This window comes from Dromiciops gliroides, chromosome 2 (genome assembly GCF_019393635.1).
Source record: "Dromiciops gliroides isolate mDroGli1 chromosome 2, mDroGli1.pri, whole genome shotgun sequence".
Classification (NCBI taxonomy): Eukaryota; Metazoa; Chordata; class Mammalia; order Microbiotheria; family Microbiotheriidae; genus Dromiciops; species Dromiciops gliroides.
The window spans coordinates 598,427,559-598,715,916 of record NC_057862.1 but is presented as its reverse complement, the minus strand read 5'-3'; the positions used below and the strand labels follow the sequence as shown (position 1 = coordinate 598,715,916).

Here is a 288,358-nt window from a genome sequence, read left to right as displayed (position 1 = left end):
TGCGGGTAGCTAGGTGGCACAGTGGATAGAATATCGGCCCTGGATTCAGGAGGACCTGAGCTCAAATCCGGCCTCAGACACTTAACACTTACTAGCTGTGTGACCCTGGGCAAGTTACTTAACCCCAATTGTCCTGCAAAAAAGAAAAAAAGAAAGAGAGAGAGAGAGAGACAGAGAGACAGAGAGAGAGACAGAGACAGAGACAGAGAGAGAAGGAAAGAAAGAAGGGAAGGAAGGAAGGAAGGAAGGAAGGAAGGAAGGAAGGAAGGAAGGAAGGAAGGAAGGAAGGAAGGAAGGAAGGAAGGAAGGAAGAAATGATGAGCAAACAAATTTCAGCAAAACCTGGAAAGACTTACATGAACTGATGCAAAGTGAAGTTAACAAAAAACAGCAATGTTGTACAATGATCAACTATGATATTTCTTCTCAGCAATACAATGATCCAAGACAATTCCAAAAGACTCATGAAGGAAAATTCTATCCACATCCAGAGAAGTAACTATGGAGTCTTAATACATATCAAAGCATACTATTTTCCATGGGTTTTTGTTTGTTTGTTTTCTTTTTTCCCCCCTTAACACTGGGAATAACAGACAGCCACCACTAGTGCCACTGACATATAGTTGACATTTTATGATATATATGACATTCTACATACATTGTCTCATTTGATCCCTTTATACTATAAGGTATACTGGAAAATTATTAGCACTATTTTTGGTCACACTCACAATTATGTGATGAAAATTTACTGTGGAGTTGTGAAATTACTTGACCAAGGACATGGAATAAGCTAGTAAATGAAAAATCAGCATTCAAGCTGAGGTCTGCTTACTCAAAATCCATTGTGTGTTTGTATTTTCATTTTACACATGAAAATAAACAAATAGATAAGCAAATAAATAGGTAGATAAAAAGATACATAAATGAACAAATAGATAAATAAAGACACTGCTTTGTTCTTGGGGGTATAACTTTCTCTTTGTCTCTAATGGTTTCTTTAATGGAAACATAATGGGTTCAGCCATTTAATTCATTTTTTCTCCTGAAATTGAGAGCTCAGGAGAAAATCATTCAATAAAACATGGGTGTTGTAAAGTGCTTTTCTAAATGACGGCACACTTTTGGGAAAACACTGAAAATATTATTTACATGAGATTTTGGGCATGATTATATGTTATTACAGATACCTTTGAAAATATTTTTATAACCCTGGTTTAAAGTTTTTAAAAAATAAAGTGATGTATGCAATGTAAAAGGACAAAAGTTTAAGGAAAATAGAAATATTACAAAGGAACATCAAGATGTGTTGTCTGTAAATGTATTCCTTGATTATTTTTCCAAATGGAACTGGAAAGGCAAGAGAATTGAAATTAATTGTTTAATGGATGTATCTTTTCAATAAGGAAGTTTAGAAGGAATTGTGTGAGTATAAGTTTTCACCAAAGAACCCAGAGGTGATAAATCACTGCATTAGGGAACCTAAACCAGTATTAACATTCCAGCCACCTTGTCTAGCAGCTGCCATATTTGTGGAACAATTTGTATGTAAATGTTTTTTTTAATATAAATTGATATTGAGGTTATCTTAGGATGGCTACTTTATATGTATGATTTATGATCAATTGGAAGCATAGTGTTTATCATGCAGACAAGAGAAACAAATTGCAAATATTTAAAAGAAAATTGAACAGAAGTACCCAAAGAATATTAACTTTACACATGTCCTAAAGAAATTGTTTCTTTATGTATTTATACCACAACTGCTATCACAAAATACAAGTTGGGGTATGATATCTTTCTATCACGCTTACTGAAATATGCCACACAAGGTCAGAGGAATGGATGGTTATTTTTTTCTCTTATACCTACCACCCCCCCACCTCCATTTCCCTGTAATAAGTCTTCCTGTTTTGGCTCACAAGATTTTCCTCCCTCCCTTCCTTCCTTCCCTCCTTCTTCTTCCTTCTTTCCATCCACCCTTCATGTACCATCATTCCTCATCCTGGTCAAGGGTCCTTCCCACCTACGTACCTTTTGACATTTTTTTTTTACTTTTTTTTGTGCCTGCTTCTTGAAATTGACATTTTTTAAAAAGAATGTTTTTTTAATAATTTGATTTTTAAAAGCTAAAAAACGCTACTTTTCATTCTAGCAAACATGCAGAGGTTTAAAAAAACAATAAGGAAAAGAAAGTTATAATGTTATAATTATCAAAGTCTAAGGAAATCATCTTAGTCTTCCATGTAAGTGGGGGAAAAGTTAGGATTAGCATTTTTTTTAGCTTTCTCCTATTCTCTCTTTAAACCTTTTCTTATATTTCTTGTTTCTGATATCAAGAAGTTCCAATCTGAGCAGAGCCTAGATAGCAGAGGAAAAGCACTGACTCCTTGTAGTTCTCCTCCAAATCCCTCCAAATCCCTTCAAATAAGGCCAAAAGACAATTCCTGGAACAGCAGAACCCACAAAAGGACAGGGTGAAATCATATTCCAGAAAAAGACAACTTTGAAAGTTGACAGGAAAGGCCTGTGGTACTGGGGTGAGAGTGGAGTTCACCACACCACACCACACAGACACAGCCTCAAGCCTGATAATCAGGCATCTGGAGCCTTGGAATCAGCTGAAGCAGTGGCTCCTTCTGGCACTCAACTCATGGATTAGTGAGGAAGGTCAAGTGGTTGGCCAGGGAAAAATTGCAGGGGTCTCTGCTGTTTCTTAGTTGGAACTCTGTTGGGTTGCCCATGCTCAGAACCAGGAAGCAGTCTCAAATGGTGGCCCAGTTGGAGGAGGGGCACAGTCATGCTTGAGCCTTCAACCATAGAGAAACAGAATTCTGTTCCTTGGTTAAAGAGCAAGCAGGCTTGTTGTTACTTACAGACCAGAGCACAGGCCAGGGGAATGTATTTCATGCTTCTCTTTAAATAATACCACCTTGAACCCCTTGAAGCTTGGAACAGTATGTCCTGGAAGCAGTGCCCCACTTTAATCAGGAGTCAAAAGCCAAGAAATAGGCTGCCAAAGTGAGCAGACAGAAAAAACTGCAGACTACAAAAAATTTCTTTGGTCACAAGGAAAATCAAAATACACCCTCAGAAGAAATTAACAAAGGTAAAGCTCCTACATCCAAAGCTCCCAAGAAAAGTTTAAACTGGGCTGAGACCATGAAAGTGCTCAAAAAGGAATTTGAAGATAAGGTAAGAGAGGCAGAGGAAAAACAAAAACAAAAGAGAAATGAGAGTGATACAAGAGGGTCATGAAGAAAAGTCAATAGCTTGAAAAGTCAAATGGAAAAAGGATTAGTAAAAGTTCAGCAGTTCAACAGCTAAAGAAGTGAGTCCAGAGACAACCAGAATCCAGCTTTCCAGACCAGAGTCCAGACCAGAGTCCAGTTTTTCTCCTGATGACATCTTACCACTCCAAGAAGATGAAAGCTCAGAGACTTTAGATGAACAGTTTTGTTTTGTTGTTTTTCCTTCTGTTATTATATACGCCATCTGTAACATTTACTCTCTGCAGAGGCCCTCCCTCTGCAAGGCCAATGTCAAAGTGTCGGTTCATGAGGGACTGCCCCTCTGGACAAAATTTTTCTCTCTCCCTTTTCTATATTGATATTAACATATTGTTTGCTATCATAGGGTATTATATTCTGGTACTTTGGGATGTTTCATTGAACAAACTCATATGGGTTTTCCCAAGAAACAAAGGGGTGGGGGGGGATGTGGTAAAAATTATTTGTGGTAAAGATTAATATTCCCATTTTTAGCTAACTCATTTGGGAGGGGCCACACCTGGCCCACCCACAGGTTACAAAGGCAGCCTTTTGAAGGACCTCCCTATTGGGAGAAGGGAGATTGAATGCTCCCAGAAGGGAGGCAGGCTGCTTCCAGAACATGAGGGTTTTTCTAGAACTCGGGTCTTTTTTGGCTTGGGCCCTTGTGGTGGCGCATGCTGGTTCTCGGTCTGGCAGGCTGTTCAGGTTTGGGTGAGTTAATGACGGAAAACCCTAAATTCCTTTGAAGTAGCTTAATTTGAAATAAGTCTGGGGTTGCATAGGTTAAGTTTAGAGTTAATAATATTCATCTGCATTTCTATTTTCCTATTTCCTTATCTTTGATTTTTATTAGATTCACCTTTGTTGTTTAATTAATTCCCAAGTAATAAAATCTGATCCTTTTGTGAATTAAAGCTTAGAGGCTCCTTTCTTATTGGCCTGGGAGAAAAATTTTAAAAGGGCAATTCAGAGGGGAGGGTTAAACCTAAAAAGTCCCTCATATTTCCAGGACCCCAATATTAAGGTGAGTCACCCAAATAACGCTCAGTATATCAAATTTTGGCCCTCACAAGGAGATACAAAAGTTCTCTGAAGAAAATAATTGCTTAAGGATCAGGATTGAGCAAATGGAAACTAATGACTTTGTGAGAAATCAAGGCATGATAAAGCAAATCCAAAAGAATGAAAGAATAGAGGGAAATATGAAATATCTCCTTGGACAAACAGCTGAGGGGCAGCTTGGTGGCACAGTGGATAGAGCACCGGCCCTGGAGTCAGGAGGTCCTGAGTTCAAATCTGGCTTCAGACACTTAACACTTACTACCTGTGTGACCCTGGGCAAGTCACTTAACCCCAATTGCCTCACCAAAAAAACAAAACCAAAAACAAAAGAAAGAAAGAAAAAGGAAAACAGCTGACATGGAAAACTATTCCAGGAGAGATAATCTAAAAATTATTGTACTACTTGAAAGCCATGATCAAAAAAACTGTACCTTAGATATCAACTTCCAAGAAGCTGTCTGGGAAAATTGCCCAGATATTCTAGAAGCAGAAAATAAAATAGAAGTTGAAAGATTACACCAATCACCTCCTGAAAGAAATCCCAAAATAAAAACTCCCAGCAATATTATAATCAAATTACAGAACTCCTAGGTGAAGGAGAAAATATTGCAAGAAGCCAGAAAGAAACAATTCAAGTATGGTGGAGCTGTAGTAAGGATAACACAAGATCTAACAGCTTCTACATTAAAGGATCAGAGGACTTGGAATATGATATTCTGAAGGTCAAGTGAACTGGGATTACAACCAAAAATCACATACCCAGAAAAACTAAATATAATCTTTCAGGGGGAAAAAAAATGGAAATTCAATGAAAAAAAAAGACTTTCAGGTATTTGTGATGAAAATACCTGAGCTTTTTTTCTGGATTTGGAGAGCATTTTCCATCATGAGTCCTTTGGAACTATCTTGGCGCATTGTATTCTGAGAAGAATCAAGTCTATCACACTTGATCAACACATAATGTTGTTGATACTGTGTACAATGTTCTCCTGGTTCTACTCATCTCACTCATCATTAGTTCATTCAAGTCCTTCCAGGTTTCTGAGAAATCCACCTGCTCATTGTTTCTTTATTTTCTTTTTTTAAATGTTTTTTTTTCTCTACATCTTTCTATTTCTCCTACTTTCTCTTCAAAGTCCCTTTTGAGAGCTTCCATGGCCTGAGACCAGTTCATATTTTTCTTGGAAGCTTTGGATGTTGGAGTTTTGACCCTGTTATTATTTTCTTCTTCTGAGGTTGTATTGTTATCTACCTTACCCCCAAAGAAGTCTTCGATGGTCTTCTGCTTTCTCTGCCTACTCATCCTGGCTTACTATTTCTTGGCTTTTTACTCCTTCTTAAATTGTGGCGCTGCTTCCAGGACACACTATTTGAGCTACAGTGTGGCCCAGGGGATAGTTTGGCTTCTTCTCAGCCTGCCTGGCCTTTCATTTGATTTTAAACTCTCCACTGGGGGGGTGGGGGTGGGGGGGGCTCCTTCCTCTTTCAGCTTCAGAGGGTCCCAGGTGTTTTGGTTTGGGGGGGCAGTTTTTAATCTCACCTGGCCTGTTCTCAGGTTTGGAGATAACCTCAGGCCTGCTTACTAAGCAGCCAACCAGCAAAGTTTCTGTGGTGTGGTTCTTAGCTTCTGATGAGCCTGCTCCCCTCCCCCACCTGGGCCTTCAGCCATTCAGGATTTCTTCCTGATCACCCACTGGGGTGGGACAGTCGAATCCTTTCCCTCATCCACTGGTTCCCCTGCACTTATTCCCCCGGACCAGCTGTTCAACCGGACCTTGCACTGGGTTCCAGAAGACACCAGTACTACAGCTGATTCAGAGACACTGAGGCAAATTCCTCTGGCAGGTGTCTGGTGTGTCGGCCCAATTTCAGGGTTAGGCTTTATTCATGTCCCAGCACAGTCCCCTGAAATCTATCTATAGCTGGAGAAAACTCTCAGCCCATATTTTTGTGTGTTTTTCTGCCCCAAGGGTTCTTTTATTGCTATTTTTGGGGTGATTAAATCAGGAGCCATGTGCATTTAATGTCTCTCCTCCACCATCTTGGCTCTGTCCCCTGCTTATTGTTTCTTACAGCACAATGGTATTCCATTACCTTCTTACACAACTTGTTCTGCCATTCCCCAATTGATAGGCAACCCCTTAATTTCCAATTCCTTGCCAACCATAACTTATTATTAACATTTTCCTTTCTATCCTACTTCATTTAACTGAAGCATAGTAAAGAGCAGGATGTTGAGTCTACTTCTATTCTTTAACTGAATTTATTCTCTAGTTGATTATTTAAGTAAGCAATGGATTGCTAAAGTAGAAATGACAAGTACCTTTGGAGTCCATGAACACTGTCATAAATGATAAAGAGAAGAAAGGTTTATGAAGTTTGATATGAAGCTTTAGATGTGTAAAGAGAATATATCAGAGGATATATAGAAGGGAATATGAATTAAGAATAAAATTGTGGGAAAGGGGGCAGCTAGGGGGTGCAGTAGATAAAGCACTGTCCTTGTAGTCAGGAGTACCTGAGTTCAAACCCAGCCTAAAACATTTACTAGTTTTGTAATGCTGGGCAAGTCACTTAACACTGATTGCCTCAACAAAAAATGGGAACAGAAATAGAGGTCAGGCAACAAGCATTTATTAAACATCTTCTATGTACCTAGTTCATTGGTAACTGCTGAAGATGCAAAGACAAAAATTTAGTCCTTGCCCTCAATGAAGTCAAAATCTAATAAGGTAGATAACATGCAAACAACCATGTATATAGATAGTATAAATGGGAAGTAAACTCAGAATGGAGTCACTAGTTTAGAACTCTTGACTAAGAGGATGATTTGTGAGTTTCTAGAAAGAGAAGCAGTTTTCAATGAAATCAGAATGTCTTCATCAAGTAGATATATCAGACTACTCAATTCTTCTCTTGACATGATTACTAGACTGGTGGATTATGGTAGAGCTACAGTGAATATAGTGATAGTTCACATTTATATCATGCTGTAAAATTTATAAAATACTCTAAATAATTATTTTATGATATACTCATATTACCACTTCAAGGTAGATAATATTATTATTCCCATTTTATAAATAAGGAAACTGAAACTCACAGAGAATAAGTAAATTACTCTTGGTACAACACATAGAAAATATCTTAGGTGAGATCTGCAAATAGGTTTTCCTGATTGAAGGAACAGCATGCTACCTTTTTATTCCAAACTGCCTCTATAATGCTAGAGATACATTATACTTCAACTTTAGCTCATCATTTAACATTATCTTTCCTGTCATACTTATCAATAAGATAGAAATAAGGGGTGAGTATTAGAATGTTTAGGTAGATTTGGAATTGATTGAATTGTACTGATGGATGGCTAGATGGAGATAGAAATATAGAGACAGAGATAGACATATAGAGTGATAAAGATATACATCTATACATACATATTCATATACATGTCATTTATTTATGTATACATGTATAGATATATATCCATATATATGAAAAATGTTATGATGTGCTTTTCATATTTGTAGATCAAGTTTAAAGAGATAACTAGCATAGAATTACATTCAGGATACAAGCTTTTGATAGACTAAAATGATAGTTGTGTGCTAATAAGAAGAAATATAATAGAAAAATATAAACTACTTAACAATTGGGTTCCCCAAACTGTACAGGTCAGAAATGTAGCAAAAAAACAAAGTTTCTTTCAAAAAAAATGGATTTTATTGGACAACAAACTCATAATAAACTAACAGGTGATATCTCAGCCCCAAAACCATGTTCAATCCTTGGCTCTGTAGAATTAAGAAAAAGTGAGCTAGCATTCTGATATCCTCTGCCTTGGTCCAACCAAATCTGAAATAGTAATTTCAGTGCTGGGGACCATATTTTATGAAAAAAAGGTAGGCTATAAAATATAACATATGAGGAATGGATGAAGGAGATGAAGATTTTTAGCCTATAAAAGAGGAGATGTAAAGGGCCCTTGATTTTCATTAAGTATTTTATGGGGCATGTTTTAGAAGAGGGATTTGCTTTGTTCTGTGTCACCCTGATAGAGAAACTGTGAATAGTGGGTGCAAATTATAGGAGATTTAGATTTGAAGGGAGTAAAATCTTCCCAACAATTAAAGTGATCTCAAAATGAATTACCTTGCCTTGTAAGTCATGGGCTTTTCCATATTGGAGTTATTCAAGGAAAGGGTAGACAACCATTTTAGGGTAGTATAGAAAGGATTAATGGTCTGGTAATGTTTAGTTTGGGGAGCTTTGTGGTACAGTGGATACATTGCCAGGCCTGGAGTTAGAAAGACGCATCTTCCTGAGTTCAAATTTGTCCTCAGACACTTACTAGATGTTTGACCCTGGGCAAGTCAATTAACTCTCTTTACCTCAGCTCCTCATCTGTAAAATGAGATGAAGAAGGAAATGGCAAATAACTCCAGAATTTTTGCCAAGAAAACTCCACAACGGGTCACAAAGAGTCAGACACGACTGCACAACAAAACTGTCTTGGTTAAATGTTCATTTTAGTTCTTTTGAGGTTTTACATTCTATGATCCTTGACTTTATATGGTACTCCAGATTAAACAATGAACTCATGATTCATTAGCTCCCCATATATTTGCATCTAGGAACTCTCCCAACTTAGAATCATTAGCTCCCTCAACAGTATTTCTAGTGTTACCCTTGGCTAAAATTTGAACAGCCTTTTCCTAGCCTTTTCTTAACCTCTCAGACACCAGACTCATTTCTTAAAATGGATACAACAGCTTCAGGAATAACTAGCTTCAACGCAATGGCAGAAGGAAGATATAGCAAAGTGTTTAGAAAGCTCCTGGTGATATTGCAGCTGCTCCCCATTCAGCCTCTCTCCAAGGCAGTGCAGTAACCTGTGTTTTGTCAGCCTGGGGTTAGAGAAAGTTGTAAGAAAGATTTTGAAGAACTTAAACTACCTTCCATGAATGACTCATTTCCTGATTTATGAAGGGGTGTTGTGTTCTCTATAATTATTATTCCTGTGTTGTGTTTTTACCTTCAATTATTAAAGCATTTTTAATTAGATGTTATAGTTCATGAGTATGTTTTTCATTAAAAACAAATACAATAACAACCTTGAACCTTGAACCTGCTGTACTGAGCAAAATATAAGCTTAGACTAAAAGATGAGGTAGTAATAACTGATCTAACAAAAGCTAGCATAAAATGGTGTTCTGAGGTTTTTGAAAGTGATGTACATGTGTTAATTTTCTCAATTGATCCTCACAACAATCCTAAGAGATGGGCATTATTATCATAGCCACTGTTGTTGTTGAGTTTTTTTAGTGGTGTGCTACTCTTTGTGACCCCATTTGGGATTTTCTTGGCAAAGATACTGGAGTGGTTTGCCATTTCCATCTCTACTTTGTCACCTAGCTGTCCCTTATTGCCATTTTATAGATGAGGAAACAGACTGAGAGGGGTTAAAGGACGAGCCTAGAATCATGGAACTAAGAGAATGAAGCAAGATTTAACATTAAGTCCAGGGATTTTAACAATGCCAACCCTGTTGCCTAATTTATATTAAAGTTAGGTTTAGTAGCTCACTCCTGTAATCTATGCTATTAAGAGATGGTGAGGATGGTAAGTCCCTTAAATTCAGGCATTCTGAACTTTGTTATGGCTACATCCCATTGGTTGTTCTAAGTTCAGCATTGATATGATGAGCTTTGGCAAGTATATTGATACCCAAAAGGAAGGGAAAACTGGCCTGGATCAAAAATGGAGCTGGTCAAAAGTCCTGTGATGATCAGGACTGGGGGGAGTTGGCTCAGTGAGTACCTACTGTGCTTCTAGCTTGTTTCAGTTAGGAAAATCCAGGTTCCAAGTCAATAAATTAGTTAATTTTTAAAGAATCAAATTTTCAAAGCAGTACAGACATTATTGTTCACTTTCTACCAATGGGAAAACAGGCTTGGGAGGGGTTAAGTGACTTGTCTTTTGTCATAGAGCTAGTGTGAGAACTAACTTCCTGAAGTGAAGACTCCCTGATTTCAAGTCCAACACTCTGTCCACAATTATCATATTGCCACTTGGCCCTATGCCAACGAATTAGCAGGGTTAATAATAACCATTCCCTTTTACAAAAGTCTGGATGATTCATATTCTTTCACCCTGTCACAACTCAAAAGTATTTTGCTTCTAGTCTCTTTTTTATCGTGGCTTTTATGTAATCCAATAATTTTCAAATGATCTCTTCTGGATTTATTTTCCAAGTCAGGTGTTTTTCCAATGATATTTCACATGGCCTTCTATTTTTTCATTATTTTGGTTCTGCTTTATTATTTCTTGATTTCTCATCAAGTCATCATTAGCTTCCATTTGCTCAATCCTAATTTTTAAGAAATTATTTACTTCAGAGACCTTTTGTACCTCCTTTTCCATTTGGCCAATTGTATGTTTCAAGTCATTTTTTTCCTCTTTGTACCTCTTTTACCATTTGGCCCAGTCTGTTTTTAAGGTGTTATTTTTTTCAGTATTTATTTGTGTATCCTTTAGCAAGCTGTTGACTTTTTTTCACGATTTTCTTGCATCACTCTCATTTGTTTTTTCATTTTTTTCTCTACCTCTCATTTTATTTTCAAAGTACTTTTTGAGTGATTCTATGTCCTGAGACCAATTCATATTTAACTTGGAAGCTTTGTATGTAGGAGCTTAGACTTTGATATCTTCTGAGGGTGTATTTTGATTTCCTTGTCATCAGAGAAACTTTCTAGAGTTAGCATTATTTTGTTGGTCTTTTTCCCAGCCTATTTTTTTACTTTTAACTCTTTGTTAAAGTGGGACACTGATTCCAGGGTGGAGGATGCACTGTCCCAAGACTCAGGGGGTTTGTGAAGCTGTTTTCTGAGACACTTCTTAGAATTGGTAAATTTTTAGTTCTTCCAAAGTGGTATGATTTTAGGAGAGTTATGCTTACTACTCTCCTGGCCTGTGATCTGGTGTGCAAGCAACCACAGGCCTGCTTTTCTTTCCTAGAACTTTGAACAGAATCCTGATCCACTGTGGCTGCAAGTTCTGGTGTGTTTTTGCTCCTTTCCTCCCTGGGACCACCAAACAGGACTGTGACCTGGATCCAAATATGAGAAAAACAAGAGTCCTGCCTCAGTACCAGCAAAGAGACCACTATAATCTCCTTCTGGCCAGCTGTTCAATCCCCTTACATTCTGTGGGCTGAGTTCCAGAAGTAATGGCTGCTGCTGATGATGATTCAGAGGCTCCTGAGGCCTGCTCCTGATTTGCTGGGGCTGTATCTTTGAAGGGGTTGGGTCGGTGCTGGCAAGGCCAACACTGGGCTCTAATCCACTCTCACCATGGTAAAACAGAGCTTTCCTGATGATCTTCTAAGTTGTCTTTGACTGGAAAACTATTTCACCCTGTCCTTTTGTGGTTTCTGCTGCTCCAGGAACTTTTTTACAGCATTATTTGAAGGTATTTAGAGGGGTCTTGGGGAGAGCTCAGCAAGTCATTTCCATTCCTCCACCATCTTGCCTCCACCCTTTCTCTACTTGTTTTTTTGTTTTGTTTTGTTTTGCGGGGCAATTGGGGTTAAATGACTTGCCCAGGGTCACACAGCTAGTAAGTGTTAAGTTTCTGAGTCCGGATTTGAACTCAGATACTCCTGAATCCAGGGTCGGTGCTCTATCCACTGCGCCATCTAGCTGCCCCTCTACTGTATTTAATAGAAATGGGTGTAGTGTTTTGTCTAAGACTTTTTCTGCATCTATTGAAATAATCATATTATTTATGTTGCTATTGTTATTGATATGTTCAATTATGCTGATAGTTTTTTTTTCAATTTTGAACCAGCCCTGTATTCCTGGTATATATCCTACCTAGTTATAATGCATTGTCTTTGTAATATATTGTCATAATCTCTTTGATAGTATTTTATTTATATTTTTGCATCAATATTCATTAGGGAACTTGGTCTATATTTTTCTTTCTCTTTTTTGGTTCTTCCTGGTTTGAGTATCAACACCATATTTGTCTCTTAAAAGGGATTTGGTAGGACTTCTTCACCTATTTTCCCAAATACTTTATATGTTATTGAAATTAATTGTTCTTTAAATGCCTGGTAGAATTTGCTTGTGAATCCATCTAGTCTTGGGGATTTTTTCTTAGGACGTTCATTGATGGCTTGCTCAATTTCTTTTTCTAAAATTGGGTTAAGTATTTTATTTCTTCTTCGGTTAATCTGGGTAATTTAAATTTTTGTAGATATTCATACATTTCATTTAGATTGTCATGTTTATTAGCATAAAATTGGGCAAAAATGTCCTAACAATTATCTTAATTTCCCCTTCATTTGTGGTAAGTTCACCCTTTCCACTTTTTTTTTTTTTTTGCAGGGCAGTGGGGGTTAAGTGACTTGCCCAGGGTCACACAGCTAGTAAGTGTCAAGTGTCTGAGGTCGGATTTGAACTCAGGTACTCCTGAATCCAGGGCCGGTGCTTTATCCACTGCGCCACCTAGCCGCCCCCACCCTTTTCATTTTGATAATAGTAAATTGGCTTTCTTCTTTCCTTTTTTTGATCAAATTAGGCAATGTTTTGTGTTTTTAATTGTTTTTTCATAAAACTAATTTATTGTTTTATTTATTAGTTCAATGTTTTTCTTACTTTCAATTTTATTAATCTCTCTTTTGATTTTCAGGATTTCCAATTTGGTGTTTAATTGGGGATTTTTAATTTGTTCATTTTCTAGGTGTGTTGTTCTTATTGTTGTTTTTGTTGCATGCCCAATTCATGGATCTGCTTTTTCTCTTTTTATTGACATAAGCACTTAACAATATAAATTTTCTCCTAAGTACCACTTTGGCTGTATCCCATAAGTTTTAATATGTTGTCTTATCTTTGTCACTTTTTAAAATGAAATTATCAATTGTTTCCATGATTTCTTCTTTGACCCTCTTTTTTAGGATCAGATTATTTAATTTGCAATTTATTATTAATTGCTTTTTAAATTCTTCATTATTCAATATAATTTTTATTGCATTATGTTCTGAAAAGGATGTATTTACTATTTCTGCTTTTCTGTATTTGGTTTTAAGGTTTTTATGTCCTAATACATAGTCAATTTTTATGTAGGTACCATGTACTACTGAGCAGTAGGTATATTCCTTTCTATTCCCATTCAATTTTCTCAAGAGATCTATTATTTCTAACTTTTCAAAAATTTTATTCACTTCTTTAATGACTTTCTTGTTTTATTTTTTTTAGATTTATCAGGTTCTGAGAGGGAAAAGTTAAGGTCCCCTCTTAGTATAGGTTTATTATCTATTTTCTCCTGTAACTCATCCACCTTCTGCAAAAATTTCGATGCAATACCATTTGGTGTATATATGTTAAGTATTGATATGACTTCATTGTCTATGGTATCTTTCAGCAAGATATAGTTTCCTTCTTTATCTCTTTTAATTAGGTATATATTTGCTTTTGCTTTGTTTGAAATTATGATTTCTACCTTTTTTTTTTTTTTTGCTTCAGCTAAAGGGTAATATATTCTGGTCCAGTCCCTTACCTTTACCCTGTGTTTTTCTCTCTTCTTCAAATGTATTTCTTATAAGCAACATATTGTAGGAATTTTGTTTTTAATCCATTGTGCTATCTGCTTCTCTTTAATAGGTGAGTTCATTCCATTTACATTTAGAGTTGATAATTAACTGTTTATTTCCTTTCATGCTATTTTTCATTTGCTTATTCCCCTCTCTTTTAGCCCCCCCAACCCATTCCCTCCTCAGAACTGTTTTATTTCTTTTTTATATTACACTTTTATTTCTTTTTTCTGCATTAGTCTTAATGTGAAAGAAGAATCATAACAAAAGGGAAAAACCTCAAAAATTTAAAAAAGTATAGAAAATTGTGGTTCAATCTGTATTCAGAATCTACAGGATTTTTTTGTTTGTTTTTTTGTTTTGTTTTTTTTCTGAATATTGAGAGCATTTTCCATCATGAGAGCTTTGGAATTTTCTTGGATGATTGTATTGCTGAGAAGAGCTAAGTCTATTAGTTGATCATCACACAGTGTTGCTCTTACCAAGTACAATGTTCTTCTTCTCCTCACTTCATTCAGCATCAGTCCACTTAAGGCTTTTTCTGAAATTTTCCTGTTCATCATTTCTTATAGCATAAGGGTATTCCATTACATTTATACCACAACTTGTTCAGCCATTCCTCAATTGATAGGAATTCCTTTTATTTCCAACTCTTTGCCACCACAAACAGAACTGCTATAAGTATTTTTGAAGTTGTAGGTCTTTTTTCCCTTTTTATGATCTCTTTGGGATACATAACCAGTAGTGGTATTACTGGGTCAAAGGGTATGTACAGTCACAGAGCCCTTTGGGGTAGTTCCAAATTGCTCTCCAGAATGGTTGGATAAGTTCATACCTCCACCAAAAAGGTATTAGTGGTCCAATTTTTCCACAACTTCTCCAAAATTAATGATTTTTCTTTTTTGCCATATTAGCCAATCAGACAGGTGTGAAGCAATACCTCACAAGTGTTTTATTTCTCATCACTACCTTCCCCAGAATCCCCTCCCTTTGTTCAGCTTTCCCTTCCCCCTTGTATTATTCCTGTCCCTTTTTTACATCCTTATAGGGTAGGATAGATTTCTATATTCAACTGAGTGTTTATGTTATTCTCTCTTTGAATCAATTTTGATAAGAGTAAGGTTGAAGCTTTGCCTGTCACACACACCCCCATTTTTACCTCCATTATAATAGTTCTTTCATCCCTTTTTTATTTAGGACAATTTCCCCCCATTTAATCTCCCCTCTACTTCTTCCAGTGCAATTTCTTTTTCACCCCCTTTTTGTTTTGGGGGGGTATCATCCCATAAATATAACCTTATAACCACATTGTCTATCTACATATATTCCTTCTAGTTGCTCTTATAAGTAATAAAGTTCTTAAGACTTACAAATATTTTCTCATGTAGAAATATAAGCAGTTTAATCTTATTGAATTTCTTTATTTTTTTCTTGTATTTTTTTTATGTTTCCTTTGAGTCTTGTATTTGGAGGTCTACTTTTTTTATTCAGCTCTTGCCTTTTAATCAGAAATGCTTGAAAGTCATATATTTCATGAAATGTTCATTTTCCCCCCTGAAAGATCACGTTCAATTTTTCTCGTTAAGTGATTCTTGGTTGTAAACCCAACTCCTTTGCCTTCCATTATATTATATTCCAAGCCTTCCAGTTCTTTAATGTACAAGCTGCCAATTCCTATGTAATCCTGACTAAAGCTCCATAATGTTTGAATTTTTCCTTTTGGGCTGCTTACAATAATTTCTCCTTGATCTGTGAGCTCTGGAATTTGGCTATGATGTTCCTGGGAGTTTTCATTTTGGGATCTTCTTCAGGCGGTGACCAGTGGATACTTTCCATTTCTATTTTGCCTTTGGATCTAATATATCAAGACAATAATTTCTTAATAATGCCTTGACAGATATTACTCAGGCTTCTTAGTACTTTTTTTATCGTGGATTCTAGGTTATCCAATAATTCTTATATTATGTCTACTGTATCCATTTTCTAGGTCAATTGTTTCTCCAATGAGAAATTTCAAATTTTATTCTATTATTTTTTGTTTTATTGTATCTTAATATAGAGTCATTGGTTTCCATTTGTACAATGTAATTTTTAATGAATTATTTTCTTCAGTGACATTCTGCAATTCCTTTTCCATTGGGCTAATTCTTTTTTTTTCAGGGAATTATTTTTCTCCATAAATGTTTGCGTATTTTCCCCTACGCTATTGATGCTTCTTTTTCATGATTCTGTGGCATCACTCTCATTTATTTTCCCAATGTTGTTTCTACTTCTCTAATATGCTTTTAAGGTTCATTTTAAACTATTCCAGTAATTATTTTTTAGCCTGTGACCAAATTACATTTTTATGTGAAGTTTCCCCTGTAGCCATTTTGGCAATATTGTACTCCTGTAAGTTTATGCCTTGATCTTCCTTATCACCATAGTATCTTTATATAGTCAAGCTTTATTGTTTGTTTGCTTATTTGGTTTTGGTCATTTTGATACTTGGTGTTTTTATGTGAGAATTGGGCTCTAGCCTTGCACTGTCCCAAAGTTTTGTGCTGGGGCTCTGAGTTTTACTGGTGGCTTTCACTGGGTTGCAGAGCTTAGCTGCTTGCTTTCTATCTATACAGTAATCTTCCCTTCTGGCTTGTATTGTCCAGCTGGTCCTCCTAGTTGGCCTCCTCTAGGTGTGATGTTTAGCTTTTGGCTTTTTCCAGGGGTGGTACCTTGTTGCTGGGTTGCTACAGTAATAGAGTCTTTCCTTTTTAAATTAAATTGGGTTTTTTGGGGTTTATTTAGAATTTTATTTTCCCAAATTGCATGTCAAAACAAATTTCAACATCAATTAAAAAAACAACAACTTTGTGTTCCAAATTATCTTCCTCCCTCCCTCCTTCCCCCCTCTTAAGAATGCAAGCAATTCAATATAAGTTATACATGTGTAGTCATGCAAAACATTTCTGCATTAGTCAGGGTGTGAAAGAAAACAGACCAAAAAAAAATTCAGAAAAAGGAATTGACAAAAAAAAAATTATGCTTCAATCTGTATTCAGATACTATCAGTTCTTTCTCTGTGGATGGATTGAATTTTTCCTAAGTCCTTCAAAGTCATTTTGGATCATTGTATTGCTGAAAAAAAAAAAAAACCTGTCATTCACAGCAGGTAATCTTACAATATTTATCTTATTTTGTATATAGTACATTTCACTTTGCATCAGCTCATGTAAGCCTTTCCAGGTTTTTCTTATAGCATCCTTCTCATCATTGTTTTTTTAGTAAACTTCATTTACTAAAACCCATGAGGTTGATCATTTGCAAGAATAGTAATAGATAGCATTTATTTAGTACCTTATACCTAATGAAGAATTTTCTTCACAATAGCCCAGCAAAGTAGGTACCATACATTTTATCATCATCATCACCATCAATCAATCAATCCTCCTCATCAATCCATAAATCAATCTATCAATAATAATCATCATCATCTAACATTGCTATTACCTCTGCTTCAAATTTTTTCATAGTTTCTATTGCTGTTTCTTTCCCTCCTATTCTCTCCCCATGATATTTACATTATCTTATATCTTCTTTTACCCTATCCCTTCTCAAAAGTGTTTTGCTTGTGACTCCCCCTTCCCCCAATCTGCCCTGCCTTCTTTAACCCATCTCCCCTTATTCCCTTCCCCTCCTACTTTCTTGCAGTGTAAGATAGATTGCCCAATTGAGTGTGTATGTTTTTCCCTCTTTGAGCTGATTCTGATGAGAGTAAGGCTCACTAACTCCCCCAATTCCCCCATCTTCCCCTCCACTCCACAAGCTTTTTCTTGCTTCTTTTATGTGGGCTATTTTACCCCATCCTGCCTCTCCCTTTCACTTTCTCCCAATGTATTCCTCTCTTCCATTAATTTTATTTTTAAATGATATCAATATGGGGCAGTTGTGTGGTACAGTGGACAAAGCACCAGCCCTGAATCCAAGAGGACCGAAGCTCAAATATTACCTCAGACACCTGATACTCACCAGCTACATGACCTTAGGCAAGCTATACCCAACCCCCACCACCCCACAAGGTCACACAGGAAGCATTTAGCAGAGCCAAGATTGAAACTATGTCACCTAAGTTGCAGATACATTACTTTTTTCCTCTACCACACTCCTCCTCACAATAATCCTGACCAGTCCTGCTTTTGGCTCATTTTTGTGGTGATTTGCATAATTGCAATGCAATGGCTATCTATGGTGGATATTACTCCCTTGTTAAGTAAGCAAGACACTTGCTTTTCTGGATTGTAAGGTAAATACTTACTCAGGAGAGCCCTCTAGAATGGCAAAATACTAAATCCAAGAGGCATATTTGTACTTAAAAAACACAAGCCATGTTTCATGAAGAATTCTACACTACTAAGTATATAATTAAGTCATAAACATATCACTCTGCCTTAGTTTTTATTTTGTTTGTTTTTTATGGATGGGGAAGTAGGAACTCAGGAAAGTTGTTACTTGCATAATATTGTCAGAGCTGGATTTGAACCCAGATTTTCTTACTCAAAATTCCATTTTCTTTCCAGGCTGTATCTCAAATTTAATTGCCTACTCAAACTTAAAGTGAAATCTTGAAATTTTGGCAGGGTGAAATGAAGTTAGGAAGGTAGGTAGGAGTCAGATTGTGGAGAAACTTTAATGACAGGATAAGGAATTTCATTTTATCCCATAGGAAGCCAGTGATAGCTTTTAAATAATGGAATGAAATGATCACCATTCAAATATCCAAATGTCAGCTGCTCTTAGGAATTCAGTTATCATATTTATATAGATAATCCTCATACCTGTGTATCACCTCTAATCTTTCTGCTAAAATCCATCCATACATTACTAACTTCCTACTGGATGTCTCTATTGTCCTCTGGGCAGCTCAAACTTCAAATAATAAAAAGGAATGGTTATTTCCTTCTTACCCATTCATACTCCAAAATTCCCTATGCATATGTAAAGTGCCACCTTCCTTCCAGTTACGCAGGTTTGCATGAATTACTTATTAACTTTTCTCTCTTCTACCTAATTAAAATATTGTCAGTATCAAATGAGGTAACATATAAAACACTTTGCAAACCTTTAAGCATTATGTAAATATTAACTATTCTTATTCATCCTAATGCCAAATCAATTACCAAATCTTATCTAGTCTGTTTCTTCAAAATCTTTACCATCTGTACCCTTCTTTCCCCTCACATACCTGACCAACTATTTAGGTCCTAGTCACTTCTTATTTAGGTTGTTGTAATAGTCTACTAATTTCTCTCCCTGCTCTCAGTCTTTATTCTTTCTATTTGATCCTCCCTACAGATACTTTTAAAACACAAATCTTCCCATGCCAGCCTGCTTCTCACATCTGGTGGCTTACAATTGCACCAAGGAAAAAATACAAATTTCTCAGCATGCCAAAGAAAACACTCTGTATTTTGTTTCCCACCTAATTTTCCAGTTTTGTATTACTTTATTTCATGTACTTTCTGTTCCCTGACAAATTGCTTGTTTGCTCTTTTCTATATATGGCATTGTAACCCACTTCTGCCATGTCTGCAATGCCATCCCGCCTTACCTTCATCTAAGAGAATATCACAATTCATTGAAAGCAAAATTGAGAGGCCATCTTCTATATAAGGCCTTGAATAATTTTCTATTACTTTTTTATTTATTGTAAGATATAACCATTCACCCTTCTATTATGCCTTCTGAACCTTGAACCTTAATATTCTTCCAACTGCTGAACTCTTAGTAACATCATTGGACCTTATGAACTACCTTGATGTTGCACTCTAAGAACCTCCAGGTGTTGTCATCTACCTTGAAGTTATATCTTCATATATCCATTGTTTTCTTCTATTAAAATATAAATTTCCCTTAAAGCAGGGACTGTATCACTTTTTGTTTGTTTGTTTTTTGGGTTTTTTTTAGTGAGGCATTTGGGGTTAAGTGACTTGCCCAGGGTCACACAGCTAGTAAGTGTTAAGTGTCTGAGGCCGGATTTGAACTCAGGTACTCCAGACTCCAGGGCCAGTGCTCTATTCACTGCACCACCTAGCTGCCTCAACTGTATCACTTTTATCTATTTATCCCAGCTCATAGCTCATAAATTGGCATATAGTAAGCAGTTAAGATATGTTTTTATAATAGTGACTCTCTTGGCCCCTACTATTTGTTTTTTTTTGTTTGGTTGTTTGTTTTGTTTGGTTGGTTGTTTGTTTTGTTTTGCAGGGCAATGGAGGTTAAGTGACTTGCCCACGGTCACACAGCTAGTAAGTGTCAAGTGTCTGAGGCCGGATTTGAACTCGGGTACTCCTGAATCCAGGGCCGGTGCTTTATCCACTATGCCACCTAGCTGCCCTAAGAGCATTTACTTTAATGGTATAGCAAGAACATATTAAACACTTCTCCTTCAATGCATAATGGGGTCATTACACCATGCTTATCCCATTAGTGTTTGGGGAATTGAGGATTAGTTTGCCAGTTTATCTCAGTTCCTATATAACATCATCTCACCAAGTTAGAAGTTGAAAGCCTGTTCATTTTGAGCTCCTAGGCTATTTTCTTTTTGCTAGCCACGCTAGGCCAACTGTTCTTTCTTGCTGGTACTTCTCTTCAGCTCTTGAGGTACTAGGCAGGGAAGCTCGTTTTATAGTGGCCAAATGCTGTTAATTAATGTGAAAGTGCTGATTTAAGCATTTTTTTTCAACAAAATTCAGAGATGTGGCTCAAAGCTGAGATAAGGTTGAAAGCTGATGCTATGATTGGAACTTTGTAGAAATCTCTTCTGCAGATGAAAGAACAACAGAATCATTATTGCCTGGAAGTTTCAGCAATTTTTTTTTTTTACTCACAGTTCTCATTGCCTTCTTGCCAAAATGAACTGTCTGCTCATTTATACTAAATTGCAATTGAATCATTAGCCAAGATTGAGGAGCTTAAGAAATATGGCATAAAGCAAAGCACAGTACCATTTAACATATATCTCCTTTGTCTTGTAAATACAGCTTTACAGTGCTTAGTTAAGTGTTATTTAAGATACTATTGAATCTTTATAGAACATTTGCATCATTAAATATTTAATTTGGACATTAAAACATGTATGAAGTTCTGTCGAGTATTATTAATGATTAAGCAATGAGGAAATGTGTTATTACAATGTGTTAAATCTTTAATGCCCGTTAGCTCAACTTGGTAAGTGCAACTGGAAACGGTACTAACGACACTCCTGGATCTCAAGGAGTCCTTTGCACATTGTAAAGAGATGAGAAATCTTATAACACCAATCAATAAGTGATGAAAGGAAACTGCTCACCCCGACTGTGATTTGGATGTGGGCTTTCACACAAACCCTACTAACTTCATAATAGAGAAAATGCTGAATAGATGTGACTTCCTGCTTCGCAACCAAATATCTGTGCATGTGTGATTGTAATTATGATTTCAGCTAAAGTTTTTTTAAATCATCTTAAGTATCAGGGACTTCTGAAAATTCCAGTAAGAAATAATTTTGAGGCAGCTAGGTGGCACAGTGAATAATGCACCAGCCCTGAATTCAGGAAGAACTGAATTCAAATATGGCCTCAGATATTGACACTTATTAGCTGTGTGACCCTGGACAAGTCACTTAACCCTTATTGCCCCACAAAAATAATACTAATGATAATGATGATAATAATAATAATTTCAAGTAAACATAAATATCCTTTAAAATTATCCCAAGAATATTCATTCAATAGTTATGCAAATACTTCCTGTAAACATCTCACTTCGAAGAGGTAAAGAAATCAAGATATATATGCACATATAAACCAGGGAAGTATAGTAGAAAGACCTCTGGGTTTCTACTCAGAGGTTCTGGTTTAAAATACAACTCTGTTACTTGTTACTTGTGTGAGAGAGATATGTTCTTATTTTCTCATTTGTAAAATGGAGGTGTTGTAGTGCACTTGATTATCTCTAAAGCCCCTTTTAGATTGAAAAACTTTAATATCAAAACATATAGATATTCAAAATTAAACTTATTTTAATTGAGCCCCATAGACTATAAACCATACTCATAGAGGCAAATATGGATATGATATATAGCATATATAATACTTAGATTAAATTCTTTTTTTTTTCAGTCTTTTTTTTTTTGTGTGTGTGTGTGTGAGGCAATTGGGTTTAAGTGACTTTGCCCAGGGTCACACAGCTAGTAAGTGTGTAAAGTGTCTGAGGCCAGATTTGAACTCAGGTCCTCCTGAATCCAAGGCCAGTGCTCTATCCACTGTGCCACCTAGCTGCCCCTAGATTAAATTCTTTAACAGGTCAGCCTAACAAAACAAAAGGAACATGGGAGGTTTTTGATAAAGAGAATTATAAAATTTTATATTAGAAAAACTTCAGAAATTATGTAATCCAACCTCCTGCCTTATTTAAGAACTCATTTTCTATATCTCAGAGGATTGATCTGATGATCATCATCATCTTCTTCTTCTTTTACATAGAATTCCCCAAAAGTCTTAGTAACATTTAGGCTCATTAATGAATTTTGATAGACCCTATACATCTCCTTAAGTGTTTTTTATTATAACAATAATTATAACAAAAGAAATAGTATCTATTATATTATTTGATCCTTAAAACAACTCTATAAGGTTGCCATCCTCATCATACCAATGAAGAAATTGGTTATGAGAAATGGTAAGTGATTTTCCCAAGGTCACACAGCTAGTAAGTGTTTGAGACAGGATTTATAGCTCATGTCTTCCTGATTCTAATTCCAATACTCTGTCAATTTTCTTATGTTTCTTTGATTTAAGCAATCTCCCTCATTTCATTTATGGAATATACTAAATGCTTCACTTTATTAACCTGAATCTATTCCTTTGTAACTTCCAACCCTTCAAAATCTGGATCTAAATAAAATTTAAATAAAAATAAATAAATAAAAATAAAAGTTAAAATAAAATAAGTTGAATACTTCCCTTTAACAATTTAATTAATCTTGCTCTCCTTCTTAGAAGGGATACTCCATGATAGTATATAGCACCTCTGCACATTCTTCCCTATTGTGTGCTGGATGAAAATTAATCATCAGAATCAGGGAACAAAGTTATCTAAGGTTGAATCAAACTAGGTATTTTATGTGCTTGTAACATGGAGACACCTTATTGAAGAAGACCCTTAAAGTTGCTTATTCTGAAGTTGAATCAACAATAAAAAAAAGAACAAGATGTTATATTCTCTAAAAACTTCAAACAGTTTTGTGATAATAAAGGTGTGCTTTGCTGTAAAGGCCTACCTGTTCTATTCTCTCATTCTTGTTAAGAGCAACTTTGATATATGTATATATCAGTGTCATTAAGAATTTATAAAGATGGGGCAGCTAGGTGGCACAGTGAATAAAGCACCAGCCCTGAATTCAGGAGGACCTAAGTTCAAATCTGGCCTCAGACACTTTACAGTTACTAGCTGTGTGACCCTGGGTGTAAAGAATTAGTTATTATTTGAGCTATGATTATACTAGTATAGTAAAGTTCAAATTTAGTTGTAATGCTTCCAGTAACATTAAACATGTGCTCAGTGGGAAAGATAAACTCTCCCAAACCATTGTTCCAAAGATTTTTTACTGTGTTTGTGAGGAGAAAACCAGTAATGGTATAAATAAGTATTGAGCAGGCTAATAGTTTAAATCAGGATAATATGCTATCCCAAAATATGCCAATTAGAATATACAAGGGGGGAGCCAAATATTCAATCATGGTGCAGTTTAAAATGGACCAACTTTTCTCTGAAAAGCAAGATAAATGCTGTTTTTTTAAGAGCAAAGGAGATTGCCTAAGGGAGGCAGTGGGGGAGGGGTAAGAAGGTCCCCCAAGTTAGTTGGCTTGTGGCCAAATAATGGGGGGGTGGTAATGAAATTCATTAGGTTAATCAACTCCTAACTGGCTCACCAAAACTGTAGGGGACAGGGGCAGCTAGGTGGCACAGTGGATAGAGCACTGGCCCTGAATTCAGGAGGACCTTAGTTCAAATCCAGCCTCAGACACTTAACACTTATTAGCTGTGTGACCCTGGGCAAGTCATTTAACCCCAATTGCCTCACAAAACAAAAACAAAAACAACAAAAAAAAACTGTAGGGGCCAAATTTTAATTGGGGAGTGTTAGCTAGGCGGCTTGCTGCAATATTGGGGCAAGGAAGGACACCAAGAACCTCCCTCAAAAACAGAACAGGGTTTATTAACAAGAACAAACTTAAAAACACAAGCACGATCAGTAGAATTAAGGGAAAGAAAAAAAATGGGGGAAGGGAAACTATACAACCTGAATAATACCAGATCCCAGGGATCAATCAACTGAGAAAACACGTCTATATCCTGTCGCTTTCCAGCTTCAAACTAGAATGGTAAAATCCTTCATTCTCCTTCCCAGCAGACCCCAGGCTAACCACACACAGCCCCAAGCCAATTGGCTGGCAACACTGACTAACAGCCACATGACTGCCCTCACTGGGCTTCCAGTCATTATAATTTTGCCAAGCCCATGTAGGCATCAGTGAGTGGTGATGACATGAGGTAGCAGTGGCATGGAGACAGCTACAACCAGTGGGTGGAGCACCGTGCCCTTGTGGAGGCACGGTGCCTGAGCCCCAGGCCAGTATGCACACCAGGGTTTTTTTAAAATTCTAGCCAAATGATGGGGTCATAACAGCATCAAATAACAAATTTTGGTTTTTGTTTTTTCTTCTGTTACTATATACATCATCTGTAATATGTATTTTCCCTTTCCTATATTGTTATTAGTATATTGTTTGTTAGCATAGGTTATGATATTCTGTTATTTTTTTATTTTTTGTTTATTATTTATTATTTATTGTTCCATCAAGGAAACACCCTGTGTTTCTTGATTAAATAAAGGTGGGAATGTAAAGAATTAATACAAAACAATTTTTTAAAAAAGAACAAAAAAGTTATAAAGATAAAGAATTATGTCAATTAGAATTTCTGCACAGACTCAAAATGGAAGAGGAAGTCCCTTTAGCTGGTCAAATTCACCATGTTCTACTGTTTATAGGTAACATCATTCAGTATGCATCAGGTTTTGGGACACCATATGGTATCCTCAATTATTCTCAAAAATACTCAAAATAGATAATAGATTCCCCCAACAATACTGGGGGGAAAATGGATAAAGAATACCTATTACCCAGGCAATGTGATGCAACTGTATAGACAGTCCACTGAATTAATGCATCAGTCTATCTTAACAATAGAATGGGAAAGACAAGAGCCCTCTTCAAGAAATTAGGGATACCAAGGGAACATTTCATGCAAAAGAAATGGGCATGATAAAAGACAAAAAAATAGTGGTCTTAATAGAAGCAGAAGAGATTAAGAAGAGGTGGCAAGAATACACACACACACACAACTGTACAAGAAAGAACTTAACATTACTGATAACCACAGTGGTGTGGTTAGTGATCTAGAGCCAGATATCTTGGAGAATAAAGAGGGCCTTAGGAAGCACTGCTAACAGTAAAGCTATTGGAGGTGATGGAATTCTACCTGAACTATTTGAAATCCTAAAAGTAGATGCTGTTAAAGTGTTGTACTCAGTATGCCAACAAATTTGGTAAACAATAATGGCCACTGGATTGAAAAAGATAAGTTTATGTCCCAATTCTAAAGAAAGATAATGCCAAGGAATGCTCAAATAACCAAACAATTGTGCTCATTTCATAAGCCAACAAGGTTACATTTAAGATTCTGTGTGTTAGTCTTCAGCAATACTTGAAAAAAGAATTACCACAAGAGTAGAATTGTTTTCAAAGAGGCAGAGAAACTAGAGACCAAATTGCCAAATTGCAACATTCTCTGGATCATGGAGAAAGCAAGTGCGTTCCAGAAAAAAATATATCTTTCTGCTTCACTGAATACAGTAAAGTCTTGACTATGTAGGTCACAACAAAATGTGGCAAGTTTTCAGAGATAGGAGTATCACATCATCTACTTGTCTCCTTAGGAGCATGTATGTGGTCCAAGAAACAGGAGTTTGAACTAAACATGAAATAACTGATTGGTTTAAGATTGGAAAAGGAGTATGGAAAAAGTATATAGTATCATATTATTTATTTAACTTATATGCAGAATACACCATGAGAAATGCCATGTTGGATGAATCAAAAGATGTAATTAAGCTTTCTAGGAGAAATATCAAGAATATCAGATATGCAGATGATACCACTTGAATGGCAGAAAGTGAAGAGGAACTAAAAAGCTTCTTGATGAGGGTAAAGGAGAATGTAAAAGCTGGCTTGAAGCTTAACATCAAAGGAACAAAGATATTGTCAACTGGTTTCATCACTTTCTGGGAAAAAAGGGGGAGAAGAAATAGAAGCAATGTCAGATTTTACATTCTTGGGCTCAAAGATCACTGCAGATGGCAACTAAAACTGTGTAATTAAAAGACATTTGCTCCTTAGAAGGAAAGCTTTGGCAAATTTTGTAGCATGCTAGAAAGCAGAGATATCACCTTGCTGACAAAGGTCTGTATATGGTTTTGGCATGGCAATGTATGGCTGTAAGAGTTGGACTATGAGGAAATCTAAGCACTTTAGAATCAATACTTTTGAACTGTAGTTCTGGAGAAGCCATTTCTGAGTCCCTTGGACAACAAGGAGATCAAATCAATTAATACTCAAAGACGTTAATTTGGGCTATTCACTGGAAGGTCAAATACAGAATCTGATACTTTGGACACAGAATGAGACGATGGGACCTATTGGAAGACCCTGACCCTGATGTTGGGAAAGATTGAAGACAAAAGGAAAAGGAGATGACAGAGGATGAGCTGGATAGATAGTGTCATGGAAACAATAAACAGGAAGTTAGACTTCAAGAGATAGTGGAGGATAGAAGTGTTTGGCACACTATGGTTCATGGGGTCACAAAGAGTTGGAAACAACTGAACACAATGTATCTTACATATGTACTCTAGAAGATCACTGGTCCAGAGTCCGATATGAATAAGAAAAAGAGAATGGAATGGGTTGAATGGGGTGGGAGGCAAAGCAGCACTTTCAATAATTTTAAACTATTCTCTGTCTCCAATGGCTATGTTTATTAACATAAAATCCAAAACATACTTTGTGTACTCTGATAATCATCCTCACCATCCCACCATAAAATTGGATTATTTCCCATGGAACCAGCCTGGGCTCTGATAGCTTGATTTTGTACTTACCATTCTCAAAAGCATGGTAAGCCTTTATTATTTCTTGGTAATTACCCAACCATGTTGCAGTTGATCTTAGATCTGAAGGTTCATTTTACATGCCTTTACATAATGTGATCTTGTACCAAATCTTGATTGGGACTTGGCATTACCTCTTTTGGTTAGTTAATAGCTCTCAGGGAAAGATTGCAGACTTCAAACTATTGATTCTTAACTTCCTATCCCAAGGTATTATCAAATCCTTAAAGGAACCAGGAAATGGGTCTAACTTTTTTGTGGATTTTTAAGAAAAGCAGGAGATACCTAAAGCAATCTTCTCCTTCTAGTTGACACTCAAAGTTTATGTCTTCTGTTTAATGTTATCTATTTTCAAGATCACTCTTAAGAGATGCTTATCATTAATTATATTAAATGGGATTTTTCAAGGATTTTAACAGATCCATTTTCTGTTAAAAGAAGTCATTCTGGTATGGTAGAAATCAATGGATTGAGTGTCAGGATGCTTGGGTGCTAGTCCTGCTTCTGTCTTTAATTGTTTGTATGACTTTAAATGAACAACTTTATCTCTCTGTGTCTCAATTTCCTCATATGTAACATCAGTAAAGTGGCTTAGAGGATCTGTAAGGTTCTTTCCAATTTTCTGAGTTGATGTTTTGACATGAAGACAGAGGCATAGGAAAAAGGTTCTCACCCCACCCTATGCTTCCAGCTGAATCCAAGATGGAGTTTAATTAATTGAAGGCAATGCTAACTTGGTCAAGTTTTTCTCCCATGTACTGACCTGATTATAAAGATATACAAGTGTTATGCATATAGACATCCCCTGGGTTTAGATTGAATAGAAGACAGAGTGTTGCTACTTGTGCTCATGATAAGGAAACTGGAAAGATTTATGTTACCCATATCCCATCCTACTCTCCTACTTTTTTTTCACCCACACTGCTACTTGATAGAATATGTAATAATGTTTTATTTCACAAATCAAAGATAGTTTTGCCTCCTCCCCACAACTTTTAAAATCCTGAGGTATTTAACAGAGGACTTTTGAGCCTAAAACTTACATAGTTCTTCCTGCTTTGAGCAACATATTTTTGGTTCATTTTTACTGACGTTTATAACATATGGTACAGAACTTGGTTTCCTAGGTAACTCCATGTGTGGACTTTGTAGTAAGATTTCTCTTCCTTTGAGCACGTACATTGGTGGGGAAAATGATACCAGTTTCAGATGCAGGGCTTACAACCTCCTCCCTCAAATTAGGCTTCTCAGCTGTTCAGGCACTCCCACTGTGGTGGTCCATCTGAGGCTTCTCTTCAAATAGCCTCATGAGCTAGATCTTGCTATCCCTTTTTTTCCCCCACAAAAATACACTCAGCAGGTATCCATAGGCATTCACAGATTATGAGCCAAGTAGTCTACTGAAAAGATACATAGGTAGTATGATAAATTAATCTATTCTAACATGATCATATTGAGGCAGTCCTTCTACTAATGAAGTTTAGTACCTTCTCTGGGACTTAGATTCTTTGAGAGTTGTCTACATCACTGACAGGTTAAGTAGTTTGCCTAGGAAGATATAACTAGTATATATGGAATTTGACCTCAGGGCTTTCTTGTTCCAAAGTTGACTTCATCCATTAAAACATGCCACCTTCTTCTAGGCACCATGCTATGATGAATGAAAACCCAAAGAGAAAGAGTTTCTTAGCAATTAATAATCAATTTATTAATTAGACTATCTCTTAATCAACAAATTGATTATCAGTTTTTTCTCTACATAAACAGAGACACCTAGGGAGACCCTAAAATGACTTAAGTACTTTCTGAAAGGGAATTCCCCTGACAAATGACTCAGCTGCCTCTGACAATCTGGGCAGGGCAATCCATTTCCATCCAGAACTCTCTAGCTGGTTTTCTCATTTATGAACTGGGTCACCCCAACCTCTAATGGAGGAGATCAAGGACAAGAGTTCCTTCCCTCAGGATAAGGGCTCACCCAGACTAGATTCAGTTTATAGAAATTAGGTCTCCTAGTTATATGGAGACCCACCGAAAATTGAGGAGCATATGCCTTGATGGCTAGGAGCAATCTCATCAATCAGCCATGCCCTTCTGAAACTGACTGATATGAACAGGAGTGAGACCATTGTGGAAAACAGGAGAAAGGGTGTATCACAATTAATAATAAGAAATTAATATACTATTATAATATTAATTTTTTCTCAATATATCCCTTTGAAATTAGATCTTTTGTAGACACAGTGATAGGATGTGACCTGACAGTGATTGGATGCATGTTAGATCAGAAGGTGGGATAAGATATTCCAAGTAAGGGACAGAAGACCAATTTTGGACACACTTCAAGTAATACTTACTTGCAGGGTAGGTGAGAAACTGCTCTTCCATTCTTCAGGATCAAAAGCATTCCTTCCAATCTTTTATCACTGCAAAGAAAGATTTTCTTCTTTTTTTCAAAGTATTACATTACTGCTTTCTTATTCTTCTCTACTATATTTTGTATAAGTTTATAAAAACTTCAAACCAGATCAGTAATTTCATCAACAAAAACCTTCCAGTTCTTTTTTCTACCAATGCAAAACAATACCATGTTGTCTTAGGTTGCGTATGGATACAATAGTTAAGTGGCCTGCTCAGGGGTTATGCAACTGGTATGCATTACAGATAGGACTTGAATCCAGGCCTTCCTGACTTGAAGTCCAACTATGTATATAATAGTTCATGCTGTCTCTTTCTTATATCAAGCTACTTCTGCTTAGATCAATTGCTAAGGAATACACAGTAGAATGTCAAGTGAGATCCTAGATCTGGCCAGAAATTTCAGATATCAATGGAAAAATATCAGACTTAGAGACAGAAGGCTTGAATTTAAGTCCTGTTTTTTACAAACTAAATGATCCTTATCAAGTCACTTAACTTCTCATCTGTAAAAAAAAAAAAATGATATTTGTGTTGCCTACTTCATAAAGTTACTGTGACAATAATGGTTTGAAAGCCTTAAAACACTTTTTAAATATGAGCTATTTGTTTACTGGACTTATTAAGACTGATGACTGACTTACAATAGACCACAGTCCCTTTAGTTTATCACAGAAAGCAATTAATTAGCTAATTTTGGAATGCCATCTTTAAATCTATGCTTCTGTGATAAAAATATATTCTTCTCTCTTAAAATAGATTCTTCTGGGGCCAGCTAGATGGCACAGTGGATAAAGCACCAGCCCTGGATTCAGGAGTACCTGAGTTCAAATCCAGCCTCAGACACTTGATACTTACTAGCTGTGTGACCCTGGGCAAGTCACTTAATCCCCATTGCCCCACCAAAAAAAATAGATTCTTCTCTCTTAAAATAGATCATAACACCCCACCCCCAAAACAAAAAAAAAATGACAACACAAAACACAGGGGGAAGCTAGGTGGCACAGTGGATAAAGCACCAGCCTTGGATTCAGGAGGACCTGAGTTCAAATTTGAACTTAGACACCTGACACTTATTAGCTGTGTGACCATGGGCAAGTCAGTTAATCATCATTGCACTGCAAAACACCCCCCCCCCAAATGACAACAACAATAAAATAGATCATAACTTCATGAACCATTAAATTTAAAGTGCTTCCAATTTCCTACTAGCCATTGAAGGAATACATGCAACAGAAATGATTCAAAAAATAGTTTATAATGTAGAAGGCATTTAATATAATCCACATAAGATATAATATGATTGGAGCACCTAGGTGGTACAGTGGATAAAGCACTGTCCCTGGATTCAGGAGGATCTGAGTTCAAATTCAGACTCAGACACTTGACACTAGCTGTGTGACCCTGGGCAAGTCACTTAACCCTCATTGCCCCACCAAAAAAAAAAAAAAGATATAACCTGACATACAATCTACTTAATCCTCTCCATACATACTGCCCCACCCTCCTCCATTACATGCACACATTTTGATATCGAGTAAGGGAGAGAAGTAGGGTCTCCATTCCCTTTTTTTTCTTTTTTTTTTTATCTTTCATTTTATTTTTCCCAATTACATGCAAAGATTTTTCAACATTCATTTTTGTAAGATTTTAAGTTCCAAAAATAGCTTCTATAAATATATTTTAAATAATAGGTCCTTTTCCCTTTAATCCCTTTGGGATATGAGCCTAATAGTGGTATTACTGGGGAACAGGAATGCAGTTTTATAACTCTTTGGGAATAGTTTCAAATTGTTCTCCATAATTGCAGAACAAGTTCATTTCTTCAAGAGAATTTCATTAGTGTACCTATTTTTTCCTCATCTTCTCCCTCATTTTTCAAATATATAGAAAACTGTGCCAAATGTTTTAAAAATATAAGCCATTTCCCAGTTGATAAATGGTCATGATATGAATAGACAGTTTTCAGAAGAAATTAATATATCAATAGTCACGTGAAAAAAATGCGTTAAATCACCACCAATTAGAAAATTGAAAATTAAAACTCTGAGATAACATCTCACACCTATCATATTGCCTAACATGACAGAATAGTAAAATGACAAATGCTAGAGGGGATTTAGAAAATTTGGAACACAAATGCATCATTGGTAAATTATTAAATAATTGTGCATAGTCATTGATCTAGCAATAACAGTACTGACTTTGAATCTTGAGAAATGAATGAAAAAAAAAAGAAAAGTACCCATATGTACAAGAATATCAATAGCAGCTTTTTTATGGGTGAAAAGAATTGGAAATTGAGGTGATACTCATCATTTGGGGAATGGTTGAACAAGTTGCTGCATATGTTTATGATGGAGTACTATTGTGGTATAAGAAATGATGTGAGGCACGATTACAAGGGGAAAAAAAGTTTCTTCATTTGTAAAATGATCTGAAGAAGGAATTGGAAAACCACTCCAGTATCTTTGCCAATAAAACCTCAAAGAATGGTGACACAAAGAATCAGACAAGAGTGAAAAATGACCAAAAACATTATATCCTGCAAATTTGCTGAAGTTTTTAATTGTCACCTAGTTTTTTTTATTTTCCCCTCTGTTTAGAATTTTATTTTCCAAATTAGATAAAAAACAAATTTTGATATCAATTTTTTAAAACTTTGTGTTCCAACTTCTCTTCCTTCCTCCCTTCCCTAAGAACTCAAGAAATTCAATATAAGTTATACATGAGTAGTCATGGAAAACATCTCCACATTAGCTAAGTTGTAAGAGAAAACAGATAAAGACAAAACTTCAGATTAAGGAATTTTCCAAAAAACATGTGTTTCAATCTGTTTTCTGATACCATCAGTTCTTTCTCTGTGGATGGATTGAAATTTTCATAAGTCCTTCAGAGTTATATTGGAGCATTGCATGGATGAAAATAACAGTCCTTCCCAGCAGATCATCTTACTCTATTATTTTGTATACAGTACATTTCACTCTGCTTCACTTTATGTAGGTCTTTCCAGGTTTTTCTGATAGCATGCTGTTCATCATAACTTTTATATAGTACCTTAAACTTGACAAAGAATTTTCTTTACAGTAGCCCAGCAAGTAGGTACCATAGGTTTTGCCGTTATAGTCAATCATCATAACAATTTTTCTCCATCATATTCCCTTCCCATGATATTTACTCTATTTTCTATCTTCTTTTACCTTATTCCTCCTTAAAAGTGTTTTACTTATGAATGCTCCCTCCCTTCTTTCACCCTTCTTTATCCTCTTCCCCTCTTACCTGTAGGGTTAAATAGGTTACTCCTCCCAATTGGGTTGTGTATGTTATTCCCTCCTTGATCCCATTCTGATGAGATTAAGGTCTTTGAGTTAATTCTGTGTTCTAAATTTTTCTTACTCCCTCCCTCCTCAACCCTCACTATGAAATCAAGCAATTCAATATGTCATACATGTGAAGTTACGCAGAACATCTTCACCTTCCTAGAAAGTGTTCTACTTTTTACTGCTCCCTCCCCCAATCTACCTTTCCATCCTTCCCCTCTTCTCCCTCTGCCCCCTTATCTCCTTCTTCTCCCACTTTCCCTCAGGGAAAAAATATACTATACCTACTTGAGTATGTATGTTATTCCCTCTTTGAGCCAATTCTGATGATAGTAAGGTTCACAAACTCCCCCACTCCTTCTGCCTCTTTCCTTCCCCTCCATAAGCTTTTTTTCTTTCCTTCATGTGACCTACCTCTCCCCAGTCCATCTCTCCCCTTCCCCCTCCCCCAGTGCATTTCTACTACCCCTCAACCCTATTTTAAAGATGTCATGGGGGCAGCTACATGGCACAGTGGATAGAGAACCAGCTCCGGAATCAGGAGGACCTGAGTTCAAATCTGGCCTCAGACACTTAACACTTACTAGCTGTGTGACCCTGGGCAAATCACTTAACCCCAATTGCCTCACTACAAAAAAAAAAAAAAAAAAAGGATGTCATCATGGGTTAGCTAGGTGGCACAGTGTCACCTAGTGTTTTTAGTGGATTACATAGGGTTCTCCAAGTATACCATCATATCATCTTCAAAGATTGATAGTTCTATTTCCTCATTGTGTATCATTATTCCTTCAATTTCTTTTTCTGATATTATTGCTATGATTAACATTTCCAGTACAATTTTGCATAATAGTGATGACACTGGTTATTGCTGTTTTATCCCTGAATTTATTGGGAAGACTTCAAGTTTATCCCCATTATAGATAATGCTTGCTTTTGGTTTTAGATGGATATTTTTTTTCATTCATTGCAAGAAAGTTTCCATTGATTTATAGGCTTTCTAGTGCTTTTAATAAGAATGAGTTTGATATTTTGTGAAAGACTTTTTATGCATATATTGAAAATGATGTGGGATGGAATTTGGGGTCCAATTGATCGTGAGTCATCCCAAAAGAATTACAAGACTCAGTGACTCAGTTTCCCAAGTTTTATTGCAATGCTGTGGGTGACCACAAGGAGAGAACCAGAATATTTGGAAAGGTATCTCTCAAATAAGGAAAGGAAAGACAGTTATATTTATAGTATGGATAAATTGATTATCAGTATCATTATAATAATCTCCACCTTGGGGAGGTGCAGGGGAGGGCCTGTACTACTCATTATAATATTCTTCACCTAGGGGTGTTTCAGGGGAGGGATTATCCTTATTTGGAGTTCCTGGGGTCCTAAACCAACCCCTGAGGTGGGTACCTTTTTCAGTGGAGGTGTGTTTTGGGGGCTTACATGTGATAAGGTGAATCTGGGGACAAATTTAGCCTTTTCTGCACATGTCTCTTTCTGATTCCCATGGCTAGTTTCAAAATATAATCATTTTTAATTAGAATTTATATAGGTTGTCTTTTTCTTTATTGTTATTTTGACCTGACCCGTTCTGGTCCATTATGGATGTTGATCACTCTGGGTACAAGAACCTATCCTAAGTTATCCATTAACTGAGATCTGACTCCCTTTTAGAGCTAATATCTGAATTAAAGCTTGGGTCTGAGGTTTTTTTCTATTAACTCCTTTTTGCTTCCTACATCAATATAACCATATGATTTTTGTTGTTTGGAGTATTAATATGGCCAATTATGATGATGCATTCCTGGTATAAAACCCACCTGGTCATAGTATAGCTTTGTGAACTATTGCTGTAATCTTCTTGCTAAAATTTTATTTTCTTTTTTATCAATATTCATGTATAAAATTGGTCTATGGGGATGAAAAAACAATGTCAGAGGAAGGGAAGTGACTGGCCTGAGCTTTCCCCAAAACCCCTCCAAATACCTTTAAATAATGCCATAATAATTTCTAGAGGAGCAGAACCCACAAAATGACAGAAGGAAATAATTTCCAGCCAAAGACAGCTTAGAAGGTCTGTAGGAGAGGTCCATTGCACCCTGGTGAGAAAGGAGCACAGTCCAACTCAGGACATTCCAGCATATACCAGACCCTAGCAAAGTAAGACCAAGCCTTCAGAGCCACAGAATCTGAAATAGTGACTGCTTCTGGAGTTCTCATCCCACAGAAAATAGGGGAGGGGGAAGTTAAACAACTGGTCAGAAAGGACATTACAGGGTTCTCTTTTCTAGCACTGGGGGCAGGAATCTGTTGCTTTGTCCATACTCAGATCTAGATTGTAGTCCTGTGTGACAGTCCCAGGTTGAGGAGTGCTAGCATACCAGAGGTTGTTGCCACAGTAGAGTAGGGACCCTTCTGTCACAGTTCCATGGCAGAAGAGAATATTTGTGCTCTCTCATAGACGAGAGCACAGGCCAAGAGAGTAATAAACATACTTCACCTTAGATCATACCACCTTGGAAGAACTGAAAACTTACAGGTCCCTAGAAGTACCTCTGAAAACAGCTGCACAAAACCCCTGAAGTTTGGGTTGTGTGTCTTCCACTCTGGAAGCAGAACATTTCTTTAACAAAGAAATAAAAGTCAAGAAATAGTCTTGGTAAATGATCAAACAACACAAAAAATTCTGACCATAGAAAGTTCGTACGGTGCCAAGAAAGATCAAAACACACATTCAGAAGATGACAATAAAGTCAAAATTCCCATATCCAAAGAGACATCCAAAGCCTCCAAGAAAAATATGAATTGGTTTGAGGATTTAGAAAGCTCAAATAGGATTTTGAAAAATCAAGTAAGAGAGATAGAGGATAAATTGGGAAAAGAAATGAGAGTGATGCAGGAGGGTCATGAAAAAAAGTTAACAGCTTTAAAAGCCAAATGGAATAGGAGATACAAAAGCTCTCTGAAGAAAATAATTGCTTAAGAATTAGGATTGAGCAAATGTAAGCTAATGAATTTATGAGAAATCAAGACACAATAAAGCAAATCCAAATGAATAAAAAATAGAGGGTAATGTGAAATATCTCCTTGGAAAAAACAGCTGACCTGGAGAATAGATCCAGGAGAGATTATTTGAAAATTATTTGACTACCTGAAAGCCAAGAGCTTAGACATAATCCAAGAAATCATCAGAGAAAATTGCCCTGGTATTCTAGAAACAGAAGGTAAAATAGAAATTTAAAGAATCCACTAATCACCTCCTGAAAGAAATCCCAAAATGAAAACGTCCAGGAATGTTATAGCCAAATTCCAGAGCTCCCAGGTAAAGGAAAAAGTACTACAAGCATCAAGAAAGAAACAATTCAAGTACTTTGGAGCCACAGTCAGGGTAACACAAGATCTAGCAGCTTCTACATTAAAGAATCATAGGGCATTAAATATTATATTCCATAGGGCAAAGGAACTGGAATTACAACTAAGAATCACCTACTCAGCAAACCTGAGTATAATCTTTCAGGGGGAAAATGAGAATTCAATGAAAGAGTGACTTTCTGGCATTCTTGATGAAAAGACCTGAACTGAATAGAAAATTTCACTTTCAAATACAAGACCCTAAAGAAGCATAAAAAGGTAAACAGGAAAAAGAAATAATGAGGGATATTAAAAGGTTAAACTATTTATATTCTTACATGGAAAGATGATACTTCTAATTCCTAAGAACTTTCTCATTATTAATGCAGCTAAATGGAGTATACTTAGACAGAGGGCACAGGTTTCAATTGAATATGAAGGGATGATATCCTTAAATCATTTAGTTGTTATTGTTGTTGTTGTTGTTGTTGTTGTTGTTATGGTTTTTGCGGGGCAGTAAGGATTGGGTGGCTTGCCCAGGGTCATGGAGATGGTGAGGGTCTGGTATCTGTGCCCAGATTTTGGCTCAGGTCTGGTTGCAGGACTGGTGCTTTGTACACTGCACAACCTAACTGTCCCATGTTGATATCTTTTAAAAAAGTAAAATTAGGGGGGCAGAGCCAAGATGGTGGAGGAAAGATATTAAGCTCACAGGGCTCCTGATACAATAACCCCCAAAATAGCAATAAAAGAAACCTTGGGGCAGAAAAACACACAAAAATACGAGCTGAGAGTTTTCTCCAGCTATAGATAGATTTCAGGGGGCCATGCTGGGCCATGAATAAAGCCTAACTCCACAATGGGGCCGACACACCAGACACCCACCAGAGGAATTTGCCCCGGTGTCTCTGAATCTGCTGCAGCACCAGCGTCTTCTGGAACCAAGCGCTCGGTCAGATAGAACGGCTGGACTGGGGAGGGGGGGTAAGTGTAGGGGTACCAGTAGATTGGGGGGAAGGATTTGAGTGTCCCACCCCAGCGGGCAACCAGGAAGAAATCCTGAGCAGCGGCAGGAGACCCAGGTGGGGGAGAGGAGCAGGGGAGTAGTCTCATCGGAAGCTGAGAACCACACCACAGAAAGCTTTGCTGGTTGGTTTCTTAGTAAATAGGCCTGAGGTTATCTTTGAAAGTGAGAACAAGCCAGGTGAGATTAAAGCCTGCCCCCCTCAATCCAAAACACCTGCGACCCTCTGAAGCTGAGAACAGGAGTGGAGCCTAGAAGAAGCGCCAAACCCCCACACCCCCACCCCCCAGTGGAGAGTTTAAAATCAAGTGAAAACGAGGCCAGGCAGGCTGAGAAGAAGCCCAATCATCCCTCAGGCCATGCTGTAGCTTGAACAGTGTGTCCTGGAAGCAACACCACATTTAAAGAAGGGTTTAAAAGCCAAGAAATAGTAAGCCAGGATGAGCAGACAGAGAAAGCAGCAGACCATCGAAAACTTCTTTGGGGGTAATGTAGACCACAATACAACCTCAGAAGAAGAAGATAATAACAGGGTCAAAGCTCCAACATCAAAGCTTCCAAGAAAAATATGAACTGGTCGCAAGCCATGGAAGCTCTCAAAAGGGACTTTGAAGAGATAGTAGGAGAAATAGAAAGAAAATGTAGAGAAGAGGAGGAAAGAATGGAAAGGGAAATGAGTGTGATGCAGGAGAGTCATGAGAAAAAAGTCAACAGTTTGAAAAGCCAAATGGAAAAGGAGATTAAAAAACTGTCTGATCAAAATAACTGCCTAAGAATTAGAATTGAACAAATGGAAGCTAGTGACTTTATGAGAAACCAAGACATAGTAAAGCAAATCCAATTGAATGAAAAAATAGGGGGCAGTGTGAAATATCTTCTTGGAAAAACAGCTGGCATAGAAAATAAATCTAGGAGAGATAATTTGAAAATCATTGGACTACCTGAAAACCATGACCATAACAAAAGCTTAGACACTATCATCCAAGAGATTGTGAGGGGAAATTGCCCTGATATTCTAGAAGCAGAAGCTAAAATAGAAATTGAAAGAATACACCGATCACCTCCTGAAAGAGATCCCAAAAGGAAAACCTCCAGGAATATTATAGCCAAATTCCAGAGCTCCCAGGTCAAGGAGAAAATATTGCAAGCACCTAGAAAAAAGGAATTCAAATACTGTGGAGCTCCAATAAGGATAAAGCAAGATCTAGCAGCTTCTACATTAAAGGACCGAAGGGCATGGAATATGATATTCCAGAGGGCAAAGAAACTGGAACTTCAGCCAAAAATCACGTACCCAGCAAAACTGAGTATAATTTTTCAGAGGCAAAAATGGGATTTCGATGAGAAAGAGGTCTTTCAAGCATTTGTAATGAAAAAACCTGAACTGAATAGAAAATTTGACTTTCAAATACAAGATCCTAGAGAAGCATAAAAAGGTAAACAGGAAAAAGACTTCATGAGGGATATTAAAAGATCAAACTGTTTACATTCCTACATGGGAAGATAATACTTTAAAATCATAAGAACTATCTCAATAAGAAATTCAGGGGCAGCTGGGTGGTGCAGTGGATGGAGCGCCGGCCCTGGACTCAGGAGAACCTGAGTTCAGGTGTGACCTCAGACACTTGACAATTAATAGCTGTGTGACCCTGGGCAAGTCATTTGGCCCCAGTTGCCTCACCAAAAAACAAAACAAAACAAAACAAAAGTTCTTCACAAGAAATTCACAGAACACAGGGCTGACCTGAATATGAAGGGATGATATCTGTAAAGCATTTATGTTTTGTTCTTTGTAGGGCAGAAAGGGAGGGGTGTCTTATGTCTGCGGCTGGATTTGAGCTTGGGGGGCCTCCTGGGTCCAGGGCTGGTGCTTTGTCCAGTGTGCCACTTAGCTAATCCATGATGACATCATTAAAATAATTTTGAGGTGTAGGAGGAATAAACTGGGGGAGGGAGAAGGGGAGAGATGGTCTGGGGAGAGGTATTTCACATGAAGGAAACAAGAAGAAAGCTTATGGAGGAGAGTAGAAGAGGGGGAAGGAGTTGGGGAGTGAGTGAACCTTAATATCATCAGAATTGGCTCAAAGAAGGACTAACATACATACTCAAGTAGGTATAGTAATATACTTTTGCCCTGGGGTGGGGGGGGAGGGAGAAAAGGGTGAGGGGAGAAGGGAAGGAGGAAAGGGCCCATTGGGGGAGAGAGCAGTAAAAAGCAAAACACTTTCAAGGAAGATGGAGATGTTCTGCATTACTGCACCAGTATGACATATTTAATTGCTTGATCTCATAGGAAGGGTTGAGGAGGGAGGGAAGAAGAAAAATTTAGAACACAGAAGTATTTCAGGGACCCTGATCTCATTGGAGTGGCCTCATGGAGGGAATAGCTTTCATACCCAATTGGGAGGAGCTATCTATTTAACCCTGCAGGAAAATAGGAGGGAAAAGGACAAGGAAGGAAGGGTGAAAAAAGGGAGTGCAGAGCGAGGGAGAGGATATCTAGAAGTAAGGCACCTCTGAGGAGGAATAGGTAAAAAGAAGATAGAGTAAATGTCATGGGAAGGGAGTGGGATGGAGGGAAATAGTTATGATGATTGATTATAATGGCAAAACATATACTATCTACTTTGCTGGGCTTTTGTGACGAAGATTCTCTGTCAAGCTTAAGGTACTATATAGAGGTTGTGATGAATAAGATGCTATCAGGAAAACCTGGAGAGACCTACATGAGCTGAAGCAGAGTGAAATATACTGTATACAAAATAATAGCAATAGTGGGGGATGATCTGCTGGGAAGCATGCGGTTGTTTTCAGCAAGGCAAAGATCCAATGTAACCCTGAGGGACTTATGAAGATTGCAGCCCATTTTCAGAGAAAGAACTGATAGTATCTGAAAACAGATGGAAACACATTTAAAATATTTTTTTTTCATTTCCTCTTTGACAATTCCTTATTCTGAAGTTTTGGGTTTTTTACTATTTTCTCTTACAACTAGCTAATATGGGAATTTTTCCATGACTACTCATGTATAACTTATTTTGAATTGATTGAGTTCTTGCGGGTGGGAGGTGGGAATGGAGTAGGGAAGAGAAGTTGGAACAAAAAGTTTTTTAAAAATTGATGTTAAAATTTTGTTTTTACATATATTTTGGAAAATAAAATTCTATTCAGAATAATAAAAAAAAAAGGTTAAATGAATTGTTCAGGGTCATGCAGCCAGTATCTGAGGCAAGATTTGAACTTGCTTTTTGATTCCAATTCAGAATGCATACTTATCTATACCACCTTAGCTGCCAGTATATCATAATCCTTAAAGTGCCTAAAAAAATTAAAAAATTAAATTAAATTAAGGGTGGAGAGGAATGCACTGAGTGAAAGGTAAAGGGAGAGGTGGAATGGAGTAAAGTAGCTCACATAAAAGAAGCAAAAAAAAAAAGCTTATGGAGTGGAGGGGAAGATGAGGGAGGTGTGGGGGAGCGAGTGAGCCTTACTGTCATCAGAATTGGCTCAAAGAGGGAATAACATACACACTCAATTGGGTATAGTAATATATCTTGCCCTGAAGAAAGGGGGAGGGAAAAGGGATAATGGGGGAGAGGTAAAGGAATGGAGGGCAGATTGAGGAGGAAGCAGTCAGTAACAAAACACTTTTGAAGTGGCATAGGGTGAAAGAAGATAAAAAATAGATTAAGTATCAGAGGAAATGAATAGGATTGAGGGTAATACAGTTAGCAATAGTAACTGTAAAAAAAAAGAAAACTCGAAGCAAGTTTGTCTGATAGGCCTCAGTTCTCAAACACATAAAGAACTAAGTCAAATTTATTAAAATGAGAGCCCTTACTCAATTGATAGATAATCAAAAGATAAGAATTCTTCATATAAAACAAGGAGAGCCACACATAGCCATATGAAAAAAAAAATGCTCTAACTCCCTGCAGAGATTCAGGTCAAAACAATTCTGGGTACTACCTCATACCTATTAGATTTAATAATAAGACAGCAGAAGAAAATGAAAAATGTTGTGGGGGATTTGGGAAAAATGAGAAATTAGTACACTCTTGGTAAAGTTGTAAACTGATTCAAACATTCTGTAGAGCAGTTTGGAACTATGGCCAAGGGTCTATAAAACCCTGCATACCCTTCAACCTAGCAATAGCACTACTAGTTTGGTATCCTAAAAGACAGATTTTTTTTAAAGTTGAATTCAAAATTGGGTTGATGCCAATCACTTGGGGAAAGGATGAAAAAATTATGGGATGAGATTAGGCTGGAACACTATTGTACTGTAAGAAATGATGAGCAGGATGCTATCTCAAGGACTTTTAAAAAATCCACTCCATATATAGAGAAAGAACTGATAGAAGCTGAATACAGATTAAAGATTATTTTTGTGTTAGTTCCTCTTTCTAAAGTTTTTTTTGTCTGTTTTCTTTCACAACTTGACTAATGTGGACATTTTTTGCATGACTGCATGTGTATAACTTAAATGGAATTGCTGGGCAGGGAGGGTGGAAGAGAATTTGGAACACAAAGTTTAAAAAATTGATGTGGGGTGGGCAGCTAGGTGGCACAGTGGATGAAGCACTGGTCCTGTACTCAGGATCACCTGAGTTCAAATCCAGCCTCAGGCACTTGACACTTACTAGCTGTGTGACCCTGGGCAAGTCACTTTAAAAAAAATATGAAAATTTCTCTATACATGCAACTTGGAGAAAATTCCAAATAACTAAAAAAACAAACAATTAAATGAATGAATGAATGAATGAATAAACAAATGAATGAATAAATGAACAAATAAATGAATGAATTAAGTATGTAAATAAATAGGTAAATAGATAAAAAGATAAATAGTTTTAAAAGAATCTATATCCAGAGGTGGAATCAAATGAAGGCTACTTTTAGCAGAGGTTTCATAAAGCTGTTTCCAACGAATACAAATTATATCTCATAGTAATTTCTAAATAAAATATGCTCTAATTATAATAGCTTAAAAAAAGAATAGAACTCCTTTAAAACTGACTAAGCCAAATGGTAAAAGAAATACAAAAATCCAATGAGGAAAAGAATGCCTTGAAAAACATAATTGGCCAAATGGAAAAAGAGACAAAAATTCATTGATAAAAAAAATAAAACAACACCTCATTAAAGAGTGGATTTGACCAAATAGAAAAGAAAGTACAAAAGCCCACTGAAGAAAATAATTCTTTAAAAATTAGAATTGAGGAAATGGAAGCTAATGACTTGATGAGAAATCAAGAAACAACAAAACAAAACCAAAACAATGATAAAAGAGAAGACAATGTGAAATGTCTCACTGGAAAAACAATTGACTTGGAAAATAAATCCAGAAGAGACAATTTAAAAATTTTGGACTACCTAAAAAAAAAACATCATATTTTAAGAAAATATGAAGGAGAACTGCCCTTATATAGTCTAGAACCAGAGGGTAAAATATAAATTGAAAGACTCCACCAATCCCTTCCTGAAAGAGATGCAAAAATAAAAACTCTCAGGAATAATATAGCCAAATCCCACAGCTCCCTGGTCAAGGAGAAAATAATTTCAAGCAGACAGAAAGAAACAGTCAAGATCACACAAGACTTAGCAACTTCTACATTAAAGGTTTGGAGGGCTTGGAATATGGTATTTCATAGGGCAGAAGAACTGGGATTACAACCAAGAATCACCTAGTCAGCAAAGTTGAGTATAATCCTTCCAAAGAAAAATGGGAATTCAATGAAAGAGAGGACTTTCTGGAATTCTTGATGAAATGATCTGAGCTGAGTAGAAAATTTGACTTTCAAATACAAGACTCAAGAGAAGCATTTAAAAGTAAACATGAAAAGGAAATCATAGGGGATAATATAAGGTTAAACTTCATATTACTACATGGGAACATGATACTTGTAACTCATAACAACTTTCTCATTGTTTGCACAGTTAGAAGGAGAGCACATAGACTGAGGGAAGAAGTGTGAATTGAATATAAAGGGATAATAAACTTAAAAATAAATTAAACGGTGAGAGAGGAATGCACTGGGAGAAAGGGAGGATGGAATGGGATAAATTATCTCACATAAAAGAGACAAGGAAAAGTTTTTACACTGAAGGGGAAGGTAAGGGAGGTGAGGGAGAGTGAATGAAACTTGCTCTCATCAGAATTGGCTCAAAGAGGGCATAACATACTCACTCAATTGGTATAGAAATCTATCTTACCCTGAAGAAAAGTAGAAGAGGAAGAGGATAAGAAAAGAGGGACTGATAGAAAGGAGGGCAGATAGGAAGAGGGTATAATCAGAAGCAAGACACTTTTAAGGTGGAACAGAGTGAAAAAAGATAGAAAATAGAATAAACAGGGCTGGGAAATAGGATGTAGGGAAATACAATTAGCAATGGTAACTGAAAATAATTTGAAGGAAGTTTCTCTGATAAAGGCTTCATTTCTCAAACACATAGAGAATTGAGCAAATGTATTAAAAACAATAATAAATGCTGTTCCCCACTTGGTAAATGATTAAAATATATGACTAGTTTACAGATGAAGCAATCAAAGCTATCTATACCCATGTGGAAAAAAAAATTCTCTAACTCACTATTGATAGTGGAGATGCATATCACAACTATTCTGGGTTACTATCTCATTCTTATTATATTAGTTAATAGGACGGAAGAGAAAACTGACAAATATTTGAGGGGATGTGGGGAAAAGGAGATATTAATGCATTGTTGATGTAGTTGTAAACTGATGTAATCATTCTATAGAGCAATTTAGAACTATGCCCAAAGACTATAAAACCATGTATATTCTTTACCTAGCAGTACCACTACTGGGTCTGCATTCAAAAAGAGATAAAAAACAAAAAGGACCTATATATACAAAAATATTTATAACAACTCTTTTCTTGTGACAAAGAATTGGAAATTGAGGGGATGCCTATAAATTGGGGAATGGCTGAACAAATTGTGCCATGTGATTATGGTGGAATACTAGTATGCTGTAAGGAGTGATGAGAAAGATGCCCTCAGAAAAACATGGAAAGACTTACATGAGGAGATGCAAAGTGAAATGGACTATGTACAAAGTAACAGCAATATTGACAGATGATCACTTAAGAGTTAGCTATTTTCAGCAATATGATGCTCCAAGAAAACTCTGAAGATCTTATTATGAGAAATGGTATCCATCTTCAGAGAAAGAACTAATGGTGTATGAATGCAGATCGAAGCATGTTTATTTTTTTTTCTTGATTTTCCTTGAATTTTTTTTGCCTTTTTTCTTTCACAAGATGATTAATATGGAAATATTTTGCATGACTATACATGTATAAACTACATCAAATTGCTTGCCTTTGGGGGCAGCTAGGTGGCACAGGGGATAAAGCACTGGCCCTGGATTCAGGAGTACCTGAGTTCAAATCCAGCCTCAGACACTTGACACTTATTAACTGTGTGACCCCGAGGAAGTCACTTAACCCCTATAGCCCCGCAAAAAAAAAAAAAAAAAAAATTGCTTGCCTTCTCAGTGAGAAAAGGGGAGAGAGAAAGGGAGAGAATTCAGAACTTTAAGTTCGAAAACTGAATGTTAATCTTTTTGTCCATGTAATTAAGGGAAAATAAATTACTAAATAAATCTTTAAAAAGAAAAAAAAAAGAAAATTGGTCTATTCTTTCTCTGTTTTGGCTCTCCTTTGTTTATGTATTACTATCTTTTTTGTGTCATAAAAAGGAGTTTGTAGGACTCTTTCTTTTCTTAATTTTTTCAAGTAGTTTATACAGTATGTAAATTAATTGTCTCTTAAATATTTGGTAGAATGTACTTACAAATTCATCTGGTCTTGAGGATTTTTTTTTTCCCTTAGGGAGCTCATTTATAGCTTGTTTAATTTAGTTTTATAAAATAAGGTTGTTTAAGTATTCTAATCCTTCTTTTGTTAATCTAGGAAGCTAATATTTCTGTAACTATCCATTTCACTTAGATTGTCAGTTTTAGTGGAATATAATAGAGCAAAATAACTAATAATTATTTTTAATTTAATTTCATCTTCATTAGTGGTACAAGTATTCTTTTCATTTTTGATGCTGGGAATCTAGTTCTCTTTCATTCTTTTAAATAAAAATAAAAGATGATTTATCTTTTTCATGAAACCAACTCCTAGTTTTATCATTCTCTGATTTTTAACAAAAATTCAATTATATTAATCTCTCTGATTTTCAGGATTTTCATTTTGGTGTTTAATTAAATGTTTTTAATTTATTCTTTTTCTAAGATTTTATTTGCATGCCTAATTTATTGATTTGCTCTTTCAATCTTTGTTGATATAAGCAATTAGAAATATAAATTTTTTCCTAAGTCTCACTTTGGTTGTCCGCCACAAATTTTGTTATGTTTTTTCTCATTGTTGTCATTCTCTTTAATGAAATTACCCATAGTTTCTATGATTTGTTCTTTGACCAATCATTCTTTAAGATTAGATTATTTAGTTTCTAATTAATTTTAATCTATTATTCCATAGCCCTTTGTTGAACATTATTTTTATTGCATTATGGCCTGAAAGGGGTGAATTTAATATATCTGCTTTTCCACATTAGGTTGTGAGATTTGTATTCCCTAATACACAGTCAATTTTTGTGAAAGTGACATGCACATCTAAGAATGCCATGCTCCTTTCTATTTCTATTTTGTTTTCTACAGAGAACTATTAATTTTAACTTTTCTATGATTCTATTCATCTCCTTGATTTCCTGGTTATTTATTTTATGGTTAAAGTTATCTAGCTCTGAGAGTGAAAAATGAAGTTCTCGCACTACTATTTTACTGTCTAATTCCTCCTGTAATTTATTTATTTTTTCCTTTAAGAATATAGATGCTGTGACATTTGGTACATATGTTTTTAGTATTGATACTAATTCATTGTCTATGGTGCCTTTTAGGAAGATGGGGCTTCCCTATTTATCCATCTTAATTAGGCCTACTTTTGCTTTTGCTTTGTCTGAGATAATCATTGCAACCTCTGCCTTTTGTACATCAGTTGAAGCATAATAGTTTCGGCTCCAGCCCCATATCATAACTGTGTATTTTTCTCTCTGTCTCAAGTATTTTTTTTTCCCTGGAAACAACATATTATTGGATTCTGATTTTTAATCCATTCTACTATCTGCTTCTGTTTTATTGGTGAGTTCATCCCATTCACATTCGCAGTTTGGATTGCTAACTGTGCATTTTCCTCCATTTTATTTTCTTCAGTTCATCTCCCTCTCTTTTTATTCTGTCCATCCTCTAAGTTCTGTTTTGCTTCTAACAATTGAATTCTTCTACCTATCCTCAGTTTTATGACCCTTGCTTTCCCTTTTCCCTCTCACTTCCTACTTCCCTGTTAAGTAAGATAGATTTAATTGCTAATTGAATATATATGTATATATGTGTATGTACAGCTATATGTATGTATATATATATGTATATAGATATATAGTATATATAAACATTCATACATATATACATATATATCCAATTTCTCTCTTTCAACAAAATTATATATGAAATTCAAGCATTGCCTAGCCACTCCCATTTCCCCCTTCATTGTTTGCATCTGTTATGTGAGATAATTTTTCCCATTCTTCTTCTTTCTCCCCGCTTCTCCCAAGGCAACCATCTTTCTTGCCTATTCATTTTCTTTATCCCATCCCAATATAATCAAATAATACCCAAACACTCTCCATAGAATCCTTTTAATTGCTATAACAAGAATCACATATGTAATCTTTCTATATAGAAAGTTTAAAGAAAAGTTTAACATTTTTGAGTTCCTCATGATTTCTTATCCATTTTTTCCCTTGAAGGATTATACTGAGTTTTGCTAAGTAGATTATTTTTGGTTATAATTACAGTTCTTTTGCCTTCTATATTATCATATTCCAAACACTCTGCTCCATTAATGGGGTAGTTGCTATATCTTGTATGATTCTGATCGGGACTCCAGAATTTTTTAGTGGTTTCTTTATGGCTGCTTGAAATATTTTCTTTGTGAACTAGGAGCTCTGAAATTTGGCTATAATATTCCTGGGAATTTACATTTTCAGATCTATTTCAGGTCAGTGGATTCTTTCAGTTGCTAATTTAACCTCTGGTTCTAGGATATCAGGGCTGTTTTTCTTGATTTCTTGAAAGATAATATCTAGGATTTTTTGTTTGTTTGGGGTGTGTGTGTGTGTGTGTGTGTGTGTGTGTGTTTTATCATGGATTTCATGTCATCCACTAATTCTTAAATTACTTTTCCTGGATCTATTTTTCAGATGAGGTGTTTTTGTTGTTGTTGTTGTTTTGTTTTTAATGAGATTTTTCACATTTTCTTCTATTTTTTTCTATCATTTGAATTTGTTTTATTGTTTCTTGATGTGTCATGGAGTCATTATATTCTACTTGTTCAAATATAACTTTTAAGGAATTATTTTCTTCTTTAAGCTTTTGGCCCACTTTTCATTTAGCTACTATTGGGTTTGTGTGTGTGTGTGTGTTTTTTTGTTTTGTTTTGTTTTTGTAGGGCAATGTGGGTTAAGTGACTTGCCCAGGGTCACACAGCTAATAAGTGTCAAGTGTCTGAGGCCGGATTTGAACTCAAGTACTCCTGAATCCAGGGCCTGTGCTTTATCCACTGTGCCACCTAGCCACCCCTCCTCTATTGTTTTTAAGGTGTTATTTTCTTCAGAATTTTATTATGCTTCTTACAAAGCTGTTAATTTTTTTTTCATATTTTCTTCCTTGGCTTTCATTTATTTACCTAATTTTTCCTTTATCACTTTTATTTAATTTAAAAATCATTTTTAGCTCTTTGAGGAATTTTTGTTATTCTTTTATTGAATCTACTTTTTTTCCCTTTGAGACTTTTGTTATAGTTGTTTTGACTTCTGAGTTTCTGTCTTGATCTTCCCATAGTAGCTTTTTGCAATCTGGTCCTTTTTTTCATTGTTCATTTTCCTACTCTATTTCTTGATTTTAAACTTTATGCTAAAGTTAGGCTCTTTTCCAAGAATACTGGGGGATGGGAGGGTGTCACTATATCAAGGTTCAGGCTTCTTTGCAATGCAGTTTTCAGATTTCTAGGGGTTTGGAAATGTTCAGTACTTTCAAGGTCCTGTGACCGATCGAGTGGTATGGTCAGTACTCTCCTGGTCTACACTGTGATCCTTACCTAAGAAAGGCCCTTGATCCCTTGGAATTACAGTTGATTCTGTTCCTCAAAGTCCCAGCTACCTTGGGAGCAGAAACAATACTGTTTCTCAGGATTTCTGATCCCTTGTGTACCTAAGATCTTTCACTACCTCTTAACCCAAAAGTGTTCCTCTCCTTCCTTAAACTATGACCCAGAAGTGGGTATAGGCAATAGAGATGCCAAACAGCATCTGGTCCTGCATCCAGTGCAAATACAGTGATTTCCTAAAATCTCTTTCTGACCAGTTATCAGGTCCCCTTGATATCTCTTGCTTGAGAGCTCCCAAAACTGTTGCTACTTTTGTCCTACCACTGGTATTTCTTCCAAATGGATGGCCAGCATACACCCCACAGTTGTCTCCAACCTTCTAAATTATCTTAGGCTAAAAAATGTCTCCATCAAAACAAAAATAATTTCACAATAGATTTAATAAATATGCTAGAGATCATGGTGGATTATGCAAAATGGTATAGTGAAAAAAGCATATGATTTAGAGCATGTGAACCGGATTTGAGTCTTGAGCCTTGCTAATTATTAGCTATGTGAACTTGGGCAATTTGCCCTTTTTCTGAGCCTTATTTTCTTCAACTCCAAAATATCTACGAAATATTCACATATGAGATATATATATATATATATATATAATGAATATTGCAAAATTGTGTGTTATAAAATTTGTCATTCCTTATTTATTCATTCATTTATTATTTCATTATATATCTACCTATCATCTGTCTATCTATCTACCTATCTATCTTTCTATCTATGTATCTATCTATCTATCTATCTATCTAGACTGGCTTTTCCTATCTCACCTAGTATGGAAGTACAGGCCAATGTGTGTCAATTGAGCCAATTCTCTTCTACTTCGGCAAACTTGTGGCCCTTATATTCCTGGGGTAGACCATATTGATGCCAGATTTTTACTTTGGACACTAGATCACCTGATCCCACTGAAATTCAGTACTCCTGAGCTCAAAAGATCTGTAAACCTTAGCCTTTATGGTAGCAGGGATCACATGTGTTTACCAACATGTCTGGCAGTTATATTTATTTTTCTTATATATTTTTCTGAACTCCCCTCTTCCCCATCACAGTGTTTTTGTCCAATTTCCAGAGACCATAAATTTAATCATATGATGTAGATCCTGAGAGTTTATTACTTTTCCTCTTATACTTAGGTTTTTCCAGCCCAATGATATTCCTTAGGTTACTCCTTGCTTGTTTATTATGTGTCTTTTTCTGAGAATACTTCTGATGGAAGTCACAAAACCATACTGATCAGGTTTACAGATTCATATTATTCAGTCTCAGTGAGTCTATCACTTTGGTATAGTTATCTTTTTTTGTTCTTTTATCTCTGACTGAATCCTTATCATATTTTTAACATTGAATAGTGAAAACCTTTCCTTATATTTCCAAACTGCTAATTTTTCCTTAAATGACACTTTTCTTTTTTCCTTAGTGTATGACCTTACCTCCTACTTTACAGAGAAGATTGAGACAATATATCCCTCCTCAAAACCTCTTTGTCGTTAGTTATCTTCACTTCCTTCCCAGCTGGAGCTTTAATTAGACTTTAGTTTCCTACCATTTTTCTAAGCACACAATATTTACAGAAAATGAGGTTTCCCTCTTGCTTAACAAAATTAGTCCCTCCATTTGCGGTTAACAACATTCCATCTCCTATCTCTCTTCACTGTTACTGCAATGGCATGTTCTCTGCCTGAAATGATCTCTTTTCTCATCTTTCCCATTTTCTATGATTCATTTAAGGAACCTCAAATCTTATGTTCATAGAAGGTCTTCTTATTCCCCATTGCCAATCCCTTCCCATCTCAGATTACATTCAATCAACTCTGTATATATCATGCATGTACCTAGTTATTTTCATTTTGTCTCCCCCATTGGAAGTTAATCTTTTTGAGGGCAATGACTATGTTTGCCTTTCTTTGAGTCCCTAGTAAAGGCTTAATAAAATATTTGTTGATTTGACTTAACTTTGACTATACTCTCTCCCCGTTCTCCTCTCAGACCCTGTGTGATTGATTAATCTCTCATTCTCACCATCCTTCCCCTTCCATCTTTATATTTTTCTTTCTTTGTCTCTTTCTCTCCCTCTAACGCCATACAACCTACATTTCCAGACTTATTTAAAAGCCTAGTATGTGCCAGTCACTGTGCTAAGTGCTTTAAAATTATTATCTCATTTGATCTAAAGTATAATGCCTTACATAAATTCCTTAACAAACAACTGTTGATTGTATAAGGGATAAAGATTAAATGTGGCTGAATGTGATCCTAAACTAATTTCTTTTTAATTTTTTAAAGTTGTGTTATAGAGACCCTACTAAAGGACATTCTGAATTCCAATCAGTGCTTGAGGCAAGAACAGGCAATAAATCTTACTTATTTAGAGAAATGGTAGGAAACAAAAGTCTAATTACAGCTCCAGTGCTTGATGAGTGCCCAGACTAGTTTCATTGAAAACAACACATTCAGGTTTAGACAATGTTCTGGGAATCAATTTCAGGGTTGATATAATAATGGAATATCAAAAGAATATTCCCCATAATATTGAGGAAAAGGAAAAAAGATAAACTTAAAACAAATAAGTTATACTTTATATTCTTTATATTATATCATTTTACAGGTTTCAAAATGTTTTCTTATTCACAGATCCATTTAATCCTCACAATCTTGTGGCATAAGTTAAGAAGATATTATTATTGTTGTAAAATTACAAATGAAGAAACTGAGGCCCAGATAGTTTAAGTGACTTCATAAATATAAAAAGTGATAGGGGCAGCTAGGTGGCCCAGTGGATAGAGCACCAGCCCTGGATTCAGGAGGACCTGAGTTCAAATCCAGCCTCAGACACTTAACACTTACTAGCTGTGTGACCCTGGGCAAGTCACTTAACCCCAATTGCCTCACCCAAAACAAAACAAAACAACAACAACAAAAAACAGATGTTGAAAACTAACTCTATATATAACTGGAAAATATTAAAAAAAAAAAGAAGTGATATACCCTTTGTCCTTGGACTAGATGATGCTAGTGATATTTTTAACTTTAAAGTCCTATCATCCTATCTACTCAGATTATAATCCAGATTTTTTTGTTATCTAATGCAATATTCTTAGATTCACATTTATAATTTTTCTACCCAAATCAGCTCATACCACAACTTCTCCATTACCACTATACGGTTCCGATCCTTTGTTTGAAATAATGACAGAGACATAAATACAGAGGAATTCAGTACTAAAATATGTAATATTGGAATAAAGATACAGAAAAAGAATCATCATAGTAACATAGAATGGATGCAAAATATAGCTTGACTCATATTCTTGGTAATTCTAATGTGGATCATTAAGTAGATAGTGAATATTTAGAAAAACATAAGAAGCAATTATAATATTTCAACATGGCTTTATCAATTGTATATCAATCTATCTTTACCTTATTTCCTTTGTTGACAGGGTTACTAAACTTTGAGATCAGAGGAATGTTGTAGTTGTAGTATATCTACATTTTAATAAAGTATGGGAAGGATGGGAAGATATAAATTAAATGATAATGCTAATAGAATAATTTGGATTCATTGAATGTTTGAACTCAATAAGTAGCAATGATGACTCAAAGTAAATTTTGTAGGAGTTTCCAGTGGAATGTACCAAAGGTCTAGGTTTGGTCCTATGCTATTTACTTTTTTTTTTATCAATGACTTTTTAAAGATATAGATGGTAGGCTTATAAAATTTGAGAATTCCTCAAGTTGGGATAGATATTTAACACACTGGATGAGAAAGTCAGGATCTAAATAAATGACCACAACAATGGTAACAATAACAAAAAAGCATTAGCAAAAAAAAAAAAAATTAAAAACCAGCAGCAATAATTGCAACAATAGCTGCAGCAACAGCAATACAACAATGAATAGTATTTAGCACTTTCACATGTAAGTCTAAGATCCCATCAATTTTAAAATGAGGACAGACTCATTTTCTAGAATGGTTAAAGATGGTGAGCATCTCCTCAATTTCTAATTCTTTACCACCACAAAAAAAGAGCTGCTATAAATATTTTTGTACATGTAGGTCCTTTACCCCTTTTTTAATTATCATCTCTAGGATACAGACTTAGTAGCTGTATTGCTGGATCTAAGGGTATGCACAATTTCATTGCTTTTTGGGCATAGTTCCAAATTCCTCTCCAGAATGGTTGGATCAGTTCACAAATCCAACAACAATGCATTAGTGTCCCAGTTTTCCCATATCTTTTCCAACATTTATGATTTTATTTTTGTCATATTAGTCAACCTGACAGAACAATGCATTTTAACCAGTTTTAATGTCTTCATTATCATTAACACCAATGAAAAACTAGCTTTTAAAAAGAGAGAATTTGATGAGATGTACCAAACAACAAAAATTATAGTAATAAAATACAAAATATCTCTCCAAACTATACCTTAGTCCCTAGGAAGAGTGGACACATGCCTAAAGTGGTTGCTACTAAATATTTACTTCACCTTGTTTACTTTTTTTCAAGGTGGTATGGCTGCTGGATGAGTTACTCCCTTGTTATAAGAAGCAATATCTCATTTTCCAGATAGATTTACTTTTGGGTTGGGTAACACAGATCATCCTCAAGGCTATGTGGATTCTTCACCCAGTTTGGCTGAAGTGGCTATGATAATATCTGCTGTAGAGTTCAGGTCCTAGACCTCTGATGGCTTTTACAATACTTTAAAGCTCATGAGGTCACAACCTGGTCTCTGTTCTGTCTATTATTCCCTCTCAGGACAATGAAGGTTAAGTGACTTTCCCAGGGTCACACAGCTAGTAAGTGTCAAGTGTATGAGGTCAGATTTGAATTCAGGTCCTCCTAAATCCAGGCCTGATGTTTTATCCACTACACCATCTAGATGCCCCCTCTCTTCTGTCTTAATAATCATTTACCTAAGAACAGTAAAGAAGGAATGCATAAAAACAGAGCTGCAATGTTGCCATAGATTTATAATCAGTTTCCAAGAGTGATAGAGTAAGAAAAGAAATCAAGAATAAGAGAGGAGAGAGGGGGGGGCGGAGCCAAGATGGCAGAGGAGAGGCTGTGACTCCCACAAGCTCCAGATAAACCCGTCCATTCACGCCCAAATAATGCGGTAAAAATCAAAACCCAGAACAGCCTAAGGCACATAAGAACAGAGTGAGACTGTTTCTCCGCAAAAGAGGGCGATTCTGATCACCTACTGATCAGGCTGAACAGCTCAGCGCGCGGTCCGGACCCAGCCAGGGACAGTGCTTCCAACACGTCAGAGTCTTCAGCACCAGCAGCTTCTGAGGCTCCGATCACGGACTGGTGAGGGGGTTCAGAGGTAGGCCGGGGTGAAGTGGAGGCAGTATCTGCTGGAGTTGGGGCAAAGCGCCCTGGGTCTGAACCAGTGGGCTGAATCGAGTGGTGGTGGCCCAGTGGGGGAGGGGTAAAAGCACGCCAAGCTTCCGACCATAGAGAATCAGAGTTCAATCAGACTTCTGTTTCCGGGTAAGAAAGCGGCTGTGATTACTCACAAGCCAGGCAGGCTGAGAAGAAGCCCAATCACCCCCTGGGCCACGCTGTAGCACCAACGGTGTGTCCGGGAAGCAGCGCTACACTTTAAGGAGTAAAAAGCCAAGAAACAGTAAGCCAGGATGAGTAGGCAGAGAAAGCAGAAGACCATCGAAAACTTCTTTGGGGGAAAGGTAGACCACAATACATCCTCAGAAGAAGAAGATAATAATAGGGTCAAAGCTCCAACATCCAAAGCTTCCAAGAAAAATATGAACTGGTCTCAGGCCATGGAAGCTCTCAAAAGGGACTTTGAAGAGAAAGTAGGAGAGATAGAACGAAGATGTAGAGAAAGAGAGGAAGGAATGGAAAGAGAAATGAGAGCAATGCAGGAGAGTCATGAGAAAAAAGTCAACAGTTTGAAAAGCCAAATGGAAAAGGAGATTAAAAAACTGTCTGCTGAAAATAATTGCCTAAGAATTAGGATTGAACAAATGGAAGCTAGTGACCTTATGAGAAACCAAGACACAGTAAAGCAAATCCAATTGAATGAAAAAATAGAAGGCAATGTGAAATATCTCCTTGGAAAAACAGCTGACCTAGAAAATAAATCTAGGAGAGATAATTTGAAAATCATTGGACTACCGGAAAACCATGACCAAAACAAGAGTTTAGACACCATCCTCCAAGAGATTGTGAGGGAAAATTGCCCTGATATTCTTGAAGCAGAAGCTAAAATAGAAATTGAAAGAATCCACCGATCACCTCCTGAAAGAGATCCCAAAAGGAAAACCTCCAGGAATATTATAGCCAAATTCCAGAACTCCCAGGTCAAGGAGAAAATATTGCAAGCAGCTAGAAAAAAGGAATTTAAATACTGTGGAGCTCCAATAAGGATAAAGCAAGATCTAGCAGCTTCTACATTAAAGGACCGGAGGGCATGGAATATGATATTCCAGAGGGCAAAGGAACTGGGACTACAGCCAAAAATCACGTACCCAGCAAAACTAAGCATCCTCTTTCAGAGGCAAACATGGAACTTCAAGGAGAAAGAAGACTTTCAGGCATTTGTTATGAAAAGACCTGAACTGAATAGAAAATTTGACTTTCAAATACAACACCCCGGAGAAGCATAAAAAGATAAACAGGAAAAAGACTTCATAAGGGATATTAAAAGATCAAACTGTTAACATTCCTATATGGGAAGATAATACAGAGGACACAGGTCTGAACTGAATACGAAGGGAAGTTATGTTTTGTTCTTTGTGGGGTGTCTTATGTATGGGGCCGGATTTGGGCTTAGGGCCTCCTGGGTCCAGGGCTGGTGCATTGTCCACTGTGCCACCTAACTAACCTATAATGACATCCTTAAAATAGGGTTGAGGTGTAGGAGAAATAGACTGGGGGAGGGGGAAGGGGAGAGATGGTCTGGGGAGAGGTTATTCACATGAAGGAAACAAGAAAAAAGCTTATGGAGGGGAGGGGAAGAGGGGGAAGGAATTGGGGAGTGATTGAACCTTAATATCATCAGAATTGACTCAAAGAAGGACTAACATACATACTCAAGTGGGTATAGTAATATATTTTGCCCTGAGGGAGGGGAGGGAGATAAGGGGGGGGAGGGGAAGGAGGGAAGGGCAGATTCTGGGAGAGAGTAGTAAAAAGCAAAATACTTTCAAGGAAGGTGAAGACATTCTGCATAACGGCACAAGTATGAAATATTGAATTGCTTGATTTCACAGGGAGGGTTGAGGAGAGAGGGAGGAAGAAAATTTGGAACATAGAATTAGCTCAAAGACCTTAAACTCATCAGAGTTGGCTCATGGAAGGAATAACATTCACACCCAGTTGGGAGGAGTAATCTATTTAACCTAAAGGAAAGTATGAGGGGAAGAGGATAAGGAAGGAAGGGTGGAAAAAAAGGGAGTGTAGAGTAGGGGAGGGGACAGTCAGAAGTAAAATACTTTTGAGGAGGAATAGTTTAAAAGAAGATGGAAAATAGAGTAAATATCATGGGAAGGGAATAGGATGGAGGGAAATAGTTATGATGACTTTGCTGGGCTAATACGAAGAAAATTCTTTGTCAAGTTTAAGGTACATTATTTAGGGTATGATGAACAGGATACTATTAGAAAAACCTGGAAAGACCTACATGAACTGAAGCAGAGTGAAATGCACTGTATACAAAATAACAGCAATAGTGTAAAATGATCTGCTGGGAAGCATGTGGTTATTTTCAGCAAGGCAATGGTCCAATATAACCCTGAAGGACTATGAAAATGGCAACCCATCTACAGAGAAAGAAGTGATAGTATCTGAAATAGTTGGAAACACATTTTTTTTCTTTTCTCTCTTTTTTTTCTTTTTTGCTGAGGCAATTGGGGTTGGGTGGCTTGCCTGGGGTCATGTGACTGGTGGGTGTTGGGTGTGTGGGGCTGGATTTGGGCTCGGGTGCTCCTGGTTCCAGGGCCGGTGCTCTGTCCGCTGCACCACCTAGCTGCCCCTGGAAACACATTTTTTTTTTTTTTTTTTGTGGGGCAATGGGGGTTGGGTGACTTGCCCAGGGTCACACAGCTGGTAAGTGTGAAGTGTCTGAGGCTGGATTTGAGCTCGGGTACTCCTGAATCCAGGGCCAGTGCTTTTATCCACTGCGCCACCTAGCTGCCCCCTGGAAACACATTTTTTAAAAAAATGTTTTTTCTCTTTGACAATTCCTCAGTCTGAAGTTTTGGGAGTTTTTTGACTGTTTTTTCCTCACAACCTAGTTAATGTGGGAATGTTTTCCATGACTACTCATGTATAATTTATTTTGAAATGCTTGAGTTCTAGTGGGTGGGGGTGGGAATAGAGGAGGAAGAGAAGTTGGAAAAAATTTTTTTTAATTGATGTTAAAATTTGTTTTTACATATATTTTGGAAAATAAAATTCTATTCTAAAAAAAAAAAAAGAGAGGAGAGAGATAGAGACAGAGACAGAGAGACAGAGAAAGAGACACACAGAGAGAGAGAGATACACAGAGAGAGACAGGCACAGAAAGAGACAGAGAGAGAGATGGCCTTCATTGGAGCCTTTTGTATATGAACTTAGTTCTGGCTTCTCAGCCAATTAAATTTCTTTTCATAATCACATAGTAAGTAAGCAAGAAACAGTCACAAAATATTTATATACTCTTAGAAGGGAGTTTGATGCCTTTCATACCATACCATGTATTTGCATGAGTAGAGCACTAAAGCATCTGTGTACATTGGCAATAGGGGAAGAGGGGAAAAGAAGGGATGCATAAACCCTGACCTGAGTATAGTTCACCAGGTATGTTCATTTGATTGGCAGTAGCAACAGAAAGAGATTATTATATGAGAGTTTTGTTTTCTGGTTTTGGGTTTTGGTTGTTGGGTTTTGTTTTGTTTTGGCAGGGAGAAAATAGAAAGGGCTAATTGGATCAACATTCTTATTTTGGGGGGGAGGGGGCAGGGCAATGAGGGTTAATGACTTGCCCAGGGTCCCAAAGCTAGTAAGTGTCAAGTGTCTGAGGCCGGATTTGAACTCAGGTCCTCCTGAATCCAAGGCCAGTGCTTTATCCACTATGCCACCTAGCTGCCCCAATTGATATTCTCTCTCTTTTTTTTTTTTTTTAGTGAGGCAATTGGGGTTAAGTGACTTGCCCAGGGTCACACAGCTAGTAAGTGTTAAGTGTCTGAGGCCGGATTTGAACTCAGGTACTCCTGACTCCAGGGCCAGTGCTCTATCCACTGTGCCACCTAGCTGCCCCAATATTCTCTTGATTTAACAATTAGAGCTTTCCAAAAGTAGAAAGGTTAGCTTTAGATGTAGTATGTTTCCTCTCATTAACTTCTCTCAACTATTAAACATTTGCTGATTATATTTTAGGGGAACTTTTTATAAGTATTCATTGGACTGGATGACTTCGGAAGTTTCTTTTAAGTCATCTCCTATAGGTGGAGTATGTGGTCCACCAAAAAGAGTCAAACTGATAATCTATCACCCATCAATAAGCATTTATTAAGTACCTACTATGTGCCAGGTACTTGTCCACCATTCAAGTTAGGAAAGTATTTTCCTGGAATTAGATTCTCACAAAAGTTCCCATGACTACATCACTATGAGAATTATGAAAAAGAAAAAGAAAAGACTGCTAATTCTTCCCAAGAGATCAAGACAATATATGAGGTCTATGAATTGCTTGTCAGAAATCTGTGAATGAACTCAGTTAATATCAAGGGCAAGTCTAATAAGAAAGTCCTTTCTTATTATTCAGGTCTAAATCTATGTATGCTCCTCCTTTTCCATTATGATTCTTCTTTCAACTCAAGTACACAAAACATCTGGGTGCCAGGGGGTTTGTTGTCATTTAAGATGACAATCTGCTATAATCTCCTGCCTGCATTCACAATGATTCCCCTGGGAAATCTCAATCACAACTTAGATGACACAGGTGCTAAGCAAAAGGAGAAATGCTTTGGTACAGTAAAACTCAGAGACTGGAAAAATAGATGAACTTGACTGTCAAGCAAGTAATTGCTTTCTGTAAAACAGCATTAGCCCTGAGTTCACAGGCAGCTCATTTTCAAACACTCTTAACTGTAGAAGGTCAGGAATTAAACCCTTATTATGCCATAAACAGATTAGACTTGATTGGAAAGGCAAATAACCTGGAAGTCAAAAACCTGATTTCAAGTCCAGGCTCTGTTCACTTGTAAGCCACATGACCTATTTCTGATTCACTTTCCTTACCTTAAATATGTACTCACCTGGGATTTGGGTGAGGGTAGATTATATTATCTCCAAATTCCCTTCTAGCACTGCTATTCTATACATTTATTACTCTTTAAACCTATTATTTTTTTTTCCATATTCATATAGGGAGAAATATGGATGATGGAAAAAATTTTTAAGTTAAGGATTTATTCCTACATTTATGCATTCATGCAATACTTAATAAGTTCTCACTTTGCTTAGTAGGGCATTGTGGGTGCTACAAATAAATTTAATGAACCATATCTGCCATCAAGGAGTTTGCAGTCTCATGGGGAGACAGAGACTGGCCATGTGGGGAAAAAAATTGCCTTTTGTCAAAGATTCTTTCATGACATGAAGAACCTAAGTATGTTTTGAGGTATATTTTTCTTCTCTTGACTCATAAATCCTACCCAGAAAACCTCACATTTGCTGCATATTCCTCCCTTTCAAAGTATTGTGAAAAATCTTTGAATGAGCAACTTTTAGTTGTAAGGCCTTATATAAGTTTCTAGAATCAGGTATGGTTCTGAGAATGTGAGCTTCTCTGGGGAATGTTTACTACTCTAGCTCTCTTTCTCACCCCATGCCATTCCTGTCTTGGAAAAGAGTAGCAGAGAAGCCAATCAAACATTACTAGCTATTATCACTTTATCAGTGATTCTCAATGGGGTGTAAATGGGTTGATCTAGAAGATAAAAAATCCTTTCAAAGAAGCTTGAGGGGCTTGCCTCATGATAAATTGTATATAAATACATGACTAAATATATATGTATATAATATTTCTGTGTATGTACATATGCATACACAAACCTATGTATGTATATGTGTATATTATCATATACATGAATGTGTATATGTGAAAATATACTCAAAGTCCATAAGTTATGCTAACCTTCATGTAATCCGATCAAATTTACTGTTTCCCCAATCAGTACTCTACATATATCACTTACAGTATCTCCATTTTTATTTCACATTGTTTCACTTTTCACCTTTTAGACTTAAGCAAAACTGGTATATCTGACCCCAGAACAAATCTTGTGCTTTCCCCTCCAAGTTTTAAAAAAAAAATCAACCTCTTATAGGAATCTTTAATAGTAATCCTCCTCTTATTTATCTTTCAAATTTCAATCCTTTAAAGTTCCATAAAAATGCATACTCACCCCATGGCCTCCCCAGATCTTCCTATCCAGTAATTTTTTTTTCCCATTACACTTCATGCAACAAATTGTTTTTCAGTTTTCTAATTTACTTTTCATTTTAAATGAATCATAGCTATCTGTATTTACATCTTATCTCCCTGTTAGAATGTAAAGTTCCATAGGGCATGTGTCATATTTTCTCAGTTTTGTATACCATCCAATGCCTGTGTGAATAACACTTAATTAACATTTATTGTTATTCAAAAGACTATCCATTAATATATTTGATGATTTTTTTCCAAATTACCAGTGCGGCTATTTCTTCATCAAGTACAGATCACAATACAATTTTGTCTTCTCATCCCATCTTTTACTTGTTCTAATCTTCCCATAAATTTCCAATAGATGATCTACTCAAAGAACTAGGGATCTTCTAGGTTTTCAATATTTTGGGGCCACCAATGTGGCATTTCTTATGTACAAACCATTATTGGCAATATGATTTAGCCTTCTTATACTCATTCTCTTCTCCATATCCTTTTGTGTCACCTACAATTTTGGTTCCTCAGAGATTGTGGTAATCTATGACTCATAGTCATGTTGTATATAGCATGACTCAGAAAATACTGATGTTGAAAATTTTGTAATCTTATGAAACAGAATTTATTGCAACTAAAAGTGTTCCTAAAAATTATCTAAATGTGATCAGGCACCATCTCCCCTTCTTTTTCCATTCTAGTCATTAAAGTTCATTTTTAGAGGCTATCCAAATTTTGGGTTGATGGAGTTACTCAATGGTCTTCCATTCAAATGAATATCACAATCTAATAGTATTCATTCTTCATGTATATCATTTGCTGGCATCAATAATGAAGCCAAACACTTTTGGATGGTTGTATAGGAAACCCCTTTTCTGGTAGGATTCTTTAAAGGATATGTTTCATGATTCTGCTGTGTCCTTAGTGAGCATAAGTTTCCCTGTCTTACACATCTTTAATAAAGTGTCATTAATCAAAGTTCACATAATCTGGATATTAAAGGACTTTTACTCTAACTACTACTTGAATAAGAATCCCATGTCTACATATATGATCAGTCATCCAATGTCCACCTGATGATCAGTAGTGAGAAATAGTGCAATGCCTGCCCCTTACACAAGAGCATAGTTCTTATCTCTAGGATTTTTTTTTTCTTCCAATAAATCCCAATTTGCCTCCCTGACTCATTGCTACTATCTCTGCCTGCTGAATCCAAACATAACTAGTGTATTTCTCTTTCCACATAAGAGCTTTGAATATATTTTGTGACAGTTTCATTTATTTTTTTTTTCCTCTCCAGGACAAATATACTCAGTTATTTTGACTGTGCCCAGTAAGAGAAAAAAGAGATTTCAGGCTGCAACAGCTGTTTTGGAGTTAACTGGAATGACTGACTCCTGTACATTCTTGTTCCTGCAGCATGAGGAAATGGAAGTTTTATTAAGCAAAATTGTTTTTTTTTATTATTTTTCTCACTCTAGAAGATAAAAAACAGGGTGGAAACAGATGCGTCTGAAAGAACAAAGTTTACTTTGAATTTGGTACTAGGGAGTATTTAGAATATTCCAGGGGGGGGGTTTTAAGCCTTTTTGTTTTTAAATTTTTATTATACATTTACTAATTTTGTTAAACTATAATTTTCAGATTAGTAATTGAAGCAAAACTGCATCAGGAAGGAGATGACAATGGCCAGCAATAATGGGCAGGGGTGGGATAGGGGTGGAGGAATTGAGGATAGGGGTAATGGGCTGAGTCATTGATGACCTGTCACAATTGATAGATACTCCTAAGATGTTAAGAGAATGTTGTGCTGGTTCATACAAGGTAAACTCACTGCTATCCCCATCATGGCCCAGATAGGATTAACCCATTTTATTCATTTTATATGTCTTACAGGATTTAGTCCTGGAAGGAATATATGAGTAAATAGAAAAACTGATTGGAGAAAAGAATATACCTGTGGACAAAGAAAATTTCTCCTGATTCCTTTCTTTTAAGCCTAAGTTGCATCATGTTGTTATGACAATTGAACTTTAAAATAAAAGCAGTATTGAGAATGAAAATATTCTTTTCCTATAGCCCTTAAAAATAGCTCTTGGTACTGATGATCTAAAAGCTCAGAGAGAAATATAGAACATGTGTGTATGAAGTAAAGGGGGGTGGGCTAGGAGGAGGAAGAAAGGGAGTCATATCCCAGCAGTGTTAAGTGTATATCATAAAGATGCTGTATAAAATGACTCACAGATTGAAGAGATCCTGAAGTATATAGACTGAAGTACTTTAAATAGCTATATAAAGAGAAGGAACAAATGTCACTGTTTGTGCTGCTCAGCGTGGAAATGGGAAAGCTCAGGTTTATTTGAAAAGAAGCCCATGCAGAAAATCTTCTATGGCTGTTTGTTTAACAAACCATTATTGAATGCCTGCTGTGCACATAACATAACACTGTCCTAGGCAGCTCAGAGGCAGAAAGACGAAGAAGTAGGTGCAACTCTATTCTATAAGGAGTTTACAATATAGTTGGAGAGACAAAACATAAATGACAGGGGGACAAAAAAGAACAAGTAAATTCTTTAGGAGTCATCCTGGCTGTGTGCTCCATGCAGAATGGAGGAGGGCTGGGGGAGGGGGGGGATGAAGGGGAAGCTTTGTATTGCATTGATTTGAAGTACTTAGGGAGGGAGGTGTAGACAGAGAACAGTGTATTTTGGAATCAGAAAAACCCGTTTTTTCTTTTCTTTTCTTAATTTTTTCCTTTTCAGTAACCAATTTTCTCCCTACCTCTTACTCCCCACCCCCCACCCCTTAAGAAGACAAGAAATGCAATACCCATCATATATGTGAAGTTATATAAAAGACATTTCCATATTAACCATGTCATGAAAGAAAAAAAGAAAGAAAATATGCTTCATTCTGCACTCAGTGTTCATCAGTTCTCTCTCTGGAAGTGGATCATATTTTTCATTATGACTCCTTTGGAATTGTCATGGATCACTGTATTGATCAGAGTAGGAAGTCTTTCACAGTTGATTGTCATTACAACATTGCTTATACTGTGTACAGTGTTCTCATCCCAGTCGCATCACTTTGTATCAGCTCATATGTCTTCTCAACTTTTTTTTTCCCCTGAAACTACTCCCTTTGTGATTTAAAAGTATTCCTTTTGCCTAAGTTTAAATCTAGCCTCGGACACTTAAAAGCTGTGTGACCCTGAGCATAATTTGCATTAGGCTCAGTTTCATCTTCAATAAAATAGGGATAATAATATAGGGTGGGCCAAAAGTCACAATGGGGTCTGAATCTTTGATAACTTTTTTTAAATTACTTTTTCTTCGTTTTTTGACTATTCATGAGATTTGTTTTTTCACATGTAATGTAAATTTATTTCCTATGTATACTGTATATGATGCTATGATATTGTAAATCAAAAACAAAAAATAAAGGAATTATTAAATATTTGTAACTTTTGGCCCACCCTGTAGCACCTAATTTATATGGTTGTTAGGAAGATTAATGAGTTACCAAATGTAAAACATTTTCCAAACCTTAAAAACAAAAGAAAACACTACATATAAATACTAGTTGTTCTTTTTGTTATTATCTTCATTAATGCCATGGAGTTAGCCAGATGTAAAACACATTTATTAAAAGCAAAACAAAGAAACAAACAAACTTCTACTTTACTCATTGAGTTCCAGGTAGGAAAATCAATGGTTTTTCATGTCTTTCCCAAAGAACACTTAAATCCCACTTCCCACTATGGTAAACTAACTTCCAATTGAAGGAAGCTTATCTGTCTCAGTGGAAACCAGTCTTATTTAGTTTTTCCATCTCTTGTCTTTCACCATGTCAAGGCTCTTTTCCCCAAAATCACTGCAAAAAAAAAAAAAAAGGTAAAAGGGAGATATAGCAGATAGCCAACTGTGTCTGTTCTTTACCATGATTTGTTTACCCTCACAGTGCATTTTGATGAATCCTGATGGATGATGATGAAAATAAACATGACCAAATTGATTGTTTTCTCCCTACAAGGGAGCTGGAAGGTTGTTGGAATGGACAGACTATTTAACTTTATTAAAAAGGCTTATAAATGGAAATCATTTTCCTAGTTGATTTCACACTGGTTTTTAGTCAAGTGCTTATTATATGTCAGGTACTATTCTAAGTGATTTGTTATTCAATCATTTCACTCATATCCGACTCTTTGTGACCCCATTTGGGATTTTCTTGGCAGAAATACTAAAGTGGTTTGCCATTTCTTTCTCCATTTCATTTTTTTGTGTGTGTGAGGCAATTGGGGTTAAGTGACTTGCCCAGGGTCACACAGCTGATAAGTGTCATGTGTCTGAGGTCAGATTTGAACTCAGGTTCTCCTGAATCCAGGACCAGTGCTCTACCCACTGAACCACCTAGCTGCCCCAATCCATTTCATTTTACAGGAGAGGAAACTGAAGTAAACATGGCTAAGTGCCTTGTGGAGGGTAGCATTAGCTAGCAAGTGTCTGATGCCAGATTTGAAGCCAAAAAGATGAGGACATTCTGATTCCAAGACTGGCATCCTATCCACTGTACTACCAGCTGCCCTTTCTAAGTGATGGAATACAAATAAAAGTTAAAAAGAGAAAAAAATTATACTTTCCTTACCTTTAAGCAGTTTACATTCTAATGAGGGAAAATAATTCATAAGAAGTTGAAAGGGTAGATGGGAAAGAGAGGGAATTAGAGAAAGAGATCTATTGAGAAAGAAATAGAATACAGGAATGAAAGAGGGAACATGGCTGCCTTGAGCACTTTTCCTAAAATGGAAGTTCTGGGGAAAAGTGACTAATCAGAGATCAGAGAAAAAGGCTGCCACTGGAGTGATCTTCCTGGTGAGCAGAAGATAGAAATCCAGAGAATCAAGAGAGGAGATGAAAGCAGAATGACAGACAAAACTCTAGAAACAGAAATGAAGGAATCTAGTTATAATTCCCAAAATTATTTCAATATTTTGCCCCTTTTGTTTATGAGGCTGACAAAGTGGAGTTTATCCACTTACTAGTTTTTGGTTTTGTTTTTTCTTCTCCCTTAGAAATACATAATATTTATATAATATTAAAGGACTCCTTCAGGAGGCTTGGCCTTTTTTGAACTTTTTGAACTTCTGGCTAACATTTAATTTGGGGATGTTTTAAGGGGAGCAAAGATGCGTAGGCACCATGTTTAAATGTTTTTATAAATACTTGATAAAGCTTCCCTTTTCACCTATGGGAAGAGAAACTATTTAAACTATTTGAATGAAAGATGGATAAAGAGAAAGAGAAGGGGGGTTTAAAATCCTCTCTGTTGCTTTCTACTTGTGTGACCAAAGTCAACCTATTTAATCTCTCTAGAACTCAAGTTTTGTCATCTGTAAAAAGAGGAAATTAATGAAAGTGATCTCTAATGTATTCAACTGCTAAATCTCAGATTCTTCTTCATCATGACCTTACTCTCAAATGACTGCATTGAAAGCTTGGATTCCACCCCTAGATCTTCCAGGTCTAAAAGTTTACCTTTTGGGGAGGCGGCTAGGTGGCGCAGTGGATAAAGCACTGGCCCTGGATTCAGGAGTACCTAGTTCAAATCCTTCCTCAGACACTTGACACCTACTAGCTGTGTGACCCTTAGCAAGTTACTTAACCCCCATTGCCCGGCAAAAAAAGTAAAATAAAAATAAATAAAAGTTTAACTTTTGCCTGCTCTTTTAGGAAGTTGAGAGGTTAGGCCTCCCAAAAACGTTCCAGATATTTCAACATCATTCTTCAACTTATCTTTATGTTTATCACCTATCATATACTTATCCATACATCTATGATTCATCTACTATCTTTTCTATCTTTCATCTTTCCATATGTTTATCACCTATGCATATATCAAATATATGCTTATGTAGCTATCATATACCATCCATCCATCCATCTATGATTATATCCTATATGTTATTTCTTGTTTTTAAGAAATAACAAACATAGTACTTTAAAACTATTTGCTGTTGTTGATCAGTAATGTTTGACTCTTTGTGACACCATGGACCATATTTTCCATGAGGTTTTCTTAGCAAATATACTAGAGTGGTTTTCCATTTCCTCCTCCAGGATTAAGGTTAAGAGGTTAAATGACTTGCCCTGAGTCACACGGCTAGTAGGTATCTGAGGCTTGATATGAACTCAGTTCTTCCTGACTCTAAGCTTAGAATTATATTCACTGTGCCATCTAGCTGCCTCCTTGGATGGCATTTTATATAGTAGAAAACAATTTAAAACAGTTTTTCTCCCTTTTCCAATTTTTTTTATACCTAAAGCTTTATGGTTTAATAGTATTTTTCTACCATCTTTGTTCAAGGTAAGACTGAGTCATTCTGTTTCTTAATCAGGAAAGGGTACAATAAATGTAGACATTTTCAACACCTTTTCTGAGCTATTTAAAGTCTATGTTTTTCAGGATGTCTTTGCCTTGTGAGTCACAAATTACAAAGCAACAAAATAATACTATCTTTTGGTTACTTATTTCTTATGCTTACAAGTACAATTTTCAGGTAATCTTTGGAAAAACATATTGATAGTCATTGCTTTATTTTTAGTGTGGGTCTGTGATTGATTTTATTGGGATTTGTGGTAAGGAAACCGCCCCCCCCCCCAATTCTTCTCTAATTTAGTCTTAGCAAATTTCCTGGTGTCACTGAGAGGTTAAGTGACTTGACCAGAGGAAATATAGCTAGTAAGCATCAGAGAAAACACAAGACTCAATGGAAATCCCTCCTTCTGCAAGAGAACTGTCTTCTATTTCTCTTTTTGAGAAAAAAAAATGTATACTTGACTCTATATGTATACCTTGTATATACATACTTATATAGCTATTTACAGATCATTTCCCTTATTAAAGGATTAGTTCCTTGATAACAGGGAATTATGTGTTTGTATTTCTTTGAATGCCTAGCCTCTAACATCATATCGGGCACACATGGGTGATTAATATATGATTGCTGACTGTTGACTATTGATTAATTAACGTTTGAACTCAGTTCTTCCTGATTATAAGATTGACTGTTTCCATTATACTGCACCACTTTTTGATCTTGCATACTACAAGTATAGAACAATGGGACAATCTCTATTAACCAATAGAATCCTGCTGTCCTACTACGTGCTCAAAGTACACTGATTAAACTTTTGACAACATTTTTCATTTCCAAGAAATATTATGAGCACTCCTGTGGGACAGAACATGTCATGGAACTACAGTGAGCAATGAGAAAAGGAAAGGAGTGTTTCTGTTGGGAATCATTACTGAAAATATAAAATGAAAGGGTTTTCTTGTTGTGCATTTCCTTCAAGGAAGTATTCATTCATTACAATAAAAAATTAAAATCAAATTGAAAAATCACAATTTTTTTCCTCAGTCAAACTAAAAATGTCAGATTTCCCACCTATTCAATGTGTTGTTTTTAATCACTCAAACCTTGTTGATCTAGAAACAATAGTATCTGTAATAATACTCTCTAAACAAACATGAAAATCTGCATTAAACAAACACTACCAACAGGAAACAGAGGCCATTTTTATAATGTTCTTAATTTCAATATTGCTAAGTTCTCAATTAGAAATTTCATTTAAAAGGTAGGATTTATGAACTCATGTTGTAACATTTGTCACAAATGGGGATGGCTCAAAATGATTCAGGAACAGGTCTTCACTGAACTGAGAAACCTGCTCTGGTAGAGACCTATGGAGACTTTGGGGAGGGGATTTTTATTTAAGTAATACTCTATAATCATAAATTTTTCCATCTCTTAGATGGGGTCTGGAGACAAAGTAATCATTTTAGAAGGAAACAGAAGTGCAAAAGGCATCTACTTATCATATCCTAGAGACACAAATATCTGCCATTTGGAATGTTTGCTAGCCCCTTAAAATACAACTTTGATCCTCAAAACAACTCTGTTGAGTGGGTATGATCAGTGCACTCTCCATGTTATGAATGAGGAAATTGAGGCTGAGAGAAAACAAAAAAGACTTGCCCTGGATCAGGCAACTAGTATCAGAGATGGGATGTGAACTCAGGTTTCTCCTGATTCCAAGTCTAGTTCATGTTTCACTGTGCCATATTGTCCTTCCTTATGGAAGACTTTTACATGAATTTCACATAATTTGATTGCATGAATTGAAAGGAGTCCAATCTACAATATAAAAATCATTTATAAATTATCTTTTTATTTTATTTAGAAAGATAAAATATCTTACTCTGTGTTTAAGAGAAAGCCTTCTCTATCATACTAGAAATAGCAGTAGTTAACATATACGTATTTATGTGTGTCTATCTATTGTGAGAAAATAATGGGGTTTTGGGACTCCCACAGAACCAAGGTCCTAACCCAGAGAGCCTTCCCTGAATTTTTTTTTTCAGGAAGAAAAAGCCTTTTTATTACCTAATGGGCCCTGGTGGGATGGCAGCAAGGACCCTTTGGCTGCAATCCTGGTCCCTTCATTCCCCAGGGGAGCGTTTTCTCTGGTACAAAAGGGGGGTATTTACAATGGCAAGGGTGAGGCAGGATGTGTGGGAGGGGCCTTGGAGGGGAAAATGTGTCACCATTTTCCGCGTGAAATAAGAATTTTGTGCTTCCTCTTGTATGGATTTGCTTGGAATGAGTATAGTTAAAAAAAAGCTTTTCTTCCTCAGGAAAAGATTTACAAAACCCCAGCTGGGCCCACTCTCCTGCAAAGGGTGTCACAATATGAATCCAAACAGCATGCTATTTAATTCCCCAATCAAACACTGGAAAAAAGACTATCAGTGCTAACACAGCTACATATAAAATCTCCAGCTAATGGGAAGCCTATGTTCCAACCTCTCAAACAGGTAAGATATATACACAGAGCTGGGTGTATTAACAAACAGAATGGTACAAAATATTAAAGAAGGCAACTCTTCTGTGCACAGGTCCTCGGCGTCTCTCACTTGGAGTTGGTGTAATCTGAGAAGGTGTCTATGTACTCCTGCACTACCTTGTAGCAGAACTCGTACTGTACCAGTGTCTGGACCATGTGTGGCCTCTGTAATTTCAGGCTCTTCACTATCTGGAAGACATCCAAAATACCCTCAGCTTTCACTCTCTCCAGGACTGTGCTCAGAGCACAGCATGTGCCTGTTCTTCCTGCACCAGCACTGCAGTGGACTGTGATTGGGTGGTTCCCCGACTGTTGTTGCTGCTTCTGCACAGCTGCAATGATGTTGATCATGCCCTTTCCATCACTGGGGATCCCCACCTTGGGCCAGCCATGGAGGTGGAACTGTCGAATTTGCCAGGTCTTGTTTTCCCTGGTGTTGGCCACAAGCAGGTCTTGGATGGTGTAGCTCTCACACTCCTCTTCCTTCTTGAGGTCCACGGTGATGTCCCCATAGGACACTGAGCCATCAGATGACCAGTGCTGGGCATACTTCTCCTGACCTCTCTCCTCCAGCTCAATCAGCATTACAATGAACAGGATTTCCACTCTCAGATCATCCACCAGAAAGAAGTCTTCAATGGTGTGCATGAGAGCCCTTGGCTGGCAATGTAAGAGTCCTTTTGTCTGTAGCCATCAATGAAGGAAGCATTCACATAGTCCATGTTTTCTTCTCCCCTCTTGACAGGGATGATGACTGTTGAATTCATATGGGATGATCTGCAGGACCCAGTTCTTCTTCATGTTGGCAGGCTGGTTTCCTGTCCTCATTTTGTCATTTTGGATTTTGATTGATGTCAACTTTTAAAATTCCTCTTCAATCCCATTGCTGGTACTTCCTGGGATTCTGTTGTAGATTTTCTGCAGGTGGGTTTCTAGAGATGTCACTTCCAGCTCCATGTCTCCATAGAGATAATGTTCTAGCAATGCTTGATAAATGAAGGCGTACTGCATATCAGTTTGCACCATCTGGCAGCGCTGGGCATGGATCCAGCTAATGAAACCATACACGTCCACCTTCCTCTTAGCATGCATCATGTCCAGCATGGCATCAATGACGACAAAGGTGCCTGTGCGCCCCACACCCGCACTGCAGTGCACCACAATAGCTCATGAATACTGAGGATTACATGTCTTCACCTTCTTCAGGAACTTGAGCATTCCAATGGGGGTGAAGGGTACTCCAAAGTCTGGCCAACTAGTGAAGTGGAACTGAGTGACAAGGCACTGAGGCTTCCTGTTGGTCACATCTCCAACCTGCTGAATGCAGAACTTCCGGACTGTGTAATCCACCAAAACAGTCACATCTTCCACTGACACATGGATATTCCCATATGTCCAGCACCCCTGGTCCGGCCAGTACTGGGCACATTTACACTCCTTCCTCTCCTTCGAGTTGGTCACCATGACAATGGTGGCTATATTTTGTTCCTAGATCATTCTCCAGAAATCATTCACTGTTTCTTCTTTTGGTCCTTCTGCAGCAATAAACTTGATCTTCTCTTGGTAGCCATTAATGAATGAGGCATAGTCAGAATCTGGAACCCCTTCAACCGGTGTCAGGTATACCCTGAAATGGTCATAAGGCAAGATGTTCACATATCTGTTGTTCTCTTTGTTTTCTTCCTTAGAAGCAGCTTCACAGGTGGGCTGGAGAGGACAAGCTGGGAGAACACTGAATTCTTCTCAGAAGGCTTATTGTCATCAGCCATGTGCCAGTTAATTTCCTCTTCCAGCTTGTCCACTAGCAGCAGGGAATACTTCCTATTGGTGCTTGGAAACCTGGCCAGAAGTGGCATGCTTTGAGGCTCCATGTCATCAGTGTGTCCATTTGACAATTGAAAGGAATTGGAATGGCTCCCAGCTTGCTTGTACTTCATGAACCTTCACATATACAGAACAATTATAATAAACACTATCACTAGCAGAGAAGATAGAACCACCATCACTGCGATGATAGGTGTCTCATCTCTTCTCTCCAAGTAAGAATTGCCTGCAGTGGTGAAAGCATCTGGTGTTGTTACTGCAGTGCTAAAATTCTGCTCCCAGGGTTCTGTCTTGGCATCTGTAAACCCAGGCTCAGAAAGCCAAGTACCATTTGGAGAAAGTGAGGTCACATTAGACTCTGCCACCTCTGTCCTTGTAGTCACATTGATAATAGAGTCTGATGAGTTGAGAGTTGTTATAGAAGTATGTTCTGGAATCACAGCTGGGTTGATTGTTGGTGTTGTAAGAGAAGTCAAAGAAAAGTTTGGACTGAAATCCTTGGAGCTCATGGTCTCCCCTTTATCAGGCTTTATGGTTGATGCTTTGACTGATCTTATAGATGTGGATGAGATAACTCCTACTGAAGGTGACACTACAAACACTGTCATGGTATTTCTGGCACTGAGGCATGTCAGGCCACTGCTGAGCAAAATAAGAAAGAACCAGGAATCCATGTTGATCTTAGTTATTGGAACAGCATCTTCCATTACTACCCACTGGACTTCCATAAAGGTTTTCTATCCACACCACCTGGGAAGGTAGTAGGTTCTCTCTTGATGGACTTCTTCAAGCAAAGTCTGGATAATTATTTTTCAGGTCTATGGGAGAGGAGATTCTTGTTCAGGTGGGAGTTGGACTAGGTATCCTCTGATGTCTCTTGAAATTCTGAGATTCTGTGATTAGTATGGAAGGTGAATTATGATCCAGAAAAGGAGACAGAAGAATCGTCATACAAGTAGAAGGATAAACAAGATAGAGTCATGCCAAAGAAGTCCAAGGAAGACAGGGCATCCAGAAGATGGTCAATCGTGACATGAGCAGCCAGAGAATGAAATTGGGTTGGACGGCGGGGGCAGCCGCTGCTCCTCTTGCTCCTTCTCTGGTCCCGCCTGGAGGGAAGAGGTGGGGTTCGGTGGGGCTCCCGGGGGGGCGGCTTCCCTCCCCTCCACGTGCCCAGCCACCACTCAGTGCCACCACCCCACCCGCAGCGCCCAGCCCCACTGCTGCAGTCTCACAGCCATGGCCCTGACAGGAAGTGACTAAGGAAGGGGCCGGGACCCGGGGTTGGAGGGAGAGAAGGGAAAGCAGGCGGCGGTGGTGGTGGTGGCCACGGCCATGACTCAGGCTCCCTTCTCTGGACACTGGGCTGTCAGTCAGCACCATTCACAGCCAGGGCCGCCTAGCTCCCGTCAGCCACCCGAGCTGTCTTCCCTGAACTTTTAAGACCAGCCCAGAGTCAGTGAAGTTGGATCTTGGATTGTGAATACAGACAATTGTAAAGAATTAATTGTTATTTGAGGTTTTTATGACCCGATCTTTTGGCTAGAATTAAAAAAAAAAATCTTGGTGTGCACTGGCCTCTGGGGATCCGCAAATGGCACAGTGCTCCACCCACTGGTTGTAGCTGTTGCCATGGCACTGGCACCTCACGTCATCACCGCTCACGACGCCTACATGAGCCTGGCAAAATTATAATGGTTGGAAGCTTAGTGAGGGCAGGCATGTGACTGTCAGAGTGGCCAGCCAATTGGCTGGGGGCTGCCTGGGTTTGCTGGGAAGGGGGAGGAGAATTCGTCATTCTAGCTGGAAGCTGGAAGGTGACAGGAGCGATGCTGTGTATTCTCAGCTGATTCCTGGGCTGTGGTGTTTTTCAGGTTGTATAATTTCCCTTTCCCCATTTTATTTGATTTCCCTTGATCCTACTGATCTTATTTGTGTTTTTCTTTTTTTAAGGTCGTTCTCATTAAAATAAATCCTACACAAAAAAGGTTAAAACCACACCTCCTTGAAAGCTTTTCCCCTCAGAAGTTCTGCCTTCCAAGTACTCTGACATCAGCACATATTGTGCTGGGCCATCCTCAAGTCCAGTAAACTGATAGATTTGAATGATGCTAGCCAATTAGCTTTGAACAGTGTGTAAGGGTTGCCTCTGCTCCTGACCAGCAGGAAGCTTATGGCTCTCACAGGCTATCTTGGCTTTTAATGCTCAAGGAGGCAGGACACAAATTATTTTCTCTCCCCTCTTTCCTAGGTAGGCCTTCTGATCTTTCTGAGCAAAGTGCTATCTCTTTACTAATATTGAATATGCTTTAATAAATGCTTAATGCTCCAAACTGGTAGAAACCCTAGCTATGTTTCCCTAAAACTTGGGACAGAAATAGGGCAACGCCATATATATATATAGTGTGTGTGTGTGTGTGAGGCAATTGGGGTTAAGTGACTTGCCCAGTGTCACACAGCTAGTATTGTGTCTGAGGCCGGATTTTAACTCAGCTCTTCCTGACTCTAGGGCCGGTGCTCTGTCCACTGTGCCACCTAGCTTCCCCCCCATATAATTTTAAATGCCACTCTATCTATCTATCTATCTATCTATCTATCTATCTATCTATCTATCTATCTATCTATCTATCTATCTATCTACCTATCTACCTACCTATCTATCTATCTACCTATCTCTATATATAATAGCATTTTTAGGTTTCTAGCTGCTTTACCATTATTATCTCCTTTAATACAACAGCCCTGTGTGGTAGTTACCATTATTATTCCCATTTTACAAATGAAAAACCCAAACAGAGAGGTTGAAGTGTCTCACCAAGAGCCACATAGGTAACAATTGTTGAGGTAGGATTTAAATGTAGATTTACATGGTCCCAAAGTAGAGCATCCACTATACCACCTAGCTAACTTATTATTCTCTAGTACTGCCTAGATGACCTGAATACACCACAATTATATGTATCTTCCAAAGATAAATAGAGCTTTCAGTGCCTGTCATAACTTCCTTTATCATTCCTTTCTTCTCTCTGTCCTAGCACCACCCCAAAATGATCCCCTGTGAATCTCTTTTTATCATAGGACCAACTTCTAAAGTAAAATATTGTAAAAATGGGGCACTATTGACCTGCCACCCAGTTGGGATGCATTTTTGTCTACCTAGTAGGATGATTACCACCACCTCCATCTTCTGGAGATGATCATCCTTGGAAGCAGAATGCAACTAAAATTTAGAAGTATTCCAGCCCTCTGTCCCACAGACACCCTAATTATACCAGAAACTACCCTATTTCTGAGTAGAGAGATTAGAAGCAAGGAAATGAAGACAGCTGGGTTGACACATTTCTGCCTTTTCCCCCCTTTCATCTACATTTATATAGTTATCTTAGTGCAAAAAATTCAGCATGAACAGATTTTTGGCATGAAGAACAAAAAGCCATTATTGTAGTCAACACAAGGCTGCCCTTACCCCCCAGTCACCATATCTTCACCAAGTAGGCCATATGTAAAGCCCTCATCTTTGCATGAGGGATCTGTCACCTAAGATATTATTATTATTATTATTATTATTATTATTATTATTATTATTATTATTATTATTATTATTTTGTGTGTGCGTAAGGCAGTTGGGGTTAAGTGACTTGCTCAGGGTCACACAGCTAGTAAGTCTCAAGTGTCTGAAGCTGGATTTGAACTCAGGTCCTTTTGACTCGAATTGCTATAGGATATTATTTTAAATATGTAGACAGAAAAAGCAAATCTAGGCAAATAGCAGCAACAATAATAATTCAACCTTTGTGAAGTAAACAGTGTTCTGGCATACCTGAAAGCTCAAAGCTGCTCACATCAGTAAGACATGAAACATATAAATTATGTGTATTATTCTCCTTTTTTTCTGCAATGTTTGACAGAATTATGAAGCCTAAAAAAGTGGATGCCAAAGGTCCACAATTAAATGGAGGATTTTTTGTGTTTTGTCTTGTTTTTGTATTAAAATTTCAAGTCTCAGAAATTGAGAATCACTGACTCCACCTCAGCAAGCGTTAAGAGAACTTTCAAAGCCACGGTGCATAGCCAACCATATGGAAAAGTGTAGAGTAATCGCTGAGTAGAGCACTAAGCCTTAGTACACACAAGATCTGGTCCTAGCTTGACCAATCATTTCCTGACTTGCTTGACAATGGGCAAGTAATTTTAATTTTCTACCCTATAGTTTCCTCACTTATGAAATTGGGGAAAATATTGAACTTATTTATCTTATGAGGTTGCTATGAGAACTAATAAACAAAAGCCTTTAAATATCATATATATGATACTATTTATCAGAATATAGTAAGGCATTAGTATTGAAAAAGTCAGCATGGGATATTGAAAATAACACAGAATTAGGATTGAGAACTGGGTTCTAGTATTTCCTCTTCACCACTTTGCTCTCTGAAAACACAATGGAAAAATCTGTTTCTGCCTTTGTAAGATTAGGGAATTGGAGAAGGTGATTTCTAAGAATCTTTTAATAATTTTGTGATTGTTCCATAAATTGAAACTTATCTACAATCTTTTTAATGGAGGAAAGCAGACAAAACAAATTCATGCAATGTCTACTGGTTAAGTATCTACTGTGTATAAGAAAGCATTCTAAACATAAAGGAAACAGATTTTACCCTCAAGGAACTTCTATTCTATTATAATACTACACAGAGAATTGAAGGAGTCACATTGGGTTGATCTTGTCTTTTCTTTTTCTCTCCTTAATCTTTGTTGCCTCTGACACCAATTTTCATTTGTCTTATTATTAGTAAAGATGAAGAGCACCTCTTCACTACTTCCTTTCAATAAAATTCAGTTAAATGAGCATTTTTTTATGTGTGTGTGTATGCTATTGGCAGGTTACCATGGTAGGTACCAAAAAACATTCAAAAATAAATATATGGCCTCTATCCTCATGGAACTGATAGTTGAGTAAGAAATGTAGATAGGTCCACAAAGAGAGTTCAGTAGAAGGAGAGTTTACTTCCAGTCTTAGGAGCAGCAGAATGCTGAGGAGGCAGCATTTGGTTTCTGCATTGAAAAATAAGTATGAATTTATTGCCTACAGATAGGATAAGAGCAAGAAATTCCAGATGTATTAAATAACAGGAGTATAGGTTAAGATATGACAGAATTCAACACATAGCCCCATTTAAATGCTTTTTAAATTAAATTGACAAATTCAAATAATGATGAGCAGTTCAGTGTGCCTAGAACATGAGGATGTTGTAAGTATGTGCCTTAAGGCTGAAAAGTTAAGTTGGAGTGAAATGATCAGAGACATTCATATATCTAAAGCTGGATCTCACAGGTCATCCAGTCCAACCCCTTAATTTATAGATAAAGTATCTGAGGGCCAGGGAAAATAAATAATAACTAGCATTTGTATAGCACTAAGATTATCTTATTTGTTTCTTACAAATAGCCTTTAAGTTAGGTACAACTAGATCCTAATTAGTGCAAATAATGAATTCCATCAAGTTGTCTACATGTATTCAAATTCACCCTATAAAAAGTTATAATTGCATAAATTATGATAATTGATTCCATCCCAATAGAAATATACAGTGATAATTAATATAATATAGCCACTTCACAGACTCCATTATTTTTACAAATATTTTGTTGTTCAGTCATTTCAGTTGTGTCCAATTCTTCATGACCCCAGTTGGGGCTTCCTTGACCAAAACACTGGAATGGTTTTCCATTTCCTTTTCTAGCTCATTTTACAGATGAAGAACCTGAGAAAAAAAGAATTAAATGAGTTGCCCAGAGTCACACAGCTAGTATATGATGAGAGATTTTTACTCAGTTCTTTCTATTTCCAGTGCTAGCACTCTATCCACTTTACCACCTAGCTGCCCTTGCATCAATAGGGAGAAAGATATACGAGAACGATATACTATCATCATTCATATTTTACAAATAAAAGAGACTTGCCCATTGTTACATAGATAGTAAGTGTATGAGAACAGATTTGCACTCAGGTCTATCCCTCTCTAGGTTCACTATGCTCTCCACCTAGCTGCTACCCTGCTATAATGATTAGGTAACTTTGTTCAAGTTAACATAACCAGTATGTGTCACAAATGGGATTGTAAACAAGATGTTAGGATGATTTACTTAGACACATGTAAAAATGCAATTAGGGTATGATAACTGCATGAGGAATGTACAATGTACACTAAGATCAGATGAAGCAAGCATAATTTCACTCAATGTTGGAATAAAGCTCAGAGATCTTCTACTTTAACTTCATTTTTCAGAGAGAAACTGATATCCAGAAATGTAAGTGACTTTGCCTGAAATAACCTAATAGTATGGACCAAAGGTATAATTTGAACCAAGTTCCTTTGATTCCAGAATCATTGTTCTTTCTACTACATCACACTTCCTCCTCAAAGACTAACCAGTTGGTAGACTACAGGATGGACTAATGGAAAGAAAAACAAGGCTTTTTCTCTCAAGAACTGTCTCTCATAAAATCATTTAGGAAAAGAATAACTATAGTCATAACACTATCTCAGACTTTGAAGGAAGTAGTATATTATCCTCATTTTTCAGGTCAGGACTCCAAGTTTCAGAAAAGTTATGTGACTTGCTTTATGTTACATAGCTAATAAATATCTGAGCTATATATAGATAAATAGATAGGAAAAAGAAAATCCAAGTCCAACATTCTTTCCAAAAAATCTTGACATGTGTGTTATCTGTATCTAAATTCACTTTTTAAAAGATCATGCCAGGATTTTCCTCCGTCTGATATACTATCTTAAATTTTGTTCTCTTGTCGCATCTGTCACACTTTCAACCTGCTCTGAATGAGATCTAAGCTTCTACTTCTGTCTAGGAGTCCTGCCCTGACATATGTAGAAACTGGTATTTCCCTCTAAAACAATATTGGCTGCATAAAAGGAAAGGAAAAAAATACGATTAAGGTCATATCAACAAGTTTAACAAATTATCAAAGGAATTTAAGGAGAATCAACTTATGCCCTTCCTAATAGGATTCCTCCTTGTTTCCATATTGCCACTCAGCATTATAAAGCAGTTAATGCAGCCTAATTCAGTAATGCTTTCTGAATGATTAGGCCATTTATGATTGAACCTGATAAAGGAAATGAGAAAATCCACTTCAAAATCTAAATAGTATAATTCTCATTAAATGCTATAAATCACAACCAGAATGCTGTTTGGTTCAACGTTTTATTCAGACTCAATTATTGCCAGAATTAAGACATTTAGATTATTAAAAAACAAATTTAAGAAAAACCAAAACAAAACAAATACAACTTACAAATGAAATGGAAGTTGTTAATATAAGATTTAGCTATTAGTATTTCAAAGCAGCTCCTCTGGCATCTTGTAATGCTATTTAGTCACAATTACTGCCCCACTGGAAGGGGAAGAATGAGGGATGGAAGAGGGTTTTCTCAGAATTACCACCCACAAACACAAATGGAAGAATCCATACTACATTTCCAAAAATAATGTTATTTTACATGCAGTTCATGAACTATTAGAGTTGGCTAACTGGTTCAGAACTGTTTATAGTTCATCAGCATGAGGCCTAGATCATTCATTCATTTATATATTTATTCATTCATTTATTTGTTCATTCATTCATTCATGCATTCTTCCATCTATTTATTTATTTATTTGCTCATTTATTAATTTATTCATTTGATTATCTAGCTATTTATCCATTCATTCATTCTCTCATTTATTTATTCATTCATTCATTCATTTGTTTGTTTATTTTTTATTATTAGCTACTATTTATATAGAACCTTAAGCTTTGCAAAGTACTTTACAATATATCTTACTTTCTCTTTGGAATAACCCTGAAAGTTAGGTCTTATTATTACCCCCATTTTGCTTGAAACTGAGGCAAGGAATGTTCAAGTGGATACTGGGTCAGCTAGCTATCACTAATCAGATAATCATTAATTAACTTGCCAGAAATTACTGATACAAGAGCCATGAACCACCTTTCCTGACTTAGTTCTGTGTCTCATTAGCTTACTGCTTCTGCTTGCTTGCCCTGTCCAACAATGAATGTTTAGCTTTAGGTATATTTGGCTCTCACCATGTCCTGAAGAGTTAATTTCATAAGTCATGCTCATATTCAGTCTTCTGTGTGAACAAGTTGCATTAAAGACACCTGGATATGAATATCCAGAGGGGAAAATTTCAAAAGACTATGAAGCACAGATCTTCAGGACTGTAATAAATGATAGAGCACTTCAACTTTGAATTTTTCCCCTAGTATTATTTTCAGATTTTAAAGATCTGCCCAAGGTTTCATCAAGCAATTTTTCTGTATGTAATATTTCTCTATTCATCATCAATTATCTTCTAAAAAAAAGGTAGAAATGAGATTCACCATAGGCAAGTTAGACTAAAACTAAATTTCCTCTGATGCCAGTGGCCATTTTATTTCAACAATCAATCTTTGAACAATAATAATGTACTACGAACACATTATAATTTTGCAATAAAACATCTTAGACATTCCAGAGCATCCCATAAAAGGACTTTAAGAGATTAGTATGTTACAACACTGCTACTGTATATATTTTTTATTTTCCACTAAGAGAATGTGTCACCATCATAATCATCATTAGCAAAATCATCATCAACATTATCATGCTCATAACTAGCCTTTATGTAGCAATGTAAGATTTGTGGGCAGCTAGGTGGCACAGTGGATTAGAACACTGAAATTAGGAAGACCATCTTCATAAATTCAAATCCAGGCTTAGACACTTACTGACTCTGTGACCCTAGACAAGTCACTTAACTGGGTTTCCTCACTTGTGCTGTTGCTAGTTTCATTCCCCACTTTTATCTCAGACAAGGTGATTATGTAAATAATATTTTTTCATTGCTTTCATCATTTGAATGCTAGACATTTTTAGCAAAACCTTTAAGGATACCTGTCAGTTTTCAGATATGTATTCATTGTCCTCTATGCTAGAGAATGTTTTATGGCTGAGAGATACAAAAAAAATTTAAGACAAAGTTTTTGCCCTCAAAGAGCTTACCTGGGAGTTGGGAAGATAGTTTTGTTTTACTACTCTTTATCTGAGAGTGGTGTACAGAAAGAATTGCAATGGGGAAAAATACCAAAACAAAAACCAAAACAAAAAAAAAATAGACTCAAGGAAACCAGGTAGTAGACTTGTCATAGTTCAGTTTTCACTTTGACATTTACCACTTGTAAATTGTTTTGGGCAATTCATTTATCCTGTCTAGGATCTGATTCTTCACACACACACACACACACACACACACACACACACACACACACACACACACACACACACACACACACACATTCTCCCAATCTGATTGATTAACATGATTTTCACTTTTCAACTAGTTTTTCTAATGTTCTAGAAACATAACCAAAAGTAAATAAAGAGAAAGTTCCAAAGAGAAACCTCTGAATGACGTATCCAGTTATTTCTACTTAAATTCTTTCTGCATGGATTTTAGCTTTAGGTACCTGCTGAGGGGGGAGAAGAGGCTGGACAATTGAGTCACAAGGTCAACAAACTCCAAAACTAAATAAATCTTCAAAGGCTCAGTTTGAATATCCCAAAATACTCAACTCATTTACTGGAACATTACTTAGATCATATGAAACCCTCACATACACAAAATTAGGGTGGGGATTTCCATGATTTAGATTTTTTTTTTAGGTTATGATCCAGTTTGGTGTTATTTCAGTTGCTATATGAAAATACTGGAGATCAGACAGATGCACTGGGTGACAGTCAGGAAATCCACATAGATCAGAGGACTGAAAATAAAGCAGTTAGTGGAACATCATGGGAGTATGATAGCAAAAAGAAGAACCTGAATCACTATGGGTATATTTTGAAGACAGAGTTTGAGTCCATGTCATAGACTAATGCTGTAAAGACTGGCCTTTTGCTCCAAATGAACAAATATGCAGAAAAGCCTGCCAAACAGGAGTTTTGTCATGAAGAGACAGTACAGAGACCCAGGAATTGAGTAATAACCAGGAATAGCGAAGTAAGTGTGGTTTAATGATAAGCCACCTATGCTCATGGCCTATTCATCCAAATGTCTCATGTATCATAGATTTAGTACAAGAAAAGTACTAAAAGGTTATCTTGTCCAAGCCTTTCATTTTAAAGATGATGAAAATGAAGCTCAGGGTCACATAGGTGGTGAGTGACAGGGAAAATAATTCATCTGTCTAGGAGTTAGTTGGGTCCTACAGCTTGGGTTTAAAGTGAGTCTGCAGATGACTGTTAAGCATTCTCAGCCATAAAATGTTAGAATTCAATTAATTACCTTAGGTGGTTAGACTGGTCACCTGATATTCTTCACTCAAATATAGGTTGGTGTGTATGGCTTAAGTTTCTGCTTCCATCAGGCATACTGCTTTAAAAACTGGGCCATAGTTCTAACTTTGCCTATTATGCTCAACTGAAAAGCATCTGTGATTACCAATATGTGGATATTCCTTCCAAAAATAAACATAGATTATTATATAACATGCCTACCCATTCTATACAGTGTTCTTCCATGCCTTCCCATATTTTCACTGCAGAGGGTTCACCTTAAGGGCTTCAGTTTTTCTCCAACTTCTCCTGACATCAAGGGAGTAGAAGTCAAAAACAAGGGCTATCCACTAATCATCCTAACTTTTACCATATGACAAATTTATCTTCCTTTGATATCATACATTTTGCTGATAACATCATTTCTCATTGGTTTTATACACACACACATACACACACACATATAGATATAGATATAGATAATTTTTTTTAAGTAGGGCACTGAGGGTTAAGTGACTTGTCCAGGGTCACACAGCTAGTAAGTGTCAAGTGTCTGAGGCTGGATTTGAATGCATGTCCTCCTGAATCCAGGGTTGGTGAGCTGCTGCTTTGTCCATTGCGCCACCTAGCTGCCTCCTTCTTGGTTATATTTTATAGAATGTTTACACCTACTATGTAGTACTCCTCTGTATCATATCAATTTTCCATTGGAGACCGTTGAGTTCCATGCTTCAAAACCAGATAACAACACTGGGAGAAGGATTAGAAACTTATATTTTTCATTCTATAAGAAGTTTAGGGTCATTAAAAGAGATTTTAAGTTCCCTTGTAGCAATTCAGGCTACTTTTCTCCTCCTTTTTCTGGCCCAAATCACCTATATTTCATGTCTGTCCCACACTCCATGATATTATCTGTTCAATAGACAGGATGATCAATTCTGTGCATAAAACAGCTTATTGTGGGAGAGGTAAGAGAGATGGACTGGATGGAATAAGTTAGGGGAATCTATTAGAATGATGTATAATAAATAGTACAATGTGTAATAAAATGGTTTTGAGTCAGAAGATAGCAATTGGTATGGAAAGAAATCATGTCTGAGAGAAACTGGAATCAGAAGTGACAGAGTTTAACAACTGATAAAATAAAGAAGGTGAGGGAAAAATAAGGAATCAAAGATGACACTGAGGATTTACATGTGGATGTCTGGAAGAATGCCAGTGTCATAAATAGAACTATATTCTTGACACAGAGTAGGTTTTTTGTTTGTTTTTGTTTCTTTGTTTGTAGAAGGGGAAACTGGGGGATTTGGGCAATATCCATGTCATTTAAGATGCTGGTGAATATCTAGGATGATATGTTCATTATAGTTAGATATGCAAATCTGGACATCAAATAAGAAGTCAAGGTCAGATACATAAATTGATACCCACAGTCTGTGGTTTGCTCCTTATTGTATTCTCCAAAGAACCTAGTACAATGTCTTGCATATAAATTTTCATTGAGTAGAATTTTCAGCATTATTCTGTTGTGTGCATCTCAAGATTTGTAGAAGATGAGAAACCTGATCCTTAACATCTCTGGTTGTGGTGAGAAGTATCATAATATTTCAATAAATAATTTAACTGTTTCAAACTTGTTTTGCATAATTTTTGTCAATTTTAAAATGTTAAACATACCTACTGTGTATTCAACACTAGAAGAATAAAGAAATACAGGACAAAAAATAGAGGACTGTTTCCACTTTCAAGGCATTTATTGTTGTTGAAGAAAAAAGATTGATATGCATATGAAAACACTAGAGGACTATACAAAGACAATAAATAGTACCTTTCCAATCTTTTTTACATTATTCCCTTTCTAATACTCTGTGGTCCAACCAGACTTATATTCTTGCTATTTCTCACACTCAACAGTCCATTTTTTTTTGGTGAGGCAATTGGGGTAAAGTGACTGGCCTAGGGTAACACAGCTAGTAAGTGTTAAGTGTCTGAGGCTGGATTTGAACTCAGGTCCACCTGAATCCAGGACCAGTGCTCTATCCATTACACCATCTAGCTGCCCCTCAACACTCCATTTCTATGTCTTTTCACTGGCTGTCTCCTAATACTAGAAGTCATTGTCTTTTGACTTCCAATTCCTTGAATCCCCTTTTCCTTTAAAAAACCTAGGTCAGGGGTTGGTAGGTAGTGCAGTCAATAAACACTGGCTCTGGATTCAGGAGGACTTGAGTTCAGATCCGGCCTCAGACACTTGACACTTAATAGCTGTGTGACCCTGGGCAAGTTACTTACCCGTCATTACCTCACAAAAAAACAAAAAACAAAAACCCAGTTCAAACTCTACCTTCAATATGAAACCTTTCCATATCTCCCCATATGCTAGTGCTTTTCCCCTACAAATTAATTTGTATTTATTTTGTCTGTATTTCTACATGACCATGTTTTTTCCTCTGATAGAAAGTAAACTCCATGAAGACAGAGAATGTGTAATGTCCTTATGCCCAGTGCTTAGAGTAGTGCCATGCAAATAGTAGGTGCCCTATATATGCTTGCTGAATGATTGGCTGAGGCTGTGTTGTATAGAATGCAAATGTATTTATGTCCTTCCTCTAAGAATCTTTTATCAGGTTGAAAAGCAATCCATATCTTGTCATTCACCACCTAACCTTTATTGCTAACATCTATAAGGTATGATTGAAATAATAAAAAAAGAAAAAAATACACTGAACCACCTCAAATCATGGAAAAGTGAACAATTCAGTCATCTTTGTCTACATGATGGATGTCAGCCAGCTAGGTGGATTGATTTATTTTCCATTGGATTAATTGTTTGACATCATAGGATTTTAGAGTTGAAAGATACTTTAGACATCACCTACTGAACTCCTTCTTTTTTGTTTTATTTTTCCCCAATTACATATTGAATTCATTTTTAACATTTTTTCTTTTTTATTTTAAATTCCAAATAGTATCCTTCCCTCCTTTCCCTCCCTCCTCCCTGAGTTGATAAGCAATATGACATAGGTTATACATGTGCAATCATATGATACATTTCCATATTACTTACTAATTTTATACAAAGAGACATAAAAGAAAAAAGGTGAAAATAGTATGCTTTATTCTGTATTCAGAAATCAGCTCTTTCTCTGGAGGTGGATAGCTTCCGTGTTTCATCATGAATCCTTTAGCATCATCTTGTATCATTGTTTCGCTGAGAATAGTTGTCATTCACAATATTGTTGTTGTTGTAAACAGTGTTTTCCTAATTTTGTTCACTTCAATTTGCATCAATTCATGTAAATATTTCCGGGTTTTCCAGAAATCACCCTGCTTGGGATTTCTTATAACATAATAATGTTCCATCACAATCATGTACCTCAGCTTGTTCATCCATTGCCCAATTGATGAGTATACCCCCAATTTTCAATTCTTAGCCACCACAAAAAGAATTGCCATAAATGTTTCTGTACAAATAGGCCCTTTTCCCTTTAAAAAAAATCTCTTTGGGGTACAGAGCTAACAGTGGTATTGTTGTATCAAAGGGTATGCACAGTTTTATAGCCCTTTGGGCATAACTGAATCCTTTCTTTTTGAAGATGAGGAAACTAAGGCTCAACTAGTTTAAGTGCCTATTACCTGATTTTACAGCTTATAAATACCAGAGGCAGATCTTAAACAAAACTCTTGTAACTCCAAATCCAGGGCTCTTTCCACTATATCATAGCATAGACAAAATAATGGTCGATTGCTGTTTTGAAATATCAACATACTTCTGACATATAGCAAAGACTTTTATCTACATATTACTTTTCTCGATGGTAGAACACTCACCATGTTTTCATTATTGTGTATCCCTACTTGCTTACCTTCCTCCCCTTCCCTGAACCTTTACCTCTTTGGAATTTCCCTATTAATGTTGACAGTACTACCAAACTGCCAGTAAGCCAGGTTTTCGGCCTTGGCATCATCCTCTAGTCCTTATTGTACCTTGTCTCACATTCCATTTATCCTACCAGTTACTAAATTACTAAATTATGTATTTTCTAAGGTCACAGCATCTCTTTTCTCCACTCACATAGCCCCTACCTTAGGTCAGGGCCTCAGGACCTCTTTCCTGGACCATTGAAGTAACTTTCTAATTGGTCTCTGTAAAATCAAGGCTTGTCCTTTTCCAATCCATTCTCCACATAACTGTCAGATATTTTCCTAAAGTGAAGAGTTAAATGTTGCTTTTCTCGGCAATATACTGCAGGGACTATTAATCCAAATTAATATAGCATTAAATATAATGCTATTTTTTTTGTTTTTTTTAAAGCCCTTCACAACCTGGTCACATGTTATCTTTCTAGTCTTCTTACACTTTATTCCCTTCCATGCACTATGTACTCAGTAATACCTGTCTACTTACTCTTCCTCACAAACGAGACTCTATATCCTTGTTCCTGCCCTTGAAGTTGTTGTTCCACATGCCTGGAATGCTCTACTTCTTCACCTTTGACTCTGTTTTCCTGGATTCCTTAAAGACTCAGCTCAAAGACCACCTGCTATAGAAGTCCTTTCCAGTCTATCTCTCACAACCTCCCCACCCTCTTAAGACTTCCTCTCTAATTTTATCTCCTTCCTACTCTGTATCTATTATATATGTGCCTGTTGACTTATATATTGTCTCTTCCATTCACATATAAGCTTAGAAGAGCAGGGATATGTTTTTTGCCTTTCTTATAATCCCCAACACTTAGCATAGTGTCTGCACACATAGTAAGTGCTTAATTATCGATAGAATTAAATGTAGTACTAATAATACTGGTAACATTTCTATAGCTGTTTAAGATTTACAAAGCACTTTACATATTCAAGGTAACCCAGAAATCTTAGTACTATTTTGTTTCAAAAGATTAAATATCATTTAATCCTTACTATAATGTGTAAGGTATGTACTATTATAATCCCCATTTTTATATGAGGTACTTGGGAGTATGACTTGGTCAGGATGAAAGCTAATAATTGTCTTAGGCAGAATTCAAACTCACAATTTCCTGATTGATTCCCTACTAACTGTGCCACATATATGTCTATTATAATAGGCAGTTATGTAGTCCTTTACAAGCATTATTTCATTTACACCTCTACCACCCCAGCAGTTAGCTACTCCACACCTGACTATCTCCACTTTACAAAAAATGCAGCTTTTGAAACTTGAAGAGTTTAATGTTTTGTTCCTGGTCATATAACTAATAATACAGCCAGAGTGATGCCTTAAACCCAGATCTTCCTGACTCAGAGTCCAGAACTTTATCCACTGATCTACTATCCTTTGGTAAGAAACCACGCTAAAATGTTTCTAAAGAGAAAGTCCATTGCTTGAACATAAATGGGGTCTGATTTAGATATAGCAAAGTTACCTTTTGTGATCATCAGTGACCTCCTTCCTTTTAAGACTTCAAAGTGAAAGCTTTTGCTAAGCAGCTCAAGTCAGCCTTTATTTCCAAATGGGAGGAAAAACCCCCGGATTTGATGTCAACTGCAAAGCAGTACTCCTTGTATCTAAAAGAGAGAATAATTAGCTAGCAATTGATACTGTATCATCTGTGATGATTTAAATAATAATAATTTTTAAAAACACCCTTAAGTAGTAAGAATGAGAATTGCGTGATTTATGATAATGTTGATGCAAGCTTAGTGTTTTGGGGGAAATATTTTATTACTTTCTAAAAGCAGTACTATATTAAACCCACAAATTGGCTTCTGTTCTCTTGGAATCTATATGTTATATAGGATAAGAGTCCAGTCAGCTAGGGACAAAAATTTACTTTTATAAATGAAACCCTGCGTGAGGAAAGAGATGGACTGCTCAGGTAGACAACATTTACTGCCCTGCTGAGAACAGGGTGAGAAGGTGTGAACACAGCCAAGCCGCTTGAAATCATCTCAAGGGAAAAACAGATAGAAAGGGCCAGGCCACTTATTCCCTAGTTTGAGGTGTTGCTTTCTTCCTTTCTGAAATGTCTTCAGTGACACATGATTTTGTTTTTACTTCTCTTTGGCTGTCCAATTTTGAACCTGACAGTCCATTTAGCTGTCACTTCTGTGCAGGCTTTTGGTTAGGATAAGCCCTTATATCCTCTCTCTAGCAACTCTATCTTCTCTCGATAGGGAGGGATATCGCTGATTCAATAGTTTAAACATTTTGTTCTCTTAAAGTTCTTTGAACTATGAGTTTGAGTTTATCTTAACCATATTCACTAGTAGACTATGCACAAGGACAGAGAGGTGAGATATTTTATATATATTTGCTAGCACAAGGCTTAGTTACAGATTTTTAGAGGAGTCCAGGCTGAGAAGTTCCCTCCCATTCAGTTTTCCATCAAGCAATGAAAATATCCTTATAGAGGAAAATAAGTACAACTCATTGTGGTGGCAAAAGCATTGTAGGACAGGGACAAGAGTTGAGCAAGACAGGCAAGCATGTTTGATATATATTATCTATATTCACATTAGTAAGACCATAGATACATTTGAACATTTGAATTTGCTTTGGAAATGTTCCTTCTCTTCATCATATTTTCACCCATGGTCACAACTTGGACCAATGGAAAAGTTTGCATTCCCTAATGCTTAGCCAGATTTGGACCAAAGTTAGCAACCCCCCCCCAAAAAAAAAGGGTCCTTTGTTTAATTTAATTGAAGACAGAAGTTATTTTGTTAAGCCTGCTATGGCATTTATGGTACGCATATAACATGGATTTATTTTGAGGGGGACTGTCCTTGACTGTTTTGTAGCTCTGGAAACTGTTGACCATGTTCTCTTTTTGGGTATTCTGCTCTCTTAGGATTTTTGTGACGATACTCTTAGATAATAAGTTGCCCATGTTATGCTTCCAAATATCTCTTGCATCTGTCCTTTTATATTCAAATTTATTGTGTGGATAGATAGATAGATAGATAGATAGATAGATAGATAGATAGATGATAGATAGAAAGATAGATAGATAGATGACAGATAGATATACACACATATGTATAATATGTAAATGTTGTGTATATGTGTATGTATATATATTAAACCAATCCCTGCCTTCAAGCAGATTACAGTTTATCAGTAGAAAGAGAAAATATGCATCTGTGTGTGTGAGGTTACATTCTATCAAGAGAAAGTATACATCTATGTCTTTATCTGTGTATATATTCATAATATTTATCTAAATTTAAATATAGACACATGCTTTCTCTTTCTCCTGATAGAATATAAGTTGCTTGAGAACAGGCATTGGCTAATTTTTATTTTTATACCTCTTAGGTCTGGAATCAGGAAGACTTGTTTACAAATACAGCCTCAGACATTACCAACTCTGTGACTCTGGGCAAGTCACTTAATCTCCATTTGACTTATGGTTTTCCTCAAATGTAAACTGATGATAACAATACCATCTACATCACAGGGTTGTTGTGAGGATAAGATAATATCTGTAAAGCTCTTAGCATGGTGCCTGACTAAGAGTAGATGATATATAAATACTAATTCCCTTCCTACCACAGTGCTTGGCACATTGTCCTTGTTTGAATAAATGCTTCTGGAGTGTTAGATTGATTCTAGAATGAAAACAAAGAAGTAAAAGAGAGAGAGAGAGAGAGAGAGAGAGAGAGAGAGAGAGAGAGAGAGAGAGAGAGAGAGAGAAAGAAGGAATGAAGGAAGGAAAATGAGGGAGGGAGGAAGGAAGGAAAAAAGGAGAAAGGAAGGAAGGAATTAAGGAAGAAATGACAGGAAACTCCTTTTATTTCTGAATGTAGTTCAATAAAAAGTTCAGAGCCATTGAAAGGAATTAATTTAGTACTAAAAGCTCAAGGATATAAGTTGGAAATTGAAGGTTTAAAGTTGATGTAGTTCAGAAAAAATGGAATCTGATGCCATTGAGAAAATTGTGGTAATAAAGTTGTTTATGAGCTAAAGCCCCAAGCTCCTAGATATTTAATAATCTGTTTTCTACTGGGAAAATAAAAACATGGTTTTTAAAATCAAATATCAACATATGACCACCCACCAACAACGCAATTTTTAATATCAGTTGCCTATTTAAATCTATACTCTGGACTCACTCTAATGTGAATGAATAAGTTGTTTTACATAAAAATTTGTGAAAGTTCAATTTTTTATTAGTATTTTAGTCTCAAAATCAAAGTTGTGAATGAGGATAGTGCTGGTTAAGGATTTAGAGATTCTCTTTATGTTTGAACCACTGTATAGACAACCCAGTTTTCCTTTATCAACAGCATTCACAAAGGATACCCTATTGGAGGGCACTAGGGTTGTGCTCCATTACATAAACCTCAAAGATTACTTACAGCTAATTTTTTCTTTGCAGTCAGTTTAGAGTAACATGATCATTAATTGAATCAAAATAAAGTAATTGAATGTATTGATTTATACAATAAACTTCAAAAATTTTTTCCATAGTTAAATAACTTTCAATGTATGATTTGTCTTACTTTTGAGCCAATCACTTGTTTTTCCCAAATTTGGCATTGTCCACATGACTTTGTAACATATTATTCAATTCATTTTAATGAAACAACATATCATGTTGCAAACCAAATGTTTCTTTAATGAATGGTCCATTTTTTTAAGTCATAGTAATCAATTATTAATAATAATTAAGGGCCTGGAAATTTTCTGGATTTAAATCCTATGGGAATATATTTATCTCCAAATCTTGGATACTTTAAGAAAATATATTCATGACTTGGCATGATGCTAGATGGTAGAATAGCATTCTATCTCCTTTTGAGAATTTTTGTAATTTCAAACCTTTGTCGGTCTTAGTACATCATTACATTGATCAGAAAATTTTATTTCTTCAATAAGAAACAAGAGTTCTAGACCCAATGGAAGTTTTGAAAAATATATTTTTATACATTTTTATTTATCTTATTAGAAATTTTCTCACGTACATGTAAAAACATTTTAACATTTTTTAAAATATTGAGTTCCAAATGCTGTACCCCCTTCCACTCCGTCCCCCATCTTCTCCTCCCTCTCTTTGAGTAGGCAAGCAACTTGACATCAGTTATACATGTGGAGTTACAAAAAACATATCTCTACTTTACCCATGTTACAAAAGACTACATGAATGAAAAAAGGAGAAAAATAAAGTATTAAAAACATGCTTCAACCCACATTTAGAGTTCATTAGTTCTCTTTCTGGAGGTGGTTAGATTTTTCATCATGAGTCCTTTGGATTATCTTGGATCATTTTCTTAATCAGAGTAGTTAAGCCATTCACAGTTGATCCTCCTTATGATAGTGCTGTAACTATGTGCAATGCTTTTGTGGTTCTGCTCACTTTTCAAGAATTCATATAAATCTCAGGTTTTTCTGAAATCATCCTGCTCATTCTTTCTTTTTGCACAATAGTATTTCTTCATAATCATATATCCCAACTTGTTCAGCCAGTCACCAATTGAGGGGCATCTCCACGATTTCCAATTATTTGTCACCACAAAAAGGGCTTTCATAAATATTTTTGTACAAATTGATCCTTTTCCCTTTTCTTTGATCTCTTTGGGATACAGAACTACTAGTGGTATTACCAAATCAAAGGATATGGAGTTTTATAAACTTTAGGAAATAGGTCAAAATTTTTCTCCAGAATAGTTAGACAAATTCACCAAACTCTACCAAGAGTTCATTAGGGGGCAGCTGGAGGCACAATGGATAAAGCACAAGCCTTGGATTCAGGAGGACCTGAATTCAAATTTTACCTCAGACACTTGACACTTACTAGCTGTGTGACCCTGGGCAATTCACTTAACACTCATTCCCTCCCACCCCCAAAAAAGAGTACATTAATATTCCATTTTTTCCACATCCCCTCCAGCATTTTTCATTTTTCTTTTCTGTTATGGTAGCAAATCTGTTAGGGGTAAGGTGGTATTTCAGAATTATTTTAATTGGAATTCATCTAAGCAGTAATGATTTAGAGCATTTTTTTTCATGTAACAATTGATAGTTTTGATTTCATCTTCTGAAAACTGCCTGTTCATATTCTTTGACCATTTATCAAGTGGGGAATGCTCTTATTTTTTAATACATTTGACTCAATTACCTATATATTTGAGAAATGAGGCCTTTATCAGAAAAAAAAAACTTTCTGTAAATATTTTTCCCAGTTTCCTGTTTTTTTTTCTGATTTTGACTGAATTTGTGTTTTGTGTTTATGTGTGTATGAAAAATCTTTTTAATTTCATGTAATCAAAACTATTCATTTTACTTCCCATGATCCTCTCTACTTCTTGTCTGGTGATAAACTCTTACTTTAGTCATAGATCTGACAGTTACATTTTTCCATGTTCTCCTAATTTACTTATTATATTACTCTCTGTATGTAAATAAATTATCCAATTTATCCTTATCTTGGTATATGGTGTGAGATGATGGCAGAAAATATTCCTAGTCTCTGATGAACTGCTTTCCAGTTTTCCCAGAAATTTTTGTCGAGTGGTGATTTTTTTTTTTAATGGCAAAAGCTGGAACACTTGGGTTAATCAAAATTTATATTACTATGGTTACTTACTAGTGTGTATTGTGTACCTAATCTAATCCACTGATCTATTACTTAGCTAGAACTGGATTGTTTTGATGATTATTATTATGTAATGTGGTTTGAAATCAAGAACTGCTAGGGCACCTTCACATTTTTTTCATTGAGTCCCTTGATATTCTTGATCTTTTGTTCTTCCAGATAAATGCTATAATTATTTTTTCTAACTCTATAAAGTAATTCTTTGGTAGTTTGGTATGGCACTGAATATTAACTTAGGCAGAATTGTTATATTGCTTTAGCCTACCCATGAACAATGTATATTTCTACAATTTTCTAGATGTGTCTTTATTTGTGGGAAGTGTTTCATAATTGTGTTTATATAATGCCTGGATGTGTATTGGCAGTTGTATTTTCAAGTATTTTATTTGTTTGTAGCATATAGAAAATTTGATTATTTATTTATTTTGGTTTTGTTTTGTTTTGTTTTTTATCCTGAAACTTTGCTAAAGTTGGCAATTATTTCAACTAGTTTTCTGGTGGATGCTCTAGTGTTCTCTAAGTATACCATTATGTTTGCAAAGAGTGATAGTTTTGTTTCTTCGTTACCTATTTTTATTCTTTCAATTTCTTTTTTCTATTATTGCTATAGTTAGCATTCTTAGTACAATGTTGAATAGTAATATTGATAATGGACATCTTTGCTTCACCTCTGATCTTAATGGGAAGGCTTCAAATTTATACCCATTACAATTATTGCTTACGTTTGGATTTAGATTAGATAATACTTACCATTTTAAGAAAGCTCCATTTGCTATGCTTTCAAATGTTTTTAATAGGAATTAGTGTGGTATTTTTTCATGGGGCTTTTTCTGCATCTATTGATATAATCATATTATTTTTCTTGTTTTTATTATTGCTATGGTCAATTATGGCTATGATTTTGCTAATATTGATCCAGCCCTGCATTCCTGGCATAAATGCTATCTGATCATAATGTATGCTCTTTGTGATACATTGCTATAATCACCTTGCCAGTATTTTATTTAAATTTTTTTCACTGGTATTCATCAAGGAAACTAGTCTATAGTTTTCCTGGTTTTGCTGTACATTATTTAGGCATCAAAACCATATTTGTGTCATAAAAGGAATTTAGTAGGACTCCTTCTTTACATATTATTTTCATAAAGTCTATAGAGTATTGGGATTATGTTCTTGTTGAGTCATTTTCCAGTTATGTCTGACTCTTCATGAACCCATTTGGGGTTTTTTCTGGCAAAGATACTAGAGTTGTTTGCCATTTCCTTCTCCAGCTCATTTGTCAAATGTGGAATTGAGACAAATAGGGTTAAGTGACTTGCCCAGGATCACACAACTAGTAAGGGTTTGAGGCAAGATTTGAACTCACAAAGAGGAATCATTCTGACTCCAGGCCCAGCACTCTATCTATTGAATTACTTAGCTACATAGTACTGGGATTAATTATTCCTTAAAAATTTGGCAGAATCTTTATGCTTCTCATTTTATGATTACACTTATCAGAACTTCTCATTCCCTCAATGGTGAGAAGAGTGTCAGACCCACTGAAAGTTTAAAAAAAAAAAAAAACCTTAAAATTCTTTTTGAGGTAGTTGTTTGAAAATCAAATAAGGTTTCCTATATTTTACATGAGTATCTAGATATCTTTTAGTCTATCCTTGAATGAAAAAAAGTAAAGTTCTTTAATGAAATTTTCCTTCTTTTTCCTCATCTTCAGTACTTCAATATTTTCATTTTTTCCTATGACAATTTTTTTTCCTCTTCAAAGCAAGAATTAACAGTCCCCGCCCCGCCCCTGCCTCCCCATGATATTCTTTTGCTTTCTTTGTCAAATAGTCAATAGTAGGTGAACAGGCATTTATGATACTATGTGCTAGTCATTGTGCTCAGTGCTTAGGATACAAAAGCTGACCAAAGGCAGTCTCTACCCTAGTGAATATCACAATCTAAATGAAAATGCTGAGAAGTGTATATGAAACACCTGACAAGGAGCACCACTAGCCAGCACTATCATTTAGTACTTATGCTCTATTTAGAGTTTTTTGTTTGTTCCTTTTTGAAAAAGGGATGTTTACCTTCCAGATCTAGTAGGGAATACAGAAAATCTAGCCTCTAGGCTTAAGGACTTTTATCTCCTACACTTTTGCATTATACTATCCACTCTTAGTTTCACAAACCCCACCTCTTGGTAGAGATAACAGTCTCTTTGGCTTTGAAAAAAAACTAAATAGGAATATATATATATATATATATATATATATATATATACATATATATATATATATATATGTACACACATCATTTTATCATTTTTCCTACCTTAGAAATGTGGGAGGGGCAGCTAGATGGCGCAGTGGATAGAACACTGGCCCTGGATACGGGAGGACCTGAGTTCAAATCTGGCCTCAGACGCTTGACACTTACTAGCTGTGTGACCCTGGGCAAGTCACTTAACCCCAATTGCTTCACCAAAAAAAGAAAAGAAAAGAAAAGAACAATGTGGGCAAGATAATTTTTTTCTAGACCATACCTTTCACCTCCCATCAGACATCTATAGATATGTGACCTCTTGTTCTGAAACCCTACTGCACCCCTACTCCCTCATTTTGGAAAACAGAACCTCTGTTGCCACCAGTGGATGCACCTAAATCTAACCTTCTCCCAGCTACTGGTGTTGGTAGACCACGTATATAGTCACCAGACCTTCTCTTTTGCCACACTCTGGTTAAAAAGAAAAAACAGAAACAGAAACAAAAACAAAAAGAAAGAAAGAAAGAAAGAAAGAAAGAAAGAAAGAAAGAAAGAAAGAAAGAAAGAAAGAAAGAAAGAAAGAAAGAAAGAAAGAAAGAAAGAAAGAAAACCTTTTGCCACTGACTTGGAGGTTTCAATAATTTCAATGTTTTCCAAGGTGAGAACATAACATTCTCACTTTGAAACTATATATATATATTTAATTCAGTCAGGTTTTAGACCTTTTTCCTTATTCACAGGAAAATCTCTCTGAATACTTGATCACAATAACAACAGCAACTTTGGGTGCTTCTCTTCAAATATGTGGATTTTTTCTACTGGTCTATCTATAATTCTTTCTATTAATATATTACTCTTCATTTTCCATCAGCTGCTCAACTTGGTTCTGACTTCAGGAACATCATGCCTCCACCAGGATAAGCTCATCACCTGAAATCTCATCATCATGGAGATTGATCCAGTCTTGATACACAATACTTTCACAGCCTCTCTCATCTGATTGGAGGGATAGAAAGTGGAGCAATAAATTCATCCAAAAGCCTTCCTTTACAGATAGGTCAGAACTTTCCACTTAAATTTTCATTTTTCATCAGCTGTTCTGCTTGGTTTCAAATCCATAAGCATAATGCCCCTGTACCTCTGGTGCCCCTCTCACCTTTCACCTCCCTTTTGCATGTCTTCCATCTCACCAGTCATCTTAATCTGTCTTGCCATTGTACTCCAATGCTGAGAGAGTGGAGCTGATGACTTTGCACAGCTCTGCCTCACTTAAATCAAATTCACTTACATATCAAGACATTACCCTCCTGGTGTTCTTGGTTCTCTTCTAGAAAGAAAGGCAAACAACAACCACAAAAACAAGAACAGAATTTGATTGTAAGCTTTTTAAGGTAAAGGACTATTATTTAAATATATATATATATATATATATATATATATATATATATATATATATATATATATATATATATATATATATATATATATATATATATATATATATATATATATATATTCCTTGGGTTTAACACAGTACCTGGAAGAGTAGACACATAATAAATGTTTGTTGACTATTGACTCTGTACTCCATAAATACTTTCCAGGCATGTCTGGTTTTAAAAGTATGATGATAACCTCAAGGAAAAGATTCAAGAAAGATAAAGCAAGAACAGAGTAATCACAGTTATGCATGTGACAACACTCACTTGATACCGAAGAGGATGATGAGTCAAAAAAACAGAAACAAAAACAATCCACCTTTGGGGAATAATCCAAGACAGATGGATTGCTGTTAATCTCAGTGGTCTCTCATTTTTTCCAGATTAACTACCCAGAAAAGAGAACTCTAAAGAAAATTGTTTAAAATAATCAAAACAAGGGAATGGCCTTCCTTACTTTGACAATATTCTTTTTTTTGCTCTTTATTTCTGCATTTGCAATGCTGTTGTAGAATTGCTCTGCAGTGTTAGAAGATTGATGAACTCACAAGACACTTTTTTTTTTTCAAATGGCCATTCAATTTATTTTCTGCTGGAAAGGAGGTATATTGAGATCAATTCTCTATATCTGCTAGGTTTGCAATCACATTCTTACTTTCTGTTTCTGCACAATTGAGTAATTTTCCCTTTGTTATTTGGATGAATATTTGTAATTCCTTTACCCTGTAAAGTTTTTAGAATGGGCTCTGATCTTCAAGTAAATAACAATTACCTAAGGTGACAATATATTATACCTATGCTCATCTAAAAACCTCTTAACATTTTTCTTAGGATGAATATTTCCAAGACCTTGGATTTCTTTACCTACCTGTAATTTTATTAAAGGTTGCTTTCCTGTATACAAATCTGAGTAGCCTTTACTATGGTATTGGAATATCTTTTTTTTTTTTTTTAGCTGAAATTGACTACGAGGATATCTGAATTGATTTCCTAGAAACTACTCAGATGGTGCTGATTGTCACTGCAATGTGTATGAACTGAATGAAAGCGAAAAATCTTCAGTTGGTTTCATGCCCATACTTTTCAGAAACCTCTTTTGTTGATTCCACCTTGATATAAATCTAACCGCAGGGAACCAAAAGAATCAAGAATTCTCCATACAATGAATCCAGTCCTGTTACATCTGGAGTGCTTATTAATAGCCCTTTCAAGAAAGGACTTGCATTTGTTACACATGCTCAATAAAGAAGGGAGGGCTTTGTGCATGTTAGAATATTAATGGGTATCCAGAATAGTGATGATGATAATGATTATCTCTAATAATAGCTTGTATTTATGTAGCCAAAGAACTTCTGGCCAAAGAACCTTGTCAAGTGCGGGTATTACTCTTCCCATTTTCCAGATGAAAATTTGGTACATCGGAATGACCTTTTGAATAGGCAGAAAAAACTATCTATATTGTATCATTTAAATTCCTCCCAAAACATGTGCCCAGCTTCTGTGATGATCCCTGAATTTTCTAGCATAAGAGTTTTTTTTAATTATTATTTTCACTTCTCAGAAGGCTGCTTGTCAAATCTATATATCCTACTTCAGAGGACTAAATTATTAACCCATTAAATCCCCTCATGTATGTGTATGGGTGTGTATGTATGTGTATGTGTGTGTGTGTGTGTGTGTGTGTGTGTGTGTGAGAGAGAGAGAGAGAGAGAGAGAGAGAGAGAGAGAGAGAGAGAGAGAGAGAGAGAGAGATGCAATATAAACTTGTTTCTCAGAATTATTTTGCATGGATATTCTCTTTTGTCCTCCCATAGTTTGGTCCCCTCACTTATAAGAAACACTCAGAATGTAATAAAATTTAGTTTATCTTTTTCTGTAGACAAAATCAGATATAAAAACACGGAAAGGAAATAAGCAATATATGAGGGTAAGACATGCCACTTTTCCAGGCAAAAATGAGGTAAAATTGGGAAAAGAAGTGGAAAGAAGAAGTTAAGTCCACACATTCCCAATGGGGCAGTAGATTCTATCCAGTCAGGTTGCTGTCTAAGGGAGTCATGAGTCAGACAAGGCTCCAACTGATAATGATTATGTTTAGTTTAGTTAGCAATGACCTTAGCTTACAAAAGGCTGGCTGCTGGTCCTGGTAAACTACCAACACATCCCTTGGCCTCTATGTTCAAAAGTTTCCTAACTTTTAAAATGCTTCCATCTCCAATGATTCTACAGCTGAGAAAACTATGCTTTCCATCAACCCCTTTACCAATAAGTGGATATACAATTAAAAAATTTTAAGGCATTAGCATAGAAATTATTCTTGAAATTACTTGAATCCCTTGAAATTACTCTATCTCATTAGCATGGCCCTGAGGTAAAAGAAAAAAATTCAGGATAGGTCATTTTTAAAGACCTAAAGAGAAGGAAGCCTCGTGTTGCCTTAGAGTTACTAATAAACAATAATTGCAATCAATGTAAACATTTCAAGTTTACAAAGCACTTTGTGTACATCTCATTTCAGTCTCAAAACAACTATATAAGATAGGTACCACATGTGCATGTGTGTTATTTTTTCACATTTCACAGATATGGTAACTGAAGCTCTGAAGTGCTAATTACTTTGCCCATGGTCAAATACCTAAGTCCGTATTGTAAGTAGGATTTTGGACTCAAGTCTTTTTGACTCCAGAACTTTGGGAATTCAGAGAAGCATGAGGTAACTAAACATTCTGAATAAATAGAGGCAAAGAAATATGACTTGATGGGAGAGAAAATTGAAAGGTACAGTATTAAAGATCAGCTTTCATGTTCCTTGTAACTTAAACCAATTATGGCCCTTATAACAACCAGTGTACATACGGCAAATGTTTTGTTACATTTCATAATCTGGGAGGATATTCTTATATGTTCTGATCAGATATTATCAGCATTGAAAGTTTTCTTTATTTCTTGGGAGGCCATAACCCTAAATGAATAATTGGATAGTCAACAATTTCTTTTTTAAACCAAAAAACTATCTTCAACACATAATAAATATAACAGATTAGATTTTCCCAAAGTACTGTCATATACATTACTTTTTTTTTTTTTTTTTTTTTGCGGAGCAATGGGGGTTAAGTGACTTGCCCAGGGTCACACAGCTAGTAAGTGTCAAGTGTCTGAGGCTGGATTTGAACTCAGGTACTCTTGAATCCAGGGCCAGTGCTTTATCCACTGTGCCACCTAGCTGCCCCATATACATTACTTTATCTGATTCATTCAACAGCCATATAAATCCTATCCAATACATATGGGTGGGTGGTATCATGGTTCATTATTTAATGAATAAAAACAAAATTAACTGTTAGAAAATAGATGACTAGCCCCAAAGAACAAGTTGGTGACAGAACCTAGACTAGAACCCAGACCTTCTGATTCCTAGCTTCATTTTCTTCTTTCTGAACTATACTGCCAGCTGGTGAGTATGCTTTTTTACTAAAGGAATACTTTTTTTTTTTACTAAATATGTCCCATGATAGCAATAGTAGCACATTGAAAGCTGCTAATTTCTGGAAAAGATTTGCTTAAGAGTTCATCCAAACAACTCCCCTATGAGATAGGTCAGTGGTGAGTGGAATTACCTCCATCTGCCAGCTGGAGATAGAGAAGCACAGGGAGATTATACAAGTCTATGCAAAAGCCAGAAGGCAAATGGGAAAGTGTTGGTTTCCAGATCCATGCTTATTCACTAAGACATTCTGCCATATGGCACAGAACCATTCAAACTTAGGGTATAGACAGAGACCTTAAGAGGTCATTTGATCCCTCCCCTTTCCCAAGATAGACATAACTAAACCATGACAAATTGATGTGACCCTCTCCTATTAAAAATAAACATTCAAAGAAATAAACATTCAAAATAATTACTTAGTCTGATCCTCACATATTACAGAGGAGGAATCTAACCTTAAGTTATTTACCCAAGTTAACGTAGCATAACATGGTAAAACTAGGATTATCAGCCAGGCAAGTGAACTTGACATTTACTAGTTAAGCAAACCACTGACTTCCGAATCATATTGTACTCTGAACCACAGGAAAAAAAGAAAAAAAAAGAAGGAAGGAAGGAAGGAGGGAGGGGAGGAAAGAAAAATCAGGAAAAAAACATTCATTCGATATTAAGATTAGCTCTGGGGGCAGCTAGGTGGTGCAGTGGATAGAGCACCAGCCCTGGAGTCAGGAGTACCTGAGTTCAAATCTGGCCTCAGACACTTAACACTTACTAGCTGTGTGACCCTGGGCAAGTCACTTAACCCTGATTGCCTCACTAAAAAAAAAAAAAAAAAATTAGCTCTGATTTTCATTGTAACCTCAATTTAGATTTTGTGGTATATGAAGTAAAATCTAATGCATTTAGAATACAACTGATTCAGATTTCATGTTTACAGGTACACAAGATAAAATGATATTTCCCTTTCTACTTAACCTCATGGTCTTCAATGATCTGAGAACTCACTGGGGTGCTATATTTCCTCCATGGATGCATATTGCTCTTCCCCCTACCTTTGTAAATGGTCTCCAAGAGTTGAGTGTCAAGAATTATTCCCCTTTTATCACTCTTTGGACATTCTGATGTTCAAACTCCCTGAATTTATATAATCCATTACCAATACTCAATATTCATGCAATTTGGTGGACACAGTTAGAGCCTGTATTTTCCAGTATTATCTTTAAAAACCAATGTGTATTTCCATGTCCACAGTGAGGCATCAGGATTTGATTTCAGTAGAAAAACTTTGTACTACTTATGTGAAATACAAAGAGTTGCCTGACCGTAAACTTTTATAATCACGATAGTAGGGTAAAGATGCAATTCAAAACAACACATTTTTTATGCAGAAAGGGCTATAAAACTATGCATGCTCTTTGGCTTAGCAATACCACTACTAAGTTTGTATCCAGAAAGAAATTTTTTAAAAAAAACCTAAAAGAACCTATATGTATAAAAATATTAATAGCAGTTGAATAAATTTTGGAATGAGATTATGATTATTCCACTGTAAGAAATGCTCTCAGAAAAACCTGGACTTACATGAGCTGATGTAAAATGAAATGTACTGTGTACAAAGTAATAGCAATATTGTAAGATGATCAGCTGTGAAAGTTAACTATTCTCAGAAATACAATGATCCAAGGCAACTCTGAAGGACTTATTACTAAAAATGCTATCAATCCCCAGAGAAAGAACTGAAGGTATCTGAATACAGATTGAGGCATTTTTTGTTTGTTTGTTTTTTGTTTTGTTTTGTTTTTTTTAGTGAGGCAATTGGGGTTAAGTGACTTGCCCAGGGTCACACAGCTAGTAAGTGTTAAGTGTCTGAGGACGGATTTGAACTCAGGTACTCCTGACTCCAGGGCTGGTGCTCTATCCACTGCGCCATCTAGCTGCCCCGAAGCATTTTTTTTTAAAACTTTCTTTACCTTTCTTGAGGTTTTTTTGTCTGTTTCTTTTCACAAGATGACTGATATGGAGATATTTTGCATGACTACACATGTATAACCTGTATTAAATTGTTTGCCCTCTCAAAGTGTAGGGAAGAGGTAGGGAGAGAATTTGGAACTCAACATTTTAACAATGGATGTTAATTATTTTTACATGTTATTGGGGGAAAATAAAATACTAAAAAAAAACCCACATTTTTTTAAAAGTTGCATATAAATATTGACCTTAAATTCCATGGTGGTATAGGAGGTCTTATGTCATCTTTCTGTCTTCTCAAGTTCATGTCACAGTGCTCTATATAAGTGTGTAATAACTGATTACTGAAATAAATTGAATGAATCCATTAAAGCAAATATAGCTGAATCTCTATTTAGAAATACATGTTGTTGTAAGTATTTGAAAATTACCTAACTTCTATTTCCTTACAAACCCATAATTAAGATGAATTTCCCCAGTTAGTCAGGGTCAGTGATTTTTTAAAAAGACAAATTCCTAGAATGCAAGTATATAGAGGCCAAGGGAGTATATTTGCTTAACTTTTACTCTGTAGTGCTTGTCATGCATAAATATATATTTCATAAGTCTAAAAAATGTATTGAGTGATATATTGAATTAAACACTTCCCTTAGAAACAATTGCATTTTAATGGAAGAGATTTCAGGGGCAGAGCCAAGATGGTGGAGAGGAATCAGCAACCTGCCTGAGCTCTCCTTCTGTTCCCTCAAAAAGACCATTAAATCAGGCCTCTGGATGTATTCTGAAACTACAGAACCTGCAAAGTGACAGAGAGACACAGTCTTCCAACCAGAGATAATTTAGAATACTTCAGGAAAGGTTGGTCTGACTCGGGCAAAAGGGAGGCGCAGCACAGGGCAGCAGTCCAGTTCCGAGGGGGTCAGGGCAAGTCAGCAGGAAGCTGCGGGCCGCAGCTGAACAACTGAGGCCCCTGGATAGTGGCTTAAAAATCTGGAGGCCCAGCAGGACAGTGGAAAAACCTACCTGCACCAGCCGAGAGGGCAAGCTGCCAGCTGGAGGGCAATGAACAGGATAAGCGCGACTAGGCCCACTGATCCTAGTGCGCTCAGACAGGAAGTGCAGGGCGGGAGAACTGCACATACCATAAAGGCCTCAGTGTGTAAAAAGCCAGTGACACAGCACCTATACCCCAGCACAAGAAGCTCAAAACAGGAACCCTGGTGCCCCCAGAGCAGACCTAAACTTAAAAAATAGATAAGCTGTAATAATGAATAAGAAGCAGAAAAGAGCCCTCTCCATTGAGAGCTTCTGTATCAACAGGGAAGAGTCAAACACAAACTCAAATGAGGACAATACTCTCAAATTGCCTACATGTGAAGCCTCACGAGGGAAGGTGAATTGGTCTCAAGAACAAAAAGCCTTACTGGAAGAGCTCAAAAAGGATTTTAAAAATCAATTGAGGGAAATGAAAGCAACACAAGACAATTATGAAAAAAGAATCAGCAGCTTGGAAAAGGAAGCACAAAGATTGACTGCAGAAAACAATTCCTTAAAAAATTCATTTGACCAAATGGAAATAAAGGTGCATAATCTCATTGAAGGAAGAGATTTCTTTGTCTTTCTCCTCTGCTATACTGTAAAAGAGCAACTAGAGTTTTGCTTTGAGGAAAGATTAATAACTTGGGTGTCAAGAGACTTATGTTGGAGGCCCGGGTCTTAAACTTATTAGCTGCATCATCCTGAGCATATCACTTCACCATTTCCTGGGCCTCAGTTTTCTCATCATGAAAATAAAGATAAAATTATTTCTTAAACTGTGTCCTGTTCTAATATTTTAGGATTGGTATATTTGGGGCTAATTCTTTACTATACCATATAGCAAGATGTATATAAAGAATGAAATGGGAATTTCCCATATACTTTAGAGTAGTTATTCATTTTGGAATCTCTGTTTCTGCATATGTCTGCATCTGTGTTGGGAAACATTAAGCTCTCTGATGGATCTGGGATATGGCAGCCATTCCCCAAGGTCCTTGTAGAAATAAGATGTTGAAGCACATTAGGTTATCCAAGGGAACAAAATAGTAACTCTATAAATAAGTCAAGCAGGTTTCAGTGGTGCTAGTACATCCCAGCTGCTAAGCTATATCATTTACATTTCAAGAATGTACTCTTTGTTTCTACAGCCATTTTAACAAGTATTGACCATCTTAGCTGCTTGCTATTCTCTTAGTAGAATGTCACCATGAACACTAATAAAAATCAAGTCACATCTGACAAAAAAGAGAGAAGGATAAAAGACAAGGAGTGGGAACCATGGCAACAAGTGGAAAAAACAAGACTTTAGAAAGATGAAAACATCTGTTGTTGGTATTATTCAAATATTATTTGCTAAGCAGGATACTTTGGAAACAATTAAGGAACATTCTTTTGGCAGAGTTGGATTCTATGCCATTCACTGGCACAGAGCAGGTGCTAAATTAAAAAGAGACTGGTTTGAGATAACATGTGGATTAATGTCCTCTTTCAGAATACATGCAGAATTCATTCAGCTATTCATTGGCATAAAATTATGACCATGACAGCAAACTGCAATGAGGATGTAGTAGGTTCTTTTAAGCTAAGACATCCCTATGGATTTTGTAATTTACTGCCCCAGGGTCTCTTTGATGGAGCTTGATGCCATTGCCATACTCTGTACCAATCTGAAATTTGGTGGGCCACAAAGATATCTGAAGGCAGAGCTATAGGAAGAAGTAAAATAAGAAAGTGGGGAGACTAGGAGGGGGAAAGTGTGGACACAAATTAAATCTTTCATCATCTTAAAAGATCATACATGATCATGGCTAACACAGAGGTCAAAGCAAGATCTATGATAGGACAGAGTCTGAGTATAAAAAAAACCCAGTTGCTATTTGTTAAATTAATTTTGTAACTTTGAAATCCACCTGCAAGATGCAGAGGTGGCAGGGTGGAAAGAATGATGGAGGTGGAGTCAGGAAGATGGGAATCCAAATCTGGCCTCCCCTGGAGATTTACTAGTTCTTTGACTCTGGGCAAATCAGTTAAGCTGCATCCAACTCAGTTTCATTGTCTGTAAAATGGGGATAATAATATTGTCTATCTCTAAGGGTGGTAATGAGGATTAAATGAAATATTTTGAAGTGCTTTGCAAATCATAAAGCCCTATGTAAATGCTAAAATTATTAATATTAGAAAAATAGTCCACTTTTATATATGCTTTGACTACTATTTGAGGCTTCAATCTCTGCTCAATGATACTAGCTGTGTTGCAAAACACAGAGCTTTATGATCTGAAAAGATGTTGCTTTAAATATATCATTGGCCCATTCCTTAAAACTATAACCATTATTTAGACAGATATGAGCCAAATGCATCTCAATAAGGGTAGGGTTTACATACCTTAATTATATTTAATCTGAATGTCAGAAAGATTAATAAATGTTACATAGAAATAAACATGAAATAAATGAAGTCCTAAGTGGTTATTTTAACCTAAAAAGAAATAAACACATACATTCTTTAGGTAAGAAATGTTTATTGCATTGAAGTTTGACCACACAAAAACAAGAAGGGAACAAATGATTATAATAGTTAATTAGTGTAAAATGAGTAATGAATGATTATTGGTTGTTGGATGTGAACAATCTTTTTGCGTGCCTATAAAAGTAGAATTTATAGTGTCTGCCTTTCTCATTAATAGATTTCTACCCTTTCTCTTGAAAATAATATTTTAAATAAAAGACTAGTATAAGAAAAAACTGTAGAAGGTACATTCTAATGAGAAATAAATCTATCAGATAGAAGAGAAAATGTAGAAGTTGACTTCAATAAAGTAAAAGGAGTTATTAAAGCAATAGGAAAGGAATGAAAAGCATTTATTTTACCTTAAGTCACATACTACCTGTTGCACATAGCAGAAACCAAAGGTACATAATGAAATCCTGGAAAAGGGACACTTTTTAAGGCTCTCTGCAATTTTTGTGAAAGAGGAAAAAAAGAATTTCAGTAGGATGCGCCCTATTGTGAATGAAATTGGACTCTTCTTTGGAGACTACCTTCAATTGGTGGTTGCTGCCTTCGTTAAGGCCTCATTTTTTTATTTGGGGCTTCAGTACCCCTAATGTTAGAGACACTCTGTAATTTCCTCAGTGCTCCCTATGGTGTAGTAGTGGTAAGATCCCAGAGTAAGAAGACTTGATGAATCAATCCAAGCTGTATATAGACAACTTAACTTTAAATGTTTAAAATTGACTTTTCCTTTTTATAATTTGCTCTATATTTTATTTTTCAAATTACTTGGAAAATATATATATTTTTTTTAATTTAGAGCTCCAAATTTTCTTTCTCCCTCCCCTCCCTTCACTGAGAAGGCAAACAATTTGGTATAGTTTATACATCTGCAGTCAGGCAAAATATATTTACATATTAGTCATGTTGTGAAAGAAAACCCAGGCCAAAACCAAAACTAAACTAAATAAAAGAAGAAAAATAAAGTTTAATACAAGTATGCTTTGATCTGGATTCAGACACCAACGGTTCTTTCTCAGGAGGTAGATAGCATTTTTCATTGTAAGTTCTTCAGAATTATCCTAGATCATTGTAATGCTACAAATGTTCATCATACAATTTGTACTATTCACTTGGTTATGCTCACTTCGCTTTGTATCAATTCATAGAAATCTTTCCAGGTTTTTCTGAAAGCATCCTACTTGTCATTTCCCATAACAAAAATGTATTCCATCACAATAATATAGCCACAACTTGTTCAGCCATTCCCCAATTGATGGGCATGCCTTCCATTTCTAATTCTTTGCCATCACAAAAGGGATGCTATGAATGAATGAATGAATGAATGAATGAATGAATGAATGAATGACCTATACATATACATATACATAATATGTGTGTGTCATTTTCTTTTATTTCTTTTTTTCTTTAATCTCTTAGGGATATACACCTAGTAGTAGTATTTATGGATCAAAGTATATACATGGTTTCATAGCCCTTTGGGCAGTGAACTTTATCAATAAGATAGAGTCAATTTTATACTCCCGCAATATGGTCAACATGGGAATTTGATGAGGCATGCAAAGTGCTTTGTAAATGTTAAAATCTGCTAAAATGTGTGTTCTTATTAGTGATATTATGTTTGGTTTTGTTTTGTGGGGCAATGAGGGTTGTGACTTTCACAGGTTCACACAGCTAGTAAAGTGTCAAGTGTCTGAGGCCAGATTTGAACTCAGGTCCTCCTGAATCCAGGGCCAGTGCTTTATCCACTGTATCACCTAGCTGCCCCCTTACTGATGTTATTTAAAACAAAAACACTCAGTCATCCTTACACTTCTGTCTTCTCATTTTGCTAACCTATTTCTTGGCTTTTAACTCCTAAAAGAAAGGTACTGCTTCCAGGGCATACTGTCCCCAGTCCATCCTTACTTTTCCAGAAGATGAATAGAATGGCATCACTTCACATTACAGCTAGATTCTCAGTCACCCGGGTTCCAAGTTCACTGATTTACATAGAGCTGATGTTTCAACTCATGTAACACTCTTTTTCCTAGTTAACTAGTACACGAGGCACATACAGTCTACAATGAGATTCTAAAGGTAGCATAGCAATAAGTACCATTAACTCCATAGGAATTGGGGCCACCAGATGTCTGGACCAATCACGAATATTAAAAATTTAGTGATGGTCACCTCCCATTCTGCATCATTACAATTTGAACTTTCTTGGCTTTCATCTTCTGGAAACTTCCACTTTATTTGTAATACTTCGAACAGATAAAACTATTAATTTAAAAAATCTCTATGGACCTATAAAGGAAGACATTATCTGCCTCCAAAGAACTGATAAACAGAAATATGTATAGAGTGGTTTTACATATATGTATATATTTCTAATAGTAACTATCTCTAAAGCAGGGGAAATGGGAAGAAAAAAAGGAGAAAAAAAGAAAAAAGTTGAATTATTATTATATATTTAAAAGGAATAGCAAGATTTTCATAATAGATTTGTAATTTCATGTGCAAACATTTTCCTCTTCTAATTTGTTATAGAAATTCTTGTTTTTTCTTAAGTTGAAAATAAAAGAAATTTTAAAAATCTCTTTGTGCATGCATATATTTTGTTGTTTAGTTGTTTTTCAGTCATGTCTAACTATCTGTCTCACCTCATGGAGTTTTCTTGGTAAAGATACTGAAATGGTTTGACACTTCCTTCTCCAGCTTAGTTTATAGATAAGAAAACTGAGATAAACAAAGTTAAGTGACTTGTCCAGGGTCACACAGCTAGTAAGTGTCTGAGGTGAGATTTTGAACTCAGATCCTCCCAACTTCAGGACCAGTGCTCTATCCACTGTGCCACATGTATATCTATTCATATATATATATATATATATATATATATATATATATATATATATATATATATATATATATATATATGTGTGTGTGTGTGTGTGTGTGTGTGTGTGTGTGTATACACACACAAATATATACATGTATGCATACATACATAGAAAGATTATCTAACCAATAGTCTTATTGTTTAAAGAAATACAGATAAATGTGGGGTCCCCAGAAGGTGAGTCAAAAAAATTCAAAGTGGAGCGATTGAAAATGTGAGGTGACCAAAGCCAATAACTCTATATGTGTATAAATATATTATACATACATTGTATATGAACACATGTATATACAACACTTTATAAACATGTGTGTATAAAACAGGGTGATCAAATCATGGTCCCTATTATTTTTCCAGACATGCCCTTGTTTTCCATAAATTTAATGCTCCTTGCTTAAGAGCATCAGATACTATGTGTTTTGTAGGAATATAATATGTGCAATTTGGGTTTTGACCACATTCTCAAAGTTGTGAGACTAAAAGACAGCAACAAAGGAGCAAAGGAACTTAAGGTTCTCTTAGAGTTGGAATGGACCATAGTAAGCTTCCACTAGTCATGGACGAACATGGATCAGTGTCTTGAAGAGCCACAGGCCACAGTGTGGCTGTGCAGTCCGATATGGAAGCCACAGCTCCTACCGCAATGAGGACATCGGAAAACTGTGTTCTCTATTTGTCGATTCCTGTGTCTCATTCATTTTTCTTCCTCCCGAACTTGAAGGCCCATCTCAGCTGCACGCAAGCTGCTCCTGAGTACTGAATTCCATCTGGCGCAGTCGTTGGCCATCTCCTCCCAGCTGCTGATGTCCGTTCCTAGAGCCCTCAAGTCTCGCATGCATACATCTCTGTAGTGAAGCTGGGAGCGTCCAGCAGGTCTTTGGCCTGAGACTAACTCGCCATAGAGTAGGTCTTTAGGAATGTGCCCATCTTGCATGTGGTGCACATGACCGAGCCAGCACAACTGTCCATATTGATCCGCCCAGGCCAGCACCCTGGAGAGGACACTCCAGCTACTCCTCATGGGGTAGATACAACACGGGATGCGGCAGTTACCGGTTATAAGTTACTTGCCTGATTGACATAGGGCTTGACGCCAGGAGCTGCATTAGTTGGTGGGAGGAATGATTGAGTTCCACTGGACAGCTACTGCCTGCCTTAAGTTGGGCAAACCCCAGCCAGTAAAGTGTTGTCCCATCACAGTTCATCTTCCTCATTGGGTGCATGGGGATTAAGATTACCGCCTGACAGGTGAACTGATGCATTAGCACCAGCAAACAATAAATTTAACTCACATTCCAAGCCACCTGCCATAAAGTTGGGCAGTTGGAATTTCCGGACTATGATGACCGGACTCTCAAATGACCTACAAGCAGTCAGAGACTTTTGGAAAACAGTGGTGATAAGCAACGAGCTACAGAGACTAAATGTTGACATTGAGGCTTTGCAGGAAATGCGAATTGCAGACTCTAGAAGGCTAAAGGAAAAGGATTACACATTCTTCTGGAAGGGCAAAACTTCGGCAGAACCATGAGAACATGGTGTGGGCTTTGCTGTGAAAAACACATTGCTGAAAATGATTGAATTGATTGGTGACAGTACTGAGAGACTGCTCACACTTCCTATGAACACAATCGAAGGCCCCGTGAACCTTATCAGCTTATATGCTCCAACATTAACAGCTTCACAACAGACCAAAGATGAGTTCTATGATAAGTTGAAAGCAGCACTAGGAGCTATCCCCTTCTGGGTGATTTTAATGCAAGAGTTGGCTCTGACCATGTGTCCTGGCCAACATGCCTCGGGCCATATGGCATTGGAAAGATTAATTAAAATGGGCAAAGACTGTTGGAAATTTGCACTTATTACGATTTGTGTGTGTCCAACTCATTTTATAAGTCCAAGACACAGAACAAAGTATCATGGAGACATCCCAGATCGCAACATTGGCACCAATTGGACAATAATAACCAGGCGGTCTGCTCTCGAGTACATTCTTAACATGCAGTCATACCACAGTGCTGACTGTGACACTGATCACTCATTAGTTTGTTGTAAAGTGCGGCTCTGGCCCAAAACATTGCATCACCTTAAACCAACAGGGTGATCTCGTATTGACACTAGCAAAACCACGAATCTCAGCAAGGTGGATCAATTTTTGAGATCTCTCAAGAATGCACTGATCACATCTTCTTCTGGTACATCAGCTGCTGAAAAATGGAAACAGATGCATGAGAGTGTCCACAGACTTGCTCTTGGAATGGACCATAAAAGCTAAGTTAAGTCCAACTTTACATTCAATATAGGAAGATCTTACATACTATCCCTTCAAGTCATAAATATTCTACTGCCAATTACAGGGAGAGTTATCTTTCCCATTTGATTGATACATATTCTAAAATTATAGTATTTTCAACTTTTGCTAGTGTGGTGGAATTATACAATATTCATCTTCTCTTCCTATAAGACAATTTCTTGGTGGCATCTTTAACTCCTGTTCTTCTTTAGAATTATTCATTGTTTATACGGTTTTAAAGAAAGCTTGACATCTAAGTAATCCAAGGATTCAAAGTCATCCCAAATGCTCTTGAGAGAAAAAAAATGGAAGAAAAAGAAATACAAGGAACATGAAAACAATGTGTAAAAAGAAATGCCTTACATTATTCTTGTACTTTTTCATGATTTCTTCTCTAACTTGTTCCCTTGATCCATTATTTTTTTCATATTTTCCTTCCCAGAGTTTCCCATTTTCTTGGTTACCACTTATCCTAATCATCCATCCCTTTCATCAGTATCAGTCATAGTGCACACTGACTCAACAGTTCAACAAACATTCATTAGTTGCTAGGCACTGAAAATACAAAGAAAAATCCATCTCAGTCTTCCAAGAGCTTACATTCCCATATTAGTGAGGACAGGGATTGGGATAGAATAATAAATTCAATATCATTTTTGAGAGGATGATCTATAATAACAAATGAAGGAAGTGGTCAAGAAGGATGTCATATAGAAAGTCGCAACTAAACTGTGCTTTAAAGCTAAGAAATTTAGAAATGGATGTGAGGAGAGAGTACATCTCATTTGTGGAAGACTACTTATACAAAGGAATCCAAGTAAGAGATGTAACAGATGGGGTCTAGTTGGAGGGTTTGTTTAATTGGAATGCAGGCCTAACCTCTATGTGAGCATGAATCCACTGGAACCAAATTTCAGTATTTGGCTATCTTGATTCACTGAGGTTCATCTTACTGACATGGGATAGGAGAAGTAGGTTTGCTATGTTCCCAATGTCACCCTAAAGCAGAGAAAAGAGTTAACCAAGTTATGGTTTATAGCAAAGGCAGACTAAAGGAAGAAAAACACTGGCCAATTATCTATATAATTAGACTCCTTTTTTACTTTAATTATGATGTACTGTCCCATTAAGTGATGCAGTAGATAGAGTTCTGGGTCTGGAGTCAGAAAGACTCATCTTCCTGAGTTCAAATATGGCCTTGGATAATTATTTCCTAGTTATGTGACTCAGGACAAGTCATTTAACCCTCTTTGCTTGAGTTTCCTCATCTGTAAAATGAGCTAGAGAAGGAAATGGCAAAACACTCCAGTATCTTTGTCAAGAAAACACACAAATGGTGTCACTAGGAATCAAAAGAAACTGAAATGACATCATGACAACAACTTTCCCACTAATTATAGATTCATGAGATAATTTTAACATGATCTTGTGTTTGTTGTATTCTAGCACCAGCATGATGTGTGTTTTTATCTCTGTGCATATCTGTGTTTTCATGAGTAATTACTCATTAAAAAAATTTTACACAAACACACTTTTGCTGAAAAAAGCAAGGATTTCAAAATTCATGCTCAGTGGAAATTTTTACAAATCAAAATTTTAATTTCTTAAATGGTTTTATGAATAATTTTTTCAAGGTTTCTTTAAGTTGTGGTATTTGAATAAAACATTGTCCTGAACACATGAGACATAAGCCAGTTTCCCATTTATAATGTTTTAGTCAAATTTTTCCAGAGTAGCATGGACAGAATGTTGTCTTTAAATGATAAACACAGGATTGAATTAAAAACTATGAGTTTTTTATTTCCAGAAGTGGCTTGAAGGTACTTCAGCATGCTTAGGGTCCTGCTGCTTTATGGGAAATAGTAGTGTCTCACTGGGAGGATTTTTAAACTGTGGTTTTTAAAAGGAATTGAGGAGAGAATCTGAGGAAAGCAATCAGACCTCAGAAGAGCTTGGGGAAGATAAATAACATCAATAGCCTCACAGAAACATGCTTAAGGGGTCTGTTGTCTGAAAAAAAAAAAAACAAACCAAAAACATACCCTTACTAGAATGGAGAAAGCAGAAAAGTACTCCTTGGTGAGAAGAAAACAATAGAAAGTTCTAATAGGACCCTCCCTATGTTTGGAAGCTATCTTTCCATTGATGGTTCAATTTATCACCTTCCAAGTACTTTAAGAAAACAAATAGGGATATGAGTACTTAAGTACCCCACCAATATAAAGAAACATCAGTCACTAACTTTCAAAATGGGCATAAAGATTGGCATAGAAAATAAAGGCAATACATTGATTTTTTTCTACTTCTAATCTGACTACCAACACAAAGGAGAGCTTTCCAAGATTTGAGGATTCCTGCGGGAGTGTTCAGGCTTTGCTTTAAAAAGACACCAAGGAGCTCTGGGGAAGAAGGAACCAATGTAGGAAATAATTTAATGGCAAAATAGATTAATGAAAGCTCTCCTATGAACAAGACTCTTTCAAGGTAATTTTCTAGGCTATTGGAATCTTAACCAAATTTCAGAATATTTGCTTAGGCTAGACCCCCATTTTCATCTTGAAGCATGTCTGGTGACTGCAATGTGATTCAGGGAATGGTCAAGCCAAACCACTGCCACATATTCACCATAGCTGCTCATGTCTCAGCTGCTTTCCCCCAAAATATCTGGATTCTAATAATGAATCAGGGTGGTGTGACTATTTTCCATAAGTACACTCTTAGGGAAGATTTATTTCAGTGGGTACAATGTTGGACTTGGCTATATGAAAACCTGCCTCAGGCAATTTATTAGCTATGTGACCCTAGACAAGTAACTTAACCTTTCTGAACCTCAGTTTCTTCATTGGTAGAATGGAATTTACCTTTTAAGGTTTTTATGAGTCTCAAATGAGATGATGAATCTAAAATATTAAACAAACCTAAAAGGACTATATAACTAGCAAACATCATCACCATCATTGTTGTTATTATGTTTTTAAATGAATCATATTCCTTAACCAAATTATGCCTCTTGGCTATAGAGTAGAAGTGAAATCTACACAAATAGCTCTAGGGATTCATTGTGTGTAAGAGTACATAAATCCTCTGGGAAAATTTGCTCAGAGACAAGCATAGTTCTCAAAGGGCTGGAGTCCTTTTGCAAAGTTCAGCTTTGGTTTGAGAAGTTATCCAGGTATAAGAGGAATCTTTTGGTTTCTTCTCTAGGTCATGGGATTCCTGGGGCCTAGTCATAGTAAATAAACACTTATTAAACACCTAATATGTGCCAGGCTGAATTCATTTCCCAAATGATAAAGATTTCAGGTAATGTGCTTTATCCTGGGAAATGCATGATGGTGATTGAAACTAAGCAGAACAGCTCATGATCAATTGTTAGACAACTACTTAAAGCATGTGACCCATAATTAATACCAAAGCCTGTAGACAATTTAGGTTGAATAAATGGGTTGAATCCAGAAAATCAGGCATTTGGGCCAAAGTCCTATAGTGCACTCCATTCAGACTTGGGCAATACTTTCCACCTTAGTACTGTGGGCATATGGGGAATCTCTTTCTTGAAGTGCCATAGTATGTAACAAGGCTTTTTTTTTAATCACATTGTTCTACCACTCACTACAAAGTTGAACAAACTTCAAGCAAGGAACTGAAAGCTCTTTAACATATTTATACAAGAGAGAGTACAAACAAATGCCTTATATGATTATCTATATGACCTACCTTTCCTGCTGGTAGCAATACTGATATTTGACTAAACTTGGCTAGTTTTACTAACAGTAGGTATTCCATGCCTGCTGTAAGGTACTCCCCAATTCTATTGACCTTTGCATCCCTCGTCATTGTTGGCCAAGATGCTGCACTCCAATCATAAACTCTCTTCTTAGGAATCAAACAGAGGAGCCTTTTTTTCTTCTTTCCAGCACAAACTGAACATGTTAGATTAGAAACTATGATAAAAAGGGGTGGGTGAATGAAAATAGAATGTGTTTAAAGCATGGCAGATAAATTATGGCTATTTCAGAAAGGGGGACTGCAATATGTACAATGAAGTGCCCTTTTAGACCAGAAGGTCACCTCAGGACAGGAGTCCCAATGTGGCATAATTCTTCAGGTCTGAAATTGATAGTCTGTGGTCTTAGCTCAGTAATTTCTTATGGATAATATAAAAAACTTCCCAGGAAAAAAAGACATTGTAAGGCAGTGCAAAATAAATGGAGGTTGGGGGAAGGCTTTATTCCTCTACTTCCCCAAAAAGATTTTACTTCTCAACTGAAAAATGTCAGATTTGCAGTCACAATGATCCTTTGCTTTATTAAATTGTTAGCTTTCTAATGGGGCTATTTGTCTTGAGCCAAGTTTCTTTATAATACAGTTTATTCAAAACATATTTGTTTTCAATATAAATGGCAAAACACAAGCACTAATGAATGTGCCATAGAGCCTTGTAATTTTTTATCTGAAGAGCATCTGAAACATTAAGATCCAACAAAAGTAGCTCATAGCATAAGGTGGGTTGTGTATTTCAGTTTGCTAATTTATATTTTCTATACTAATTAGAAAAGTGCCTTTCTTCTAGGAAAATAGTTGATTTTAGGTCACTTTTGACAGGGTATAGTTTAAGTCCTAATGGCAAGCAAACAGCAATCTGGAAGCAATATGTTTTTATTTATTGTATGTAATAATGAAATTATATCCAAGCCCCCCACTACTTAAGCAAAAGAGGTTAAGGGATCATAGATTTAGAGTTGGAAGGGAACAAAGAGACCATCTATCCCACCCCCACCTCATTTTACAGATGAGAAACCTGAGGCATAGAAAAGTTAAGTAACTTACCCAAGGTTAGAGAAAGTGATATTACCAGGATTTGAATTCAGATCTTCTCTATTTTAATGAGATGGGGTTTAATAAATAATAATTAGAACACTTGTATTTTCAAGCAAAGATATTTGAACATAATATATTGATAAGAATCAATAATGATGATGATAATAATAAAATGGTCTCAGTATTGTGACAATTATAAAGGGTTTCCCCTCCAAATGAAAGCAGAGTCTGGAAGGATTGTTGGAGCATTCTACTTTAATTTAATTTGTTAAAACCAAAAAAAAAAAACTTAAAAAGTAGAGCTTAAAAGTCTTTCAAAGGGATTTTAAAGACTATCCCCCAGTTTCCAAAGAAGAATATCCATTAATTTGGCAAATATATATCTAGCATCTATTATGTGGAAACAGGAGTAATGGTAGATCCTTGAGGGAAAAAAATAATCTAGCTCTAGAGACAAGCCATACAAACACAGTGACAACAAAACTACAAAGCTATAAATGTTGTATCCAATTCATCACTTAAAGCCGGGAGATCATTTTGGGGGGCAAGGGGTTGGGGGATGGACAGGAAAAAAGGGGGAAAGGAGATGGAGATTTGTGAGCAAATTCTGTGGAAATCCCAGAGAGAAGGAGCTAGAGGAGCTAGTAGCATTTTGACCCCATTTATGAATTATATCCCCATTCCTGCCAGATATTCTCAGGGATGGCAAGAGGGAATAGGGGCCATAGCCTTGGCACCTGCAATCTAATCCTTAGGTATGTATTTGAAATATGGCAAGTTGTAGGTCTTGTGTTCTCAATCTATGGTCCCCCTTTTTTTCCTAAGAATACTTCAAATTTAGTTCAGTTTTTTAAGTCCTTGTTGAAAGGCCTTCTATCTGTAAGATTTCTCAGATAGGCACTGAGGACACAGATAGAAACAAACAAACAAACAAGACCAAAAAAAACTTCCCTGCTCTTGTCTTCTGGAAGAATACAAGATATGCAAAGAGGAATACAAATACTTTGAGGAGGGAGGTAACACTAAGAGCTAGAGGAATCTAACACTTTCTATTTAAAGAGCTGGGAAAACAACGCACCCTATAACTGATCATATTTGCATACCTGTAGCACTTTAAGGTTTACAAAACACTTTTGCAAATATTATCTCAGGTTATCCTCACAATAGGTAGGTAGCATTACTATACTCATTCTGCAGATGAGGAAATTGAGGCAGACAGAAATTAAGCAATTTACCCCTATCACACAATTAGGTAGTGTTAGAGACCTGATATAACCACCCCCATGTGTCCAATTATAGGGATCTACCTACTTAGCTTGCTAGCTTCCTAGCAAGATAAATAGGGAAAAAAAAATGAAATGAAATGAAAATGAACCCCATGTGATTTAATGGCTATATTTGTCCCCAGATAAGAATTGAGAAAATATACCTTTCTCTCTTCATTGACAAAGTGGGGGACTAAGGGCATTACATATATTGTGAGGCAGTTAATATGTTGCTTGGTTTTGCTGATTTGCTTATCGCCTGCCCCCCTTTCTTTTCTAATCTTTGTTTAAAAACAGCTGTTCTGCAAATACCAAAAAATATTATCAAAAATTTATGTGAGATAACAATTCATGAACAGAAGTTTCACTGATTTTTAGAATACTTATTTAGGAAGTGATACTTAAAGAAATATCATCTGGTGATAGGATTAAGGACATGGCCAAAGAGCCATGTAATCAATCAAGTTTCAGGGAAGATCAACCACATGACTAATCAGCATGTCAAGGACTTGTACAGACAATGAATTGAGGTCCACAATTAGAGGTGATAATACTGTGAGTTGAACTCATCAGGGAATTTGTCAAGAAGGAGATAAAAGTAGAATTTGATCTTGGAATATAGGTAGGATTTGACCAAGTAGAAGGGAATTGATAAGACATTATTGCCAGAGGAAATAGTGAAATACTTGTGGCATGGACAGGGAACAGTAGATAGAGTAATCTTTTTGCAGAAAGTTCATCTAAAGGCTCTCTAAAGAGCAGTGGAATACATTTAAAAAGTCAGTTTGCTTAAGATTACTGGGGGCCTTGAATGTTGAAAAACTAGTGAGATCATCCCTACCTTAGTGATGGTATCCTAATATTCTTAGGTTGTCATTTGTCTTCTTATCATGCAACTGAAGCAATAAGTCTAAGCATAGGCTGAGAATCGAATTGCTTTGGTAGAATATCACACAAAATATCAACTTATGCAAAAGCAAGTGATGGGAATATGCTGCTAATAAGTAGAAATCTCCTTTCACCAGTCATATTACAAAAGGAAATCTCCTATTTCAGCAACCCTCAACAAAATGTACCTTCATCATGACTTAAACACCACAGAAATACTTTTATAGATGTCAACTTAACCTGATCTTCAACTCACCAAAATGTCTGACCCAGGCTATAATTACCCCCAAATTAGAAAATACATGGTACTATCAAACTTGAAAGAAAGATAAGGGGAAGAGAAAGGGAAACACACACACACAAATGTGTGCTCACGCGCACGTGTACGCACGCACGCACACATACACACACACACACAGAAGCACAAAACCATCATATGAAATCCATTTGTCTAGATCAAGGCCATGACATTAGGTTCTTTCATGATGTCTTGATCTCTTGGGTTTATCATATTACACAGAGATTTGTGCTGCTATAAAAAGCCTTTAATGATTCTTTATGTTTTTATAGTCAAGACCAGATTACAAATCCTTAGAGCGTACCTCTGACTATACTTGGACCCTACTGTTTTGCCCTAAAAGAAGGGATTAATTTGTAGGATATGATGATTTGTGTGTCTGAAGTAGCTGCCTTCAGACGGTCCAGGAAAGAAAAAAAGAAGAAAATCACTCTTGGGATTCTTGTAATAGTTCTAATTAATCCCAACGTGTTTTAGCAGGCAATTTATGAGACAGTAATAGAGCCTAGCAACCTTGCCATTATGCTGATTGGGGTGGGGGTAGTAAGTGAGATTTTGCATTGCTGCTGCATTTTGTTTTCTTAAAGGAAAAGAACACCTTTAAATATTTGATTTTAAATTAATATAAATCCACTTACCCAGAAAAGATGCTGTACCTAACGAATGATTAAAAAGTGAGTCTGCCACCTTTCCTATATTATAATCAAAGCCTTAGACCCTTAGGCAGGTAAATATTTTTTCAGAGTCTTACTTCCTAGATTTCTAGTGCCAAGAATGTATAGCTTGACCCTGCTTTAGATGTTTGTGTTAATATCTCACTCAGAGCAATTTGGAAGGGTTTTGGAGGGTCATTCTTTAACAAAATGGAAAGCTAAATGTCATTCCAGAGACCCCACCCCCCAAAAAATTTAACTTAGAGCCTCCAACTTATTAGAATTCTTGCACTTTGCACTCTCCAGATCCAAAGAATCTAGAAAACAAGGTGACAAATTCAGGCCATTTGAACACATTCTCTTCCCACTTTCCATTAGTTAACTTATTAGTTTGTCCATGCATATTTACAATTTGGGATGTTGGGGGAACTCTGATGACTTTTATACAGGACAGCAATCTCAAAGTCTCATGATGCTTCAGAGGTGAAAGTAGATTCTTGTAAGTTCACATAATGAATTCTGTGAAATGGTTGTATTGTTGTGGGGATTTGTGACTTGGATGGGGTGGTGGTGGTGACTAGCTTACCAAAAAATGGAGGCTCATCACAAATCTTATAAAATAAAAAGAGATTTATTAGGAGAGAGGAAAATATGGCCAAGGAACAGATCACCATGGTGACTGTCCCACTGGAGTAAAAGAAGACATGGTCTTTTGCATCTTTACAAAACAAAGAAAAGGGAGGAAAAGGCAAGATAACTTCAAGAGGATCTTTGAATAATGGGGAATCAGTAAGATATGTAGCACCCATTAATATCTTGCAGATCTTACAGACATGGGTATTGCTTATCAGTGTAGCAGGGTCTTCCTTAGAAACACCCATTCTGGAGGTGGGAGACAGAGCTGCCCCTCTCCCAGAGAGAGTTCAAGGATTCCTTGGGGATTGGGATTTTGGGGTTTCTTAGGGTCCAACTGCATTCCCACAACAGTTTTATTTCAATTCACACTGCACATTTTCATAGTTCAGGAACAAATTACCACATTTTACATAATTATAACTTCAAATAGAGTCAATTTGAATTTTTGAAACCAGGATTCATTATTTGCACTAATCATGACCTAGATATTTAAAGGAATAACTCAAAACAACAGAATGGAAATATTATACATCCATTTTAGGGCCAAAGATTTTTTTTTAATTCTCTTGACATACATAATTCATGTTTTTTTAATGAATTTTTAGAGCTGGAAAGGACCTTAGAAGATATTTAGTCCAGTCCCTTTCAATTTACAAATGTAGAAAATAAGGCTCCAAGATATAAAGAGCTTACCCAAGATCTCATACCTAGTAAGGGGTGTAGTAAGAAGGTAAACCCAGGTATCCTGACTTCAAATCCAGTGTTCTTTCTACTTTATTCTTGATCATCCTTATCTTGAACTGTTAAGGTGAATAATAAATACAGTTCTCCTCCATAGTAAAAAAAAAAATGCTATGTGGCAACATGAAGTTCTGCATTTGGTTTGCATTTTCTAAATTTGAATAAAACACAATTCAAAAAGCAACTATAAAAGGCAAACTTATGTATAAACTGAAGCAAATATCAGATGAAGAGTGATATTTTCCTTAGAGGGTAGGTGTCATATTAATAAATTTCACTGTGTGCAATTTAAATTTTTAAAAGCAAGAATGAAAATCCCCTAATACAGCACTAACTCCCAATTTAAATAAGATTAGATGTTTAATTATCATAATGTACATGCCCTGGGTCAAGATGAATTAGATTTTTGGGTCAGAAAGCAATTATTTTAAGTGTTTCCTCTTTGAGAAGACAAAACTTACCTTTCTGTCTGCCCCTTCCCCCTGTCCCCTTCTCATGGTGTATTCTAATATACTGGTATCTTTCCCCTCAATCCTCCTTGGTATAATACATCATTCAATTTAATGTTAAGCCTGGTATTAGGTCAAATTATATTTTTCACTTTTTAACCCATTTCATTGTTATTGTGGGAGAGAAATAGAAACCACAATTATTCACAGCATCTTGATGGGCTAATTATATGAAAATCCCCCCAACATCTTGATGTCTCAATAAAATTTTTAATCACCAGTGAAGAAAAAATAAAATATTATTATGCAAAGACATGGTAAAGTAGATGATCCCATCTCCTGTAGTAGCAATGATTTGTTGTCCTTGGATAAGAGACACCTGAAGTTTTGTCTGAATGGACTTCTTTAACAATTGTAAAAGTTCTTTGTCTACTGCCCCTGAATAGGGAGTGTTTTCTTATTCTAATAATAAATCCTGCCAGTTGCATTCTAAATACTACCCTTTTCTTTCTTGAATAATATACCCCGATCTCAACCTCTCTCTCTAGTGAAATCTTTTACTTATCTCTTCTAAGTAGCAACATATTGATACATTATTGGCTAAGTACTCCAAAGGATTGTAGATTTATGAAACCATGCCACACCACACCATACCACACATACTCTTAGGAAGCTGAAACTGTTTTCTGTGAGCAGTATTCCTTAGCACAGGTGGAGCAATTAGGAAGATTCACCTTCCTCAGGTAAAATATGGCCCCAGGCATTTACCAGCTGTGTGATTTATTGCAAATCAGTTAACCCTGTTTGCCTCAGTTTACTCATCTGTAAAATGATTTGGAGGATGAAATGACAAACTGCTCCAGGATATCTTTGTCAAGAAAACCATAAATGGAGTCATGAAGAGTTAAAACTGAAACTACTGAACAACAACAATGAGGAAAATGCTTAGTATATTAATAAATTGTGTCTACTTTAAATTGCCACTAATCTTCGACGCACAGGTGTTTAACCCTTAAGTCAGCTCTACAAAGACTTTCCATTCTCAGTAGAAAGAATTTCTAACATGGTCACAGACAAAAATACAGCTTGACTCAACTGAAGTGATTTAATATTGTTCTAGATGTAATAGATTCCTTTCATTCAAAATAAATATATGAATTTAAGTTTAGGAATTTGGAGCAGCTAGGTGGCTAGAGTGGTTAGAGCACTGGCCCTGTATTCAGGAGGACCTGAATTCAAATCTGGCCTCAGACAATTGACACTAACTAGCTATGTGACCCTGAGCAAGTCACTTAGCCCTCATTGCCCCACCAAAAAAAAATTTAATGGGGAAATTGGTGAGGGTTTGGGATAGAGGTTCTTAGGAATTCCTCTTTAAGAAATTACACCTTCTTGCACACAAATCCAATTAGAATAAAATAATAGTTTATTTAGGTGCCAGGGAAAGGAAACCAAGAGAGAAATCCTTAGACTTCTTCTCATGGGGAGAAGGCATGGCACAGAGGTATGGCTCTCTGAGATACCTATCTCCTTGAGCAGTAGACAGGCGGAAACTTTTATAGAGGACCACTGGTAGTCCAGTGAGGTGATCATCTGACTATGGAAAGTTCCCTTATTGGGGGAGTACTATCCCCCACTGGTGGTGGCTGGGGGAAGTTGGGTGAGGGGTAGCTCCAGATCTCTCAAGCCATTTCTCTCCCCCCTTACACCACAAAGGCAGCAGCCACACCTAATCTTACCTCCCCAAGGGGTAGGGGAGACTGGAATGAAGGTCGGTGGTCCTGGAACTAGGCCTGGTGCCTCTTATCCCTTTAGGTGTGTCTGTCCTTTGGTTTAGTTTCTCAAGGAGAAGGTTCTTTTGATTTACCCCAGAAACCTTCTGAGGTACCCAGGCCCATTCAAATGAAGTATCCAGGTCTATAACACCAAAAAAACAAAACAAATAAGTTTAGGAATTGGCCATTTAGAATATCTATTCTATATTCCATTGATATAGGTAGCTTCATTTGTTATTTCCCCCAAATATTAATGCAGATATGATTTCCTCAGTATGGGGCACTTCCTCAACTAAAGTGGATTCCAACCATTCTTTCTTTTATATATACAAAGTACTAGAGAATACTTGAGGCACAAGAAGGATGCATGGGTCTCTGGATCAAAACAGGATCATAGATTTTAGAATGGGAAGGAATTTTAGACAGCATTGGGTACAAACTGCTTATTTTACAGATAAGGAGACAGGTCAAGGGAGGTTAATTGTTTTGATTAGTATCATGAAGCTAGTATTAGGAGACAGGATTTTAACCTAGGTTTATCCTGAATCTAAGCACTATGTTCACTTTACCAGGCTGAATCTCCTAGTCAAAAATATCAATTTTATTTATTCTTTATTTCTTATCTTGGGTGTTAGTTGCTATCTTGGATTAATCTTCATTTGGTTCTTTCTCCCCTTCACCCCACTCCAGAAATGTTTACTGTTTTTAAAGACTCATCTCAAAGTAGGAATAAAATATTATTGTATGTTTCACTTAAAAAGCAAAAGCAAAAGCAAAAACAAAAAAGCAATTCACCAAGAACTTACTCAAATGCTTTCCTTCATTATGCCTTCCTTTTCTCATAACACATGAACAGGTGGCCCTTCTTTTTGTAAAGATAAACCTCTCCATATGCATAAGTGATCCTATTCCATCTTGCTTTCTTCAGTAGAATTCTTTCTTCATTTTCTCTGCTTTCTCACTAACATTCAATTTCTTTTTGTCTACTGGATATTTTCCTGCTGCATACAAACCTGTTCCATCCTCCAAAAAAGTTTCATTTGATCTGTCCATTTCTAATAGTTATCATCCTTTGGTGGCTAAATTCCTTTAAAAGGTATCTATAATCTATAACTTCATTTCCTTTCCTCTCAATCTCCTACTAACTTTATTCAGTCTGGCTCCCAACTTCATTATTCAACTGAAAGTGCTTTCACAAATTTTACCAATAATATCGTTGTCTTCAGGACAGGGCATTGATCTACACCAATGAAAAGAGTCTCATATCAATCAATGGCCTTTAGGACTCTTTCATGTCCAAATCTTTGTGACTCCATGAATCACTGAACACCAAGGCCCTTTTATCATACACTATCTCTTGAAGTCTGTAGGATTTCATATTCCTTGTTTCCATGATACTAGCTATCCACCTCATCCTCTGCCATCCCTTTTTCCTTTTGCTTTCAATCTTTCCCAACATCAGTATCTTTTCCAATGATTCCTGTCTTCTAATTCTTTGACTAAAGTATTTGAGCTTCAGGCTAAGTATTTGACCTTCCAGTGAATATCTGAATTAATTTCTTTAAGTATTGACTGATTTGACCTCCTTGCTGTGCAAGGGATTCCCAAAAGTCATTTCCAGCACCACAATTCAAAAGTGTTGATTCTGTAGTGCTCAGCTTTTCTTATAGTCCAAATCTCACAGCCATACATTGTTTCTGGGAAAAACAAACAAACAAACAAACATAGCTTTGACTATACAGACCTTTGTCAGCAAGGCAATGTCTCTGCTTTTTAGTATACATCCACAATTGTTTGGTTATTTGAACATTCCTTGGCAATGCTTCCTAAAATCAACTTTACTTCATTCTCTCGGATAGTTTACTCTAGATTAATAACCACACCATAATGGTTATCAGTGATATTAAGATCTTTCTTGGGGCGCAACTAGGTGGCACAGTGGATAGAGCACTGGCCCTGGATTCAGGAGGACCTGAGTTCAAATTTGACCTCAGACACTTGACACTTAACTAGCTGTGTGACCTTGGGCAAGTCACTTAATCCCAGTTGCCTCCAAAAAAAAATCTTTCTTGAATAATCATAGTTTTTTGTGTATTCTTGCCACTTTTTAAGCTCTACTGCTTTTGTTAAATCCCTACCATTTTTCAGTATGCGTATTTTAAGTGAGGGAGATCTGTGCAAAGTTACCAGTCTCTTTCCTCTGGAGCCATCTGGGTCCAGTGGCAAGATATAAATCAGGATGACTGGATATGGACCCCCATATTTGAGATTATCTCGGTTAAGTGACTTGCCCAAGGTCACACAGCTAGTAAGTGTCTGAGGTTGGATTTGAACTCAGGTCTTCCTAACTCTAGGACCAGAGCTCTATCCACTGTGCCACCCAGCTGTCCCAGACCTTTAACTAGATCATTCCTAATAACCAAACATTTTTGTGACACTACCTATCTCACTTCTACTTCTCAGTTTTTGTGTTGTATTTATCCAGAATGCTATCACTAATGTTGATTGTCCCCCAGAGCTTTTTCTTGGTCTCACTTCTATTCTCCCTCTATAGGTTTTCACTTCTGATCCCATCAGCTTCTATGGATTCAATTATTATCTCTAAAGAGATGATTCTCAAATCTATTTTTCTGGTCCTAACCTCTTTCCTGCCCTCCATTGTGGAGTCTATAACTACTATTGGACAACTTGAACTAGATGACTGATAGACATTTAAAATTCCATATTTCGGAAATTGAACTCATTATCTTTTTCCTAAAATGTTTTCTACATCCTTACTTCCAAGGCTACCACCATATTTCCAGTGATACCACCCAACAACCTAGATACCACCCTTAACTCTTCAATCTCTCTCACCCTTATATCTAATCTATTGTCAAATTCTATCAATTCTTGTTGACCTTTTTTTTTTTTTTGTTGTTCCATCTACATTTTCCTGGAAATCTCTGTGTGTCAATGGAGAAGTCCACCTACTCCTCTAGTTGCCAGTTTCCAGTCCCCTCCCTGTGAGGGAAAAACAATCCTCTTCTCAATAATTCTCAGGAACTCAGCAGCAATGTGATAAAGGCTCTTTATTTCCTTCTCCTGAGAAGGAGGCACCCTAGTGTGCAGCTAGTAGGTGCCAAGATAGGGGGCTTGCAGGTCCTGTTTTATACCCTAGTTCCTAACACAAATGGACCCTCCCCTTTTTCATCATTGGTATGATTACTCAAGGGTTACAACCTACATGCAAAAACTAGCTAATCGGAATGCAGTATTCCCACCCCTCTTACTTGTATGGGCATAACTCACAAGTGGACCTTATATTTCCTTATATGGACACAACTCCAGAGCGGAACTTATTGAGACTAGGGCTCCTTGAACCATGTGATTTTGTTAGCCCGAGGGGGAAGAGGAGATCTGAGACCTTTGTCCTACAAACAGATCAGGCTGAGTATGGTTGACTGTTATATCCTTATTGAGAGGAGACAACTATCCATTTTCTCACACTCCATCACCCAGGAGTTTTAACTCCTTGCCTCCTAGAACAAGTGGACCTTTCAGGAAACAAATAACCCAGGTCTCACCCAATGTACGATCCTCCTCTCTCTTCATCCACTGGAGCATTCATCAGTGGAACCCTCTCCCACCTCCAAATTAAGGCTGCCTTCCTTTCCTCCTACTTTCAATATATGCCCCACCCCTCCAAATATTCCTCTGTAGTTTTTTTCTTTTTCTGAGACCATAGAGATCACTTTGATTCAACCATTCAACCTTAGAGCCTCTCTCACTCCTCTTCATCACCCCCCCACCCCACCCATTCTCTTACTCACCCCCCTTCCCATGTTATAATGTAGTCTCACAAAAGAAACATTCACTGGTGGGCAGAATGTTACGGTTTAGTTCATAGTGCCCCCAGTCTGCCTCTTCATTGATAATTTCTGCCAGATATCCATGTTCGCCCATGTCTCCTTGTGAATTTTTAGAAAGAAGGCTCTTATTCATCTTTGTATTGTTATTCTTTTGCTGTTGTTGACTGCATTCATTCATTTCTGCATTTCTCTTGTTTGAAGTGTTCAGGAAGCAAATAACATCTTAAGGTTTTTCTTTTTAATAATGTTTTAAATTCTTATTATTGAATGTTGATCTTTTATCCTATATGGTTAAATTCAGATTTACAGGACAGGTCATCCTGGGCTTCATGCTGAGTGCCAGTGTTCTACAGAACACATTGTTGTAATTCTCTCATTTTCTAGTGCTTGTGGAAGAATAGTCTTTTATTATTGTTCAGTTGTTTCAGTTATGCCCAACTCTTTGTGATCCCACTCGGGGTTTTCTTGGAAAAGATATTGGAGTGGTTTGCTATTTCCTTCTTCAGTTCATTTCATAGTTGAGGAAACTGAGGCAAATAGGATTAAGTGACTTGCCCAGGGTTAAAAAGATAGTAAGTATCTAATGAATTTACATCTTCCTGAAACGGGCCTAATGCTCTATTTACTGCATCATTTATCCTCCCTATGGAATATTCTTACTTTATTAAAATTTCCTTTGTATTTGAAAGTCTTTTTTCTGGTTTGGAGATCTTGTTTTTGAATTTAATTGTTGAAAGTAACCACTCTGTGTCTTACAGTTTGCAGCCTTATTTTTTTTCTCTGGAAACAATCTATAAATTCTTTTAATTGGAATCTCATTTTCTCTGTTCAAAAGCTCTGAGAAGTTCTTTTTAATTATTTCCATCATTATAGTCTTAAGGTATTTTGTCCTGTCATGTTCTTAGAGACCTATAATCCTTATGTTCTTTCTATGCAGCCTAATTTCCAGATCCATGTTTTGTTTGCATAGTGAGCATATTTTCTTTTAACATTTTTGGTTTTGCTTCTCTTTTTCTAGGTTGTATTTCATTTCTGTGTATTTTCCCTCCCAATACATTGTTCTCTCTTTTGTTTCTTTGGTGAGGCTTGCCATTGCAGAATCGAGTTTTTCTATTCCACGTATAGTTTTGCTGTACAGGACAAAAACTTTGCTTTAATAATTTTCATTTCTCTTTTAAACCACTCAGGAATGTGTTGTAGTTCCATGTTATCCTCAAATTTTACAAGGTCTTTTATTTCAAATGTTTGATTATTTTAAAGGTCTCTGAGATTTTTTTCTTCCTGGAATCTTTAGTAGTTCTGGTCTTTTTTTCTTTTAACTCCTTATTTTCTTTATTGTCCACTTCTGAGTCCTACTTCTCTGATTGGCGTTTCCTTTGGGGCAGGATCTCAGAGTCCCAGTATCTTCAAGCACTGCGTAATTGATGGTTCACCCTAAATCCCTGCTCCAACTAACTTTTGGAAGGTCAGAATTGGCCTAGCAAGATGTTATACTCTTCCCTCTGATTTAGTGTAGTGTTATATAGCTCCACACATACACAGTGTCTTGTTCTGGTGACCTATCCCATTTCCTCTGTCCTTTAGTTCTCTGGCCCACCACTAGCAGTTCAGAGCCTGCCTTTTCTGGCACTAGCAGAGGCTGCCTTTGACAGAGGCTGTTTTCCCTGACACCAGAATTGGTATTTCTGGGTTTCAGCCCCTAACAGGCTTTTACTTCTCTTTTTTTGGTAAGGCAATTGGGGTTAAGTGATTTGCTCAGGGTCACACAGCTACAAAGTGTCAAGTGTCTGAGGCTGGATTTGAACTCAGGTCCTCCTGAATCCAGGGCCGGTGTTCTATCCACTGTACCATCTGACTACCCCCTGGCTTTTACTTCTGAAGAGCTATGTCCAAAGTTGCTGTTGAGACTTAAGGAAATCCTCACTGCTGGGGTGGTCTATAGCACTGGGAAGAGAATGGATTGGGATATAGAGATAAGTTTTAATGTAACTTTATATCATTTCCCTGAGTCTACTACCACAACTTCACTGACAATGATGTTGGACGTATAAATGAGTGAATGTCAGTTGCTGGGGTTTTGTTGTTGTTATTGTTTTGTTTCTAACCTTTATTATTACTTTTTTTTTTTTTAATCTTTGGTGTCCCAGACTATGGAAACAGTTGAAATTGCTTTATTTTTATTGCTTAATTTCTGTTTTGGAGAACATTGAGAAGTTATGAGCATCACAGAAAATGTCTTGGATTAGTTCACACATCCACCAATTTTGAATTATTTGAATCCAACAATTATTGTATATCCCCTCCAACATTTGTCACTTTCTTCTTCAATCAAAAAATACCTTGTCCCCTATCTTGTTTATATGGCTCTCAATCCAAATCATATCAATTCTATCTTGGTAACATCTCTCATATTTGCTTTCATTTCTCTTACAAAACTGTCACTACCCGGGGCAGATGGGTGGTGCAATGGATAGAGCACCGGCCCAGGATTCAGGAGGACCTGAGTTCAAATCTGGCCTCAGACATTTGATACTTACTGGCTGTGTGACCCGGGGCAAGTCGCTTAAGCCCAATTGCCTCACCAAAAACAAAACAAAACAAAACAAAAACTGTCACTACCCTTATGTAGGTCCTTAGCACCTCATGCCTAGACAGTTGTTAAGTGCCATCTGGTTGGTTTCTCTACTAAAAGTCTATCATTCAGTTACTGAGTTATCAAAGTGACCTTCCGAAAACTGAGGCCTGACTGCGTTACCTTCCATCCCCCTTCAAAAACTCCAGTGTCTCCCTACTGCTTCTAGAATCAAATATAAAATCTTCAGTTTGTTTTTGTTTTTTTTTTAAGTATATTGTAATGGGGCTCCAACACTTCCACTTTACTATCTTCCACATAGTATGTGATCTAGTGGCATTGGTCCGTTTGTTTATCCCACCCGATTCTCCCTCTGCCAACTCCATGCATTCTCATTGTCTATACTTTATTCCTGGAATGGCTTGTTTCCTTTCTGCCTTCTGATTTATCTAGTTCCTTTCAAGTCTCAGGTAAAAACTCACTTTTGACAATAAACCTTTCCAGATCACCCTCAATGTCCATGCCTTCCCTCTGCAATAACTTCTACTGATATTCTCTATTATTTCCAATTAAACTAAAAATATCCAATCTTGTTTGTATATTGATGACCCACCCTCCCCATCAGATTGTAAATTTCTAGAGGGCAGGAATTATTTTTGATTATACGAATTATATTTGTATCCTGAATGTTTAACACAAGAGTCTGGTACATAGCAAGTTCTAAATAAATGTTTATTGGGGGCAGCTAGGTGGTGCAGTAGATAAAGCACCAGGCCTAGATTCAGGAGGACCTGAGTTCAAGTCTGCCCTCAGACACTTGATACTTACTAGCTGTGTGACCCTGGGCAAGTCACTTAACCAACATTGCCCCACAAAAAGAAAAAACAAAACAAATAAATAAATATTTATTGACCAGGCATAATTGGCTTAGTAAAGTCAATTTGATTTCAGGACTGAAAAATCTCAAGATAAAAATAATACACACACATTATGGGAAAAATTACTCATGATAATATTCTTTTTGGAGCATTGTATCATTTTAATGTTTTCCCTTTTTCCTATTTTCTCTACATTGATAAACCTGACTTTCTAGTAGTTTGTTACTGAAAAATAATTGAATAAAGCATAGGATCAATTATAACATTCTTTTACAGGGTATCTTTGCCTTGGTTTTTGTTATTGCTGTTGTAGTTTTGTTTTTGTTATATGTTTGATTCTTGGTTTTGTCATTTTTTTTTTGGCTGAAGAGACAGAATATAAATAATGTTCAGGGTAGTCTAATCCAAAGAGTTTGCAGACTTGATCTTTCATTTAAATGCAAATAGTTTTTTCTTCCTGAAATGTTCACTTTTCATTTCATAGGCAATTATAGACTGTGTGAAGTTTTGCCCCACCTCACAATTGTCATTAATGTGCTTTTCAGCTATAGAAGTATTTCTTCTTGTATGTTTATAACCCCTACAATTTCTTGGTTTCATTTGTATCATCATCTCCCATTTCACAGGCTTCACTGCATTTCAAAAGCAATTGACTTGCTTTGTGACTACAGCACATTATTTACTAGAAGGTAAGTCCTAGGTATAGAACTCTGCTCCTGAGTCTTCCATGCATGCTTTTCTGTTCTTCCTACTACCCCTCATTAAACTACTCTGCCTGGTTGTCACCCAGCCTACTCCTGCATTGGTTTCTTCCTTTGGTGTCTCAGGAAATGCCATAGGAAAAGATTTACTCCAACACTTTTCAAATCTGAATAAGAAGTTAAATATGTAGATTGCTATCTTCAGGTGAGGTGTCTGTTCTATGTGCTAGGGTTCCAAATCTTTATTAGAAAATCGTTCCTGTTTTACACCTTATTCCCCCAGCCCCATAGTCTTTCAGAGGTGTGTGAGGACATTTCTCAGGATCACATAGGTCAGAAGTTAGACTTGAATCCATCTCTTCCTGACTTGAGGCTAGGTACTTATCCTCTGCATCATGTTCCTCTCATTCTACATGTACACAGCATTTTCCCCTGACCTCCTTGTAAAGACTGGGGACAGCTTTCCCCTCTCCAATCTATTAAACAACAACAACAACAACAACAACCACAGCTACAGCAACAGCAACCACAAACTGTTTTCCCCTCTCTGAGCACTGTGCCTTGCACACCTGTTATTTTTCACATTTCTGCCCCCACACACACACTACCAATTTAATAAAAGGCAAAAGGATTCCTGAGTGACTATAACCAATAAAGAAAGATGAGAAGAAACAAGCACACAGACACAAAAAAGCCAAAGAATTATCAGAATATTATGGGGGCCAAGCCCCCATTATGTCTAACCAAAATGACATGAAATTGCATCTTTTCTGTGACAGCACCTTGGTTTCTCCCACTGATTACTTTCAGCTGCCTCCTATGTTCCTGCATCATCAACATGATACCCCACACTGTGACAGATATGCAAATAATGTTTAAATGGAAGGGGGATTAAAGTAGATCATAATCATAATGAAAAACACAAAGAAAAGGAGGAACATTAACTCTTGGGGTTCCCTTCCTTCATCCACTTAGAGATCAAAATCTAAGCAATCCCAAGTGACCCAAGGATGGGATCAGCTCTTTCCTTCTAATTGAATGGGGTCAAAACAAAAGTCATTAGACTTTTTACTTAGCTGGAAAAACCTCACAATAGGATTTACTGAGTTGTTTGTATGTTTTCTTCCCTATGAAAATCCGTGCTCAGCAAAGGAAGGGAGTGTGGGTTTGCCTTTTCTTTGTATACTCAGTACCTAGCAGAATAACTGGAACATAGTAGGTACTTGATAAAATAAGTTACTAGACCAGAGGACTCAATTAAGTGGGGTCATGGAGCAGGGGCTCCCATCTTGGCTTCAAGTTAAAGGCTCCTATCCAGTGAAATGAAAGATTTCTTTGTCATTATAGAGAAACAGAGAATTGCTACTTCCCCCATGATTCTTTAGGATATTGAAGCAATAACTTACAACATTTTTTCCAGCTCTGCCTGTATCTAGGCTTGGCTTCTAGAGTTGAGCTGTTGAATAAGAAACTGATACACTCCCACAGGCAGATGTGGATTTTAAAACCTGGTCTATTGAAGGGCACAAGTCATGGATAGAATCTGAGAGTTACAAAGCAAACTCCTGACAGAGTTGGCAGTAGACAGAAACCATTTCCTACTTCAGTGATTAAAGAATATATGTGGCCCTCCTTCATTTTTAAGACAAATATTGCAAAAAATATGTTACCATTCTCACAATTCAAACTATTTTAAGTTTCTATGCTTCATTTAGTGTACTATCTAAATCTTAGTCCAGAATAATGTCTTCAAATTAATAAATTCTTATGAACAGCAATAACAAAAAACAACAGAGTGAGTGGATAATATGATCTATGGGCTGTAGGAAACCCCAAATCCAAGGATATGAGGTTCCTGAGAAGTTCACAGGAAATAAAAATCAATAAGACCTGGAGTAGTCAGGGCTTCCACCGTTCATAGAAAAGAGGAAACTTGAATTGGTCATCTAAGGCAGGTAAAATTAGGAAACATAGAAGGGAAAGTTGAGCCTATTGTAGGGTTGGAGAATGCAGGAGTGAAGGCTTAAAACGGGGATGAATACCATGATAACCTTTGTGTGTTGTGAGACACTAGCCTGAATTATTACTATTATATATGTATATATGTGTGTATACACACATACATAAATATATATATATACATATACATACACACACACATATATATTATATATATATGTACATATATATATAATATATATATTGTTAAGGGCTAAAATTCTAGCTAAACTGTCTAAAATATTTAATGAGTGGTCGCCATTGAATTATAAGCTTTAGCAAGAGTTAGACTTTTAAACATTTATTAAGGAGAATAAGAATTTGGTAAAGAGAGAGAGAAAGGCCTAGATTCCTATCTATTAAAGGGAGAGTGCATTTCTAGCTCCCTTCTCCGCTGGAGTCCTCAGGAAAGAGTGCGAGAAAGAGACCGCTTCTCTTCCTTCTTCCTCCCACAAGCAGACTTCACTTCCTGACACCAAAGAAAAGACTCCTGGTCTTGCCCTCAAAGACCTTCGCTTCATGGGCGGAACTCTTCTACAGTAAGTCTTCAGCAGGTGCGTCATTCCAATCGTTGCAATATGTATATATGCACACACACACATAAAGAAAGGGGTAGCTAGGTGGTCCAGTGGAACAAGTACTGGGCCTGAGAAAAGAAGACATATTCCTGAGTTCAAATCTGAATTCAGATACTTACTAGCTGGTCACTCTAGGCAAATTACTTAACCCTGTTTGCCTCAGTTTCCTCATCAATGAAAGATGAGTTAGAGAAGAAATGGCAAACTGCTCAAGTATCTTTGCCAAGAAAATCCCAAATGGGGTCAGGAAGAGTTAGATACAACTGAAAACAAGTGAATAATAACAACAAAATACAAATATGTATTTTATATCACTGCTGTCTTTATAACCCAACAACTTTGAAACCTGAAATAGGAAGTAAATATGAAAGAATGATAGAGTCCTTTAGATAGCATAATCCCAAATCGTGGGTCTCTGGGAGACATATAGTGAAGTATCTTATCTTTTCTTATTCTTTTCCTTTCTATCTATCTATCTAAAGCCAAGACTCTCTATTATGTACTTTGCATCTTACTTTTAAATATATATATATATATATATATATAATAAATTCAATATGCAATTTTTAAAAAATATATATTTTGTTTTAATCAATGATGGTTCATTTTCTCACCTGACCACCCCAATCCCAGCCCCCCACAGACCAAAACAAAAAACTGTGAACATGAGAAAAATAAAATCCATTACAAAGATGTATAATCAATCAAAACAAAATTTTATAATTAGCCATTTTTTTTAAAGAGTCTTGGGGTAGCTAGGTGGTGCAGTGGATGAAGCACCGGTCCTGGATTCAGGAGGACCTGAGTTCAAATCCGGCCTCAGACACTTGACACTTGCTAGCTATGTGACCCTGGTCAAGTCACTCAACCCCAATTGCCTCACCAAAAAAAAAGAGTCTTATTTTGCATTCTGAGTCCTTTACCTCTCTCTCACGTGGATAAGATATTTCTTTTTTTTTTTTTTATGAGATATTTTATTTTTTCCGTTACATGTAAAGATAGTTCTCAACTTTTGTTTATACATGCTTTACAATTTCAGATTTTTCTCCCTCCCTCCCCTCCCTCCCCCCTCCCCTAGACAGCAGGTAATCTGATATAGGTTATATCTATATGATAAGATATTTCATAATCTTTGATGATCAGTCCTTTTTTCAGTCATGTCTAAATTTCCACGTCCCCATTTGAGGTTTTGGTATGCAGCCTCTCCTTGAACGCTGGAGTGTTCCAGTCATGTTCCTACCTTGACCTGTCCGCACCCATCTGAACACCTCTTGGTCTGTCTTCCTGTGCTAACCTACCTCAATTTTCTCATCTTTAAAATGAGCTGAAGGAAATGGCAAACCACTCCAGCATCATTGACAAGGAAACCCCAAATGGAGTCATGAAGATTTGGACATGACTGAAACAATTGGTTAATTAAGGGAAAAACAAAATCCATGTGACAATTAAGCATAGTCAAGCAAAATGTTTCATTTTGTCATATCCAAAAATTTATGTTTCATTCGGCACATTGGGTTCATCACCCCTTTGTCAAGAGGTAGATAGCATGTTTCATCATCGATCCTCTGGAAGTTGTGGTGGAACATTGCTCCAATCAGTTTTTCCAATTTGTTTTTATCTTTAAAAGCGTTATGACTATATATTTTATTTTCCTTTTTCTGCTTAAGTTACCATAGTTCAGCTTATACATTTTTTCAGCTTTTCAAATTTTGAAGTTTCTCTGAAACTCTCCCTTTTATGTTTTATTTATTTTTATTACCCAGAAGAGTATTTTAGGTTTGATGTACTCCATTGGTTTTGTACTTTCTAATAAAGTATGAAAAAAAAAAAGAAAATATGCATACCTGCTGGAGTGTTATTGATATGTTTGCATCAAACAAACTGAATTTTTAAAAAATAAGTAAAAATAAGTATTATGCATAAGTCAAATCTGGAATGAGAGAGATATAGCTCTCAATAATTCCTATAAAGCCCTGCCAGCAGAGAGATCAGGCTGGAATTGTCTCCCAAGGGTAATGACAAAAGTCCCCATTGTCTCAGTCATTAAAAATAAGTCTGGTTAAAACCTCCCAGACAGTTCAGTGAGATGTGATCCCAGGTTGTCAGGGAGACGAACAAGATGACCTAAAGGGCCTTTCCATCATTAAAACCTCTAGGATCTCCAGTTACATAACGATTTTTTCTTACCATTTTCATTTATCAGATTTCAGTAAGAATTGGTGGTGTCAAAGCTCTATAGCTTATCTCTACAGTCATATGCCTGATACCACCTTTGAATGCCAATTACCTTTTGTTGTTATATTTCAAAGGAGTTGGGCAGCTAGGTGACACAATAGATAAAGCACCAGCCCTGGATTCAGGAGGACCTGAGTTCAAATTTGGCCTCTGACACTTGATACTTACTAGCTGTCTGGCCATGGGCAAATTACTTAACACTCATTGCCCCACAAAAATAATAATAATAATATATTTCAAAGGAGTTTCTGCCAGTTGCTTGAAATAATATTTGTAAAGTTATATTAATATATATATATATAATACAAGATGAAATTATATATGTAAAGTGCCTGGAAGATGGTACATACTTAGTAAATGTCTATTAATTGATTGAAAGTGCTTAGTACAGTACTTGGCACATAGTAGGTACATAATATAATGCTTATTTCTTCTCTTCATTATACTTGTCTAAATGAATCCAAAAAGTAAGTAGGGGAATTAACTGCTTGAGAATTTCTATTATAAGGTAGTTTGTGAGATTTCTTTATACAAGCCTACATGGGAATTCTTATAATTCACTAATAAATCATATGTCATTCGCTTTATTCTTATCATCACATCCTCAATAAATAATAATTGTTCCAAGGTTCTAGACTGTTCTTCTATAGTTTCACAGATATGTATTCTATCTTCTGGTAATTTATTACCTATTAGAAACACTGTTGAAACTTAGACCAATTAAAAGCAATGGATAGAGCTACACATAAGGAATAAGATTAAATATTTGCATTCTATCCAGGCTGAGGGGTGATACATTAATATAGACAAGCCAGGGGAATTCTAGGTTTCTATTGAGCAGGGCTGGAGAAGCTTTTTTTTTTCTGCCTGCTGAACCGTTTTTGGCTAGCCATGACCTGCTCTGTCTGATTCACTCCCTACCTCTGTTCTTTAAAAATGCTGATCCAAGTATTTCTGTAGAATACAACCTAAGTCATAATGTTGAAAGACATGCATGCATTCTCCCCAATTTGCAGACAAGCTTCTGGGTGCTATGGGGTTATAGCACTGTATGCAAAATGAGCACATTATAAAGCACCCTCACATCTAATGCTAAACTAAGTCATAAAGATTCATATTTCCAAAATGTAAATGTGTTAAGGGTAATAAAAATGACAAAATGCCCATGAGAATGCCCCACACAAATACAGCATTTAACCCACCCTGCCATGAAAATAAAACTGTAGTATGCCTGTGAATATTTCAGCTTTTTTTGAAATATCTTTTCATTTTCCTCTCTTTTGAAATTCATAGGTACTAGCACCTACCAATAACCTATGTAAAATTATTCATGATTTCTTAGCTTTACCCACCAAACACTTTTCCTTGAAAATTCACATTATCATCCTCCATGAAGAGGCTGCCTTTCCCAGGCCTTTATAATGTGAGAAAATAATTATTAATAATGAATTTCTTGGGGGACCCAGAAATCAGTCCTTTCTCCCCAAACCCAAGTCAGAAAATCCTATTCTCCTTGTCTGGGACAAACCCAAGGGAACAAAAGAAATGAAGATACTCTTTTGTCTAGCTCAGTGAAAAACTCATGGGATCAAATAGGTAATGGACTTTGCCTTAAGGAACTTGAATGAGGGTCTTTCCCTGATATCATCTGTATAGTTCATTTTAATTTAGACCACCTTCAAGTCATGTCAATCAATTGAATTGAATGATGCTAACCAATTAGCTTTGATCAATGTATAATGACCCCGCCCCACTCATCTGAATAGGATAAAAACTCTTGGAAAAGGCCATGAGCTCTCTTCTTTCTTTGCCCTTCCCTCTTAGGACAGCCTAGGTCTGATGGCCTGAGACCATGAGAAGTTAGGGAGACAAGTGGTCAATTCTTTACTGTTATAAAATATTGGTTAATAATAAGTGCTTATTTCCAAAACTGGTGCAAAAGGAGTTTTAACAATACAGTTTTACCTTAATTAAAAAAACAACAACAACAAAATAATCACTACTAGTTAGCTTATGAGCATTGTTGAAGATAAACTTCCTCTGGGACAGTCCCACTGGTCACTGTGCAAATTTTAGTGAAGATTTTGATGTTTCTGGTTTCCTATGTATTCTTTAAGGTCAACTTACCTTTTAGTGGTTTCAAAGTAATAAACTAGGTTTTCAAATTTATTGATATTTCCTTAAATATAGGAACACTGCTACCTCTTCCTCCATAAAGAAAGCCAATAGCTTAAGTTCAATAGTTAAGAGATATATGGGGTGGGGTGGGGCTTGGGAGATACATGTTTTTATACACAGAATTTATATAAAAATGTTGTATTCAGCTGCAAGTCTTGCCTTTCAATCTCAGATGAAAACCATAGAAGCCATTTTAATTTCCCCCACTTTCAGAAAACTCAAAGTTAACTGGTAAACCAAATGAACATGGAATGAATTTTCACATACTTTACAAGCAGCTTTGAGTTTTATAAAAATAACCACCACAGAAATGATCATTTTAACTATTTGTTAAGACTCATTTGCTTTTAATTGTTTTCTGCTGAATGATGAAAAGTAGAAAATAGGAAATACCATCTGCCAGTTCAAATTTTCAAAAAATGATAAAGAATTGCCTATCACCCCCTCTTCAGAGCGTTGCCCTCAGCTTTTAAACATGTACAGCTTCAGATTTGCATAGTCAGGAAAAGTATTGAAGATAAAAGGGGCATTTTAAATTGTTTTTTCTCATTTTCTATTTTGCAATATGAACATTATAAAGTAAGTACTCCCTCTGAACAAAGCTATGCTAGCATTTAAGTTATTAAATATGTATGTATAACTCAAATGTCAGCATGGCTTTTTATGTTAAGTATTAATTGCTTAGTTATAAATATATGTGTATTTGTGTGTATATAATGTAACAAAGCAATTGCCAATTTAGTGTATTTCTGCATGTATTACTAAGCAATTATTGATTAATGGTATTTCTATATTTTTTCTTTACACTCAGTTATACAGAAATGCAATAGAGATACTTAGTATCGTATTCAAGGAGAGACTAATGAATTTCCACCCCCTCCCAACATTGAAAGTATATATCAGACAATCATAAAGACTAATTAATTTAAATAAATCTAGGTTTTTCAAGGTTACAATTAGAGTAGATCTTTTCAATGCATACCAGAAGAGAATGATTCTGTAAACTGTTTGACAGAGGACCAAAGGCTCAGCAAACCAATAAAAGTGGTTCAAATGAAAGATGGGGAATGCAAAGCTTTTTTTTTTCTTCTTCTTCAACTAAGCTTGTATCCCCTTATTTTCTCAACTGTTTTTCTTAATATCTTTCTTTGCCATTGCCTAGGTCTAGAGCAAATGTTCAAGTGTTCTGATGTATGACAAAGGGAAAATATCTCACTATCTTGAAAATGACAACATCCTGACAATATCTGAGAAGTAAAAGTGTCTGTATTTAAAAATAAAGGTGAATGCCTTTTGAAGATAGACTGCTAAGAAAATGTCACTCAGGAGAAGAAAAAATGGTGATGTTAATCAAGAAAATACTTCTGCTGCAAATAGTGAAACATAATCTGGTGGGTCAAATCAAATCAGCACCACTTCTCTGAGGAAAGTTTTCTCTTCTGATTTGTTAGTGGTCTGGAAAAGGCCATGAAAAATTTGCAAAAGATGATCTGGCAAATTGCTTTTAAATGCTCTTGATAAGGTCCCTTCTGACAAGGGCCTTCAAGAAAATAAGCATGATTGCATACCAGTTCCTATTCCCAGATTCCAAATAAGTTCTTGGTTAAGATTATCTCATAACTGCATTTTTTATTGCCACTCAAACTGGAAATCAATTGAATGTAGACTCTCAATCTAGCAAAACCAGATAGTTTCAATTCAGTACTTTCTTTATCCAGAGAAAATCCTTTTTGTCTTCACTGTCACCTCTCAATTATTTCATAGCTGTGACCATGGAAAACATTTTAGCACCTTGTCATACTTGTAAAGCAAGGAATAGCTCAGGGGAGGGTGAAAAGAAAAGGGAGTCAATAGATACATAGGAAATGTGTTTGTGACTAAAAGGAAGCATTAAAACACGATTCCAAAGGGTTTAGTTTTTGTTAGTGTTTTTGTCAACTTAATTTTCATTAATCAAGGCACAGAAAAATTAGACTAGTCTTCCTCTTACTCTTTTCTCTTAGAATGGTACTCAATATTCTGAACCCTTGAAAATCTGGCATATAAACAATTCCTTAAATATTTTATTAATTCCATATTTATTAAGTACTCAGCCTGTGAGAGCCATGAATTGGGCAGAGGTAGAATGAAGATTTAGATAAAACACTTGTAAAGAAGGAAAGATATTATTCCTGTCACTAACACAATTGATGTGGTCACAGAAGGCCTAGACTGTAATCAGGAGGTAGAAGGAAGTAATTTTTAGAAGGTGCTAAGAAGCTTTCTCATAACCCCACAATAAGGTATGAAGCAATTTCTTAATTAACTTGAGAGGATCATATGTCCTTGGTTATTGGATGAACAAAACTATAACTACACAGAAAGTATTTTGTGATTGGCTAAGAGAATCAATAACTCGATTATGTCCCATGTATGTATGGTATATGTATGTATATAAGCATACATATATGTATTTATACACAGATACACACAAAAATGTGTGTATCTGAGTATACACATACCTGTATGTATGTTCTTATATATTTATGTGTATGTTTCTATGTGTGTATTTGTATCTATCTAGCTAGATACACATTTAGAAGTTGAATGGTTTGAGTTCAAGAGTGGTAAAGGTTATAAGCTATAAGAAAACTTCTATGGGAATAGATTTTTCTCTAATACCCCTCTCCTCTCCCCAAACCCCAGTCATATAGCTTTGAATGAGAGATATTGGACTAGGATCAGGTGGGTTGTTGCTACCCAGTTTCAAACTAAGGACCTTTGGTGTGTAAGGCAAATATGATAACCACTACACTAACTTAGTAATGGGGTATATGGGGTATTCAGAGAAAACTAGTAACTCAGGTGTGAGAGCTTCCTGAGTCCATTTCATGTTTTCTCTTCTACCTTTGGTGTCCACCTGTCCCCCAACTCTTATATATGACTTCAAGAAGCTGTAGCATGTGCAATGGCCACACCTGGGTAAAACCACCTCAGCAGATTGTTAAAGTAGGTTGAAGGTAGCCAATAGGCCTCACACCTGTCTATGAGGTAGGGGGTATTTACCCCAACTATGTGAAGACATCTCTCTGGAGGAATGGGAAGATGAGAACAATTTGGTCCAAACAGCCATGAAGCTGGCTAAAGCAAGTTCTATGAGATGCTTAGAGTTTGATCATATACTGACTACAACGAGGTCATCCACTGCATCCTAGGCCATGGCCAATCATCTCAACTTTTGTCCTGACACTGGACTTCAGTGACTCTTGAAGAGAGACTGAGGCTGATGACTTTGAGCAACTCTGACTCACTTCAATCCAATTCATGCACAAGTCAAGATATCACCTGTGATATCATTGGTTCTATTTAAAAATTAAAGATGAACAGCAACAATTGGACTAGCAGGAGACTCTGCACTTATTGGGGAACAAAAACACATTCCTCAGATAGACATAAAAAATAGAGAACCACTCAAAGAAAAGGTAGTCCTTTCAAGGAAAGTGATCATTAATGGCAAAGTAGAGTTGGACTATGGAAGGGAATAAACATTGGGAGCTCAGCTGGAAAACATGCCCCACAATGATTCCAAACAAAAAAGTAGTGGTGTGAGGACTCAGAAGAGAGAAAAGACTTTCAGTTTCTGCAGTACCAAGATCTGTAAGTTGCCACTGGCACATGTATATTCTATATGTGTGCCTCAATACCATGATATTCTAAGTGTGACCATTCTATTCCCATGAACACTTTATTTTTGAAGGCAAGTGTACCCCAGGTTGAAGGGAGAGAATATTTTATAACTATTGTTTTAAGTCTGCTCTCTTAGTAACTGCCTTTGCTAAGAGCTAATTGAATCGATTGGCTGATTATTATTTATTATTATTACTATTATTTTTTGCGGGGCAATGAGGGTTAAGTGACTTGATCAGGGTCACACAGCTAGTAAGTGTCAAGTTTCTGAGGCTGGATTTGAACTCAGGTTTTCCTGAATCCAGGGCAGGTGCTTTATCCACTGCACCAACTAGCTGCCCTCCTACTGGCTGATTATTAATGGGAAGTACACAGGTTGGGTCTTGTGAGCCATAACAATATGATTAGCCACCTATATGGTTACCCATTTAACCTCTAGCCGCACCTACCCCTTCAGGATACAGCCCACAAATTACAAGTTTAGGGAGGATCTCAAAGAGTATGCTACACATAGACCTTGCCCTAATGAAGTATATAATTAAGTGGATAGTTAAATCACAACAAATTCAATATTAATTTATTAGTGTGTAAATATCATTATTAATATTAGTATTTTTTTCATTGCAGGTATAATCAAGGGAATTCCCTTGTTTTCTGGTCATGCATGTGAAATTACTACGGAAATAGATATTAATCTTTTTCCTTGCTGCAAGTCCAAAGGAGAGAAAGAATAAACATTGGGAAAGTCATCTCAAAGAGTAGACCAAAACAATTTGTACAATGTTTACTTCTTATAGAAGACTGAGTAAGGAAACTCCTTGAAAAAGTTTTCCTTATACCCCACTGACTGAAAGGCCTCCTTCATCTTCTTGAGATAGCTCCTTGTTGCAGGAAAAAAATTGAGAGTCACTGTGTCATTCGTGCAAACCACATTGTCCTCAGCAAGAAACCAGAGAATAGGGGCAACTAGGTGGCACAGTGGATAGAGCACTGGCCCTGGAGTCAGGAGGACCTGAGTTCAAATCTGGCCTCAGACACTTAACACTTACTAGCTGTGTGACCCTGGGCAAGTCACTGTAAAGAATTAACTGTTATTTGAGGTTTTTATGCCTTGGGCACACTGGCCTGGGGCTCCACAAACCACACAGTGCTCCACCCACTGGTTGTAGACATTGCCATGGCGCTGTCACCTCAAGTCCTCACCACTCACCGATGCCTACATGGACCTGGCAAAATTATAATGATTGGAAACCTAGTGAGGGCAGTCATGTGACTGTCAGAGCAGCCTTCCCATTGGCTAGGGCTGTGTGGGGTTTTTTCTGCGATTGGGGGAGAAGAATTGGGCATTCTAGCTGGACACTGGAATGACAGGAGTTCTGCTGCATATTCTCAGCTGATTCCTGGGCGGTGGTATCTTTTGAGGTTGTATAATTTCCCTTCCCCCATTTTATTTCCTTTCCCTTCATCCTACTGATCCTATTTGTGTTTTTTTTTTTAAGTTCGTTCTTATTAAAATAAATGCTGTTCTGTTTTGAGGGAAGCTGCTGGTTTCCTTCCTTGCCCCAATATTGTGGCGAGCCGCTTAGCTAACACTCCCCAGTTAAAAATTGGTCCCCACATCACTTAATCCCAATTTCCTCACCAAAAAAAAGAAAGAAAGACACAAGAGAATATGTCTAGTTTTATGAGAGGTGCTCCTAACCAGAAAATCAGGGATTTCCCTGATCATTCCTATTTTAATTAGTTCACCATAGTCAAATAATGAATCACCAGAGCTAGTCTATTTGAGATATATTGCTCTGTTCATAGGTTGATCATTAGATTGAAGATTTAATTTCTTTTCAGTATTGTGCTTTAAGACTTTCAAGAGTGAGAAAACTTATTAGAATTTATGATCCAGTGGAAGGGCCACTGAAATCCAGAATGGACTCCTGCTCCCCAAAAAGGGCAGATAATAAGGAAAACAATGTAGGAAAAGAAACAAAGGGTAATGACCTCATGGAGGAGAAAAGAGGGGAGAGTTAGTGAGAGGACTATCCTGGACTTTCTACATATATTTAGATGGGATTTATACTGATATGTAAAAACCTCAAATATAAAAACAAAACCAAAAGGAAATATGCCCTCCTTATTATGCAAAAAGCTTAGAATAGTAAAAAGACACATTTATTTTTAAAGGAACTGAAAATTTTTAAAAATACAAAAAATGAAAATCACTTCTCATTGTCATCATTCATTCACATTGCAGTGATATCAATGTGCAGCCTAATACATTGTAACTCCTAGCTAATTGCAACAGTCATACAAATGCAAGATATTTTACATTTATCACTAGAAAGATAAATTTGCTATTTTTTCCCTCTGAAATATTTAAAATATGTTTGAAATAAGATCTTGTTAATTTGAAGACTAAGAAAATATTAGAAATATATATATTTTAAAATTATATCTTTTGTATGTATTGTCAAAATCTAAATAGTGGGTTCTAATCTGCCCCACCCCCCAGTCTTGGGGGGAAGCTGGCTAAAATCACTGATAAATTCAACAAGAGTTTAGGCTTTTAAAGATTTATTAAAATATATATTATAAGTTAGTGAAGAGAGAGAGAAATTTAGAACAGATTCCTTATAGCTTGGAAATCCTAGATCAAATCTAATTTAGTATAGCCAGAGAGAAAGAAAGCAATTTCCTTTCATAGCATCCCACAAGAAATCTCTCACCACCATGCCTGTGTCTGAATTACTATGAGCGGTCCCCTGTTCTCCATCTGCCAGCACGATCATTCCTCCCCACCAAAAAGAGTTCTTCTATAAGAGAGCATCCACTTCCTCATTTCTCTCTTCCTCCCCCCAAAAGTGAGGTCCTTCAAGCTGGTTGGTTGACAGTGGTCTCTTGCTCACCTCAGTAGTACACCAACACATCACTCAGGGGCAGCCAGGTATGGCCTCCATTCAATCAGCCTTAAGTAGGTACTTAGTTTCTCATTCTGACCCAATTCAAACAATACTAAATCAATCAGGTGGGGCCTCTGGGTATTTGCCAAATTCCATTATTTTATTACATGCAAAATATATGCATAGATTATTGAATATCTTGTCATTAAAAATAAACAATGGAAACTATATGCTTTATCATCATACAATTAAATTGTACTCAGAATTTCCAAATTTAAAAACTACATTTTTTTAAAACAATGGATTCAGGAAAATTGTCACTGTACATAATAAGAGTATACTGTCATAATGTCAAAGCACAGGAGGGAATGTTCATAAAGTTGGAAATATTTGGAAGTGTTTAGATCATGGAACAAGTTTGCAAGTGTATTCAGAAATGTGGGTACATTGACTGCAATATATATGTGTGTATATACATATATCTATATACATGTGTATGTATATATAATTAAAAATTCTATGAAAATATAAGTATATTCTCTTCTTAATATGTAGTTCTTTGGTTTATTAGAGTTGATATTGGCTGATAACTGATAGAATTAGGTGCATCAGTGTTATTTTAAATTCACCAATTTTATAATAATTGAGATAAAGAATGAACAAAGAATAATATCATTGAAAAAGACAAAAATGTGTACAGTATAGTCAGGCCCTGGTATTTTGTTCCAGCTTTCCTTTTCTCCTGCTGGACCTTGTCCTTTGGGAAAAACTTTAAAAGTCCTGGGTCACCACCATCCCTGAAAATGTCACCAGACCTGCCCCAGTGATATGTATAGCTATGAATACTGGAAGACCTTAGGCTCTGAGGATTTAAAGTTATGACTGTTCAAAAAGACAACATATGGTACTTGCAAGTAAACTTGGACCTGGAGTATATTTCCAGGGATGTTCTATGACCAAGAAGTGGTATAAGGTATTTTGTTGAGGAAATGTATATTCAGAAAAAGAGATGGATAGGTCTTCTAGTGAGAAAGATTAGAAATTGGCAGTCGAAGTACTCCACTGGTACCCATACAATGTAAGATGATTTCTAGGAAGACCTCCAGTATGTTGGGAATATAGGTTATAGGATGCTGGAAGGGACCTTAGGAGATATCTAGTACACCCCTGTTATTTTACAGAAGAGGAAACAGGATCAGAGAAATTAAGAGACTTGCTCAGTGTCAGAGGCAAGATTTGAAGTCAGGCCTTCCCGACTCCATGTAAATTTACTCTATCTATTATTTCATAATCCTCTTTAGAGGTTTTGTGAAATAATGTGAACAAGAATCAAAAGGGATAAGAATGAACATCCTATATGCAAATGTTTCATAGAACATTAGAACAAATTTCCATGAGCCTGAACTTAGCAAATTCCTTTCAAATTAATGTCAGGTTATAAGAAAGAGAATGGGATCAGAAAAATATTCATGGAAGGAGTTGTATTTGAGTTGATGTAAAGCAACGGTAGCAATTTAGAAGGAAAAGAGGGGAAAGAAGAGCACTGAAGGCATTGGAAAGAATATTAGCAAAAGCTCAAAATCTGGAAAAAGCTGGGTGTTTGTGCTCCAAAAAGTCCAATTTAGCTAAGATATACAGTCAGTAACGGGTGGTTGTATTAGACAAGTTGGGGAAGGTATCACACACTAAATATGGTATCCTGAAAATCTTAGTGAAGTTTTAACTTTAATAGCTTAAAATTGCACCAAGACATTATGAGATACCCTTTATAAGTCCATGAATGCCTGGCAATGAAGTTTGAAATTTCCTAGTAGACACTAGAAAGTACTGAAGATTTTTGAATAGAGGTGTGATGCTACTAGATTTACACATTAGACTATTCTAGCAGTAATAGGAATGATGTATTAGAGAGAGCAGAGAATTGGGATTCATACCTTCCTAAGATGCTTATGTTTTTGTCTTCATTGTTGCAATTCTATGGGTTAAAATTTAAAGTTTGGGAGACTCAATGGTCAGCTAATGCTAATTTATATTTCTTTAGATAGAATTATAAGTTTAGAGATGGAAGTGACCTCCTTTTATAGATGAGGGAATTAAGGACTAGAGAAGTTAAGTGCCCTGTCTAAGGTCATACAGTTCTCAATATCTAAGGCAGGAATGCAAGCTTCTCCGTTCTATCATCAAATTTTATCTCAAACCCTCAATAAATAAGCAACATTCATCCTATCCTCATTTTCACTTCTGAATCCATCTTTTCAAAGTCCAATGTGAATGGTGTGGTCAGTGAATGGCATAACATAGAACAGACACCCACCAATGTAACAAAATTCATTTAATAAAAATATTTGCTTTGATGAGAGTAACAGATTTCAACACATCGAAAAACTGATTTCAATGACAAGCATATTCCTTCCACTGATAAAGATCTCAACATGTATATATCTTCTCATTCTTAGTGATTGTCTATACTCTTTGATATACAATTTTACTAACTAGGTCTCTATGTAAAGAATTCTGAAAGAAATTCATTCCAAAAAACCACTCATATTAACTTTACTGTATAGGATTATACTTTTTGCTCCTGAGCCTCTTCTCAACACTCAACAGGCATCTCCCACCCCTGCTAACCCCACCCCAACCCCCCCAAAACAAAACAAAACTTAAAAAAAACCAAACAAACCCCAAAAACCTCTACAAGTGAAAGAAAAATGGACCCACTGAAGGAGCACCAGCCCGTGGCTTCTGGATCTGAGGCTAAATTTGAGACTGCTTGGAGCCAAGGAGACCTTTTCCCCCAGCTCTGCCCACCCGCCCACAAGTCCAGTCCCTGCTTATCTATATCTCCAGTCCTTGGTACTGCACATCAGTCTCTGCCCCTGTATGTGGCCGGCATCCTCTTTAATCTGCTGTGTCCAGCCTCCCCCATGTTGGCAATAGTGAGTAGATCAGTCAGCCTGGAGCTCAGAGTTCATACAGGAAAACAGAGAAATTAAGTTGGAAAGTTAGTTTATCACTTTTGAACTTGGGTCACAATTACCCTTATCCCAGTGGGGTTAGTTTAAAGCAGAAGAGGATGGTAGAATGATCTCAAATAATCCTGGCCCATGATTCTAGTACACAGGTTATTTTTGTATTTGCAATTGCTATTGGCTTAGATTAGAACTAAAACGTGTAGTCCTTGTTGGGATCCAATACCTACAGGGGAAAAAACGAACAAATAAAAAACCTAATCCAGTGTTAGACTTAGCCTAAGGTCAAACTATATATTGTAGATCAGTAGATAGTTTGACCGAATATTCCAGATTTGGGAAACATATGTATCAAATGAGCTAATATCTGCAAAACATTTAACACAGTACCTGGCAGGTAGTGGGTATATAAGAAATGCTATAGCTCCATTACTTTAGGATCCACATCCTATCTAAAAAATTCTCCTACCATAGAATTTAGTACATTACTCTAAACACAATGAAAGATTACTTCTTTAATGCACACATATCTATATTTATATATTTGCATATGTATGCATATATAACATATGTATGAATATGCAAATATACATGCATATATAATACATGAAAGGGGTTATATAATACAGTAATTTGCAATTCGTGCAGACCTTTCCTCACAACAAATCCATGGTATAGCCAGAGAAAGAATTATTATATACTTTATAGGTGAAGATACCCAATCTCAAGGAGATTAAGCCCAAGACCACATAGCTAATAAGTGAGCCTAAAGTAAATACACACACAAACACACACACATAAACACATCTGGTTCCAGCTTCAGGTTTCTCTCTAGTACTCCACAGTGTCTATATATGATCCATGAAGAATTGTGATTAAGAAGGTAACCAGATGTTCTCTTATTAGGAAAACATATAAATAGGCCTAATTTGCAGTAGAAGGAGGCAGCATGTTTCAGTGAAAAGACCACTAACTGTGGAGACAGAGATGCTATGTTCATATGTCACTTCAAAAGTTTTCCTACCTGTGTGACCTTGGGCAAGTTGCTAACCTCCCTGGGTCTTAGTTTACTCATCTATAAAATGAGGACCTACATGGGTTCTGAGGTCCCTTCTAATTATAGATCTATGATGCTCTGAAAAATTTAGAGTAGACATAAAGAAGCAATTTCAGACAATGAAAACTGTCAATTCTGGGAGAGTTTTCTAAAAAATGTTAATGGGATATTAAATAGATTATATTCTGTTTATGGCAGATGAGATATAGTCCTCTCTAGAGGTGACTTTTGAAGATATTTTCTACTATTAAGAATATATAAATTCACAGGATTTCAAATTCAGAAGCAAAGACTTACAGTCTTTGACTGTGTCTTTATGTGATACAGTACGCTGGGCAAATCAAATAGGACACTTAGCTGTCATAAAAGAAAAGAGGTAGAAAATTATTAAAGAAGGATGAATATGGGTTTGATTTAGTTTCTTGAGCTTTTTGAAACTTTTTCAAATAATTTAAAATCACTAGAACCGCAAATGGCTGTCGCCAAGCATTGTTCATTAGCGTGTGTTTTTAGACTGATGCATAAAAAGAATTGGACATTTATGATTTTTATTTGCTTAGTTTCAAATCACCTTGATGCTAGTTTTTTCTGTCTCTTCACAGTGATTTTACTGAATCACCTTTTAAACCAATTTAATATCAATCCGTTTCATACCTTCAGAGGGAACATTATAGCCAAATATCACATTCCAAATGATTCAAAACTCTCAACCCCCAATTAGATCCTTGTTCCAGTGAAAGAAGCTCTTCCATTCCTGGGTTAGGAATGGGGGAGGAGAAACAATAAAGAAAACCATGTACCCAGCTGCTTCCAGGTTTCTCAGTCTTGAAACTTTCATAAAGAAGAAATTGGTTTAAGCAGCCACAATTGCTACAAATAAAAGGAAACACAGTAAGATGTCATTTACATTTGATGACTTCTGCTGCAAAACTCCAAGGTAGCATCCTTTGACTTTAGACCTTGAACATAAGGAGAATGTGTATTAAAACCAAATTAGAAAGAACTATTGCAATTAGAGAATGATTAGGAAATGCCTGGCTCCCCAGATGTAAGGCTTCTACAAAATACCAACATTTTCATTTCAGCAGTAGTCATGCCATCAGTGCTACAACTGGGATTTCCATTTAAAGCTCTATTTATCCAAAAACTAGCCAATTCCCCTCTTTCCGTTCAGATAAACACAGGTTTAAATTCAAACAAAAAAAAAAAACACTTTTCACATCATTTTATCCTCATACATGATGAATTACTTTATGAGACTATTGTGTCAAATGAAGTGATTTGCTGTTATTTTTAAAGATACAAATCTATAATTATTTTATTACATTTATTTAGTAGCTGGTATGATGGAATCAAGGGAAGATTAATTAAATCATATATTTAAAAGTTTCTACTGGGTCACTTGAGGTTAGAGGAGCCATCCTTTGAATAGATGGATATTATTGACTATATGGGTAAAACAGTTGTGTGACCCTGAGAAAATCACTTAACTAATCTCAGTTTCCTTATCTATCAAATGGGGATAATAATAGCACCAGTCCCAGGGTTATTGTGAGGATAGAGTGAGATGATAATATTTATAAAGTACTACATAAATGCTCGCTGTTATTATCCATGATTTGCGTTATCTTGAAACATTGCATGATCCATTGCTTTAGTCATGATTTTAGTTGATATGGGTTAAATCAATTCCTTTATGCACAACTAAAGTCCAATCTTTTCACTCAGTAATTGTCCATATGTTTAAAGGTAGGAATTATGAGAATACTGCTAAGTCTTCTTTTCTCTGGGATAAATATCCCAGTTCCTTCAGCTCATTCTCATGTGGCATTGTCTTCAGAGTCTTTACCATCCTAACTCTTTTCCAGAACCTCATCAGTTTATTGGTATTCTTCTGAAAATACCACAACCGGACCTAAACACAAAATTCTGAACAAAATCTGACGAGGGCAGAATATAGTAAGGGTATGCAGTAATTAAAAAGGTTCAAGACAGATAATTTCTGGGCAATTCAATAATTACAGGATTTTTAAAAAAGGATTGTCATTTGGCCATTTGTCTCTTACACCACATAGAATCCTAGAGTGGGGCTCAAGGCTTATATGTTCTTTTGGAAGAGGGTTCAAAATAATGACAATCAAGTGGAATTGGCTAACAATTAATGAGAGTTGGACTTTACAAAGAGAAGGGAGCTCATTCCAATGAGATGCTGAGTGACATCATGTCACTTTTGGACAGAGTGACTTTCTATACCCAGACCACCCCGAATTTTTCCAATATAGACCAAAGGGTGTGTCTCCATCTAAGCTTGATTGAATGGAATTCACCTTAGAAAAGAGATTCCTTGTAAGGCTGGATAGAGTCAGATAGAGAAGGTTAGCTCAACCTCCAGAAATGGAGGTCTTGAAATGATTATAGAGAAAAGGGGGAAGTCTGAATCTCCTCAAACCATTAGTTATTAATAATAATTTCTCTCAACAATAAACACCCTAATTCGAATAATGGCATTCTCAATGCAGGCTAAAATTTTCTTAGCTTTCATGTCATCCTAATTGCAGTGATTCACAGTGAAACAGATTTAAGTCCATTACAATCTCCAGATATTTTTTTTTCAGATAAACTACTCTTTAGTAATACCTCCCCCATTATTTATGAGGTTCATTTTTTAACCTAAACAAAATATTTTGTTTTACCATTTTAAATGTTGTGCTATTAAATTAATTTCAAAGTACAACCAGTTGGAATGTTTTTTTGGATCCAGATTCTGTTGTTCAGTATGCAATCTATACCCTTGTCCAATCCATTAATGATCATATTAATCACCATAAACTTAAGCATGGATCTGAGGAGCTCTCCACTAGGGCCTTGCTTTCTAGTTAACATTAACTAATTAATGACTCCTAATTGGGTAGTCAACTAATTTTTAATTAACCTAACATTATTATTATGTAACATTTCTTTTACAAGTATAAAACTGAGAGACTTTGTCAAATACTTTGCCAAATTATACATAAACTATATCTATACCATCACTCTGGAAATTAGTAAATTACCAGTTTACTGATGAAAGAAAGAAAGGAAGGAAGGAAGGAAGGAAGGAAGGAAGGAAGGAAGGAAGGAAGGAAGGAAGGAAGGAAGGAAGGAAGGAAGGAAGGAAGGAAGGAAGGAAGGGTTGAGCCTAAAATTCTAACTGTGATGTTTAAAATCTAATGAGTGTTCACCTTAAATTAAATCTTTAGCACCAGTCTTTGCGCTCTAAGCATTTATTAAAGTATATTAGAGGTTAGCAAAGAGAGAGAGGAAAAACAGCCTTCATATAGCTATTTAAGAGAGTAAGTGTCCCTGCCTCCAATAGCTGGTTCCAGAATGAAAAGACCCAATCTTAAGTAGCTTCTCCCAGAAGCCCCTTGTGAAGCAGGAAGCAGGGCCATCCTCACACACAGCTCCAAGCTAATTGGCTGGTAACACTGATTGACACAACCCACAGGTGGTAGACACAACTTCTGGATGCCAATCCAACCTTTGAAACCCCAGAAAGAGAAAGGTCACCTCATGCTTTCTCTTCGGGGCAGAGCTTCCCTGCAATGTCTTTCTCAGCAGGGTGGTGATGCTCCAATTCTCATGGAAGGAAGGAAGGAAGGAAGGAAGGAAGGAAGGAAGGAAGGAAGGAAGGAAGGAAGGAAGGAAGGAAGGAAGGAAGGAAGGAAGGAAGGGAGGGAGGGAGGGAGGAAGGGAGGGAGGGAGGGAGGAAGGGAGGGAGGGAGGGAGGGAGGATGGAAGGAATGAGTTTTATGTAAAAATATCATGATGAATCCATTCTGGCTTTCTGGGATAAACTTTACAAGGAATTGAAGTCAAGATCATTGGCTTAGAGTTTGCAGACTCTATTCTCTTTCCTTATTGGAACCCTGGCCATCTCCAGTCCTATTATAATTCTCCTGTTCCCTATGACATTAAAACAATGACAACTATGACGACAAAGGAAAAATCAAGAAATGGCTTACATAATTTACTAACAAAGGTACATGCAAAATGGGAGAGGGAGATAAGAAATGAGCTGATCCAAGGAAGGAACAAGGAGTGTCTTGAGTGGAACGCTCCAGCCATGAGGGGAGGGGAATACCAGGAACAGGGTCTAGGCAAGAATAGTTAGGAATTCAAGGCACAAGGACAGTAACTTTGATACATTAAACAGAAAATTTATTTTTACATTGAATATAAATATGATAAGTATGATGACTTGAAAAGTCCAGATAGTCCAAGACTCAGACAAAAACAACAAGGTAAGTGGGATTTCTCCAGAGTCCCAAGGCTAGTACATAGCTCAGGGACCATTCAAGGCTGGTATCAACTAAACTAGCTTCAGGGTTACTGATTTCTGCATTTTCAGCTGCGTTTACTCTCAGTCACCACAAAGGATTGTTGGTATGTCAAACCATTCTATAAGTTGGTTTGGTCACTCCCATGCAGTTCTCAGGTACCTGGATAATTGGGGAATTCAAGCAAATCAAGGTAGTTAATATATTTATTCAAGCCGTTATGTCTAAATCACATGCCCATTTTGATCTTATGTTAGTATGTAGTGTGATAAGTTGTTCTATACCGTTTCTGTCAAACTGTTTGCTAGTTTTCCCATCAAACTTTGTCTAATAGTGAGTCCTTATCTCAGAAACCTGGATTTTGGGGTTTATCAAACACCAGATTACTATGGCCATTTATTATTTTGTATTGTGTATCTAATCTATTCCAACAGTGTACCACTCTATTTCTTAGCCAGTACCAGATTGTGTTGATGATTACTGCATTATGATACAGTTTGAGATATGATACAACTAGGCTCCATTCTTTTGCATTTTTTTCATTAATTTTCTTGACATTCTTGACCTTTTGTTCTTCCAGATGAATTTTGTTGTTATTTTATTTAGTTCTATAAAGAAATTTTTTGGCAATTTTGTATGGCACTGAATAAGTAAATTAATTTAGGCAAAATTATAATTTTTTATTATATTGCCTTGACCTATGCATGAGCAATTTATATGTTTCCAGTTGTTTATATCTGACTTTATTTGTGTGAAGAGTGTTTTGTAATTTTCTTCATATAATCCCTGGGTTTGTCTTGGCAAGTAGACCCAAAATTATTTTATATAGTCTACAGTTATTTTAAAAGGAATTTCTCTATCCCTTACTTCTGGACTTTGTTGGTAATACAGAACAATGCTGATGATTTATGTGTGTATATTTTTTATCCTGTGACATTGCTAAAGTTGTTGATTTTTTTCAACTAGTTTTTAGTTGATTCTCTAGGATGTTCTAAGTATACCATTATGTCACTTGCAAAGAGTGATCATTTTGTTTCCTTAATGCCTATTCTAATTCCTTTAATTTATTTTTCTTCTTTGCTATAGATAGTATTTATAGCAAAATATTGAAAGATTGTGGTGATAATAGGTGCCCTTGCTTTACCTCTGATCTTATTGTAAAGGGTTGTAGCTTATCCCTAACACAGATAATGTTTGCTGATGGTTTTAAATAGTTACTGCTTACCATTTTAAGGAAAGCTTCATTTATTTATATGCTCTCTAGTGGGGACTTTTCTTAGGGAGTTTATTAATGGCTTGTTTGATTCATTTTTCTAAGATAGGAATATTTAAGCATTCTATTTCCTTTTCTGTTAAGCAACAGTTTCACTTAGATTTTCAGATATATTGGCATGTAATTGGGCAAAATAGTTGTTAATAATTGCTTTAATTTCTTTTTCATTTTTGAAACTTGTAATTTGGTTGTCTTTATATATGTATCAAATTAACTACTGTTTACCTTTTTTTATTGTTTAACCCATAAAACCAGCTCTTGATTTTGTTTATTTATTCAGGTTTTCTTTCAATTTTATTAATTTCTGTTTTGTTTTTCAGGATTTCCAATTTGGGACTTAACTGGGAATTTTTAATTTGTTCTTTTTCTAGGCTTTTTTTTTTAGTTGTGTAGGGGCCAAATTTTAATTGGGGAATGTTAGTTAGGTGGCTCCCCACAATATTGAGGCAAAGAAAGAGATTAACAGCCTCTTTTAGAAACAGAACAGGGTTTATTAACAAGAACTAACTTAAAAACACAAACAAGATTAGGAGAATTAAGAGAGAGGGAAAAAAAAGAATGGGGGAAGGGAAACAATACAAGCTGAATCACACCACTGCCGAGGGCTCAGCAGAACACATGGCTATATCACCATCTTTTTCCTACTCCGTACCAGAATGGCCAATCTCCTCCCTTCTCCTTCCCAGAAACCCCTGGGCTCCCAGGAAACAGGGCAGACAGACACACAGCCCCAAGCTAATGGGCCAGCAGCCCTGATTGACAGAATTAACAGGCCGCTCTAAAACTGTCAGCCCAACTTCAGCTTCTGGATGCTGGAGGTCACCTGACTGCCCTCACCCAGATTCTAGTCATGGTGGGGCTGCCCTCATTATAATTTGGCTAGGCCCATCAAGGCCCACGGGTATGAGCCAGAGCAAGGTCAGGGTACACAGGAACATATCAGGGTCAGGGTGCCCGGGGTTCCTAATTTAGAAACCTCAAATCATAATTAATTATTTACAGTTGCATGCCCAATTTGATGATTTGTTCTTTCTCTATTTTATTGATGTCAGCATTTAGAGATGTGAATTTTCCCCTAAGTACTGCTTTGGCTGTATTGCAGAAATTTTGGAATTTTGCCTCATTGTTGTCATTCTCTTTAACGAAATTGTTTTCATGATTTTTTTCCTTGATCCACTCATTTTTTAGAGTAGATTATCTAGTTTCAAATTAAATGTTAATGTATCTTTAGTGAATTTTTGTAGTTCCTTTTCCATTTGGCCAGTTCGAATTTTTAGGGATTTGTCTTCTTCAGAGAATTTTTGTACATTGTTTTTCTTTTTTTTTTTTTGTTGGTGTTTCCTTTAAAAAGTTTTTGACCCTTTTTTTTCTTCACTTTCTTGCATCACTTTCATTTCTCTTCCCTAATTTTCTCTTATCTCATTTATTTTATTTTTAAAATTCCTTTTGAGCTCTTATGGTAGTTCTTTTGGGGCCTGACATCAATTCACATTTTCATTTGAGGTTTTACATGTAGCTATTTTGATATTGTTGTCCCCTTCTAAATTTGTGTTTTTGTCACCATACTAATATTCTCTGGTCAGGTTCTGTTTTGTTTTGTTTTGTTTTGTTTTGTTTTTTGCTCATTTTCCCCAGCCTATTAAATTTTATGTTGAAGTTTGGCTGTGCTCCTAGGGTGAAGGGAGAATGATCTGAAGCTTCAGGTTTTTCATGTTTTTGTTTTCAGAGCTCATTCTGGGGACCTATAAGTTTGCATTTATTCCAAGGTGTGATGATTTAAGGAGATGTGTGGTTACTGCTTTCCTCACCTGTACTCTAGTATGTGAGCTAACACAAGCACTCTTTTCCAACCTGGATCTATGACCAGTACTTTGTTTTCCTGAAGCCACATAGTCTAGTATGCCAGTGTGTTTGTGTTCCCTTCACTCTGGGACTCTAACCCAGGTCTGTTACCTAGATCAGAGTTTGGTCAGTGCACCAGTGTCCTACATGTAGTATCAGAAAAGGGTCCCCTTTAATCTCTTTCTGACTAGTCATCTGGCCCCCTTACCATCTATGGACTAAAAGATCCAGTAGTTGCTGCTGGTGATTCAGTGGCTCCCAAGGCCTGCAATGTCTTGCATCGATAGTGCCTGTTGCTGCCTTGCAGAAGGGATTGGGGTAGGGGGAGGTAGAACTTAGGGCCTCACTACTGGCTTGCAGGTGTTCAGCCTTCTGTTGGTGTGCCTGGGACACCCCTGCTGGAATGCACTCCACTCTCACATCAGTGAAACAGACCTTTCCTGTTGACCTTTAAAGTTGTCTTGGGCTGGAAAATTGTTTCACCCTGTCACTGTTGGTTCTACCAGTCCAGACTTCTTTCTGAAGTGGGGTTTTAAAGTTGTTTGAGGAGAATTTGGAGGTCTCAGACAAATTCCTGCCTTACTCTGTCATCTTGGCTCTGCAATTCAGCAACTAAGTTGGGTTTTTTTTAATATTATTGCTGTGCTCTCATTTATTTTAATTATTAGTTCGCTATTAGCCATTTTTGTTTAATGTATTTTAGTCTGTAGATCATTCTTATTGGAAAAGAGAAGAAAAATAAGAATCAAACAGCTATGCTCTTTTCTCTATCATTAGTCATTATCATTTCATCTACTTAGAGCTGTGGTCCTCTTACCTCTTTGAACTTTCTCTTTTGCTCAGTAATGACAAAATCCCTTTTTCTTTCTCTTTGTTTTCCTCACAAAAGTCAGCTTATTCTCAATTTTAGCACTTTTGACACTATTATAAGATCATGCTGCATATATTTTTTTACCTGCATTTTTCCTTTGTTTGCTATATGTCTTTTTTTTTTTTTTAGTGAGGCAATTGGGGTTAAGTGACTTGCCCAGGTTAAGTGACAGGTTAAGTGACAGCTAGTAAGTGTCAAGGGTCTGAGGTCAGATTTGAACTCAGGTACTCCTGAATCCAGGGCCGGTGCTTATCCACTGAGCCACCTAGGCACCCCTGTTTGCTATATGTCTTTAAAATGTAATTGTTATTATTTTAACAACAACAAATTTAAATTGGTTGATGAGTTTCCTATTTACCCACATGGACCTCTTTAGAGAGTCCCCTCTTTTTCTTCCTCATCAGAATTTTTTCTCTTTTTGTCTGCCAAAAAAAAAAAAATCCTGAGAGCCTTTCCTGCTTTTTTGGGTTGACTTTGCTTGTACAATTTTAATCAAGAAATTCAACCTGTTCTTGCACTGAACTTTTAAAATGCCTATCTTAAAATCTAAGGTACATAAAAGTCAAGTAATTTGCCTTTAAGAACACGTTTCCCCAAACCTGCTTTTCTTTTTTGAAGATCTTGCCTTTGATTAGAAGCAGTCAGGAAAACATGACCTATGTCCCTGGGGGCTTCAGTTCCTTGCCCAAGCCTCTGTCACAAGTAGCAATACTTTTTAGATTCTTTCTGGCAGTCAGTATCATCATGTCTGCTCACATGAGTCAACAGAAATGAAGAGTAGGCATTTGGTTTGACACATATCGGGAAGTGCTCCATAATGTCCTGGATAAGATTCCTGAAAAGACAGGGGACTTCTCTATTGTTATTTGGTCAACAAAAAGTTATCTCTGTATTCCTTGGCATATACTCTCCAACCACTACTATTCATCCCTTCCTCCAATAATCAGTATAGGATGATCTCCCCCTGATAACACCTATGGATCCTTATCTTTATTCCTTGGAGAAAAAGTCCTGATTCCTCCTGAAAAGGTATGGATTTCTCTTGTTCAGAAACAGCTTTTTCAATGTCATTTATTTTCCAAATGTTCACTAGTATTTCTTTTCTTTTTTTTCTCAGTCATTCTACCTTTCACCCTCCAGAGATTGGGGCAGGAATCTCCTCTGCCTCTTCAGGGGCTTTTTATTCTCCTTGTTTTCATAATGAAGCTTGTTCAATTTTTAAAAAATGGACTTTTACCCCGTCCCCAAACATTTAGTTTTACCTGTCACAACCCTAATAATGTAAAACCTAGAAAACAAAACATTATTTCAAATGTTTGCCTGGCTTCCTTCAAGACGTGGCTCAAATTCCACCATCTATAAGAGGTTCTTTCATGGTCCCCCACATTTAGAGACCAAAATCTGAGATTATCTCTATTATCCTTTAAAATTGTGATTGTATATAGTTATTTTTATGTTATTTCCCTATTAAACCATGATCTCCTTGACTCCAGGAAGCATCTTTTTCTCTTTCTTTATACCACTTGTTTTTAGCACAGTGACAGACACATAAAGGGTGCTTATGAAATGCTTTGCTTGTTGACTGACTGACAGACATTGATTTTTTTTTTTAGTGGTTCCTAGCTATTTATTTCTTTTGAAATTTAGAATTTTATTTCCCCCCATGAACATGTAAAAAAATTTCAATATCCATCTTTAAAACCTCATTCTCAAAATTCTCTTCACCTCTCCACTTTCTCTCCACTTAAAAAGGAAAGAAATTCAATATGTTATACATGTGTAGTTTTCCTAACATGTCCATATTAGTCAGGCTGTTAAAGAAAAGAGGCAAGAAAAATTTAAGAAAAATAAATTTTAAAAAATGTTTCAATCTGTATTCAGACACCATCAATTCTTTCTTTTGAGATGGATTGCTTTTTTCATAAGTCCTTCAGAGTTTTTTAGATTATTGCATTGCTGAGAATAGCCAGGTCATTCATAGCTGATCATCTTGAAATATTGCTGTTACTTTGTATCCAGTACATTTCACTTTACCTTAGCTCATGTAAATCTTTCCAGGTTTTTCTGAGAGCATCCTGCTCATCATTTCTTACAGCAGAATAGTGTTCCATCATAATCCCATCCCACAGTTTGTTCAGCCATTTCCTAATTTATGGACATCTCATCAATTTCAAATTCATTGTACTAGAAAAGGGCTGCAATAAATATTTTGTAAATATAGGTCCTTTAACTTTTTGTTTTTTGTCTCTTTTTGGATACTGACATAGCAGTGGTATTACTAGGTCAAAGAATATACCCTTTGGCCATAGTTCCAAATTGCTCTACAGAATGTAGAATCAATTTACAACTCCACCAATGGTGCATTAATGTCTCATTTTCCCCATGTCCCCTACAGCATTTGTCATTTTCCTCTGCTATCCTATTATCCAATCTAACAGGTATGAGGTGGTACCCCAGAATTGTTTTGACTTCTTTATAATCAATAGTGAGTTAAAGCATTTTCTTTATATGGCTATATATGGCTTTGATTATTTCATCTGAAAACTGTTCATACCTTTTGATCATTTATCAATTGGGGAATGACTCTTATTTTCCTAAATTGACTCAGTTCCCCATGTGTTTGAGAAATGAGGCCTTTATCAGACAAACTTGATTCAAAAATTTTTTTTCACAGTTACTATTGCTAACCGAATTTCCCTCCATCCTATTCTCTCCCCATGTCATTTACTGTATTTTCTTCTCCTTTCACCCTGACCCTTCTCAAAGGTGTTTTCCTTCAGACTGCCCCTCCCCCAATCTGTCCTCCCTTCTATAACCCTCCACCCATCCCCTTCCCCTCCTACTTTCCTGCAGGGTAAGATAGATTACTATACCCAATTGAGTGTATATTATTCCCTCTTTGAGCCAATTCTGATGAGAGTAAAGTTTACTCACTCTCCAGCACTTCCTGCAGTTTTCCCTCCATTGTATAAACTTTTTCTTGCTTCATTTATGTGAGATTTTTTACCCCATTCCACCTCTCCCCTTCCCTTTCTCCCAGTGCATTCCTCTCTCATCCCTTAATTTTATTTTGTAAAGATATCATCCATTCATATTCAACTGGCAACTGTGCCCTCTGTCTAAATAAACTCCATCCACCTGTTCTCATGAGTTACAAGTATCATCTTCCCATGTAGGAATAGACATACTTTAACCTTCTAATATCCTTTATGATTTCTTTTTCCTATTTACCTTTTTATGCTTCTCTAGAGTCTTGTCTTTGAAAGTCAAATTTTCTATTCAGCTCAGGTCTTTTCATCAAGAATGCCTGAAAGTCCTCTCTTTTGTGTTGTTTTAAAATCTAAATGTGGGGGCAGCTAGGTGGCGCAGTGGATAGAGCACTGGCCCTGGATTCAGGAGGACCTGAGTTCTAATCTGGCTTCAGACACTTAACACTTACCAGCTGCGTGACCTTGGGTGTCACTCAACCCCAATTGTTTCACACCAAAAAAAAATTATTAAAAAAAAACCTAAATGTAGGTTCTAATCTGCCCCCATCCCAGTTTTGGGGAGGAAGCTGGCTAAAATCACTGATAAATTCAGCAAGAGTTTAGTTTTTAAAGATTTATTAAAATATATTATGAGTTAGTGAAGAGAGAGAGAGATTGAAAACAGATTCCTTATAGCATGGAAAACCCTAGTTTGCATCTATTCAGTAGCCAGTGCAAAAGAAAAAAACAAAAAACAAACAAACAAAAAACCTTCCTTTTCTAACAGCCCATGTGAAATTACTCACCATGCAAAAATTCCTGGATGACCAATGGGACCCTCCTTTTTTTCCCATCTGCCACCATACCGGTTCCTCCACGAAAAGAGGTCTTCAAGCTGATTGATTGGTAGTGGTCTCTGCCGATGTCAGTAGTACAATGCCTCTGAGAACAACATGTCACTCAGGGCCAGCCAGGTGTATTCTCCATCCAATCACCCTTAAGTAGGAACTTAGCCCATTTCTCAGTCTCACCCAATTCAAATAATTCTAAATCAATCCTCAGGTGGGACCCCTGGGCATCTGCTAAATCCCATTATTTTATCACACTTTCATTGAATTCCCATTTTTGCCCATTAAGAATTGTACTCAATTTTGTTGGGTAGGTGATTCTTGGTTGTAATGCCGGTTCCTTTGCCCTCCATAATATAATATCCCAAGCCCTCTGATCTTCTAATGCAGAAGCTGCTAAATCTTGTGTTATCCTGACTGTGGTTCCACAATACTTAAATTGTCTCTTGCTGGCTTCTTGCAATATTTTCTCTTTGACCTGGGAGCTCTGAAATTTAGCTATAATATTCGTAAGAGTTTTAATTTTAGGATTTCCTTCAGGAGGTGATTGGTGGATTCTTTTATTTTTTTTTTTAATTTTGAGGCAATTGGTGTTAAGTGACTTGTCCAGGGTCACACAGCTAGTAAGTGTCAAGTGTCTCAGGTCCTCATGAATCTAGGGCTGGTGCTCTATCCACTGTGCCACCTAGCTACCCCCTAGATTCTTTCAATTTATATTTTACCTCCTGATTCTAGAATATAAAGGCAATTTTTCATGGCAATTTCTTGGAAAATGATGTCTAGGCTCTTTTTTTGAATGTGGCTTTCAGGTAGTCCAGTAATTTTCAAATTATCTCTCCTGGATCTATTTTCCAAGTCAGTTGTTTTTCCAATGAGATATTTCACATTGCCTTCTATTTTTTCATTCTTTTGGTTTTGCTTTATTGTTTCTTGATTTCTCATAAAGTCATTAGCTTCCATTTGCTCAAGCCTAACTTATAAGGAGTTATTTTCTTCAGAGAGCTTTTGTACCTCCTTTTCCATTTAGTCAATTTGGCATTTCAAGGCATTCTTTTCCTCTGTGAGATTTAAAATTGGATATATGAGCATTAAACTCCCCCTTTTAACTTTTCCTTCATGTATCCCCCAGACCACTAAGAAAAAGAAGCCTCTGAGCTTTAATCAGTGAGGGATTAGTTTTTATTGCTTGGGAATTAATTAGACAACAAAAGGTGATACCAATTAGGGAAATAGGAAAGTAGAAATACAAATGAATAATCTTAGATCTAAGCTTAGTCTATATTGCTTTATAAAACTCACCGAATCCCAAACTGCCGGCCAGGCCAAGAACCAGAACACCCAAAAGCTGAACACAAAACATGTGTGCCGCCATGGCTAAGTTGAAAAGCCAGAGAGCACAAACTTCCATTCCTCCCTCAGTTTTAAGCTGGCGTGCCAGAAGTTTGTCACCAAAAGGGAGGTCCTTCAAAAGTTGCTTCAGTAGCATGTGCTCAACTCTCAAATGATTCAGCTAAAACTTCGATTTTTTACCACATTCTCCCCTTTGTTTCATTTTGAAAAATGAATGAGTTGCTCAATGAAACACCTCATTGCTTTTTGTACCTCTTTACCATTTGGCCCAGTCTGTTTTTTAAGGTGTTATTTTCTTCACTTATTTTTCTGTCTCCTTTACCAAACCGTTGACTTTTTTTTTTCACAATTGTCTTGCATCACTCTCATTTCTCTTTCCAATTTTCCTCTGCCTCTCTTACTTTCTTTTTTTTTTCTTTTTTGTGGGGCAATGGGGGTAAGTGACTTGCCCAGCTAGTGACAGAGTTAGTAAGTGTCAAGTGTCTGAGGCCAGATTTTAACTCAGGTCCTCCTGAATCCAGGGCCAGTGCTTTATCCATTGTGCCACCCACCTGGCCTCACTTACTTTATTTTCAAAGTCCTTTTTGAGCACTTTCACAGTCTGAGACCAATTCATATTTTTCTTAGAAGTTTGGATGTAGGAATCTTGACTTTGTTATTTTCTTCTGAGGCTGTGTTTTGATCTTCTATATCACCATAGAAACTTTCTATGGTTAGATTTTTTTTTGGTGTTTCCTCATTTTTCCCACCTATTTCTTGACTTTTAACTCTTTGTTAAAGTGGGGCACTGCTTCCAGGGTATACAGTTCTCTGTCCCAAGCTTCAGAGGGTTTGTGCAGCTGTTTTCAGAGATACTTTTAGGAATTTCTAAGTTTTCATTTCTTCCAAGGTGCTTTGATTTAAGGAGTTATGTTTATTACACTCCTGGCCTGTGCTCTGGTCTGCAAGCAACTACAGGCCTGCTTTTCTTCTCTAGAACTATGAATAGACTCCTATTCCACTGAGCCTGCAAGCTCTTGTGTACTTGTGTTCCTCCCCTACCTGGGATTGCATTCCAAGATTGTGGCCTGTATCAGACTATGGGTAAAACAACAGAGTCCTGCCTCAGTATTATCAAGGAGATCCCTGTAATCTCCCTTTGGCCAATTTTTTGATCCCCTTACCATCTGTGGGCTGAGTTCCAATACCAGTTGCTGCTGTTGCGTATTCAGAGGCTCCCAAGGCCTGCTCCTGGTTTTCTGTGGCTGTGGCTGGGACATGCATTGGGCCTGTGCTGGGCTGTGTTCCACTCTCACTGGTATGACAGTATGACTTCCTGACCTTTAAAGTTGTCTTTGGCTGGAAAATTATTTCACCCCATCTTTTTGTGGGATCTGTTGCTCCAGGAATTATCTTATGGCATTATTTGAAGTTATTTGGAGGGATCTTGGGGAGTTCAAGCAAGTCACTGAATTTCCTCTGACATCTTGGCTCTGCTCCCCCTCCCCCCCTTACCTTCTTTTCTAGGAAAGGGATCAACCTGTACTTTGAACATAAATCTTTCACTTGGGAAAAAATGGCAAGCAAATGTAGAACATGCCATTTAGGTAATTGACAACTTCCTGTTCTCCTTTTGCACAAAGTAAAAATCGTTAGGCTTTGTTACTCTTTCTGGTCAATTTCCTGAAAAATTATTGCAGCATACTTCCTTTATTCACTGGGCTACAGACTGTGTTGCAATTTCAGCACTGATATTTAATCTAGTTCTGATCTGGTAGAGAATTGTTGGATACTACTTATTCTATTTATAGACAACTTTTTTTTGGTTTATTTTTCATCAGAGTCAACAGAAAGATTAATGGAATGGATAATCTACACTGGTCATGGAGTGTTATGGAATTCATTTGACCATTGAGACTTTCTTGTATAAGATAAATTAGCATTTTAAAGTGTTGGCTGGAAATATTGTACTTTATAGCTGCAACCAATTCTCTGAAAGTGAATCCAGACAAATTCCCAAATCTGTTTACTGCAGCACTTTGGTATCTTGAGTATCTTTCATATTAATTGCAAATCATTTTAATTAAGGTTTCATAAGCTCAGGAGTTTTCAAAGCTGCTAAATGAGCTTGCTCATTTTAAGAGTTTTTTTTCCAAGGTTTTTGTCTTTACTTCTTGATTCTAAACCCTGACTGACCTCTATCAGATGAAACAAGTGTGTCAGTCATGAGGAAGGTGGAATATGTTTCCTAAATGGCTTAATTCCAGCTAATGAATTCTTTATGTGAAGGTCTAGGCATCTTTAGGCAAAGAACAGAAACACATAACCAGACATAGGGATGAACAGAAACAGAAGTGTTTATACAGGTTTTGGGTGGTTGAATTTGTCATAGTACAAAGAAAAGAAGATTAATTCCCTCTCTTAAACTGAGATATCCTTAACATGTGTAGAGTGCTTAAAATGGTGCTATTTCCTGCTTGGTTTTTTTTTTTAAATTTTAGTCCTCACACCGAAATATGCCAAATCTTTTATGCCTACCTAACACTCCTGGTATCATTCATTCAAAATGCTAATAAGAGGGTTGTTTATTTTTTTTTCTTGTCATGTTAGGAATATCAATTTCTACCTGTTGGGACATAATTTGTTAAGTAACATTTTTTTTTAACTAATTAAGATCAGAAATATCTATTTCATCAGTCTAAGGCTGATGCAATAAATTTGTAGTAGTTTAAGAAGGAACACCATTTTTTTCTTTTACAGTAGTGTCTATTTTTGTCTACCAACACAAATATAATTGTGTAGTTTCCTGCTTTTATATGTAACTGAAGAGTCAGGACAAGACATTGGGGCAACATTTGGTACAGAACCCTAAGATGAGCAACAGAAGAGCCTAACAATATGTTGGTATGATGGTAGATTTAAGCCAAGAAATAACATGTCTGTTAGTTATAAGAAAGGTAAGATTTTATATTCAGTATCACTTTCCAGAAGGCAGAAGTAGTGCTGGGAAAAAAGAATCTGCCTATAAAATGAATTGTTGAGTAAGCACAGAGATATATCTTTAAGTCTCTAGGAATATCAAGCCCATGCTAGTGAGCTGAAAGAAAAAAAAAATTATTGGACAAATCAATAAGTACCTTTTAACAATGAGAAAACTGACTCTATTTCTTCTGTAGAAACTGTTATCAGATTATTAGAAATGATTAGAAATAACTGACAGTGGAGGAGAATTCATAGTCAGAGAGGGAGAGTACTGATTCTTTTAGGACAAGGAAATCAATAGAACTTCCCTCTTTAAAATGATAGAAAATGGAGAGAGCCCTGAGAAAGAGAAAAAGACTGTAATATCTTTCTTGGAAACTGAATGTACCTTTGCAACACTTAAACATCTCACCAATGCCTTCCTTTTCTCCATTAAGAGTTGATGGTCATTGGAATAAATAAACCACAGTCACATAGTGCTTTACAAAGCACTGCACATACATTATCTTATTGGATCTTCACAAAGCCATGTAAAGCTGGTAGTGTGAGTATTTTAATGCTGATTTTATAGATGACAAAATTAGCCCAGAAAAGGAAATGGATTTTCTAGATTGCCCTTGCTGGCAAATGACAGAGCTGGGATTTGGACAAGGGCATTCTCATTCCTAATTTTTTCAAGCAGTGTAACATAGAAGATGGAGTGCTGAACATGGGAAAAGAAAGCTCTGGTTTTGAATCTAGATACATTAGAGCTATGGAATCATGGGTAAGTGAGGTGTCTAGCACAATGGATAGAACAATAGACCTTGAGTCATGAAGACCTGAATTCAAATGTGGCCTCATGCACTTATTCCAGGACAGGTGCTTTATGCACTGTGCCACCTAGCTGTCAAGGCACTGTATTTCTAACCCCAGCCTAATCATAATGTATGATCTTTGTACTATGCTTCTATAATGTCTTTTGCTTATATTTAATTGAAAATTTTGTAACAATATTCATTAGGACTATTTGTAGTGTTTTTTCTCTGTTTTTACTCTCCCTGATTTAAATGTAAAGTCACTTAATCTCTGTTTGCCTCAGTTTTTTCATCTGTAAAATGGTGTTAATAATACTGGCAATCAGGGTGGCTAGATGGCGCAGTGGATAAAACACCGGCCCTGGATTCAGGAGTACCTGAGTTTAAATCTGGCCTCAGACACTTGACACTTACTAGCTGTGTGACCCAGTCACTTCACCCCCATTGCCCAGCAAAAAAAATAATAATAATACCGGCAATCAAGCACTTTGACTAGCTATTTCAAATAATGTCTTAGAAATATGAAATGAATGTGTCACAGGGGAAATAGGTGGTGGGGTTCCTTAGGTATTCCTCTTTAAAAAATTATACACTCTTGCACACAATTAAATTAGAATAAAATAGTTTTTATTTAGGCCCTATAGAAAATGACCAAGAGGGAAGTCAAAGACTTTGCCTCAAGGGGAGATGGTCAGAAAGATGATTTTCCGTGATACCTATCTCCTCCAACAGAAAAAAGGCAAAAGCTTTTTTTTTTTTTTGTTAAGGCAAAAGTTTTTATAGATGGGGTTGATGGGGTAGCCACCACCTGACCATAAAAAGTTCTCTTTGGGGGTGGGGAAAGCTTGAGTCAAATGGTAGTTCTGATTTCTGAAGTTATCTCTGTTAGCTGGCACAGATCAGCCATACCTAATGGGCTTATCACTCTTACTTCTCAATGTGTGTCCCTCCTTTAGCTAGTAGACCAGTCTCCCAACATCTATGTCAGAATGGAAGGCACGTTATTGAAGAATAGTGTTTAAGATGGTACTTTGAGCTGCTATATTTATTTATTTATTTATTAGATTAATTAATTTTTTGGCTGCTATATTAAAAAAAATCCAATAATCAAAGTGCGATATTAAATTCTCTGCTTTTTAGGCAAGTGTGTAATAGTAAAAATAAAGTATATGGCCTACTGTGAAATATTGGTTGTGAAAGTGTTTTGTTCCCTTGAATACTGTCACAAAGGATGACCTTGATATACATACATACATACATATACACACGTGTATATTTATAACTACATGTATATATATATATAGTTATTAATATTCTGTCAGTCATATATTTGTGACAGGATCCCCATGGCAAGACGACCCCTCCCTGTGTTTTTTTATTCCTTTCTTTTTACTATTAGGAGACATCCTGTTTTCCAGAGCTAAGGCCCAGCAAGCAAGCTGTGCCCTCAGTTTAGCATAACCACAATCTTTTGCATTCACCCTCTGGCTGAACTCAGTCACGGCAAAATCCCAGAATTGTTTCACACCAGTACCAGGTGGTCCCTGAGCCTGGACAAGCACCTGTAGTGCCCATGTTCCACTCATGAAGCCCTCCTGTGAATCCAACTTGCCTCATTGTTGCTGTTACCCCTCATTGTCAGGGCTACAACTTACTGCGAAGCCACTAGTATGTGCATTGAGATCTGACAACACTAAAGTGGGCTTCCTATTGTAGCATGCCCTGGCACATGTGTCTAGTTTCCCTCCTTCAATGGAATAAAGAAAGCTTTATGCTTATGACCACTGTTAACTCTTTGTTTTTATCTTATTTTTCAGTTAACTATGATTGTGATAACCTATGTAAACTCATGGTATTTTAAGAGTTAATAGCAGCTGCAAAACCTCTGCAATTCTTTGATCATTTGTTTTCAGGGTTGACATTAGATAATATCAGTATAAGAGGGTTGTTTCACACACACACACACACACACACACATACACACACACACACACACACCAATTAAGGTATCTAACAAGATGCTCTATGCCCTGATACCTTTTTCAGATTAGAAGGCCTCTGATTAACAGAATCAATCAATTGTGTAAACTAGGTGCTCCGAATTCCTAGATACCTCTAATGAATCAACATCCTTCTTAATCAAGTTGCAAAGGAGTGAAATGCTTCAAGTCATTGGATGAAATCAAATAACAAAATTTATTAAATGTTTTGGTATAGGTTGTAGGAATTAGAAATACCTAATTTATAGTTGAGACAAACTCCATCATGATTATTCCAGCCACTGCTTCAAGAGTTAAGCTTGGGGGCAGCTAGATGGCACAGCGGAGAGAGCACCAACCCTGGAGTCAGGAGCACCTGAGTTCAAATACGGCCTCAGAAACTTCACACTTACTAGCTGTGTGACCTTGGGCAAGTCACTTAACCCCAGTTGTCTCACCAAAAAAAAAAAAATAGAGAGTTAAGCTTTGATAACACTTTCCGGAATCAGACTTTTATGGCTATAACTAGATGGCAAAAACAAGTGGAGGAATTGAGGGGTGAAACTCTGTAGTTCTTGAGCCTCCCTTTAAAATGCTGAACCCCAGGGGCGGCTAGGTGGCTCAGTGGATAAAGCACCGGCCCTGGATTCAGGAGTACCTGGGTTCAAATCCGGCCTCAGACACTTGACACTTACTAGCTGTGTGACCCTGAGCAAGTCACTTAACCCCCATTGCCCCGCAAAAAAAAAAAAAAATGTTGAACCCCCAAACCCCCACAACGATCATGTCATTAGAGTGGTTGGTGCAGAAAGAAGAACAAAACAACTACTAATCTAGCTGGGGTTTGAGAGAGAATAAACTAGACATATTGAGTATAGCGTGTTTGGGGACCATGACATTTCAAGGCAGAGATAACTATAGTTTTAGGACACTATAAGGACCCCAAACTCCAGGATCTAGGACCAAATTCCTCAGAGGAATTTAATGACAACTCCAGTAGAAAAAGACTTCCATTGAAATAAGGAATTATTACTCCACATGACTAGAGTTAAATATTTCAGTGGTATGACAATGTTGAATTACTATTACCTTGCACTGCACCTAAAGATACATATGTGTGTCATGCATGTTAGTATACACATATATGCATATAGGTTATAATGTGACATTGTTCTGCTACCTACCTCTGTTCCATTTTTGGATGCCCCCCACTCTATGGAAACATCAGTAGTCGCTACCTGACCTATGATGCAAAATACCATATATACATCAAACTCTGCTTTGGCTTACATTAGAAAGGAATTGATTCTTTTTGAAATTGTTAGTCCCAAAGGGCAAGTGTGTTTCATCTGTGAATCATCAACATACTTAATTTCATTAGAGACAGGCTAACAAAGGAATCTTTTGGCTAGCTTCCATTTGTGCCAAAAAACCAGTAGGGAGGGCCAATAGTGTCTTTTATATCTAGGTGTATCTTCCTTCTAATTAGCCTGACAGTACATAATTTGGATCTCCCCTGGAAAATGTAAGGCAACCTTGATTGATGGACATTTTAATAAGCAGGTAGGCTAAGAGTTTTCAGCTCTTCCCTATTACTTTATCACTGGAGGATAAGAAACCAGGAGGGGCAGAGTGCAAGTTAGGAAAAGCCAGTATATGCCCTAGAGTGGGGCCTTAGCTCAAACTGACTTCTGTTTACTTGGTAAACTGAAGCTTGGGGCTCAGCCCAAACTCCTTAATGAGTAGATGCCTTGGGGACTTAACTTTACCAAGTTAAGCCCTTCAGAAACCTTCTAAAGGTTGGGGTTTGAGGAAATAGATGGACTCACATAGACTTATTGGTAATAAGTAATACTATGCAACATTAATTTTCCTTAGTTCCATGCTTTCCTATAGTATGATTCTTTAGAAAAGAAAAAAATGTCAACCAATTTGAAAGATGTCTATAAAGAATTAATTGTTAATTGAGGTTTTTATGCCTCAGGCGCACTGGCCTGGGGCTCCACAAACTGCATGGTGTACCACCCACTGGTTGTAGCCATGTCTCCTGGCAAAATTATAATGATTGGAAACCTAGTGAGGGCAGTCATGTGACTGTCAGAGCAGCCATCCCATTAGCTGGGGTGGTATGGGGTTTTCTGGGATTGGGGGAGGAGAATTGGGCATTCTAGGTGGAAGCTGGAAGGCCACAGCCATTCTGCTGCATATTCTCAGCTGATTCCTGTGCAGTGGTATTTTCTCAGGTATTATGACTTCCCTTTCCCCATTTTATTTCCTTTCCCTTTATCCTACTGATCAGTTTGTGTTTTCTTTTTTTTAAGTTCGTTCTTGTTAAAATAAATCCTGTTCTGTTTTGAGGGAGGCTGCCGGTCTCCTTTCTTGCCCCAATATTGCGGCCGCTTAGCTAACACTCCCCAATTAAAAATTGGTCCCCACATGTCTAATTTGTAGTATTACCAGGTAGAGTTTACACAGTGATCCAATCTGACAACCACATCTTGCATTTACTTAGTGGTTTGTACTTTTTACAAAAGTCTTCCTAACATTTTATTTGGCCATCAATTTATGATGATTATTGTTATAGGGAAATTGGGTGGGGGTTTAGGGTAGGGGTTCTTAGGAATTTCTCTTTAAGGAATTATGCCCGCTTGTACACAAATTCAATTATAATAAAATAATAGTTTATTTAGGTGCTAGGGAAAGGAAACCAAGAGAGAAATCCCTGGACTTCTCATGGGGAGAAGGCATGGCACAGAGACATGGCTCTCTGAGGTACCTGTTTCCCTGAGCAGGACATAGGTAGATACTTTTGTAGAGGACCAGTGGTGGGAGTCAGATGGGGTGATAATCTGACTGTGGAGAGTTCCCATGTTGGGGGAGGACCATCCCCCACTAGTAGTGGCTGGGGGAAGTTGGGTGAGGGGTGGCTCTGGATCTCTCAAGCTATTTCACTCTACAAAGGCTGCTGCCACACCTAATCTTATCTCACCAGGGGTGGGGGAGACTGTAATGAAGGGTGGTAGTCCTGGAGCTAACTCAGTCCTGATCCTGTGACACTTATCTCTTTAGGTGTGTCTGTCCTTTGGTTTAGTTTCTGAAGAAGGTTATTTGATTTACCCCCACAAAACTTCTGAGGTGCCCAGGAGCCCCATAACATTCCCCACTTATCTCTATATAAGGAAAAGGGGCGAATATTCTCTTTCTGTAATTGCTTGAAGCTGAGCAAGGTCAAAAAAATCACATTGTGGGGGAGGGGTGGAGTGGGGAAGGCCTGGTCCAGAGACTTCGAGGAGATGTGAGGTCCAGAGGCGGGAAGAGATGTATAGGCACTGGTGGTAGCTGCTATGAGGTTGAAGCCTTGGGCCTTGATGGAATAGACTTTAGCAATAATTTAAAAGAGAGCAGGGCAAAAAAAATCAAAAAGCACTTAAGGTGATGAGTGAATGTCAAATAATTCTTTCTTAAGGTATTTCTAATTTAATTTTGGGTTTTTTGTTTGTTTGTTTTGTGGGGCAACAAGGGTTAAGTGACTTGCCCAGGGTCACAGAGCTAGTAAGTGTCAAGTGTCTGAGGTCATATTTGAATTCAGGTCCTCCTGAATCCAGGGCCAGTGCTTTATCTACTGGGCCACCTAACTGCTCCCTAATTCAATTTTTAAAATTTATAACTAATAAAAGACAGATGACAAAGCCAGATTCTTTTACTAGAATTTCTATATCTGCATCTCACTATCATCCAGATATAAAAGAAATTGCTTTTCCACTGTAGTTGATACAATTGTTCACCAATTTATACATTATAACAAAATTTAGAAACATAATACCTTAAAACAATATTAGGAAGTTTTTTTTGAAAAACTTGAAACAAAACCAATCAATTACCAATCAAGTGTTCCCAATTCAGTCAATGTGCTACACTCCATACACAAAACTGTCCACCCATACCTCAGAAACTTAGCAGATAAGGAGTAGAGTTAAAGAGTAGCAGCTTTCTTTTTTTTTCCTTTTCTTTAGTGGAGGCCAGCAAGCCTTAATGCAAGGCAGAGCATGGCCTGCTTTACCAGAATTAAATAATTAGATCAAAGCTTAATTCTGTGCAGTTCAATGGTTAGACTTAAAATATATATATTTTTTTCTTTGCAACTTTTACACATTACAAATAATTCCCAATTTTAAACTATTCTACTGAGAAAGATTTTAAGAGTAGCAGTAAACAGATCAACAACTGTGAGAATTATCATCAAGTGATAAGAAATAATATAGAGCCATTTTATTCTAATTGTCATAGTAACAGCAGAATGACTCCTTTCTTCCTTTAAGCATGGACTTTGCTCAAAGCATGACTCTAGATTCTCAAAATCCTATGCTAACCTAGTCTATGCTCCAGAACGTACAGTCAGTCAATAAGCATTTATTAAACACCTGCTATGTGCTACGCACAATATTAAGCACTGGGGATACAGATATAAATAAAAATAAAACTGCCCCTATTTTCAGGGGACTTACAACCTAATGGGGTGAAGAAAACACAGTCTTACAGGATAATAAGTCAACTTAATAACAGCCTGGGAGGAGCCTGTCTTTCTTCTTAAATTCCAAAAGGCTTATCATGAGAAGGTTGTCCATTGGTGAATCAAAGACACCAACAAGTATTTATTAAGTCTAGTGGCCTTGATTTACCTGGGACAAATTCAATTGATGAAATATTTGTGATGAGGGGGAGAAGTTAGTGTATCAGGCTCAAAAGACAGTCAAGTCATAGGTATGTTATGGGAACCCATATGCAAATGCATATGCAGTGGGACCCCAATAAATATAAAGATCCTAACCCACCAGAAGTCCTTGAACTCTTCCAGGGGGAGGGGCAGCTCTGTCTCCCACCTCAGGAAGATATGGATGGGTGTTGCATATCTTACTGATGCCCCATTATTCCAAAATCCCCTCCCTCTTGTTGCATTTCCTTCCTAGTTCTTTGTAATACCCTTCCCTCCTCTTTGTTTTGTAAAGATGTGTGACCCGTAAAACTAAATGTGTGTGGTTACCCTATCTGTCTCCTTGTGGGGAAAGCTAACTAGGACAACAGTTTAGGTATTAAACATTTATTAAAATATATTAGAGGTTAACAAAGAGAAAACAAGTCTCTATGAAAGAATAGGAAAACTCTAACTACCTCAACCACTCTTGGTTCAGTTGCCAAGCCCATAAACTTCCAACCCCCTATTCACAAACTACCTCACACACTGCTTCAAATTGATTGGTTGAGAGTGGTCTCATGTTGATGTGAGGCAACTTCAAGACACTGAACCTTAGAAAGATCAACCTATGGTCTCACAGCAGGGGGCCTCTGGCAATAATAATATTCTCACAGATACAAAAGACATATCTTCTCTTACTCCAGCAGGACAGTCACCACGGTGATCTGTTCCCTGGCCATATATTCCTCTCCTAATAAATTCTCTTTTTATTTTTACAAGATTCATGATTAGCCTCCAATTCTTTGGGTGAGCTAGTCCCCTGCTTCAGGTCACAAGTTCCCCCTGTGATGAGTAAAATCTAATGTGTGTGTCCTTACTTGTCCCCTCCAGTGTTGAGGGAGAATTAGCTAAGTTTTACTTATAAATTCAGCAACAGTTTAGGCTTTTAAGCATTTATTAAAGCATATTAGGGGTTAGCAAAGACAGAGAGAGAAAACTGACTTCACCTAGGTATTCAAGAAAGAGCAGGTGAAGTTCCAAAAGTTAGGTGATCTGTCTACTCTGCCTGCTTCTGCCACCATGAGCTTGTACCCCGAAGAAAAATTGATCCTGAGTCTCCTCCAGCAGAAGCTCTCTTCCAGACCAGAAGAGGGGCAGTCCCCACACAGCTCCAAGCTAATTGGCTGGTGGTATTCAAGTCCATTGATTGACATGACCTAAAGGCGGTCTATGAATAGAGGTAACTTCCAGATGCCAATGTGACCTAAGAAATCTCAGAAAGGTCACCTCATGATTTCTCAGTTCTCACATCCTCCCAAACATGAACAGTTACCAGAGGTTAGAGGTGGCTTAAATTCATTACCTCTCTGGGAAGGAAGCAAACCCTGTGAGAAGACCATCATAGAAATAGGCACTTGGGGATGGTGGTGAGGGAATGGTTGTAAGTAAAACTCTAGTGAGGAAACTCATAAGAAATAGTCAATTATACTTAAATTCAAAAAATTCTGATTTCAAATACTTATTACATAGGGTAACTTTGAGCAAGTTACTTAATCTTCAGCTTCAGTAGTCTTATCTATAAAATGGTGATGATGATAGTACTTAACCTCACAAGGTTATAGTGAGGAACAAAGGAGATAATATAAGGAACATGTGCCATGGTCTTAGTCCTCAAACTTCTGATATCTACCCTAAAAGTGTTGTTGGAATGTAGTGGGACCCCAAGAAACCTAAAGATCCCAACCCCCAAGGAATCAAACTTTTCCAAGGGAAAAACAGCTCTGTCTTCCACCTCAGAAATGGGTGTAGCCTAGCTTAATCCTGGTATGCTGATAAGCAATACCAAAGTCTGCAAGATGATCTGCAAGAAGTGGATAGGTACTGCATATCTTATTGATGCCAAAATCCTTACCCCATTGTTTGCATTTCCCTCACATTGCTTTCTAATTCCCCTCCCAGTCCTTTGTTTTGTAAACTTACAAAAGACCCGGCCTTCTCTTACTCCAGTGGGACAGTGATCATAGTAATCTGTCCCTCACCTTATTCCTCTCTCCTAATAAATCTCTTTTTATTTTACAAGATTCTCAGTGAGCCTCCAATTCTTTGGGTGAGCTAGCCCTCCTACCACCATCCAGGTCACCAGTCCCCCCAACAAAAGGACAGGTGATTACACTGGAGTCAGTTGCCCTTTTTGAAGATAGCCCTTAATCTTCCACAACATGGGCTGCCTCAGTGATTTCTTTTTATCTTAGAAGTAATGTGGCTGGGCCAGAAGTGGTCATTGTCTAATGTCAGGAGCACAGCAGGACACAGAATCCACTCCAGCCAGGGAATACACTGTATGCTTCTATATGAACATACTGTAAAAATGTAGGTTCTCTAAGGGTAGGGGCTGTTTAATTGCATCTTCAAAGTCCAGCACCTAGACAGTCCCTAGCACACTGTAGGCACTTAATAAAAGGATGATTAATTAAATGACTTTATTAAAGTTACCTGTAATATAATTACTGAGAAACATCATTGAGTTCATTATTATTTTTTTTCCCAAAGAAAACCATACCATTTTTGTGTGGCTTATGAGTGACATAGTCCTTAATTTTCAGAGTTCAGCAGTAGAATTTAGGTCAAATGTCCACAGGTAATAGGCCAATAGATCACTCTTTTCTCCCTCTAACCCTTTTCCCCGATTATGCTACACAGAGTGGCAGCTATAGGGTTTCAAAATGTCTTTTTCATGAATCTGTCTCATAAAAAGCATGATAATCTGCATGAAAATGAGCTCCAATGAATATGGAACATATTTAGGCAAACTATGGCAAGCTGACTAAAAAAGCCTTCCTCAGCAACATCTGAAAGTAAGGTCTAATTTTCCTATTAACTGTGCCAGGGCAGACCGCCTTCCACAGGTGTAAGCAATATGCATAATTAATGATGCACCACCTCCCACCCCTTATAAAGGTCACTGCCCATATTAACCCTCTATGTGGCAGGCTGACTTCTAAATATATTGGATATTCTCTTTTGAAGTTACAGTGATAAAAATGCAATTGATAGCTGCATTTGCAAAGGAGTTTTTCCTGCCCTCCCTCTTTTTCTCTCCTCATTCTTTAACAAAAAATGTTTTTTGGAGGGAGGGATTTGAAAAATCAGTTTCTGAAAACCAACAAACAGTGCTTTGGGGGTGTGGGGGAAGGGGAATGCTTGAATTACTCCAAGAACTGGGGACATTTTGTGGAATGCTAAAACTTCAGTGAATGTGCATAAGATTGGGCTGAATAATGGCCTTTGAAGTGAAACAGAAAGATCATGAATTTATTTGCTTAGTTACTCAGCACTGAATGCATACTTAAATTGCAGTTATTTGGGATACAGGGTCTTTTTGGCATTGAAACCATTTTCAAACTGGAATATATATATATATATATATATATATATGATATATATATATATATGATATTTTCTGTTAAGGTTTTTTATTTATTATTATTTTTTTAGATTTTTATATTATTTTATATTAAGCACAGATTCAAAACAAAGTTACTTAGTAGTGGAAAGGGCTCCTGACTGCCAAGTTGAATTTCTAAAGTACAGGTGAAGTAAACAAAAAAGAACGAACTAAAGTTTTCACCACAGGGTCTACGTGACCCCAGAGCAGACCTTTTCTTGAACATTTGGTGAAGTAACTCCTTAAAACTTTCTTCACATTATTTCATGACCTTCTGGCTCCTCCAGGAAATGTGTAGGCCAAAATGTAGTTTAAAAAAAAAAAGATTTAAAGATTTTGAGTTGAGATCAATAGAGATCCAAGTGAGTTGGTTCCTGGTTATCTTTGAGCCTGTTTCTTCTCTACTCCAATTTGCTCCAAGTGTTCTAGAAATGCCTGCTTAGAATGACTAGAAGACTGAGAGAATTTCAGAAAAAAAAAAGTTTTCCATGAAACTGCTCAGAACTCTGAAAATATTCTTATCCTTCGAGTAGGTAAGGACAGTGATCAACTTCCTCTCCTTTAATATATAAGGATGATATTATTGAGGCAACATCCCACAGTAATTTTTAGTAGTAATGGAGATGCTTCAGCCATACTCTTTTGCTTAGTCTTCATTTTGATCAAGTGTTCACATTTATTAGATGAGCAAAATGGGTTTTAGTCATTTTGTCTTGGTTCATGGGACATGTGATGAGTAAAACTAAATGTGTGGTGGTCATCTATTTCTGTTCCATGTGTAGGGAAAATTAGCTGGGGTTTCAAACATATTTGTTACTTAGAAATTAGAGGCTACTAAACCCGTTTTGGGCATTAAGCATTTATTAAAGTATATTAGATATTAGTAAAAAGAGAACCCGTGCCTCTGAAAGATAGAAAAGCCCAGCTAGGATCTAAGGGAGAGAGAAGAGCAAAGGCACCCTTATCTACTAGTCTCAGGCCAAAAAAAGGAAGTCCCTATGTATGTGAGAGTGGAAACTCCCTGAGGGTCAGAAGACATGTGGTCCCTATGTTATGGCACAATTGACACAGAAAATACTCAGCCAGGTATTCGAGGTAGAGAGAGAGAGTTTATTATGCGCAGGCCCAAAGGGGGTTTTAAAGCCTCCATCAATGGGCACCAAGTCTTGTAGCCCACCTGGTTATATACAAAAAGAGTAGGCGTGGTATAGTGGCAAGTTTATCAAATGAAGATGAGGTCAGTTATTCACCAAACAAAGGGTGCATAGTTGCACCTAGTGGTTTAGGCATCATTACAGGAATACATAAGAATGAGGTCAGTTGTTAAGGGGGGGGGGGTCCTGTTGTTGCAGCGGGGGTACATCAAGGCCAGAGTCTGTCTGAGATAGACAAGGTTGGAAGGAACAGATTACAGGCTTGCAGCTATAGGTGGAACACAGCAAGGCCAGGGTCTGTTTGAGACAGACAAGGTCAGAGGCTACATATGATTTTCTACATCACCTACACACTGCTCCAAGCTAATTGGCTGATAGCATTCAAGTCCATCGATTGACAGGACTTGAAGATGGGTTCATGAATAGAATATGCTGAGGTCAGAATTCAGATCCTCTGCCTGGAACAAGGCTTTGCTAGGAAACTTCCTGATGCTGGGTTGACCTTAAAAAGGTCAGCCAGGCTGGGGGGGGGGGGGGCTGAAAGTCCCAAAACCCCTATTATTAAAAATTTTCTCACAAACAGAATCAGAGAATTTAAATTTGAAAAAAGACTTTCTTTGATCAAGCACTCCAACTCATATCTGAATGAAAAAGAAAAGAACAACTGACAAGTGGTCATTTAACTTCTTCTTGAGACTACCAAAGAGGGGTAACTATCATTCAATCAATTAATTAACTAATGTGTTTAATGTCAACCTGAAAATTAATGAAAACAATCAATATAATAAAAGTAACGTCTTTAGTCAGGGAAGAGGAGTTGCAACATGTGCTACAGCCATAGCAAGTGTTAGGAGTACCCCAAGAGTGAAGCTAGAAACAGTTTATAAAGGGTACAAAAGATAGAGGGAGTGAAGGGATTTATTGGCAACCACAAAGGGATTACCCAGCCCACTTGGGAGGGACCTTTTCAGGTATTATTGACAATGGCCTGATGTTCTACCATTGGCATTATTCTATCTACACAGCAGACCAAGAGGAGAACTTCATATATCTCCTTATGAAATGCTTTTTGGTCACCCTCCTATCCAAGTTAAAAATTTTTCCCCAGTTTATACATCACTGGTTGGAGGTGATACTTCTGTTGCCTCCTATATACAGGAATTATAGACTAGACTAGGTGAACTCCATGAGGCAGAAGGCCATTTTGGTACACAAGGCATTGTAGACTCTATTAAGAGAAATATTTTTTACGTTGAATGGCTTTTCAGGTTGATTACCTCATTGTTTCACCAGTTAAGTTCTTTTAAATAGCAAACAGCAAGTGACAAGATTATGTTTTGGGTGATTAAGTATTGAATAGTTTTATAAGAGAAGTTGTTCTATATAACAAGTAAATGTACATAAAGAAAGCTTGGAACTCTCCAAGAGGGAGAGTTTGATAGATCTACAGAATAATCAAAGACTGGAATTGGCAAATCTGATCAGCCCCAGACAATTCACTGGCCTAAGAATGAGACTAGATGAAGTCAGTTCTCAGTATATTGTATCTGTAAGTAAACTCAGATACTGTACAAAGCACAAATGAGCTCATATTTTAATGGAGACAGCCTGATTCAGTTAATACAAAGCACATTTTTTTTGTTCAGTTGTGTTGTCTCTTCATGATTGGGTGAACCATAATTTCCATGGAATTTTCTTGGCAAAGATACTGAAGTATATCCATTTTCTTCTTCAGTGGATTAAGGCAAACAGATTAAGTGACTTTCCCAAGGTCACACAGCTAGTAAGTGTCTGAAGTCTAATTTTGAACTCACTTCTTCCTAACTCCAGGCCCAGTTCTCAAAACACATACAAAGCAACTATAAGGCACTTGTAAGGGCTATTAGTAGCTAGATGGGGAGATCAGGAAAGGAGGAGACCAGGAAAGCTCTAATGCTGAAAAAGTGCTATGAGCTGAGCTCTTGAATGAAACTAGGATTTCAAAAATATATGAGTGAGTAGGCAGTAAATTTAAGGTGTGGAGGACAATTAAATTCAAAGTCATAGAAATAGGAGATGGAAGGTACCACATGAGCAACTGCAAGAATCCTTGTTTAGATTCATCATAGAATCCATTAACTTTTGTTGTAAGGCATATCACTCAGGTGGCAAATTCTTACACAAAATTCTCCATCTTTCTAAAAATGAAATTATTCTTTAAATATTCCATTCCTTCTTGAAATCATGAAATTGATTGTTGAATCCAGGCTTAAGATTTTACAATTTTTTCCCTCAGTTTTCTACTTATTAGATCTGTGGAGTGCTCTAAATTGTCAAGTTTTCTTTGTTTTGTTTTTTTCACCAGATTCTAACTCTGCCATCAAGTGAAGTCTCTGTATATCTCCCAAATTTGTGTCATGTGCAAATTAAAACGTGGCATCTGTGCCTTGCCCAAGTCACTGATAAAAATGTTAAACAGGATAGTGCTAGACACAGATTCATGAGGAACTTCACTGGAAAACTTCTTGCCAAAATGATATCATTACTCTTTGAGTACATGTTTTAAACCAATTCTTAATCCAACTTATTATATTATCACCTAGCCATATTTCCATTTTTTTCCCTCAAGAACACAAGGAGCTTTATCAAATGCTTTTCTAAAAGCTAAGTCAACAATATTGAAACATTTGCCTAATCAACCAATAGGAAACCTGTCTGAAAAAAAGGTTCATCTAAAAGGATATAATTTTTATAAAGCCATAGTTTACCTTGGCACAGCTAGGTTGCTCAGTGGCTAGAGTGCTGGGCCTTGACTCAAGAAGACTCATCTTTCTGATTTCAAATCTGGCCTCAGATGCTTACTAACTGTGTGACCCTTGGCAAGTCACTTAACCCTGTTTGCTTCAAATTCCTCCATCTGTAAAATGAGATGGAGAAGGAAAAAGCAAAATAATCCAGTATCTTTGCCAAGAAAACCCCAAAATGGGGTCACAAAGAGTCAAATATGACTGAGATAATTCAACAACAATGACAGCAACCCCCAGAAACCAAAACTAAATTCCCTGAATAATAATTTTCAGAATCTATTACCTGAATGAGGCTCAGCAATCATCTCTGCCTGTTTCTTTGTGTCTTGAAGTTATATATCATCTGAGACAGATTAAAATTCCAAATCTGCCAATTACTCTGTGATTTGGGGTTACATAACTCAACTGCCCTAGGCTCAGTTTCTATCATCTGTAAAATGAGAGATTTCAACTAATTTGACACTGAAATGCCATATAGCTCTAAATCCATGAGCAATAAACAACAGACTCTCCTTTTATCCCATTTTATGGAGGAGAGAGGAGGCCTACAATGTTGTTATTAACCTGATTTTTAACATTTAGAGAAACTTAGTCTTCAGTGTTTTTCCAAAAATGAAAACTAGACATTTATATAGGATGAAAACATTCATTTCTAGCAATGATTCTTTACTACAAGGGAAAATATCATATATTCAGCTGTGTGCAGGGAAGTGGGCTACAAAAGCTTGAAAACAATATCATTTTAAATAACGTGTTTTGGCCAAAAGAGAATCAGGAGGAAGTAGATCATATTTTGTGAATCAGAAACACTGTTTTTTTTTTCTACATATGTTGTAAGATAAGGCACCCCAACCCCCAAGGAATCCTTAAATTCTCTGAAGGGAAACAGCTCTGCCTCCCACCTCAGGAATATGGTGCAGCCCAGCGTGACCCTGGTATGCTGATAAGCAATACCAAGTTTGGCAAGATGATATGCAAAATATGGAAGGATAATACATATTTATGTGTGTGTGTGTGTGGGGGGGGTGGATAATGAGAGTTAACTGACTCGCCCAGGGTCACACAGCTAGTTAGTGTCAAGTTTCTGAAGTCGGATTTGAACTCAGGTCCTCCTGAATTTAGGGCTGGTGCTTTATCCACTGTGCCACCTAGCTGCCCAGATGCTACATATCTTATCGATACCCCATTATTCAAAAATCCTCTTCCAGTTGTTTTGCACTTCCCAGTTTTTTAATTCCTTCCCCTTTGTTTTATAAATATACAAAAAGATCTGGTCTTTTCTTACCCAGGGAGACAGTTTTCCATAGTGATTCTGTCTCTTGGCCATGTATTTCTCTCGCCTAATAAATGTCTTTTTAGTTACAAGATTCAATATGACCCTCCAGTTTTTTTGGGGGGGAGCTAGCCCCCCAATCCAGGTCACAAATCCCCCCAACAAATACTCAGAGGGCAGGTGGTATTGATCTTACAAGTGAATAACAAAAATAGATTATGTTCCTTCAAGAAACTTAATGTTCAATAAGAGAGACAGGACAATTGTTGAATCCATAGATATCAGAGCCAAGGCTAGGGTAACCTAGATAAGTAACTGCCCAGGGTATACCATGAATTAGAAAAGGCCAATGACCAACTCTTCCAGATTGCTTTTTAAGGCTGTATATATTTAAATGTCAGAATATTTTTATCACAGACTGCATAATTCCTGAAATATAGATATTTATTTTTAAGATAAATCAAGGTAAACCTATCACCAAAAAGACTTGAAGTTTCTAATCAAACATGTAACATAAGAGGTACAAATATTAAGCCTGGAAAAATTCAATTTTCAGTTCTTGTTTATGACACATAAATGCCTTTACCTAGCTTGGGGGTTAGATCATATAAGCTGTACTTATAGTGAATAATGGCCAATGGGGAGAATATTTCAGATAGTTCTATTGGTGTATAAGGATATAAGAAGGGATTCTGATGAGGAAAATATTAACAGGCATAGATTGACAAACATCTAGTCCATGGGCAAAATTCCAACATGAATGTATACACTTATGTAAACATATATATATATATATATATATGTATATATTTTTCATTTCATCTTTCATTGTATAATGTGTTTGTGTTATATATGGAAATGGGAAACTAATAATATGATGCAGCACTTGTGACAATCATTCCACTGTTTGAAATATCATATTATTATTTATTACCAGTATAACATTATAATCTATTACTTAATGTTTGATTTGTTCAATGAGATCATAAAGCCCTTAAGAGGTGGGGCCCCATCTTGTAGTACTTCATATCTTCCACAGTAGAACATATATTAGGAGCTCAACAATATTGCTGAATATAATTGTATTAGTTCATGCATTTTTTAACATATATGAAGGATTTTATTCAGCCCTGGAAATCTTAAATATAATTCTACATTGATGAGGAGAGAAATGTAGTCCAATTTACCTTTTCAAAAGGGCTCCTCCCTACATACATTTTCTAAAAGCATACCAAATGAAAATAATTTATGAGCACTAGACTAATAGATTTTTTTTTTTCAGGAGATCAGCAGTATGTCTGCACAGAAACCACAGCTGCTTTAGCAGTACATTTACCTCTGGACTTGGCATCTCATCAAAAGTAGGTGTGCTACATTGGATTTCAGATCTATGGTTGGTGGGTAGTATTTCACATCTTCACTCAGGAAATCCAAATGTGACTGATAATAAAAGAACCATATTCTTTTACTCATGTCAGTGAAGCCAACAGCATGAAAAATGTAGAAATGACTGGATGGCTTTTAATCAGTACAAAGAAGAAAACCATATGGTTCCACCTTTTCTTTTTAAATTTTTAGAAGAAAGATATCTTCTAATTTCTAAACTGGTTAATCCTCACGAAGACGTCATCTGCTTCTAAGTTATTTATCTTTGAGTTTATTTCCCTACTTTGGTTAGTTACTTTTTAATTGGGCTAAACTGCAAGTCACTCTGCTAGTAAAAACAAAACAAAACAATTAAAATTATTTCACAATGAAATTCCTTGAGTTTATAACTGAAGAACTGAAGACCTACGGGACATTTTTTTTTTCAAAAATGGTTTCAAGTTGGGGGCAGCTAAGTGGCGCAGTGGATAGAGCACCGGCCCTGGAGTCAGGAGGACCTGAGTTCAAATCCGGCCTCAGACACTTAACACTTGGTAGCTGTGTGACCCTGGGCAAGTCACTTAACCCCAATTGCCTCACTAAAAAAAAAAAACAAAACAAAAACAAATGGTTTCAAGTTGTCAAGAAATATTTATTAAATACTTACTAAGTACCTTTATCTCAGAACAAAAAGAAAGACAGAAATGACTCCTACCTTGAAGGAGTTTACAATCTAAGGAAGGATGATATGGATAAGAGAGAATAAACTCAAAAAAAAAAAGAAGAAATTGGAGAAACTAAATGGAATAGATTTTTTCCCCTGCAAGATGAAAATCAGGTTGCATCTGGATAGTGGCTTGTAAATAACATATTGCTGGGTAAGGATAGTGGGTTGAACAGAAATCCTCAGAATCTTACTTCTGTGTGACTGTGAGCAAGTCACTCCACCTGTTTCCTTGTCTCTAAAATGTGGACAGTAATAGCACCTACTTCCAGAGTTGTTTTAAGGATGAAATAAGATAATAAGAGAATATTTTTAAGTACTTTGCAAACTTGAAATTTCTATTAAATACTAGTTATCATTTCTCTCTAAATAATTGAAAATATCAATATTCTTTGAATTAAATGGACTTCATTGCTTCACTGAAGTTAACATCAACTGTGCTAATAATTATGCCTTTATTTATCTGGCTTTATACTACAGACACTTATTTAAGTGACTATTCTCTTCTTCACTAAAGTAGACTTATTTAAGAGATGTTTAATTTAAATTTTCTGTTGTTTAAAGCAACAGTCTTTCTACTGAAAATTTACTGTTTTTTTATTTTATATTTAAACTTTTAAAATTCTAGATTCTTTTAAAAAGCACATAACACATAGAATTAACTTAGATTAAGTTGGGGGAAGGTGTAGTGTTCCTCTCTTCAAGGTTGTTCTTCTTTTTGTTTGTCCTTTGTTCCCAGAGAAGATACTGACATCAGGGTAATGTCATGACTTGTACTGAATTGGATTTAAGTGAGGGAGGACCATGGAAGATCACAACCTTACTCTCTCCTCCAGAGTTATCTGGGTTCAGTGGTGATTAAGTGACTTTCCAGGGTCACACAGCTAGTAATTATCTAGGATGAGATTTAAACTCAGAACCTCCCAATTTCAGGTTTAGTGCTCTATCCACTGCACCACTTAGCTGCCCCTCTCCTCAAGGAGTTCACAGTCTGAGGAAGAAGGAAAAAAACCCAACATATACCAAGGATATAATAAACATATATATTCATCAATGTGGGTATGATCTCCAGTAATATATATCACAACCATCCATGCCTTCTTGTCCTGTGTCTCTTTCATCTATGTCTTTCCATAAGTTTGTCACAAACTGGGGTCCACCCATAGTATTGGGGGTCTTCCTTGAATGATCTTCCTAAGCATACCTATGCAGCATACAACCTGTCCATTGTTAATTCTTCAGTCTTTCTAGATGAGGGACTTATTCTCATTTATACTAAGAAAATAAAGATCCTTCAGCAGTGTGTCTGCTAATTAGTCATTGCTTAAGAATCTCATGTTTAGTGTAACTATACCTGACCTGATATTTCTAAATAGGCTAAGAACAGTGTGTTTTTTGTTTGTTCATTTGTTTTGAGACGAGATCTCCCTGTTTCATTCAGGCTGAAAGTGTAGCACTCATTCATGGGACCTATGGCAATATTAGTCTCCATGGAAGCCTTGATCATTTTTGATCTGGGCCAGGTTGACGATCTTTAAGCAGGTGGATTCTTGCTCCAAAGGGCTCACTATATTGGTCTCAGAATTAGTAGAGACTGCCAGTTGGCTTCGCCCAGTGCAGTTCACAACTCTTGAGGCAGAGTTCCACAAAACTCAGCTTCCTATGTCCAGAAATTACACATTACCACCAAACCCAGTGAACAGTATAATTCTTGGCATCGACTGGTCCCGTTTCTAGCTCTGTGCCACTGTCACTGCAGAAGTGCAAAAGAGAGAAGTTTCTCTATTGCTGTTCTTAGTTTTATGGATGACACAGCCAAATAATTCCGTACTAAGAACCCTAGCCTTATGGTGATAAGCCCCTCTTTACTTAACTGAGCTGAATGTCAAATATATGTATGTGTGTGTCTGTGTATACACACATAATATAAATATGTATACTTATATACATATGTTTCTGTATATGTTTACATATATACATAAAATACCTATCTATGTATATTTCACTCTATCACCATCCCTATCCCTATCCATATTCATATCCATATCTCTATATCTGTCCCTTTCCAATATGGTAGAACAAGCCTAAACTTGTTTTTCACTGCTATTTCCTTTAAGAATTTAGTAAAATCACATCATGATGAGCTATCTGGAAAAGACTTTGAGGTGATAGACATACAAACACATTTAAGTTAGATTATGAATACATGAGAGGAGAAAAAAGTACTATGAATTCAGGTGTAGGAAACAGATGGCTACTGACTTGGGGCTTGGCAGGTAAGCAAATCAGGGTCTTTGATTTTATAAATTTTTTTATAGCCTTTGTATAATGCTGAGCATATAGTAGATGCTTGATCAATGCCTATTGATTTGTACTGCAAACTAAGTCACCTGGGCTGTGTCAACCTAAGGAAAACAGTAAAATTGAAACAATACTCATTTAAAAATCTCAACATGCTATAGAATTGCATGATGTAAAGAACATGGGATTTGGAATGAGAAAATCTGATGTGTATTTGGAAAATTTCTGCTTCTTTGTCCTCGATTTCCTTATCTGTAAAATAAGGAGACTGGACTAGATGGTTTCTAAGATCCTTGCCAGTTCTAAATTTATCATCCCTTTCTGTATTTAAGGGGAAGTACAGGATTTCATGTAAAACTGAAGGAAATTATCTAATATAAAACATAGAATAGTATTGGTATCAAAGGCAGATAGAGATGTACTAGCTGGCAACAAGTTTTGTTGCAAATACAGAGAAGCGGACAGTTTACTGTCCAAGAGTTTCCATTTTTATCACAGCACTGCAGGGCTTAAGATTGATGCCATCTTTAATCCAGAGATACTTATAAAAAGCTGACTAAACAATACTCAGCTCGACCATATGTCTTCATTCATTTCCCAGTGGCATAATCGTTGCATTAATAATGTGAGAGAAAGTGAAAGTTTGATTTAGAAAGCATGGCTGCTTGAAATATCAATTGCCCAAAGACTTAAAAGCAAAAGGATTTCTGGGATCTTTTGGGGATATACAAATGTGGAATTGGCATAATTAACTGCTCAAATACAAATTAGAAAGGCACTTCTTATCAAATTTCACCAAAATTTCATTTAGCCTGAGATCTCTAGTGCAGTAAAAGTTAATGTATTTGAACATTGCTCAGTATATGCATTTGGTAGGTTTACATAGTTTTATTTGCTACTAATAGTAGCACTCACAGAAATAATAATGAAAAAATATTCATTTCCTCCAGGAAGCCTTTTGTGTTTAGTGTCATAGAATTAAATTAAGAGCTAGAGGAAATTTAAAGATTATTTAATCCAGATTCTTGGCATCCATGGAGACCTGAGTCTGTGAATAGATTTCAGGGATTCTGTAAATTTGGCTGTGAATTTTTTTTTTTGGGGGGGAGGATATAAAATGAGATAATATTTCTAAATTGATTTACAAAACTTTAAGCACTAGAAAAATGAATCAGCAGCATCATCCTTTGGATTTCTTTGTAATCCTATTTCCTTTTATAAAATTAGAAATATTATTCTTAGAAGTGGTCCACAGGATTTTACAGATTGCCAAATGGATCCATGATACACACAAAAAGTTTTGAGAACATTGATCTCATCCAATTTACTCATTTTACAATTGAATACAGTTGAAGGCCAGAGAGATAAAAATGACTTACTCAAGAATTCACAGCTAAGAGGTTAGCAGAGATAATATTTGAGCCCAATCTCCAGATCCATATTGAGTCCTCTTACCACTGAACTATGCTATTTCAACATGGCATCACATGAAAGGTAATGGGTATGTAAGCAACCCAGTTTTCTTCTGATCACTTCCTTATTTTATGTACTTTCATAACTTTTTAAAAAAAAATATAGTTTGAGCAACAGTATTATTAACTTGCTATTTTTTTCCTAACTAGGTTTGGTCTTTTCATATTAGGCAGGGTCCAGAGGCCATTTTCTTCTTTGGCCATCCCCATAGCAACTAGAATAGTATAACTCATACTTGGAAAATGAATATCTGTTGAACAAACAAAGGAAGTTGAAGCAAAAAAAAGGGGGATGTTGAACAATGGGCAGAAAAGCAAACTGTATAAAAATATCATAAAAGGAAGAATGATAGAAGTATAGATCTAGAGCTGAAAGAGACCTCTATGGCCATCCAGTCTAAACTCCTCATTTTAAAGAGAGGTAGAGCTGTCTGCCTCTATGTCAGAGAAAGGTTTCAGAGTCACACTGGACTTTAGCACACATGAAGTAGAAAGCTAGTACTGTTTTTATGTATGTGTATATATATATATGTACACTATATATAATATACATGTACATATGTGTATATACATAAATTTATGTGTATATAAAATACATATAAAATTTTAAGCAATAATACACAAGAGATCAGTATGTAGACATGCTAATATGAATGATGGTAGATAGATATAGATATACATCCCACTTTCAAAAATAAATTTGGCAAGAAATAAATGAACAACCATGTTTAAAAACATCTTCAAATGATTTAAAATGAGATATTTGATCCATTATTAATCACCAATACATAGAAATTATTCCCAGTAACATGAACATATTCTGCCCAACTCATTTTATGGGGAAAAAAAAAACCAAAAAAACAAACCAAAAAAAACCCATGATCCTGATATCCAAACTAGGGTACAGAGAATGATAAAAGTGGGGAAGGAATATGATAGAGCAATATTACTAATGAATAATGATATGGAATGAATTTAAGACTTTATCATATAGGCAGCTCCCAAATGAAGACTCTCCTGTCAATTTTGTCAATACCTCCTCTATAACTTATAGGTTTAGAGAATTACAGACAACAATAAGAGGTTAAAGTGATTTGCCCAAGGTCACACAGCCAGCATTTGTCAATGGCAGAACTTGAATCCAAGTTGTTCTGACTGTAATACAATCTTCCTCTCATTGTATGTACTGATGAAAACAAATTAAATGTGTTTAACAAATAGACTAGAGCAATACATTTTATTTAAAAAATATATTTTTTTTATTCAGCAAAAATCTGTCATCTTATCATTCTACCACCTTTAACTGAGAGCACAAGTAAAGGCATGTGTAAAACCAACATGTGTAGTCAATTGGAATAACTTTTGGCATTGGCCACACTAATATATATATATATATATATATATATATATATATATATATATTATATATATATATATATATTATATATTATATATTATATATATATATATAATTCTGCAGGCTGAGTCTGTTTTAGTTTTATTAAATAATTTCAAGTAAATACTGAACAATTTGGAATAGTGATTTCTAGTATTAACAACTGCAAGCAACACATTTGTTTGGTATTGGTTGCAAAATATGAATTATCTCACTGAAATAGACTAGATAAGTAAGATCTAGAACCAAGGAGTTCAGTGTTCAATAAACTTAAGAACACAAATGACATGGAAAAGTACCTTTCCACAAGAACTACTGGGAAAACTGGGAAACAACTTGTGTGAAAAACAATTTGGACCAACATCTTACCCAATTTAACAATATTAGTTCAAAATGGAAAAACAATTTATTTATTTCCACACATTTCATGTTTATGACTTAAGGATGAATTCATGATGAGAGATGATATACAGTAAATAATTAAATCAGGAGAATTATACTATTAATTTTTATACAATTTGATTTTTATATAATAATATAAATACAGTCAAAATATAATGAGACACTATAGGTTATGGAAACCTATATTTTTCATTTTTACTAGTTGTAGTCTTGTATTTAAAATCTACATGGAATTTACACCAGCATATAAGATTGAATCATGCCTCAATCATTAAGTCCTCATAGTTGAACAAAGAGTTTCAAAAGAAGTGAAGTATATAAAAAACATGAAAAATGCCCTAAATTATTAGTAAGAAAAATGAACATTTAAGTGAAACTGATATGTCAACTCATTTCCATTCAATTAACAAAGCTAATACAACATGGGAAGTTAATATTCAAGAAGACCCTTAGAAGTTTGGTACACCAATACAATTTTGATAGAGTTGAATCAATCCATCAAAAAGAGCTTATTAGTAAGTGCCTATGCTAAGTCCTAGGAATACAAAAAGAAGTAAAAGATAGCCCTTACCCACAAGGAATTCCAATTTAGTGGATCGGTGAAATAATTTAACTATTCTGAAAAAATAGTTTAGGATTACTGAAGAAAAAAAGGAAAAAAAAAAGCTTTAATTACTTTTGACCTAACAATTCCAATAATGATAGAAAGTTTATGTATATATATAATATATATACATATATGTGTGTGTATATATGTATATATCATAAGTTACTATTTACTATTATATCATTCATATATAAGCACATAAAGCCATATGCATATATACATAGATATAAACATGTATGTATGTATGTATATATATATATATACACACACTCACATATGCATTTTTATACTATCTAAAAGTTGGAAACAAAATATGTGTCTGTGATTGGATAAAAGCTGGACACATTTTGTTATATTCATATAAAGGAGTGTTATGGCATTGTAAGAATGAATAAAAGTATATATGACTTACATGGATGCATGCAGAGTGAAAGATCTAGAAGAACATACACAATGACTATAATAATGCATGAATGGCTAAAGTACAACAGAATTCAAATAAAATCAAATTTTCAGAATTGGTTCTTGATGATTGATACTAAAATACATTTTTTCTTCTTTTTCAAACAAATGGTAAATCATAAATGTGGAACTTCATATCTCTTCTAAATAATGATCAGTATATAAGACAGATTAGCCCAACCATTTCTTTTCAAGTAATTCAGAGAAGGGGGGGTGTTATTGGGAATTGTCCCACTTCTGACACCTACTAATGTTCTGCTATGGAAAAATATTAATCATAATGGAAATGAAGAAATAGAACTGAGAGATATTGCAGAAGAATTAGTAAGACATAACTGATTTTGAATTGTTAATTATATACAATACTTCACCTCCCATCTCTCTGCATTTGCAATTGGCTTTCCCCCATATCAAGAATGTACTGTCTTCTCATCTATATCCCTTAGAATCCCTGGTTTCCTTCCAAATGAAGCTCAAGTATTACTTTTTACTTGATCCCTTCCCTTTTTACTAGTCTAGTGTCCTCCTTTTCAAAATTATACTATATTTATATTGTTCATAACTACATATCATTATTAACAAAATATAGTTATGTAGAGGACTTCTGGTTGCGCAATAGATAGATCTAGAATCAGGAAGACCTGAGTTTAAATGAGGCCTCAGACCCTGAGTTTGTGACTTTGGGCAAGTCACTGAACCACTATTTTCCCCAGTGTCCTAAGCTGTAAATGGCTATAATAATAGCACCTACCAAGTCTTTATAAGAATCACATGAGATAAATGTATATACATAATACATATGTGTATACAGACATACATATAGAGCAGTGGTTGTTTCACTATTGCCTTTGTATTTCTAGCTCCTACCACCGCCTAGCAGAATAAGCATTTACTAAACACTTATTTATTGATTATTAAGTAGTGGTGGAAATGCTTAAAGGTGAGTAAAAAGTAAAAGAATCATATTAGGATCCTAGGTGAGTAGGGGCTAAGTAGTATCATTGAAACAGGGAAGATGAAAATAAACATAAGAGAAAATTCTGTTTGGAAAATGTTGGCTCTGGAGTGCTGATGTTACATTTATCAAAAAAAAGTGCTTATGGTCATTTAAAATATGTTTGAATGAGAAGATTGGGATAGAGATTCAAATTTTGAAAATATGTCATAGAATGGATAAATTTTTAATGACAGTCAGAGAAAAAAAGTACAGTGTTAAAGACTGGATCATAAAAGAGTTTAAGAAAAAAGATTGGAAAGTTATGTGAGGAAAATCAACAGAACAGAATAGTAAAGAAGCCAAAGGAAAAGAGAATTTTAAGAAAGGGGCAAATGCTATCAAATACCATAGAAAGGTTCAAAATATATGGAATTAGAAAAATGGGTTTAAATATTTAAGAGGAAAATTGTCAGTAATATTAAAAATATGCCTCGGTAGACCATAGTGATGGGGTTGGGGGGGTTAAATTTTGTGGATTTGGTGAGGAAATATATGAGTAGTTGCAGAGTCTGTCTTTGAAAAATGTCAGTGATAATGAGCAAATCCATAGGATAGTATAGATCTGGTAGGCAGCAGAATAAAATGAAAATATTTTAAAAATTAGAACAACTTGTGTAGGTTTATAGACATAAGGGAAAGAGACAGCAGAAAATGGGATGGTGGGGGGGAGTTGAATGAAGATTCTCAAGAGGGAGAAGGGAAGGACAAGTATTCTTGTTTTTTACACTTAATAGTATTTTTTCCATTTACATGTAAAGATAATTTTATTTGAGTTTCAATTTTTTCTCCCTCTCTTCCTTCCCTCCCTCCTTTTCTGAAGCAGCAAGCAATCTGATATAGGTTATATATGTACAATAATATTAAACATATGTCCACATTAATCATGTTGTGAAAGAAGAACCAGAACAAAAGGGAAAAGCCGCAAGAAAGAAAGAAATAGCAAAAATAGTGTACTTCGATCTGCATTCAGATTTCATGGTTCTTTCTCTGAATGTGGAACGCATTTTCCATCATGATCATTTTGGAATTGTCTTGGATCAATATATTGTTTTTATTTAATTTCTTTTTTTTCAAGTAATATGTAAAGATATATATTTTTTTACTTCCAAATTTTTCTCCCAACCTTCCCCCACACCTCCTGAGGCCAGCAATCAATCTAATATAGGTTATACATTACAATCATGTTAAATATATTTCCACATTAGTCATGTTGTAAGAGATGTATCAGAAAAAAAGAAAAAAATGCAAAAAAAAAATAAACAAGAACAAGAACAAAAAAGCAACAACAAAAGTGAAAATAGTATGCCTCAATCTGCATTCAGATTCCACAGTTCTTTTTCTAGATGTGGAAGGCATTTTCCACCATAAGTTTTTTGGCATTGTCTTATATTGATGAGAATAGTTAAGTCTATCACAGTTGATTATCCCACAAAGTTGTTGATACTGTGGAGTGTTTTCTTAGTCCTGCTCATTTCACTCAGCATCAATTAATGTAAATCCATTTTTTTCTGAAATTCATCTGCTTAATCATTTCTTACAGCTCAATACATCCATTACATTCCTATACCACCACTTGTTTAGCCATTCCCCATTTGATGGGAATTCCCTTGATTTCCAATTCTTTGTCGCCACAAAGAGAACTGCTAGAAATATTTTTGTACATATGCGTCCTTTTCCCTTTTTTTATTATCTCTTTGAGATATAGACCTAGTAGTGATGTTGCTGGGCCAAAGGGTATGCTCAATTTTAAAGCCTTTTGGGCATGGTTCCACATTGCTTTCCAGAATGGTTGGATCAGTTCATAGCTTCACCAACAGTGCATCAGTGTTCTAATTTTCCCACATCTCTAACATATATAATTTTCCTTTGTTGTCATATTAGCAATTGGGTATGTGTGAGGTAGTATCTCAAAATAGTTTTAATTTGAATTTATCTAATTAGTAGTGATTGAGAACATTTTTATATGACTGGAGATAGCTTTAATTTCATCATCTGAAAGATGCCTGTTTATATCCTTTGACCATTTCTCAATTGAGTAATGATATATTCTTAGATATTTGATTCAGTTCTCTATATATTTTAGATATGAGACCTTTGTCAGAAGTACTATTTGTAAAAATTGTTTTCCAGCTTTCTGCTTTCCTTGCTTGCATTGGTTTTATTCATGCAGAAACTTTTTAATTTAATGTAGTCAAAATGATCCACTCTGCATTTCATAATGTTCTCTATCTCATCTTTGGTCATAAATTCTTCCCCTCTCCATAGATCTGACAAGTAAACTATTCCTTCCTTTTGAAATTTGCCTATGGTATCGCCCATTATGTCTTGTTCTTGTACCCATTTTGACTTTGGTGGATGGTGTAAGATGTCTGATCATTTTATTGTTGAGAAGACCTAAGTCTACCAAAGCCAAACATTGTACAGTGTTGCTATTACTATGCACAATGTTCTTCCTCTTCTGTTCACTTCATTCAGCATCAGTTCATGTAAGTCTTTCCAGGTTTTTCTGAAATCCATCTGCTCATCATTTCTTATAGTAGAATAGTATTCCATTACATTCATATAGCACAACTTGTTCAGGCATCCTCTAATTAATGGGCATCACCTTAATTTCTACTTTTTGTCACCACAAAAAAAAAAAAACTGCTATAAATATTTTTGTACATGTGGGTTCTCTTCCCTTTTTTATGATCTCTTTGGACCTAGTAGTGGTATTGAAAGATCAAAGGGTATGCACAGATTTATAGCCCTTTGGATATAGTTTTCTTTTTTTTTTTTTATTGAGGCAACTGGGGTTAAGTGACTTGCCCAGGGTCACACAGCTAGTAAGTGTTAAGTGTCTGAGGCCAGATTTTAACTCAGGTACTCCTGACTCCAGGGCTGGTGCTCTATCCACTGTGCCATGTAGCTGCCCCTGGATATAGTTTTAAATTGTCCTCCAGATGGTTGGATCAGTTCACAAATTCATCAATAATGCATTAATGTTCCAGTTTTCCCACATCGTCTCCAACATTTATAATTTTCTTTTTTTGTCATAATAGGCAATCTGATAGGTGTGAGGTGGCACCTCAGAGTTGTTTTAATTTGCATTTCTCTAATCAATAGTGACTTAGAGCATTTTTTCATATGACTACAGAGAGCTTTGATTTCTTCTTCCAAAAACCTTTTTCATATCCTTTGACAATTTTTTTCCATTTTAGAATTTTATTTTTCCCAAATTTAAAGTAAAAACAAACTTTAACATCAACTTTTAAAACTTCGTGCTCCAAATTTTCTTCCTTCCTCCCTCCTCAACCCCGCTTAAGAACTCAAGCAATTCAATATGTTATATATATGTAGTCATGCAAAACATTTACACATTAGTCAGGTTGTGAAAGAAAACAGACAAAAATGAACTTTAGAAAAAGGAACAAATAAAATTATGCTTCAATCTCTATTCAGATACCATCAGTTCTTTCTCTGTAGATAGACTGCATTTTTCATAAGTCCTTCAGAGTTGTCTCAGATCATAGTACAGCTGAAAGTAACAAAGTCATTCACAGCAGATCATCTCATAATATTGCTGTTATTTTGTATACAGTACATTTCACTTTGCATCAGCTCATGTAAGTCTTTTCAGGTTTTTCTGATAGCATCATGTTCATCATTTCTTGTAGCACAATAGTGTTCCATCATAATCTCATCCCACAATTTGTTCAGCCATTCCCTAATTGATGGGCATCTCCCTAAGTTCGAATTCAACAATTTTTTAATCTCTTTTTGAATACCAACCTAGTAGTGATATTACTAGGTCAAACAGCATGCATGGTTTTATAGCCCTTTGGCCATAGTTCCAAATTGCTTTACAGAATGTTTGAATAAGTTTATAACATTACCAAAAGTGTATTATTGCCTCATTTTTTCCATATCTCCTACAACATTTGTAATTTTCCTCTGCTGTTGTATTATCCTATCCAGCAGGTATGAGGAAGTACCCAGAATTGTTTTGACCTGAATCTCTCCAATTAATAGTGAGTTAGAATTTTTTTTCCATATGGCAATAGGTGGCATTGATTATTTAATCTGAAAACTTCATGTCTTTTGATCATCTATCAATTGGGGAATGGCTCTTATTTTAACAAATTTAACTCGGTGCTCTACGTATTTGAGAACTGAGGCCTATCAAACAAATTTGGTTCAAAACTTTTTTCACAGTTACTATTGCCATCATCCTATTTCCCTCCCTTGATATTTACTCTATTTTCTATCCTCTTTCATGCTATCCCTCCTCAAAAGTGTTTTGCTTCTAACTAGCCCCTCCCCAAAACTGCCCTCCCTTTTTTCATCACCACCCCCATATTCCCTTCCCCTCCTATGTTCCTGCAGGGTAAGATAGATTACTATACCCAATTGAGTATGTATGTTATTCCCTCTTTGAGCCAATTCTGATGAGAATAAGGCTCACTCACTCCCCCATATCTCCCCTTCTTCCCCTCCATTACATAATATTTTTCTTGCTTCTTTTATGAGATAATCTTTTTTTGTTCATGGCTTTCAGGTAGTCCAATAATTTTCAAATTATCTCTCTTGGATTTTTTTCCAGGTCCGTTCTTTTTTTCCAAGGTGATATTTCACATTGCCTTCTATTTTTTTTTTATTCTTTTGGTTTTGCTTTATTGTGTCATGATTTCTTATAAAGTCATTAGCTTCCATTTTCTCAGTCCTAATTTTTAAGTAATTATTTTCTTCAGGGAGTTTTTGTACTTACTTTTCCATTTGGCCAATTTGGCTTTGCCAAGCTGTTGACGTTTTTTCCCATGATTTTCTTGCATCACTTCCATTTCTCTTTCCATTTTTTTCCTCTACCTCTCTTAGTTTATTTTCAAAGTCCTTTTTGAACACTTCTATGCCCTGAGAACAATTCATATTTTTCTTTGATGCTTTGAATATAGGAGCTTTGACTTTGTTATCTTCATCTGAGGCTGTATTTTGATCTTCCTTGTCACCATAGAAACTTTCTATGGTCAGCATTTTTTCCTGTTTTCTCATTTTCACAGCGTATTTCTTGACTTTTAAATCCTTCTTAAAGTAGAGCACTGCTTTCAGGGTGTAGGCACACTATCCCAAGCTTCAGGGGGTTTGAGCAGCTGTTCTCTGATATACTTCTAGGAATTAGCAAGTCCTCAATTCCTCCAAGGTGATAAGATTTAAGTAGAGGTACATTAACTAGTCTACCAGCCTGTACCCTGTCCCACAAACAACCACAGGCCTGCTTCTCTGCCCCAGGACCTGGAACAGAGCCTTGCTCCACTGTGACTGCAAGCCTCTCCCCCACCTGGGACCACCCCTCAAGACTGCTACCTGCATCTGAGCATGAGCAAAACAACAGATTCCTGCCTCAGCACCAGCAAAGAGACCCCTGTAATCTCCCCCTGGCCAAACATTTAACATCCTCACTGTCTGTGGCCTGAGTTCCAGAAGCAGCTGCTGCAGCTGATTCAGAGGCTTCCAAGGTGTGGTTCAGTGAGTCAGCCTACCTGGGGCTGTGAATATGTACTGGCACAGCCTGTACAAGGCTGTGCTCCACTCTCACCCTGGTAGAACAGACCTTTGCTGCTGAGCTTCTAAGATGTCTTTGGATGGAAAATTATTTTACCCTGTCCTTTTGTGGTTGCTGCTACTCCAGGAATTGTGTTATGGCTTTATTTGAAGGTATTTATAGGGCTCTTGGGGAGACTTCAGGGAAGTCACTGCCTTTCCTTCACCATCTTGGCTTCATCCCTTGTGACCATTTTTCAACTGGGGAATGACTTGTATTATAAATTTGACTCAGAAGAACAAATATTCTTGTAATCTATGGTAGTGGACAGGTAGGCTTTAAATTTAGAGGAAAAATTATTTATGGAACATTTTTCAGTTTGGGAAAAGGTTCTATCACAATGAGTTAAAACAAAACAAAAAACAACACAGCAGTGGTGCAGTGGAAACATAGTAGGCTTTGAACTTGAGGAAATTAGGTCAAGTCCTAAATCTGTCATATGTGACCTTGGAGAAGTCATATTCTCTGAGCATCAGCTCTCTCATTAACAGATTGATGAAGAGTATTTATCAAATGCCTTATATATGCCACGTTGAGATGCAAAACCAGAAAAGAATCAGCCCCTTTCTATAAAAGAGTCCATTTTCTTTCAGGGGAAAGAACATGTACATACTTAAATATAAACTAAATAAATATATAAATAGTACAAGATAGTTTTGGGAATGATGATACTAGCAACTGGGAGTAAGGGTCAGGAAAAACCTAATTTGAAGGTGACATAAGTGTAGGAAATTCTGTTTGGGAAATATTAAATCTGAAGTAATTGTTACATTTATTTTAAAAAATATTCTAAGACACAGAGCTAAAGAGGGAGCATGTTCCACAGGTAGGGAGACAGGAGATGGAATATCAACTGTGAGGAATAGCAGGAAGGCCACTTTGCCTGGACCACAGAGAATAATGTACAATAAGTGCAGAAAAGTAGGTTGAAGATGAAAAACTTTAAATATCAGAGGAATTTGCATCTGAACATACACATAATAAGAAACCACTGGATTTCATTAAACAAAGGAGTAACATGATCCAGCTTGTGTTTTAGGAGAATCACTTCAGTAGCTGTGTTGAGCTGTGTGTTTTTGTATTTACTTATATTCTCAATGTTTTCCACAATGTTTGCTGGCACAAAGAAAGTGCTTAATAAATGTCTGTTGACTGGAGGACTGGAGGATGGATTAGAGAGGCAGGACCCTTTAGGCAGGGAGATCAATTAGAAGGCTATTAGAATAATCCATGTGAAAGGTAATGAGGCCCAAATTAATGCTGGGGCCATGCAAGTAGAGATAAGAGAAGAGACGCAAGAGATTTTGTAAAAGAAGAAATAATGAGACTTAGACACTGACTGGAATATTGGATGAAGGATAGTGAAAATGTGGGGATTAGTAAAAGCCTTCCTGGATGATGAAAAGGATGGTGATGTCTAAGGAAAATAGGAATACTAAGAAGAGGGGTAGGTTTTGTGGGACAGATGGTAAGTTCTTTTTCAGAGATGTTGATGATGAGATTCCTGTGGGACATAAAACGTTCAATATTTCCACTAGGGAGTTGCTTATGTATAATTGGAGTTCAGGAAAAAAAAAGTAGGTCTGGATATATGAATTTTAAGTTATCCATATAGCTAGGATATTTAAGTTCATAGCAGCTTATGAAGTCTCCAAAAGAGAACACATAGAACAGGTTAAAATTAGGGAACAGAATATGTTGAAGATACAGCAAAGGGAAAGTGAGCAATCAGGTGAGAGAAGAACCAAGAGAGAGCAGCATCACAAAAATTCCAGAGAGAAGAGAGTATCCAGTGAAAGTGGCTGGTCACCAGTGTCAAATATTGTAGAGAAGTCAGGAATGATGAGGTTTGAGAAAAGGCCATCAGATTTGATGAGTAAGAGATGACTAGGAGAAACAGAGAAAGAGAGAGACAGAGACAGAGACAGAGAGAGGGAGAGAGAGGGAAAGAGGGAAAGAGAGGGAGAGAGAGGGAGAGAGGGAGGGAGGGAAGGAGAGACATCACATCACTTTGATAACACTTGCTAATTTTCTTTGAAATATGTAGCCTCTTATTTGAAATTACCGAAATGTCTGCCAAGCAGTCTTTCTCCCACCATGTTTTGTCTTTGTTTTTGCAGACCAATGTTATACACAAAGAAAGTTCCTTGAAACACCAATTCAAATGCTACCTCTTCCATTTTTAACAGTGGTCACAACTTGCAAAAAGGCATGGAGGCAGGAGATGGAACATCATGGACTGGGGAGACTAAGTAAGCCAGCTTAGTTAGAATTCAGATTGTACAAAGGGGGTAATAGGAATGAAGTATGAGAAAAAGAAAAGAGGAAAAAATTCCCTTAAAAGGAACATGAAAATAAGAGACAAGTGATCAAAACAAAGTGATTTTTGTTGCATTTATAATTCCATTGTGACCATTTTTTGTACTGCAATATAATAAACTCTGAATGATACTTTGATATCACCATGAATGCATTTTATTGAGCTAAATCAGTTAATTGTTGGAACATCATATTCCTACTCTTAACACTAACCATAATTTAACCCTAAAGACTTTGGTGAAAGGGACAATATTTAATTTGTAAAACCAAGCATTAGAAATTCTATTTTGACCCCAAACTATTTCCCTCCATTCCCTACTGCTTTTTTGGACAATGAATCTAAATTAAATTATGTCACCAAAGTTATTTTGGAAAGTTAATATCTAGTTTGGTCCAAAATTGCAGTGAATAGAAATAAACATTGTCAGCTACTTGTAGTCAGTGATAAATTGAAGACTGCTATAAGCCCTCTTCATTTTCTCCTTCCTTTGATTAATTGTAGATTTTTTGTCATCACTGTTTCTGGTGGGAAAGAACCATTTGCAAATATACACATTTTGCAAACGAAGGCCTGACTTTTCTAGAAAGAAGGGGCTGTTTCTTTCTGCCTGTGGAAACACTGCCTTAGTTTTCCTTTTCAAGAGACATGAAAATCTAAGCCACAGCCTTGCTCTTTGACAGGGTAAGATAACTTTCAAAAACCAAGCAGAGTATATTACAAGAGTACCAGGCCACTGAGCATAACTGCCCAAGAGTGACTGCCCCCAATGGAAAAATGCAGAATCCTAGCTGACTATGGTTTATCTTCTATTTAGACCCTTGCCTGAAACATATTTCTTATGAAATCTCTTATGGACTTGTTTTTGTTTCTGTTTTTTTAGTTTGGGAAGCTATGACAAAAAATGACTTCCAAGATTCTCTTATTATGGTAGGTGAAAAGCTATCACACTCTTAAGATGACCTAAAGATGAAATTTCAGTTTTCTAAATTTCACATTGTTTAACAGAAATCTAAGTAGAACTTTCTCCTTCCCCCACCATTTTATAGACACATAAAAGATTTTAGGTGTTACCTAATATGCATAGTGCTATTCATAGTCACATATTGAACAAAAGGACAGGGACCAGGGGTCCAAGGAAAATTATGGAAAAGCTTTGTTGTCTAAAAAGATCCTTAGGGTAGAAACAACTAGGGAAATAGTAATAAAGGAAACTTTATTGCTATTGGTATAGCTCTCCTGTAATACTCACTATCATTGTAAACAAGGTCACTATGACCTAACCTTAAAACCTAAATTCCTATTTTCCTTGCTAGAGAGCTGTCCTTTAATTAGTTTTGTATCTTAGTGTATATAATAATTTATTCTTGAATTAGGACTAAGGGTTTTCCCCTTTTCTACTTCCTCATCCAGAAATCAACAAGTGAGGACTCTTGGGAAAAACTTACCCAACCAGGCTGAGAGAATTGTTGAATTCTTGCTCATTATGTTTGGTCAGACAGGTCTGGAGTAGAAGTGGCTTCTCTCAGGAGAAGAATTTATGACCAAACAAGAGATAGAGAACATTATAAAATGCAAGCTACATCATTTTGATTACATTATATTATATTAAAATATTTTTTACAAGCAGAAGCATTGTAGCCAAGATTGGAAGGGAAGCAGAAAACTGGGAAATAATTTTATGGCCATTATTTCTGATAAAGGCCTCATTTCTACAATATATGGAGAATTAAATCAAATTTATAAGAATACAAGTCATTCCCCAGTTGAGAAATGGTCATAGGATATGAACAGCCAGTTTTCAGACGAAGAAATCAAAACTATCTATTGCCATATGGAAAAATGCTCTAAATCACCATTGATTAGAGAAATGCAAATTAAAACAACTCTGTGGTACCATGGCTAATATGACAAAAAAGGAAAATAATAAATGTTGAAGAAGCTGGGGAAAAACTGGAACATTAATGCATTGTTGGTGGAGTTGTTAACTGATCTAGCCATTCTGGAGAGCAGTTTGGAACTATGCCCAAAGTGCTATGGGACTGTGCATACCCTTTGACCCAGTAATATAACTACTAGGTCTGTATCCCAAAGAGATCATAAAAAAAGGAAAAGGACCCACATGCACAAAAATTTTTATAGCAACTTTCTTTGTGGTGGCAAAGAATTGGAAATCTAGGTGATACCCATCAATTGGAGAATGGCTGAACAAGATATGGTCTATAAATGTAATGGAATACTATTGTGCTATAAGAAATTATGAGCAGGTGGATTTCACAAAAATCAGAAAGACTTAAGTGGACTAATCCTGAGTGAAGTGAGCAGTACCAGGGGAACATTGTCCACAGTAACAGCAGCAATTTGTGATGATCAACTGTGATAGACTTAGTTCTTCTCATCAATACAATGATCCAAGAGATTTCCAAAAGACTCATAATGGAAAATTCTTTCCACATCCAGAACAAAGAACTATGGAATCTTAATGCAGATTGAATGATACTATTTCTCCTTTTTGCTGTTTTTTTTTCTCTTTTTTAAGGTTTTCCCCTCTTGTTCTGGGTCTTCTTTCATAACATTACTAATGCAGAAGTATGTTTCATGTGATTGTACATATAGAACCATACTATTTCTACTTTTTAAAAAATGTTTTTCCCTTTTGTTCTGATTTTTCTTTCACAACACGACTATGTTGAAATATGTTTAATGTGATTGTACATATATAACCTATATCAGATTGCTTTCTGTCTTGGGGGGGTGAGGGAAAGGAGGGTGGGGGGAAAATTAGGAACATAAAAATGTTATAAAAGCAAGAAAAAACTATCTTTACATGTAATGGGAAAAAATAAAATACTATTAAGATTGAAAAAAAAGAAGTGGATTATCTTCTTAATATATATATTGATAAATCTCCTTGACTAAGATTTGGGTAACCCAAGTCATTACCCCTAAGACCCTCATTAGAATAAGCCCACATCAAATTATAATATTCATTTTATCATTGTTGACCAATTACAGTTGATTACCATCCTCAGGGAGATCCACTTTTCAAAAAGTATATAAATTGTGAGCCCACCATCGTGAGGGTCTTTGGCATTCAAAAGTGATGCTGAGGGGCAGCTAAGTGGTGCAGTGGATAAAACACTGGCCTTGGAATCAGGAGGACCTGAGTTCAAATTCTGCCTCAGACACTTGACACTTACTAGCTGCGTGACCCTGGGCAAGTAACTTAACCCAATTGCCCAGCAAAACAAACAAATAAAAAAAAGTGATGGTGACCTCTTTTATTAGTGAAATTCTAGCATTATTAATTTAGTGACAAAGTACCCAGAAACTATGTCCCTCAAATTTTTTTAACAACACATTAGACACATTTCCCATCCAGTCTTTTAGACTTTTCTCTTTCCCCAGAAGGTATTTCAGTGATCTAGGTGGTGTAGAAAAGTCATGATGCTCTTTTAAGGAAATAAAATCAATTTCTCTGTTTTTAAAACCTATTTTGATTGCCACTTCTATTTGTCTTTCTCTGTTGCCTCCTCCCCTCATGAAGATCTGTATAGTAGTGCGTTAAATTTTTTAAAATTGCTCTATGGATATCTAAATAAAGAGGCAATACTGGATTGGGAAAAGTAATGCTAATAGATTTTGGAATATGTTATATCCCTGAAAAGATTTTGAGTATGGGAATTAAGATAGAGTGTTGGTCTCTCCTCCAATAACAAGCCTTGCTAACATTGTAAAAGCTCATTGACAGTTTGGCTTTGAGGTAATGATTTTTTCATCCTTGACTACTCCCAAGGGCTGTTTACTAAGTTGTAGAGGGGTAGTGAATTTTGACAGAGAAAGATCTGACTCCCATAAAAGCATAATTCCCTAATATGTCAAAGTAGCTGATTACTACAGGAAAGAGAGGCAGTATGGTATAGTGACAAGACCACTAGATTTAGAGTCAGAGGACTTTGGGTTCAAATCCTGGTTCTATCATTAACTATTTGTGTATCCTTTAGTAAATCACTTAATTTGTGGGGGTGGAGGGGATTCAAGGTTGACCTAAATAATTTCTTTTTTTTTTTTTTTTTTTTTGCTGGGCAATGGGGGTTAAGTGACTTGCCCAGGGTCACACAGCTAGTAAGTCAAGTGTCTGAGGCCAGATTTGAACTCAGGTACTCCTGAATCCAAGGCCGGTGCTTTATCCACTGCGCCACCTAGCTGCCCCAATAATTTCTAATCTTTCTTTTATTTATCAGTCTACAAACCTATAAATCATGGCAATTAAATAGCAATGATAGCTTGTAAAAGAATGAGTCCATTGAAAACAGCAGAATGAAAAAGGACAACATCAGAGACTACAACAACAGGAATAAGAAACCAGTAAAATTGAGTCGTTCTTGAAATATATGATTAAATCACTTAGTCTTGGACAATTCTAGGAAGCTGAGTAATCAGGCTTGGGTATCTAAATTATGCCTGCTAATCCTTTGAAGGAATTTTTTGCAGAATTACATTTGTTATTAATGCAAAGAAATAGATCTTTATTTTTAATAAGAAAAATATTTTGTCCATACCTGGGATTTTGTTATTTTAGGAAATTGCTTGCTTAGAAGCTCCTTCTAGCCAATCTACATTGGTAAGTTGTCTATAGTTTATAGTCTTAGGATTTCTTCTTGGGGGCACTGAGAAGTTAAATCATTTGCCTGTGCTCTCGCAACTTTAGGTACATGTCAGAAGCACAACTTAAACACTGATCTTCCAGATTGCAAGGCCAGTCCTTGATCAACGACATTGGGCTTTCTCTCTTGCCTTCATTACAGGGACATTTTAATTCACAAGGTAAGGCTTATGGGTTAACATGAAAGGCCTACGAATATAAAGAGGAGACAGCGAAAGAGAAGACAAGAAAATATGTGGGTCACAGTTGCCAGCAAGACAAAAATATGCCAGAATCCTGAGGGGGCAGGATATAAAGGTCCCAGGCCACAGACAACAAGGAAACAGCCAATACAAGTTCATAGAGGAAAGAGACAAAATGGTATATATGGAAAAGAGTAAATTGGCCTGTTTACAGGGGTCTTTGTGAGGCTCAAATGAGATAATGAATGTAAAGAACTTTGTAAACCTTTAAGTGCTATATAAATGTCATTTATTATTATTATTATTATTAGCCTCTAGTGACTGGGCCTCCAGGCTGGTAATAACTTCATTCCCTAATGCTGCAGCAATCAGCTTTAACCAGTTAGAGCTGATTTCAAGACATACCTGTCTGATTGGTCCCACACAATTCAGGAGAGAGTGTAAATGAAATAAATAGGATGGAGCCAAATTATAACGGTCTTTAGATGTCAACATGATCAGAGAAATAATTGGTGATGTGATTTTAAAAATAAAACCAGCACAAAACAAAACGAGCATTACTGAAATTAGAGTAACATTTTTGTCTTTATGGATTTTCTCAATGTGTACTAACAGTGTAACTATTATCATATAGGGGTGAATGAAATTTTTTGACCTTAAAAAGAGAGAGTTTTGGGGCAGCTAGATGGCACAGTGGATAGAGCACTGGCCCTGGATTCAGGAGTACCTGAGTTCAAATCTGGCCTCAGACACTTAACACTTACTTGCTGTGTGACCCTGGGCAAGACACTTAATCCCAATTGCCTCACCAAAAAAAAGAGAGAGAGAGAGAGAGAGAGAGAGAGAGAGAGAGAGAGAGAGAGAGAGAGAGAGAGAGAGAGAGATTGAAAAAAAAAAGATGAGAACCACATATTTAATCAACTGAGGTTCTATAAGACCACTTGCTAGTTTATTTCATTTCCTGTTTAAAGGAACATTTTTGCCTACTCTGGGACAAAAGGTACATGAAGATGCTTAGCCTCTTTACTTCAGTGAGGAAGAAAGGGAACTGCTAATCCTTTTACTTTTTAAAATGATTTATGAGTGTTCTTCATCCCTCCCCCCCTCCCCCATGATAGTCACTTTCCAAATAACAACTCTATCCCACATGGAATTATCCCTTAAAACAAACATGTATAGTTAAGCAAAAGAAAAAAAAAAGGATAAACTCGTTAGTTATATCTGACACTAAGTGCCTCAATCCATGCCAATAAACCTATAATCTACCACTTCTCTGCTAAGAGGTGATAGGCACACTTTCTTCCTTTTCTCTTCTTTTTTTTTCCTTCCCTTTTCTTTTCTTTTCTCTTCTTTTTGTTTTGTTTTTCTCTTATTCTTTGACATTTGGACTCTGGAAAGGCAGCCATTTTGTAGTGGACAGGGATGTGACCTATAAGTTGGGAAGACATAGCTTCATGTCTTATCTCTGACAAATACTGGTTCTTAAACCTTAATAAAATCATTTCACCTCTCATCGTCCACAGGCATCTATGAGATTAGAATTTGCAGGAAAAAAAATGTTATTTTGCATCAGTAGAGAGAATATATTATCCCAGAGATTCCTACATAGATAAAATACAGTTATGCGTGGGTGGTGGGGGGGGAGAGAACACTATAGAGAATGTTGTATGAGATCACAGAATCTCAGAAGTAGAAAGGACTTAGCAAATAACAGATTTCATAATGCAATTCATATCTGAGTAAGAGTCTTCTCTTCAACATCCTTACAAATGGTCAGTCAGCATCATTTTCAGGATTTCCAATGAAGAGTATACTCTCATTGTAATAACACCCTTCTTTATACTGAGCAAAATTATCTACATCCCTGAAATTTATGCCTATTGGTATTAATTCTGTTCAAGGACCAGGAAGAAGTTTCATCATTGCCAATGAGAATTTCTCAGATATTTGAAAACAGAGATCATATGTTCCTTTTATGTCTTGACTTCTGTAAGCCATCCACTCTCACTTCCTCCCAGTGACTCTTTTATGGCACAGGACAATGTGTCTCCCCATGGGGTAAAGAGCAAGAACAATAGAATTTTGGCCAAGTCTTCTTAAACTACTTTGTACATCAGTGAAATTGCACAACTAACACGAAAATGGGAGAGAATATCAATCCCTATGATGTTATTTTGTTTATGAACCTCCATTTACTCTTCTCATTAAGGGGTAGATATTAATATAGACAACAATTTTCAATTTTTCAGGACTCCTTATCCAATCTGTGAATTATCCCAGCTCTCAGTTTCCTAACTACTGTTTTATGGTTTGTTTGTTTGTTTGGTTGGTTGGTGGGACAATGAGCATCAAGTGACTTGCCCAGGGTCACAAAGCTAGTAAGTGTCAAGTGTCTGAGGTCAAATTTGAACTCAAGTCCTCCTGAATTCAGGGCCAGTGCTTTATCCACTGTGCCACCTAGCTGCCTCTTTATGGTTATTTTGATACCCATTGATGTTTTCATTTTAAGGCAGACCAGTAAAAAACAAGAACAATGGAAACTCAAGCAAGGCAATCTGACTTAGAATGGATATGTGTGTGTGTGTGTGTGTGTGTGTGTGTGTGTGTGTGTGTGTTGGGTAAAAGGTTTTATTGTGAAGAGTATGAAATTAAATTTGGGGATCAAATGTCTTATTTCGATCTCTTAATGATCTTTATAATTGCTCTGCTTTTATATATAATTAATTAATATATAATATATATTTTATTTATATATAATTATTATATTATATATTTATATGTAATATATTATATTATATATTTATTTACATTTAATATATTATATAATTTATAATTATATAAAAGATGGTGATCTTTATAATTGCTCTACTTCTCTGATTCCCTGCTTTTCCTGACCAGAACCAAACCCCTTGCTATTGTTTTTCTAGAATGCAGGCACCACTCTGGGGAAGTTAATCTGTTCAATTTGGGGGCTCATATCCTGGAGCTAAGCCAAACTGGGGATGAGTAAGAAATTCATTTTGCTCATTATATCACACCAGACCCTAGACAATGATTCAGTCTGCCAATAAACATTTACTAAGCATCAACTATATGCCAGGCATTGTGATAAGTACTGTGAATAGAAATATGAAAAAGAAAGGATAGTTGTTGCCCTCAAGGAGTTTACATTTTAACTGGGCAGCTACATACAAAAGAAAGCTGAAAAAAGGGTGGGGGAAGGAAGATACCTTGCTCAAGGGTATGATGGAGTTCAAAGGAGTGTAGCCATAAAATAAGATAGCCATTGCCTGGGAGCCCCTGGGAAACTCTTTATTCCACCATCCAGCTCTCCAATCAGAGGGACAGAAGATATTGAGGATACTAATGAAATGTGAGTAACAAGGCTGATGTCATCTCATAAGATAAGTTTCTAGATGAGCAGGTTCCTTGGGAACATGATAGAGGACAAAGGAGTTCAAACAGATGGGAAAAATTGACTATATCCATGTTTCTCTGTTAGGTGATGGGGATACAAATGTAAAACTTAATAGTGAAAAGTGATGGTATGATTTCCATACCATTTGAATGTGATCTTGCCATCTGTACTACCCCACACCTGCACCTATCCTTAAACTTTTTGTTCAAAACACATAGCAATCCAATCAATAGTATAATTACTCATAGTGGGGAAAAATGTCAATTTACTGTCCTCAACCAGGCATAAACTGTTTTTTTTGTAGTGCTTTCCTTGTTTCTGTTGTTTTTTAACAAGCAAATTCATGTTGATAATTTCTTTATTGAATAAGTAAACAACACAAGTACAAAGGACAATACAGTGACTGCAAAGGAGAGATTCTAACAAATTTCTATGAGAAATATTAGGTTAGAGATAAATTAGGCCTTCTTAAAGCTGATAACTTATCTTTGAGGAAATATGGGAATGGTCTTCTCTCGGTAAGGGGAGGGTCCATTTCAAGTTAGGGACAAGGGACTAAAAAGGGGCCTGTGAGCCATCACTGTAGGCACTTGCACTTGCTGGCTGTAGCACTTATTTGCAAGTGTCCATTCTCTCGAGAATGTTTTCTCTCGAGAATGTTAACTTCCAGATAATTATTGAGCAGGAGTCCTTTTCCTCTCATGTTCTTTTCAAGAAGCTTTAGTAGCTCACCATTTACTTTGGATAAAATTTCAACTCAGGTGCCAACTCCTTCAAGAGGTTTTTTGGTTATTCCAGTGTTTGAAACCCTCTCCTCACTCTTCACATTTTGATTATTTTGTAAATGGCCTATTCTAATTTACATGTGAACACAATTACCCTAGTAGAATGTAAGCTCCTTCAGGTAAGAGATTGTTTTCCCTTTGTATTGGTACTCCTAGTGCCCAACATAGAATCAGACACACAATAGGCACTTAATTAATGCTTATTAATATCTACTGGGTGGGATCAAAAATAATTTGAGATAAAATGAAAGTCCTCTAAACATAATTTTCTTCAATGGGGAAAGAGACAAACTTAGTATCCTCTGATTCCACATCTAGCAGTAGGTGAATGGCAACTCTTGGACTTATTATTTGTAGTACTAATATTAACTGATAATTATATAGCAATGTTGATCGCTGAATAAATGTTTGTTGAATGGAATTGGATTGAATTCAGACCTCCATGGGTGGAAGGAGTGAATGAATGATCCACTGGTGAACTCTCTGGTACTCATGCATCATCTGTTTCAGAGGTTTTTTCATTTGTTTTTGTTTGTTTGTTTTTTTTACTGTTCACCAGTTCAGTGAGGGTAATCTCTGGTCAGCTCAACACATTCCACCTGCAGAAGAATAAAAAGGATACTTGATAATTACAGGATTTCTTAACCTGGGATTTGTGAATTAAAATATATATATTTTATAACAATATTTCAGTGTAACTGGTTTTCTTTGTAATCTGTGAATTTTATTTTATGCATTTAAAAACATTACTGTGTGAAGGGGTCAAGAGTGATCTCCAAACTGCTGACAGAAAATTGTTAGTACTAAATGTAATATTAACTGCTATTTTCTCTTAATGATCCTAGCAATGTTAGAATTCTAGCAATGTCCTTGCATTCCCAACCTTAGGTGGAATAGTGGATAGAGCTTTACCCCTGGATTCAAGAGGACCCGAGTTCAAATATGGCCTTAGACTCTTTTGGTGAGGCAATTGGGGTTAAGTGACTAGCCCAGGATCACACAACTAGTAAGTGTTACATGTGTGAGGCCGGATTTGAACTCAGGTACTCCTGACTCCAGGGCCAGTGGTCTATCCACTGGGTCACTTAGCTGCCCCTGGCCTTAGACTCTTAATAGCTGTGTGACCCTGGGCAAGTCACTTAACCCGGTTAACTATATTAACCTGGAAATTAAGGAAACAATCAATATAGGAGAAAATGAGGTCTTTAATTGGAGCAGATGAACTATAGCTCGTGGTATCGCAAAGCTCAGAAACTAGGAATACCCAATGATGGGAACAGAAGACAGGGTTTTTATGGGGTAACAGAACAAAAAGGGAACCAAAAGATTGCTCCAGAGTGACATATAGCTACTTAATGTAAATGAACCTTTGACAAAAGAAATAATAGCACTGCTCCTGAATGTGGACCCTTTTTACATAATAACATAAAGTCCAGGGAGTAAGGTGGGGAACATTGGGAGGGGATAAGTTACTTGGGGGAAGGTCCATAAGAGTCTGGAAATGACAAAGACAGTTAGCCCCAGGCAATTCATTTGTCTGGGAAAGAGGGGACTGGGTGGGCAATCAGTTCTCAGTAAATTTTGTAGTTCTTAACTCCTATTGCCTTAACCATTCAGGGCCATCTCTGGTGTTCCTGATATATATCTTGCCACTGGACCCAGATTGTTAAGGAGGAGAGAGTGAGGTTGGTGACCTTGCACAGCCTTCCTTCATTTAAATCCAGTTCAGTGCAAGTCATGAAATCACCCCAATGTCATGGTCCTCTTACAACAAAAGCCCTCAAGATAGTGTCCATTAGGTTGAGCTGAGCCACACCTAAAAGCTGGACCTTTCCTCATAAACAAAGCCAGCTAGAGCCAGATCAGCCCCAAAGTAGTCCCTGATGTCTTTATTCCTTCTGTTAGGATTCATGGCCTTGCTACCTCATACTAATTCTTTTCTCTCTCCTTCTAAACGTATGAGAACTTTTTTCATGGGTCTCTTGGTTTCATGGGTCTCTTCAGTCGTAGGTGACCCCTGTTTACAAACTTCTTTATCTTGATGAAAGATGTCCTTTCTGTCATTTATATGTTTGATTTACTTCAGGACTTGACACTGTCAAAAAGTCCTAGACATATAAGATGTTAGGAATTTCTGCTCTTTCGTAGGATGGAGTGTCACTATCTGATTGATTTTCTACTTTAAAGGTCATAGGGAAGGAGGTGTCAATCAGTGAGACTACATGGGAAGTCATATTTCTAGCCTGGAAATTTCTCAGAAGATTTAAGAAAAGGGTGAAGGCCCCAGGTGGGAGATAAGGCTCCTATACATCAGTGACAACTGACAAAAGATAGCTTATGAGCAGGAGAGGTCCCCTCTCCAAACTCTTGACTATATCACCCACTGACTCAAATATCCTTATAAGTCCAACTTTTCCATTTACTTTAGCTTTTTAGAAATAGCCAGTTTCTATTATTGGATAGAACTATTATTGCTTTGGGAAAGTGACTGTTTTGTGGCTGCCAAAATGGTTTTCTTAGTCTAAGAACTTTCCTTCCCATCTCCACTCTATCTTTTTTTTATTTTTAATTCATTTAGTCATTTAAAAGTTACATATCAAATACCTACTATGGCTGAATCATCTTGATAGGTGGTATGGAAAATGCAAAAATGAAATATTTGCCCTCAAGGAGCTGAAAGCACAGAGCTTATCAAAAACAAGTTGCATGGAAAAACAAAAACAAAACCAAAACAACAAGAAAAAAGATCCAGGCACTATTCTATTGAACTTAAAGTAGCTAAACTGAAGCTAGGGGTGTTGAGAAATTGCATTGTGAGTAGCTTTGACATTTTATTAATTTTCAGTCCATAAATGATTGTGCATTGTAGGCAACATGAGCAAACTATTATTTTCTTAAATGTCTATACTCAAAAGGACTATGTATACTTAAGCAGGCAATGTTAACATCGAAGCAGGAGGAAAAAAAAATAATGATAATGGTAAGGGGTGGGAGGGAAGGGAGGGAGAAAGGTAGTTTTCAGGCTAAGGTAGCATTTAAAACCATCAAAGCAAGACTAAAATATCAATCTCCATATTGTGTCCTGAAAACTGAAAATGTGAAACACCTTTCCAAAATGCTTCTAAATTGCTCCTAAGAGCAATGGTTCAGTAATGCCACTTAAGTGAATCTGAATCCAAACTCATGATATTCTTAGTAACAGATCAGGGTTTTCCTTCTCTTCTCCCCCCACCCCCACTACCCCGTGCCCCCCCCCAAATGCAGCTTATTGCATTTGTGAAGTTCTACTCTGATGCATTCTGAAGGAAGGTGGTGGGTGTGGAGGGTGACATGAGGGTTTCAAACACAGAAAGCCTCTTGAAGGAGTTAGCCCTTGAGCTGAGACTTGAAAGGCTAAGTAAAGGTTCAAGGAAGAGAAAGCAAGAAAAAAGAACTTTAAAGACTTAGGGGCATATTGGGCAAAGATCCCAAGGAAGATAATGACAGGTAGGTGGTGCTGTGGCGAGAGCACTCGAGTAAGAAGTCCTGTGTTCAAATTCAGCCTCAGATACTTACTAGCTCTGTGATTATGGGCAAGTTACTTAACCTTTGTTTGCCTCAGTTTCCTCAACTGTAAAATTAAGATAATAATAGTACCTACCTCCCAGCATTGTTGTAATAATCAAATAAATAATATTTATGAAGTGCTTAGCATAGTTCCTGGCACATAGTAGGTGTGTTTAAAATCTAATGGGACCCCTGGGTGTCTGCCAAATCCCATTATTTTATCACATAGGTGCTTTGTTAATCTTAGCTAGTTAATTATTTATTTTTGTGTTATTATTATCATTGTTATTATTAAATGGAATGTCATGTAAGGAAAACAAGTTATATAAGGGAAGTCATGGGTAATCATTCTGGAATGATAGACTGGAGCCAGATAGTGAAGGGCATTAAATGCCATACAGATAAGAGTTGGATTTATGCAAAAGTAACTGGAGGAACAGCCGAACCTTCTTGAGGAGTTGAGGTACCTATACGTTAAGAATGCCAAGTTGATCTTTCCCCTCAAATTTCTCAAAACAATTTGTTGCGACCTCTTTTTTGCTGTTGTTATTGTTTGTCCTTCATTCTTGAAAAAAAACATGACATCAGAGTGATGTTATGACTCACACTGAATTGGATTTAAGTGAGGGAGGGCTGTGCAAAGTCACCAACCTTTCCTCCAGAGCCATCTGGGTCCAGTAACAAGATCTATATAAGGAAGACCAGAGATGGCCCCTCAAGTTCTTTTTTGTTGTTTTTTTTTGTTGTTTTTTTTTTGCAGGGCTATGGGGGTTAAGTGATTTGCCCAGGGTCACACAGCTAGTCAAGTGTCTGAGGTCAGATTTGAACTCAGGTACTCCTGAATCCAGGGCCAGTGCTTTATCCACTGTGCTACCTAGCTGCCCCCAAACAAATATACTTTTTTTTTTTTGGAGGGGCAATGGGGGTCAAGTGACTTACCCAGGGTCACACAGCTAGTAAGTGTCAAGTGTCTGAGACTGGATTTGAACTCAGGTACTCCTGAATCCAGGGCCAGTGCTTTATCCACTGCGCCACCTAGCTGCCCCCACCTCAAGTTCTAAAGCAATTGTAGTTAAGTGACTTCCCTAGGGTCACACACCTAATAAATGTCTGAGGTGATATTTGAACTCAGGTTCTCTTGATTTAAGGGCCAGTATTCTATCACTGTGCTACATAGCTGCCCCTCGTCTTTGCAGTCATTATTTTGTTCTTTGTCTTATACTTCTTTGTGAACGTGTCTCTGCTAACTTAAAGGTATATTGATTGATCTCTTTGAAAACAGGGATGTTGGCCTTTTTACAATGTCTGGGATGTGTGTGTGTGTGTGTGATATACATATTTATCTCTTTTGAAAATTAAGTTTTTATTGCTATTTTCTTTCTTATACCACTATAATATCCCATATCTCTCTCCCTGAGATCTGAAAGCCATCCCATATGACTGATAGTACTTTTATTGAGAGGGAAAAAAAAGACAATACCCCTGATCAATACACTGAAAAAGTTTGAAAAACTTGTTCAGTGTGTAGTACCTATGGACCTCCCACCTGCCCAAAGGGATAGGCTATGTTTTCTTTCTTTCTTTCTTTCTTTCTTTCTTTCTTTCTTTCTTTCTTTCTTTCTTTCTTTCTTTCTTTCTTTCTTTCTTTCTTTCTTTCTTTCTTTCTTTCTTTCTTTCTTTCTTTCTTTCTTTCTTTCTTTCTTTCTTTCTTTCTTTCTTTTTGGTGAGGCAATTGGGGTTAAGTGACTTGCCCAGGGTCACACAGCTACTAAGTGTAAAGTGTCTGAGGCCGGATTTGAACTCAGGTCCTCCTGACTCCAAGGCTAGTGCTCTATCCACTGTGCCACCTAGCTGTCCCAAGGCTATGTTTTCTCATAGGAGTATGACTTCAAGTCCCACTTGATCTTTATAATTTTGTTACATTTGTTTTGATTTTTTTGGTTTGTTGTTCTTTCCATTGACAATATTGTAGAGATTTTATCTATTGTTTTCTTGCCTCTGCTTACTTCACTCTGCAGCAATTCATATAGATATTTCCATGCTTCTCTGTATTCCTCACATATATCATAACAAACAGTATTTTATTATATTCATGGACCACAGTTTGTTTACCCATTCTCCAGATGATGGGTATCTACTTCTTTTCAGCTTAGCTGTTATATACACAAACATATTATAACTATTTTTGAGTACATAGGGAGGTTTTTGTTTTAGCTTTAGTTTTTTTTTTTTTTACTTTGTTTTTATTTCCTTATCTATGGCTTCCTTGGTATATAAGCCTAGTAATGGAGTCTCTGGTTCAAAGGGTATAAACATTTTAATCATTTTATTGGCATAATTCCAAATTATTTTACAAAATGTTATATTGCTTTCCAGCTCCACCAACAAGTAATTAGTGTGCCTGCCTTCCCACAACCCCTCCAACATTATCTGTTGCTATTTGTTGTCATTTTTGCCAATTTGCAGGATATGAGATGAAACCTCAGCATGCTTTGATGTGTATTTCTCTTATTAGTGATTGTAACATTTTTTCATGTGGTTGTAATACTTTGCAGTTCTTCTTCTGAGAAGTTTTTGTTCATATCATTTGACCGTTTATCTTTTAAAGAATGACTTTAGTATTAATAATTGTTATATATCATGGATACCAAATCATTTTCTTTTCTTTTAGTTTTTTTTTAATCATAAAAGTATTTATTATTTTCCAGTTACATGTAAAGATAGTTTTCAACATTTGTTTTCATAAGATTTTTAGTTTGAAATTTTTCTCTCTCCCTCCCTTTCCTCCTTCTTCCCCAAGACATAGAGCAATCTGATATAGGTTATATATGTACAATCACATTAAATATATTTATGCATTCAGAGGAAGTTGATACAAAGATTTTTTTCTCTTCTATTTGACTATTTACCAGCTTATCCTATATATATTAGTAACCTGTGTATAAGTAGTTTGAGAGTAATTTTATTGGTGAGCTCCAAGTTTGCAAACACCTACTACCTATGCAACTTTTCTGCTCTTCTGTATTTATGATTTTAGAGAACTGCCTGGTGCACTAATAAGAGATATTGCCCATGTTCACACATTCAGCATGTGTCAGACACAGGGCTTCAACCTGAATCATCCTGACTCTTTTTTTGATCCTTTATCCACTACTCCATTGTTAATAAACATTTATTGAATCAGATTTTATGAAATTTCATAAATGAAATTTATGAAATTAAAATATAGAGCTATTCCTAGAGAAATACAATGGTCTATACATTTTACCATCAATGATTATAACAAATGTTAAAAACAGAAGATGAAATTATTTTGTAAAATTGTAAAAACAACTGGGATATGTCCACTCAAAAAAAAAATTGAATTTTTTTTGCCTCAGATCCCAACTTTCTTTTTTTTTTACTATAAGTATTTCCATTAATTCAAATAAAAGAACCCCACTGTAGCACCTTGTATTCAATCCGCCTTTCAATGCCTTCAAACACAGTGAAATTAGCAGGTCAAGTCAAATTGCTAATTAAACACACAGGTTAAACACATAGATCTGGAGCCTGGATTTAGAAGCTAAACCCAGCCTTAGAGCCACTAGCTATGGAGAATTACAAATTTAAGGGAAGAGTACTTAAAATGTAAGGCGCATGCTGGGCCCACAAAGCAGCCATCTCAGCTGACTGGAACTTCATTTCTATCAGGAGCACGTTTTCTAAATCAATGAACTATGAATCTTTAAAAAACACACATGTACATGTACATACACACACACACACACACACACACACACACACACACACAGAGCGAGGAGCTATCTGGTTCATAATTATATGAAGCTGAACTCCATCCTGTAGGTTTAAACTGGACAAAGACCCAGCCAAATGCTCTATTTATGGAAATAAGCAGCATTTCCAAAATCTCCCCTTTGCTTTTCAAATGTTCAGCAAATATTCATTCCCCTCAGGTGATTCTACTCATTGCCCGAGGCAAAAGGAATGAACTCAAGTCAGACCCAGTGAAATGTTGTGATTATCTATGATAAAGAAAACCAACTTAAGTGGCAATCTTCTGATTCCTTCAACCCTGGTTAAGTTCTTGACCTTGCCTCATGGTATACACATACACCCACACATCCCTCAATAATCAGCAAGATTCAGGGTCTAAGTGAAGGTCTCCTTGCCAGGTGCCATTATTCTAAAGCATTAATTAGCAATCATGAGTTCGTAGTATTGCAGAATGAACCAATTTATCTCAAGAAATAACACAAATTATCCAAACAAAAATTGAATTTTAATTCACTTCCAAAATTTTTCAAAATTATAATCACCTCTAAGAAAGCCCAATACATAAAGATTTGAAAGGCAAAGTAGGGATTGGGATGTACATATATATTCTGGTTTATGCTCTCAGAATCAGGACACTGTATCTCTGTCTAAAGAGGGTAAGGTTGTCTGAATGGGTTGGGGGTGTCGCTTTGTTATTTTCATCATCTTGAACCCCCAACAGCTGAATTCTCCTTTTTGTCAGGTGATAGGAATAAACGCTCCAATTTAATATAACTACTTACCATCCATTAGCTGTTTTTTTTTTTTTTTTTTTGGTGGGGCAATGAGGGTTAAGTGACTTGCCCAGGGTCACACAGCTAGTAAGTGTCAAGTGTTTGAGGCCGGATTTGAACTCAAGTACTACTGAATCCAGGGCTGGTGCTTTATCCACTGTGCCACCTAGCTGCCCCCCCATCCATTAGCTTTAATAAAGACTTATTTACTTTAAAAATATACCAAGAACAAAAATACAAAAAAAAATCATTAAATACCTCATGGGCATATTCTTTCCTACAGCACTTTGTCTCTGGAGAGGAATAGGATCAACTTGGTTCTGTTGCTATGTAGCATTGGACATAGTAAATATAGGTGCAAATGCAGCATGACTTCCAGATGAGTTTTTGTCTTATTTTCCACTGGGCTGGATCCAAAAAGTCATTCTTTGTTCCTTTGAGCATTGATACTAGGCTGGGTACAAATCCTAGGCTACAAATTATTTAACCCAAATGTACCCTTTCTCCTTTCCAAAATTGGGTGCTAAGGTACCTTCTAGACCTTTCAGAACACACAAGAATTCACTTTATGTAGAATGAAAAAGAACAAACATGGATATATAGGCCAATGTCCAAGTCCCATTTTTCATAACCACAGAGGGAAAAAGAGGGTGAAGGAATTACATCAGCAAAAACAGAACTGAAAGAGCTGAGCCGAGAGGGTTATGGATGATATGGGTTAGATATTTTTAATTTCTTTGAAGCCAGTTAGAAAGTCTCCTTTTTACCATGTAGTTATTTATATGGATAAATTATAGACTATGTATGTCTATTCCATAGTCTCCCAAAGACACATCCCTTGCACATTATTATGAATTTTCTGGAAAAGGACAACTTTATTCTCCAAATGGAGAAGCTGTATCAGCCAAATAAACTGATGGGATCTTTTTTCTTTTCCCCTAGATTAAAGTTATAGAAGAAAGAATGATTCCTTCTTTTATGCAAGTATCCCAGATTTTTGTAGAGTTTATCACACAATTATTTGGAAAAAACCAACTATCATCCTGATTATATTTAAAGCATAATTCATTTTGCTGAAATGAATTATGAAATGAAACTTTTTTGGGGACTATAAGTAGGGTGTGTGTGCAAACATATTGTAGCCACTTAAGAAGCCAGCAGATAGATGATAGGTAGGGAGATAGGGAGGTAGGGAGGTAGGGAGGTAGGGAGGTAGGGAGAGAGAGGAAAAGAGAGAGAGAGAGAGAGAGAGAGAGAGAGAGAGAGAGAGAGAGAGAGAGAGAGAGAGAGAGAGCGCACATATTATAGGTATAGGTATAGGTATAGGTATAGGTATAGGTATAGGTATAGGTATAGGTATACATATATAGCTGATATTGATGTTAATCTATAGATGATAAAGATATTGATTAGATAGCGATCTAGGGGCACTAAGAAGGTGGACAGGGCAGTTACAACATCATAACAAACATCCTGGGGTCCTATAATTCTTAAAGACATCTGTTAGTCACCCCAAATTGTAAAATACTCCCTAGAGAAGATTTCTTGGCGCCAAAAGTATTTAGAGCCTATCCTGAGTGGTGAAGTTCAGCCATTTCCTTAGAACAAAGATTTAGTTCCTATAGAACTGATTCAAAAGTTTTATTTTTAATTTTTATTTGTAAAAGGCATATCCTTAATATCACTGAAATAATGGTTCCACTAGACTACTCAACATAGAAGGGTCATTTTTCTTCTCAACAAGTAGCTGGACTAGTTTCCACAATCTTGCAAGAGAAATAAGAAAGCCTTGTGCACAACTATTAAATTATTGAATTCTATTTTGTCTTATTAAGAAAAGAACTCAGGGGGGCAGCTAGGTGGCACAGTGGATAAAGCAATGGCCCTGGATTCAGGAGGACCTGAGTTCAGATTGGGCCTCAGAAACTTGACACTTACTAGCTGTGTGACCCTGGGCAAGTCACTTAACCCTCATTGCCCTGCCCCCCATCCCCCAAAAAGAAAAGAAAAGAAAAGAACTCAGAACAAGAGGGAATTTTTTTTCACAGCATTCACTGATCTTTCCTCTTCCTTTAACTCTACAGACACTTATTGTCTGTGAACAAAATTTTATAATTTCAGAAGAAATGACAGACTCTTCATGGTTCTTCAGAATTTGTGCTGCTGATAAAAATCAAAGGACATAAGAAAAGTCTTAGGATAGATGATATTTCTATAGTAAATAGTATGAATAAAAAGGGAGGGATGAGGATGTGGTCTTGAACTATTCATAGTATTTAAATCAGAAGAAGAATATTGAATTGTAGCAAGAGTGACACAACTGATACCATGAAGGATTATGGTTTGAAATCCACCTCCAATGTTTCCTTGCAATATGACAACAGCAACTCACTTAATTTCTTGGGCCCAAGTTCTCTCTTTTGTAAAGTGGAAATAATAAAATTCAGTAGTATAAACTTAACAAGTATGTCAAAAGCATCAGTATAAAGTGTGGTGTAAGCTTATAAAGTATAAGAAATATGAGGTCAAATGATTTGCCTGTTATGGCACAATTGACACAGAAAATACTTAGGCAGGTACTCGAGGTGGAGAAAGAGAGCTTATTACACACGGGCCCAAGGAGGGGGATGTCAAACCCCCAACAATGGGCCCTGAGTCTTGTAGCCCACCTGGTTATATACAAAAAGAGTAGGCATGGTATAGTGGTATAGTCATAATTACAGAACAGAAAGATACATACAAGTGTATCAAACAAGGATGAGGTCAGAGACTGCCTTACAAAGGACAAAGGAGAAACAGGACTGCAGCTGCAGCTGGAGCATGGCAAGGTCAGAGCCTGTCTGACACAGACAAGGTCAAAGCCTCCCTTCTACATTTAATTTTCCACATCATGCCCAGGGTCCCACAGGTGTTCCTGATTCTAGGCCTGGTGCTCTATCCATTGTGCCACCTAGCTGCCCATAAAAATTATCGGGTATCCCAAATATCTCCAGACAATTCCAAGCTTTAATAGCTTAGATATGGTACTATTTTTTCCTCTTTAAATAACTTATTACAACTGCTGTTTAAATATTATAGGGCTAACTATCTATGACAATCAATCAATCACCAAGGATTTGTTAAGCTCCTGCTATAAATAACAGACACTATGCTAGGCATTGAGTACCAGTGACATGATTCACTCCCCTTAATGAGCTTGTATTTCATTTACAATGCTTATAATACAAAGGGTTATGCTTGGGCCATAAAGTTCAGGAAGCAAACATAAGGAATAGCAAAATTAGTGTTAATTGATAGACACCTGTTGGCTCATGAGCTTCTCTGAATATATTGAGGAATGTCCTCTAAATAGTGGTGTAGTATAACCATGGTCTATAGACTAGGTGTTTCTTCTGCTTTGTTGCCATAGCCTTCAATATCTAATGTCATTTCTATGTCCAAAAAAAGAATCGTAGTAAGAATGAAAGGTTTTTCTAATGTGTCAGAATTAAAATCATTATGCCTACTACATATTCTCCATGATCTATGTGGACAATGTAAGACAAATTTAAAAAAAAAAGCAAATAAAAACCCTCATATAAAATTTTAAATTAATTCAATGGGCATTTTGTACAAACTAACTCTGAAGCAACAGAAAAGAACAGAAGGGCTGTTCTTTTTATGATCATACATTCCATAAGGGCCATCTTAAGCATCTTTTAGAGGCAATTGATTTGTCAAATGTTCACTTAAAATATTACATGTCAAAATGTTCTTTCTATGTTCTATGGTACAGAACCCATTCTGGGAAATTTTGTGACACACAGCCAATACTGACCTCAATCTGGGTAAGAATAGGGAAGATAATCTTTCACATTAGGTCAGTCATGAATCTAAAGTAGTGATATTAAGCTCAAATAGGAACAGGAGCCACTAAACAATATATATGGATCCCTGTGGACTGCATATTGATTTAGAAAGCCACATGTTTATGTATTTCTTTTTTACTAACATATCAACACATTAAAATCAGATAGGAACTACATTTTAATCAGTTCATACTCTAGAGTATTGTGGGATGAATGTTTGATACTATTGATCTAAAGCATATGTATCTCTCTTGAAGTTACAATTCAGGGTAAACACCCTATGTGCTCTATTTCTGAAAATCAACCATTTTCAACTAGTGACCCATCAAACACTTTCCAAAGGATAATACACTTAGAGATGGAAAGAACCTTAGAGGTTATACAGTCCATCCCCATTATTTTACAGATAAGGAAACTGAGGCTCAGGAAATTGAAGTGATTTGTTTAAAGTTTCACTGGTAACTAGGTGTGTGACTCTGGGCAAGTCACTTAACTCCTTTTGCCTCACCAAAAAAGAAAAAAAAATCCACTGGTAGTAAATAGCAGAGCTATTCTAACATTTGCAGGCAATGTCCAAGTATGAGGAAAAAAAGGTAAGAATTTGGCCTAACTACATAAAAGTAATGTAAATGACTTTTACTATAACTTGTTGCTTTTTTAAAGTCACACCTAGAGCCACAATATCACTGGGATAATCAATTTACTTTGACAAATATCATTTATCAAAATCCTTATTTAAAGGGATTCCAACAGTGCTTCTTTAATAAGACTGAATCAGATTATAATATCTTTTTAAAGATGTTTCATGGGACACTTCTGGGATACAGAAAAAAATGTGACAATAGAGGAAGCACTCTTCCAAGCTCTCTTAATATTTCCCTGCAAGCAACTTTGTTTTTTTCCCATTTTAATAATATTCATTTTTCCAATTATATCTAAAGACAATATTTAGTATTTGTTTTTACAAAATTTTGAATTCCATATTTTGCTTCCTCTCTCCCTTCCCCCCTTCCTAAGATAGAAAACAATTTCATCTAGCTTATACATGTGCAATCATGTAAAATGTATTTCCATTTAAATCAGAGATGTGAAAGAAGAAACAGACCAAAAGGGGAAAATGAAAACAAAAAAGTAAAAACAGTATGCTTTAATCTGCATTCAGACTCCACCAGTTCTTTCTCTGGATGTGGATAGTATTTTCTATCATGAGTCTTTTGACATTGTCTTGGATCATAGTATTGCTGAGAATAGCTAAGTCATTCATGGTTGATCATCACATAATGTTGCTGTTACTGTATATGATGTTCTCCTGGTTCTGCTCACTTCACTCAGCATCGGTCCACTTAAGTCTTTCCAGTTGTTGTTTTTTTCTTTCTGAAATCCATCTGTACATCATTTCTTAATATACAATGGTATTCTTACATTCATGTACCACAACTTAAATCATTCTCTAAGTGATGGGCATTCCCTCAATTTTCTATTTCTGCCATGACAAAAAGAGTTGCTATAAATGTTTTTGGACATGTAGGTAATTTCCCTTTTTTATGATCACTTTGGGATACAGATCTAGTAGTGGCATTTCTGGATAGGTACAGTTTAATTGCCCTTTGGGTATAGTTTCAAATTGTTCTCTAGAATGGTCGGATCAGTTTATAGCTCCACCAACAGTGCATTAATGTCCTGATTTTCTCACAGCCTCTCCAACATTTATCTCCAAACAACTTTAAAATAACACTTCAAATAGAATTCTGGTGTGGCAGAACCAAGAAAAATCAGGATTCTTCCAAGACAACTTACCAGATATTAAGGAGAAATCTATAACATGAAGGTAAAGACTGGACCAGAGCCCAAGTAGATGAAATACCAGTCATGGATCTAGATAGTGGCCACAGAAGCATCAGCAAGTACACAAGCTATCAAGCAAGAGATAATAAAGGGACCAGGCAACTGGTCATAAAGAGACTGCAGGGCAACCTTATGCTAGCAGTGGATAAAGGGCCATACACTGGCAATTCCATTGCCATACACAGTTCTGGATCATAGTTCAAGGTCACAGAAAAAATAATTTTGGTCAGGAGGGAATGTGAGCCCTGAAGAACAGTATAATTTCTTGTACCATGGGAGGAGGGGTACTGAAGATCAATATCATTTCTGGTCCCACAGGATCAGGGAACCTGAGGAATAGTATTGTTTCCGGTCTCAAAGGAGTAAGAGCAAAATCTATTACCATCCCAAGGGATCAGGGGCCTTTAAAGAGTATGGATCAGAGTGCAGACCAGGAAAACAGTAACTACACCTCTTCCCAGAACACTACCTTAGAAGCACCAAAAACCTTTCAAATCCTGTAGAGCTAGCTGTGAAAACTGATATATGACAAAACCTTAAACTTTTTGGATTACCCCCCCCAACTAAGAACAGACCCCACATTTAACATAAAGTTCAAAATCAAGAAATAGTGTAGAAAAATGGGAAAACAGCAACAAAAATAACCTGACCATAAAAATCTACTATGCTGACAGGGAATATTAAGACACAAATTCAGATAAAGACAAAAAAGTCAAAATAGCTACACACAAAACCTCGATTAAAAAAAAAAGTCAGTTGGACACAAACCTAATTAGAATTCCTAGAAGAGCTAAAAAGTGATTTTCAAAATCAATAAAAAGTTAATAATAACAAAGGAAGAGAATTATGAAAAATACAACATGTTGTTAAAAGATGTGCAAAAATACTGAATACAATGACACCAAAAGCAGAATTGCCCAGATGAAAAGAGAGGTACAAAAATTCAACAAGGAACTTAGAGGTACAAATGATTACTGAAAAAAAATGATTTATGAAATATTTTAGATTGGGTAAATGGAAGCTAATGACTCCAAAAGACATCAAAAAACCCCCAAGAAAAGAAAGTCAAAACAGTGCAAAACTAGAGTAATATTTAAAATTACAGTGGAAAAACAACCAAACTGGAAAATAAATCAAGGAGGGATAATTTAAAATTATTGTACTACCAGGAAGTCATCACCAAGAAAGAGCCTAGCCATCATATTTCAAGAAATTATAAAGCAAAACTATTCCAATATCATAGAATCAGCAGGTAATATAGAAATGAAAAGAATCCACTGATTGCCACCTGAGAAAGATACCAAAATGAAAATTCCCAGGAATATTATAGCTACACTCTATAGCTCTCACATCAAAGAGAAAATACTTAAAGCATCCAAAAAAAATCAAATACCATAGAGCCACAGTCAGTATTACAATAATGTTAGCCATTACCTCATGAAAGGAGGCTTGGAATATCTTTATCTAGAAGATAAAGCTAGGAATACAACCAAGAATAATATACCCAACAAAACTGAATATAATCTTTCATGGAAAATGGATATTTAATGAAATAGAGGACTCTCAGTTATTCCTAATGAAAAGACTAGAACTGAATAGAAAATTTGACTTTCAAATAAAAGACTGAAGAGAAATATAAAAAGATAAACATGAAAAAGAAATGATAAGGGACTCAATGTGGTTAAATTGTTTACTTTTCTCTATGTGAAGATTATCATTAGTAAGGTAGGGAGACAGATTTTATACAAAAAGAGGGTGCTGAAATGAGTCAATGATGGGATGATGTGGATAAAATGTTGGGAAAATTGAAAAGTGGTTTGGCAGAAATCAAGCTCAGAACAACATCTCATGCCATATGTCAAGATAAGTTAAAAAATGGATAAATCATTTGTCATAAAGAGTGATATCAGAAGTAATGTACCTCTTAGGTCTATGGACAGGTGTTAAAATGGATAATTTTGATTACATGAAATTAGAAAGTTTTTGCACAAACAAAACTAATGAAGCCAGCATTAGAAGGAAAACTGGAAACTGGGAAATCATTTTTATAGCTTTTCTCTGATAAAAGCCTCATTTCTCAAATGTATAGAGAACTTAGCCAAATTTATAAAAATAAGAGCAATATTTCTGTTGATAAATGATTAGAGGATACGAATAAGCAATTTTCAGACTAAAATAAAAATGTATGTAGTCAGAATTAAAAAAAGTTCTAAATCTCTATTGATTAGAGAAATGCACATTAAAACAACTCTCATGTACCACCTTATGCCCTTCAGACTGGCTAACATGGCAAAAGAGGAAAATGGTAAATTCTGGAGGGGATGAAGAAAAATTCGAACACTATTGCCACTGTTAGTAGAGTTGTAAATTAGTCCAACCATCCTGGAGAACAACTTGGAACTATATCCAAAGGACTCCAAAACTGAACATTCTTTTTGCCCCAGCAATACAACTACTAGGTCAGTATCCCAAAGATATGAAAGAAAATGGAAGAAGACTTATTTTATTAAAAATATTTAAAGAAACTTTTTGTTGGTGGTGGTGGTGGCAAAGAATTGGATGTTGAAAGGATGTCCATCAATTGGGGAATGGATGAACAAGTTGTCATATAGGACTGAAGATATTTTTATACTATCAAAAATGACAGGGACAGCTAGGTGGTGTAGTGGATCAAGCACTGGCCCTGGATTCAGGAGGATCTGAGTTCAAATCCAACCTCAGACACTTGACACTTACTAGCTGTGTGACCCTGGGAAAGTCACTTAACCCCAATTGCCTCACCAAAAAAAAAAAAAAAAAAGAAAGAAATGACAGAGGCAGCTAGGTGGTACAGTGGATAAAGCCCTGGCCCTGGATTCAGGAAAACCTGTGTTCAAATCCAGTCTCAGACACTTGACATTTACTACCTGTATAACCCTGGGCAAGTCACTTAACCCTCATGGCCCACAAAAAGAAAAAACAAACAACAAAAAGAAATGATAACCAGGATGGTTTCAGAAAAAAACCCGGGAAGACTTACATTCACTGAAGCCAAGTGAAGTGAGCAGAACCAGGAAAACATTGTACATAGTTACAGCAATATTTTATGGTGATCAACTGTGAAAGTAATCCCTTGATCCCTTGAGATATAAACCTTTTCTACCCCTTTACATTAATTATAGTCATTTATGGAAGTCATTTTCCAGGCATTCATAATCAGCATGCAGCACATTAATGATTATGATAAGGGTAGGAGTAGTCAATCAACCTGTGAATGTCTTAGATAAGCCAGGATTATCATGCAGAAATGGAGGATGATATAAATGTTTTCATTGAGAATTCTTAGAGAAAGATGTTAAAAAGAGGAGAGTAATGAAATCTATTTAGATATTTGTAGTGTCCTGAATTGTGGTACCATATGGGGAGATATACTGTGCATATAAGGAATCTCTCCTTCTCCCTACCCACAGCCATTCCATTCAAAGTGAGCATTATGACATAGTGCATTATCCTGGAAGAAGATGAAGAGGATGTTGGCTGCACTGATGAGGATAATGATTGGTGAGACAACACAAGCTCCCCTCAGAGACATTACCCATAGCTACTCTTTTTGAGTTCAAGAATAACATTATCCTTATATTGAACCTGTTATCTAAGGTTTCTCTCTCTCTCTCTTTCCCATTCAGGGAAAGGTATATAGGCAGAAAAACTAGTCTCTTCTCCTGGGATAAGAAGCACCTGACCTTGGTATTATATATCCAATGGTCCAATGGACTGCAACACTTTGCCCTTTGACTCTACCCTTTTGTTATTATATTATGTACTTCACTGTTTATAAAGGAAGTTAATAGCTACTAGCCTTTATTGAATAATCATGGAGAACAGAAGTTAGGGACATTCTTCTGTCTGCAAAAAACAAAATAAAACAGTATATACATCAAGACTCTAGAGAGGTATGTGGAGAAAATAGAGTATGGATATTTCTTCTGGGAGATCACAAAATGTTTTCATCATTGTGTGATCCTATTCATTAACTAGATTGAAATTTAGTTACAGGGGAAAAAGTGTTTACAGAGAGATTAATAAACTTAAATGAATTTTAAGAAATAAAACTACCTAGACTAGAGAAAATAATCCCTGTGCCACAAACATGAGCCAGTTTAAGATATGGGAGGGAAGGGAAATACTTTCTGTTGGAAATAAATTTGTTACTCTTGGATTCTTTGATGGTCCTTACATTCCTTGTTTCCTCTTCCAGAACTTTATTGGTAAATAGGGATTTACAAAATGCAAGAGTCATCCCATACACATCACTGTTATTTCCATTGCACTTGGAGGCTACCTTTTATGGAGTTTTATTACTCCTCAAGTAAAGATAGAACTTAAACCAATTCTATTAATATTCATAGAGGGAATATCTGAATGAGGAAATTCTGTCATTGTTATGTCAGCACGCTCACTGCAACTTATACCTTCCTCATCTGATAACATTGAACTAGATAATTTCTAAAGTCTTTTTCAGCTAAAAATCTATGATGCTATGCACTAGCTGACAGATTGGATTCTAGGTCTTCTGTTACCTTTACTTATTTGAATCAGTTCCTTTTATATTTTGGATATTATGATTTTAATAGAAGTATTTGGAGGAGGAACCTGGTCAAAAGATCTACTGAAGTCTCCCTAAATATACAACTCAGGTAGTAGTTTAAAATCTCTTCCTTTATGACAGAGGTCATCTGTGCATACTGTTTTTCACAAGTCTGTAGCTTACAGGCACATTATTCAATTTGGGAGTTGAGAACCAGAAATATTAATCACGGAGGTCATTCTGTGAGACTTCCTGAATCTTAGAATCTAGGTAGCATGTTTGTGAAGGGGATAGGGTAGAGAAATGACCATCAGAGGAAGGCAGTTGAGGAATAGTAGTACTGCCAAACCTCCACTGGGACACCCATCAAGATGAAATTTTTGCTACAGCATCTGTCCTTCTCCAAAATTAGTTCTCATTCTTTTCTTTTTATCACTCAAGTCAGATCTTTCCTCTCCACAACATTTCAGGAAAATATTGTGAAGCATTAATCTTTTTCAGAGAGCTGTAAATTACAATGTAAATTACATCCTTCTTTTTTCAATGGTGACTTAACAGTGATCCAGTCAAGCAACATGCTATGACAATGAGATACATCCTGACATACTTAAAACAGGATTTAACATATGCAAATTAAGTTTCCATGAATTTTTCCAGGAGCCTGACTACTACATAAAATAAGGTGTATGTTATTTAAATAGCCTTTACTCTTTATGGGTAATCATTGCAGTTTCAATAAAAGCCTGTATTCTTTCAAAGGCCCTCTCATCAATTAATCTGCTTTCCTTCCTTCAGGCACCTACATTACAAGCATCTTAATTTGTCTTTCCAAGCAATACACATTGGGCATTAGTGAACTCTAGTACCACACAATATGCTGAGGGAACTTATAATCAAAGGAGTCAATACTTAATGGGATCAGCAAAAGGGGAGCTGGGAGGAAGAGGACAGAGAGGGCAGTATCTGTTTATAGCTTTAAAAAACACTTAAGGAATAGTATATTTTCTTAAATCTCTATTTATGCTAAAGCTTCACACAGAGATTTAAGGTTCTAATAGAGAAAAACTATATCATAATTTACCCCAAATCATGAAGTTTTCTTAAAATTTTCTTAAAATTCTAATTGGTACTCCAAACTGTGAGTGATTTCAAAGAATACCAGTATGTTCTCACCCAAAATAGTATAATCAATTTTGTTCTCTTTGGGTATATGTAGGTCATTAGAAAAGATCTAAAGAAGGAGATGGCCTAGAGGGCCATCCCACAGAAAGACTGAAGCAGAATAGCATATACACTGAAGATAATGACAAAAGTGGGTTAGAAGAAGGGAACAATGATGATGATAAATCAATAGATAGCTGAGGAAGGAAAATTTGGATCTACTAATGTTCTTCTCTGGGCAGTAATATGCGAAGGAGTTGTTATTTTTTCTGCTCCTTTGGTATTATTTGTTATTATGATTTCAAATAATCTAAATGCATCAACAACATCACAATAATTCAGTTAAGTGATTTTAAAAAAAGTATGAACTAATGAAGTGAGAACTAAACTCAGAGAAAATATTGCCAGCTGTTAATGTGTGGGTGAGGGACAAAATAACATTGAAATGTAGAAAACATTTACATAGTCTCAAATGACTTCAGATGGTCCCACTGCCCTTCTGCCTGTTTTAAACAAATAGCTAAATAAATATAATTAGAACTAAGTTATACATCACTGTCTCTGGTTTATGTCATTGGATACCCAGCATTGCTAGAGTAGAGGTGGTACACATACTGTTCCTAAATGATTCCTAGCTTCCTTCCTTGAAATAAATAAAGAAATTGCTTCAATCCTTTTACATAAGGAATAGACCACATTTACCGATTACCTACTGTTTATGCAGCAATGGGGGTCAGGTAAGGGAAAGTAAACCTTATCTCTGTCCTCATGGAGCTTTAAACCTTATAAAGCTAAAAATAGTATATGTCTCATAGGAGAATATCAACAGCTAATGGGATGCTGCTAATGGAGAGGTCTAAGAATTTGGGGACATGGTGGGAGTAGCAGGAGTCCCTTTTCAGGAATTTCCTGAATGACCACATTTAAGATGATTATTATAAAGGGCAGTATGGGACAAGGAGTCTGAAGAAAAACTCCTTAAGGATCAGGACTGTATCACATTAATTGCTGTAGCTCTCCAGGTGCTAAATACAGTGTTTTACACATAATAAGCACTTAAAGTTTTTTAAATTAATCCAGTTCCAATTTGGCAGTTAATAAACTGGGATTTTTGCTTCCATTTTTTTCATTTGAAAAATATAGGTGTAAAACTGGGTGACTATAAAGTCCTTTTCTATGAGGCACAGATGAAATAGTAATCATCAAATCATTCAGCAAGCATTTACTCAGCATCCACTAAATTCTAGTCATCATGCTAAGCAATGGGGATACAAAGGGAAAAGCCAAATAATCCCAGCCTTCATTGGGTCTATATTCTAATGGGAGATATAGAATTTACATACATAGTTATATACACACTATCTAAAAATCAAATGCAAGGTAACCTTGGGCTGAAGTGTTAATGCCTTAGAGGAAACTAGAAAAGGATTCATGAAAAGGCATGGCACCACATTAAAGGTGGCTCTTGAGCTCAATCTTAAAGAAAACCAGAGATTTCATGAGATAGGAGGAGGAGAAGTATTCAAACTACAAGGGGATAGTCAAAGGCATGCAAAAAGGAGATAGAAATTTTAAGTGTGAATTGAATGGTTAAAAAAATCTATTAAATCTGGTTTTGGCTATAAAGATGCTAAACAATTAGTTTTCTCATCATATTCTTTGGCAGTCCATGTGTATGACTTCTTTCCTTCAAAAATTAATTTAGAACTAATTAACCAGGGATGCTTACCCAGATGAATCTCATACTATCTTGGAAACCTCCATAGTGGTCTCATGGAAAGAACAGCAGCCAAGATAACAGAAGACATTGGTTCAACTGCTTACTCTGCCACTTAATAATCATGAGACCACTGGTGTGCCCTTAACTTCCCTACTTTATTTAATTCTATTATAAAATGGAGGTGTTATCATCTATGTTGTTTGTCCTTCACTCTTGTTTGTTTCTTTTTTTTTTTTGTGGGGCAACAAAGGTTAAGTGACTTGCCCAAGGTCACACAGCTAGTAAGTGTCAAGTGACTGAGGCTGGATTTGAACTCAGGTCCTCCTGAATTCAGAGCCAGTGCTTTATCCACTGTGCCACCTAGCTGTCCTGTCCTTCACTCTTGAAGAGGACTGTAATGACTAAAAAGTTGGGAGACATAGTTTCTGCTTTTGTTTTTTTGTTTTTATTTGTTTTGTTTTTTGGGGCAATGAGGATTAAGTGACTTGCCCAGCGTCAAACAATTAGTAAATGTCAAGTGTTTGTGACTGGATTTTAACTCAACTCCTTTCGAATCTATGGTCTGTGCTTCATCCACTGTACCACCTAGCTGCCCCCTAGACATAGTTTCTGAATAATTTAATCATTTTATTAGTAAGGCTAGTAGGTTATTAATAAAAATGATGGTCATTTGGCAGTCTCAGACCAAAGGCAATTATGGTGTGTGAGAAATAATTATCAATAATCAATGTCTGTGGTGGGGGTAGGGCTTAGTGATCTCCCCTTCTTCCTTAGTCCTTTCTCCTTCACTCCAAAGTCTAGTTAGTTCATCTGGATCCAACCCAACCCAAGGTTACAAAAAATCCTGGGTGGAGACAGATCCTTTTGTCTAGATTGTGAGGGATTCATGAGATTAAAACAAACCTAAGTAGAAAACTATTTTGGGGAGGGGTCTACATTTTTTTGTGTCATGTCATCTTCCCTAAGAATTGAGTGACCGAAGTCAAGTATCCCTGAACTTCATTTTTATGTATCCCACTTCCAATCATGTCAACCAATTAGATTTGAATGATGTTTAGGAATTAGATTTCATTCTAATATGATGGATCTCCTACAATTGGAAGGGTATATGAACTGAAACCCAAATGCCATGAAGGGTCTTTGATCCGAGAGAGATTGCCAGTAGACCTCTTTTTTATTAATAAACTGCTGGTCTATTAATAATATGATTTAATTATCCAGACTTTATGTCTCATATTTTTATTCAGCACAGGTGGCAGGGCTCACAGCTTATATACCCTTAAAGCAGTAGGTGCTTCATTAAACAGCAAATGAATCTAATAGGTTAAAGTAATTGGAGTTGAACTATATTAAAATGAAGGCCTATACTAGATCACCTATAGCTTTAGGCTATAAATTCAAAGAATGTATACTATTTTTTAATGGTGGCTTGAGTGACCCCTGGATTGAGAAGTGTTCCCTATCTAGACAAAAGGATCTGTCTCTACCCATGCATGAGTAGAACACAATTGAGCTTCCCTACTCTAGATTAAGTTTCTTGCATGTTTGGGTAGGCTCTGACCAAAATGAACAGAGTTGGTGCAATCTTATTATCAAGGAAAAACTGGATTTTTTAAGGAGTCAGGAAGAAGGAGGAGGAATTCTGAATCTTCCTAAAATATTGTTTATTAATAATTATTTTTCACAGTACAAATGACATCACAATTAATATTTTGATTTTAAAGGTGGATGAGAAGGCCTGAAAAGAGCACACAAGCCCTCACACTAGAGGGGCTAGTTCTTCTGAATACCCCCCAAAATTTAGTAGGTATTTAATGAATGACAAATTGAAGTAACGGCTTTCTGGTTATTTAAACCTTTGCTACACTACTGCAAAGGTTATTTCTCATAATATCAACATGAGAGGTGATTATGTCAAATTCCACATGTTAATGATATCTATACTTGTTAATAACTGTTAAGTAAAAATGTAAGGATGGGATATATAAGTACCCTGTTTAGAACAAGGGACTCGAAAAATTCAAACCCAATAGCTACTAAAGCATCTTAAAAAGTGCAGTAATAAGTATATTATCTATACTACCAAACTTAAAGAATAATAGTCTCCATCATTTTAGATAATGCCTTTAATGTTCGACATGATTTGAAATCATGGGCATAGTCAGAAAAAAAAAGATCTGAAGAGTTACCAAGAAAGGAAAATTTATGGAATACATCATAATTATGTAGTTTTAATTGAGGGCAATGAAGTAGAAACTCCAGAAGTCACAGGACCATAGTATCATGGCTTTAAAGTCAGAAGAGTCAATTTGTTTAACCCTTTTATTTTCTAAATTTGATAATTGAGACTTAGATGTTAATAAACTTAACCAAGTTCCTATTGCTTAGTAAGTATCAAAGCTAGGATTGAAATCCAGAATCTCTTACATCCAAATCATTGCTCTTTCCCTTTGTACCATGAGCTGGAGACATAGATATTGAAGAGGAAAAAATAAAAGATAAAAAAGGAAGTGTAATCTTCATTATCTTAATATTAATTTATTGTGGGTAAAATTCCTTATGTGTCACACTTCAGTGCCACAGAGTTGGTTGACTAAACAGATGTACAATTGATTATAATTTCTCTCAGTTTTCCAGTTTACCTCCACTCCGATATTTTTAAAATTAAAAAAATATTTTCCATTCCAAATTCTCTCCTTCCTTCCACCCAATCCTCACTTATTGAGAAACCAAGAAATATGATACCCATTATATATGTTAAGCCATGATAAACATATTTACATATTAGTCATGCTGCAATTTTTTTAAAGGGAAGGAAAAAGAAGAAAGTAAAAAAAAAATGCTAGTAACAGTATTTCTGTATCAAAGTGTATGCAGTTTTATAGCCTTGTGGGTATAGTTCCAAATTGTTCTCCAGAATGCTTAGATCAGTTCACAACTCCAGAAGCACTGCCTTAGTGTCCCTATTTTTTCACATCCCCTCCAGCATTTGTCATTTTCCTTTTCTGTCATGTTAGCCAATGTGATAGGTGTGAGGTCTTAGCTCAGTTGTTTTAATTTGCATTTTGAATCAGTAGTGATTTAGTACATTTTTTATTTGACTTTTGAAAGCTTTGATTTTTCTGATTAAATTAAATAATATTTGTAAGCTCTTTGAAAAACTTGAAGTACTATATTAATGCTAATTAATAATACATTAGGTACCAATATATGATTTATGAAGTATAATTATTGATAAAATATTGATTATACATATACAATGAAGTATGTATACACACATTTACCACATGCTTCTTTGATAAAGACCTCATTTCTCAAATATACTGAGTAAAATGTATAAAAATAACAGCCATTCACCAATTGATAAATGGTCAAAGTGCATGAACAAGATGTTTTAAGAAGAATCAATCAAAGCTAATGATATTTATATGGAAAAATGATCTAAATCACTGTTGATTAGAAAAAGATATGTAGAACAACTCTGATGTGTCATCTAACACCTATCAGAAATGACAGATGCTGGATAGGATGAGGGAAAACAGATATAATAATGAATTATTGATGGAATACTGAAGTGGTCTAACCATTCTGGAGAAAAATTTGAAGCTGTACCCAAAAGGCTATAAAACTCTGCATACCCTTTGATCTAACAATATCACTACTGAGTCTGTGCCTCAAAGAGATCAAAGAAAAAGGAAAAGATATTTGTACAAAAATATTTATAGCAGCTGTTTTTGTGTTGGCAAAGAATTAGAAATTTTCTATTAGTTGGGGAATGGCTAAACAAGGTGTAGCATATGATTGTTATGGAGGACTATTGTATAAGAAATGATGAGAGGGGCAGCTAGGTGGTGCAATGGATAAAGAATTGGCCCTGGATTCAGGAGGACTTGAGTTCCAATCCAGCCTCAGACACTTGACACTAACTAGCTCTGTGACCCTGGGAAAGTCACTTAACCCCAATTGCCTCACCTAAAAATAAAAAGAAAGAAAGAAAGAAAGAAAGAAAGAAAGAAAGAAAGAAAGAAGGAAGGAAGGAAGGAAGGAAGGAAGGAAGGAAGGAAGGAAGGAAGGAAGGAAGGAAGGAAGGAAGGAAAGAAAGAAAGAAAGAAAGAAAGAAAGAAAGAAAGAAAGAAAGAAAGAAAGAAAGAAAGAAAGAAAGAAAGAAAGAAAGAAAGAAAGAAAGAAAGAAAGAAAGAAAATGATGAGGTGGGTGGCAGCTAGGTGACACAACAGATAGAGTACCAACCCTGGAGTCAGTAGGACCTGATTTCAAATTCTGCCTCAAAAAATTACTACTGTGTAACTCTGAACAAGTCACTTAACCCCAATTCTTTGCCTTTTCCCTCTAAAAAGAGAAAAAAAAAGAATAAAAAAAATCATGATAAGAACTTTAGGAACTGATGCAAAGTGAAATGGAAGAACTGGGAGATCATTGTGCACAATAACAGCAGTGTTGTAATACTGATCAACTGTGAAGGATTTGGCTACTCTGACCAATAAAGTGATACAAGACATCTCCAAAGGACTCATGACAAAAAAAAAAAAAAAAAGGTTATCTTATCTTCAGAGAAAGAACTAATGAACTCTGAATGCAAAGTCAAGTATAATTTTCTTGCTTTATTTATTTATTTTTATTTATTTATTTGTTTGTTTATTTGTTTATTTATATTTTGCAATAGAGCTAATATGGAAATATATTTTACATGATCCTACATGAACAATTGATATATTGTTTGGCTTCTCATTGTATGAGGGGGTGAAAGGTAATAAGGGGATATGGAGCTCAAAATTTAAAAAGAAAAGAATGTTAAAAAAATTAAAATATTATTTAGAAAGTGTGAAGACTACAAAAAAGTACATTGGTTACTGATACTGAGATGTCAAATGTTGAATTTCTTATGTTAGTGATAATGAAAATTAATTGCTATAGATAACTGGGCAAATCAATTCTATTTTGTATCTGTTTTCCTCTTCCTGGTTTCATCTGTAAATTCTATTGGAACAATCTGGTTTTAGTTGAATTCCATACATAGATATATGTGGATTGTTTTCATCTTCCCCCTTTTCCTTTTTATTGTTTGTTTTAGCAATACTGATTGCATTATCCTATTTCATAATCTTGTGAAAATAAATTTACACTTTCTAAACTAGCAATACCCTTTGGCTGTCACGTCTCTTCATTTTCCAAAGATATTGAGTGTTTGCTGACAGACTTAATTGCTGAAGTCCTTTGACTTTCTCATTGTGGCAACTAATTTAATTGACTAAACTTCATGTTCATCATGATTATAATCACAACCAACCAATTTTACCTTTATCCATTTTGAATTCTTCAAATTCTATTGTTAAACGTAAACTTAGAGCTATTGAAACTGCACTGACTTCACATCTTTTTTCTTTTTTGCTAATTTGATATTGATTTTTACCTTTCCCATAACTAGTTGATTGCCTGATAGCATACACAGTTCAGAAATTACTACAATGTCAGCACAGTTGTTTTGTACATATTTTAATTATGGCCAATTTAAGGTCTTATTCTTTTGTCCAACTCTGGCAATGCCCAGCTTCCTCAACTATTATGCAGAATAACTTATTTTAAATTATATATCATTTTTTTCAATCAATGAATTCTTCCTTTTCTCTCTCCTCTTCCCTGCCCCATTGAGAAATAAAAATGACTGTTACAAACCTGTATATTTAAGCAAAACAAGTTCCTACATTGCCTATGATCAGTACATACAGAAAGACATTTATCTATCTGTCTGTTTTTTTTGTCTATCCATCTATTTATCATCTATCTACGAGTTTCTGTATATATTTTGAATCTGAGCCCCTCCCTTTTTTATCAAGAGGTAAATATGAATACTCTGTAGTCTTGACTGGTTATTGTGTTGATCAGTGTTCCTAACTTCTTAAGTTGTTGTTGTTACTGTAGAAATTGTTCTCTTGGGTCCATTCACTTTACTCTTCATCAGTTCATACAATTATTTCCAGGTTTCTGTGAAGCCATTCCCTTCATCATTTCTTAGAACATAATAATATCCCATCACATTCACATACCATAACTTGTTCAGTCATTTTCAGCACCCCTTCTGGTTGCAGTTGTTTGCCTAGGTGCTTCTAAACAAACTCTAACTATATACAAATATATTAATAGCACCTACTTTGGCAAAAACTGGAAACTGAGAGAGTGCCTATCAATTGTCTCAGTTTCCTCATTTGTAAGATGAGCTGGAGAAGGAAATGGCAAACCACTTCAGTATCTCTGCCAAGAAAACTCCAAATGGGGTCATGAAGAGCCAGACACAACTGAAATGGTTGAATAACAACAACAACAACAACAACAATGAGTTTGTTTCACTTAAAGTTAATTCCTTCCTTTAATTATCTCCTTCTTATTTGATTCTCTCTCTTCTTTTCATTCCCTTCTTTTTTAATATGGAATGAAAAGTATTTCTGTATACAACTCTCTGTATGTCTTGAGAGAAATGATTAGTAATAACCAATATATTGGGGAGATACAGAGCTTTCCCCTTCTTCCAAAGTCCCGATTTTAAATTCAGTTTGTTGAAAAACATTAATGATGCGATTTAATGAACTCTTATCAATTTTTGTCATATCCCAACCAACCTTAAAAGGAATTTAGTCTAAGGTGGGAAAGCCAAATGTGTCTTACTCAAGCTCAGGCAGAGGCAGATCCTTTTGTCTAGAGATCTCCAGGCTGGGGTGGTCTGAACATAGACACAGTTTCTCTCTCTAAGGGTGACATGATATTATTCTCAACCCCTCACTCTTTCAAAGGGTATATAAACTGCGAATCTACTGTCATGATTGTTTTTGGTCTTAGGGCCCAGCCAAATGGCCTTTCTTTCATTGATAATCTGCTAGCCTTATTAATAAAATAATTAAATTACCCAGAAATAATTGTCTCTCAAACCTTTGTTTTTAATTCACCAATACTTTGATCAGTTTGGATGAGCAAGGTTCAAATATACCTGCCGCCTGCCCCTCCTGATACACACACTTCTTCCTCCTAGTTTATATTATAAAGTTCTTCATGTGCATCCAAATTATGTGAACTAATTTCCACACCTTTCTTTTCCTTTTTCCCTCAGTATGATCCTCTTCTCCTACCTTTCTGTCTTTCAAGAATACCACAATACAACAGTATCATAGGTAGTTCATCTAATTAGATTTACTTTATAAGCCATCATGATGTTAGCATTCTGAGAGGACACAAACATCTTCCCATCTTATAATATCAATAATTTCCTTTTGTTAATTTTTTTTAATTTAATTTAATTAATTTATTTTTTTTAGTTCTCAACTTTTGTTTATACATGCTTTACAATTTCAGATTTTTCTCCCTCCCACCCCTCCCTCCCCCCTCCCCTAGACAGCAGGCAATCTGATATAGGTTATATCTATATATCTCTATACATATACATATAGATATATATATATATATACACACACACATATATATATACACACAATAACATTAATCCTATTTCTGCATTAATCCTGTTACAAGAGAAAGAATCAGAGCAGTGATGCAAAACCTCAAAATAGAAAGAAAAAAAAAACCAACAGCACCCAAAACAAAAGAAATAATATGGTTCAATCAGCATCTATACTCCACAGTTCTTTCTTTCTTTTTTTTTCTTGGATTTGGAGATCCTCTTCTATCATGAGTTCCCTGGAACTCTTCTGTACCATTGCATTGGTGAGAAGAATATAGTCCATCACAGTAGGTCAACAGTCAATGTTGATGATACTGTGTACAATGTTCTTCTGGTTCTGCTCATCTCACTCATCATCAGCTCACGTAAGACCCTCCAGGTTTCTCTGAACTCTTCCTGCTCATCATTTGTTACAGCACAATAGTATTCCATTGTATTCATATACCACAACTTGTCCAGCCATTCCCCAATTGATGGGCACCCCCTCAACTTCCAATTCCTTGCTACCACGTAAAGAGCAGCTATAAATATTTTTGTACATGTGGGTCCCTTTCCCCCTTCCATGATTTCTTTGGGCAAAAGACCTAAAAGTGGGATTGCTGGGTCAAAGGGTATGCACAGCTTTATCGCCCTTTGGGCATAATTCCAAATTGCTCTCTAGAATGGTTGGATCAGCTCACAGCTCCACCAACAATGCATTAGTGTTCCAATTTTCCCACAGCCTCTCCAACATTTATTATCTTCCTTTTTTGTCATTTTAGCCAATCTGATAGGTGTCAGGTGGTACCTCAGAGTTGTTTTAATTTGCATCTCTCTAATCATTAGAGATTTAGAGCATTTTTTCAATATGGGAATAGATAGATTTGGTTTCTTCATCAGAAAACTGCATGTTCATATCCTTTGACCATTTCTCAATTGGGGAATGACTTGGATTCTTATAAATTTGATTTAATTCCCTATATATTTTAGAGATGAGGCCTTTATCAGAAGCACTGGTCTCAAAAATTGTTTCCCAGCTTTCTGCCTCCCTTCCAATTTTGGATGCATTGCTTCTGTTTGTACAAAAATTTTTTAATTTAATATAATCAAAATCATCCATTTTGCATTTTATAATATACTCTATCTCTTGTTTGGTCAAAAACTGTTTTCCTTTCCAAAGATCTGATAGGTACACTATTCCTTTCTCTCCTAATTTACCTATGGTATCACCTCTTATGTCTAAATCATGTATCTATTTTGACCTTATTTTAATATAAGGTGTAAGATGTTGGTCTATGCCTAATTTCTGCCATACTATCTTCCAGTTTTCCCAGCAGTTTTTGTCAAATACTGAGTTCCTATCCCAGAAGCTGGAGTCTTTGGGTTTATCAAACACTACATTACTAGTGTCATTTACTACTGCATTTCCTGAGCCTAGCCTATTCCATTGATCTACCACTCTATTTTTTAGCCAGTACCAGATAGTTTTGATGACTGCTGCTTTATAGTAAAGCTCCAGGTTTGGTACCGCTAACCCACCTTCCTGTGAATTTTTTTTCATTATTTCCCTGGATATTCTTGATTTTTTGTTTTTCCAGATGAATTTTGTTATTATTTTTTCTAGCTGTATAAAATAATTTTTAGGTAGTCTGATTGGTATGGCACTGAATAAGTAAATTAATTTAGGCAGTATTGTCATTTTTACTATATTAGCTCTGCCTATCCATGAGCAATTGATATCTTTCCAATTATTTAGATCTGATTTGATTTGTGTGAAGAGTGTTTGGTAGTTGTGTTCATAGACTTCCTGGGTTTGTCTTGGCAAGTAGATTCCCAAGTATTTTATATTATCTACCGTTACTTTAAATGGAATTTCTCTTTCTATCTCTTGCTGCTGGACTTTGTTGGTCATGTATAGAAATGCTGATGATTTATGTGGATTTATTTTATATCCTGCTACTTTGCTAAAGTTGTTAATTGTTTCAAGTAATTTTTGACTTGATTCTCGAGGATTCCTTAAGTATACCATCATATCATCTGCAAAGAGTGATAGTTTTGTTTCCTCCTTGCCTATTCTAATTCCTTTAATTCCCTTCTCTTCTCTGATTGCTAAAGCTAACATTTCTAGAACAATATTAAATAATAGGGGTGATAATGGACATCCCTGTTTCACCCCTGATCTTATTGGGAAGGCCTCTAATTTATCTCCGTTGCATATAATACTTGCTGATGGCTTTAGGTAGATACTGTTTATTATTCTAAGGAAAGCTCCCCCTATTCCTAAACTCTCTAGTGTTTTTATACTTTGTCAAAAGCTTTCTCTGCATCTATTGAGATAATCATATGATTTTGGTTGGTTTTCTTATTGATGTGGTTGATTATGTTAATAGTTTTCCTAATGTTGAACCATCCCTGCATTCCTGGTATAAATCCCACCTGGTCATAGTGTATTATCCTGGTGATCACTTGCTGTAATCTCCTTGCTAATATCTTATTTAAGATTTTAGCATCAATATTCATTAGGGAGATTGGTCTATAGTTTTCTTTCTCTGTTTTTGCTTTGCCTGGTTTTGGTATCACCACCATATTTGTGTCATAAAACGAATTTGGTAGAACTCCTTCTTCACCTATTTTTCCAAATAATTTGTATAATATTGGAATTAATTGTTCTTTAAATGTTTGGTAAAATTCACCCGTAAACCCATCTGGCCCTGGGGATTTTTTCTTAGGGAGTTCATTAATAGCTTGTTCAATTTCTTTTTCTAATATGGGTTTATTTAAGGATTTTATTTCCTCTTCAGTTAACCTGGGCAGTTTGTATCTTTGTAAATATTCATCCATTTCATTTAGATTGTCAAATTTATTGGCATACAGTTGGGCAAAATATTTCCTAATTATTGCTTTAATTTCCACTTCATTGGTGGAAACATCACCCTTTTCATTTTTGATACTGGTAATTTGGTTTTCTTCTTTCTTTTTTTTAATCAAATGAACCAATATTTTATCTATTTTATTGGTTTTTTCATAAAACCAGCTCTTAGTTTTATTGATTAATTGTATAGTTTTTTTGCTTTCAATCTTATTAATTTCTCCTTTAATTTTCAGGATCTCTAATTTAGTGTCTAATTGGGGATTTCTAATTTGTTCTTTTTCTAACTTTTTAAGTTGCATGCCCAATTCATTAATCTCCTCTTTCTCTTTTTTATTCATATAAGCATTTAGAGCTATAAATTTCCCCCTAAGCACTGCTTTGGCTGCATCCCATAGATTTTGGTATGTTGTCTCATTATTGTCATTCTCTTGGATAAAGTTATTGATTGTTTCTATGATTTCTTGTTTGGCCCATTCATTCTTTAGAATGAAATTATTTAGTTTCCAATTGATTTTCATTCTACTTTTCCCTGGCTCTTTCTTACATGTAATTTTTATTGCATCATGATCTGAGTAGGATGCATTTACTATTTCTGCCTTTCTACATTTGACTATGATGTTTTTGTGCCCTAATACATGGTCAATTTTTGAAAATGTGCCATGTACTGCTGAGAAAAAGGTATATTCCTTTCTATCCCCATTCAATTTTCTCCAGACATCTATCATGTCTAACTTTTCTAGTAATCTATTCACCTCTTTCACTTCTTTCTTATTTATTTTTTGGCTAGATTTATCTAATTCTGAGAGGGGGAGATTCAGATCCCCCACTAGTATAGTATTACTGTCTAATTCCTCTTGTAACTCATTTAACTTCTCCTCTAAGAACTTGGATGCTATACCACTTGGCGCATACATATTTTAATATTGATATTACTTCATTATCTATAGTACCTTTAAGTAAGATATAATTTCCTTCCTTATCTCTTTTAATGAGATCTATTTTTGCCTGCACTTTGTCTGAGATAAGGATTGCTACCCCTGCCTTTTTTACTTTAGCTGAGGCATAATATATTCTGCTCCAGCCTTTTACCTTTACTCTGTGTGTATCTCTCTGCTTCAAATGTGTTTCTTGTAAACAGCATATTGTAGGGTTCTGGTTTTTAATCCACTCTGCAATTCGCTTCCGTTTTATAGCAGAGTTCATCCCATTCACATTCACAGTTATTATTACTGACTGTCCATTCTCCTCCATTCTATTTACCCCCTTTGTACTTTTTCCCCCTTCTTTCACCCTATTCCTCCTCACCGACGTTTTACTTCTTACCCCTGCCTCCCCCGATCTGCCCTCCCTTTTTATCACCCCCCTCGCTTTTCTTTACCCTTTTCTCCCTTGCTTTTGTCCTCCCTTCTATCAGTCCCCCCCTTTCCCTTCCCCTTTTGTTTCCCTAAAGAATGAGTTGTTTCTTTATCCCAATGAACGTATATGTTATTCCCTCTTTGAGTCAAATCTAATGAGAATAGGGTTGAAACCATGTTCCCCCCTCCTTTCTTTCCCTCTATTGTAATAGGTTTTTTTCCACCTCTTCATATGATATAATTCATCCCATTCCACCTCCCCTTTCCTCTCCTCCCCATAGACTCCCTTTTTATCCCCTTAATTCTTTTGTATCATCACATCAAAGACAATTTATATTTATACCCTCTATATAAAGTCCTTCTCTCTGCCCAAATACATTTACAGTTCTTAAGAGTTATGAGTATTATCTTCCTGTGTAGAGATATAAACAGTTTAACCTAATAGGGTAACTTTTTTTTCCCCTGTTTACCTTTTTAAACTTCTCTTGAGTCTTGTATGTTGAGATCAAATTTTCTATTCAGTTCTGGTCTTTTCACCAGGAAAGATTGAAAGTCCCCAATGTCATTAAATGTCCATCTTTTCCCCTGAAAGAAAATGCACATTTTTGCTGGGTAATAGATTCTTGGCTGCAATCCAAGCTACTTTGCTTTCCGGAATATCATATTCCAAGCCTTGCGGTCCTTTAATGTTGAAGCTGCCAGGTCCTGAGCAATCCTGACTGTGGCTCCATGATATTTAAATTGCTTCTTTCTGGCTGCTTGGAGTATTTTCTCCTTCACCTGATAATTCTGGAATTTGGCTACAATATTCCTTGGAGTTTTCCTTTTGGGGTCTCTTTCAGGAGGTGATCGGTGGATTCTTTCAATGATGATTTTATCCTCTGATTCTATGATATCAGGGCAGTTCTCCTTAATAATTTCCTGGAATATGGTGTCTAGATTCTTTTTCTGGTCATGGCTTTCAGGCAGTCCAATGATTCTCAAATTGTCTCTCCTCCATCTGTTTTCCAGATCAGTTGTCTTTCCAATGAGGTATTTCACATTTTCTTCTATTTTTTCATTTTTTTTATTCTGCTTGACTGATTCTTGGTGTCTCATGGATTCCTTATCTTCCAACTGTCCCACTTTAATTTCTAAGGCATTGTTTTCTTCAGTGAGATTATGCACCTTTTTTTCCATTTGGCCAAGTGAATTTTTTAAGGTATTGTTTTCTTCAGTGAGATTATGCAGCTTTTTTTCCATTTGGCCAAATGAATTTTTTAAGGCTTTGTTTTCTTCAGCTTCCTTTTCTAAGCTGCTGATTCTTTTTTCATAGTTTTTTTTGTTTTGCTTTCATTTCTCTCCCCATTTTTTCTTCTACCTCTTGCAATTGATTTTTAAAATCCTTTTTGAGCTCTTCCAGGAAGGTTTTTTGTTCTTGCGACCAATTCACCTTCCCTTGTGAGGCTTCAGATGTAGCCAGTTTGAGGCTATTGTCCTCATCTGAGTTTGTGTTGGCTTCTTCCCTATTGATACAGAAGCTCTCAATGGAGAGGGCTCTTTTTTGCTTCTTACTCATTATTGCAGCCTATTTATTTATTCTTTAAGTTGAGGTCTGCTCTGGGGGCACCAGGGTCCCTGTTTTGGGCTTCTTGTGCAGGTGTATAGGTGCTGTGTGACCGGGCTTTTACTCTGAGGCCTTTATGGTGTTTGGAGATCCCCCGCCCTGCACTTCCTGTCTGATTGTGCTCGGCCAGCCAGGCGCCAGACCCCGGCGTCTGATCCTGCCTTTCGTGGCCCTCTCGGCCGGTGCAGGTAGGTTTTTCCACTGTCCTTCTTGGCCACCAGATTTTTGGACCAGGTTCCAGGAGCCTCAGTTGTTCGGCTGTGGCCCGCAGCTCCTGCTGACTTGCCCCGACCCCCTCGGCGCTGGGTTGCTGCCCTGCGCTGGGCCTCCCTTTTGCCCGAGTCAGACCGACCTTTTCCTGAAGTCTTCTAAATTATCTCTGGTTGGAGGACTGTGTCTCTCTGTCTCTTTGCAGGTTCTGTAGTTTCAGAATCTGTCCAGAGGCTTGATTTAATGTTCGTTTTGAGGGAACAGAAGGAGAGCTCAGGCAGCTTGCTGCTTCCTCTTCGCCATCTTGGCTCCGCCCCCTCTCCTTTTGTTAATTTTTAAAATTATTTTTTTTATTTTCCAGTTACATATAAGGATATTTTTCAACATTTGTTTTTGAAAGATCTTTAGTTCCAAATTTTTCTCCTATCCTCCCTTCCCTCCCTCCTCTCCAAGACATAAAGCCGTCTGATATAGGTTGTATATGTACAATCACCTTAAACATATTTTTACATTAGTCATCTTTTGAAAGAAGAATCAGAGCACAAGGGAAAAACCTCAGAAAAGAAGGAAAAAAAAAAACAGTCCAAAAGTAGAAACAGTATGGTTCAATCTGCATTCATAATTCACAGTTTTTTTTTATGGATGTTGAGAATATTTTCTATCATGAGTTCTTTGAAACTGTATTGAATCATTGCACTGCTAAAAAGAGCCAAGTCAATCACCATTGTTCATCACACAATGTTGCTGTTACTGTGTACAATGTTCTCCTGATTCTGTTCCTCTCAGTCACCATCAGTTCATGTAATTCCTTCCAGGTTTCTTTGAAATCCTCCCGATCATCATTTCTTATAGCACAATAATATTCCATTACATTCATATACCAAAACTTGTTTAGCCATTCCCCTATTGATGGGCATTCCCTCAATTTCCAATTCTTTGCTAACACAAAGAGACCTGCTATAAATATTTTTGTACATGCGGGTACTTTTCCCTTTTCTATGGTCTCTTTGGGATACAGATCTAGCAGTGGTACTACTGGGTCAAAGGGTATGAACAGTCCCATAGCTCTTTGGACATAGTTCCAAATTGCTCTCCAGAATGGTTGGATCAGTTAACAGCTCCACCAACAATGCATTAATGTTCCAATTTTTCCACAGCCCCAACATTAATTATTTTCCTTTTTTAAATTTTTATTTATTTATTTATTTATTTTTAGTGAGGCAATTGGGGTTAAGTGACTTGCCCAGGGTCACACAGCTAGTAAGTGTTATGTGTCTGAGGCCGGATTTGAACTCAGGTACTCCTGACTCCAGGGCCGGTGCTCTATCCACTGATTATTTTCCTTTTTTGTCATATTAGCCAATCTATTAGGTGTGAGGTGGTACCTCAGAGTTGTTTTAATTTGCATTTCTCTGATCAATAGTGATTTAGAGGAATTTTTCATATGGCAATAGTTAGCTTTGACTTCATCTGAAGATTCTTTTTTTTTTTTTACTTCAAAACTTCTATGCAACTTGGGTCTATTTTCACCAAGAATTCTTGAACGTCCTGTATATCATTAAAGGCCCCCTTTTTTCTCCTGTAAGATTATACTCAGTTTTCCCTGCTAAGTTATTCTTGATTCTAATGTTTTATCATTTGACTTCTGGAATGTCATAGTGTATATCTCTGCTTTTGAGGAGTATTGACTTCTAAATTTTGTGTGTTCCTGATCATGGCTCCTTGGCACATATGTTTTTTTTCTTCCTAGCAGCTACCATTATTTTTTTTCTTTGAATTGGAATCTTTGGAATTTGATTAAAATGTTTCTGAGCATTTTCATTTTAAGGTTTCTTTTAGCATGTAACTTTGGGATTCTATTTCTATGTTGCCATCTGTTTTTAAGAGACATAAGCAGTTTTCTTATTATAATTTCTTGAAATATAATGCTTAGGTGCCCCCTTTGGTCATAGATTTTCAATAATGTATTGATTTTTTTTGTGGGGCAATGAGGGTTAAGGGACTTGTCCAAGATTACTCAGCTAGTTGTGTCAAGTGTCTGAGACAGAATTTGAACTCAGGGCCAGAGCTTTATCCACTATGCCACCTAGCTTCCCTTTTATTTTTTTAATGTATTGATTTTTAACTTATCTCTCCTTAATATTTTCTTCATCAATATTCTTTTTGCTATTAAATATCTTGCATTTTCTTCTATATTTTAAGTCTTTTGAATTTTGTTTTAATATTTATTCTAGCCCACTGGAGTCATTTGCTTCATTTGTTAATACTAATTTTTAATAGGGGGCCTAGGTGACTCAGTGGATAAAGTGCTCATTTTAGAGTCAAGAGGACCTGAATTTAAATCTGACTTCAGAAACTTACTAGCTATATTGCAGTGGGCAAGCCATTTAACTGTTTGTCTCAATTTTCTCATCTATAAAAGAGGTGGGGAAGGAAATGGCAAGTACAGCCAGTATATTTGTCAAATGGGGTCACACAGAGTTGGGCAAAACTGAAGGATGGCAAGAACAATAATTCTTAATATTTGTTGCTTTGGCAAGTTTTTATGCCTTTTATATTCAACTATTATTTCTCTTTGCAATTTTTTCCTACTTACCTTTTATTTTTTTCTAAATCCTTTTACTCAAGCACTCTCATTTCATTTATTAAAAAAAATATTTCTTTAAAAAAATACTTGTGGGGGCAGCTAGGTGACAGTTCAGATCTGGTCTCAGACACTTGACACTTACTAGCTGTGTGACCTTGGACAAGTCACTTAACCCTCATTGCCCCACCAAATAAAAGCAAACAAAAAAACCCAAAAGACAAAAACCAACTTGTTTCCTCTTCTCTGTGAATTCTAGTTGAATTTATGACCAAGCCTTTTTTGTTTGTTTGTTTGTTTTCAATGAAACTTTGCTTGTAGATGTTCTGGAGTAATTTTTTTATATAGCTTTTGATCATGCCTATAACCATAATATTTCCCATAATATATGAATCCTACACATTGGCAGCATGGAGGTACAAATTTAAATAAACAGACTTACCAAAATTATGCAATTGCTGTGACCTGTCTCATGTTTTCCCAATTCATCAAACTACTTGAGGAACTGAAAAAACATTGATTATTGTTGCTTTAAAAGCAAAGAAAAGAAAAAAATGAATTTGCCCCAAAATGGAATGGAAAGCTAATTCATATAGTTCCCTCAGAAAGTTGATTAAAGATTGATGAAACTTATTTCATTATTCAGACAGAAATAAAAAGAAACATAATTTCATTATATATCTGGTCATTATACCTCATAGGGCTTATGATGAACATAAGCTAAACAATCATCGTGAATATATTTGAACCTTTTATTCTGATATTTGTTGCAGAGAAAATTAAAGTGAAAATTGTATGTAGACTTGATAAAAATATATAAAATCACTAAAATTGATTACTTGGAACAGTTATTTTAAAGCAGATGTTGCTAATAAGAAGGTAGATTGGTTAAAATGTCCTTGAAAATATATCTTAGAAGGGTTAGACCCAAGATGGAAGAAGAAAGGCTGTGATTCCCCTGAGCCCCCTACAAACCCAACCACACACTCCAAAAATAATGCCATAAGACAATTCCCAGAGCAGCCCAACCCACAAAAGAACCAAGTGAGACTATTTTCCAACCAAAGACAGCTTAATTAGGCAAATGGGAGCACCTGCTGTTCAGGCTGATAGAGGAGCTCAGCAGGTGGTATGGACCCAGCCTGGAACAGACCATACCATCAGCATCTCTTCGTCTTTGGTTTCAACAGTTTTTTCTGAGGCTCAGCTCACAGACTGGTGAGGGGGTTCAGAGGTTGGCTGGGGTGAAGTGGCTGCAGTCTCTGCTGGAATTGGGGCTGAGCACCCATGTGTTAAACCAGTGGACTAAATCGACTGGCAAAGGCCCAGTGGGGGAAGGGTACAGGCACACCAAGCTTCCAACCATAGAGAATCAGATATCAATCAGCCATCTGCTTCCAGGTCTAGATGAGTAGGCAGAAAAAACAGTGGACTCATCAGAATTGGCTCAAAGAGTGAATAATAGTATAGGGTATAGTAATATATTTTGCCCTGAGGGAAAGTGGGAAGGGAAGAGAATGGGGGGCAAAGAAAGGGGAGAAGATTGGGGGAGGGGGCATTAAAAAGTAAAACACTTGAGGAGGGAAAGGGTGAAGAAAGATAGAAAATAGAGTAAATATCAAGGGGGAGGGAATGTAGGATGGAGGGTAATACAGTTAGCAATATTAACTGTGAAAAAAATGATGAGTAGGATGATATCAAAAGGACATGTGGAAAAAGCAAACCATCAACAGATGGTTTAAGCCTTATGCTTAAATATTATAGATACTTTATGGAAAATGTTTCACTTAATAAGGGGGAAGAACCAGAATATTAGCAGGAGGTAGAGTTAAAATCTAGAAAATATACCAGATAATCCTGATTCAGAAACTCATGAAAAAAATTGAGTCATTTTTCTAGCCCAAATCAGCCAAGGGAGATAGAGGTTTGTGGACATTCTAGTATAGGGAGATGATGTATAGTGTGATAAGAAGAGATCCAAATCAAGAACTAACTTTCTTCTTTAGTTGTTTCAGTTATGTACAACTCTTTGAGACCCCTTTTGAGGAGTTTTCTTGGTGGAGATACTGTAGTGGTTTGCTATTTCCTTGTCCAGTTCATTTTATAGATAAAGAAACTAAGGCAAATAGGATTAAATGACTTGTCCAGGGTCATACAAGTAGTAGATGTTCTGATTTTGGGTTTGAAGTCAGATCCTATTGACTTCAGGCCTAGCATTATATCCACTGTGCCACCTAGCTGCCCTACCTTGTTTAAGATGCAGGAATAAGTGCCAACTGGTAGTTTTATTCCTCACTACCCATTTCTAGGTCCTACTGCCATTTAGTGACTTTCCAGAAAGAGGAAGTGTCATTTGATGTATACTGAGAATATAGCACATTAAGAAACAAGGAAGTAGCAATTGTGTCACTCTGATTCCAGAAGTAAAGCAGGCTTTCACTTATAACTTCCACCCTATTCCTAAAGTCTAAGTAGAATAATTAAGGCAGGGATTACTGTAAAATTTAAAAAAAAACCCCACAAATCTGCTATTTCATTTGCAATTAATAAGTATTCATTATTATTTGTCCTTTATTCTAGGAGAGGGTCATGACATGGAGAGGTAGTGTCATAACTTGAAGTGAATTGGATTTAAGAGAGGCAGGGCTGTATAAAGCCACCAGTCTCACTCACTTACCCTTCCAGAGCCATCTGGATCTAGTGGCAAGATATATATCAGGACAACTCTAGATGGCCCCAGATGTTTGACACAATTGGATTAAATGACTTGCCAAGGGTCACAAAGCTATTAGTTTTAAGTTTATGAAGCCAGATTTCATCGTGTCCTCTTTACTACAGGGCAGGACTCTATCTATAGTGCCACCTAGCTACCCCACTTTGTTTTTTGTTTTTTTGTTTTTGTTTTTGTTGTTTTTTTTTTTTAAGGATGCATGTTAGTTGTAAATATTTGTCCTATGTTCTCAAAGAGGACCACGACATTGGCTTATTGTCATAACTTGCAGTGAATTGGATTTAAGTGAGGGAGAGCTGTGCAAACTCACCAATGTCACTCTGTCCTTCAGAGCCATCTGAATCCAGTGGCAAGATATATCAGGATGACTGGAGATGTAAATTGGTGTTAAGTGACATACCTGGGATAACACAGTTCGTAAGTGTCTGAGGTAGGATTTGAACTCAGGTCCTCCCAACTTCAGGGTCACTGTTCTGTCCACTGTGCCACCTAGCTGCCACAATTAGTACGCAAGTCAATATTAACTGTTGTAGTTTATTGTGGCCAATTCTTATACTATTTAAATTCACCAATTTTTCTGCCAACTTTATCTCATTGATTTCAATGTGAATCTTCATCAATGTTTACACTTATTTATAATTATTTAATATCTATAGTAATCTAGTATGAGGAAGCCTAGCAGCCAGAAAGACAGGATTCAGTTTCATTACTTATATGTCCTGGGTGTTTAACACTGGGCAAAACACTTAACTTAGTTCTCAAAGCAACTTTTTCTGTCTATAAGCTGCAGAGAAATTGTTGAGCTGCATTGGTAGAGAAAGATTCCTCTTCTGGGAGCTCCCTAAATCAATGAAATAATAGGGCCAGTCTCTAGTTCTTTAAATAGGAATATAGATGTGTGCAGATAGATGGATTGGAGATAGATATTAGACAGACAGAGAAACCAATTTTCCGATCATGAATCCAGCCCCTTAATAAAATTTTTATTATACGTTACTATGTTGAAAGAGCTATGGAATTATATAGCAGTTTCTACAGAAATATTAATGTATATATTATATATGTTAATTATAATGCATATATAATATATAGAAATGTAATGAAGGGATAAGTATAGATTTGCAATGAAAAATTAATAGATATAGATACATGAAATTATGTAATGTGGATGTTAGTGAGGTGCCAATCATAGGTTCAGGTCCTTCCAATGACATATGTATCAGGAGCAGCTAGGTGGCACAGTGGGTAAAGCACAGGCCCTGGATTCAGGAGGACCTGAGTTTAAATCTGGCCTCAGACACTTAACATTTACTAGTTGTGTGATCTTGGGCAAGTCACTTAACCCTCATTGCCCAACAAAAAAAACCAAAGAAACCAAAACCAATAACATATGTATCTAGAGTATTAATAAAGAGCATTCATGACCAGAGAAATGGTGGCCAGTACAGATATAGCTACTCCTTTAATACACACACACACACACACACACACACACACACACACACACACACAAGCACACACATATGCACACACATATGATTGTGTGTATATACCTGCATATACATATGTACACATGTACATTATATAAATGTGTATATATATTTATAAACAGATATGTACATTTCTTCTTATATATAAATATACATACACACATACATATATACATACACAAATGTGTACATGTACATAATTTCCTTTTTTACTGTCATCTGCCCTATCTCCTGCTAGAAAAAAAGACCTAAAAAATTACTTGGGTTTAAAAATACATCCTACATGCTTTAAAATAATCATATATATATTTATTTATATTAAATTAGAATAATGGGGAGCAGCTAGGTGGCACAGTGGATAAAGCACTGGTCGGGATTCAGGAGTATGTGAGTTCAAATCAGGTTTCAGACACTTGACACTTACTAGCTGTGTGACTCTGTGCAAGTCAGTTAAGCCTCATTGCCCAGCAAAAACAAACAAACAAAAAAATTAGAATAATGTATTTTATTTTGTTTTATTTTTTTGAGGGGCAAGGAGGATTAAGTGATTTGTCCAGGGTCATGTAGCTAGTAAGTGTCAAGTGTCTGAGGCCGGATTTGACTTCAGGTCCTCCTGAATCCAGGACCAGTGCTTTATCTACCGTACCACCTAGCTGCCCCCCCTATATATATATATATATATATATATATATATATATATATATATACACATATATATATATGTATATATATATATTTTGGGGGGGGCAGGGCAATGAGGGTTAAGTGACTTGCCCAGCATCACACAGCTAGTAAGTGTCAAGTGTCTGAAGCCAGATTTGAACTCAGGTACTCCTGAATCCATGGCCGGTGCTTTATCCATTGTACCACCTAGCTGCCCCCCCCCCCATATATATTTTTAAGGGCAGTACTTGGTATAATGGAAGGTACACTGAATTTGGAGTCAAAGGACATACATTTAAATCCTAGCTTTGCCATGTAATACTTTACCCTCATACATTGCATAAAAGAGAGAAAACTACTTGTGCTACATACTTTACAAACAAAAACTTAAGAAGTTCCATATTCTGCATTATGTTCACCCATTATGTTCATTTGTCCCATCAGGAAACATGTATTGACCTCTGGTATCTAAGGCCATTGTACTGTGTGAATATACAAAGTTATATGCTATATGGTCACTCTTCTCATGCAAGGGAGAAATGAAGAAAAGCTATACTACATACTTGGATGGAAACTTTGCTAATGAATTTGTAGTCAGGGGACTACAAAGCTTTACTAGAAGGATAGTGTTGTCACTGTCTAGCATGATTACTAGAAATTTTCTGCGCGCATGTGCGTGCGTGTGTCTGTGTGTGTGTGTGTTTCTATCTGTCTATGATTCATCAATGTGATATGACTTTGTAGTAGAATGTGCAATTCAAATATTTGGGTGTTGGGTGCTTTTTTTTCCCTGATGAAAAGGTTAGCAGCTTCTATATCAAGTTCCCTGGTGAACAATGACATTTTTCGCACAGTTTGCAGCTTCATGAGGAGTGACTGACAGGCCGTGCAGCCTGTGTAAATGGCTCTCTTTCCTAAGTAATGAAAACCACCAGGCAGTGACCAAACAGCAGAAGTGGAGTGAAAAAAAAAGTGCCAGAAGAGTCTTTTCAAAGAGGACTAGAAAAAGAATTACTTTGAGGAGTTCTAGTGGAAAAAGGCAGAATCCAAATATTGGGCAATTTCCACAAATGCCCTGCAGAAAATATTCCAATCTCACCATGAGCCCCAAGGTAATGGGATGGTCTGTGGCTTTTAGTGGCTTCTGAGAAATCTGAAAATATGAGAAAGGAGAAACCAAAAAATGGCATAGCAAGAATAGCAGGAAGAAATGAGTGAGACTTTTCAGGATATTTGACTCAACAATCTCAGTATTTAAGCACTTTCAGAAAGAAGATAAACTGAAACCTCGTTGGTTTATGTTTCTGTTAATTTATAATATTATTATAGTTTTACAGAGATGAACAGGGGCCAGCTGGAAGTGTGGAGCTCATATTTTCAGGTGGCCACTCCCCTGCTTAACATTGTAGGAGTAGAGTTGGTTTGCTTGTAGCAGATTACAAAAGAAATTTTCAGAGGACACTGTAAGGAACTATAAGGACATAAAGTCCTTGTTCTACTCAAGAAAGAGGGACTTTAATAAAGTGTTCTACTGAAGTGCAGATTATGCCTGTCTTCTTAGATGAGGCACGATTGATATGTTTGTTTTTACTCATCTACCAGAAGACTAAGAATTAGGACTTTCATGAAACAGCAAAGGAAGGAAAGTAGTGAGAGCATAGCCCCCTGATAAAATCGGGGCAGACTTTTCCACAAATTAATGTAGCATGAGAAGAATGGCCATGCATAGGAATCACAGAGAGTTATACATATAGGAAATATGTATGACCAAAAGAAAGTTCATGCCTCTGCTGCTTCCACGTTGCCTATCTCTTCTGGTCATGCCATTACCTTGTTCTCTCTAAGCTTATTTCTTATTGATAGCTCACATTTATATAGTGTAGCAAGTGCTTGATCTCATTCAATCCTAACAATATTCTTGAGAAATAGGTGTTATTATCATTGTCATTTTGGAGATGAGATAACTGAGGCTGAGTGAATTTAAATGCTTTTCCAGTGTTAAACAGCAAGTGTCTGAAGCAGGAATTCAACTCAAGTCTTTCTGACTCCAAGTTCAGAACTCTAGCCACTCAGTTACCTGGCTGCCTATTTCCTAATAGATATTGCTCTTGTCTAAGCCTGCTTCTCACATTTCCATTATGGCTGCATCTTATTCTACCCTGGATTTCTCAAGTTTCTTCTGGGTGATTGTGTGTGGTGATTAGAAAATCTCTCCCTCAAAAAGGTAGGCTGATAGTTCATAGTGCTAGCCAGACAAGACAGAACAAAACCCAAGGGAAGTACCTCCTAGATTAAGATTATAATTCCTTTAAATCCACTATGATGGGGGTGGTGTTTGCAGTCCCTTGTGACAAAAAAAAAAGATATTTGAAATAGTGTTATAAATTTCCCAAATCATTTCTGGATTAGCATGCAGATGAATTAAAGCCAGAACAAAAGGAGGAAAGGTCATTATTTTCCACCTGCTTCTTGTCATTATTGAGTAATTTCAGTCATCTCAGACTCTTCATGACTCCATTTGGAGTTTTATTGGCAAAAACTATGGAGTGGTTTACTATTTCCTTCTTCAGCTGATTTTATCAATGAGGAAACTGAGGAAAACAAGGCAAAGTGACTTGCCCAGGGTTACACGGAAAGTAAGTGCATGTGCTGAAATTTGAACTCATGAAGATGAGTCTAGGGGCGGCTAGGTGGCACAGTGGATAAAGCACCGGCCCTGGAGTCAGCAGTACCTGAGTTCAAATCCGGCCTCAGACAATTGACACTTACTAGCTGTGTGACCCTGGGCAAGTCACTTAATCCCCATTGCCCTGCAAAACAAACAAACAAAATACAAAAGATGAGTCTACCTGATTCCAAGCCCAATGGTCTATCCATTGTGCCACCTAGCTATGCCTCTACTCACTTAGCCTGCATTTATTATGTATATATTAACAATGTTTTTTTTCTTATTTGTCCTTCCTTCTCCAAGGGGACCATGACATCCGGAGGAAATGTCATGATTTGCAGCAAGTTACATTTTAAGTGAGAAAGGACTGTGCAGTGACCAGCCTCCCTCTCTTGTGCAGAACCATCTGCATCCAGGATGACTGGAGATGGCCCCAGGTGCGATGACCTACCTTGGCCTTTTGAAGCTAAGGGCTTTCCTAGGTCTCAGTTTGCATGAAGCAAGGTCCATTCAGTGATTGAGACTAGACTGGTTACCATAAAATGGAAATGATAACATGTCATAGACAGAAAACAAGCCTTGGAGTCAGTAAGGAATGAATGAACAAAAAAGCATACATTAAGCACTTACTATGGGCAAAACTCCATGCTAAGTGCTAGTGATAGAAACAGAAAAGCAGAGACAGTATCTAGTCTTAAGTGCATATTCAAACATGGAAGACAACCTACATTAGAGCTTTCAGCTTCAAGTCAGATGGAAAGGTCCCATGGTTCATAGTTTGAGTGAACAAAGCTTAGAGTAATAGCATTACTATAAAAATTTGTATAGGATTTTAAGTTTTGCAAAATACATACATGGTATTGGATTTGACTCATCATTACAATCTTGTGAGGTAGTTATTATTAATCCCATTTCATAGATAAGGAAACTGATATTGAAAGAAGATAAATTACTTACCAAAAGTTACACAATTAAATAAATATCTGAAATAGTATTTAAACTTCATTCTTCCTGATTCTAAACTCAATACTCTATTCATTATATCACCTTGTTACCAACAGCAAAACCCTTAGGTCTAGTGCTGTACTTTAGCCAATGAGGGACAATCATTCTTCCTGCAAATTCAAACTTTCCTCTCTGTTTGGAGAGGAAGTTGGAAGTTAAGGGATTGCGATATGCCTATACTTTGGGTTATTAGAAAGGAAGGCAGGTTCCATAATTATTTTTTTTTGCAGGGGGGGGAGCAATGGGGGTTAAGTGACTTGCCCAGGGTCACACAGCTAGTAAGTGTCAAGTGTCCAAGGTCATGAATTCAGGTACTCCTGAATCCAGGGTCAGTGCTCTATCCACTGTACCACCTAGCTGCCCCAGGTTCCATAATTTCTAACATAATGGAAGAAATAACTCAAGGAGAAAAAAATCAAGGAAGAAGCAGAAGAGTATTTTAACTTGAATTAAAAAAATGGCAAGCAAACAAACTCTAAAGAAAAATTGTAAATGGTACCTCTAGAGCCAAATTTTTAAAAACACATATGAAGCAATTTTTATAAAGGGTGAGTCTAGACCTTCTGCCTGATACTTGAAAAAGCTTTAGTATCTCTTCATAAGAGAATAAAAATTCATGTGCATTAGTGGGGATTCCAATTATTGGATTCTGTATGATGAGAAGCATAATGACAGCCAATGGCACCTTGTTGAATTGTTTGGGGAGGGGAATACATTATAAATCTGACATTGTGTAACAGATTTATTCTTGTGGAAACATTGTCTGGGGCTTAATGGAGAAGCTAACAATACCTTTCAAATATACTGATTAATACTAACTTCTGTTGAGTCCTGTGGAAATGAATGCTAACACAAGAAGAAAATTAGAAGTATCTTGAAAGTCTTAGAAATGCTCTGTAGGAAACTGAAGGATTTGGGGTCACTGATAATGTTTTCATGATTTCATCAACTTGGGGTTCATGACTTTGGAAGAGAAATGGAAAGATATTGGAAGTTAATAACTGACTATAAAGATAGTGACAAAGAACACAAATTTACTTTTCAAACTCTTGCTTATAAGAGCAGAGATGATAGGATGAGAGTGAATTTAATGGAGACGGAGAAGAATGGTTATGTCAGAGGATGAAACAACTTCATTATGAGGACTATAAATTAAAATTTTCAGAGAAAGAAGAAAAATATAAAAGTAAACATGATAATAAAATATATGCCGAACTCAGACACTTAATACTTACTAGCTCTGTGATCTTGGGCAAGTCACTTAACGCCAATTGCCTCACCAATATATATATATATATATATATATATATATATATATATATATATATATATATATATATGCCATTGAAGAAAGTATGTATGATATAGAAAGTCTTGGCTACATTTGTGCCATGATGAGGTATCAGTGTGCAATTACTATAGTAAAAAACGTGTTAACACTTCACAGTTAAGCTACCACAAAAATTAATTTCATCTTTTAAATCTTCTTAATATAAAAATGACAATTGAGAAACATAACTATTTTCTTACACTATCTACCCATATATGTATTTTAGTATTTCAAAAGATCTAGGATCCCACTGATATTTTTACTCCCTCCACTAGTGAAAATTGTAGCCCGTTCATGTTTTACAACCTATGTTAATTTTGTTCATATTCTCCCATAAATCTTTCAAAGTGGGTCCACTAACATGCTAGAGAATTTGTTTTAACTTCTGAAATTACATGGTGACCAAGATTGCATGAATGCTTATCTCTCATAGGTTATATAATCCTGATACATAACATCTTTTAATATATAATAATTGGACTTAGAATCAGATCAATTTGAGTTATAATTCTGCCTTAGATACTCACTGGCCCTGTTAGTGACCCTGGGCAGGTTACCCAATCTCTATTTGCTTCAGTTTTACAATCTATAAAATGAACTAATAATAGCACTTAACTCCCACATTGATTATGAGGGAGGGAAATGAAATAATATAGCACAATTGCTCTGCAAACCTTAAAGTGATATAAAATGTTAATTGTAATTATATTTTATATATATATATATATATGTATATATATATATATATATAAATATATAATATTGCTTACTTATGCTCACCATGTTTCTTTCTTGCTGTTTGGATGATCTGAAATTTTGATTCTTCAGATATTGTGATATCCTTTTCTTCCTAGTTACATAGGTACTATAGATGGCTTTCCATGTTCAAATATGAGCTTTTATATGTCTATATATACAATTTGAAATTTTAGATACAGTTTTACATCAAGTATATTTTTAAATCTTCAGATTGCTTTCATATACTAATGTAATGTAGAAACTTCAAAAAGATTTACTTCAGTTGTTCCAAAGGAAATTAATCTGCTTGTTAGACAGTATATATTTTTATATTTCAACATGAAAGTGCTTGCTGAGAACACCGTGAGTGGGACAAAAATGATGAGTCTCTCAGTCATGATGTCATTTCCAGGACTTGAACCACACTGGTTCACTCATCCTTACACATGGCAGATGTCCATAGGCAAGGGTGGTGGTAGTGGTGATGCAGCCTGTAGAATCAACTAAAAACTTGTGAAATCACACTATGATAATACTTTTCCTAAGTCAACACAATGTCATCTATATTAATTTCTTTTCTTTTCTTTTTTCTTTTTCTTTCTTTGTGGGGTGATGAGGGTTAAGCAACTGCCCAGAGTTACAAAGGTAGTAAGTGGCAAGTGTGTGATGTTGGATTTGAACTCAGATCCTCCTGAATACAGGGCTGGTGCTTTATCCACTGTGCCGCCTAGCTGCCCCCCCATTTTTTTTTTTTTGCTTTAGGAAGAATAATCTGCATACTTTTGGTCAATCAGCAACAGGATCCACTACTTTAGCCTCTTAAACAAACCAGTCCTGGTAGACCAGATTTGATTTAGAAGGAGGAATGGAATAGGGACAAAATAAGATAAGTTATTCCTTCATTCTCTACATACAACACCAACAATATCTATATCTCATCACCATGGAAACATGGGTGACAAAACTCTACATAGCTCTAGTTTCTACCCCTCTCTAAACTTATGCTCCCAACTCAAATTCTTGCCCTCACTGATTCTCACAAGGAACTGATCTTTTTTTCTCTATACTCTCACCTTTTCAATACATTCCCCTGTCAGCTGCCAAACATAATTTTCCTAATGTATAAGTGCAAACTACGGCAACTAGGTGGCATAATGGTTAAAGCTCTGTGTCTGCATTCAAGAAGCTTATTGTTGTTCAATCTTTTCAGGCACGTCCAACACTTTGGTACACCATTTGGGGTTTTCTTGGCAAAGATACTGGAGTGGTTTGCCATCTTCTTCTCCAGTTCATTTTCCAGTTGAGAAAAATGAAGCAAATAAGGTTAAGTGATTTGCCACGGCTCACACAGCTAGGAAGTGTCTGAGACCAGATTTGAACTCATAAAGGTGAGTCTTCCTGACTTAAGGCCTGGTACTCTATCCACAGTGCCTCCTAATTGCCCAGGAGTCAAGAAGACCTGAATTCAAATCCAACCTCAGACATGTAGTAGCTGTGTAGCCTTGGGTAAATTACTTAGCTTCTGTCTGCCTCAATTTCCTTGAATATAAAATGGGAATAATAATAACACAAGGATTATTGTGAGAATCAACAGAAATAATATTTTTAAACTGCTTGTTACAGGATCATGCTTAGCACATAGTAGGAGCTCAATAAATGCTTAATTCCTTCCTTCCCTCTCCCAAACAAGGTACTTTTCAGTTCAGGGGGAAAACACTTTGGTCACTTCCATTTCAGTATAGGATGAATTAGAATTCCTCATCCTAGCATCTAAGGCTAGATTAATTCTTCCTTTTAAAAGATAACGATATTATTCTAGAGGCTTTATTGGTCCAAGAGAATAAAGATTTAACTATTGATGGCATTTCTGGGTTTTCTGAGTGGGAACGTCCAAATGAGGAGTTAGGCACTCCTCAAAGTCTGTGAACCTCTTTCTTCTAGGTAGTTAGCACACCCTTGTTCTACTGTGGCAAACAGTGAGAAGAGTGAAACTGATACCATTTGAATTAATGTACTATTCTTGCAAAATATATTTCCGAGTTATTACTTAATATGTTTCATTTTTGTTTCATGTTAGATGGCCCATGAGTATGTAATTTCATTTATAACTTGATCCTGAACCATTAGTCCACCCTAAGATAGTACTTGACCAGAAGAAAGCCCAATCCACACGCAATTTTATTCCATTTCCCTTCATATAATCTCTGTTACAGCAAAGTTAAACTATTGGATCTTTCCTGGTTTGATTAATGTAAGGGAGGAGATTAGGGGGAAGAGTTTTCTAGATGGAAGACAGAATAAAATAATTTTTAAAAAGAATTGAGGTGGGGAGCTAGGGGGCACAGTGGATAAAGCACTGGCCATGGATTCAGGAGGACCTGAGTTCAAATCTGGCCTCAGACACTTGACACTTACTAGCTATGTGACCTTGGGCAAGTCACTTACCCTCATTGCCTCACAAAAAAAGACAAAAAACAATAACCCACGCCCACCCCAATAAAAAGAGTTGAAAGATATAGGGGAAGAGTTTCAATGCGATTAGAAGGAAATATCCTAAAGGGTACTCTGGAAAATGTTGTATCTACCAATGAGTGGGGAGATAATTCAATGTTCTTATTAATCACTGTTGGTTGGCAATCCACTAAAAAACAAAACAAAACAAAAAACCTAACATAATCCTTCTTGAGGATTTCAGAATTGTTATGGTGCTACAGTTAAAATATTTATGCCCCAGTGGCCAGTGTGATGATGTGTGTCTCTGGATGTAGATAGCTGAGACCTCAATCAACAGATATACAGTCCACTGTGACAAAAAGGCTTTAAGCCTTTTTAATTTACTAAGTCCTTTGTAATTGAGTGAAGGTGAAGGAAAGTATTTTGCCCACTGGGACTTAAGGGTCAATCAACCATAGATGCATATCTGCTGCCTAGCTTCAGTCTTCAAAATGTGCATGGATATTTTCTTCCTACTTCCAATCTATCCTCATGGAAATTTAGGTGAACTTACTTTTGTTTATGGCCTTAATCACTTCTTTTTTTTTAAAGATTTTTCTTTATTCATTAAATATTATAGAATTGTTTATCTAATTAGTTCATTAGAAATTGGTTAGTCTTTTTGCAGATAAAGAACTTGACACTTTGAAATGTTAAATGACTTGTTCAAGATTTTATGGGTACATCTAGGACTAGGACCCAAGTTATCTAGCTTTGTAATATGGTCTTCCTACCACTAATCCATGCTACAGAATTTTGTATAGCTTCAAAAAATTTGCAGGAGAGAAAACTTTAGAGTTTTGATTTGATTGGAAAAAATCTGAATTCTTATTTCTGAGCAAAAAAAAAAAGAGGAACAAATGCTGAATGCATTTGTTGCACAAAGGCTTGATGTGATGCAAATGGAGGGGAAAAATCAGAAGTTTCTTTGAAAATATATAGGATTTAAAATGAAGAGAAAATACATCCGGACAGAGTGATTGCTAAAGCCAAAAAAAAAAAAAAATCCAACCCTGTCAGTTTGTTAAAAAAAGGAACTGAGGACATATTGAAACAATATAGGGGAGTCAATAAATTGAGAGGAAACATTTTTGTAGTTGCAGACCAGTCATATTTCTCAGCAAAAGCAGAATTGTACATAAAGAATAGAGTTGATGTTAGTCAAAGTCGACAGAGGTCAGAAAGGAGAAGCAGTGTTCACATGCAAAGCTATAACTAGACATTTTTTTGCACTTGAATTGAGTAGCACAGCATGTGCCATGAATTTATATCATAGAGAAGTCCAGATTTAGATCTGGAAGGCACCATCAAGGCCGCCTGTTCTCTATCCCTCATTTTATAGCAAAGGAAACTTAGACCCTGCCTATTTATGTGACTTACCAAAGACCATAGTAACTAAGTGACAACAATGTGTTTGTGGTGAGGTATGGGGAAATGCTATTGAATGAAAATCTGGGACAACAAGCAGTTCTTGAGGAATAGAGTGAAAGGAAAAGTAGCACTTTGAGGGAGGAGTACCCCAGGATGTGGCCCCAGGATGGTAGGGTAGAGTAAGGAAACACTCCATCTTGCAATCTTATTTATTTAACTATTATTGTTTTCTTTGGGTAGTAGTTGCTTTGAAATTGAATGGCTTCAAATGATGTCAATATCTTATAAATTTTGTTGCTTATAGGCAATGCTCTAATCATCCAGCCTTGTTATGGCTCTGGGCAAGTATATTCAGTATAATCGCATGATCTGTAAATGATTTGTAAATGTTCCATGTGTGTGCATACCTTATGCATGTGGGTAATTAGTCTATATACTCAGTGAACCTTCTAGGTAGATGCCTTTCAAATCTGTAATCCAAGTCCTTACCTCACTTCCATGTCCTATACTTATATTTCCAAATAGGCATATTTACCAGCATGTAATGTGGGCACTCCAAACTCAACATATCCAATAAATATTTTTCCCTTAATTCTGATAATCTTAATTATGTATGTATGTATGTATGTATGCATGTATGTATATATGTATGTGTTTATGTATCTGTGATACCCTTTATTTCCCTATGTCCCATGTTCATAGCATTGAGTTTTCTTTGCTCCTTATGCATTCCTCAATTTATTGTGTGGAATTAGATAAAAGCCTTGTCCCACTTTTATAATATTTTCTTTTCCCTTCTCTATTTCCCACTGTCACAAGATGGTCATGTTACCACTCACCTAGACAATAAAATAGTTTATTTTGGAGTCTTTCCATTTCTACTTTTCTGCCCTCTAGTATCTTCTTTATCTTGATAGAAAAATAATCTTTCTTATTGTGAGAGTAAAAATTGGATATACGGAGCATTAATCTCCCCCTTTAAACTTTCCCTTTTATATATACCTCCCAGGCCAATAAGAAAAGGAGCCTTTGAGATTTAATCTGTGAGGGATCAGATTTTATTGCCTGGGAATTAATTAGACCACAAAGGTGAAACCAATTAGGGAAATAAGGAAGTAGAAATACAGATGGACAGTCTTAGCTCTAAGCTTAGTCTATGCGATCCCAGAGATTAAGCTAGTGTGAAGGAATTTAAGATTTTCCTTTATAAAACTCACCAAATCCCAAACTGCCCACCAGGCCGAGAACCAGCACATCCAAGACTGAACACCAAACACATGCTTCCGAACTCCCCTCACCAGAGCGCCACCACGGCTAAGTCAACAGCCAGAGAGAGTGAATCTGTTCCTGCCATCACTTTTGAGTTGGTGTTCCGGAAGTTCTTCTCGTTTTACTCCCCAAAAGGGGAGGTCCTTCAGAAGCTGCTCAGTAGCATGCACAAACTTCCGATATTAATCTTTACCACAAATAATTTTGACCACATTATACAAAGACCTATTCATATAATACCTTGACTCAAAACCTCTCAGTGACGCCTTATTGCATTCTGAAGAAAGAATTAACTCTTCTTCCTACCATCCAAAGTCCTCTAGAATGTGGTACCACCCCTTTTTCTCTTTCTTTTATGATATTTCCCTGTACTACTCACTTTTATTCCCTTTTCTATAAAGCAAAGAAGGGGGAAAAAGCTGATTCCATAAAATCTTTCACTTCTGTACCTTCCTTCACATGATTGTATGGATTAATCTCTCTCCCCTCATTCCCCATTCAATTCAATTCAACAAAGCTTTATAGCAATAGCATTTCTCTAGCATTTTAAAGTTTGCAAAGTGCTTTACAAGTATTATATAATAATCCTCAATTGTAAAATGTGGATAACATTAGCACCTTCCACCCAGCGTTGTTGGGAGTGTTAAATGAGATAATAATTAATTTATTTTTTTTATCATTTAGAATTTTCCCCAAGTTACATGTAAAGAAAAAAACATTTTTTCACATCAATTTTTTTTAAAACTTGGTGTTCCAAATTTTCCTCCTCCCTCCATCCTCAACCCTCTTTAAGAAATAAAGCAATTCAATAAAAGTCCTACATATATAGTCATGCAAAACCTCTTCACATTAGTCAGGTTGTGAAAGAAAACAGACAAAATAACTTTAGAAAAAGGGACTAAGAAATATAATTATACTTTAATCTGTATTCAGATACCCCCAGTTCTTTCTCTGTAGATGGATTGCATTTTTTCATAAGTCCTTCTTATAGTATCCTGCTCATCATTTCTTTCACAGTTACTATTGCTAACTGTATTACTTTCTATTACTGTATTACTCCATCCTATTACCTCCCCTTGGTATTTACTCTATATACTATGTTCTTTCACCCTGTCACTCCACAAAAGTGTTTTGCTTTTTACTGCCCCCTCCCCAATCTGCCCTCCCTTCCTTTGCCTCTCCCCCGCTTATCCCCTTCCCCTCTCACTTACCCTCAGGGCAAAATATATTACTATACCCACTTAAGTGTGTATATTATTCCCTCTTTGAGGCAATTTTGATGAGAGTAAGGTTCACTCACTCCCCCCCCCCCGGTCCTTCCCCATCTTCCCCTCCACTCCATAGGCTTTTTCTTGTTTCAATAAGATAATAATTATAAAGCATTTAGTATAGTGCCTGGTACAACTGCCCTGGCAGGAAGGTATTATTAGACTCTTTTTAAAGATGAGGAAACTGAGGAACAGAGAAACTAAGTGATCTCCATCTTATCTCCCTCATTTCACTATAAAATCCCTTGACATATTCTTCCACTCTTTCCTCCTTTTCTCCAGTCTCTGACAAACATATACATGACTTCTCTCATTGTCAAGGTGAACCCTTCTACAAATGCTGTTAATCCCATCTCCCCTCATTTTCTCCAGCAGAAAACTGTAGTATCAAATAGCCCACCAACCCCACTTTTTTTCAGGTGGGACTCTGAATCTACTGGTACCTTCCTTAAGGACTTCAAATATTACCAAACACTCCCTTGTTAAAAAATGAAAAAAAAAATCACTACTCCCTATCATCCCCTCAGGCTAGCACCACATGTTTCTCATTCTTTTCTCTACCAAACTTCTAATGAAAAAAAAAAGTTTTCTGAACTTTGTGCCTCTACTTCTCTCCTTAACTCCACAAGTCTTTGCAATCTACCAATCTCATCATTAGACTGAAATTACTCGTCCAAAGTTATCAATGATTGTTTCATTGCCAATATAGATTTTTTTCAGTCCTATTCTTTTAGACCTCTGTGCTGATTTGCTCATTGTTGATCAATTATATTTAGTATTAACAGCTTTTCATAGTGTGGTTCCAATTGATCTTTCTAACCTCATTAAACATTACTCCATTTTATGTAATCTACTTAAAGTGGCCTTCTTCCACTTCCTTAAACATGATACTTCATCATCAAGCTCTTTGAATTTGTATTTTCTTCAATAACTTCAATATACTGCACCCTCATACTAAACTTGTAGAATCTAAATGTTCCCTCAAGACTCAGCTGAAGTACTGTCTTTTGCATGAATATCCTCAACCACTCTGTATTTAACTGCTTGCATATGTGTATGTGTGTGTTTCTACATATATACACATACACCTATACATACATATATACACATATATATGTGTGTTTTTATCTATCATCAATCTATCCATCCTTCCATCCATCCATCCATCCATCCATTCATCCATCCATCCATCCATCTATCATCTATCATCTATCTATCTATCTATCTATCTATCTATCTATCTATCTATCTATCTATCTATCTACCTATCTATCATCGTTGCTTCACCTTTTGAAATGTAAACTTCTTACAAGAAAAGTATATTTTATACATTATATTTCTTTTCTCAGAGTATATGATAGTTGCTGGCACATAAATACTTATTGTTTGATTGATGTTAAGGATGAGAAATGGGTTTTGAATACATTTCTTCTGATCTGAATGAAAATACTCTTTTGACTCTCTCCATATTACCTCTCTTGCAATTAGTGTTTTCTTAAAAATAAAATGTTCCTGACGGATCTTTAAATGAAGAAAAGGTGGACAGTTTTTTAGATGATGAAGAGAAGTCTTCAGGTTAGACTACATAACATCTGAAGTCCCTTTCCATGATCAGATTCTACACTTCTAATTAGTCAACACATATCTATTCAGCTTTTCTCAATAATCCATGTTTGCCTTGTAGCAGAAAAGAGCATTGGGCTGGAAGTTGGGTTTTGAAGTCAGTTCTTGCTATTAAGGAGTTGTATAATGTTGAATTCTTTATATGTCATTTTCTATATTTGATTATGAGCTTGGGTTAGAGAACATCAAATTTCCAGCATACCTCAAAAGATTCCATGATTCACAGAGATTTGAAAAACATTTAAGTAAGTAGAAACTTAGACCTAATAGGATTGTGGCTTTAATGAGCAAACATTCCTAGAGATAGGGATTTGTGAGGCATTAATATAGTGTGATAGTAAAATCATAAAAGTAGGTGGACTCTTGCATGACAAAAGAAGAAATAAGAGTCATAAGAGGGGGAAAAAGAGGTAAAATAAGATCCAAGTAAGTAAAATGTTATAGAAGACAAAGAGGACATTTTGGGAAGGAAGAAGTTGTCAACAGCATCAAATACTACAAGACTAGTCAGGGAAATTAACTCAGAAAGGGGAATTGAAGCTATGGATAAAAAGGTCCTTGTAAACAATAATTTTAGCAACCGTGCTAGAGAAACAAGCCAGCTTGCAAAGGATAAAGAAGAGAGTAGGTGGGAAGGAAATGAAAGTATCCAGCACAGTCATTCTTTTGAGAAATTTTTGAATAAAGGGAAGGAAAAATATACCTCAGTAGGCAGAGACAGACAAAGTTGAACCTATTTATATTTTCACCTATTTATGTGCTACTTTTTGGGATAATTAGTTTCATAAGCATATTCTTGGCACTGTAAAAATAGAACTTCTTTTCATTTATCCTAAAATAACTTTTTCCCCCTTCAAATTTATACAGAAGTCCCTAGTTCTAGTATTCTGGGATTTGGTGAATATATTTGTGCTCACCATATCCACATGTTACATGATCTTTTATTTATGATACTGACCACATCCTCCTTCTCTCTGCCTTTAATTTTCCAGCTTCTTCTCATAGTCTTCTTTATATATTTACATGTACCTTTCAGACAAAAAAAGAGAAAGAGAAAGAATACTGTTTAGATCCACACATAAAATAGTAGTGGTAGTAGTAGTGATAGTAGTGATAGGAACAGCAGCAGCAGCATCAGTAGTAGTATTAGTAGTAGTAGTAGTAGTAGTAGTAGTAGTAGTAGTATTTTATGTGTGGTATCTAAATAAGGCTTTTTCTGTGTTTCTGTATTCCTGTGTCTCTGTCTCTGTCTCTCTGTATCTCTGTCTTTCTGGTTTGGTTTGTAAATTGGTCAGGATGTTTGATTTCATTTGGCCCAAAGCTTTATATGTTGTTGGAGGCTTGGCTCTAATTCCAGCATTATCTTACTTCAAATATGTTTTGGGGATGAAATGAGGCAATCTTGAGTCATTGAATATTTTTAAATTGAGGTTTATTTTGTTCTAACATACAAAGAAGTGCAACCAATATACAGTGGCATTCAGTTTCTCTTGATACTCCCCTCAATCTACACAGGGAAACATGTTTAATCAGTGGGTCATCAAAGGTGACTTCTGTGGTTTTCGGTACTCAGCAAGTCTGAGAAGCCCAGATTACACATGATTAGAACAGTTTTTGTTTTGTTTTGTTTTGTTTTGGTTTTTGTTCCTTGAAGTCCTTGGAAAGCGCATCAGAGAAGCTTGGGCAAATCAGGTCCTAGAAACAGCTTTACCTTTTTTTCAGTGGGAGAAAAATACTTTGGGGAAAATGCATCCTATCATAAATGAGTTCATATATCTGAGCTTCACAACAACTTTGTGAAGTAGGTGTTATTATTATTCCAATTTTACAGAGGAGGAAACTAAGGCTGAAACACAGCTAGTTAATTGTTTAAGGCAGAACTCAAACTCGATTCTTCTTGACTGAGTCCTGCAATCTGTCTCCTGTTTCTTAGCTGCCTACATATTATATTAAATAAAAGTATCCCTTTACTTCAATTGATTTTTTTTGTTCCTCGATAGAATTATGGTCTGTAATATATTAACAGGATTTAAAAAAAGATTATAGAACATTCTCCACACAATTTTATTTTAAAAGTTATACAAATGTGTTCAACTTTCATTATTTTTTCCTCATCTTCCATTATAGCTCTTTGGAAGCATCCCTGCACTGGAATCTAGTACATTCCATCTGTTGGTAGACAGCAACACTCCTACAGCACTTCACCCTCCTCCAACTTCCCTTTGGCAGGATTCCCCCTAAAGGCAAGAACTGTCAATGGCACTTGTCAGAAGAATGACTATTCTGTCATAAATTGCTGCAGTAAGTTTTCTTCTCTGGCCCCTTTGGACTCTGTTTTGATGACAAGCTACTGACCACGTTCCTCTAACTAAGTGTTGTTCCTCATTAACAACATGACCCCCATGAGTTTATGCAAATTTCTAAGTCTGTTCCCATCACTGACTCCTTATCATTCTAAACATTGTCCTCAGTGGAATTGCAGGGAATTACTCATTGCAGATCCCAGAGTCACATTCAAGGAATCTCTAGTTCTTGAACATATGGCTTCTCTGGCATTAGAATACTAAGAGAAACCATTTTGTAAGCCATCTTAAATACAGATTCTAACTCATTTCTGACCATGAAATGAGACAGTACTTTCCTGTGTTAAAATGTCAAGTTCACTTTAATTTTTTCATAATCTGTACATTGGAGTGGAGATATCAGGGAAGGCAAAATAGTGCAATAGAATGAATACAGTCAGTTTTGCTATATAAGGTGATATGTGTTCCTCCGAAGCAGTATACTGTGCAAAATCAGGTAAGAAAAGGTAATTTAGGGGGCAGCTAGGGGGCACAAGGCCCTGGATTCAGGAGGACCTGAGTTTCAAATCTGGCCTCAGACACTTGACACTTACTAACTGTGTGACCCTGGGCAAGTCACTTAACCCCAATTGCCTCACTAAAAAAAAAAAAAAATTCATAAATGCCATTAAAAAAAAGAATAGGAACCGAATAAAAAACAGTAGTATTGTTTTAAAAATTTTAAGTGATTAAGAAATACAAAGATCCTGCAATAAAGAGTGGCAGCTCCTTTAGCCTCCAGTTATGGTTGGGTTAGGGGGCTCTGTAGTCTGTGACTGGGGGCTATTAAGCTGCCTGGGGGAGGGAAGTCTCTTGTAGGAAAGGGACAATTCTAGACCACCATGGGAAATCTAAGGTCACAGCAGGAATAGGGGGGAAAGCAGAGTGGTGTTACAGACTAGTCCTTCCCCTACCACAGCTCTTACTGTGCTAGAAGATAAGAAAATAAATATTAAACTTTACCTTAACAAAGACCTGAAGTTTCCTTGTAGATATGATTTTCATGAGGGTTGCAACTTGTAAGTTAATATGAAGTTGTGCTTGTGGTTGTTCAGTTGTTTTCAGTTGTTTCTGACTCTTCGTGACCCCATTTGGGGTTCTTTTGAGAGAGTGGTTCACCATTTCCTTCTCCAGCTCATTTTCCAGATGGGGAAACTCAGGCAGGCAGTGTTAAGTGATTTTACACAGGATCACACAGCTAGTAAGTGTTTGAGGCCAGATTTGAAATTAGAAAGAGAAGTCTTCCTGATTCCAGGCATGCTGTTATTCTATCCACAGCTCCATTTAACTGCCACGATGTTGTGCAATTTTCTATATATCCCCAATGATTCTAAGAAGAAAAAAAAAACAACTGAAATATTCACTCAAAATTCTTATTCTCAAAATTTCCCCCAATATATCAGTTAAATTGCAACATATTTGTGTTTTCAAAACAAGCATTACTGAATGTACTGCTTTTAGAGTCATAGGATCTGGTTACAGATTCCAGCTAAGTTGTTTTCTACTTTTCTACCATTTAATGTCTGGCCCTCACTTCCCTTATATGTAATTTTGGGTTGGGCTAGTGAGAGAAAAGACTATATTTGGACTCTTCTCAGAGCCCAAAAGGCAGAGAGTGAGTCTGGTTTCAGGCCAACATCTTTGTGGCTCCACACCTCCCAGAAGGGGGCTGCTCAGTAGACAAAGCTCGAGCTGAGGCTCCTGGGGCTTAAACCTGAGCAGGACCTGAAGAAAGGCCTGGGTTTTGTGGTAGTCATGCTGGGCTGGGAGTTCACCTTGAGGTGCCTGAGTTGATTCCCCACATGACTTGGAGCTCAAGCCTTGACTTGAGTTTTGTTTTGAAAAGTTATGTTTACACAAGCCCTATTTAGTGGGGAATGGGGACATTCTTACTCCAGCATAGCGTTGGGGCCTAAGGCTGCAATCTGATTGGTTGGTAAATGGAGCAATCTGATTGGTCAAACCTCAAGACAGCTTTTCTTTCTTGAAGAGTTATGTATGTTAACACAGTATTGTTCTGAGGGGGAGCTGACACTGGTGCCCAGAATAGGTTAAGGCCTCGTATCGTAGTTTGTAAAACCCGAATGGTTAACTGGTATCACCTGATGAGTTCTTAGGCTGTTATTCTGTATAAATAGCAACTGTAATAACTGAAATGTAAATGAGGGGAATAAAAATGCCTTAATGTGATTGGTCACAGGGGACCCCTTGAGGGGTATGAATAGGGGTGAGGGACCTCACTTCAGTGCACACTCCTGCACATTCAGAAGAGTGCCCATCTACAAGAAGATGAATAAAGCCTTTACTCACCAACTTCTACTTGCTTGGAGTTTTTGAACAGGGACCTGCTAGCAACACTAGGGCTGCCAACACTTGAGCTGCTGATTTTCAAGCTGCCAACACTAGAGCTGTTAACACTTGAGCTGTGTAACACAAAGAGTGGTTAGCTGTGTTTCTAACACTAGGAATTGACTAGGTGCCTTTAAGTTTCTTGTTTACATTATGCCATTCACCTTAATAGCTGATACCATTTGTATTATTTGTGATCAATTGTCCTAGAAGCAGAAAATAGTGAAAAGAGACCTTGACTAATAGGTACAATAAATGGATTGTTTCCTCAGTTCTGCTTCTTACTGGCTTGCCCTTTGAAGTTAGGCAAGTCACATCAATTCTCCAAGCCTCAGAGTGGCATGCATCCATATGCTTTTCTATATTTACAAACTCTCTACCCTTCTTTAAATCTTCCTAATTTTGTCCTAATTTGTCTCCATAATTCCAATTCCTCCCTCAATACATCCTCCATATGCTTGCCAGTTGGATATTCCTAAAAATGAGGTCTTGATCATTGTGATATCTAAAAAATTAGTGAGACATAGTTTGGGGGTAATTAATCATTTTATTAATATGCTAACAATAATTAATAAAAGGGTCAGTGACACTCTTGAATGCCAAAGAACCCTCATGGAACCCACTCAGTGCTTATATGCCCTTGGAAGAGTGGGTGTTTCTGAGAGTGGCAATCGACTCAGATTGGCTTACAAGTGAGGAAAGAATGAGTATTATAATGAGAGGTGGGCTTATTTTAATGAGGGGCTAGGGGACAGTACTCTGATCACTCAAGTCTTGGACAAAGAAACTTATCTCTTATCCAGACTACTCCCACCTAGGGTAATCTAGACACCTCTTCTTAAGCCTGGTTGAGTGGAACATAAGGGACCAGAATATGCCTTAGTTTAAATTCTTTGTAAGATTCTGTAGCTTGTTGTGGTAACAATTCCAAGATTTCATCTCATCATCTACCCTGCCCTGCAGAGAACTAAGGTTTGACCTAATCTCCAAATGAGGAAGGGAAAAATCCCATATCTCCCCAATATTTAGTTATTTAATAATCATTTTTCTCACATGGCATAACTCAAAAATATTTAATGGCACTCCTAGTGCTTGTAGCTTAAAATAAAAACTTAGTAAGTGCCTTAAAAGGCAGTTGAAACCTTTCACAACCTGGTTTCCATCTACTTCTCTTGTCTAATTTCATATTATTCCACTCTTCCCCCTGGTTTTTCCCTACAAATTAAATCTACATCCATAATTTTGCACATGTCTGGAATTAAGTCATTATTTTGCCTCAATTTTCCTAGCTTCATTTAAATTACTTTTTAGGTATTACCTCCTATTGGAGGCCTTTGTCTGATCCCACTTCAATTGTTAGTACTCTGGCCATCTAGAAATTGCTCTGTATAATTTATCTATGCCTGAAATTTACTTAGGATCATATATGTCAAGCTGGAAGGGATCTTTGAAGCCACTTAGCCCAGTCTTCATTATAGAGATAAGGAAACAGAGCATTTATGGAATTGAGAGATTAAATGACTTGCCTCAGGTCAAACAAAGTAGGAATTCAAACCCAAGACCTCATTCATTTTCCTGCATTTTTCCCTCTGCATTTCCCCCACTGTTTTATATTTCATCTTAAAGGGAGAAATGATGGAATCTGTTGATAAGATTCTTGAACAAATGTAAATCAATAAAAAAGAGAAATTGAGGAAGGACCCTAGAATTTTTCAGTAAAGGTTTTTGTTTTTGTTTTTGTTTTTGTTTTACCATATCTGACAGGCATTCTTAATGACTTGTGTTATTACATTTCTCGCAGCCCAAACTCTTTGGTATAACAAGGGACTACTTTCAAGGAGAAAAATAAAAATGAGTTAATATTTTTAGTGAAGTGGATAGTGTTTATATATATAGCAAATTATAGTAGAATTAGTTGGGGATCTGGTTTGTGAATTTGAAAGGGAATATGGCAGTGAATCTTGGGATATGTAGTAGCTTTACTCATTCCACATTTGCCCAAGAGAAGATGGTGGAAAGCAATAAACATAATAGGGATTAGGGATTAGAATATGACCTGGATGAGGGACTGGGGCTAGGAGTGAAGCAGAGTTAGTCTGGGAAAATCAGGGCAGAGGCTATTCTTTGATAGTTAGAATGAGATACCTTGGATGACTGACATCATGTTGCATGGTAAAGAAGACTTAACAGCAGCATGAATTTGAGTAGTTCTCCCTTACCTCCCCCCAAAAAGAAAAGAAAATGCCTTCCAAATAACCAAAGAGAGTCTTCATACTTCTTCTCTTTCTCCTCACTTGTTCATTAATTTTAAATGGTAGGAGGAAAAAAAAGTATTTGATTTTTCTGTACTCTCTACTGATTATGGTAATTTCTCAACCTGATTCTCTCTTTATAAATGAGTTTATTCCCATGGGAACAAGTGAGATAACATTCCTAAAGTGCATGGAACAGTGCCTAGAAAATAGTAAGCACTTAATAAGTGCTTTTTCCCTTTTTCTCTTCCTCCTAGTTTTCTATAAGTATACCATTACATGAGATCAGAGTGTGCAGGAATGCCCCAAGGGTTCTATATTCAGTGATTATTTAGTCTCTTCTAGTTCTACCTTCTCTTTAAATAAATAGGATGGGGTTTAAAAAGACCTGTTCTCACTGACACATTGACCTTATGGCTCCAATTACCTCATTCTTTTAGGGCAGGTTTTTTACCCTTAAAAGTACTCATTGATCTCATTGTCAGTCTAGTGAAGCCAATGGTCCCTTTCTTAGAAGCCTTTAAAAATCAAATTACAATTATAAAAGTAAGAGATGATGAAAGCATGAATTCACATTATGGTCATGAGTGCAGAGAAAGGAAGTTATAGAACGTGTTGTGCGGGTGGAAATGACAAGATATGACAAAGGGTTGCTTACATTGGAAAAATGCAAAGGAGGAGTTGTTGATTCCACAAGGATAATAGCATCTTTGCCAGTAATAGAGATGCTCAAAAGAGGTGAGTATATGCTGGGAAAAGATTATTTCTGTTTAGGACATTTGGAGTTTGAGATGTCTTTGGGCATCTAGAAATGTCCAAGACGCATGTCAAGATGCATGAGGGAATCTCTGTGTCTCTAGACGTAGGGAGCAGAGAATTAGTTTCAGTAAGAAAATAATTGAACACAAGAGAGCTAATGAGATGACTGAATTAAATAATATAGAGCAAAGAAAAGGATAAGGTGGCACAGAATTCATAGAGAGTTTGTCATGGTTCAACAACCAACAAGGGAGACTGAGGAATGCTTGGTCAGAAAGGAAAAGAACCAGGAGACAGCTGTGTCATAGAAACAGAGAGAAGAGACCATATGATTGTTTCAAAAAGCCACTCTGTATACAAAGAAAGTGTCATTTCTAAAATCAATTATGTGTTTTCTTATAACTAGTGGCTCTTCTAAATTGAGTAGGTCAAATTGTACTACCAGGTTCACCAGGTTGCCTCTATCTCAACCATTTCAAATTATGCTGATTGTGTTTGTTTCTTTTTAACTTTTGTTATTTAGATGATTTTTTCTCTATCTCAATTCCTACCTTCCTGGAAAATAAGGCAAAATAAAATTTATAAAATGTGCAGAAAAACATAAGCAAATAATGAAAATGAATAAAATTTAAAAAATAATAAGCAAAAGAAATTACTGTATTGCCCATATTCCTATATTTATGGCTCATTGTACATCTTCAGACCATCACCTTTCTAAAAAGAGATGTTTCCTCATGTTTTTTTATCTCCTGAATCATGGTTGATTAATACATTGGTTAGCCTTCTTCAGTATTTCAACGTTGTTAGTCTTTATGATCTTATTGCTACCTAAATTATTATCCTGATTGTTTTTTTCTTGTCTCTGCATCAGTCTGCACAAGTCTTTCCAACTTCTAATCTGAAACCATCACTGGCATGATTTTTAAACACAATAGTATCTCATAACATTCGCAGGCCATAACTTGTTTAGCCATTCTGCAATTCTTGGCTAGCCTCTTAGTATATTCAAGTTCTTTGACACTACAAAAAGAGGTGTTATAAATATTTTTGTACATATGGGTTCTTTTCCTCTTTCATTTATTTAATTATTTTCAGAAAAGGGGCTTTCAAATCTACTTTCTTTCTGGTTTCTTGGAAAAGGTTTGACAAGAATTTTTAAAGGCCAAAAGAGTTTAACTTTAAGTGGTTTAACGGAATATGTATTAAAATGTATCTCACTTACAAAAACTCCTGTTTTGAATAAACAATCAAATACTTTCAAAGAACTTAACTTAGCAATTCAAAAAACATTTAAATATTTTCATTTGAAATTGGGGTATAAATCAACATCTGCTCTCCTGAGAAATACTGAAAATATAAAAGATATAATGGGCACATTTATTAAGAGCTGTCAACATAAGTGAAGTGAAATCTTATTTTCATTTGTATCTGATGACAGGACTCATTCCTGCTAATGACGGATAATCAAAATTAGAAAACTTACAGTAGAGACATAACTAGGGGGATAGGTGGCACGGTAGATAGAGCACCTGGATTCAGGAGGACCTGAGTTCAAATCCAGCCTCAGACACTTGACACTTACTAGCTGTCTGACCCTGGGCAAGTCACTTAACTCTCATTGTCCTGCAAAAAAAAAAAAAAAAAGAGAGAGAGAGAGAGAGACATAATTTTTCCATACTAATTAATCAAGCAAAGAAACAATAAGATGTTGTATCAGTTTCCCAGACTGAGAATCTTAAACTAAGATCAGGATTTTGGATTAAGAAGAGATAACAACCAAACAAGAATTGAGATCAAGCACTCAGAAGAGTAGGGGGGAAAAATCAAACTAATACCAAGAACCTAGGTCAGTAGAATTTGGGAGCTAAGTCATGGTGAGTAAGACCAGAAGTCTACTGTAACAGGAATTAGGAAAGTAGGTTGAAATATGATGGGACCACAGGGTCAAGATGGTGGAGAGAAACTAAGAAGGTGCCTGAGTTCTCCCAAATGTCTCTTGGAAATGTTAAATAAAGCCTCTAAATGGATTCTGGAGCTACAACACTTACAAAAACACAGCATGAAACAATCTTCCTGCTTAAGATAATTTAGAAGGACTTCAGAAAAGCTCTATCTTACCTGGTTAAAGGGGGAATACAGCACAGAACAAAGGATATATGGTTAGTTCAGGATCATAGCCACAGAACAGTTCAGCAGGTAAGGACCTTTGGTCTATGCTCAGAAGACTAGTGGCACAGCAGGTTAATTGTGAGGCAGCCCCCTGACCCAACGCAGAAAGCAATCTGCCAGCTGAGTTATACTCTATAGAACTGGTGCTACTAGGCTGGGCCACCACAGTGCAGTGAGAAAGCCACCACAAGTTGGTGCAACCCCTGGCTTCCAGCACAAGAAGCTTGGGACAGTGCTCCAGGATCAGAGCTCAATTAAAAAAATCATGAAGTAGGCTAAAATATGAGTAAGAAACAACAAAAAAAGAACCTTCATCATAGAAAACTACTATGATTAGAGGGAAGAACAAAACACAAACACAGAAGAGGACAACACTGGGAAAATATTGACATGTAAAGCCTCAAAGGGGAAGACGTATTGTTCTGAAAACCAAAAACATCTTCTTAGAAGACCTCAAAAAGAATTATAAAATTAAAATAAGAGAAGTAGATAGAGAAAATGGGAAATCAATGAGGGGTATGCAAGAGAGAGTCATTAGATTTGAAAAGGACAAAAATTGGCTGAGGAAAATAATTCCTTAAAAAATACCATTAGGAAATTGGGGGGAAATCCACTGAAGAAAACAATTCCTAGAAAATTAGAATTGGGCAAATGGAAAAGGAGGTACAAAAACTGACTGAAGAAAATAATTCCTTAAAAATTAGAATTTGACAGATGTAAGCTACAAGACACCAGGAATCAGTCAAACAGACTCAAAAGAATGTAAAAAGAGAAGAAAATGTAAAATACTTTATTGGAAAAATAACTTACTTGGAAAATCAGTCCAGGAGAGACAATTTAAGAACTATTGGACTACCTGAAAGTTATGATGAAAACAGAAGGAGCCTGGAAAACATATTTCAGGAAATTATCAAAGAGAATTGCCCTGATATCCTGGAACCAGAAGGCAAAAGAGTCATTGAAAAAATCCACCCGTCACCTCCTGAAGGAGACCACAAAATGAAAACTCCATGAAATATTATAGCCAAATTCCAGAATTAAAAGGTGAAGGAGAAAATACTGCAAGCATCCAGAAAGAAACAATTTAAATATCATGAAGGCACAATCAGAGTCACAAAGGACCAAGAATCAACCAAATCAAGTACCCAGAAAAACTGAGCAAAATCTTTCAGGGGAAAAGATGGACATTCAATAAAATAGGGGACTTCCAAATTTTCCTGATGAAAAGACGAAAGCTGAACAGAAAATTCCATCTCCAAATACAAGACTCAAAGGAATCATAAAAAGGTAAAACAGGAAAAAATGTTATTCAATAAGATTAAATTGTTTACATCTCTACTTGGGAAATATGAAACTAGTAACTCTTGACAACTATCTCTACTAGGGCAGATAGATGGAGAATACATAGACAGAAGGTGTTAGTATGGGTTGATTTTGATGTGATGCTATTGAAAAAATTAAGGGATGAAAAATAAAGGATTGTACTGGGAGAAGAAAGAGGAGACAGAATGGGGAAAATTACTTTATAGGAAGAGGCACAAAAGACCTTTACAGTAGAGGGAAAGAAGGGAGGGGAAGCATATTGTTTTAAGCTTACTCTCATCAGATTTGGCTCAAAGAAAAAAAAAACATACACACTCAGTTGGGTACAAAAATTTATCTTACCCTTTAGGGTAATTAGGGGGGGAAAGTGGAAAGAAAAGGGTAGGCACTAAAAGAAGGGAGGGCAGAAGTAAGAGGGGAAAGGGGAAAGAAAAGGGATATGGAAAAAAATTTTTTTTTTTAGTTAGAATAAGGTGATAGTTTATTTAGGAGCAAGGGAAGGGAAGGGTGGGGGGAGGGAAACCATGAAAGAAATCCTTGGACTTTTCATGGGGAGATTTGGCATAAAGCACATGGCTCAGAGGTACCAAATCTCCTCGAACAGGAGACTGGAAGGTACTTTTATAGGGGACTGATGGGGGTGGCCCATCTGCCCGTGAAAAGTTCCTTTAGTGAGGGAGGACCATCCCCCACTGGTGGTAGCTGGGGGAATTGGGTGAGGAGTGGAGGACCATCCCCCACTGGTAGTGATTAAAGGAATTGGGTGAGGGGTGGCTACAGATCCCTCTTCAGGACACAAAGGCCGAAGCCACACCCAAATTTATCTCCCCAGGGTAAGGGAGACCAGAATGAAGGGTAGGAATCCAAAGCTAGCTAATTTGGTTCAATTTATCTCTCTAGGCATTATCTGTCCTCTGGTTTAGTTTCTCAAGGAGAAGATTCCTTGGTGTGCCCCAGAGAAATTCTGGGGTGCTCTGCGCCCCATGACATTCCCCACTTCTCTATATATAAGGAAAGGGGATGAAGATTCTTCTGAAACTGCTTCATGCTGACCGGGGGTCGAAGAAATCATGGCGCAAGGGAGGGGGAGGGGAGAGAAGTGGAGAAGGCCTGGAATGCGCGGAGTTGTGAGGGGCCCAGAGAGTCCAGAGGCAACATGTAGGCACAGTGTCATGAATCCTTGAGCCTAGATGGAACAGACTTAAACAAAAAAAATTAAAACTGACTGGAGCGAAAGGGAAAAGGGGCTTTATCAGATCAGGAGTCAAGTGGGACCTTTTTGCAGGACAGGGTGTGGCCTGCTTTACAGGAGGGAGTTCAAGCCTAATTCTGTGATAGGCAGTGTCTGTCTACATTAAGGGTCCTTTTATCCCATCCCACTTTGTGCCTTGATTGCATGCTAGGACCTGAACCAGAGAGCAAGACAGAGGTCACCCCAAAACCATTCCTAGGCTTGCCTCCTATGTCCAGCTTGGCCATAGGCCTGACACGATGCTGGTCAGGAGAGCAAGCTGCAGAACCGATCTCTTGGGTGCTGCCCTGGGGACAAAGAGGTAGGAGAGCTGACCTCACCTTCGTGCGGCGTCCCCCACATCTGTGTCCCGGTTTACTGCAGCTGCCAGAATCTCGGCCAGCCGGAGTCCTGCTGGTAGCAGATGTGGTGATGGCGGCTGCTATTATAGAATCTTGGTCTATGGAGCAGGCACGAGCCATCTTTTCTCTCTCTCTTTGGCTATGGCAAGGTCCCTGTTATTAAAAATCTTAAAAGCAATGTCAAGGAGTTGTGAGGATGGGATCTGGGGACCCCAGTCTAAATTCTGGAGTTCTCTCCTAATATCAGGAGCAGACTGGCTGATAAAATGAATATTGAGGACAGTTATTCCTACATCTCTTTGGGGGTCTAGGTTGGTATATTTCTTCAGAGAGTCCACTAAGCGGCTCATGAAGACAGCAGGATTTTCATCAGACCCCTGTATTATCTCCCTCACCTTTCCATAATTGACCTGTTTCTTAACCCCCCCTTCTCATTCCCTCAACTAGGCAGGTGACCATGTGATTTCTACGAGCCCTATCTTCCCTGTTATCATAGTTCCATCTTGGTTCTACGACCAGGACAGCTGTAAATCCAGGGACCCCAACCCAATTTCCAACCTGCGAGTGTTCATCCCCAACTTGTACCGCCAGGTCCCAAATCTGTTTTTTCTCATCAGGGGTACAACAGCTGGCAAGAATAATTTGCAAATCAGTCCAGGAAAGGTCAAACTCCAGTGTCACAGACTTAAAGCCATCTATGAACTTTGTGGGGTTCTCTGAGTAACTCCCCAATTTCTCTTTAATCTGAGATAACCTGCTTATAGAAAAAGGGGCATGCCTTAATGTTGTGCCCTTCCCAATGGGAAATTCCCTTAATGGAAGCAGGGAAGCAGTGGGAGACTCTGGTAAGGACCTGGGTTGGGGAGATAGCTCAGGTGGAGACTGAGGATTGGGCATAGGGCCCAGTGGGGGAGGGGTGACAGCCTTTGGCTGTGGAGTAGGTGGGGGAGGGGAAACAGTCTTTGGCTGCTGCATGGGTGGAGATGGGGAAAGGGAGATAGCTGTAGGTGACTGCAGATTAGGTAAAGCAGATGGGGTCCGCTGAATGGAAAAAACAGGAGAAATGGGAACATATTGGAGTTCCCCCCGATTGTAAATGGGGTAGAGCAGGATAGAGGGAGACTGATATCCACTCCCAGTGTGGCACAGGGAATTGGTTCTGAGATCAGCCGGTGGGCAAGGAGAGGTCTCAGTCATAGAGTGATATGACTCTGGTTGACCCATAGGTACAGAAGCAGGCGGAGAAGGAGTGGAACGAGAAATAGGTAGGGAATGAGTTTGAGGAGAAGGGAAGGCTGAGGTCTCAGAGTAGGTGCCCGAAGAGTTAGCAAATTGCTTGGGCTTGTGGTGATTCTCAACCGGCAAGGGGACCTCATCCTTTCCCTTTGACTTCTGGCTCAAACTCATAAAAGCTGATATGTATGGAATCTCTGTCCATCTCCCTTCACGCTTGCAAAACGTCCAATTGCAAGATGGTATTATAATTAAGGGTGCCGTGTACAGGCCAATTTCCTTCACTTCCTAGAGGAAAACGTGGCCATAAATTGTTACAAAAATGTATCATACATCCCTTTCTTAGGTTTTTAAGTTCCAATTTAGTCCAACCTCTTAGGATGCACCCCAGAGGTGAATTTTTCGGAACACTCCCTTTCTGTCCCATAACTACTGTCTAAGGAGAATAGTCTGAACCAAGAGCAGAGAGCTGGTAAGGGATAGACACATAAGCATAAATGTTCTTACCCAGAAACGTGTAGTCTGAGGGTCCTAGCGTGGTTCGAACATCTAGGAGTCCCAGGCTGCTCTCTGTTGTCGTACAGACGCCAACCGTCTCTACCTCTCTGTGACTCAAACAGGAGGTTGAGTCAAGCGGGAGAGGGAGAAGAGAAACCCAGAAGGTAGGGCCTTACCTCCAGGTTTTGTGCCAAGCGTGGTCCAGACCTCTGTTTGAGCTTTCAGCAAGGGAGGGAGACTCAGGCTGCCCTCCACTGTCGCGTGCAAAAGCTGACCCTCTCTCTACCTCTCTGTGACTCAAACGGGAGGTTGAGTCATGTGGGAGAAGGAGAAAGGAAACCCAGAAGGGAGGTTCCCACCCCCCAGTTTTGTGTGCTAAGAGGAAAGAGGAAAATTCCACGTCCCTACAACGTTCGGGCGCCAGATGTAATGGTAGGAAAATGGGGTACGGGTTGGGGTTCTTGGGAATTCCTCTTTAAAGAATTACACCCTCTTGCACACAAAACTTAGTTAGAATAAGGTGATAGTTTATTTAGGAGCAAGGGAAAGGAAGGGTGGGGGGAGGGAAACCATGAAAGAAATCCTTGGACTTTTCATGGGGTGATTTGGCATAAAGCACATGGCTCAGAGGTACCAAATCTCCGAAAAAAATTTTTTAAAAAGAAATTTAAAAAGAAAAGGGATATGGGGGGGTGATAGAAGGGAGGTCAGATTACATGAGGCAGTGGTCAAAAGCCAAACACTTTTGAGGAAGGACAGAGTGAAAGGTTAGAGAAGAGCATAAACAAAGGGGAAAATAGGATGTATGGAAATATATTTAGTAATATTAATTGAGAATGTGAATGGAATGAACTCTCCCATAAAATGGAAGTGGATAGCAGAGTGGATTAACAATATAATCCAGCAATATGTTGTTTACAAGAACCACATTTGAAGCAGATAGATACACACAGAGTAAAGGTAAAAGAATGGAGCAGAATATATTATGCTTCAGTTGAAATAAAAAACAGGGGTAGCAATCCTTATTTTAGACAAAGCAAAAGTAAAAATTGATCTAATTAAAAGAGATAGGGAAGGAGACTACATTTTGCTAAAAGGTATCATAGAAAAAGAAGTTATATCAATACTAAACATATATGCACCAAGTGGTATAGCATCTAATTTCTTAGAGGAAAAGTTAAATGAGGTAATGGAAGAAATAGAGAGTAAAACTATACTAGTGATGGAACTCAACCATCCTTTCTCAGAACTAGATAAACCTAACCACAAAATGAATAAGAAATAAGTTAACAACAGGAATAGAAGTTTAGAAAAGTTAGAAATGATAGACATCTGGAGAAACCTGAATGGGGATAGAAAGGTTATACCTTTGTTCTCAGCAGTACATGGCAACTACACACAAACTGACCATATATTAGGGCATAAAAACCTCATAGTCAAATGCAGAAAGACAGAAATAGTAAATTCATCATTTTCAGATCATGTTGCAATAAAAATTATGTGTAATAAAAATACATGGAAAGATAGAATATTTATTGGAAACTAAATAATCTCATCCTAAAGAATGAGTGCATCAAACAATAAATCATAGAAACAATCAATAATTTAATAAAAGAGAATTACTATAATAAAACAACATACCAAAACTTATGGGAGGTAGCTAGAGCAGTTCTTAGAGAAAATATAATATCTCTAACTGCCCTATTAGAATAGACAAAAAGGAAACAAAACTATCCCTTTGTTGATGACATCATGGTATACTTAGAGAATCCTAGAGAATGAACTAAAGAAACTGCTTGAGACAATTAACTTTAGTAAAGTTGCAGGATATAAAATAAACCCACATAAATCATCAGTATTCCTATTTATGGCCAACAAAGCCCAGTAGCATGTGATAGAAAGATAAATTCCATTTAAAATAACAGTAGACATAAAATATATTAGAGTTGACTTAAAAAGACAATCCCAGGAACTATATGAATACAATTACAAATCACTTTTCACACAAATAAAAATTGAGATATAAACAATTAGAAAATATCAATTGTTCATGGTTAGGACAAGCTAATATAATAAAAATGACAATTTTGACTGAATTAGTTTACTTGCTCAGTGCAATACCAATCAAACAACTAAAAATTATTTTAAAGAGCTAGAAAAAATAATAACTAAATTTATCTGGAAGAACTAAAGGTCAATAATAGCAGAGGAATTAATTTTAAAAAATGAAAAGGAAGGTGGCCTAGCTGTACCAGATCTAAAACTGTATTATAAAGCAGCAATCATTGAAACTATTTGGTACTGATTAAGAAATAAAGTGGTGAATTAGTGGAATAGGTTAAGTACACAAGACATTGTAGCAAATGACGACAGTAATCTACTGTTTGATAAACCTAAAGACTCCAGGTTCTGTGATAAGAACTCACTATTTGACAAAAATATGGCAGAAATTAGGGAAAGACTAACACCTTATACCACATACCAAAATTAGGCAAAAATGGGTACATGATTTAGACAAAAAGGGTACTACCATAGGCAAATTAGCAGAGGAAAGAATAGTTTATCTATCGGATCTATGGAGAGTGGAAGAATTTATGACCAAATAAGATTTAGAGAACTTTATGAAATGTAAAATGGATCAATTTGATTACATTAATTTTTTTTTTAATTTTTGAACAAATAAAACCAATGCTACCAGGATTAGAAGGAAAGCAGAAAGCTTGGAAACATTTTTACAGTCAGTGTTTCTGATAAAGGCCTCATTTCTAAAATATAAAGAGAACTGAATCAAATTTATAAGAATACAAGTCATTCCTCAATTGTGAAGTGGTCAAAGTATATAAACAAACAATTTCTAGATGAAGAAATTTAAGCTACTTATAGTCATGTGAAAAAATGCTGTAAATCACTCGATTAGAGAAATGCAAATTAAAATAACTATGAGGCAACACCTCACAATTTTAAGATTGGTTAATATGCCAAAAAATGAAAATGATAAATGTTGAAGAAGATGTGGGAAAGTTGAAACTCTAATACACTGTTGGTAGAGTTGTGAACTGATTCAACCATTCTGGAGAACAATTTGGAACTATGCCCAAAGGCCTATAAAATATGCATATACTTTGATCCAGAAATACCACTAGTAGTTCTGTTTCCCAGAGATCATAAAAAAGTGAAGATGATCCACATGTACAAAAAATATTTATATCAGCTCTTTTTGTGATGGCAAAGAATTGGAGTTTGAGGGGATGCTCATCAACTGGCAGATGTCTGACCAAGTCATGGCATATGAATATAATGGAATTCTGTTGTCCCATAAGAAATGACGAGAAATTGGGGCAGCTAGGTGGTGCAGTGGATAAAGCACTGGCTCTGGATTCAGGAATACCTGAGTTCAAATATGGGCCTCAGACACTTGACACTTACTAGCTGTGTGACCCTGGGCAAGTCACTTAACCGCAATTGCCTTACACCCCCCCTCCCCCCCCAAAAAAATAAAAAGAAATGATGAGCAAGCAGATTTTGGAAAAACTTAGAAAGTCATTTGAACTGATGCTAATTGAAGTAAGAAGAACCAAGAGAACATAGTACACAGTAACGGCAACATCATGTAATGATCAACTGTGAAGTATTTAGCTTTTCTCATCAATACCATGACAATTCCTAAATAATTATGATGGAAAATGCTCTCAACATTCAGAAAAAGAACTACAGCATCTGAATGTAGATCAAAGTATACTATTTTCACATGATTTATTCTTGTTCTTTTTTTCTTTCTTGTGGTTTTTCCCTTTTGTTCTGATTCTTCTTTTACAACATAAGTTAGAAGAGACTATATATAACTGATTGTATATGTGTATGTATATATACCTTTATCTGATTACTTGCCATCTTGGGAAAGGGGGAGGGAAGGGAGAGAGGAAAAAAACTGGAACTCAAAATTTTTCAAAAAAATGAATGTTGAAAATAATCTTAACATGTTATTGGAAAATAAAATTCCACCAAGAAAAAAAATATGATGGTACCAGAGAAATAGATCTCCAATAGATAGGGACATGCCTGGAATGTCTGAGGTCTGGTCATATTCTTCTCCCAGTTGGTCTTATCTCAATATTTAATGCCTGTGTGCCCACCCTGTCCACTCTGAGTGTATATGTATGTGTGTGTGTGTGTGTGCGTGTGTGTGTGCGCACGTATGTGCATGTGCTAGATGTAGGGTGATGACATTTTTTTTTTCTCTTGGGTTAAATACTGGCACATTTTCTAAGAATTGTTCCATAATTCAGCTAAAAAATTATTAAATCAGCTTGGGATACCCTTATTACATGCTTCCCAGGACTGTAGAACTATCTATTATAGAAATATTTTCTAACTCTACTGCATAGCCCTTAAGCATTTATTTGATTAACTATTGTTATCACTGCATGTTACATTAGGGAACTGCTTATGCATGCTGAGGAAATTTGTATTTGAGGACTGCTATCCTTTTCTTTTAAACTAATTTCACAGTTGAAAGTGATCATCTTCCTTCACTTGAACTTGGAGTTTTGAGCTTAAGCCAAGAAGGTTGTCCATACTAAGTTTCCCAGTGGATAACATGTCAGGGTGGAGATGATATAAATAATTTTTCCCATGAGAATCACCAGTGGGATCATGGAACTGGTTGAAACTGTAACTAAACAACTAGTCTACCTGAAAAAAAGGAATAAAGGGGAGAGACAGACAGACAGAGCCAGAGATGGAAAGATGGAGAGAGAAAGAGACAGAGAGACAGAGGGAGACAAGAAGAAGAAGAGGAAGAGAAGGAGAAGATGGAGGAGGAAGAGGAAGGAAGCAAAAAAGAAATGAAGCAGAAAAGAAAGACAGAGGGGAGAAAGGAAAGGAGGGAGAAAAGGAGAAATGGGGAGGGAGAGACGAAGGAAAGATGATCATGTCAGAAAAACTGATGTCATTCTATTTATATGTAGACATTGATTTGGTCCATGGGTATAGAAGGAAAAAAAAATTTCTAGTAATAGCAACAGAGGCATCATCTTGGTTTCCTCCCAATCATTTAATTTTAAGGCCATTTCAAATGCCAAGCTTAATTTTTATTATTATAAGTGAATTTGAATATTTTAATTAAATTCGGGCTGTATATGCTTAATTTGCACTATTATTTATATTACGGCTAAGACATTTAAAGTCTAATTTCCTTCTTATATATTCTAATATTCACCTGTTTATCTCCAAATAAGATATTTATTATTATAAAATTTAATTGCAGTGCTAGATACGCAAGAGATGTTCCATTTAGGCAGAACTTTATTTGAAGATAGAATATGTACTTTGCTTCATGAGTTGTATGATTTGTATTAGCTAAGATTCAGTGATTAAAAAACAAACATAAATAATAAAATGTTCATTTTTATAGTTCAATAATTCTTTTTAACATTTCTCATATTTCTTTTTTTCTGACCTATAAATTTCTTCTTTCTTTTTTAAAAATTTGTGTGTGTGTGTGTGTGTGTGTGTGTGTGTGTGTGTGGCAATGAGGGTTAAGTGACTTGCCCAAGGTCACACAGCTAGAGAGTGTCAAGTGTCTGGGGCTGGATTTGAACTCAGGTCCTCCTGATTCCAAGGCCAGTGCTTTATCCACTGCACCACCTAGCTGCCTCCCTTATCTTTCTTTTTAACCTATAAATCATGATCTATGTGTCTGAACTGGGTACAGAATACCACAGTAAAAATTCTACTTTGATCAGTATTCAAATGGAATTATTATGAGATAGATATGTTCTTATAATTGTATATAAATCCATTTTCAATACATACATTTTATCTCTTCATAATTGGCCTTCCTCTATATGTACATATTACAATTTATGCTTGTCTTTTCAACCAATGGAGTTTTCTTTTATATTTTTAATAAAGGATCTACATAATACATAGGATGGTTTCTTTTCCAGTTCATTCACTACTTAGGGCAAAGATTTTTAACCATTTTTGATATTTTGAACAACTTTTGCATTCTGATGATACCTATTGAAATCTTCTTATAATAATGATTGTATATAAATAAAATTAAACACATAGAATTACAAGCAAATATTGGAATGTAGTTATCAACCATATATGCATATAATATGTATATACCCTGGGGCAGTGAGGTGGCACAGTGAATAGAGTTCAGGGCCTGGCTCATAAAGGTTCATTTTCCTGAGTTTAAATCTAGTCTCAGACACTAGCTGTGTGACCCTGGAAAAGTAACTCAATCTTCTTTGCCTTTGTTTTCTCATATGTTAAAAAAAATGAACTGGAGAATTAAATGGCAAACCACTCCAATATTTCTGCCAGTAAAACCTCCAATGGGTTCATGACAAATTGCACACAACTGAACAACAAAATCTATACATACCAACACATATGTACTGATGTATATGTGCATACACTATATTCACAGGTGATATAGATTATATAAGTATAGGTATAGATTATATAGCTATAAGATATACATATATAATATATAAAATGTATATATGGAAGATATGAATATTAATATAGGTAATATAGAGATATATTAATATAGGTAATATAGAGATAGATATAGAGATAAGTCCTGTACTTAGTCTATCTACCTATCACAGCTTATATGTTTAGAGCCATTACTATTTCAACCATATATCTCTTGAATGTCTTTTATGTGATGAAAGAGATTCATAAATAAAATCCTCTCTGCAATAACATAAGTAGTAGCCTTCATGGGATAATAGTTTAAAGTTCTGGGAACTTCAGAAGCCATCAAATACAACCTCTTTATTTTAAAGTTGAGAAAAGTGAAATTCAGGGAAGTTGACTTGCCTTAGGTCAAATAGGTAATGTCTGTCCTGTGATCTAAAGTCACATCTATCTTCATGGCCAGTGTATTTTATACTACATAATGATACTTCCAGTGGCTCTTAGGAAATAATCTTTATAAACTTATAAACCTGAAGTAACTTTTTCCAAAAATTTAAGTATTTTTTCAAGGTACAAATTTTATAAATACAAAAACAAATTCACAAATTTCTTTGAATATGAAGGACATAAATGCTTAATAAACTCCAGCGAATACTTGCAGCTAGCATTGGTATAACACTTTTTATTGACATGCCAAAATTGTATTCATTCATGTGTAGTGTTCAAAGGATGTGCTCATATAACAATTCTTAATTATTTACAGTTTCTAAACTGTGCTAAAGTAGATTTCATTTATATTCATAAAACCTCCACAATGCCAGAATCTAGAAAAAAGGAAAATATGAAAAACAAGTCATAGGTATAGAAATAGATAAGTAGCTTCTATAGAACTGTATTATAAGTTTCAATGTACACCTTTTTAAGTGTACAAATAAAATGATATATTTTTCAAAGTTAAAAAAAAAAGATTTAAGGAATTTCATAGGTCATGTATTCCATTTCCTTCTTCTGTGAAGAAACTGAGATCCATCAATATAAATTGAATGGCTCAATTTGCTTTGATTAGGAGTAGTGTCCAAATGAGACACTAAAACTGTTTAGTTTTACCCTTGTACTATTTACCCTATACCCTGTTGCCTCCTGTTGTGAAATGATAAATCTGTTCGCAAAGAAAGTAAATACACCCCAATTTATTGTTGGTGTAAAAGCAGATGTTTAAAAATCCATCTGTTGAACATCAATTATACTGAGATAAAATAATTTTCTTTTGGTTTCCAGAGACATTTGACTTCTGGAATTTGTCCCATTTGGAAATCGAAGTTGTCCATGTGAAATGAATGTGATATTTGGAAATATGCAAATGAAATTTGTTACCTTGGTAAGCAATTCTATAAGGAAATAAATGTTCTTATGACATTTACCTGCTTTCTGGTACCTCATGAGTCTCATATAGTTCATATAATCTTTCACAATTTTAGGCTGTGTCTTACCATGGGAAAGCAAATGTCAGGTCAGGGAATAAACTTCATAAAACAATTTGTGGATATAATTGTTATGATGTGAGAATTGGAATTGCAACCCCTACTGGAGAGATACTGTAGGTTAGCTCTGTTCTGAGGAAGAAGCATGTGATTTGGAGACCATGTGACTTTACCATCTGGAAATTACATCTATAGAACCACCTGTGGGTCTTTTCAATCAGAGCTATCAATCAATTAGCTTGGAGCTGTGTGTGTGTGGACAGTCCTGCTTCCTGTTTCACAGACAGCTTCTGGGAGAAGCCATTGAGGATCAGCCTCTTTTCATCCAGAAATGGCTTGATGGCAGCAGAAGAAGAACAGGGGGGCCCCTCTTAGCTTTTCAAACACCAGCTTGGTGGTGAGAGATTTCACATGGGCTATTAGGAAAGGAAATTACTTTCTTTCTCTCTGGCTATACCAAATTAAATCTGAGCTAGGATTTCCATGCTATAAGGAATCTGTTCTCAATCTCTCTCTCTTCACTAACTTATATATTTTAATAACTCTTTAAAATCCTAAACTATTGCTGAATTTATCAATGTTTAGACTGAATTCTCTGTTCTTTAGTCCACTTCAAATCTGTGATTTTGAAGGGCTTGAGAAGGATTTTAGACAGATTGCTGCCAAAGAGTCAGATTTCCAGCCTACCTCAACTCTACCCTAGACAATACTAATAACCAAAAAACAAATTTGTGGTTAGACATTTGGAAACACTTCTGTTTTGTGAATGTTCCTGGTCCTAGAGTACAAATATCAGCTTCTAAGATGGGAAGGTCTTAGAAAATAGGGGTGGCCTTTACACAATTATTAGAAAACCACCTCTATAGAGTCAGTAAATATGGTTTTTTTTCAGAATATATATAATATATATGTATATATACACACACACATATTTTCAATATGTACAATATAATATGTGTTGTATGTATACATGCACTTAATGAATGGGCAATTTTGTGTTCTACCCATTTCTAAATTCTGGGTTCATTCTTACTTCTGTAGATGATAATATTGTAGTCTATGATTAGTTATTCATAACTATCCTAGCTAGTATAATCCTGTGTTTACATAAATTATATATGTATATGTTTATCTAGGTATCTAAAGAGCTCTGCAAAAATTAAAGTGTTAAATAAATACTTCTTATTTGAATTGTCATTATGAATGCCAATTCCTTTCACAAACAACTAAAGTTGGCAAACCCACATCTTGTGGGAAAAGTCTATTCTAGGTCATCATCTTATAGCTTCCTGTTTTCATTAGTTATTTTTGCTCACTAAATTTTGAGTTTTATTGTTTTATGCAGTTGAAGGACTAAAAATATTGTCTGCATCCTCTAACATTCACATTCTGTTGTAAATACTTGATTTCCCCAATCAATTTATGGTTCTAGAGGAGTTTCAGTTAGCTCCATCAATGAGTTAATTAGTAGGTAAACAAAGGTCAGAGAAAGAAATGGTCAGAATGATTTAACTAACCTATTAATGTGAAATCCTTTTTCACCGTAAATATTTGAGTAGTTTCCACTGAATCATAGGTGAAAGGAAATTGAGAAGCTAGTCTTCTAGTCTAACTTCTCCCTCTATGACATCAGCAAAAAGCAAACTTTAAACCTTGGTTTAAAGATCTCTAGTAAGAGAAACCCATTACCTGTTATTGGATTCCAGTGAATTTTTAGATAGCTTTAATTGTTAGGAAACTATTCCTTACATTAATTTTTCAAAAAAATGATTAATTAATTAAGAATTTTCTGTCACCTTACATGTAAAAACAAATTGTAACATCAATTTTTAAAACTTTGTATTCCAAATTCTCTTCCTCCCTCCCTACCACTGCAAGGAACTCAAGCCATTCAATATATGTTATACATGTGCACTTATGTAAAACATAGCTTACCAAAACCCTTTAGAAAAAGAAACTAACAACAACAAAAAATTATACTTCCATCTGTGTTCAGATACCATCAATTCTTTCTCTGTAGATGGACTGCATTTTTCATAAGTCCTTCAGAGCTGACTAGGATCATTGCATTGCTGAAAATAAGTAAGCCATTCACAGAATATCTTACAATGTTGCTGTTATTTTGTATACAGTACATTTCACTTTGCATCAGCTCATGTAAGTCTTTCCAGGTTTTTCTAATAGCATCCTGCTCATCATTTCTTATAATAAACTACATTTACATAGTACTTTAAAGAATGATTTCCTTACAATATACCCATGAGGTTGATTATTGAAAAAAAAATAGCTAAAATTTATATAGTACCTTATACCTGACAAAGAATTTTCTTCACAATAGTCCAGCAAAGTAAGTACCACCACCATCAACATCATTCTCATCTTACATTGCTCTTGCCTCTGCTTAATTTTTTCCCTAGTTACTGTTGCTGTGTTGCCCCCATCTTATTCATTCCCCATGATATTTACTCTATTTTCTATCTTCTTTTACCCTATTCCTCCTCAAAAAGTGTTATGCTTCTCACTGTTCTCTTCCCCATCTGTACTCCCTTTCTTCAGCCCTCTCCCCTTATCCCCTTCTCCCACTTTTCCTTAGAGTAAAATATATTACTATATACACTTGTGTGTGTATGTTATTCCCTCTTTGAGCCAATTCTGATGAGAGTAAGGCTCACTCACTCCCCCGTATCTCCCCTTCTTCCCCTCCATTCCATAATATTTTTCTTGCTTCTTTTATGTGAGATACTTTACCCCATTCCACCTCTCCCTTTCCCTTTCACCCAGTGCAACCCTGACTGCCCCACAACAAAACAAAACAATACAAAAAATCCCAATGAACAAAAAATAAATGATTTTCAGCTATCATATTCAATTCACACCTGTGTCCTCTGTCTAAATTTATTCCTTTCAGCTGCCCTAATACTGAAAAAATTCTTATGAGTTAGATGTATCATCTTACCATGTAGGATTGTAAACAGTTTACCATTTTAACATCTCTCATGATTTCTTTTTCTTGCTTACCTTTTTATGCTTATCTAGGGTCTTGTATTTGAAAGTCACATTTTCTATTCAGTTCAGATCTTTTTATCACAATGCCTGAAAGTCCTCTTTTTCAATGAATTCCCATTTTCACCCTGAAAGATAATAGTCAGTTTTGGTGGGTGAGTGATTCTTGGTTGTAATCTCAGTTACTTTGCGTTCTGGAATATCATATGTCATGCCCACTGTTCCTTTAATATAGAAGTTGCTAGAACTTGTGTTATCCTGACTGTGGCTCCACAGTACTCAAATAGTTTCTTTCTGGCTACTCACTATATTTTCTCCTTTACCTGGGATCTCTGTAATTTGGCTATGATATTCCTGGAAGTTTTTCATTTTGGGATCTCTTTCATGAGGTAATTGGTGGATTCTCTCAATTTCTATTTTACCTTATGCTTTGTTCCTTAAAATTAAACTGAAATCTTACTTGCTGCAACTTTCTTCTATTCATCCTTATGCCATATGGGGCCAAACAAAAAGTCATTTTTCAATTTTTAAAAAAATGTTATGTCCAAATTATCTCCTTTCCATCCTTCCTTCACCTGTTGAGAGGGCAATGCAAAATGCAAATGAAGTCATGAAAAAGATATTCCCACATTAGCTATTTTTTTGGGGGAATTTTACGAAATAAAAATGATTTAATTTGTACTCTGAGTTGATTTGTTCTTTTTGTGAAGGTAGATAGTATTTTGTATCATGAATCCTTTATGGTGAATCATTGTATCTATAAAAGTTACTAAGTCTTTCAATTGATTATAATATTCTATTACTGTGTACATCGTTCTCTTATTTCTGCTCACTTAATTTTGTATCAGTTCATATTAGTTTTTTTTTTATGAAAACATTTCCTTCATAATTTCTTATATCACAATAGTATTTCATTCCTTTCATAGATCATAACTTGCTCAGCCATTCTATAATTGATTGACATCTCCTAAGCTTCTAAATCTTTGCCACCACAAGGGGCTGCTATAAACATTTTCATACTTATGGATCATTTTCTTTTGCTTAATCTATTTGGAATATACACCTAATAATAGTATTTCAGTGTCAAAGGGCACACAGTTTTATAGCCCTATGGTCATAGTTG

The 288,358-nt window shown here is 36.4% G+C and overlaps 1 pseudogene; it reads right to left on the bottom strand.

Moving 5' to 3' along the window:
* Nucleotides 1-68,957: 68,957 nt before the first annotated feature.
* On the bottom strand, nucleotides 68,958-71,530 carry LOC122742704 (annotated as a pseudogene).
* Between the last annotated feature and the right edge of the window lie 216,828 nt (nucleotides 71,531-288,358).